This window comes from Tachypleus tridentatus, chromosome 6 (genome assembly GCF_004210375.1).
Source record: "Tachypleus tridentatus isolate NWPU-2018 chromosome 6, ASM421037v1, whole genome shotgun sequence".
Lineage (NCBI taxonomy): Eukaryota > Metazoa > Arthropoda > Merostomata > Xiphosura > Limulidae > Tachypleus > Tachypleus tridentatus.
The window spans coordinates 111,579,677-111,821,960 of NC_134830.1; the positions used below are offsets into that span (position 1 = coordinate 111,579,677).

Here is a 242,284-nt window from a genome sequence, read left to right on the forward strand (position 1 = left end):
TGATTTCTTAGGATGTGTGTACGCGTACTAGAGTAACTTCGTTGTGAAATGTTGTGTTGGTTTCAATCTCAAATCGAAGCTCGATTACAAGACGGGCTCCAAACAGTTGTTGACAGTTTTGACTGAGTAAGACGACTCACACGAAATATCACCAAGACATAAACGTAATAAAATAAAATACTTAGGTTATTTGTTTTACTGTACACTTACAAGTTGATAAAACAAGAGTTGTTAACGATTGTACGTGATCACAAATAATGTGTGTGTAAGCAGTAAATTTTATTAAAAACTGTAACGTAATCCTGAGTCATAACGATAAAAATGTAATCCTGAATTATAATGATAAATATATAGTCCTAAATCATAATGATAAAAATATAGTCCTGAGTCATAATGATAAAAATATAATCGTGAGTCATAATGATGAAACATATAATCCTGAGTTACAATGATAAAAATACAATCCTGAGTCTTGTTTGTTTGTTTTTGGAATTTCGCACAAAGCTACTCAAGGGCTATCTGTGCTAGCCATTCCTAATTTAGCAGTGTAAGACTAGAGGGAAGGCAGCTAGACATCACCACCCACCGCCAAGTCTTGGGCTACTCTTTTTACCAACGAATAGTGGGATTGTCCATGCCGGGCCTAAATCCTGAGTCATAAAGATAAAGACGTAGTCCTGAGCCATAATGTGTTTATTTCAGTTTAGCTTTTGTTTGTTTGATTGAACTTAAGCACAATGCAACATAATGGGTAGTTTGTGCTCTGCCCATCACGGGTATCGAAACCCGGATTCTAGTGTTGTAAGTCTGTAGATGTACCGCTCTGTCACTGGGGAGTTCAATTTAGATAGTAAAAGATTTTATGTCTTGCTTTATTACACACAGTAAACATTTCTCTATGGCAAAGTGACAGGAAGTGAAGGTGTTATGAACCTACACAATGGGTTATCAGTGCCCTGCCCACTACCACTGTCGAAACCCGGTTTTTAGTAGTATATGTCTGTAGATATAATCGCTGTGCCACCTATGGGCGGAAGTGAATGAATAAAGATATTTGTATGATACAGGTAACACTGAGATACGTAGCGTGTTATTTTAGTATGATATAGGCAACACGAAGATATGTAGAGTATTATTTTCTGTATTATACAGGCAACACGGAGACATGTAGTGTATTATTTTTATACGATACAGGCAACACAGAGACATGTAGTGCATTATTTTTGAACGATACAGGCAACATGGAGACATGTAGTGTATTATTTTTGTAAGACAATGTTAAAATGAACATACAATGTTTCAGCTTGGAATGTATCTGTCACATAAAATAGGAACTTTACTCCATTAATAAAAACTTCTTCGGTATGGGAAGGTCAAAGTGCATATTTCGCGACCTTTCACTGTTACAATTAAAATTTAATTAAGAAACATTATTATTATTATAAAGGTATGTTATTAAAATTTGCATCAAAACGCAATTTATAATTAGAATTTCAATGACGTCTAAGTTTCATTTCTTAATTTAAATATATATATATATATATATATATATACTTAAAAATTCTCGGTTCTCAATCTTCTGAGTTAGGTGACGTGTCAAGCTTTATTTCTCCCTTTAGGAAAAATATAACATCAAAAATAGGTTAGTAGGATTTTTAGTCATTTAGAAATTCAAACTACACACAATAACATAAAATATTTGAACCCTTCCCTCACTTTATTGATTTGCTGAGATATTAACAGATAAAGCCCACTAGAAAAGCCCCTCCAATCTTTTGATTACAATTATCTACATCATGTCTACTTGCACAACGAACATATAATAGAAAGAGCATATTATAACCTACAGGAATCGTAAAACCGTTTGTTTATATTTGATGGCTAAATGACGGTAGTTGTACTGAGTAAATAGGCTTCTTTAACTATGAGAGATTTTTCAAACAATTGGACACTAGGGGGATTTTTATTTTATTTTTGAATTTCTCACGAAGTTACACGAGGGCTCTCTGTGCTGGCCGTTCCTAATTTAACAGTTTTAAGACTAGAGGGAAGGCAGCTAATCATCACCAACCACCGCCATTTCGTGAGTTAATCTTTTAAAAACGAATAGTGGTATTGATTGTCACATTATAATTCATCTTTACGGCTGAAAGGGCGAGCATGTTTGGTGTGACGGAGATTCGAACTCGTGACGCTCAGATTACGAGTCGAGTGTCCTAACCACCTGGTCGTGCCGGGCCTGGGGGAATTTTTCTTGCTCGCTCTTTCATTACATAACGTATGCATAGTCTACGTACTTTCGGTCATAACTGGTATATTTTGAACGAAAACAGAAACACTATTTATATTCATAGCTGGTAAAACGTTAATTCTACAATTGCATTTCGTTTTCAAATCATATCAATCATTTGAGGAATTTCTTTACGCACATTGTTTAGATATGCTTTCAAGATACGCAAATTTATATGAAGTGAGATAACTTTAAATTACATTTTACTTATTGATCTTTGATAAAACAATATACGAATCATTTAAACGCATAATTAACATTCATAAATCTCGCACCATACGTCGTACAGGTCTAAAGGTCTATTTTTGGAGTTTGCTTGTATATTAAAATTGGAATTATATAAGTAAGTTTAAACATAGTTTATGAAGTGGGGAAAAAAATAGACACATTCGGATTTATAAAAAAAAGTTTATTTGTTTAGGATTTCACGAGGGCTATCTGCGCTGGCCGTTCCTAATTTAGCATTGTAATACTAGAGGGAATGCAACTAGTCATTGTCACCTACCGCAAACTCTTCGGCTAATCTTTTACCAACGAATAGTAGGATTGACTGTAAAATTATAACGCTCCCAACGGCTGAAAGGGCGAGCATGTTTAGTGTGATGGGGATTCGAACCCGCGAGCCTCAGATTACGAGTCGAGCGCCCTAACCATCTGTCCGTGCCGGGCCTGAAAGAAGAAAAAGATTCTAGTTAATTAAAACAACATATCTTTATTGTTTTTTTCAAACTTTACTGGTGGATGTAAAGTTCATCATCCCAAAGATTTACTAATAATTTCTCTTGTTAGCGACTCTATGAATCGGAACAAAATCAAGTTCCCGTTTATTTCAAGAATTTCATATTTTCTTACTAGTTGATAAATGTGTTCGTTTATTTCTATTTACCGAGCACTTTACGGAAGTAGCACCGTAACTAATATATTTTATAATCCCATTTTTTAAACACTCAAATAACTCGAAACTTAGACATTTATACGATACTGCAGCTTCAAATACATCTTTTTGGTGTATCTCAGGACGGCTGGTATGGGTATTAACACTTTTACTGAAATAAAGCAGAGAACAACGTTTCGACCTTTTTCGGTCTTCTTCAGATTAAAAAAGAGAGTTTGCATCTGACCGTTGCCGGACACGAAACTAAGAAACTTAAAAAATCATCAATAGAAGAAATGACATTTATTTCATCCAACAGTGCCGAAAAGAAAAACTCCCGAATTTTGTGAAGATAAAACTATCAAAGAATTTTAATCAGTGTACAAACATTATCCATAATTTACAGAAACAACTTCTAAAAGCCGTGTTAAACTTGAAATATAAAGAACTAAATGACCTGCAAAAACAAAAAATGAATCTGGACCATCAGCTGGCCTGTTGTATTCAACCAGACATTTATGGACTCATACAACACAACATCAATCAAATCAACAGTAAGAACGACAAGGAAAAGAAGATCCACCACAACAAAAAAAACTAGATAAACTGAGGTGTCAACAACAAGAAACTAGATAAAGTAAGATGTCAACAACAAAAGAGACGCCAACACGACGAACCATCAACTAACCTCGTATTAACCGATCAGACCGACAATTAGGCAATGTAGAAATACATCTACTCAACAAAGGAGTCAACTTCTCAGTAACACCTAGAAATATTCCATCCGTCAAAATGGAAGTCTGTCTCAAAGACCTTGCTAGAGGACTGGTGATCCACTTTACACAAACCGAAAACACCAACAAAACAACAGAAAACAACCACTAGAAAGAAAACAACTTCGACAACATTTCCATCGACAACCAATAACTATCTTTCCAGGTAGAACGGAAAAACATCTACTTTCCCGAAACACCTTAAAACAGTATCTTAAACAACTTTTCAAATAACTTTCATGCAAAACCATCAATATAATTTCACAGAAAAGAAAAAAAACAACAACCTTACACGAAAGATATTAATTCTATAAACATCCTAAAACAAGACAACATCAAAATTCTAAAAGAAGATGAAGGCAATGCTATAGTTATTACGAACACAAATTAATATATTCAAAAGCTAAAAATATTATCAGATATATACAAATTCAAACTAATAAACACAAATCCAACAAAAACACATGAAAAACAATTAAAGAAAATACTACTACAAATGTAAAAACAACACAATCTCAGAAAACCTTATTCTTACCTACGTAGGACCGACTCACGCACACCACAACTATAAGGCACCTCCAAACATCCCATACCCGATTGTCCACTACGACCCATAATGTTGACCTATGAATCATTTAACTACAACCTCGGTAAACATATAGCGTGGGCATTTTCTAAATATGTAACATAATCTGACTCCTTTTTCAAAGACTCTTTCAATTTTAAATGTATTCTAAATCAACTAAATAACAAAGCCAGTTTTGATCTTATCTCCCTCTTCACTGAATCCTGCAAGATAACCTTAAAACTTTATATCCAAGACACCAATCTATTGATACACATCCTCAACAACCAATTAGTAACCCTTATAGAATTCACTACCACCAATGTTCAATGACCAAAACTACCTACAAATAAATAACCTAAGTATGGGGAAACCCGTGTCACCAGCTGTGGCCAACATTTTAATGACACAAATTGAATCACAAGCAGTCAATTTAATCTTACATCCACCACTATACTGGTACAGGTATGTTGACGATACAGTTACTGGACTCACATCTACAGAACACACACTTAGTTTTTTCAACTACGTTAACTCTATATACCTTAACATTAAGGTCACCTGTGAACAGGAAAAAAACTAACCAAATAGCATTTCTTAACCTCAAGATCACAACAACCGGTACACAATTCAGAACAGAAATCCACAGAAAAATTATCCATACTGCACATGAAACAAAACAAAAACCCAATATATTAAAAAACCAAATAAACACAGCCACAAAACTCTGCTCATCCCATAAAATTAACGATGAAATCAACAAAGTAAAACAACACTTCATCAACATCAACAAATTTCCTCAAAAAACCGTAGAAAAAATTATACACACATACACACACACATCTAGATCAACAACAAACAAACGATAATAAAACCCAAGATACAAAACCTTACACTGCTGCATACCATATATTTCCGACATCAGCCTAAAAATAACCAATATTTGGAAAAACTTATGATAAAACACAACATTCCAGTAAACACCAAATTTATTCAAAGACTAAGTGCAAAACTAAAGTCTGTACTATGTAAACACTACACTAACAAACACAACACCAACATTATTTATAAAACACAATGCAACAACTGCCACGACTTCTATATTGGAGAAACAAGCAGAAAAATGGAAACCACATTCAAAGAACAAAACCAAAAAAACACCTTGACACGTTTTTGAACACTGCAAATCAAATAAGTGCAACATAATAATAGAAAACATCCAGCTATCAAGTAGGGAAACAAATATAAACACACGCAAAATCAAAGAACCCCTACTTATACAACATCTAAAACCAAAATGAAAACCAATATAAAGGAGCATCTATGCTAATTAATAACCTAACATCTAACTGCAACGACTTCAACAATTTCGTATCCGTTCACACTCTTGTCCCTAGACATGTACCAGACAAACTTTCTCTTCGTTAACCTGAAGATGACTTAAGAAGGTCGAAACGTTGTTCTCTGCTTTATCAGTAAAAGTGTTAATACCCATACCAGCCGGCCTGAAATACATTTTTACTTCAAGTGGATTTCTCGACATCCAGAACATCTTGAGTTAAAGACCGAAAACACCACTAGCAACGAGGGTACTCAATTTACGAAGAAACTTATTTTGTACTCTTAATCACACTCAAGACTATTTGTAATTAATTGTTATTATTATTATTGTTGAATTTTAGTATTTCTTTTGATGGAAAGTGATAAAGTGTTACCTAACAGAGAAATTTATTTATATTTTTCCCACTAGTTCAATTTATTATTCTAATCTGACGTAAATAAAGGTGATTTTCAGAATATACGTTTCAGGTGAAACATCCTCTTTAGTCAGGTGTTATTTAATATTTCATTGTTAACTTTATATTTTACTGTTTTATGTTCCAGGCGAAGCACCCTTTTTAATCCTGTGCCTCTTAACAAATCATTGTTAGCTTCTTGCGTTACTATTTTATTCGTGTTATAGATTAACTCTTATTTATCATGTGTGAAAAAGCGTGGTTTTTATGAGAAAACGGACAATAAAGTCAACTACGGAAAGAACTAACATTTTACAATTCTTACCCTAGCGTACCATTGTATTACGGATTCTGTGACAAGTTTGTTGTGTTGGTTTTCAGCGTATGTGAATAATTTAAAATTCTACCAAACCATTATTCTCAGCTTTTTAAACGCTGTCATTATTGTATTTTTCAAAAAGTATCATATGTTTTAGGAATTCAAGCCTCCACAACATCTGAAGGCAACAAATCCATTGGCAAACCACCCTGTTTGAAAAATAAAATTGTTTCAGCTGAAAACAGATTATACGTCTCCTAGTTCTATAATTCTCGCTGTTAAATATGAGAAAAAGATGCATCTATGTTATCAATTTCTTTTACAATCTTAAACAATTCAATCAGATCGTCTCTAACTCTTGTCTTTTCTGAGAAAACAAATTTTAACGATTTTAATTTCTCCTCATATGACAACCCCTCCATCCTGGTATTTAGGTAGGGGCTAGAGGGGGCCTATTCCAGGTACTATTTTAGTACCTCTTAAATCTTTCCAACAATTTTTTTACCACTGATGTTAAAAAGAAAATCGCTTTCTTTTATAAAGTAATTTAGTAAATGGATATGGTGTATAAATTAAATGTGAACAACTTTAAACTGTTTGGATTGGTTTGCTTATTCTCGTAAAGTTACAAAAAAAAAGTATATCTGCAGTAGCTGATTCGAATTTTGAACTGAATGAACGAGAAGAAAGGTAGTTAGTAACAGAACACTCCGCCAACTTTTGGACTGTTCTATTCAGATATTGGGATTTGACCGCCAATCTTATAGCGCATTGTTTGTTTTTGAATTTCGCGCAAAGCTACATGAGGGCTATCTGCGATAGTCGCCCCTAATTTAGCAGTGTAAGATTAGAGGGAAGGTAGTTAGTCATCACCACCCACCGCCAACTCTTGAGTTACTTTTTTACCAACGAATAGTGAAATTGTCCATCACAATATAACGCTCTCACGGCTGAAAGAGCTAGCATGTTTATTGTGACGGGGATTCGAGCGCCCCAATCACCCGACCATGCCGGGCAGTTACCAGTAAAACGATTTCTAAACTTAAAACTTTAAGGAACATGTAAAATAAGTGTGAAGGCGAATATTATGAGATATTAAATGACTTCATAATAATTTAAAGGCTTGTCAATGAAACACTATTAGAACCGCTATTGATTTTTAGCGCAAAGCTACAGAATGGGATATTTAGGCCTAGCCTACCTCGTGGAATCGAACCTCGGATTTAACATGGTGTGTAAAGTTACCTGTAATCCACCAAGGAATAAAATTTAAACATAACACCGTTTTTCTTAATACCTCTTGTACTTGTGGGAAGTTTCGTCAGTGATATAAAAGTGAGTAAGTTGAGAAATGAGAATTTGCCTATAATGCAATGGCTGGTATTTTCAACCTGAACAGCGTCTTATATGTAGGTAGGCTAGACGTCCAGGTCAGAGATCCTTATGGATCAAGTATAGTCGTCTCACATATTTCTGAACTATTGACCAGAGAAGAGGAAATTAGTCACCATAAAGACGTTTTTCGACTTCTTGAACCAAATAATTGGTTTGAGAGTCATTTTTATAATGCACCTATCGCTGAAAATGTAGAGATTGTGAAGAGAAATCACAACTCAGTTTTTGTACCTTTGAATCCACTAAGCTATATGACAACTTTTACAACCACCACTGAGAATCAGACGTAAGTAACTTGACCTTATCGATAGTTATTTACTATCAGCAATTTGGTAATGGTTTTGCATACTGTGATGTGTGTGGTGCCGATCAGTGTAATGTGATATGCAACTGAACTGTTAATGAGTAAAATTAGTAACAGAACTTGAATATGACTAAAATAACTGAATCACATGTGTAAAGTTTCCTAAAACATAGAAGGCATTGATTTTGAGAGTATTTTAGGTTATCATATAAGTATATTTAATAGTCTTGTTTATTTTGAATTTTTAAATGGTAGTAACCACAGAGCATTAAGTTGGATAGATATTTCTTTTAGTACTCAAAACTATCAAAGGTGCTTCTTCTTGAACCAATCAGGACATAGAAACAACAAGATAGCCCTTTTTTATGTTTGCTAGGTTAATGCCTTTTTTCACTTGTTTGGGTCACTGGCAAAAGTCAGGTCATAGGATTGTTTCTGTTTAAAATATTTCAGATAAGCTTTTCTTCGGTTTTAGTTATCCCGTATCTTGTGTGAAGATATCTTCTCTTCTAGATCTCTGTAAATAAATATATAAACTTCAACTTCCGTTTTCCTAACGAGTTTTTATTTTCTGATCATCCTTCATTACGTTTTAAACTTAAGCTTCTGTCACAATCCCATAGTGTGACTGAATAACACTGCATATTGAAAGTGTGTTGGCAAATCCAATACAAAGATTATTTATTTTCCAAACTTCTACCCAATTCCAGTTTCTTTTTTTTTCAAGCACAACCAAACACACACTTATTATTTCATGCTTTTACCCCTTAAAATTTTCTCATCTACAGTTCCTAGGAACTTGATTTAACATGAAACTCAGCCAATGATAGGACATCTCACTGTAATATGTTTTTTTTTTAATTTTCGTTCATTCTCTCCAACATTAAGGCTCTTAATAAATAAATTTCCAATCACTTTAAAATCTTTACGAGCTGTAACAGCTTTTTTACTTATACAAAATGTATTATTATAACAATTTATTACAGATGATGTAGTAATGTATCTATGAAGAGCTCTTCTGCTTTTCAAATAATGCCTGTAAACCACACGATTACAGTTGAACAGAATGCTATTAAAGATGTCTGGTAATAATTATAAGTTCGTTCCCCTTTACATAAGACCAGGTTGTACATTAAATCAACGTCGTTTACACTTTCTGATCATACCAGTTTTTTTTAATACTTTGCCAGCTTAACAAAAGGTTATGGGGAAGTATATACAATAGAATTACTCGATGTCATTTGTTAACTTATAGGAAACCAACGAGATACGTAAAGATGATTGTTTTTTGTTACTTATGAGATACAATCGTTATAAGTTAACTGAATCATAAATAAAATGGGGAGAACAGGTTATTATGCTTTATTAGACTAATGATTGCTTTGAGTAGTACACTGTTGGCGAACAAGTTACAAGTGGTCATTGAAAAAAAGAGCAAAACTTTGGTGTTAACATATGGAGTATGTATTATGATTATATTTAGAAATGGTGCATCGAAATACGCCAGAGTTAGCTCAAGGATATAAAACATACCACATTTGGCTCTCAATTAACACACAACTCTATATTTTCAAACCCTATATTTTTTAACTTTACCTTTAGGGATTTTCGTGAATTAAAACAGTGTATAAATAAAAGTACGTCAACCAGTCTTTGGTCGACATATTCCAACGATATGGCGAATCTTGAGTGGTTAAGATACTATTATTAAACATGTCGTCGACAGTAGACAGTGCGAACACAGTGTTGTTGAAATACCGCTACTATACACTCTTCTAATTCTTGAAAATCCCTAAGGGATAACTTAAATCATGCAATGTTAACAATATTGTAGGCCTAATATAATTGTCTTATGACAGGCGTAATTAATTACAATCATGCTTCGCCAACTTAGAAAAGCCCTTTTACACCAGAATAATCGTGTTTTTTTTTATCTTCTCATTACTTGGCTGCTAAGCTTAAAATTGCACATCGAGCAATGTGTGCTTAGCAAAGGCAGATAGAAAAACAAGACTGCACCTCTTGCGTAGGTGACAAGCTTTGTTTAAAAATGGGTGCGTGGGGGTCAAGGGTAAGGAAGAGCTAGAATAACGTTTTGAAACATTGTCCTAAAATTTCTAAGATCGATATAATCTCAAGATATTTTCAAGCAAGGACAGACTCCTCTGTCTATTTATCACCCTCTTAAACGCGCTCACTACTTGTGTGTAGATTCGCTTACAACCGACCTGAGCACCGAATAAAAAGTATTACTTTTTAATATACTGCTTGTATGGTTATTTCAGACCTATTCTAAGCTTATTTTATAACTGAACAAACATTGTTGTAAGAGACTCGGCGAGTATCTGATTAAACTGGTCCACACGTCTCTAGTCGATGTTACTAAATAATAATTTAGATGTATTACGTTACTTGCAACTCCAAATTAAAATCGACATCCATTCCACAGGCCGCCAAAACTTATCAAACATTTGGTCACTGTTTATTCATTTTCACTGTGGTAACTGGAGCACTAGTTCATGCAGTTATTATGCTAAAGTAAATGTCAACTGAGAAACTAAAATATGTCCAACTTCACCAGTTCGCCACCAGATGAAAGGCAAGATAAAACAGATAATCTCTGATCTTAGCATTGTAAATTTGAAGAGTCGCCGCTGCCATGGGGTGACAATAATCAACAGAACACGTGGAAGAGAAATTTCAATAAAGAAACCAAGGTTTGATTTAAGAATAGAAAAGTGAGGTTAACTTCCCCCGAGAGTTCCGAAACTAAAAACATGTCGAGTTTAAACGTTATTGTATAAACCTTACTATCCAAAGCCACAAATGACTTTAATAGTTACATTTTACATGTGGAACTGTACATTAGAATCGGCCATCTTGAAGCATGTTGCGAGGGTTGGAAAAAATCGTACATAGAATATACTTATATTCTATAAGTATAATGGTAAAACTACAAAAGGAATTAGCCGCTAACCCTAGTTTTGAACAATTTACCAGAGGAAAAACCACCCAGTTAGAAGCATCCTACCCCCACGTTAAGGGACTGACTATCACGCTTTTCATGCACTTATAACTTTATGTGTGAGAGTGTTTGCGCGCGCATGTGTGGAATATTTTGTGGTATCATACAAAAATATCGAAAAACAGTTAGTACGTAGTACAACGGAACCAATCCGCGCCTTTATCTAAATCAGTTGGTAAGCAATTGTTCTTATTCTGTTGTGTGAAAACTTTGCGTATTTGTTCAGAAATTTGGTGATAAAAGAATCATTTTCCAACGCAGGGTTCTTAATACATATCACACAAAAACAACGTATATCCGTGAGTTATTGCTTAGTTTAGTTAAATATAATTGATAGATTACAATAAATTAGATAGATTTGTGAAAGTTGAAAAAAACACGAAGTCAACCTTTCTCTTCCGTAGGTGACTATGCTAATAAATAGTACAATGCCGAGAAGAAAACTGCATGCTACACCAACTTAATCATTACGTATAGCACAAAAACATCGGCTCTGAGAAACAACACCTTTTATTTATTAAACGAAAAGCAGTACTTACCCAAGATGTAAAACTATATTAAATCTAATGCAATAACATCTGTATACAAATAGGGCTCAACAGACTATCCATTTCACACCAGCAACGTTTACATCAAGTGACTACAGGTACTATAACGTTTCACCAGTAACAAAGGAAGGGCTCGTGTGAGAAACGACAACAGACTAACTAGTACACAAAAGTAACGTTGGCATAAAGTGACTACGTGCATTATCATTCTCTACAATTAGTTACATTAAACTGTAATAAGTCAATGTTTTATCAAGTTGTAACACCCACTATCAATTATGTCAAACACTTCAGGACAACACTCAAATAGCTTTATGAATATACAAAATACACTATTAGTTATGCCAACTTCAAATAACAATTACAGGTTATTTCAAGACGTAAAACCTAGCATCTGATACGTCAAATATTTGTTCTTGCAGGACAAATGTCACTATTAGTGGGTTCGTTGTTTAAATCCTGAGGTAACAACGTCGTTTAAAGGCATTATGTACACTGTTAGTTGCACCGAAACGTGATGATGATAACGCTGCGTTGCTATGAACTGTTATCAAACTCTGTAGCATAACAAACTTTTTTTCTTATATAAACATGCAAAATTCATTATTAGATATAACAAAATATACACAGATGGCATCTACTCAAAGAAAATCCACTATTATTAACAGGACCACTGTAACAGATTCACGATTCATCACAACACATGTAAACTTTTTGGGCTTCTAACGACAGCTGTGCTTGAACTTCTGTAGAAAACTGAACAACTCTTTATGAAAAAGTTTCGGTTGACTTTGATGAGCAGGAGATGAGGCGTGCGGGAATATACGAAGCTCACAGCTAGGGATCTTCTCCAAGGCCTTAGCTGGTTTAAGGTTATTCTTTTGGTCTTTGTCCCCACTGATTACCAAGGTTGAAGCCTGGAAACAACAAATAGCAGTGAATAAAAGTAGAACTTTCTGGAACGTATTTAAAACTCAACACACATATATTATTTTAATCTTGCATTGTCAACCTAGAAAGTTGAGTTATGGTTTTCACACTATTTTAGTCACTACGCAAAATCTATTGGTAGGAAAGTCGCAGAAGTAGCTGCTTTATACAAATATTTGGCCAACCAAGTTTCATTTACCTCATTTACACCAATTAATTTATTTCTCACAAGCCCACGCAGAATATTAAAATACTTAGTTTTCATACGCTTATATTCGGTATACCCAACATATCGAATTTTTATTCTTTTGTTATACATTGAAATTTTAGTTTATCATCATTTTTCACACGAGTATTTAGCTTGTTTGTTTAAAGTTAAGCACAGGGTTACACAATAAGCTATCTCTACTCTGCTCACCAGAGGTATCAAAACCTATTTTGTAGCATAATAAGTCCAAAGACATACCGTTGTGCTAGTGGGGAGGGAGTAATAGCTTTTAGTTACTGCTTAACTAATTTTCGTCAAGTGATTTTAAGTGTTTTTATTTAGATGTCACCGTAGTAGTATATTTGAGTCGGTATGATGATAATTAAATTTCGCGTGCAGGGTGAACAGAAACAAAAACAATGTTTAAGTCCGTTGACCTACCACATTCCTAAAGTGGGACATTATCTGACTCAGAAGTCACCATACTACTTCGTTTATAGCAACTTTTGGGTTATTTCGTTTACATGTTGTATACCCTTGTTTCCAGCACTTTATTGGTTACCTACACACTACATAATTAGTAACCTCTGCAATCATGGAGATTGTTTTTTTTTACTGTGTGTGTGTGTTTGTCAGCAAGATTCCTCGTAAACAGCTGAAAGGATTCGGACGAAAGTTGCATTTAGTTGGACTATGATCCAGCTTAAACTTAATCTTTTGGAGATCGAGGTCTGTCACAATAAGCTCACGAATAAAAAAAAAATCCCTATCTGCTAATATGGGCACTGATTTTTCACGCTATTTTTGCTGTATAACTTCGTCCAACGCAGTAGGATTTTCAAGAAACTTGGTGGCCACATATAGAATATTATTTCTCATTGCTGTATCAAAAATGGTCCGTATACAATGACAACGACGGACATATTTTCGTATTTTTTATTAGATGAATATGATCAACGTTGTGTGACAGAGGTATACACTATGGTTTATTTGTTGTATGGTTATATTTTATTCGATACTACCAGTCCGTATCGTTCATAATGAAGAGTTGATTGTACTATTTGACTAACCTTAATTATTACATAGTCTTCAGCCTTCATACTTGAAGGAATGATAGGAGATATAATAATAGCAGCCAAAATCTTCTCTGGATACATGCTTAGGTGAGGGAGAACAAAAAGATTGCTCAGAGAGGGCGCCACAACCAACGGCTGGGGCATCTGAAGGCTCCAGATCAGCTCACTCAGGAAATCCGGTCGTTTCTCAGGCAAGACGTTATCCATAGTGCTTTTCCCAAATCCTTGGAGAAAAAACGAAAAATACACAGTATTAATGTAAAAAAACCTTGACAAGATTACCAATTTTAATAACATTACAGAATTAATTTTAAATAGAACGTAAAAGGGAAGTTCTAGAATGAATATCTGTTAAGTCTGTATGAAACTGATAAATCTGAAGAAGCATCGCTAAAGGATATTTCATGTCATTAGCGAACATTTTACTAACCTCAGAATATCAACTCGTATTGTATACAACCTAATCCATATTATTGGAAAAGAAAGAGGCTTAGTTGTTATCAAGCACAAAGCTACGCGATGGGCTATCTGTGCTGTGCTCACCGCTGGTATCGAAATCCAGTTTTAGCGTTAAAAGTCTTCACACTTTCCTCCGAGGTAAAGGGTACAGAAGTACCCAACTGGGCGGAGAGTATAAAAGTGACGTCATACGTTCCACGTTCCACGCTTGTGCGGTTTTATAAAATCTCAGGTCATTAAGATTCGAGGTACTAAATGAAACTTGAACAAGCAATCAAAAATTCAAAAAACAAAGCACCGGGAAATGATGGAATACAAACGATTCTCTAAAAAAAAACTCTCCAAAATTATATGAACACCTATTAACCATATTTAATTTATATCTATACTCTGGATACATCCCAGTTTCTTGGAAGCAAGCTAATATTTTAATATATATATGAAAACGGCTCGTTTGGGTTGAGAAAATATTTTACGTAGAGGAGCGAACAACGTTTCGACCTTCTTCGGTCATCGTCAGGTTCACAAAGAAAGCAAGAGCCGTTTTATATATATATATATTTTTTTTCTACAAGTGAGTGGGTTTTCTCGACATCACTGACTAATATTTTAATGTTCCACAAAGAAGGAAAACTAGCCAATAAACCAAACAGTTATCGACCGATCAGTCTGACCAGCTGTCTAGGCAAAATTCTTGAATAAAACATGTAAGCAACAAAAAAACTAAAATTTGGCGAAGAATAAACTATGCTAGGGAGTGTAACTGGTAAAAACTACGGAACACCACCAAAAAACATCATTAAAATATACAAGTCATACATTAGAGCAGTAATAGACTATGCAGCTCCTGCATGGATCAATGTAAGTGAAAAACAATTACAAACCAAACTCTAAACATTACAGAATACACTAATTACATCAGCATACAGAGTGCCACCTACGTTCTAGATTTATTTAAAAAAATAAATAAATAAATGAAAGAAGAATATAAATGGACATTGCTCTGAAAAGGGCCAGATTTAAAGTTATGCCACTTTGTATTTATTCTAAATGTATTATTAATCAGGCCACTCCAACTAAGTAATGGAAGGAGGAAGAAGTCTAGTGTACCTGACCCTCCTGGGTATACAAATATATCGAACACCTAGAGAAAGAGAGGTGTTAATGAAGTGTAAAAAAGGTTATCACCTTCTTATGCGTATAAAACTGATTTCATGCTTCATAAGGAAATAACACAACTCTTTCATGAAAACAGCAGAACAAAACAACAAAAATCTGTGTACAAACACAGGAGACAGTTTAAATGGCACAGGAGGTGGAAGTTATGACCACGTTGTATCTGATTGCACCTTATACCGATTTGATTTTTTTTTTTTTTGACCCTCGGGGTGAGCGATAATGCAAAATTTACGCGTTTTGTAGTGAAATAAAGAAAAACAAACAAAACTACTTACACCAATGATATAGCATTTTTTTATTTTTTTTTATTTATTAAACTCAATTTTAAGACTGAAATTAAATGTAAAAAGCAGAATTCTAAAGAAATTTATCGAATTCATTACTTTGATGGGGGCTGATATTCTAAAAGTAGTTCCGTCAGAGCAATCATGTGATCGTTTTTACCATTAGACGCTGATTAAAATTAGTTCAATTTTAAAAGTTAATACACATAGTAATTAATTTTGATAATTTATTTACTAATTATTAAAATCTAAGTACAAACTGAAGTCAAATAATTACCTGAGAGCTATCCTACGACTGGCAGATTATGTACTTTACTGCAGTTGACAGCGCCAGGAATTATTACATGCAGGCCGGGGTTTGATCACAATATGCTGCGTGAAAACCATACAAAAAGATTGAAGTGGATTTGGTTTTTTGATTTTTGATCACATTAACCGGCTGATTACATTAAGCTGTGGTAATATTAAGCGGCGGCCGCTGTAGAAACCCAAAAAAAGTTTGGGGCCTAAGACCCCATCGCGCCCAACTGATTATCGCGCTTTATCGATGCGTTTTATATCGATGTTTACCTGTATAAGTATGTTATTAAAATACAAAGCTACCATAATAGCCTATCAGGACACTAAGTCCAAACTGTTTAATATGGAACCAACTTTCGTTCAAGTAAATTAACAGCAACATTTCGTAAATTTATAAAGAAATTACAAAAATAGAACAATTCTTATACTTTACACTGCAATTTTTTATCACACATAATAAATAAGAACACGTATTATAATGTTGGCCCGGCATGGCCAAGCTTGTTAAGGCGTGCGACTCGTAATCTGAGGATCGCGGATTCGCATCCCCGTCGCGCCAAACATGCTCGCCCTTTCTGCCGTGGGGGCGTTATAATATGACGGTCAATCCCACTATTCGTTGGTAAAAGAGTAGCCCAAGAGTTGGCGGTGGGTGGTGATGACTAGCTGCCTTTCCTCTAGCCTTACACTGATAAATTAGGGACGGCTAGCACAGATAGCCCTCGAGTAGCTTTGTGCGAAATTCAAAAACAAACAAACAATTATAATGTTTCTGTATATTCATGGTAACCAGAATATACAAAAAATAAAGTAATATTCTGTGAATACTGTGTTAAGAAAAAATTAAATTTACACGTTTTGCAGTTTAAATATAGTAAAGAGCATTCATATTTCTGTATAATCTCGATTGTCACGTATTTATAATTTATCCCGGACGCGTCTCCGATGCATTACATTAAGTACGCTAGGTATAACGATTTCAAACAGCCGGAAATTTTAATTTAAAAGTTAATTAAAATGTCGATATGTATTAAATTTATAAGATTTGCTAACAAGATTATCAATTTATTTCTTAAAACAAATATATTTTAATATTTAATAACAATTTATAATAACGGTTATTACAAATAATAATTTATATAGAAAAGTTCTACAAATTTACAAACAGCATTAAATCTTCTATCGCGTCTGAAACTAATATTTTATCGATGGTTTATGATGAGCGAATTAATCCTGAGTTTATAAACTAGCTAGCGTTATAAATTATTGACTGGCCTCACACCGTTTACAAAACTGACTTTTCTCCGACGAAGATATTTAATGTCCTCGAAGAAATGCTGAATTGGAAGTTAATTCACTGAAGTTAAACGGTTTGTAATGTTCGAAATATATAGACGTTCTTGGTCAAATATCTGTAATTTTCCGATTAATAAGCGTTAATCACTGTTATAGTTTCTAAGTTCAATTTATAGTGTACTAACTGTAGTAAACCAACAATATAAAAACTGTCTTTCTGCGTGTTGCGAATTGTAAACTAAGGCGAGGTTCTCGAAAGTTCAGTTGGCAACAATACTGATATTTACACACATATAGTACATTACTGATTTTTATACTCGAGAATCTTTTACAAATTTAGAGAATAGGCGGGACTTTCGCAATACACATTAACAAGATATAAATAACAGGCATTTATAAATATATACTAAACTAAAACATATGTAGATATTAAAATAAATAAACATAGGTAAATCCTTTACATGATACAGCCCCAAGTGAAACACTTCAACTGTAGTTGCATGTTTGATGTACTCAGCCTGATACGATTGTATGACAAATTTGAACAACTTCGAGGCTGGTTATGGTCAGCAAACGCTAGATAAAAGTTTAAGTGTTATGTTATTTATGCAGTATTCCAATTTTTCACCATCATGAGCTCGCCTAAATAACTGAATATTCCAAACGCAAGGTAGGGTAGTGCTCTACAGGCCTAGCTAAACAACTAAAACAGCCATTGTTACGGTTTGAACGCCTTTTACAAGATGGCGAAGCATGATATAATTAAGTATGGTTGTCTTAAAACATTATGTTAGACCTATTACATTTTTAATTACACATTTCTAATTTAGACCCTTACGGAATTTCAAAAATTAGAAGAGTATGTAATAATAGTGTTTCAACGAAGCCGTGTTTTCCATATATAATCCCAACAATGTGTTTTGTGCAGTCCATAGCTCTGTCCTATAAAAATAATATCTCAACCACTACTTTGTTCGTTGTATATCAACCGGCCTGAAGAGCTCCGGATTCTTCCAAACGCGTCGTCGGCAACGGACACGATGAATACAATGTGGTTAAAATACTATCATTATAAATCTTTAAGGGACTAGATTATGTATGTAATGCTAAAAATATAATCGGCCTAATATGGTGTCTTATGACTAATATAATTAAACAAAACTACTACCTTCTTTCTCATAAACGACGCATGTTTTCAGGCCTTTTCCCAAGGTTACAAAATGAACATAAACTGAACGTCATTTTTAGTAGTAATCTAAGTTTTTGTGTCTACTATACTCGCAATCAAGCCATGAACCTTTCGCGTGTACAGGGGTGCGTTATCAACTGTTGTTCACTGCTCTGGTTTTCTGTTTAAACAGTATTACATCTTGTGTTTGTGTTACCATAAGCTTATCAATGATTGGCTGTGAAATATAATTCCAAATGTACTGCATTACTCCTTATAATGCATTCAGTTTGCCTCGTTGCTAGTCGACCTTCAAAGTATCCATATAAGGCCAAACAACTTTAATAATATTTATAACGCAACTTTGCGCAAATTAATTCATATCTGCAAGTGTATGTTGACCTTTTATTGATTCCAATTATATTATTTCACCAAATTTCGAGCATACTTGTAATCGGCGCCTTGCTGGAAAATAAATCTTTTCCTCACAGATGTTAATCATGAGGAAATGGAATGATAAAATGTCTTGGTACCTGTCAGCAGTTAGGGTGCCATAAATTTTACTTAGACGTTCAACACCATTGATTAAAATGCAGTCAACTCTTGTATACAACTCCCGGTGAGCTTCACTGTGCTTTATGTAAATTCATCTTGATACAACTCTCTACTTGCCACTGAACGAACTGTTAACAAAAATTATTTTAGATTCACCTATAAAGAACTCTCTCCTCCATCTTTTCTCATCCAATTAATTTGAAGTGTGATGTCCACTTCACCCTTTTGTGTTTGTTATCATTCTTAAACAGTGATTTGTACATAATTACATACTCACCGAGGTCACTTTTTACTACTGTGTTCTTTACTGTTTCGAAGGCGACATTCACACTTGTACCGATATTGGCAAGATCTCTACTGGTTGCCATGCATCTCACGTGAGGAACATTTCCAAATAGTTTAGGTTTTTCTTTCTCGGTAAATTCATTATATTATCAACATGTATAATCTTCAGAGTTTCCATACGGTTATTTCTGCGTTTTGAAATTTCTCCTCAATCATAACTTTGATTTCGAAATGTCTGTCATGTAACATTTATGTAACGGAAGCCATAAGTCCCTTATAACTACTGGAAATAGTATAAATGTTATAGACATTATGCTGATGTGGCACTGTGAGCTAATCACAATGTTAACTAACAAAGTTACTCAACTCTAGTGACGTTTACTTTCATGTAACAGAGAATGAAGCTATTTTATACCAATTTTATTCGCCGTTTTCGTAATAATTTCCAGTACTTTGTACTTAATACAACCATTGAAACTGTCCCACTACGTCACTATAGATTAATGGTAGATCACATTTTTCAAAGCTAAACCCATTGAACACTAGGACTTAAATTACAATCCACCATATGAATATTTAATATGACACCACGAGGTTGTTGTCTGTTCAAGTATTAACACGTGTTTTTCTAATTTAAGTGAACGCCAAAAACTAAAAGTGCTCGTTGGTTTAATAAATACTAAAGTAACAGTAAGACGATCAATACATAAACTAAACATTTCATACAACTGATATTCCTATGTTTTAACCAGTCGATAAATTTTATGAAACATAAAATTAATTGTTATTTTAATGCAGATCTGCATCTCGGGGAAACAAACCCAAAATTTTAGCAAAATAAGCCTGTAAACCCACCAATGACCCACCAGGAGCTAACGAATTAAAAAAATAAATTAAAAATATCTGAGGAATAAATATACAATAATATGTGTAATATTATCGTTAGGTGGAGCTGTTTTAGTGGCGATTTCCTAATTGTCTGTATGATTAAATGTGCAAAAAGGTTTTTAATCAAATTTGGATCATGGTTTGGTTTGTATTGATGAGTTTTGAATTTCGCTCAAAGCCCAAGAGGGCAATCAGCGCTAGCCGTCCCCGATTTAGCAGTAGAAGTCCAGAGGGAGGAAAGCAAGTCACGATCACTCACCTTCAACTCCTGAACAAAAATGCCCAAAAGTGCTAGCAAATTTCATAGGACGGAGATTAGAATCGACGACTCTCAGACTGCGAGTCAAGTGCCCTAACAACCTGGTCAGCTGAATCTTTATTTTTGTGTAAAGCTGTAGAATGAGCTATCTGCGCTGTGTTCATTTACGGATCGAGTCTCAAATTTGAGCGTTACAGGTTTGCCGCTGAGCCACCGCGAGGGAGAAGTATATCTAGTTTAAACTTATAAATTGCTAGTTTTCAGAATTAAAAAGAAAAGATGTGTTATTGTTAAAAAAATAATGATAATTATTGGGTAACCTACCTGTGTAACTGTGTCGTATAGATGACTTGTAAGAACGTTAGGCTTACGGTTTTATTGGAGCAATACTAGCTTCAATATAATATAACGATACTTCTTAAAAATACTTTTCTATGCAAAAGAACTTAAGTTAAAATAATAGCAACGAAATTTTTTACTCAGTGAAACGAGAAACTTTATGTTGACTTTTACGCAAAGCGAATGATATCTTCGCTAGTATGACCTTATTTTTAAGTGATAAACTAAGGGAGGAATCTAGTTAACGCCACCCACCGTCAATTCGAAGGCTATTGTAATGGCTTAATGAGATATGATAGTCACTTTTACAACGCACCCAAATCCTAAAGTGCATAGCACGATTTTATTTTGGCGGTCACTGCGTGTCAACTAAAGAACCTCAAAACCATAACCCCAAACATGAGCCACTGGCCTATGTTAGGCTTAGTGGTTAGAGAGTAACTATTTTGGAATTTAGCGTTCAGAAAGCGTTCTAGAAAGTGTGGAACTGTTCCATAACTGAGTGATAATAGTCCAAAATGCGGCTGTTTTGAAGTAAATAACCATTAACTCATTAATTCTTTAATGAAGTTACTTTCATCAAGTTGATTTGTTGAAAATTCACACAAGAAAATTATTACAATACGATTCTCAAATAAATCACAAAAGTTGAGTTGTTAGAAAAACATCAAAAAAGTTATTTTTATCCATAGAAAAATGTAGCAGAAAACTAATAACATGTCGTGTTTATTAGTTTAAATATTAGTTGTTTTTTGTCTGTCTCGCACAATAATCGCTTGGAACATTCTCAGTTTCATTTATACTGTACTTTAAAATTTGTTTGGAAACGCTAGCACCGTTGCTTATGGAAACAAAGATTGTAGCAAAAGGTTTTTAGGTTACAAACTTCTTCAGTTACTACACAACTGAAAAAGTAGGTGTGCTATAGAAAAATTAATATACCCTCAAAGTAAGTCCGTGAGCATTTGGTCGATTTCATTCAAGCTTCCTCTCTTTCCATATAATTTTCATTAATTTTTCGGTCAGAGAGAGAGAAAACAAAAACAAAAAAAAAAACAAAACCTAAAACTATGTGTACCAATATCTCATGGCACTTCAGTATTTTTCAACCTGGAAAGGCAACCACCATATTTTATAATAAAGGCTTTGTGTTATAACTGCACGGTTTCTGTTTACACATTTTTTTTTAGTCTTACGTACTTTAGTTTGTAAGTGGATTACGCCAGTGAAAAATAATTTTTAATAACCAGTGTTTCAATACAATACGTGAAATGGTTTGGATTTTTCTTGTAAATATTTTAAACAAAAAGTTAACGAGTATCTATCTGTTTTATTTCAGTCACCAACATCAGGGTATCATGTGAAGGAATTTCTTCGTAATGCAAGAAAGACAAAAAGAGATATTTGTTGTTCTCGTATTAGTAAAACAAAATATCCTTAATTTTAAAAGTTACATTATTATTATTGTTTGATTTTAGTGTTAATTAAACAAATTTGATTTTCATATTTCACTATCCTTTTACCTTTTACATTCTGTTTATTTCATGACTGACTTGTTTATAAAATGTTTGTTGAGATCAGTTAAACTTTTATATAGTTGTTTAACAAATTATTGATAGTACAGAAGGAAGCAAGACAAGAGTATATTTAGTTTACAAAATAACTTCGACTCACAACGTACACTTAACTAAAATTTATTTTATAATAAATTTCCTTTCAGTACATGTGCAAAGCTATTATTATTTACTCCAGAAACTCTACTTTCCTTAATAATACACGAATGACCGTCTGGTGGTTAGGGAACCTGACTCGCAATCTGAGGTTTCGTAATTCCCGTCGTCGAACATACTCGCCTTTTTCGGGGGGAGGGGATGCTATAAAGTGTTGTTAATTCCATTATTCTTTGGAAAAAAGAGTAGCCTAAGAGTTGGCGGTGGCTAGTGTTGAGTAGCTGCCTTCCATCTAGTCTATCACTGTTAAATATGGACCCGAAAATCAAAACAAATATCGTGTTGGTATAACACGTATAGGAATACTTTTTTTTTAGTTAGACTCAATACACTATATATACGTTCCTACACAGCGAGTTATTATTTACAACGAAGAAAATTACTCCAATTAATAATTGGTAGGTATATTTATCAAACAATAAATGACAACTTGGAATAATATCGCTCATACTGTTAGCTTTACGTTTACATAAATAACGAGCCTACTACATGTGTAAACATATAGAGACCAGTAGCCTGCTTGAACTGCAGCCATTAATACAGCCGTTTTCTATCAAACCTGACCCTTGGAGCGATACCTGCATACATGATTAGGGTCATGTGAGCGTCATAGACAACCAGGGTCTATGCTTAAACTTTACACGGTCACGTGTCTGCACAAAAATTCTTTCTTTGTTTATAAAAGGCTTATTTTTTTATTTCTCAGAAAAATTAAGTGAACGAATGAGACAATGTACAGTAAACTAAGGTTTTACAAAGTTTAAATGCTTTATTTCGTTTACAAGTGCCATTTTGTATCAGTTTCTTTGGGTACAACTTTGAAACAAAGGCCTATTTTTTTGAAACTACATTAGAACAGTTTTATTTCCGATTCTAATTTCATTCACTGTATAACAACTCGCAAACCCTAACATACACGCACATATAAAACGAGTGTAATGTGATATTCCCATAGAAAACATTTTCACATTTGTTTTTCAAACGCAAGCTTGCCCATCAAAGAAGCTTACCACCGAGACGGTATGCCAACTATCAAACTTCATGTCTTTAACTAACGTTTTACAGAAAATTTAAATGTTCCTTGACTATTTCGTTTTATGAGTTAAAATGGGGAAAACATATCTTCCAGGTGTTGCTAAACCTTTACAAAACATATCTCACTGGATAAACTAAACTCCACAGATCTCTAGTAACACCTTTCGTGTGTAAGTACAGCAACGCCAAAAAGGGAATAGCCAATGATAATGCATAAGAAGGATACTTGCACGTTTTGCCATATTCCTCGACTGGTCTGTTTTAGTTCGAGCACGCAAGCATGTGAATGATTCTGAAAATTTACCGTGAACTTGAAAAATGCTCACCTATCAAAACTAGAAGGGGGGAAAAAGGAACATCTAGCCTTGTTTTACGTATCACAATATTAGGAAATAAATAACTCTTTGAAACCTTAAGTACAAAATAGAGGGTAGAGACACAAAAGGATCTAAAGTGCGGAGTGATAAATATATATTATCTTTTGTCGGTAACGGGACGTGAACAATGGTCGGTAGACCTGTCTATAATCTACGGCTTGCTAGCTGCTTGACCACGTCCGGTACACACATACATACTCACAGTGATATACTGTTACTGTTTTTGGTTTTGTCCTAGCGCGCATATACACATTTGTCTCTTATTTTTTTCAAATCGGGCATTCAAGACTGAAGTCCATACTGTATATTAATACTTTCAACCTCCAAACACAGAATATTTATTTTTAACCGCATAAAAGCCAAGTATGCTATCAAAGTTTCCAAGATTATTTTATGGATTTGGATAAGTTGTTGTTTTGAAGTAAACACAAAGCTACATAATGGGCTATCTGTGCTCTGCCCACCACAGGTATCAAAACCCGGTTTTTAGCGCTGCAAGTCCGCAGATATACCGCTGAGCCACTGGTGGGCGTGGATTTGGAAAGCTTCCTTCAGTTTGTTAATTATTATTTCGCATCATTCCATCACTTATCACTACAAAGTTAGAATTCCGATAGAAATATCACAGTTGTGAACTGTGTTGTAAATAATGTCCAGTCAGATAAGGAAGGGCCACTTTCGACGTGAATATGATCTGATTTTACTTTGTTTCAACATTATTGTTTTCTGCAATTTTGTTTTGAACATATAAAATGCTACAAACCTGGAAGATCAATAGCTACTGCATGATAACCCCAGAGAGATAGAAGCTGAAGAGTTCCCAGATGGCGCCACGAGTCTGCGAAGGTGGATGCCCCGTGCAATAACAGTATGTCTAACTTTGGTTTGTTGCCATCCAGGGGTAACGCTTCTATTCCGTATATTCTGTAATCCTGTAATAATTACGATTAGATATATATTGTTTTAATTTATAAGGTGCTGCAATTATCACATTTACATAACTTATCCTTAAAATTACCGACGGGGCCCATATCCAATCGTTTTTAAATACATTTTCCTAAACTATTTATGTTCACACGCAGACAGATAATTAATATCGAAACTAACATTATTAATTAATGCTGAGCCACAAATGTGTCTTACATGAAAAACATTTTACCAGGTAAAAACAAAATTGCTCAACGTATTGAAATAAGGACACTACAGGTACGAGTTGTAAGAAAACAAGTCGGTTATCGTACATAACGTCAGCACCTTATAACAAGGTATGTCACGGACGCCCGTATATAACCAGTAGTACCAAAGGCATCCGATAAGTAATGTAAAAAACAGAAAATATTCAATATGTAAAAAACACCTACTTAATCGTGACATGTAGCGTAATATTTTAAACAAACAGGATGGCACTAATCAACATATAAATGCGTCATACACATATGGAGGAATGCTGTTACGTAGTTATCTGGCTATACCAAAAGCGCATGTGCAAAAATGCTCTCGGAAAAACGTAGACAGACGAAAAACAATGTTGTGAATAAAAAGAAACAAATCCTGTAGAAACATTTTATGTTTATACAGAAGGAATATACTTACTGATATCAAAGGTAAAAACAGACAATGAACGTTCTAAATAGTTTTATGTTACTTCCGGTATATTGTATGTTAGGATTGAGTCACATAATTACATATTGGGCTAATATAGAAAATTCTTAAAACATTATATTGGGTGTAAAAATTCCAGATTAACCTAGTCTGTTGTAATTATGATTGAAGATATAAATGTGCATATTTATGTGGATATCATGAGGACCATAGGAAGCTGCAAGGTCAAGACCTGAGCAGTTTTTAATGGCCTGTAAGGCTATAATTTGTATATTAAGACCTGCTTCTTTTAATTCAATACATTATCTTGTGTATATGAAGTATTTGTAGTTAAAAGTACTCAAGATTGAATCTCATATCAAAACTTTTCTAGGGAGCGCACCCTTAGACTACCAGAAATATGGGAACGTCCTGACCACTCAAATATCGTTTCCTACAGTAATATTGAAGAGCGGATGAATATTTTTACACCCACACACACCTTTTGCAATTACTGATATTCTAGAAGTACGTGAAAGATAAGCATAAACCACAAGATTACAATGCAGATATGAAATTTACTAAGAGTGTGGGTATTGTACTTGTTTTATACCATACGAATGATAAACCTACTAAAGACTTACCAGTGTTATCTCCATATAAAAACACATTCAAGAAAGTTATTTTTTATAGAAAAGAACTATGATCTCTATAATGTAAAGAATTCTGTAAAAACTTTTAATTTATTTCTAATACATATACATTTAAAGAAAAACAATTGGAGTGCATACTGTTCGTTTATTGTCGAATTTATCGTCAAAAAGTGACAGACACCTACCGTAGACGAATCTTTAGCCCCACAAATTCATGTATTTGCCTTAATATATACTATAAAAGTAAGTTCCTAACACGGTTGCTCCATCAAGTTGTTGGAAGACCTTCTGAGCTTGCGCGAACCCAGAATTCAAAGGTTTGCGTACAGTTGTAGCAAAAATTCACTCTGTCCTTTAGGACCATGGGTGTCCTATGAAACTTATGGTCACGCCCAACTGTTCAATCAGAACACAACAATCCAAGAATTGGCTGTAGGTACTGTTGACTAAATTATATTTTCTATTCTGTCATTTTAGTTGTTAAGGGCGACTAGCACATGTAGCCCTTACTCGAAAAAATTCTAAAAAACAAACAAATTTTATTTAGGGTTACTAACAAGTAAATTGATCAACTTTCGTGTGTTACGTTATTAAAAGTTAAGATTGGATAAAGAATTAACTAGCTAATTATTATATATTTTATTTTTTTAATATATTTTTAACTTCCTAATTGAAGCCCAAGAATATCAACACCAAAAATATCATTATTCTTTCATTGACCATTTATGAAGTGGTCTGTATTAAGAAGGCAAATCGGTATGAATTACTAACTGGATTAAAATTCCACGAGCTTGTTACAAATAGAAATATCCTTAAGTGATAAACTATTTCTTTTTTTTCTCTCTTTTTATGACCTGTCGAAATTTTCAAGCATTCATGTAATTAATTTCTTTGGTTTCATATCAAAAACATTAACAGAAATGAACGGATAAATATTAAATAGTCACTGGTTATTTTGATATCTTTACTGTAATTCTTCGAAAGTTTGTATATTAAAACACCAGTGCTTGGTTATTGTCAAGCACAAAGCTATAAAATGGGCTATTTGTGCTCTTCCCACTACAGGTATCAAAACTAGATTTTGAGCGTCATAAGCAAGCAGACTTCCCGTTAAGCCCTTAAGGGGCATATCAGTGCTGATGTAATATTTGTTAATAATGTATAAAAATTCGCGAGTTGTGTATTTCAGTGAATAGTTCTACAGTATTAGTGAACTAGAAAACTTATTTAAATAATTCATTCGTGTGAAAATAACTAAAAGAAAAATCCATATCCATTGAGTAGGTAGTTAGAAAGTTCATAATTAGGAGAATCCAAGCAAGTGTGTAAAACTCCTCCTCCAAAAAAAAGTCGTTTTATTCCACAGTATATTTAATGTCATTCTGTGAATTGGATAAAAACCTCTTGCTAATTAATTTGTCAAGTGTTAAAGCCGTGCAAGACAGACCCAACAAGCACGATATGTCTTTCCCCGTATCACATTTTACACTGTCCAGAATAATTTCCAAACAACAAAGCAATATTTTCAATTTACTGAAGTGTGCATCTTGTTTCACGAAATGTATCAAAAAATTAACAAATTGTTTATACAAAATATTAAAAAAAAGAGCTCATCACCACGTTATTTATTTTTTGTATGTCATTTTTATGTTTTATTGGCATTATTTATCTTTTTATTTCGTCATATTGTAACAGACTTACTATCATACATTGACTTTAATACGTACGTTTGTTTCAGTATAGTTTTTAAGTATGTGACGTATATTGTTGGATGTGTATTGTCTAAGTCCCGCCTATTCTCTAAATTTGTAGATTCTTAAGTGTAAGAATCGACTATATGTTGTTTATGAAAATGTTAGCGTGTCTTTGAACGTTGTTGAACGTTCGAGAATCTTGCGTAATTGGTATATAAAAGCAAGCCATCACAAAAAGTCGACAGATGGTTATAAGTTGTTTTGTCAACTACAGTCAGTATACTATAAGTCTTGGAAGCTGTGATTATGGTTAGCACTTAATAATAGGAAACAACAGAATTTGACCAGGAACGCTTATAGATTTCAAACATTACAAACAGTTTAACTTCAGAGTTTACTATTTCTTTGAGGATATTAAATATTGATATGTAAACCAATATTTGTAATAACCCTTATTATAAATTGTATTGTTTGTATATTCAAATGTATTTATGTTTAGAAGGAAAACTGTGTGTATCAATCTTGTTGTCAGATATCATAAATTTGATACATATTAACATTTAATTAACTTCTAAATTAAAATTTTCGGCTGTTTGAAATCGTAATACATAATAAGTAATTGGGGGCTCGTCCGAGATAAATTATAATACGTAATAATATTAATGTTGTGATGTTATTAACCTTATAAGAAGAAGTGATCCTCTTGTGACACTGTGTTGCGTTAGATTGCTAGATTGTATGAAAGTGATCTTGTTATTTAACCTTGCAAGAACGTGTAAAAGTGCTCTTGTTGTGACATTGTGTTGTGTAACCTTTGAAGAACGTGTGGATTGTTTGCTTTTAATTTCGCGCATAGCTACACGAGGGGCATCTGTGCTAGTTCTAAGTTAGCTGTGTAAGACTAGAGGGAAGGCGGCTAGTCATCACCACCCACCACCAACTCTTGGGCTACTCTTTTACCAACGGATAGTGGGATTGATCGTAACATTATAACGCCCTCATAATTGAAAGGGCAAACATGTTTGATGTGACGGGGATTCGAACCAGCGACACTCAAATTACGAGTAGAGTGCCTGGCCATGCCAAAAGGTGTGGAAGTGACCCTGTTGTGACATCATGTTCTGATATCAGTTGTGCATATTTCGAACGGTTGTAAGGGTGGTGCACAACCTTTGAGTCACCATGTATTTGAAAAAGTTATCTTGACTTAATTTAAATGGATTATTTTCCGAACACGCTTATATTTTCCGGAGATAATTTTATTTATAATTTTTATCTAATCTAAAACGTGATAAAATGTTGTTTTCCTTGTCATATCTAGGGTATTAGATACGGTATACAGTTTGTTCCGTGAAACATTTTAAATGATACTGACGTGACAAACAGGCAGGCTCTTTCTATATATAAGAAAAAAAAATTAAAACAACTACCATGTCTAATACGCTACAAATACTATTACCAATGCCATATCTATAGGATAAGTACTCTTAACATTGATTTTGAATCTTTATTGTACAAATAAAACGGGAAAACCAGTGCATATACCTACGCAAATGTTGGTACGGTAATTTCTATCATAGGATGTTTAGCCCTGCAGCTTTCAAGTCAAGATTGACTTTTGAGTTACCAAACACACGATCTCCAAAACACCAAGCATTTGTGAATAAAGCAGAAATAATATAGAGCGCTTGAATTTAAAATGTAGGCTCGCTTTCTTTACTCAGTTCACAACGTCACCTCATGACCTTTGTTCCCTGAAAGCACTGGTCGACTATAATTTTCTTCATCATAATCAGCCAGCAAAGGATATTTTAGTGCCAATCTGTTTAACTAGGATGTTTTTTACAATACTAGAATATCCTTGAAATTTCCTAATAAAGATAATATAAACGAAGCAACTAGAAGAAAGTAATGCTAAAGACTTTATAGACCACATGTTACTTCCATGACAACGCTGAAATGAAGTAGTGAAAAAAAATGAAAAACTCCTACATCACTTTAGATAACAGAAAACCAATGGTATACCTGCGTTTCACACGAAAAGAGGGTAGGTTGTTTAGATTTCGAAACAGAAACATTGGACACTTTTTACATTAGTGAAATATATAGTCTTATTCCAATAAAATATTGTAATTAAAGAATATTATGAAATATGCTAATCCCTTTCATAAAAAGCTGCTGATATGTTTCACAAATTTTACTACAAAGAAAAGAGAAAACTGAAAGTGCAGAAATTTAATACTTTATCCTCAACGCAAACATTGACGATCGATCGATTTTTATTAAACTAATGAACATGTTTTTGAATGGACTTTGAGGATTCACTTAGTGCACGTTAATGGCTTCTAGCAATTATGTTAGAAATTTGTCGACGAGAATTTCAAAAGAGTTTATCCTTCGAACATATATAAAATTAAATGATCTATACACTTTCGTATATTAAGTTGTTGTATGTTTTGTGTTTTTTTTTTGCCAGTGAAGCTTTTTTTTCCCCTGAAATTAATCATTCATTTTGTGGAATACACCACAAAACTTCTTCCTAAATCTTCTGCAATTTAGTGTTAAAAAAAACTCGTAAAAAGCATGTTTAGATACTGTTATTTATATGTTCGTACTCTGTAGCACGTTATCTATATGTTCACAAAATTATTGGAGTGGAATCACACGCGTAATAAGTTGGAATTTTCCAAAGTTTCCATTTTCAGTGAGCAGTGGAGTTTTTGGTTTCTTTTATACAATTTCCTGGACATTTTAAAATTACTTTCCTGGAAATTATTTTTTTAAATTCATTTGACAGCTTATAAATTCTACCTTTACGCTCCGCAGACTTGGAGAATTTGAACACTTGTTGAGTAACTTCGCCCACTTACCTGTCCGGACGAGTGTTGCAGTCCAGTAGGTATGTGTATGTTTGTGTTTCTGCGTGCGAATCTAAAAAATTAATAGACCGAGGTACACGGAAATTTTACAAAAGATGGGAAGTCATTGTAGGAAAGTCCTTCCCAAATTTGGTCCGGATCCAACTCAGGATTCTCGATAATTTTGAAGCATTTTTTGTAGTTAGTACATATGGCATTTTCGCGTTATGGGTTAACTATTTTGAAGTGTGATTGTATTTGTACTACATGCTATGGATAGGATACATTAAGATTGAGGCTTCTCATAATACCACAAAAAATGATCCGGATCGTTGTTAGTTTGGGTCTGAGTTTTCGAATATAAAGCTTTACGCTACCTGATATAAATATATCATGTCTCTTTTTAAAAGGAGAGGCGAGAGAGTATGGAATCTCAGTGTTTGCATTTGTTGTTAGTTATCAAGCTTTTTTATCACAATAACCTAACAACCACAACCACATTTTACTCGCTAATTTTACTGGCTAATTATTAATTATAAAACTTTCTGTTGTCATCATAACTTAGTTATACTGTTCATTAATCCGGGTCTGTCTTAACAGTTTGACCCGGCATGGCCAGGTGGTTAGGGCGCTCGATTCGTGATCTGAGGCTCGCGGTTTCGAATCCTCATCACACCAAACATGCTCGTCCTTACAGCCGTTTGGGGCATTATAATGTGACGGTTAATCCCATTATTCGTCTGTAAAAGAGTAGCCCAAGAGTTGGCGGTAGATGGTGATGACTAGCTGCCTTCCCTCTAGTGTTACAATGCTAAATTAGATGATTAGCGCAAATAGCCCTCGTGTAGCTTTGCGCGAAATTCAACAAACAAAAAAATTCAACCATGGCTTTTTCATACAACGTGGAAATTTATATTTTATGCCCACAAATCTCTGCATTGCAGTATTTGAATTTGTTATAATTAATGATTTAGAAAATAGGTAGTTGAAATAGAACATCTATCAGTTATAATGTTTTTATACGAGTGTTTAATTTTAAAATGAGATTTGTTTCCAAGTAGCTGGTTCAGTGAACTTTAGTCTGGAACAATTATGATATTTCAAAAAATCAATTCAAGTTAAAAAACAATAACAAAAAACAGAACATTCGACACGGAAGGTAAGTAATCAGTGTGGGTTGCGCAAGTGCCCTTGCTTCCGTAAAATTTGTGCACGAATACACAGTAAAAGTGGAATCGATCACCGATAACAGACAATTCTCTGAACATACTTAACACAGGAGTAACGACAAATCAGATGAGCTGTTCGTTTAGTTGTGTAGTTTATCGCATATATATCCCAGAATCAGAAACGATTTGACCACCAACTACCGAGCAAATAGTTGTTGCTAGACAAATTTTACAGTTGGTACAACAACGTTTCTGAGATATTTATTTTATTGAGGGTTGTGTAGGGGTCAAGTGCTATCAAGTATAAAATAAATACTTTTTTAACCTTTAAGAAGTATCGATTTTCTCTATTTAATTCTCACTTCGCGGTAGGACAAAAGTAAGTGTATGGATTTACAACACTAATATTATGGGTTCGATTCCCCGCAGAGGACATAGCAAATAGCCCAGTTTTGCTTCGCTCAAAAACAAAAAAATTAAAGTATTAGTTATCTGAAGTCCCAAGCTGGTACAGCTGTAACTCTACGGATTTACAACGTTAAAATCAGAAGTTCGATTTCTCTCGGTGGACTCAGATCTGGGGCTGATGGGGAGCAGAACTCTTTAATAGGGCTCTGTCACCCCTCTCTTCTAATGCTACCCCGGTGGATACCACAGAAGAATAATTTGTCGGAAAAATGCACGTGTCATTCAAACTGGCTAGCAGACGGTGACTTGCATCACTGAACATTGTAACAGTAACCATGATATAACCAGTAATGTACCTCAGGGAACACTAAATGTCTGTTTGTTCTCATAACTCGCAAGTGGTTGTTTGTTTAGAAACTGTATAGACGTAGAAGTTATCAAGAAAATCATTCTGTGTCGACTTATTTCCTGCCGTGATGATACGGTACTAAGCTGGTCATTTTTTTAGCCCTGGTTTTTAACCGTTTTCGATAATGTTTTAATATGTCGGTGTTTGTGAGTGGTTGTTTAGTAGAAAAAATTTAAAAATTAAGAGAGATAATGAAAAACAAGGTACATAAATTCTGATATACCCATTTCATTAACGACGTTTATATTTTTTAAAATATGTTGTTTTTTATTCTCTACCAAGGGTAAAAAATGTGAAGAGAAATCCAATAATAAACCTTTCAAGAATACTGGCTCAAAACAAAATGTTTTAATTTTATCGTTAGTTACATCACGTGATAATATTATACTTTATACAGCATTTCGTCTTTACAATCACGTGGTAGGTAGGTAGGCTTACAACGCTACAAAGCGAGTTTCGGCACCCATGATTGGCACAACACGGATAGCCCATTGTTAATGATCCATGTGTTACTAATGGATCCTAGCTTGAACAGAAGCCCTAAGTTATATATTCCTGACTGTTGGTATGCAGTTTGTTTTATCATAATATCACAATGATGTTTAGGTACGCATAAGTGTAGTGTAACTAAGAGCCTAAAACTTGTGCATAAAGAAAAACAGGTTAAATTAAAACTTGCCATCGTTATTACAGACTGTCGTTACGATGTCTGTCGAAATGACCAGTCTCGTTACCATTTTGTGCATATAAATTACGTAATTATCTATTCCAGTTTAACTAGTAAGAGATTTCAGGAACTTGCAACCTCATCAGTGCTCTAGCGTACATCTGTAGGTGTACAGCAATGAAAATAATCATACAAAAACACAAGTGATACATATATAGAAGATGTACAAAGGTTGTAATGCCAACAAGATGACAAATTTGTTTGATGATATAAAAGATCACCACAGAATATCCTAAAAAAAATATTGTTCATTATACACTGGACCAATATTTTGAACGCGAGTTTTTGCTTTAAATACAGTATTACACATTTAATGCTGCACTATAGTTTCTTAATGTATGATTGTGAAACAGTCTTACAGTCTCAAGAGGGTTGATATAGGAGTTTTCTGCAGAACAAACCAAATTCATTAGCCCCTTCACTGTTGATATACCGTTTCACCGCATTTGCTTTATGCTTTGAATCATTTTTTTTCTGAAAAATGAATATTCGCCCGATTAGTCGTGTTCCCGAGTGAATAGCATAATAGAATCTGCTATACGTGTTAGCAGTCAGTGTGCCATCAGTTATGTGAACGTTACTGCAATCCAAAGTATTTACTGATCGCGCACCATGCTTCAATATAGAAAAAGTTTTGTTGATCCTTGTTGAACCATTCGAAGTTTGGCTCGTCCGACATGCACTTTACTTACAGTTTCAAATTAACTTTCAATTAAATTAGGGACGGATAGCGCAGATAGCCCTCGGGTAGCTTTGCGCGAAATTCAAAACAAACCAAACCATACAAAACGGATAAACAACCTTAAAGTTTTAGTTTAGTATCGTTCAACTTTCTTATGATAAAATATAATGCACAATTGTTCTTTCACGTTTTATAAATCCATATGTTTACAATCTAAATAAGTTGTTACATTAGTTACGTTTCGATCTCGAACTTGCATTTTTGTTATTTAAGTATAATACACAAAATTAGATACATAGTTAACTTCTTGAAGGTGTAATCATTTAAGTGCTTAAAGAAATATCGGTATCTTGCACCTTACAGTTTGATCTGATACAGTAATATCCTTTAATATTTACAAAACTCAAATGTGTTGATTAAATTACTTTTCAAACAAGTTAGTGCACAATCCTTGTTATATTTCTGTTGTTATTTAGTAAAGTCATTCCGTTTGAAAAAATAAAATTTGAATTCTACTTAAAAATTTGACATATCATGCTTATTAAACAGTGAATGTATATATTCAAACATAATGCTACATAGAAGGGGATATTGATAGTGTTTGGCCTTGCTATAATCCCTTCCCACTTCTACCTTAATCCCCGGAACTTACGGTTCATCCTGACACTACCAGTGACCACTTTCCTACCTTATTTAATATTCACCTTAACAAATGAGGTACTCACATCAACCTCCCACTGGTTTACGACTATATAAAAATGGACTGGAGAAACTCTAATTTTATCTGACAACATAATAATCTTTGATATTTACAAAACTCAAATATGTATTGATTAAATTAACTTCATATAAATTAGTGTACAATCCTTGTTATACTTCTGTTGTTAGTGATAGTTAAAAAAGCTACCTTTACCTAGATTCAACGTTGTGGAGATATCTCTCGATAAAATTAATGTCGTAGTTGTTTAACGAGTGTAGTTATTGTGTCTTCGATGACTACGCCTAGCATAATTAAATGGTCAAGGCACTAGATTCGCAATCTCCTTATAGCAGGTTCGAATCTCCTCACACCAAATATGCTAACTCTTTAAGCCGTGGGGGCATTATAACGTACGGTTAACCCCACTACTTGTTGGTAAAGAGAGTAGGTTAAGAGTTGACGGTGAGTAGTGGTGACTAGTTGCCTTCTCTCTATACTGTCACTGCTAAATTACAGACGCCTAGTGTAGATAACCCTTGTGTAGCTTTGGGCGAAATTAATAACAATAACATTCTGTCTTCATCTCGTTGTCTGAAATTGAATAAACGTAAACTTTAAAGATCAAATATGTAGCTTTTCCTTTTTCAGCAGTATCGAAGATGTATACATGTTTTTAGGTGCCATCTACTGCGAGAGACTTACAGTTTAAAATCGCTGAAGATTTTTCAGTATGCTACAAATAAGCAACCACTCACACAAAATATTATGTTTTTCACTCTTGTCATTCATTAAGCACGGCGTTTTATAAACATTTTAATGGGTTCTATATTCGTACAGTCGAGGTGGAGGAACTTGGAGTTAACTGCCATGACCAGTAAAAAAAAATAAACGAGATTAAAATTGATTTTTTTTCAGGTTAATCACTCGTGATAAATATATAGGAGCTTTAAATTACTTATATATTATGTATATTGTAAAGTTTTAGTTGTCCGGTGTTATTTTACAATGAACAAAAATAATAAAACCAAATTTTGTAAAAACGAAGTTATCCATAAGTTTTTAACATGCATTGAAAACAGGACGCGTACAGGTTTATAGCAAAACTTAATGTTTTAATTTGTCTTGACGCAGTAAATTAAAACCGATAACAAATATTTTCCATGCGAATTATTTATTTCTTTAGCTGTATGAGGATGACGTGTCATTCACCATGCATGTATAGCGAGTACTAGCATAAAGTTTCCTTGAAATTCTATTGACCAAGTTCTTCATATTAATGTTAATTTTCGTCTATAGGTTTCTTGGAAATCTGGCTTCATCTAGGTCATATCTAAGAACCCCTGAACGTTTCATGGCGATTAGAGTTCACAAAGTAGAAACTAAATGTGGAGAAATGAATCAAATAAGAAGTTTTAAAACCCTATTAGGGCACATTCGAGAAACCCTGGAAATTTCGTGATGATCAGAAGTCAGGACGTTGGAAAAACTTGGTTACGATAAGACAGACTTGTAGCCATAAACCGTTTTATAGTATAGATTTTTATTTTCACGGCCCCTTATACATAACAGAAGGTAAAGTCACTTGTCTTCAAACAAACACTATTACTTACAACATTGAATAATGTCATAAGTAAAAATTATATTTACAGAAAATTATTTTTATATTTAATGGTAGTACTTGATGTGGGTAAATTTCCATTGTCCACAGGTAAGCATATCCCTCCTCTACAAATGCTTTCCACACACGTTTGATAATCTCAAATCCAAGTATAAACATTTAAATAAATATGTTCAAAATATTTGCCTGTATTGAAAAATCAATAAATTGGTCAAAATAACAGCTGAAATCTAACAATATGAAAAGTAAAAGGTCCATTTATGTTTAATTGTATTGTCATTATTATTAACCCTACAACTGATAACAAAAGCTTTGTTTTCTGACTTGACTTTTCTGACAAAAAAAAAAAAAAGCAGCATGACGCCCCAACGAACTAGTTTATTTTTCTGCGACACAGTCGAGACGTAGAGCCAACTGTAAATATTACTCGTGAAAGCTAAGTATACGTAGTAACTCTTGATTCTGTCATCGTTAACAGCCGGTTGATCAGTCGTGCGTTATTATTTCAACTACATTATCACAAAAGACAACGTAACATGCTTCCATGCACATTAGGTTATTCATACTTGAACCTGTACTGCAGAATACCTTTCTTTCTCTTTAAATACCGAATAAACCAAGTCAGTATATTTTATAATTGATTCAAATTATTTATAAACAAGTTCAAAATAGATATATAATATTTTTAACGCTATTCATTTTAATTATTACATTTAATACTATTAAACCATCACAACACTAGTATTTAATTTCTTTCCCTTAAGTCGTTAAACCTAAAATTCTGTTTTGTTTGCCTAAAACGGGCTATGAATAATCAATAAAACGAAATTTCTTCCTTTATTTGTAAGTATTAACATCATCTGGCCGGGCGTGATTATTGGTTAGCATGATCGGACTGTAACTCCAAGAGTTCGTGGCTCGCTAACTGTTGTTGCAAAAACTCACTTCGCACTTATAGCCCGTAGGTACGCTATAAGAGTGGCAGTCAAAATAATCTTTTTGATATCAAATCCCACTGCTCGTTTAGAAAATAGTAACTAAAGAGTTGGCAATGGGCGCTATTGACTCGCTGCATTTCCGCCAGTTTATTATTTCAAAATGAAGGGCAGCTATGTATAACTGGTATAGACCCGTTGTGTAGCGTTGCATAAAATCGTGAAAGTTAAAATATTTTATGTTCGTTGCTACTTATGAAGATGTGTAGGTGGTGGGATAATGAACACGTTGTCCAGAATAAATGTATGTATATAGGTAATTGAAAATTCCTGTATTTTTTTTATCGATAACTAGACGGTGGTCTTTAAAGCATTTACTTACCAAGCGGAACTACTAACAAAACAAAAATTGACTGGTCCATTCACTCTTCGCTGACTACCAGGAAAATGCTGATCTCGTGCGTTTAGGACTTCTTTTTGGTATGGTCTTAAACTTTTGACCAGCTAGTATTTAGGCTAATTTCATAGTGTTCACATTTTCCCTATTAAATGCTAAAAGCGTTTTTTATTTTTATTTTCCCTTTTCTTATTTTCATCTTTCGAAGCTCTATTCAAATACGTGGTTGAGTCTAACAACGCAAAATGCATATTTTTTCTTTATGTTCATTGGCCTTAAGATTTTGGCTAGCAGTATATATCAGCGTTAGGCCTTTCTCTTTTACGATTGTTACTTTGAGTTTGCTAGCTTTCTATGACCGAACTTCTCTCTCTCGTATCTTTGCTCTTACTCTCTTTCTCTCTCTTCCTTACTGTTCCTGCTCGTCTGGTTGCAGTTATTTATATGCCTATAATTTAGGCCTTCTAGAAATTCTGATAACCTCGGCATCAATGAATGAATTACAAACACAACATAAATAAATTAATAATACACTAAACAGTCTTTTACAGCTGACAAACTCAAAGACGTAGAAGCCACAAAAGACGATCGCGAATCTTATAGCATGAATTCCACTTTTTACTTGTATCATATAGAGTAACTTATATTTATTTGGAGGTGTAGCTAGATGCTTTGTCTTGATAGAGTCGTATTTACTGGCATTCAATCCCTGCAAAGAAGGAGCTTTCTTGACGTGCGACATAATTACATTAGCCCGTTAGTAAGCACAGTTCGCTCTAGTATTTTTCTTAACCAACAATTATATCCCCTGCAATCACTATAGTTTCCTTGGGAAACAACAATTTTGTTATCTTGCCCAGTACTAATTTCTAAATGTCATATAGATAGTAGAACGATATTTAAGGCAAAGCTATTAAGAAAGTCGAAACGTTGTTCTCTCCTTATCAAAAAGTGTTAATACCCATAACAGCCGTTCTGAGATACAGAACTATTCTTTTTAAACCAAATGATAAACATCTTGCAGTTATAAAAAACCGTACTCATATATTAAGATGTAGAATATGTGACCAAACAGAAAATTCAAAATTTACTGAAAAGCACAAGTTTCATATCAGAAACTCAAATCAAAGCCGTTTAAGATGTTCAGAATATTTCTTTCAAATATGTCTTAAGTTCCTATTGTTTATTACAAGAGCCTTCCTTTTTTTTTTTTTACATATACTGATTTTCAGGAATTGTTCAATGAAAACATAGGGAGTACTTGAAACCTTGAAATTATACCATTTGTTCAATCTCATGTTTTAAATTATGTTTTAATATTTACAAGTTTTAACTGTTTATAAATTCTATATATGTATATTACCGATTTTTTAACATTTTTGTACTTAATCTGTAACAAGATTGAAATAAATATAAATATAAATTTAATGTATTATGAATTATTTGTTACTTAGATTGGCTGCAGTCTTAAAACTTCGAAAGATCTACTGAACAAACAAAAACTAGAATAAAGTTGTTTTATTATTTGTAATTAAACACAAAGTTATATAATGGATTATCTGTGCGCTGACCGCCACGGGCATCAAAACCAGGTTTCTAGCGTTGTAAGTCCACAGATGTACCGTTGTGCCAATGGGGAGGGGGGAGGGGAAAGCTAGAATAAAAGTGAAAATAAATTACAATTTAATCTTGGTGGTGGTGCTTTAAATATTTATATATCATATACTTAGGAGGTCCATTCCCCGCAAACACAAAATGCAGCTGTTTGTCACGCACATATAATAAATCACGCATATGCTTTACATATAATTCAGAAGTACTCAATTTCCAGAACGACAAAGAACGTATAACATTCTATATCATACACTACACGATTACTTAAATATTCAAGCTAGATTTTATATCAGATAGCTTCTGGCTGATAATATTTGAACGTAAGCCTAAATATCAACCTAAATAGCGCCTTATGCGCCACAAGGTCCGGTACTAAATGACCAGTTCAGATATCTCAAGGTTCAGACAGAACTATCCCTAATTTTGTACTACTGACCTAAGGGAAGGTAACTAGTGAACAGTACCTACCGCCTACGCATATACTCTTAACCAAATGGTAGGGTTAATTGTAACATTTATAACGAACCCACAGCTGAAACTGCTAATCGTGAATTTGGTTGATCGGTTGATTTAGTGTTTTATGGCACAAAGCAGCAAGGTTATCTGCTCCAAATATCCAGTAAAAAGGTAAAATTAAAGTAAACGTAGTAAAATTCAAAAAAGGAAATTAAGGTTAAACAAAATAGAGTTAAAAAACAACATAAATAGCATAAAATCAATGTTTACATCTAGTCTACAACGCTAAGAGAAAAAGTACAGTAACAGAAGTCGTAAAGGACTTTCTGTAGCATAATGGTAATTATCATAACTTGCCAGGATGACTAACGTGTAGTTCAAACGGATAGTTCACACAGCAGTGTTAGTCACCTGAAGTTGGCCTTTTCAGTCCTGGTGTCGAGTTATTTTATGTTACGGTCATTTACTAATTTCAAATCGAACTAGAGAGACTGAGATTCTTAAAATGGAACGACATGAAAAAAGGTTAAATGTATAAATTAAAAAACTTAAATGGCATTAAAAAGATTAATGACCTTTAAAAAACTAAAAACATTACCAAGGTGGACAGTGTCACCATCACCAATAACACTGTCTAACGTTATGGACAAACCTTGAGACAGAACATGCTTAAAATGGTGCCGTCGTTGTGAATCATAACGACGACAAAGTACAATGTGGCTTATTGTGATTTGAGTGTTACACAAACTACACACTGGTGCATCAGTTCCAGATAAAAGAAAACGATGAGTTAAAAAACTGTGACTAATGCGTAGTCTAGTTAGAACAACTTCCTTTTTCCAAACCTTACGAAAGTAAGAAGTCCAATACAGGGTTTTATTTAGAAAAGTCTGTTTTCGCGTTGCTCACTCCAAGTCGACTGCCACCTGGCACGGAGTCGAGCCTTGAATACAGGACCATAGTCCATGTATGGAATAGGCACAGCGGTGATAGTGCCAGAGCAGATAGATTTAACTGTCGTTTCTGCGAGCTCCTTCCCACGAATACCAACGTGGCCCGGTATCCAGAAAAAAACTGGATAGATGTTAAAGAGAAATGGGTCAGTCAGTTTTGAAAATCGGCGATAACAGGGTGTGAACCAACGTGAAGCGATTCCAAGGCAAGTAGAGAACTAAGCGAGTCAGTATACAGTGCAGTTTGAGTACTGCTTAGATTCTATGTGATCCAGGGCAAGAGAAATGGCGTACAGTTCAGCAGTGAACACAGAAGCTGGAGAAGGGATTCTGTGTGTAACCATCGGACCGCACCAAACCATGGCAGAGCCCACAGAGTCACCTGATTTTGAACCATCCATATAAATAAGAATTGAAAAATTGTTCGAAAGATGTTCAGTAAATAAAAGACGGTATTTCCAATCAGGAGTATCTGCTTTTCTCAGATTACTGGGAGAAAGGTCACATTTGGAGACTGTAATAAGCCATGGTGGGATATGCTGACCAGTGGATACTGCAATGTTATCCAAGGACAGACCCAATTCATCCAACTGTGCCTGGATACGAAGGCCAAACGGAGCAATGGCAGATCGTCTGTTTTGAAAAAGTATGGCTCACCGAGAAAGGAAAAAACAACCCCAGGTGGGATGCTTTGGTAAGGTATGAAGTTTTGAAGCATATAGTAAAGACAGGTGCAAACGACGGAGGTGCAAAAAAGGTTCATGAGACTATGTATAAACTCTGTAGTGGTGAAGTGCAGAAATCCCCAGTGCAGAGCCAAAGTCCTTGATGATGAATAGGGTCCAGCATCTTTAAGGAAAGGTCCTGGTACAGCCATAGACCACTGATCCATAGTTGAGTTTCGATCGAATAAAAACACGATATACCTTTAGCATAGAACGTCGATCTGCTCCCCAAGTGGTGGAAGAGAGAACACAGAGGATGTTCAGTGCTCTTGTACATTTGACCCATAGCTGCTTAATGTGTGGTATAAAGGTCAGCTTACGTTCACAGATAAGCCCCAAGAACTTGGTCTCAGCTTCACTGATACGGAGTTCAGGATCAGGGTGAATACCCCGGTGGTGGCAAAAGTACATGCAAACAGTGTTTGAGAGAGAGAAGTTAACAATGTTTGCTGTGGTCCACTTCAGTAAACAATTGAGGGTAGTCTGCAGCTGTTGCTCAATGAACCTCATGTTCGATGAATGTCATGAGATGTGGAAGTCGTCGACATAGAGCCTGTTTGCAACAGTAAGAGGGAGTTGTTCGGTGATGGCATTAATCTTTATACTGAAAAGTATGACACTCAAAACACAGCCCTGAGGAACTCCAAGTTCCTGTAGAAGAGAACGGAAAAGTGTCGAACCCACACAAACTTGGAATCTCCTGTCCATTAACATTTTTAATAAAAATAGGCAAATGGCTATGGAGGTCTCGAAAAGTACCATACCTCCATGTTATGTCATAAGCCTTCTCAATGTCAAAGAATATTGATATAAGATGTCGTTTGAGAAAGGCTTCTCTGATTGACGTTTCAAGTCGAATCAGGTGGTCCATGGTGGAGCACTGTCGTCGGAACCCACACTGGGTGGGAGAGAGGAGGTTGTTTGATCCAAGGAACCAAACAAGACGAGCATTAACCATCCTCTCTAAGGTCTTACAGAGACTGCTCATCAATGAAATTAGACGGTAGTTTGAAGGGATCTTGAGATCCCTTTCCAGGCTTAGAAAAAAGTAGGACAATAGCCTGGCACCAGGCATCAGGAAATACATTCTCCTGCCAGATTCGGTTAAAAACAAGTAGAAGAATAGTAAGAGAAGCAGGAGCTAGATGGCACAACATGTCATAGTGTACACCATCTGGTCCAACTGATATACTGCTAGACTGATGAAGGGCCAGTTTCATTTCCACCAGTGTAAATGGACAAATATTGTTATAGAGACAATCAGCTCGTAAGGAAAGAGGTGATTGCTTTGCCTGAGTCTTGATGGCTAAGAAGGTGGAGGAAGGAGCAGAAGTGCTAGATACCCGGCAAAAGCTTTCACCTAGAGTATCGGCAATGCTCCGGATATCAGCTACTTCCTGGCCATCAGAAAGTAAGATCGAGAGAGAGACAGAATGGTATTGCCCACTGACCTTTTGAATCTTGCCCCATATGACTTTGGAGCTGGTGGTAGAAGATATGCCAGTTGTGAACTTAATCCAATATTCCTTCTGGCTTTGACGTCTTACCCACTGAGCATGTGCACGGGCCTGCTGGAAAGCGATTCAGTTTGAGAAAATATACGAGGCCCGTTTTTGAGCCTTCCATGCCATGTGGCAGGCAGGATTCCACCTCACGCGAGAATATAGTGGAAAACGTGTCGAGGTTTTAGGAATACATTGAGCAGCTACTTGTATAATACAGTCAGTCACTGCTGCCACAAGTCGGCTATTGATGGCAGGTTCAAATTCTGTGAGAGCAGTGAAAATGGGCCAGTCTGCCTGATCCAGCTTCCAAAAGGGCAGGCGGGTTGGGTGACATCGACCACAGCCAATCTCTCTCAAAATTATAGGAAAGTGATCACTGCCTCGTGGATTATTGTCAACCCTCCATGAAAAATGGCAAAATAATGAAGGGGAGCAAATTGAGAGATCAATAGCAGTAAAGAACTGACTAGGTGCGTGTAAATAAGTAGAAGAACCAATATTGAAAAAAGAAAGATTGTGATCAGAGAGCATATGCTCTACAGAGCGACCCCTCCTATCAATAACAGCACTTCCCCAGAGGGGATGATGTCCATTAAAGTCCCCAGAATTAAAATGAGAGACAGCAACTGTTCAATGAGTGCATCAAGATCTAATTGATCATATGTCACTCAAGGTAACAGGTAGAGAGAACAAACAGTGATGGTACGACCCAAGGAAAGACGAATGGCTACGGCCTCCAAGAGTGTGTTGAGTGACAAAAACAGGGTGGGCATATGCTGATCACATATGCCACCCCTCCATGCACTCGTCCATCACACATCCTGTCATTTCTGTACAAAGAAAACTACCGAAAGGTGACTGTATCGGCAGGTTTCAGAAATGTTTCCTCTAAGAGAAGACATACAGGATGGTAGGAAGCAATCAGTATTTTGATGTCATCCAGATTAGAACGTAAACCTCGACAGTTCCATTGTTTCAAGGTGGCCATTTTTAATTACGTGTAGGTGAACTGGGTGAAGAACCCTTCTGTTTACGACTACGTCTTTCTTTTTTACTGTCCTTATTCGAGGGAAGTCTATCGACCTCCATGGATCCTGCCCTGGGTCGATTGGGGAGGTCTTTGTTGTTAGAAGGGGATTCCAGTGACTGAGGACGTAAACGAAGGATTGTTTTGCATCTTGAGGTAGGAGAAAAAAATGTACTCGAGAAAATGTTTGTACCTGAAACCAAAAGATGTGGATCTTGGGGTTTGTTGGAATGTTTGTAAGAGACAGAGATGGGTCTCGAAGTTGATTCATTAACTTTTTTAACAATGGAGGTCAAAAGGCTTTTCATTTGTTTTGAGAACAATTCTCTTGGAGGCAAAAGAGATGTGTCTGCACTCTCACTGTAGTTGTGGAACAAAGTGCAGCACTTATACGCATCATGGCCCTTGCCACCTAAACGAGAACAGTCAAGGAACCACGACATGACATCTTTGAGTAACCGAACAGCTGGCACTAAAAACATCGGAAAGGGTTTGAAATGTATGGCCATACCCTGCAATTAAGATAACCTGCCTTGATGGTGGCAGGCGGACGTGGTGATGTAAATGTCAGAACGAGGATACTGGTCGGCAATGTAACTCCATCTTTGCGAGTGGAGATGATACGCCTCACTGCAGAAACACCTTAGGTGGTGAATCCAGTGAGAATCCCTGGCTCGGGGATGTTCTTCAAATCCCTCTTAACAATAACTCCTCGTGATGAATTCAAAGTAGCATAAGGTATAACCTCAATAGGTATATCCCCAATTGCCTTTGAATTCAAGGAGTTCACTGTGTTGAGATGTGGATGTTTCTACTAATATGTCAGCAGATCGAAGCTTCTTTACTGACTTTGGAGAGCCAGAAAGTTTCTCCAGTCCCTTCTGAATAAGAAAAGGGGATATTTGCCCTAAAGATTTCTCTAAAAGAGAATGTAGGATAAGAAAATGAGGTACGATAGGAGGTATAGATGTTGAAGATTGCTGATCAGAAACTTCAAAACATGGTCGTCTATCTATGGACTGTTTTTTCACTATTTATTTGAATTTTTCGTAAAAGGATCCATAGGAAAAAAGGAAATTTCGGAGCCCACTGACCCCACCCACCATGGAGCCCTACGAGGGGACGCACTACAATGTTAAGCAAGGACACTGCATCAACGCCAGAGTTTCGTGAGCACTATACCCAAACATCAGCATCAGATACAATGTCAACAACACCTGTTGTAAACATCCAACCCTGGTACTTAGTTCATCCTAGACCGAGTGGACCAGCCGACTGACCGAAGGGGGACCCACCCAAAGGCCGACCGCCTACAGGAATTCAAGACCAAAGTGGTGTGTTAGGGTTTGACCACTCAACCACCAGGATCTTCCCCTTCACGGTCGCCACGCTCGGCAAACACGCGAGTGGATGTTTAGATCCCAGAAGAGGTAAACTGAAAGACCAGAACCTTTCTTGGAAAGTCCCCTCACCACGTACAGGAATCCCCATTGAGGGGAATCGTGAATTTTTATTTTATGTTTTAAATAAATACGAATAATCTGAAGATTTTATAAAATGGATTAAAAATAATCTGTGTCAACAATATATCTAAAGTAGACGTGCATGGAATTTCAACGGGAGAAGTTTATGTAAGGTCAGAAATGAGAGAAGACTGTCTTTTATTTTCCACTTTGCAAGTCTTAATCTTAAAATGTTTTTATCCAGTCCAAATGCTAGGCCTGACGTTAAAAGTTTTCCAGTATCAGGAAACTATAATATCTAGCAAAAATGTATGGCACATGTTGATAACGTAAACTTATCTCTCACTAGTGAGGAATATCACAGAAATTATGAGAATATAAGAAAAACTCTGTAAAGCCAGTGCAGCAAAAATTGTTTGTTCGTTTTCGAATTTCGTACAAAGCTGCACGAGGGCTATCTGCGCTAGCAGTCCCTAGTTTAGCAGAGTAAGACTAGGGGGAAGACAACTACTCATCATCACCCACCGGCAGTCCTTGAGCTACTCTTTTACCAACGAATAGTTGGATTAATCGTAACATTATAATACCCCCATGGGTGAAAGGGCAAACATGTTTGGTGTGACGGGGATTCAAACCCGCTACCCTCGGATTACTATTCGAGCGCCCTAACCACCTGGCCATGTCGGGCCCCATACTTTTATACATCAATTAATTAAACTTAAAAGAGTGATTTCTGTCTAATTTAATTTTACCTTACAAGTCTCATTTAACTGTGCTGTTAAAAGGCGACAGAGGTAAATTTTAACCTTTTCTTTGTACCCTGTTTTGCATTTAATTATACCGGTGCAGTAAAGATTTGTGGAAAACTAATATTAAAGTACCACTTAATTATAGCTGACAATTTTAAAAGTATAATTAACACTCCTACGAAAAGTGGGGCCTAATAGGCCCCAGAGCAACTTGAAAGGTTATTAATATTAGGCTAATAATTTTGTATTTAAATGAAATGAAATCAAATGAAATGGAAATTTGTGTTAAGTGTTAAGTATCTGTTTTTGCCACACAACATGAAACTGCGATTCTTGCCTTGGACCATCCAATACGTAGCCTGACACCGTAACCAACTGTGTGTAAAATGCAGAAACTTAAGTAAACGTACATCGTTTTAACTGAGTAAAAACAAACTTAAATATTTGAGTTCCAAGCCTTATATTTGTACGCAGTTTACAAAAGAAGGCACAGTGACATCCTTCCACTTACTTTTGAATGTCGAAAATTAAAAGAAATGTAAATTAATTCCAATAATCCAGAGTTGAGTGGTATCTGGTATAATAAATAAATGGATAGAAATGAAGTCATTGTTACTGGCAAAAAGCATTAAAAACTTATCTATTCTGCTCATTTTCTTTTGCATTTCATGCAAAGTTATATGTGCTACCTACCTGCTCCTAATGTAGTACTGATAGGTAAGGCAACTAGTTAACATCACCAACTCTCTGCTTTTGGGCTATTCTTTCACCAATCACATTATAACGTCCCAAGGGTTGAAAGATCGAGTATGTCTTGCGATGGGGATTCGAACGTGTGACCCATACATTGTGAATCGAACGTCCTAACCATCAGGCCATGTCATATCCTGTATTTTAACTGACTCATAACTTATATAGATGATAAAACTTTTGATGCAAGAGTTGTGTTGGGCTTAAGTTTTTGGAGTCTCATCAACAGTGCATTAAAGATGCTTTGTGTGTTGTTAATCGCAAAGTTACGCAATGGCGTATCTGTGCAGTGCAAACAGCAACTATCGATAGATTGTATTATTATAACATTTACCTTTCCAACAGATCAGAATACACTGCATTCTAAGTTTAGGCACACGAGATTTTTCATCATCATTACAGAACTTAAAATTAATTCCATTTTTAAAGTTAATTCAAAATTCAAATTAAAGTTATCTGGATCTCTCTCTTGGCCATATTGTGATATCTTCTATATCAACTTATGTTTTAATCTTATCCGTACCTAGTCATTTAATGGTTTATGAACTGTAAACTTGATTTTATTACTCAATTTAAAGTATCAACAGCCATTGTAGCCTAGTTGGTGAGAGCCTTGAAGTAGTAATAGTATTATTTTTTAATTGTGAAGCCTAGTGGTCGGATATATCACATTTCTAAAATCATCTATATCTACGGTGCAAAACTTATATAAACTGCTGAGAGCAATTTTTTAATTAAAAACATAAACGAATTATTTTAACCATAAAAATCAACCTGCAAGTTACAAATGTCACTTTAATATTAACACAATTATTGATCAGTAGGCTACACAAACAGGAATAACACAATGAATTAATAACGTTTGGGGAAGGGTCCAGGACCATGTCTCAATTCTATGACAACTGATTCTCGCTTGAAATCAACCTTTTGATGTTGCATTCCTATTCATAAATACAGAGTTTTGCAAAATTTGGCGTTACTTTGATAAAACATATGATGTATACTTTGTTAACAGTTATAACTATCAGGCTTGAATGCGGTAATCAAATGATGTCGACCACCAAAAGTTCTCTAATTGTTTTAATAAATATTCTATATTTTTTTAACGATGTTTCAATTGTGGGCAATTGCTCTAAATTTTTCTTTACATGAATTGAATCGTTATAGGTTTTGTCTTCAGACAAAATTGTTTTTTCGTATGTCTTTTGTATTTTATAATCATTAAAAAATTAGTCTATTTTATTCCACTATTTTTATTGAAATAGAAGAGACGTCACTTTTATGCAACAAAAGTGCCGAATTTTTTTGCAACAATGTGCAATTTCTCATCTTGAAAAATACAAGCTGTAATCACCAAATTATCTACCTAATTATATTCTCACTTTGAAACAAACAAAGTTTAAAGATGTTTTAAAAATAATAAAATATAAATAAATCGGTAGACTACAAAAAATATTTGGGTGAGACATTCTCCGCATACCTTTAGGGTAGGAAGGCTTATGATTCGAGTCACACTCAAATTCATGCTTAGCGAGGAACCTATTGAACTTAATAATTAAAGTACGCAGAAACAGCATCTTTTATATTAAGCCACTTCTGATCTTAAATTATTGCAAATTTTCGACATTCAAACAGTATAGCTTTTACCAGAAGCTGAGTAGAGATGTTGTATTAATTACTTTGAAGCTTGACTACTGTAAAACTTAACGTCCTTGTTTTTACAAATTAATGAAAACTATAGATTTAAGTTTAAATTTCTGGATAGTTATGAGGACATCAACCATTCATGATTCAGTAATAAAACAATTTAAAAGTTTACTACTATTAATACTGCCTCAGTGTCTTTAGACTGTAAGCTTAAGGGCTAAAACACAGGTTACATAAATTGTCACTGCTGCCAAAACCACATTTTTTATGAATACGAGCTGCACCTGCAACGGAAATTACTTAAATATTTATTAATTGTTCTTATTTCTCACTAAATCCTACAAATAAATGAAATTGTGCTTATTTATTGCAATATATATTGACCCATCTTATTCTTAAGAGTTGGATAGTATATACATATTTTATATAAACGTTATTAATAAAGCAAACTTACACGAAAGGATGAGTCTGTGATAAATACCTGGATTGTCAAGTTGAAGACTTTTAGTGGAACTTTGTCTAATTTGATACTGCTTTCTAGATAATCTTCGAGTTCGTCGTTGTTCAAAGTTCCTTTGGAAAAAAAAGGCAAGCTCACCCATGTCTTCTTCAGTTGTTTGAGGTTAAGGTGATTAGTTTGATGTGGAATCCACATTAAAATCCAAATACAACACAGTAACAAACATATTATTCCAACAAATAAATTCTTCTTTTGGCACAAAAATAGATTATTAATTCGAAACATCATCGTATGGTTATGAAATAGCTCTGTTTCAACAAATTGACGTCATATGCCACAGTTTACTGAGTTAGGTTATTATTATTATTAAGCCTTATTATAGGCTATGGTCGTTTAATAGTTCCTTCGTGTTCGAATAAAAACAACTTTCACGTGATTAATTACAATATTTTACCCCTTTCTATAATCATCGGAAACATTTAGTTTTCGTTGTTGACTGACTAATGCTTTGCTGTTCTCTTAAGTAGGGCCTTGTCTACTTAAGTAGTATTTATCAAAGGTACTGTCCAAAAGTTCAAACACACTAATCAGTACAACAACCAATCGCCCTTGAGTTAACGCGACTTGGAATAACCCTACAAAACAGGTCGCGTAGCAACGCTTTCACTTCAGTGATACAATTGTGACCGAGTTAAGGAAACGAAACACCTGCATCAAGCATCACGAGGAAGAAAAGTGCATGTATCAACTTCGAACGAGCACGTTACACGTTTGTGCAGCACAGTAATACTAAATATGTTGAAACACTTGAACATAAATATCCATTACGTGCAAAAACTCGCACATCCCTGATGATTGAGAAATGACGGCAGTTACCTACAAACCTCTGAATGTGTTTGTTTTTTATCATGGAATTGCTATAATTTGTATAAGATAAAACATGGGAACATGAATAGTGATATTATGCCAATAGAGATAATATGTTTGTTTATCTATAAATGTTTTTTGGCCTATTGCGAGTGGTTAACCTACACCAAACAGCTAGAAAATATATTTCAAACGTTTGCATTTGTGAAATTTTACAAATTCAAAAAAACTCACCTGTCTCTCCCTTCTTCACCATTCGGGGATGGCGTTTGGAACTCACCTTCCCAGTGAGCTTTTCTATTTGATGATAACATTATTTGAAAAAAAAAAACTACCTTCAGACTTCAGATAATTATAATTTTGATTTTAATCGACGTTTGCCGTTTCTTCAGAGTTGGTACATAAAATTATTTGACATTACAACATGTGTAAAGTAATAAAAATTATCTAATAATCATGCTCGTGTAAAGCTCGTCATTTCTAACTGATAACTTGGGTACTTGATCGAAACATCGTTAAGTGTTCTAAAACTAATCTTACTTTCTGTAAAAGGTATAAATTGTAATAAATGTACTTAATCAGTAAGTAAATTAAAAAAAACAACTGTTAATTATTAGTAAATGCATAATTATACATATATAAGTATTCCACAACCCCATCATTTTCGTTGTAGGAATTCGTTTATTATTACAAGACTAACTGAAGCAATCTGTTATACGATATCATTTAGTTTATGTAATGCGCCTGATACATTTCAATGATTCATGGAGTTTACCCTGTCGGAACTGTCTTAGAATATCACATGCATCTACTTGAATGAGATAAACGAAGCTAATGCTTCCGTTTGGTTAAGGAAAGTTTTGGATCAGTTGAGGAAAGTAAACCTGAAGCTGAATCTCAAGGAGTGCGAATTATTCGGTCAATATGGGACTTTCTTCGGGCACATAGTGTCTACAGGATTGGGTAACATCAAGAAATCAGTGATTTTTTTTAGATCAAGCTTTTACTATCATTCTTTTGTAAAAATCATTATTTAACATAGCTCGTCCTTTTCACAAATTTACTGATTAGATTTTTATTAGGTGCTAGTTGAGAACAATGATGAAACATATAATAAACTAAAACATAATAACCATTCCTGTATTATTATAGTCAACTCTTGAAGGTCCACTCAGTTTTTTGTATCATAATAATAACGCAGAAGAGAATACGTGATTGCCTGCTTAAATAAAACAATGGATAATGTAGAAAGTAAATGTTGTACAATTTGGGAAAAGCTACTAAGTGTTGTTTGAACCCCAAGTCACTTCCATCATTATCTATAGAAAAGATCATGTAGCACTGAAATCACTGGTGAATTTTAACAATTCAAAAGGCCAGGTGGTAAGATGGTTTAAGGAACTTCAAGAGTTTAACTTCTAACGTCATAAGAAGGAGCCATGGCAGTGCTGATGCATTATCTTGAAGACCGTGTGTTAAAGAAGCATATAAACAATGAAAGAAGAGAAGCACCAGAGTGTAACGACTACCAACCTAAGTTACAATAATCCCAGATGAATGATCCATGACCGATGATGAAGAACTAATATAGTCCAACAAGTATTTGGAAGATGCTCAGACGAAAGATGCAAGTTTGAAATTACTTATTCAGAGGAACAAAAATAGTGCAGGAAATCTCTCGTAAGAAATAGTTGATCCATACAGCTCACAGATAAAAAATGTGTTTGAAAATTAGGAATTCATTATGCTCAAAACAGGGTTTTTAAATTGAAAATAAAAATACCAGTCAATACAAAATACCACCACTTTTCAAAAGTTCGCTGTCATCTTCACAACCTTCCAACAAGTTAATATTTATTCATTAAGGAGTTATTGGAGAAAGTAAGATAATGCTTATATTTGGTTGGGTGTCGAGGATCTATACAAATTTTACTTGTCACAAACAGTGACTTATTTAGGTAAGGGCTAAAGGGAGCTCAGCCCCAGAGCCCACGGTCTTAATAGATAATTCTATGTAAAATTAAATGGGATGTAGGGCTCACAAAAATTATTAGCGCCTGAGTCCACACAACCTTAAATCCGCCACTGATCACAAACCAGATGTAACTGGCCAATCAGAAGGCTTATAAATCATGGCTGTAATTATTTACGTTATTAAACCATCATAATCTTAGTAAAACAAATGTCATATTTACGTAGTTTTTTCGTGTTCTAAGGCCCTGTTCCTTCATATCAGCAGAGAAAAATGTTTAAAATGTATGCCTGGAGCACCTGTAAAAGTAACACAAAGTACCCAAAACTTGTAAAAGAGAATGTATATTTTATCCTGTTCTTAAAACTGAAGACAAACGTATATATATACACAATGGAATTTTTGTGGGAGACCACACGACCAAACGAGTCCGACATGAAACAGGAAAAAACCCATAGGTCTGCACAGAGGTATACCTACTGTATAAATGTATAAAATGTGCTGAATCATTTTAAAACTTTTAAAACTGCCAAAAGTTAGTTTCACTCGAATATTCTGTGAAGCTTATATATCTGTATGTCACTATTTTCTACGTCAAAAAAAGACTGCATATTTTAGAAAGATATTGTGGGTTACAAATAGCCTTATGACACTTTATAATAATAATAATTAATTTGGTTGAGGTCTTCATCCAAGATGCTTTGCAATCAGTCATTAAAATACAGTACAATGCATTTACAATGTTACACGAAGACATAAAGTAGTAATCCTTATAAACTATATGTCTAAAACTATCCATAAACGACTGTGATCATAATAATTACAATAAAAGTTCACACTCAGTTTAAACTCAGTTCAAAAGGATGTTGATTATACCTACAGAATAATTAAAATACAAATAGTGAGCTGAACTTCCTCTCAGTTTTGTTTACTTCTATATTTTAGAATATTGACGACTACTAAAGTTTTTAGGTTGTTGAGTATGGAACGAGATTTTGCTGGTTTTTAACAGCTTGTTTGTTTTCTTATTATGCACAAACTACACAAAGGGCGATCTCTGCTCTGCTCACCACGAGTATCGAAACCAGGTTTCTAATAGTATAAGTCTGCAGACTGTGTTACTTGGGGGCTTTCTAAAAGAAGGTTGTAACATTGTTGTTTTAATTTTACAAAGTTGAACACTTAAATTTTTACCAGCTGTCATTTTTGTTCTGGTAATTTAACGTAGCAACAATAACTAGATCTTGGAGAGGAGGGTGAAGTTAAATTAAGTTCTGGAATCAGTCAATAAACGAAAAGATCCATGGTAAAAAAAAAAAAACATCATGGAAAGCTACGGCAGTATTGTGCTGTATCACCACTTGAGAAAGTAGCTGCCAATGTGCTTGGTTCTGTTCCGTAGAACAGCAATAAGAATAAATATATTATAGTTATGATGGACTATTTCACCAACTGGACAGAAATATTCTATATTTCTAACCACGAAGCAGAAGTCTCGCAAGGAAATTTATGAGTGATTTTGTTTCAAGATTTAAAATGCCTATGAAACTTCACTCAGGTCAATGGCAGAACTTTGATTCAGCTTTGTTTAGGGGCGGATTGGCCCACTGGGACATCTGGCAATTGTTCAGTGCATGCTCCTTCTTGTCTAGCCAACATGCAGCAAGTGAAAAATTACTGGGTTGCCGTTAGTGATATTACTCAAGTTGGTCCTTCAATGTCAATCTTACCTTGGCCTTCTTTGCAACCAAATCCTTGAAATGACAAATACCAGGATAATAGCCCTCCGTGTATTTACTGATAAAACGGTGGAGAGATACATCTGCACACTTTTAAATCAGTTAGTCATTTATGTGAATGAACATCAGAAAATGTAGGACTAAAATCTTCTGTTGCTACTTATAAATTAGTAAACAGCAACATGTGAACCTACAGGCAACACATAAGTGTCATTTGTCCTTTTGTACTCACATCCTGAAAATAGCCGCACAGTAAAGCCTCAGACAGAATATGCAGAGACTAAGGAACTCCACTAATGACATACATAGCATTACTAGGGAAAGAGTAAAATCAGTTTGCTATAAAACGAAAAGTCGCTAGGATGTTGATGCTGACAAACTTCAGTTTAGTTGAAGTGACTGTACCGTCTCTGCCACAAGAGACAGCAAATTCTGAAGAGAATGGCCACGTGTTCCAGTGAAAAATAATCAATGATATGCTTTACAGAATACAGGAAAATATACAGTTCAAGCATACATGAGATCATATTTGGAAGTATGTTGGCAACAGAACAACAATATGATTAAGTTCAGAGAAGACTTTGCTAATAATAAATTTGACTTGTTGAAGAGCCAAAGTATCTTGTAGAAAGCAAACCTGTTGAAGAGTCCAGGCCTCTTCTTGAAAACATTTCTAGATGATCACTGAAGACAGAGCCATCTACCTAGAGGGAGTCCCCTTCCCTGGTGACAACACAGCAAGTACAAATAAGTGACAAAAAGTCATACCATCTGCATACTACAAGCCTCAGGAAACAAAAGTACCGAAGAGAGTTGGTATATGAACAAATTAGACATAATAAATTAAGATTGTTTATTTTTGCTAATTGGATTTTTTTAATTATAATTTGTCTAACACCTTTAATTGTAATATTGGAATGCATGTTGTGGAATTTTAAGTTGAATGAGATAATTAATGAGCCGCTGTTACGTATTATAATTTCAAATAGCCTAAATTAGAGTTAGGTTGTAATTTTAAACGTTAAATAAATATCATTATGCATCCAATTTATGATACTTGCAAACAACATTGATGCACACAGTTTCTTTCTTTTTTAACTCCAATACATTTTAAAATACAAACAATAACACAATTTGCAATAACGGTGAAAGCAAATAATGATCTACATGCAAATATTTTATAAACTTACAAACAATTTTGAAACTTCTATTTGATCCAAAACTTCCTTGATATGTTATCGAGGGTTTACAATAAGTGAATTAATTTCGAGTTGGTGCATATAACAATTCACTTAACCAAGAACACGCTAGCTCTGTATTCTTCTTTCTGTGCCAGTTACTCGTCGAGTTTTTCCATGGATGAGGTTGTGTAATGTCTTCGTAATAGTATTAATGTTCGATGTGAATCGGCTAAAGGAAAATGGTTTCTCATGTTCGAAATTTATAAACGTTCCTGATCAAAGATCTGAAGTTCCCGATTAATGAGCGTCAATCAGTTATAGCTTCCGAGGTTTATAGTATACCAGCTAAAGCAAATCAATAATATATAGTGTCTCTAGAAGCGTCGCGTTCGTAACATTTATAAGAGTGAAGAACGTTTCTAGAAATTTCAGTCTGCACAACAATACTGACAATACACTAGTGTTTACGTACACACATTTATTATTGATTCTTACAATTGAGAAACTTTCACAACTTTAAGAAACAGGCAGGAATTTCAAAATACGGATTTAACAGTATAAGATATGTAATTTCTGAATATAAATTTAAGTTAAACAAACATTGATATTAAAATAGATATACGATCGTAAATCCGTCACACCTCCCACTTTAAAAAATCAATTTCTTAAAACTAAGATATTGTATACATACATTAACAATAACATAAATATATTATCAGAGATTTATACAACATCAATAATCATAACACAATCAGTACAAATAACCTTAAATCATAAAATTACATAGCGCGTGAAAGTGCATCAGCACAAATGTTATGAGAATCCCTTTGGCATGGATTATGTTCAAATCATATTATCGCAATGATAAACTCTAAGTTAACAGTCTTCTGTTTTTTTTCCCTACATTTGGTTAAAAAATGTCAACGGGTTATGATCAGAATCGATAACAATAGGTTCTTGTGATGCGGATACATAAACATTTAAATGTTCTAAAGCTAACACTAAAGCCAATGTTTCTTTTTCTACAGTAGAATAATTATTTTGGTGACAATTAAACGTTTTACAAAAATAACAAACACGGTGTTCAAAACTTTTGTTATCTGATTGCAATAGAATAGCACCAGCACCACAATCACTGGCATCAGCAGCTAATGCAAAAGGCTTATCAAAGTCAAGTGCCATCAATACAGGGTAAGTGCACAATAAAGATATATATAAGGATATGCTTTGGGAACAACGATTTGATAAACTACAATCCAGTCCTCTGAAGCTGGCACATCTGGTGGTCTCCATTTTCTAATGAGCATTACATTTTTGAAAACGTAACCATTTGGAACTTTTTCCAGTTCATATTTTGGGAGTGCATATTTAAATAGTGATGAGATCTGCTCATCTTTTTTCTTGCTCCACAATCAGTTAACTTCTAGTAAACGGAAATTACCAGGTGAACTAGATTCCTTACGGTCATCACTGTCGCTCACCAATGAATTGTCAGGAAGACAATTATTCACAAGATCCTTGTCGGATCCAAAAAATCGTCTGAAACAAATCTATGATGTAGTCCTCTGAACAAGTGTCTATATTTGTTTTTTGCTTAATTTCTCTGCTTGAGCTCGAATCACCGCACACAAGGAAAACATTTTGGGATTCTCCTCAACTACATCATTCTTAGATGAAACAATGATCGGCTTGCTAACCATTTTGGATTTGCCTAAGTTTTTCTCTCAGCCAAGTTATCTCTCAATAATCACAAATTGCAGAGCAGGTCTTACTTCAGTAACAACTTGTCCTGAAACAAGATCTGATGTTAAATAAATATTATGAAGAGGAACATTAACAAAGCCACTCTCAATACTCTGAGCAATAACAGACTCATCAATAGTAGAACTAGAATATAAAGACAATATACCTTCTAACAACAATGTTTAAGTTGCTCCAATATCACATAGAATACGTATGGGTATGGAATTAGCAGTGTCGTCATTTATCAAAGATACAGAACCAACAGACACAAAAAGATTAAATTCCTCCTAACTACACCAGCCTTTATATCAGTGACCAAATCAACAATATCGGATGATCTGGTGAAACTACGTCCATTTGTGGACACGAAAGCATTGAGTGTTGCCTTCCATTTTTCTTCAATCCCAATAATCAGAAATAACATGAACAGAATTTTTACAAAAAATGGCAGCAGGCCTTAATGAAGTTTTATCCTGTCTGTCAGAAGATGTTAAACTAGAAAGGCTGGGTGTTTAGAAGAATTCTCAACTTAAGCAGATTGAACATATACAGAATTTTATTGAGATGGTAGAAATTTCTTTGTATGAAAAGTGATTTTATGCGTTAAAGTGTAATCATCGGAAAGAGCAGCTGCTTCATGTAGTGTTTCAACTCTCTTTTCATCCAAGTAAGTTTTGAGGTCGTCACATGTAGAGCTTTTAAATTCGTCGATTATATATAATTGTCTTAGTTTGTTGAAACTGTTACTAATATGCATAGAATCATACTATTGATCAAAACGAACCTCTTTTTCGTAAACAAATTCTATGCAAGTTTGATTATCTAATTTGAGATACCTTTAAAACTTTTGGCGAATAAGTCTCTGGTACTAACTCGTATGTTTAAGAATAACTGCTTTAACCTTATCATAATTCGTACAATCTTCCAGAGATAGAGTAGCGTAAGATTCTTGTGATTTATCCCGTTTTCGTCTTTCTCTCAAAACGTTGGAAATATTTATCAACTTCATTTTCATTGAATGGTGGTATTTTAACACATCGATTAAATCCAAAATTGTTATTTTGTCTTGATCGATCATGGTTGAGTCTAATTTCGATTTCTTATTTTGGCTTCAATGCAATCATTTTCAGTCGCGATACGTTATTTTCTCTTTCAGCTTCGATACGAGCTTGCTGAAGCTCGATTTGCTTGAATTTTAGTTTAATCTCTAGCTTATCTTTGTCACTCGATCCCTATTGGTCAGTGGAGACACTAGAGTATTTCTCTAATGCTTTTTCAGATAACAACTCATCATCGACTAGTATTTCATTAACGTGCTTTCTATTTCATTTTTCGTTCATTTATTTTGTTGGCTTCTAATTCTAATACTTTGACAATTTCGAGCAATTTACTTTTGCTACATTTTTCAAATTGTTCGAAGGAAGGTGAATCAAGAAAATCGTGATAATCATACTTGATCAAATTTTGTTGGCACTGGTAAATATAAATTGAATTATGATTTCACTTTTAATTTAGATCAAATTTTGTCTCTGATTCAGATCTCGAACACGAATCCCCAGTTTATTACACTACTTATTACAATTTATCCCAGACGAGCTCCCAGTTTGTTCTATTACAGTTTGTAATTTAAAATTACTTGAATTACTTTGTGTCAGAAGAGTTAATTTTATTCAGAAAGCTACAAGTTACTTTCAAAAAAGCAGCAAGATATATTGTACAAGTGGCACAAATGTATCAAGTGACTCTGTAGGAACGACGTTATTATAATACACTGCCATTTTTAATAAACAAGAAGCACTCATAAAAATAACAACAAAGCAAAAACGACAATTCTGCTAAAGTGGAAAGGAAAAAAATGTTGTTGTGGCCCTTTGCATAGTTTTTTCAGCTGTATAAATGTATATATCGTACTGTTTTTTTAAAATTGGGATGGCTACTAAAGTGACTTTAGTGGCATATAAACATTTCGTATTTCCTACCGATAGATCTGGTCACACCAATGCAAAGTGTAAATATAATGAAGTATTTCTATTTCAGAAAAAATAACTTCTAATCTGTTGACATATCTCCTTACTATTTTTTAACATGAACTATATTTTATGTAAATCACGGATGTATATTTCATGTAAACTACCTACTTTATAAAGCAAAGAGCAGGTTCGAGAAAAAGATACACGGTAGTATATCCATAATTTGAAAGTTGTTCCCAACACGTGTTTGTCGATCATTCAGTACCACACATGTCGCAGTGGTATAGGATAACATGAGGAAGATTATGATGTGGGTGAGGGATTTGAACCCCAACTTATGTATAAATAAACTCCAATATGTGTACATGTTCATGTACGTTTCCACATTTCTTGACCAATCAGCACCAAACGCGAAACAATGACACAAGATACCATTAGGAATGTCATGTCTTCATCTAATTTCGGGAAAAAAATAACAAATCAGCACAACTTGACAGAGTGATGCATGAGGAAGGTAATGATGGGGTTGGATGCCCCCATCTAATGTTATATATTGATAAGAGTTCTTGAAAGCAGTATGTCTTTTTTACTATAAAAACCACATTCTAAATGTAACTGAGATATGTTTTTATTTTATAAAATATATTTTATAGTTGAACAAGACCTCTCATGTTTTGAGCTATATTCATAACTTTCATCTATTATTATTTTTAATATAGACTATGTTCCATATTACATAATCGAAATACGATTTTGTGTTTCTAGCGTAATCATAAAGCAGAACCACATAAGGTTAAATGTGCTTCTGGTACTTTCACTATGGTTTAGCAGCCTACAATAATATCGCACTATACAGAATCAACTAAATACAAGTCCACTCTCCCTTATCAGAAGCACATCGCTAACAAACACTTCAATTTTATTGTTGGTACATTGCAGCACTTCTCACTGGTCGAGTCAAGAGGTTTTCAAGATCTAATGGCAGCCATGGATTCGAGGTATATCCTTTCTAGTCTTAAGCATTTGTCCACAATGTTTACTGAAAACAGGTTTGAAGAAGTCCAACAAAATTAATCTCTCTACTGCAACTCGTACTCAACATCAATATCATTGTGGATATCTGGAATAGCAGACAAATGTGCAGTTTTCTTGGAGTTACTTGGTCATTTTATACTTGACTGGAAAATGCAGAGTCATGTTGGCATGTCGGCGTTTCAAAGGGTGTCACGCATCTGATAACATTGGAGAGTAATATGACGAAGTAATCTCTAACACGAATAGCAAGGTGTCCCATGTGACACCTGAAAACACATCCAACATGATCAAGACTTTCCTGCTTGTCTTGTGACGCAAACACTATCTAGCGTGGGAGATAACTCATCTTCAGGTTGTGACTCGCAAGATGAAATTTTGGATGCAACTAAATCATCACACAATTTATCCAACTTTCTTCCTGAACATGATGACTGCTTGATGGCATGAGAGCAACTTGACCACTACCGAAAGTAATTTCCAAAGCATCAGCCATCGTGTCCTACATTCGAAAATCAAACCAAACAACTGATATACTTGAGGGAGAAGCCAGAGTTCAGTCAGTAATGCCAACACAATGGAACTCAGAAATTACTATGGTTAAGTCTTTCGTGAAGATTTCCTGGAAGAAGTTTGATAACCTAGAGACTGGTTTATCGAAACTTACTTTTTAAGTCTGTGCTTGCACATTTAGTTACGACACTGATATTTTTTGAAGAGACAAGAGATTTCATCCAGGATCAGAACATTGCAACCTCCAGTTATGTTTATGGGGTGATGACTGAGACTGAAGTTATGAATTCCAGATATAATTTCAATCCTAACTCTGCATAGAAGGAACCTGTTCACACCCGGCTGACTCAGTACGGCTGCGGCGTTGGATTCGAGATTTAACCTTGACTGGTGTTTCACTAGACTCATGGTCCAACGATCCAATCGAATGCTCCTGCAGGAAGCAGTCAAGAAAGTTCCCTCAACAAATAATCCTACAAACAAAAGAAGGTTGTAATCCCTCCCCTCGCTAAAAGAGTAAGTTCTTTAATTTCTTTGCTGCCTCTAAGAAATCAGTCATTTCCTCTTCAGAGAATATAGATGTCAACACTTACCCCGAAGGTCCTTGCATTCCTGATGTTTCATGAAAAAACGTATCTTATCTCTAATAGTTAAATCTACCCGCGTGCTCTAGCATCTTCTGCTTATGTTGAGCGTTTCTTTAGCACAGGAGGTAAAACTCTCAGACCTGATCGCTGCCGTCTCCCTGAGAGACTGGTGTTCATTAAGTACTATGGATAGTTATGTCGAAGTCTTTTTAAAAATATTTTTTGTTGTTCTAAAATTTATTGCATTTTAACAAATAAAAAATACTGAAATATTATTTGTTCAAATTTTGTTTGCCTCAGTTTCTAAAAAGTTTGTTTCACAGACTAAAAATAATAGAAATCTTATATTTTGCGGTTTTATCGTTATTGCACATTACCTGAAAAATTGTGTTTTCTTATAGCAAAGCCACATTAGCCGAGTCCACCTGAAAGAATCGAACCCCTGATTGTAGCATTGTAAATTCGTAGACTTACCGCTATACCAGCAACGGACTACCTGACAAACTATTCATAAATACATTTTTATGTATTTGAATATTTAGTATTTTTACTGTATTTGTTTCTGTGTAAATAAAAATTCGAAGTATATGTATTAGATCCTTGATCCACATGTAGATTTACTATACAGATTCGTTCAAATAATCTTTCCTATTTTAACTTTTAATAATTAAATAAATAAGGAAATACAACCATGCAGCTAACATCTCATAAACCAACGCAAACAGCTTTTATTGTTAAATTTGTCAAGAAAAGGCTCAATGTGTCGTTTGGCTAGCAGAGACTAAGTAAAGTGACTGTGACAGTGTAATTATAAACGCCAGTACAAGAAGAAATATACAGAGCATATTAAGGATATCGTGTATCTCACACCCATAACAAACATCGCGGAGCTAAAGACAAAGATAATGGATGTGTAACTGTAGATATATTGCAGTGAATATGGTCTGTAATCAAATATCGATTACACGCGAAGGGCCATTAATGGTAGACACGTGGAAATTTACTGAGATTTCAATAAAACTGTTTGACTTGGGCTTCAAGTTCATTTGTTTGTTTCTTTTATCATAGCAAAGCCACGTGGGGCTATCTGTTGAGTCTACCGAGAAGAATCGAACTTCTGATTTCAGCGTTGTAAATCCGTAGACTTACCTCTGTACCAGCGGGGAATATTGGGGTACAAGATGTTGAAAAAACTGCACAGTTATGTTTCCTTACGTAGTAAATTAATAAATTTTAAAAAAGTATAGTGCAACCTGTTATAACATCCTTTACCTTACAAGTTTATTTCAAAATCCTGTGGTATAACATTTCTGGAAAACACTTTATTTAGTTGTGTGTTTTTTTTACAAACAGACATGAATGATACTTATCTTATTACTTCTTCTAGTTGTAAACAACAAATTGACAAATACAGCATGTATCTTATTATCTCTTCTAGTTGTAGACAAACATTCCATGATTAGTATCCTGTTTATTATTAGCAGAATTATGGCTTACTTCAGATCTGTCAGTAATAAAAACCTCTAAAATCAGCATGACGTTCCAAGTAACTTTTGCTCCAAAAGATAAGGTGAAACAGTAGACACCTGAATAGAAATTTTACCTTTATTAAGTTAACTATTTTTTTATGTTTTCTAGCATTGCCTGTCAAAACTCGGCTTGAAGCCATTTTAAATCTTAAAACATACATTTACATATGCTTTGCCAACTCCAACAATACAAGCTAACAGGGCAAACAGAACCAAGATAATTTAACTTCAATATGTTAACAACAACTCAATATTTTACATAAGAGAAAAAAGGGCAATAGGTTAACTGATAATAGAATTGTACATGTGTGCTCTAAGTCTAATACAACTTATGTTTTAATAATATTAGGTTGGTAAAAGTATTTTTGTTCTAAATATTTAGTTACTGACCAGAAATAGAACAGTTACATTCTTTTTATATTTTGTAAAACATGATGAAATCAACTTATACTATTGTTAGGCACAGCTCAGTTTTCAAACAAAATTCTTTCTTTTCAAACATATAAAAACAAACCTATAACCTATCAGAAAATATCCTAGTCATTGTTATGATTACTAATACAGGGTGTTTGGAAAGTCACTGTGCAGTTTTGTAATCATATTTTATTCGGTCTATTTCAAGCCAGCAACTGATAGTGGTGTTTAGAAACAAAATAAGAAGGATCCAGGCCTGTATTGATGCCATCGGGGTCACTTTCAACATTGTTTATAATTGTCATTCATAGTTACCTCCTGTATTCTATATTGAAACATGTCTGTTAATAAATATATATGTGCACAGTGACATTCCAAACACCCTGTATATCATACTGCCATCTGCTATAAAGTGGGACCTCTCTTAATTCGATGCAGTAATACAACAGTAGTAATTCACTGAACATAAGGAAAACCAAAACCCTGGAAACTTGAAAATAACTCAACATAAACAAACAAACAAAGGTAACTCCCTGTTGAATAGATATAATATATTCCCTAAGACAGAAACAAACAGAACAATTTCCATATCAGAACTAATGATAAATGTATCCTACCACCACTAATAATTCCTGAACTACAGTAAGTGATGAAACTTTTAAGGCACTTCTGACATGAACAGTAAAATCAGCTCTGTGCATTTTATAAGTATACAGTTAAAAGTTACCTTTTTTCCTCACAAAACAGACCCTACAAATGTACAGATAAAGAAAAAACCTTTAATAATTCAGGCATGTTACTGACGATATTGAGTCCTTAGGATAGTTTTTTAAATGGATTCAGGTAGTTAAAACACAGTAACTATTTTTTTTTATGCACTAATACAGTGAAGGTGGTGCACTTCAGAGGAATTTGCTTGTGGGTACAGGGTTTTTGTTGTTTTTTTAGAGGGGGCACCAAATTAACAACCAATTTGTCCAGAATTTAGTTGTTCCCATAAAACTAAAGCTTATTAAATGTTTTTGTTACACTTAACATCAAATATTAGAATATCATATCTGGGGAAATCCTTTAGTTTTCAGTATTAGATTAATTAAACTATGCTGACATCTCATAGTTAATAGGAAATTTAGCAATTTTGTGAGCAACTGATAAGTTGAGGATGTATTTTTTAAACTGTCAATATTTTTTTAGTAGCTAAAATAATTTCATCTCAGATGTATTTGTCCTATAATAATAATAATATCAATCAGGAGATTTGTGGTACACTGTTATATTAATGTAGTGTAACATCGTTACATAAACCAGAGACCTTAATCAGCTGATGATACAAATTCACAAAGAATAAAACATAACTTTCATATATCTGGCAGCCATGCAAAAGGCAACTGAATTAGTTACTGGTTGGAAAGTAAGAATACACAAGGAGGGAGGAGTTAAGATTGATTTTGTGAAAGAAGTAGCACCATATTATATTATATCCCTCAGTGCCAGACACCCTCACTACCCCACTGCTTTTATACTCTCACTAATTTGCTGGAACACATTCTATTAATGACGAAGACAGATAATACAATATAAACAAAAGCAGTCAGTGATAGTGTTACCACTTCTCATGAATATCTTACAATATTTGCTGTTTAGTTATGTAGTTGTTTTCACAGAAATTTAGAAAAATTAATATAAAATTATGTTTTCCTTACCTCACAATTACCTATACTCTTTGAAACCAAAACATTTAACTTTAAACTATGAAAAGAATGAAATGCAATCATAAATGTTAAGTTAGACCATTTTGGTGTTAACAGTAGTGTTAACATAAAGGCACAGTAATGTAATAAGTTTTGTAATTATCAAAAAAAAAAAAAAAAGAGGACACAACCCTATTCTTGAAATTTTCAATTTTTTTCACAAAGTAATAACTCTGTGACAATGATACAGCTGCAGTGTTTTACTTCTAGGGGAAATAATACAACCAATAAACCAGAATGGCTTTAAACAAGAAAGTTTTCAAAATGGTAACATCTTAATTAACCATCTATATAACACAGTCAGATGTAAATACTGTGAGCTATTTGTATTATGCAAACACCATGAAAACTAAATGTGCTTAAATTCTACCAAGGCACAGTGTACCTTATGTTCTGAAGCATTATCACAACACTTATAGGACAAATGGTTCTTAATGTATAGTACTGTAATTTTAATATTTTTGCATAAATAATTAAATTATGAACATGTTAGAACTGCAACTAAATTACTTCTGTTTAACAAAATAGATAGATAGCACTCTAACTTAAACGTTAGAAGTTTAACAATAACACTACAGAAACACAGTACTCTATCTAGAATGTTTTCATTCTAAGACGTTCATGATTGTTACCAGAATGCTAAATATTTACTAATAATAAAATAGAAGTTATACTCTGTGGAGATTCAGTACTCTAGCTAGACTGTTTCAACAATACAGTAATGCCATGGATGTTCAAACCTGCTGCTAGAATGTATAGGAATGTGGCTGCTTTATGAGACACAGCAGTGATACAACAGTTTATGGAATGCATTAGTTTTGAATCAAAAATACAGATATTTTAGCAAAATATTTTGTATCTTTTCTTTACAATAGTTAAAAAATTGTTCAATAATGCTTTACAAACAAAATCACTTATAGTAAATGAAAGGAGTATTGATATAAATTGCCTGATATGAAACAACTTTCCTTTGAGAGTAATAAACACAAAGAATAAAAATTAGTCATTAATTTCAATAACATAAGAGTATCAGAATCATTGTAATATTATGTAAAACAATGTCATGTCTGACAACAGAAACAATGAAGCAAGGCACATGTATAAAACAATGTATAATAATTAATAAACAATGTTCCAGATTTGTCATGGCACAAAAGTTATCTTGTTAACAAGTTCTTAGGACTCAGTTAATTTGGATTTAAATATTTTTGCTTGATTTTCTCAAAAAAAATTACACAATTTTCAAAACACTGGATATCACTTAAATCCTAATACTTTCAAGTGACACTAGACGTCACAAATCTAGTTTCATAACTTCATGATGTAAATATATTCTGGACAATACAACCCATTTAATTCTTTTTGATCAATAAAAAATACTATTTTTGTGTATAAAATGTGACCACAGTTAGAAAGGCATATAATGGATTTCATAAAATATACAGTGTTGGTATTCAATCACATTTACTGAGTTGAAAAGTTCACAGGGAAGAAAGCTGAACCTAATAATCCGAGCCTTTGTTTCTGTTTTCTCTGTTCGGTCATCTACAGAAGAGACAATTGAAATCATCTTTAAACAACAACAAATATTACTTTCAACAATTATCTTTTTATGGAAAGTAAACTTTAACATAACAAGGGGTTTAGTGACACCTGATTGCTTCAACTCCACATTTCTGCCCTTTTGTTTGTCAAGCTTAATTACACAAAATTTATTTATTTCAGTTAGCTATAATTGTTGTTGTTTGTTATGAAACACAAAGCTATACAAAGAGTTATCTGTGCTCTGCCCACCACAGTTACTAAAACACAGTCTACTGCAGTATAAGTCTGCAAACATATTTCTGTGCCACCAGGAGGCTGTTAGCTATAGAATGTGAGGTTAGGGTATACTACAAGATGATGATAGTAGTACTTGCTCCATCATTTCTAATGGGCTGTACACTTGCATAAAATTAACATAATGTTTACAGACAACAAGGGACCTATTGGTCCATCTCTGCTGACCCATTCTCCAAGCCAAACTATTAAGAAAAATTAAAGCCAGCCCTTATCATTCACATATCTATCAAGCCTTTTTTAAACTCACTCAAATTTAGTATCTCAACAACATCTGAAGGCAACCCATTCCACAGTCCAACTACTGTATCTGAAAAACTATTTTCATCCAGATACTTAAAAGCTAAGGTGCCTTTTTAGTTTTATGTATGATTACCAGATAATTTTACAACAGAAACTTTCTAAAACAGGATTCTCAGTTATAAAGATAAGAGTTCATCTGATTTAGTTTTTTCACTTTTGAATTTGTGCCTTTCTTTCTTTCTTCATAAAAAAAGAAGACTTACTTTGTAAAAAATGTATTTGGGTTTTAGAATAGATAATATAACAATCCACAACACTGCCTTGCTACAATGAAACTGATATTTAATGAATATGGAGCTAATGAAACATGTGAAATAACAACGTGAAAACATTTTTCAGGTGTATCAAGTGACTGTGGTGTATGTTAATATCTGCCAGATATAAAAAGGTATATATCATAATAAACTGTTTCAATGTAACTCACTACTGGAGGATCATGAACAAACAAATGTATATGATACTGCCTGGAGAAATTTTCACATCTTGTCTCATGCATGTGTAACCATCCCACTGAGTTTGGGGTTTCAGTATTTCATACATTGTTTTTATTTAACTGTTAACACAATATAACCCAGCTGGGAATTCCTAATTTAAATATGATGCCTAGCTCTTATTTGTTGAAACCATGAAGGCAAAGATAAGTACAAAAACGTCATTCAGATCTATCTTTTCCAGGTAGACCGTCTACTGAAAAGTACAGACTATACTTCATTTTTAATTTACTTCATACTTGTATTTCTTATTACATCTTTTGTTTCCTGTTGTTCTCAAATCAGTAAAATGCTTTTCCTACTAAATGGATGACATGTCAAACTTTTTTGAGTGATACAAAAAATTAAAGTACCATTCAACAGGCACCATGTTCTTCTTTTCTTGTTGAAAAAGGTATGTGAGCCCATAAACAACAAGCAAAAGATTTTTTAGGCCTATATATATTATGTATTTTTCCATGACGGGGTGGCAGGCACCTACATATTATTGTATTACATTAAGAGTAACTCTGCCCACCTAAAACACAGGTATATACACAAAAGTATACACTTGGCATTTTATACTAATTACTAACCTGTTCTTTCAACTCATTCAGTTGTTGTGACAACCCTGACACAAGCTTCTGAGTATTCTGAAGCTGTGTCTGTAAGGTTCGAATTTCATTTTGCTCACCCTCAGCCTCGTTTGCTGCCAAAGACATGGCTCTCATTCGTGGAAACCAATCCAAGTTTCGATCCTGGTGATGAAGAAAATATACTGGTTTTTCTTCAAAATATATTGTGCTATACAATAATGATTGCTGTTAAAATCTACATTATAAAAGCCATATCCTACAAAGTTGGCTTGATCTAAGAAAAGTTCAAATTAACCATCATGATGCATCACCAATTATTTTTTGCTCATCTGTAGCTAAATCCTCTATACAGTTTATTATCTACAACAATTTGTTTGTTAAGTTTTAAATCTTTTAATGTTTTTAACTTTAATGAACAAGTTCATTGGTCTACTATTCCAAAACTAGTAAAACAATGGTGTTGTTCAAGCATTTACTGTTCATTTGTATCAAGAAAGGATTTATCATCTTGTTTTTCATACAATATAGAATTATTTTACAATACTGTAGTAATACTCAAACTACATAATATTTACACAGATTTGAGCTTTATAAATGTTAATGTTTCATGTAACTTTCTAGTCTTACTCTTGCTTACAATTACTTATTTCTTAAATTCCATGTAAAGTTACTTAAGGCATATCTGAAACAGCTGCTACTAATTTAAAATTAATACACTACAAACTTTCAGCTCTTGAGCTACTGTTTATTAATGAAATGTATGACTGGTAGTTTTAAGAGAGAGCATGTTAAGTGATGGCATTCAGACCTGTAACCAACATACTATAAGTCAAACAGCTTAATCCCAGGCCGTAACAGACCTCTTGGTCATGAAGAGGTCAATTAATTTCCCATAAAACCAACTTATGTCTTACACAACTTAATATTATACACCATACAATTAAGTAACTCTTATGTGAATTAAAATTATGTTAAAATAACAATGCTTAACAGGATCTTAGGCATAATTAATACAATTCTACAATCAACAGCAACTTATGAAATAACTAAACAAATGACTTTCGCTTCAGAAGCCTTTTGCTGGGAACCATTTGTCAAGCAATAAGAAATAAACTAAATCAAGAATTACAAATCTGGTAACAATGTTACATAACAGAATTAAACTTAGCATTAATCCTAACATAACAATCTTACTTTGAGTTACAGTATTTAGTTTCTATACAACAGATGTTCTACATAATTTATCTTATTGCCATTTATACAAAGTATTTATTTTCTATACAACATACTTGGGTTCTTCATAATGTATCTTCATCAAGGTTGAGAACAAGAGTAATTACCTTATAAAACCCACATATTCCAAGTTTCATATCTTATTTTTCGAGTTACAAAAGAAGTATTTATATTTTTTACGATGAATTCATATTTTACATAATATGTATCTTACTGTAAGTTATACATATTATTGCTTTTCTGTACAACACTCATGTTTAACATAACACATCTCACTCCAAGTTACAAAGATTAATTTATATATCTATATATACAACGTAGAGGTCAGAAGCACCTCCACAAGTACAGGTGTATGTGTGTGTTTTCTTACAGCAAAGCCATATTGGGCTATCTGCTGTTTCCACTGAGGGGAATCAAACCCTTGATTTTAGCATTGTAAGTCCATAGACTTACTGCTGTACCAGTGAGAGACCTACAAGTACAGAGTTACAAGCTTTTGTAACCACTTAACATTCTCTAATATGAAGATATATCCTTTACTAAGACAGTTGTCATTTAACTTAGCTAGGTTCATGAGCACTGATGCTGTTCAGTAATTGGAATTCTCAGCCAAAACTGGTACGTATCTTGTGATTAAACTGATGAATATGTTTCATGTTAGAATTTTTTATCTCATTTATATAAACAGTTTGTTTGTTTGTTTACTTGTTTTATAGCAAAGACACATTGGAGTATCTACTGGGTCCAATATGGGAATAAAACCCCAGATTTTAGTGTTGCAAGTCCATAGACTTATTGTTGCTCCACCACAAGGGAATGGTATTTTTGTTATATTAGGTGACCATTCTTTAAATGGTGTACTATGTTCTATGAAAAATACACAAAATAAGTAATATCAATCATTTTTAAGCAAAAGTGTAACAAAACACAAATAATAATGAATCTTATATCAGAACCCAAAAAAATGTATCCAATGTGTACAATGAGAAATGTATCAATACTTTTTGCTGTAGTTTCAAAGTATATAAGAATTAGATATAATGTAATACAAATTTTAAGTTATTAGATATTCATATTATGATCAAAAGTGCCATTTATTAATGATATAGACTTCATATCTAAGTCTCATAACAAATATGGGCCCATAAATAAAAAAACCCAATAAAAACCTATATAACAATAAGCCCCCCAAAGTCAGTATTGCTATAAAATCAATCTTTGTTTTCATAGTTAATCTGTTTGCATGCTTCAATTTTATATACATATCCACCACAGCTTTGGTATTGTTTTTTTCATACTCCAAGCATTATTTCCTTCAATGAATCTGAAACTGTACCTTAATCATAGCTGCCACATAGCTCTCGGGTCCTGTGAACTCTGTTGGATCTTTCACCTTAACTAGGACAGTGAAATAAAGATAGTGCCATAAGTTATGCTCACAGCGGATATGTTCTTCAAAGGAAACACTTTTGTTGTCAAATGCTGACCGATTTAATCCTGGGAAAATTAAAATAAAAGTTTTTTAAACAAGATTTCCACTCAATCTTAAATATTCAAACTTATAAGAAGTTAAGAATCAAAAATGACACAGGGAGGCACAAATGGTCACTTTGAGAAATAACTTAGATATATTTTTAAAAAGCTCAACTGATTTACGGTATCATATCACACACACACACACACACACACACACATAGAAGATAATATAACAATTCTGGAAAATACTTTTATACATTTTGAGAAGATAAACAATCATAAAATATTTTTCAAAATGTCTACAGGAGAATGAAATAACTAGTTAATTATTTGTAATTAAGCATAAAGCAACACAATGGGATATCTGTGCTCTGCCAACCATGGGTATTGAAACCTGGATTCCAGCATTGCAAGTTTACAGACATACTGATGTGCCACTAGGTGGTATGGAGTAACTGAACATATCTTTGAAAGAAAAGATAACCTGTGATACAGATATGCTTTGATAATTTAATAATATAGAAGATATTTAACTAACTTGTAGAAAATATTCTCACAGATTAGAGTGAAATAAAATGTCTAAACTGTGACAGTAATGTATTGACGTGTATTTACTGAAATACTGGAAGATAAGAGAAAGCTTTCTAAACTTTACAATGTTTAGATGGCAGTTACACAGAATAATATTACAACACGTTTTTCTGTGACTGTTTTTAACTACAAACACTGATGTCATAAAATCAAGTTATTATTATTCAGAGTGCAATGAGTTACCAACCACAAATAAAACAAGTGTTTTTCAGGATTTCCTCTTTCTGTTGTTTCTCACTTCTGAGATCAGCAAATGTATCAATGATGACTCCAAAGATAAGGTTTAGGACAATAACAATAACAATGAAAAAGAAGAGCATGTCATAAACAACTCTGGCAGCAAACAGGGGCTCCTATAAAGTATAAAAACACACCAAGAAACTTGTTATTGACATAATACTGTTATATTTATACCACAAAAATTTACTAATAAGATTTGGTTTCTATATTTATGGCCAAGCTACCAAAGTTACCTGCCACTGTTCCTAATTTTGAACTGTTAATCATGGGGAGAGCAACCAGCCAGTAGTACCAACTTTGGAGCTACTATTACCACTGAATACTGGGACTGACAGTCATATTATAACTCCCCCACTGCTGAAAAGTGAGAACATTTGGTGCTGAATTTTAATCCCACAACTTGAAGATTACAAAGTCAAGTGCCCCAATCACTACACAATTCCAGGCCTGGTTACTACTTGGAATAAACAAATAATTAATATAATATCACAAGATTCTTGGTCTGCTTCTAAGAGTATTTTATTGCCACGTAAATCTCTAAACAAACATGCATTTTAAATGGGCTGAGCATAAAAATAGAAACAAAGAGACAAATTACATATTTTCTTACAACAATCTGAAAATTTACAAATCTCATATTAAACCTGTGATAAGTAATTAACTTTTTATGAAACTTGTAATATTATGCACATGTTGAAGTAAAGTTTATTTATTTTCAAATACATAAAGTGTATCATTATAAGTAAATAATTGTTTCAGCTTCAATATCATAGCTCCAAAGAATTAATATGAATATATATCCTTAATGACAGTAACAGAATAAATGAAAGAGTTTCTGCTCATGATACAAAAATAATGCTGTTATAACCTTTGTCTTGCCATGTTTTTGTTATTATAGCACTTAGTTGTAAAATATTAATTAAATCACATAAAAGCATACATTCATACACATCTTGTTACAAGGGTATTGTGAACGTCTGCCTTGGATTTTGGTTTGAATTTTGCATAAAGCAACACAAAGGCTATCTGCACTAGCCATCCCTAATTTAGCAGTAAAAGACTAGAGGAAAGGCAGCCATTCATCACCACCCTACATCAACTCTTGGGCTAATCTTTTACAATGAATAGTAAGGTTGGCCATTACATTATGACACCTTCATGACTGAAAGGAAGAATATGTTTTGGTTGGATGGGGATTCAAACTCAAAACCCTCAGATTGTATACAAGCACCTGAGCTACCTGGCCACATAGAACATGTAAATATCTGAAAATAATCATTTGTTTCTGTGACTTTTACAAGAGGAAACTTTTGAGACTTCAGCATACACCTTGAGCTAAAACATTCTCATTGAAAAAATAAAGAAATTAATTACCTATGTCAATATCTCACTTACAGTTTAAGTATGAAAAATAAGAACTATAATATTAAAAAGTTTTACCACTGCACTTGGTGTCCTCAATACATCTCCAATGCCACCACCATTTCTTAGTCCTTGATTTAAGGTGGTCACAATACACATGATTAGGTAGTCACATGCACGTTCCTTCTGGCTTTCCTTCTTGTCGAATGCATCTGGTCTTGCTGTCCCAGATATTACAGGTTCACTCTGTGGTTTTACTGGTTTAGATGACAATTATACAGAATACTATTAGAAAATAATGTTTGCTATGACTTTCTGGTTTTATTCTTTAATAATTTAAAAGAGTAATATTGGAGCACAACATTTATTTGATTATCTTGTTTTTACTAGGTTAAAATTACAATTAATAAAAAATACTACAAAACACAATGTTCGTTTTCACTCTCCAGTTTTTACTGCTTTAAATAACAGTTACACAGATTAATACTAGAACACTATTTATTTGATTACCTGGATTTTTACTAGTTTAAATTATTATTATTATTATAACAGAATACATTTAGAGCACATGTTTTACTGAAATGAAATGTTTTGTTTCATATGTTCAAGCAATAGTGATACATTATAGGATCTGTTTCGAATAGTAATAATAATAGGGCTGGTGCTATCACTCATAATATTAACAAAACATTTTTCCTTCATATGTTTTGTGCTGTATTAAATAAACCAAGCCATTAATGTTTGAGTAGTTTAAACAAAAAGTAAAACACTTAAAAAAAATGGCTCTTACAGAATAGATAAATTTGTAAACAGTTTCTGTTAAACATCATAGCTGAAATGTAAAAGTGGTAAGTTAAATTCCACGTGAAATAATTCTAAACATGTGAACAGCTGCTAAATCAGACACATCTAGAAATAAGAAAGAGGGTCAAATAAGGTTTGCACTGAACAAACTTGCCTGACAACCTCATAAAATGAATGAAATTTCAAGCCAATTCACCTTTCAGTGTTACTTTTATCAACTGGCTTTATCTAACACTCTTACATTCCAACATGGTGACCACAGAATGTCTCCCACCAAACATGTCAAACAACAAACATCAAAACAAATTGCCTTTCTAAATAATCCAATTACAACCTACCTAAGTCCTTATTATTTTTTGTATTATAGGTCCAAAACAAAATATCCCTAAAATCCTTAGAGCAATAACAGCCTTTCTTGTATTTCTCAAGGCAACCAGGTGGAGTTTTTATTTCTGATGTTGTCGTATGAGTTCTCTCAGCATGAGAAATCTTGGAAGTGAGTGAAAAGTCTCTTGCTGAAAACAAGGAATGGTAAGCTTGTTAGAGTATTTCTGTATTCCACTTCAAGTGTTTTGTGCCTTCAACTTTTTTTTCATAAATAACTCTTATTAAATAACTGAAACATACTGTTTTGGTTTGCATAAATTCTGTATTTCAATTTATTTTGAATTCCTGTAAAAGTTTTGTAAACACGCAGAACATCTTTAATTCATCCATGTTTGTCATTATTAGTGTAATTCATGAACTTCAAATTAACTTCTTACAGCTAGGTTATGGTTTAAAAACAGACATATACAAACCTATATATTACTATACTTCACTGTAAAACAAATATAATTCCCAACACCTACCACTGTATCACCAAAAGCCCTTTAACACAAGAATTAATACTTTCATTGAATCGCTAACAGTTTTTAAATGCTAAATCAAGACTTAATCCTTTCATTTAAAAACCAAAAAATTTTTACAGTAAATCAAGACTTAATCCTATCACTAAACAAAAACAATAATTTCTCATACTAAATCAAGACTTAACTCCATTATTAAAAAATCAAGAATTTTTTAATACTAAATCAACACTTAATCCTTTCAAATAAATGTGAAGCTCAATTCTACTGTTAGTTATTATTTGTCACAAGTTATACTAATTTCACGAAATTCTACCCCTTATCAGTAACCTTGGACAAGAATAAGTAGAAAGAATAAAACTATGCTTCATTTAGCAATGAAATGTGTATTACATCTATAGTGTTTTGAGATACCTTTTACTCTCACAGTGATCCTATACTTATATAGGTTTGTTTGTTTTTTTAATTTTGTGCGAAGCTACTCAAGGGCTATCTGTGCTAGCCATCCCTAATTTAGCAGTGTAAGACCAAAAGGAAGGCAGCTAGTCATCACCACCCACTGCCAACTCTTTGGCTACTCTTTTACCAACAAATAGTGGGATTGACCATCACATTATAACACTCCCATGGCTGAAAGGGCGAGCATGTTTGGTGTGACCTGAATTTGAACCCGCAACCCTCAGATTATGAGTCAAACACCTTAACCCACCTGGCCACGCTGGGCCCACTTATATAGGAATTTCAAAAACTTCAAGGAAGTTGCATGTGTTCCTATACATATAATTGAAATTATTAACCTTCTAATGGTGTTTTAATGTTATGAATACATTTGATACAAAAGTATGAAATCTTTTTATTTTCAAAAACTTCTACCTATTTTTGGAGTCTGGTTTGACCCCTGATGTTGTCATTATGGAAGTTCACACCTGAAGTATGTTTGAATAAAACATGGAGGAACAAAAATTTAATAATTATATAAGACTGAAGTAATTTAATATGTTTATTCTTTCTATTTGTTGTTATAAAACAGTCAAGGTAAAGAAAAAAGTGCATGCAAGTCTTGAAATTTTCACATAAAAAATTCTATTACAGAAACTACAAATAACTAATTAACAGGATTATTCACACCCAAACAGTCATACCCTTCCCAACAAAAGAAAACAATACAGAGGTATGAATATAAAATATACCCATTTACAATAATTGGAGGAAATATTAATAAAAAATTTTTTTGAAACAAATGGCATGTCTATCTCTTACAGTGAAGATGTGTGTCTATATATATATATATAGGAATAACTTTTTTTTAACAGGAGCTGATTACACAACTGTGAGACTACATATCCTAATTACATCTACAATTTGTATGCAAACACTTTTTGTTCTTAGTAATGAAAAGATACTCTGGGTAAAAGAGGGTTAAAGTCAAATTACAAATACTGAAGTTTTAATGAGATATTATTAACAGGTGGTGATATATTAAAACCTAATAATTTATAGCATAAGTGAAACAATCTAAAACTCACCAGTTTCATAATCCACAGGATTAACTAACTGTTGTTTATCAACTTCCATAAGAAAGTCATCTCGGAAGAAAAGATAACCAATGATGGAAAATAGGTAGACAAGTATAAGAGCTAAAATTGCTGTCAAGATGATGGATCGACCATTACGAGTTACTGATTTAATAACATTAAGTAGTGTTTCCTCCTGGTAGACAACATCAAGAAGCTGTGAAAGAACAAAAATGTCCTGGTAATACTATTCATTTTAACTTTTTGGTCCTTACAACTAGTTGAGAAGATGGAAAAAGAAGTAATGAACAAAACAGCTGAATATGATATTTACATTTTTGCATATTTCTTATATGATTACTTCAAGTTAAAGGGGAAAAAATTCATCTTATAAACTAGATAGGGTAAACAATTTCTACCATAAAGCTTGAAACACTAGAATGGAGTTTCAAATCTTAATAAAAAAAACAAACAAACTTACTTCTAGTACATTTCCAATTTATTTACAGTCTTTTATTATATTTGTACTAATTAGATTTTAAAGTACAACTAAAGAAGTCATGTTTTGTGATGAGGGTAGCAACAAGCAACATACACATACAAATTCATATAAACCCAAAATTACTGTAAACATTGAATCCATATATTAAAAAAAAAAGCAAAAGAAAATTATCATATGCATTTGTATTAAAATGCCACATAGTTATACGTTTGTGCGTGTGTATTTTTTATAGCAAAGCCACACTGGGTTAACTGTTGTGTCCACTTAGGGGAATCAAACCTCTAACATTAGCACTGTAAATCTATAAATTTAATGACATTCCAATGGGAGATTCACACAATTATATAAATAGAGAAACAATTCCACTTACCAAGACACTATAAAAGAATGGATGCATACACAGACCCAGTACACAGAATACCAAGTAACCAAGATGGTAGAGTAACTCAGAATCTGCTAGAATTTGACGAAAACTTTTGTTGAAAGTCCCATGATTACCCATAATGCTAACCAGATGGACAGAGGTTATGACCAACTGTAAAAACCAAGTAATTTTCACACATAAATTATGACTGATAAATAACAAATAATATTATCACTGCTGACTTCATTTTGCCCACATAAATGTTAATGAAATGATGTATCAATTTTGCTTTGTTTTTATTCTAAACTTTATTTACAAATCCAGATTTTTCATTACCACATAGTGTTTTCTGATTCTAAAATTTACTTTATGTGAATGTGTTTCTAAAGGTTAAATGTTTAATAACTTATAAATTTTCAACATTCATAGTTGTGTATTTATGGAATGTAGAAAAATTAAGTTTTTTTTTACTTGACAAAAGTCATTTTCAGCCATGAAATAGAACATTCAAAGCCTGTTTTTAATTTTATTTCTATTAACTTCAAAATGATAATAAATATTACTATGTATAGCTTCACAGAATCAAACAATGGCACTCACAGAGGGTTAAAGAAATAAATTAATTCTTATACAGCATAATATAGAACACGTTTAGCTATAGAAGCATGTGCTGATATGGATTACGTAATATGAGTGAATAGTTTTGAAGGACAAATACCAAAAAATACCAGACAAATACATACATTTACAGCCCCCAAAAGCCATAAGCTTGGCTGTAATCCTACTGAATAAATTAGTCGGAGAATAGTTGCTACTATAAAAGTTCGAATTCCTGAAGCTCGAGGTACTGTAACAATAGTTGCCAGTGAAATTAACATCATGGCCCAAATAAGACCTGACCACTGAAGAGTAATTTCTGGAAATACACCTTAGAATTATTATAGTATATCAGATCATATTAACTTGCACATTCAACATCATATGAAAATTACCAAGAAAAATAAATGTATATTATCAAAGAAACCCATACAAACACACATATACATCAGTGATAGCAAAGTTGAGATTGCAATTTGTAACCAAATGAAGTTCATACATTATAATAGATTAGATATTTACAAACTCAGTTTCATTTCTATATTCTATTAAGCAGGACTTTTTTTTTTAAACTAAATACAAAGTCTCACAATACAATGTGCTCTATTACCACAGGTAAAACTCGAGTTTTAGAGTTATAAGTTCTCAAGCCACTCAGGAGAAATCATGACCTGATGGGTAACATTTTCAATAAGTATATGTAATTTAAATGTTTAAATAACCTCTGTTGCACTTCACTAACTAACAAGTTTATAAAGTTCTTATTTAACTACATAAAAACTAAGAATACATAAAACAAAATTTCTAAGAAGTTATTCATAAAACAAACAATGCTTCTTAACCCAGTAACACATTATACTACAGTTCTCTTTTGCATTCAACAATGCTAAAGGTCAAGTTATAGCTTACATGAAACTTCATGTAAAATATTGTAACAGTTAATAAATCAAAACTTTAGCACTGATTCACAAAGTGATTTCAGATGATTTTACACAAATGTTTTATCACTCTGTATATACAAATAGTACATTTTTCTTGTGTATTCTGTTTGCAGAATGAAAAGAAAACTTTGCAAGACAAAGAGGCCTTATCATCAATGGAATACATATTGATGATCCTTGTCAGATTTGTGATGTATTTTCTTTAAATCATTTACTTGATACACACTTCTACCTAAAACATTAAGTGATGTTTTCTTAAGTATTATATAAATAACTATTTACTTAGTTGGAAAGACAAAACTTGAAACATCTGACACATTCAAAATTGTTAGAAGTAATGTGGTTTCAGTTGCATAAAAGAGTAAAAAATATACAAGTATCTTTCCAAATAACTACACAAAAGAAGAGACCATTCCCATGGAAATGTGAATTTCATACTTACATGAAAAAAGGACATTCACCTTTTTAACTTTCCAAAGTTTATCAGTTTCAAGCCAAGTTCTGAATATTGAACTGTGACTTGGTTTTTTTTATTTTGTATCTAAATATAAACCTAGCACTGTGAGGGTCATTTGTGTGTAAATGACTTCATGTAGTATTATTTTGTGTTATAAAGATATATTACAAGATGAGCACTTCTACACAGTGCTAGGTAAAGCTGAAACAAATATTCAGAGCACCAAGTGACACATTTAGTGAAGTACATTTACAAATTATGTAATTAAAAGTAACTCTTTCTTAACCTCACTTGAACTATACATTAGATACCTGTCTTCTCAGGAAATGGATAGAAAAAAGCAACAATAAGATTGACTAGAACAGCCAAGTTGAAAGCTACTGTGCTCCAATCTGACATGTGCCTGCTGACCCAATATAACAGAGGCTGACCTAAAATGAGGAAAATTATATTTGTTAAGGAAAATAATATTCTTGGGGTAAAGATTTTATCACTTTGATAAATGGAAACCTAGAAAATTAATAGTAAATCAATACAATTATATTTTTTAGGAGCAAACACTATTTGTACGTTAAGCACTGTTACTCAACATACTAGTACAGTGTGCTTGATATGATGAAAAGTTATTCTATCATAGTAAGTGATATCCAAGATATCAAAAGTGAAGTGTGATCAAGTTTATTATTTAACTGTTACAGTGAGTACCTGTTCTTGGAACCATTACACCATGAAGTTCCATACCCCTACAACAATATAATGTGTTGGAGTAAGCTACGATATTACAGTAAAATTACATCTTAAGAGTTACTACATTAGTTTAGCATATCGGAGTTTAGCAGTTATTATATGAGAATAGCACGTTAGAGTAAGTTATAATACTAAATGTTTTATATAAGGAGTTACTACATTAGTAATAGCATGTTAAAAGTGAGTTATGTTACTAAATTTCCATACAAGGAGTTAATATATTAGTACAGCATGTTGAATTAAGTTATATTACCACAGCAAATTTCATACTAGGAGTTACTAGATGAGTATACGAATTACAATGCCAATGTAATATGTTAAAGTAAAATATATTTCAGTACCTGCCTAGTACTTGTTAAATCTGTACAATACATGAAGTGGAATAACATAAACTGATGTAAAATTCTGTCTAAAGAATAAAAAAAAACTAGAAACATCTCTGGTTTTCTCATAGAACATACTCCCTTTTGTTGGTAGGATTAGCTGGCCTTCTTCCAATTTTGATTAACTTTTATTTTTTCCCCAACAAAGCAACTAAATTCTCACAAACATTTTAATCATTTTTTTTAATTGCTTATACTCATTAATAATGTTTTTTACATGTAGATGTAAAAAAATTAATTAATTTTCTTAAAATATAAATCCTTAATCAACTTACATGAATGATAAAATGTCGGTGCATATTTTTTTTATAGGTGACTAACTTGTTTTGTTGTCAGAAATAAAAAAATAATTAGGAGAAAGACTAAAAATTCTAAATATAAGGTATACATCCATTTAGGTCCTATTTTATTTTTGCTACAGTACATGAAACCAAAAATATAACTTGCCTCTCAGTTTTTTTTGCCATTTCATTTCATTAAACAAATCTTCAGTTCGTTCAAAGAAATCAGACACCTATTATGAAAAGAAGATATACTACTACTACAGTAGAGTTCCATGTAAGAGTTACTACATTAGCACATTATCTTGAACTTATAGGTATCAAACACATATTGAAGATAAAATGCTTCAAAGACAAATATACAAAACTCAAAATTATACTAAAGGAAAATTTGATACACATTTCCTAAATAGTTTAAAACCACTGTAAAAGAAAATTTGTACAGTTTTGTGTATTCTACATTTTATTTAAACTTTTTTTTTAACATATAAACTAAACAAATGTTTTCCATACATTAGGAATATTTTTGTATCTTTGGTGGGCTATATAAGTATACATTCTTTACATTCAAACAAACATATCATGATAATATACAATACCAATTTATATCTATAACTGCTCAAGTAAACATCAAATTTATTTCTGTATCATTGAATAAATTATTATAATAATTTTTGTGTTAATGGCATGATTAAAATTTCATGTTATATTTGATGAAGTTTCAATATATTTGACATAAGTGTGCAAAACACAATGCAAAATTAGCCAATGATTACAATGAATGTCCTTCATATCCTTATGTAAAAAGCAAGTCATACCTAGGTCTGTCTAAACTTTTAAATAAATGTGTGTGTGTGTGAGAAATACATCAACTCCACTTTAAAGGTTTGTAAATAATAACACAAAATTTTCATTGTTCTTAGAATTTCTATTTTACCAGTTTTATATTTTCCTTGTTTACTCTTCAAAATTATTCATTGAATAAAAATAAAACTTTTAGATTGTGTGCATATAAAAACTAACAGATATATACTTTAGTAAGATACATATTAATATGTTGTAGGTCCAATTTTCCCTATTGTATATTTTTAGGTATATTTGACATCTTCTGTCAGGTTACTATATAGTTTGTCCAGTGTCCTTGAATATGTTTATGATATCTTTAGCAAGTATAACAAAAACAAAGTTGAATGTGTTTATCAAGTAACAAAAAACTCACAATGTTTGTGGTCCTTGCCAAGTATACATAGAGAAACATTTGAAAGTCATGAATAAAAATGGTTTGTTTCCATCTTTCAAAATTAAAAGGTCTCACAACAGTAACTAGCAAATTCAATGTGATGAATATATATACACACTTAAGTTAATGAATGTAGGAGAAATATACACTGCAGGATACAGTAAAAGATAAAACCAAGTTACTACAGGTTTCATTACCTTACTTCCTTGTTCATCACGTTCTGTAGTGTTGTAGACTTTCACTTTGGACTCTCTTGTTAAAAATTCACATATCTGTGGTACAGGAAACACAATCTGTTCCATAGTTCGATCATGCCGAACAATCTAAATGCAAAATGGGGAATCACAAACATTAACTATTTATATGCTAACATATTTCAATGAATAGTTTTACAGAACAATGTTTTCCTTTAAGAAAATGTGAAAATCAAATTTCCAATACAATAACAATACAATCTGTGTATACTAAGTTTTCTTATGTTTATAAAAATTACATCCATTGTTCTAGTAATATTCAAAGAAAAAATAAAGAATTATTTTAGCTAAACAAACTTTAAAAATCTAGTTAAAACTAAGTTTCCTCTTGAATTTCCAATTTGTAAGTTAGCTACAACAATTTAGCAATGACAAACACCTTGAAGCCAATTATTGTAGCTATTACAAATTAAACTAGAAAATTATTTTATCAATAGCTTATGAAATTAAAAACGTTTCAAATAATTTAAAACTAATATATTTTTTTACACAAAATAAGTGTTGGAAAATACATTATTTGTAGCTCTCAATGATAATGTGGCTATTATCCATGAATCACAAACATTTTTTTACATGCCTTTCTTTTGTAAGCTCATTTCTTCAAATGTTCTCAACTGCAGTCAGTTAATAAAGCACCTTTTTCCATAATGCTTATAGATTCATTTATTCTCAGGTTAACTGAGTGGCATGACTTGGTGCTTAAGACTCTTCACTCACAGTTTGAGGGATGTGGGTTCAAATCCCTGTCAAACATGCTTGTCCTTCTGGCCTTGGAGGCATTATGCGTGATGGTAAATCCTGCTCTTCATTAGCAAAAGAGTAGCCAGAGATTTGGAGGTGGGTGGTGTTGACTAGCTGCCTTCCCTCTAGTCTATCATTGCTGAGTTAGAGATAGCTAGCACAGGTAGCCCTTATGTAGCTTTGAACAAAATTCAGAATAAACTAAACCAAAGTGATTGTCATTCTGAACTGTTTACAAAAACCTCTATGGATGGTAAAATGTAAAATCTCTATCTACCTCTATTTGAGCTGTGTGACTAGCATAGTACTGTAGTGCCAGATTAGACTTAGATTCCATGCTGGTAAGGCTGGGTTTCAACATTGCTGCTAAATCTTTGTTATGTTGAGCTAGCTGGTGGCACAGGATGTAGATATTGTGTCCAACTTCTTTGGGTGAAACACCATCACTCCCCTGCAGAAACTCTTCAACCTCTTCTTCATCATCTTCATCTCCTTCTTGATGATAAGCATTACATGCTACTTCTACCTGTAACATACAGTTTTTGTTTGGGTTTGTATATTCACGTCCTGATATATAGTATGTAATTTAATAAGTTTGGAATCAAATTGTAGATTATAATTCAAATTTTAATATAATATTAGATTTCAGTGAGTTACAAGGTATGTTGAATACAGCACTGTTTAAAATTAGATGTTTGTGATGAGACATGTTATAATATGCAGTCCTTCTTGCAGGAAAAATTGTAATTTATGTTAATTCGCTCATTTTTTATGGTGGTTATGAGGTTAGTTGAATGACAAACCCCACATAGTTAAGAGTATTGAGAATAAACAAATGCTTGAAATGTACTTAGGAAATTTTAGAGATGATGCAAATAAATATTTGAGATTTTTGAAACAAAGAATAATATTTTAATCATAACATGAAATCACTTTGCACTCAGACCAGTAACAAAAATACTCTATTTTCACAAACAAATCTTTAGTAAAAATATTTCATTAAAACCTGATATTTTGTACTCAAATTACTGGTAATCTTTACTAAAAGTATACTAGATTTTGTGAAGATACACATGTTGTATCAAAGGTTATAGTGAAAATACTTAATATGTGCAAATGTGTAGACAAACTTGTGTATATTATACTGAGCCTGCAGTGAAAGGGTTAAACTTTTATGTATTAGAATAGAATGACCCACTGCAAATATGAAAGTTACTTTTGTTAATTGATTCATAGTTATAGAATTAAACAATGTTACAAGCAATTTTCATAGTTGAATGTGATGGTGTATTCTAATGAATTCCTTATTATATTCTACACAACAAGATGCTACAATTAAAGGCTAGGGATTTAATATCACACCTTGACACTGCTAACCAAGCTTCACTGACAAAAAAAAACAATGGGTATCAATATGAGGCGATAAAGCCACAAAAATAAATTTACTTCATTTTACATTACTGTACATATCAAATTAAACTATTATGTTATAAAATATGAACAGATTATACAAACCAGTTGTTTAGGATTCATGTTGTACAAAATTTTTTCAGCATTCTCACTGTCACCTCGGCTTTCCATGACAGCCAATAACAGTTTGGAAGCATTGTTCTAGAAAATATGTGAATGTCTTAAAACCATTTAAAGAATAATTCAACAAAAGATAACTCAAAGTGCATGTAGCAATGTAGTCTTGCTTAAGATCAATTTGTTTCAAACAAATATAGTTTATTTTCAACAAGTAATATGTTTTTTCTTAATGTGCTTTGCTTGAGTAGAAAAAACAACACTCAATTAAGAACAAGTTTAAGTCAAAAATACTATAGCAAGAAATGATTCCTTTTTTTCAAGAACATTTTGTAACAACACTTCTCATTAAAAAATGAGGTTGGTGTTTACTCTTTTGCTGTGACTTTCAGATATATCCAAACAAACACTTATACCTGCTGACTGCACAATTTGGATTTATACCACAGCTAACCAAAAAAGTTTTCCTCTAATGCAACATTCATGTGTTGTGTTGGCTGGCATCAGGATCTAACTACTTTTAAAAACAAAATACTGTGACAAGCAGCAATATCTCTGTTTACTTTAAACAACTGATGTATTGCACAGTGAAATGGTTAAAAAACTATCATAAATGAGTGTCTGGTTACACACAATGAGAGAATCTTCACAATTAAAAAACTAATGAATAAAATGCATATCAATGTTAATATGGTTACAGTTTTGAATTATTAAAAATAAAAACAAGAAAATATTCACTAACAATAACAAATAACTTTTTATCCATTTTTTTTCTTTAAAAAAAATGGAAGTCTGTCATTGAAAAGTGTGAGAATCTTCTATAGGTTCCTGTTAGTTGTAATGTGCTTATCACAGTAATAAAATTATGTTTAATAACATTAAATATTTCAGAAATTGATAAACTCCTTTATAAAGTAAGAGACTGAGTGAAAGTAATGTGAACAGCATCAGATTATAAATCACATTTCCATAAATTATGCAGTAAAAAGAGAAATACAACATTATGTATAAAAGTTGGTAAAAAATACATATATTATTGTTATTTAAACTCAAATATCTAAGTAATAATTAAGTTACATACACCAAAAACTTGTTTCTTAGCTTTCATATTCCTTCATTGTTATTTTTAAGAATACAAGCACAGAACTACTATACTTGAAACAAAGAATGTGTGAAAGAAATTCTCATTAATGACAAAAATAACTTTAAAATTATTCAGACATACTTTTGATTAAAAACATTTTGCTATTATCATCCAATCTTTGAAGAGAACAATCTTCATTAAGTACAACTAACTCTACTTACCTTTCTATTGCAATCTGTAATGGTTGCTTTAGTACAAAGATATGACAAAATCAGATTGAAGAAACTGAGGTCTATACTATGTAAAAACTACACTGACAAACACCACACCAACATTATTTATAAAATACAATGTGATAACTGCCACGACTTCTATATTGGAGAAACAAGTAGAAAAATGGAAACCAGATTCAAAGAACATAAAAAGTCACCTTCACACGTTTTCAAACACTACAAGTCAAATAAACACAACATAACTATAGAAAACACTCAAATACTAAATAAAGAAACAAACATAAACAAACGCAAAATTAAAGAAGCCTTACTTATACAACAACTTAAACCCAAAATAAACCAATATAAAGGAATGCCTTTATACCTATATTAATAAAATAAAATAAATAAAATTATATATTCAAACATCTAATACCGCCCTCTACATTTCGACACACAGTTACACAACCCCTTTCAAACATGTGGTCAGCTTCCGGTCAGTTACCTCTTTCTTTGTGAACCTGACGATGACTGAAGAAGGTCGAAACGTTGTTCGCTCTTCTATGTAAAAGTGTTTTCTCAGCCCAAACGAGCCGATTTTGCATATAAATTTAAACATCTCCACTGTATTAGGATTTTGCCTAGTTGCAATTATTTTATGAGCAGGTAAAGATGCTTCCTACCTGTTCTTGCCAAAACCTCTCATGCTAAAATAATGGATGTCTATTCTATTTAATAAACAAGTGACTTGGGATTGTATATGGATTCTACCCATGCAAGTATCTTATAATTTTGTTAACAAGAAAGTTTGTTCTTCAAATTACTATAATTTTTCTCATTGTAGCTACTTTACCCACACATTTCTCAAACTGTGAATTCCATTTATCCAAATAAAACTTGTTTTATACCATAAACTCTGTCATACATGCCTGCCAAGTGATAGCCTAAGAATTAAAATAACAATTCTGAACTGTGAATATACTATTTGCCATTACACTAGTAAACAGGTTAAGTTAAAATGCAGTCAAAAAAACAACTTACATTACAAGATGCATTACTTTACCAACCTTTAATTCTAAGACAAGGTCCATCCTTTTCTTTCCAAGAGGATTTATGTCATTTAAGATTAATGCAATAATTATATCTATTCCATTACTCTCATGAACAGCAATACAGTTCTGAAAAAAACACACCAAAAAACAGTACTGGTCAGTATTATAACAAGTACCACTTTATGTATGTACATCTACATAAAAAGACCAAGAAATGTGCAAATCCCTGATACACACCCTGTAATTTTTATTTGTAATTATATAGGCATAGTGCTTACTAGCATTTATGATACAAAACTATAATATTTCTATATTATTGTATAAACATAACTATTATGAACATTTATAATACAAGGCTATAACATTTCTATTTTTTACACTTGGCTACATCAAAGGCATTTGTGCATGGCCATCCCTAATTTTGAACTGGTAGACCAGAAAGGTAATATGTGGACAAATATGTCTTCTATCTGCTTTAGTGATAAATAGATGTCTAGCAGTTCAGGTTATTTAGTTTACATGCTATAATGGCATGGTCCAGAAAATAGTTAAGATTACCTTGATCTAATTGCTTAATTTCTTTATTCTCTCTGGTAGATGATGTTTCTTCCATCTGATAGGATATTGCATCTAGGTTTAAAGTAATGGCACTGTATTACCCTTTGCTGGCTGTCTATAGTGTTTACTAAGTGTAACTGATAATCAATTTTATGAGGAAACACTAAATTGGACAAAGAAAGTGAGTTTAACTATTGAAGTCAGGAGTAATTCGTTTAGTCTGTTTCTAGTGGAAGATTGTCAATGAACACATTTCAAGAATACTGTGTTTTAAATTATACAGAGGTTAATATTGAGGAAGAGAAAGCTATGGAGCTAAACATAGCCTCGTCTAATAGAAGCACCCATCTTTTGATGCACACAAGCACACATACCGTTTTTTCTTTTTGTTTGTATTATAATAAAGATTGTGGCCATTTTTTTAAATTTTGTCAAGTATCACACACACCAAGAGGACTAAGTCATCTACTCAAAATCACTTCTTATTTCCTGAATGAATCTGCAATTATTATACTTATAATACTTATCAAGAAATCATTAGTCTTCTGACAAATACCACAAAAGCAACTAGTCAACAGGCATAGGCTATTCTAATCTAATCAAACAGTGGCATTTGACTGTTGCTGTCACCATGATAGAGAAACCTTGGTCCCAGTGTACAGAGCACATTTTTATAGCAATATGATACAAATATTGAATCATATCTTTGGGCCATACTCAGTTAATATTTGTTAATATTCCTAATAAAAGCTCTACAATTTCTGTGTTTAAACAGGCTTAATGCTTATTAGTACTCCTTCTATAAAGCTACTTTTTTTTTTCTTTTTTTTTACAACTACTAAGCTTACTACTATAATTCTAATGTTTGTTAATCTGTTTCAGCAGTATCATGTTTTTGGTTAAGTGTTCTAAAAACACTTTTTTGTTATTATACAGTTCATGTAAGGTTTTTAGGTTAAAATGACAGTTCAATAAATCCTTATACTAAACATACATCACCAACAAAAAGATTAAACTAATAATGTTATTTTAGTACTTGTATTTTTTTCACTCTTTAGTTACCACTACTTCTTCAACATAAGCTGAGTAATAAACACATGCATTAACAGTTTTTTCAGCTACATGCAAGACTGAAACTAATATAGTATATACTTGTGAGTTGTCAGGAACAACTGAGTAGTTCAAGTTCACTGAGCTGTAAAACCAATTTGTATCCTTCATCTTGACATCAACTTTTATTCTTGTTTATCTAGCTTTTTTCTCAAATCATTTAATATCTAAAACATTTTGATCTGTATTTATATTCTTTATTAACCCTTTCTGGATCAGAGATATGTCACTGACATTCCTTTGTTTTTCCTTCTTACAGTGAAAGTACTAAACCAAGTTAAATAACATTTTATAATCAAAACAGTATCTAAGTTTGGCTTAAAAATTAATAAACTTTGATTTAGTGTTTCTATTATTTTGTAGGTTGAAAAATTTCTAATATTTTATTGTGAAACATGTTTTAAAGCATTAAATATATTCCTTTGATTTTTAGAATTTATTTATTTTTTCACTGTCAATCAGAATGCTCCATTTTATATGAGCAGTCAATTACAACTTCATTGATATTCATTACTATATTTCTTTTCTCAGTTGCTATAACATCATAAAAACAACATGAGAAAACTGATATAAAGTTATCAGTTACCTAGAACCTGACTTTAGTGAATGGCACCACACTTACCTTTGTCATGTTAGATAATGGTATGTTTTCTAACAGTAGTCTTAATTAAAGCCAATTTGTATGTAATAAATAAAGTTTATTTTAAATAAATAATAAGTTTTTTTTTTATAAATTTGCCTTGCTTGAATAGAAAAAATAACATTTAATTAAAAACAAGTTTGAGTCAAAACAATTTTGTCACTGGCTACCAGGCTTGCTAAATCAGTTTCACTGATTTCTTTGTTACAGATGAAAATTTCTATAGCTTTCAAAATGGCACACAATGAAAACATTTTCAGGAATAAAATAACATCTAAAGAAGTTGTAAAAATATTCCTAAATTTGTGGTTTGTTCCTAAGTTTTTTAAACTTCACAATAATAATCCATTTGTGGCAAATATTTAAGTTTAATAATCTATGGGTGATAAGGAATTAAATACATTTTTCTTCACTCCTTTCTTAACTTGTAAGTAATTTCAAAAATTGTGGAGGTTAAAATTCAAAGAATGATACAATTTATGTGGAATTTTTATTATGCTTTGATCACTTGGCATGGTCAAGCAAAAGGAAAGACAGAGAAGAGAGTGCATTTGATTCCTTGTTGTTGTAGTGAAATTGAAGTGAAGCTTCAAGTCTGACATAACAGATATCAATGGGACATGAATGGAGACACCAGACAGCCGACACTTCCCATCCCAGAAACAACAGTTCAGATTAGATTCCTTTGTTCATTGTTATAAAAGCTGCAGCTAGTAAATTTCCCAGAAAACCATAAATTATTGCTCTCACTATTTAATGAACTTTATGCTTATAAAAATAATTCTGCTCTACCCCTTCATATTTAAATGTTGTCTTTAGCTATTTTCAAAACTGTGTTTCATTAGAAACTGTTCAGGATGCATGCTATAACATGGAACAGTGAGAGTACAGGGCTATAGTAATAAAAATTAACAATTAGAAATAAAAAAATGGATAGCTGTATTCTCAAGCAATGATAATGTCTTTGTACATACATCTGTGTGTTTTGGGATCAGTGGGAGAATTCCAAAAAAGACTCTTAGTAACTGCACAGAAATTAATATCTGCACATTTTTCTTTAACACTTACACTACCTATCTTACAATATTCATGGTTTTAAACACTTTAAGAGAGTTATAATTACTTTTCCTTAGATTTATAAACATGATATATAGGTGTGCACTTGACACCTGAAAGATGACCTACAGTTCAGACTGGGTTAAATTAAGAAATAAATTGAAAGAAGGTGTACCTAGTTATCCTGATCCACATAAAACAAAGAATTTCCTCTCAACTAGCTCATCAGCTCTCTTACAGCCACCTGATAGATTATATTTTACTTTGGGTTTAATTATATGAAACACTAATCTTTCCTGATGGGAAAACAACCAGAACTTTAAAATGTCCATACTCCATCACATTGTCATTAAGCCATATTTCATATATAGTCATATAACGAGTCCATCAAGCTAATTTTCACACCTAAAGTCATGTAGCAAAAAGTCCATCAAGCCATCTTTTATGTCTAAAGTCATATAACAAGGAGTCCATCATGTCATCTTTCATGTCTGAAGTGATATAACAAGAAGTCCATCATACTGTCTTCCATATCTAAAATCATATAACAATAAGACCATTATCCATGTTTAATATACAGTCATATAAGAATAAGTCCATCAAGCTATCTTCCATACTTAGTCATGTAGCAAAAAGCTCATCAAGCCATCTTTCGTATCTAAAGTAATATAACAATAAGTCCATCAAACTATCTTTCACATCTAAAGTAATCATATAACAAGTCCATCAAACTATCTTTCACATCTAAAGTAATCATATAACAAGTCCATCATACCATCTTTCATATCTAAAATCATATAACCATAAGACCATCATACCATCTTTCATATCTATAATCATATAACCATAAGACCATCATGCAATCTTTAATATACAGTCATATAGCAATAAGTTCATCAAGCTATCTTCCATACCTAAAGTTATTTAGCAAGAAGTCCATCAAGCCATCTTACATGTCTAAAGTAACACAATAAAAAGTCCATCAAGCTATCTTATATGTCTGAAGTAATATAACAATAAGTTCATTGAACCATCTTTTATATCTAAAATAATATAACAATAAGTTCATCAAGCCATCTTTCATAAATAGTCATACAAAGCTTGACTGGATGCGACTTATGTGTGTGACAGATGAAAGAACTAATTCAGTTGAACAACAAAAATAAGATATAAAAACAAATCTTATGAATCATTTGTAAACAGTAAGTAAAAAGTTGCAAATCCTTTAATCAAAACAGAAGTTTAACTGACTAAAATTCATTTAAAGACAAATAAGGATAATAAACATACCTGATTCTCATGACATGGACCTTGGCAGTATTCAGTTAGAGTTTCAAGGGTTTGGTTCACTAGACTCACATTGTATTCATTAATGTAAAGTCCAAGAAGTCCAAGTCCACCAGTTGTACTCCCACATATACAATCCAGAAACATTAGTGATTCCGACACAAGATTATAATTATTTTTGTTACTTTGGTGCCGTAAGTAGTTCTATGTATTAATAATAACATAAAAAAATTACTCTTCTAGCTTGTAGCTCACAGGTAGTTTTAAAGAATTAAAAATAACACACAAGTTTACATGTGCAATTAATACCTTGAAGGGAAGTACAGTTATGTTAAACATCATAAATTCTTTTTATCAGTAGATATTTAATTTTTAACCATGTGTATAATGAGTACAGAGTATCAATTTCTAACACTATAATACATAAATAGTTGGGAAGTATAGCTTCAATATTAAACTACTCTTCGCTCAATCAATATAATCTAAACTGTATTGCTTTCAAATCAAAATTAAGAGCAAAATTCTAAGACAACAGGTTTAGTTTACAGCATAACAAACTAGAAATAATTTACTAAAAGTTAAACTTTTGATGATACATCACCTGTAGTTCAGCATTATGGTTTTCACACAAAAGTTGTAAAAATCTTAAAATTGGTTCCATTACTGCAACTTCTGGAGGGAGTCTGCTTTCTTCTTTTGCCTTCTCAGCTTTTTCTGCCAATATTTCCTCTAAGGCAGCATATGTATGATGAGCTAATGATAATAATAAAAATAAATTAAATTTAAGAAACCTTTATTATCAAGAATATCTACGTATATAAATAAATGCTGCATGTTTCATAACTTAAATGCATACCTTTCCTTCTGTCTCTCTAATCACTGGTACAGCACCTTATTAACAGTTGATAAATTATATTAGATAGTGGATATATATGCACTGTCCATATAATATTCCAGTTCATCAGTGGAACACTGGTAAAGTTTTTCAGATTTAAACTTCTAAAGTCTGGGGTTTCATTTCCTATTGGTGGACACAGCAGATAGCCTAATGTGACTTTGCTGTAACAAAGCATAAAAACACACACACAAATCCCTCAATGTTTAAACTAATTTTTAACTGATGGGACTTAGTTCCCACTAACCTGGTCCTGAGGACATGAGGTCCTGGTCTGAAGAACTAGTAGCTGAACACCCAAGCTGACGAACTTGTGCATATGCTTTGCTTGTAGCTGCTGCTGCATCTTCAAGTTGTTCTTTTAAATCTTGAGTCAATACAACACTGTTCTGTTTGAAAGCTTAGATGAATAAAAAACTCCATCAAAAATACCACCTCTTGTTTTTTAAGATGAATAGAAAATTTGGAATTTGATAATATTACATGTAATGTGATTTTACTGCATTATCAAAAGAGCACTTTTTAAAACTTGTCACACTACAGGGTGTTAAAGAAAGATATTGATGTATATTTAGTTTTCACAGACTACTTCTACCTCATCATGCGTGACCTTACCATGACACTTACTTTTAAGTGCTTTTGAGGGTTTTCCTCACCACAAGACACATACAAGCACGTACAAATATTATTAATTATGAAAGGACAGAAACAGTGTCATAAATCTAAGATGCATAGTAACAGAGTCTGACAGCTAAGGTTTTTTTGTAGAATTACATTTACAGAAGATCTTGAAAGGTCTTTTCTTCACTTTTAATTGTTTAGTTATATCCCTATAATCTCTCAGTATTGTTAAAATTGAGATTAAATATCTATATATCCAAAAATGTTACAAAAACACACAGGCTTTCATAGGGTGTCCTAATTTTTTCACATGACTGTATGTACACAATGACTCCTTTGTTAACACAGTAAGAAATTGGCAAAAAATTATAAAAACATTAACATTATGTAGAATCAATAGGCTAAAATGAAAAGTATAGAGGTAATAGGTGACAAGGCAGAGCCAGATAAGGTAGTTTTAATTGTACGTTGTATGGAGTTCAAATTGTTATTAGAAGCTGGTCAATTTTAAAAGGTACTTCCTTTAATTAGAAGATGTAAGTTTATTTTGCTAGTGGTAAGATTTTAAATTGATTTGAATTAACATCATGATTAGTACCCTTGTAATTATGCCATCCAAAACTGCAAATTTGATTTTCATAACAATATTAATTTAAATCAATTTAAAATCTTGAACAGATGTACATCAGACCTATAAAATCTTGGCAGAGAAAGTATCTTAATTAATACAAACTTATTTTTTCTTAACAACCTGAAATCCATGCAATTAATATTACTTTAATACAGCCTATCTTGTTAATCTATTAGTTCTGTCCCCTGAATTATTTTCTTTTTTAGCATGTAAATTTTTCATGCATCTTTCAGGTCATTGGTATATAAACTTGATTTATGCCACTTATCCTCCCTGTATCCCTACATAACTTATTTCCAAATATACTCTACATCTCATTGCACTATGTTAATTGTTATTATGTTACTTAAGAGTAGTAATATTTTCATGGCAGTTTTTAAAATTTCATTTTCAGTTGTAATGTATACGCTTCTTTAGTGATAGCTGTGAACCTTCCCTACAGATTCTCTATAACCCCCTTAAGGGTGAAATCCACAGTTTAGCCCCATGATTTTAGATTACTTTTACAAAAAGCATTGAATTTCTGAATCTTATTTTGTATGAATGAAGACCACTGGCTAGAACATTCCATTTTAACAATAAAGCTTTTCAGATTTCAAATTGAATTGTATGTTTTAATAGATACACACTAAGAAGAGTGATTTTTAAATTCACTGTGGATGAAAAAAAATTAAACTATTTGCATCTGTTTTTTGTTTTTAAATTTTGCACAAATCTACATGAGGGCTATTTGCAATAGCCATCCTTAATTTAGCAGTAATAGATTAGAGGAAAGGTAACTAGTCATCACCACCCACAGATGACCACCAATGAATAGTGAAATTGACTGTCACATTGTAATGCACCAATAACTGAAAGGTATTTGCACTTAAACTTTAAAGCTAATCTTCAATATTTATAGGTACAAGTTCAATTTTCTCTGCAGGGTATCCTTTAATGACCATAATTTTAATTATACTTTTCAAACTTTCTTCAAAAGCTTTTACATTTATGTGTACAGAAATCAACTTGTTCATGCATGTTATGATTAACAACATCCACAAACCAAAACCTAATTTGTTCCACCTTAGAGTATTTCATATGTTTGCTGCCAAATGCCCAACCAGTGGATTGCAATGACTTTTAATTATGGACCATGTGGCACATCATTGGGTCACATATTACAAGTGGCTTCAATGAGACAGTTAAATGGATTATATAAAAAAAGAATAGAGTGGTTGGCACTAGGGTAGCTTATTGATTTTATTTCTCACAACGTATGATTATTACCTTTTATTTTACGACCATCTTTGCCCACTTCTTTACTCAGACTGTCTCGTTCACTTTCAGAACAAGAAGCCAAGTCTGCCGTGTTGACTGTCACAGTAGATTTTATTTCTTGCTGAGCCTCCTTCATCTTATCAAAAAATACCTTGAAAAACTTCTCTGAGTTATTACCAGTGGTAAGTTTCTGGTAAATTGATTTCTGTAACCAAAGCAGTTCATACAAGGTGATTACAAAGTAATACCTTTTGATTTTATAGAGAAACTAATTTTTAAAACAATAACTTATACAGTGAATAAAATCAATAATTGTGGAATAAAACAAAGCTTAAATAATAACACATCTTAACACACACAGACTATCTGACTAAACAAATATCAGTATTTGTAAGTATTGAAACACATCATCTAATAACCTTTACCCATCCAACAATTATGATATTTATATCCTATTAAAGTCAAAAGAGGAATGGTTAACTAGTCTCATAATACATAACAATTTTAAAATAGAATACAAAGTTCAAAGATTTTGTTAGTGTACCTTTTTTGGTACTTGTACAGAAGTTCTCCAGTAAAATAAATAGTTTTATATGAAAAAAGCATATTACATGTAGTAAATATTATATTTTATTTTTGTTGTTATTAGATGAGTCTTCTATGAGTTTTATGTTCTTCTGAATTTTTGGTACAAGAATATGGAGCTGTTAAAATTATGATGACCAACACATGTATTCTCATTCTGATTTTTGAGATATGTAAAATTTACCAAACTAATACAACTGAAAATGACAATTATGAACCAGATGAAAATCAGCTGATGAGTAGAAAAAGAAAGGGTTAGAGTACAAGAAAAAGCATATCATCAGGAAAAAAAGATGGATATACAAAAACTGGCGTACTGCTATTTTAAAACTTCTTTACATACACTAAGGTATAATGTACAAAAACTGGTGTACCACTATCTTAACAGTTCTCTATATACACTCTCTGCTTTACCAGAATCACAAGGTTTAAGGCAGAGGTTCCAAAACTATGGTTCACAATAATACTTAAGTGGGTCTGTAGTAATACTTCAATTTTATAAAATTACCATTTACTGAAAGAGTAATGAATAAAATTAAATGCTAAGACTTCATAAAACTAATATAGAAATGTATATAAATCCCAAATTAATAACTGTAATTAATATAAATTTAATTACATTAATTTATTATGCACCTGGCACTATTACCTGTACATCACAAAACACAAGACAATTAATTTCCAGATTGATTGATATTTATAAAACTTAAGTATAGAAATAAGATACATGAGGAGCTGGATCTTTGTTTGAAAGTGTCAAACACTGACTTAAAGAGTCACAAGACTGTTTCACCAAAACAATATCATCCAACACATTAAAATAAGTAATGTTTTTTTAATTTTCAATATTTAAATGTCTTTTCATTGTTCTTTTTTTAAAAGTAGAATCAAGGTATAAAATATGCATATGTTACACCAGTTACATGTGATAAAACTATTTTTAACAAGAGGTGGTTGGTCAACACAGTAAAGAAGTTGAAGGAGGTCTGCCAGATGACAAAATTTGGGAAACCCTAGTTTAAGGTATAATGTTTCAAAAGTTGGTGTCCCAGTATCTTTAGTTCTCTATCATATTCCTTGACTTACCTGAATCACAGGATTTCCACCTTCAAGTAAAGCTATACCAAGTTCCACACTTTCTAAAAAAATTGAATGGTTTGGATTGACCATAATCAGTTCCACTACCAGGTTGGAAGCACCCTCTCTATCTAGGTGGCACTGAACTTCAGCTAGTGTCATTTCAGCACGGCTAAGCAGAACACCACCTGGACCATGTGTGACAACCCCTGGTAATGCACTATTCTTTGCCACCATCAGTTTATTAGGACTAATACGAACTCCACATTTCATGTTAGTTTTGCCAAAGTAACGAATCAACAGTGTCTGTCTAAGTGCTTCTCCCTAAAAGTAAATATTAGAATATTTATTTTAAAATACATGAACTTGCACAAGTAATTACTGAAAGCAATTTTTTTTATTGATATATTTAATAACATCTCTATTTAATTTCTCATACTTATACAAAAACACAACATTGTTACCAATATTGTTAATTACTGTTATACTTAAGAGTATAGATTGTGATGAACCAAATGGTGGCCATAAACCTTGCCTATTTAAGACCACCTCTAAAATCTCTGAATATTAACAATGAATATTTCATAATGTTGGATGAGCAAAATTAAGGCTTCTTGTACTTATAAAGCCACCTAAGTCACTCTATGTGTATTTATAGAATAAATTAAAATTTCACAATTTTAATAAATTTAAGTAAATAAGTTAGTGACTTTTCCAGGCAAGCATGTGTATAGAAAAAAAAACAAATTTTATCACTAATTCTTTCATCTGAGGTCCAAATAATTTCTTTCTTGTATTAAAAAGGATACTTGTATATATATATATATAAAAAAATGGACAATGCACTACTTTGTATATATAATAAGACATAAAAGTAGGTTGTTAGAAATCCTGATGAGCAGTAAAAGTAAATCGAGTATATGCACATCCTACACTTGGTATTGCTGGTGCACAAAATATAGCTAATTAAAATAGTATGATGACACACATTTAATGACAGATATTAAATTTATCTGAATATGCTGAAAAGGTTGCCAAATTTTTTGTTTTACAACTGCAGCAACCCACATTGAGGTTAGTGGGGAACCTGTAAAATGATATATTTGCTTCTGAGCCCTGTCAATTTGTATTGCCAAAAGCACAACATTGGGAAGTCATTTAAACTTTTACCACAGCCTAGAGGACACACACATACTGCCATCTAAAAGGCAGGTACTAGGAGAAAACAATAAGATCATGTGATGTCACAACATCATTTTGAAAATGTCTACCAAAACTATGATTACAACAAAAATATATTACTTTAAAAATTGACAAAGTGGGCCAAGCATCTGAAATAAAAACTGTAACACTTCATTAGCCATGTCTAGAAACCTGCAAAATGTGTCATACATATTACTGTTGTGATATGCTGATTAAAATGGGTGGTTTATTACTAGAAAGTGTGAATCAAGCTTTATAAAGTGTAATCTAGCAGCTTTCACTTTAGATGAAGAATTCATCGAAAAATTAAAGCTTTTTCATGTACTATTACAAAAAGTAGCATATTAATGAGTTATTGTAACTACAAGACAAAATCTATCATCTGCTAATATATCAGTAAAGAGGAATTTAAAAGGAAAACTTTCCATTTGACAGTTTTTATACAAGTTTTGCTCATTGCAGTATTCTTATATTTTAACAAGTTTCAAAATACCAGTAACATTCTTTTCTTGGTTAATCTCATTTTCTACAAAAAATAATGATTACCTTTTCCCCAAAATCAGGATCAAGAGACATCATTTCTTTAAGAGTTTGTAACACTTTTACACAAAGTTTCTCTTCCTTTTCTTCCAACAACCTTTTAGTGTGACCAATTAGCCTTTAAAGTACACAAGTTAAAACATCAGTACAAATGTCATGCTCAAACAAACATTTCTCAAAGCAAAATGTTTATAAATGATGTTAAAAACATAATAATGCAAGTAACACAAACAAATCTTCCTTTAAAAATCCTCTTTTTTCTGTTTTTAGAAACTGCAGCCAGTTATGATACAAGTATAAAAACAGTTGTTTTCTGCAACGAAATCTGACTAAGGACAACATTAATACATGAATTTCTTTATGACCAAAATATTCAGACTTACATAATTATGAAATTAGCACAAGTTTTTCTTTTAATTACCTAACTTGTACTTTACAGACTAGCTTTTCAGAGTAAGCAGCATACAGTAAATTAGTAAATTATTTACTTGGAAATGAAGCCCCCATTTTCACATTTTTTTCGAGCCTCAGTGCCTGGAGGAAAGAGATGTTCAGGCCTATGTAAAACATCCACTAAAACAGAAAGCTCTGACTGGACTAAAGGATTCAGTTGATCCTCTAATAAGGAAACAATATCCTAAAAGAAAAATATTTTCTTAACATGATATTTTAACTCAAATTCTTGCATACCTTAAACTTTCAAATTAATAGTTTTATGAATACTATTAAAGATGTTTACATTTAATATCATGCATAACAAAATAGATAAATCTTAGGACTTGACTGCATTGTCACATTTTCAGACCATCAGTGGCACAGTTGTAAATCAGAAGGCTTGTAATGTTGAGAACTGGGTTGTATTCTCAATACGGCTGGTATGGGTAATAAAGTTCTAATGTTTCTAAACCAACATGTGGATGATCTATGTGTATAACATAGAATAAATTAGTTTTAAAATTCACACAGTTGGTTAGGAATGTTTCTATATACTTATTTTAACTTAAGTTTTTATAAAATTTAAAAATATCCCTTTGCATGGGGCAGTTAGTATTTTTGGAGGAATAATTTTGCAGTTAGTCACTAGTATTCTTTATTTCTCAAAAGTGTAGTTTTTGTCATCAGTAAACCAGAGGAACACAACAGACAGGGACGTCTAACTGTTGATGCCCTTAAACCTGAACTTATTTAATAGTATCATACATATAAATATAGTAAATATAAATGAAATTACATTGAAGTTATTTATTCAGGAATAACTGTGATAAATACGCTCACCTGAAGCCCTTCTATGATACTTCTTTCATTTCGGTATAAGCTCGAGGAAGAGTGTTCACGCCGTGGAGTTCGACTGGCAGACAACCATGCACGAGTGTGCTTGCTTATTACAGAATTTTTGTTGAACATAGAAGAAACTTGGGTGTCTAGATCTACTGGTATGGCTATGCCCCGGTTTCTGGCTATCATGAAAAAATGTTTTGAAATATATAAATAAAATAATACTGAACTTATTCATCTTCACATATCAACAACATGGACATAAATTATTAGCATCTATATATATTATACAGATATTTATTTGGTACATGAATTAAAGAAACTTTTACAAAAACAAACAAACCAACATTTGATAATGGCAGTTTCCAAGTTGCAAGAAAATTAAATTAGAAATTTTGACTCCCATTTGGACTTTATTCAAATAAAATAATAAATATAAGGCTACTTAAAAAAAACCTAACTTTGAAGGTGTTCACAATCATTCCTTTCTTTGGTTTCAACTGTAGCAATTCTGAGCAATTCTCTCAAAGAGAAAAATTAACTGATGATGACAACAGAAAATGTTTTCCTTGAAACTTAACAAAAAGGAACAAAACCAACTTCATCCACACCTAACATATACAACAATGTAGTGAACAGTCATGTTGCCAAATGCTAATTAGATTCAATTAAATTACTCTGATATTCATTGTTATTTCTTATTAAACAACTTCTACTGCATGACAAAAGTTTGCATATATTCTGACAAGTATTTAACTTTTTGATATCACTTAAGAAATGTTCTTTTTCATTTAACTCAATATCTTACCTTCACTGTGTTTGTATGTGTCACATTTTACAGATTAAAAATGGCAAATAAATATAACAAAGAATAATTAAAAAATAACAATTTCACTAGAATTCATCTAACTCAACAATTTTTTCATAGTTCTTATTTTACAAAAATTGACATTATTTTCAGAATTGTAACAAAACTCGAATACAGTTTTATATTATTTGTGCATTAAATATTCTATACTTTTGATAAGATCAGCTCTTAGAACTTTTTTAGAATAAAATTCTCCAATATTCCATGTCTAAAAGCCACCAAGTAAATTTATTCTAATTAAAGAAGGTAGTTTACAGTGAGACTGCATACTTTGTTCATTAGAGTAGACTGCATTTGTAAAAAAGTAACAAAACATAAAGCACAGTGTTGCTACTCACAATAAAAATCCTGAGTATTTGGTGCTTTAAGCAACAGCCCAAGTTGCTTATTCTTAATTCTGAGCTTGTTGATGACTTACACATTTATCAAACATCAATCTTATTAAACAACTCCTCTGTACATAGAGTGGATTTATTTATATATATTTTTTATGACATATTTTTATGTTAATTGATTACAGCTCCGTACACTAAAATCAACTGATACATTGTCATAGCTTTTGGTATTATGTCACAAATGTGAGCTGATATCTTCAGAATTAAATATGTTTAATGTTCTTCACACAAGTATAAAACAACAATTCTGCATCATCAATAACATTCTTGGACAGAGTAGCATAGAATATGCATATAATACAAAAGATGTGAAGTGACATTTTAAGTCCAAACTGATCAAAATTATTTATTTAAATACATCTCTGTTTAGAAATACTCAATACTGTATTGATACCAATAAAAAGCTATATTTCTAAGTTACAGACACAGCATACAATTATTTTACTCAAAAACTATTTGGTAACGTAATGAAAATATTAAAAGAGAAGAGTATAGTGTTACTCCAAAGCAAACTAACATATACAGTGGAATATGGGATTCTTTTTTTTTCAGGTATGAGCTTACCAATGTCGGATAGTGTTTTGACACAGGTTTCAACATTCATTCGTTTATGAAGTTTTAACCAGGAACAATTAGACAGTCGGAATGCTCCTTGAAGCAGTCTCACAAAGACAGGCTGATGGGTCTGTAGTTTATGAGACAAAGTTATTATACCTTGCAGAGCAAGTTGTAAAGCATCTTACAGATAATATTCATTTATGCATTAACAAACTACAGAAACTGTTCTGTGTTCATAAACCCTTAAAAACTAACTCATATTATTCTACAAAAACTACTTTCACTGTCATACTTCAACATCTTAATTCAAATGAAGCATAATATGATAAAACACGCTTTCAAAAACAAGTGGAACTGTAATTATGGCAGAAGTTGTTCCCAAGCACCTTTTCCTTATTGCCATACAATTCATGTACACATTTCTAAGAATATGTCTAATTTTAATAAAACTCCTTTTTATTCATTTACAAGTTTTGATATGAATATGATCTGTATTTTTTGTGAAGGGTAAATTAGAAGCTCATGCAAAAACATAAAATACCAACCTGAACTGTTGTACTCTGATCAGAAAAGGGGGAATTAAAAAATGTGGTAATGATATTCATGACAGATATTAAGACATATTTTTCAAGCTGATAATCAGCATGGCGACGATCATGAGATGGTGCATTACAAACCTAAAAGTACAAAAGGTTATATAAGATATCAACTTTATAATGTCCCTGTTCAACAATATAAGAAATAATATTCAGTATTAATACCTGATGAACTTTCTGCTAGGAACCAGTAAATGCTGTTGTAATTAAATATTAATTGATCCAAGATACATTTAAAATTCATGCATCAGTGTAAATAGATCATTAGTAATAAACAAGCTGTATACATTTACTAATTTACTTGAATTATCCTTCTGAGAAATATGCATTCAATTTGGCTTGATGACTTAGTGACCTAATTAACTGATGTATGTTCACTACTCAATGTGGCATTTTTTTAATTCTGTATTTTTATCTGTGAAAAAAATAAAATAAATTAAAGCTAATAAAATGTAATCATGATAAAATTTGTAAAGACAAAAAAGTAAAATAAATGTATACACATCAATTGTATTTTTAAAAACTCAGAGTAAATGCTTTTATGATGTTATAAAAATTTGAAGAAGCACTTAGAAACATTGAGATGCTAAGATACTAAACACATTCTAATGTCACTGTGCCACAAAAGAGTAGAGTTAAAAGAGAACTGGAACTGAGACCACACAGTAAGAAAACTACACTTCTTGTACTTCTCTATATTTTTTGTAAAAAAACTACAATTGTATTTTCATTGGTATGAGGGGAAAAAACAATTTACCAATTAGCTAAAAGGTTCTTTTGTACATCAAGACTTCTTGTAATAGTTACATTCTTCTGTAGATATAGAATTAGTTGTATCTAATGTTCAGTGATATGTATAATAGTGCAATATCCTAATATTAAAGATGAATCTAATAACTGTTATTTGCTCCAGTGAAAGATGAGTATTTTGAAGGACAGTGGTGGAATAAAAGAAACAAGACATCATGTGAAGTTATACATTTTACAGAAAAACTAGTGGAAAGAACTACTATGTTCATAAAATGATAGTACAATTAAATGAACAAGAAAACGAATGTGATAAACAAAATTGCACTTAAAGAAAACTAAAATAAGTCTATATTTAGAGACAACTTAAAACTTGTGGAACCTACTATAGTACAGAAAACTAATAAAATTAAACACAATCAGCAAATATAAAAAGACACCAATTACAAAGACATGATCACCACGACAAGGCTTAAACTTTCTTAGTATCAGAAATGATTCTCAATGAAAATTCCAAAATTGCCCTCAAAATGTACACTCTCTGTGAAATAACCAATGAATGACAGTTATATCCTAAGAATATAAAAGCATCACTTGTAAAACAGCACTGCCCACACAGGACAATAAAAAAGCAGATATTCTCCTTATACAAAAAGTAACACCTTAGTTTGAATTACCCCAACTTTGATCAGACTTACAATGTTCCAAACTGTAACTTTATTTAAAAAAAAGAAGAGTAAAACCTGTCTAAGGCAGAAACCTGTACAAGCCAGAAATATCAAAATTTTGCAGTATTATCTTAAGTTTTCTCCTATAAAAGGCCCTCTATATGGCAGAACCTGCATAATGCAGACGTAAAACTATCTTTCACTTACCCTCATCTATCAACAAGCAGGATTAGAACCTGAGTAAGGCAGAAAAATGTTTTTGATTAAATATTAATTTCTTTTTCGATTACTATTTCTTTAAATATTAAAACTTTTGAGAATTTATTAATATTTAAACAAATTATTAATTAAACAAGACATTTTGTTACAGTAAGTATTGGTTAAATATATTGTTCTTTGTTCTGCCATCATTATTTTTGCAGTTAAATTAAATTCATGATTTATTGAAATATATTTGTCTTATGTGCAAAATTGTATTCTTTAAATAATTCTCATAAAAAAAGTAAATTCCTATCTTCCCTAATTTTAAAATTTAGGGAAGATTTACTTACTTATGTCATTTTTTTTAAAAAGTTGTTTGTTATGATGATTCTAGTGAAATTCAAACTCTGATTGAGAAGATTAATGCAGATGATTCTGTGAATGCAGAAAGTTTTATGAACATTGACGAGAATGTTTTAACAGAAACTGATTTAAAATCTATAATAGAATCACAAGATGGTAGCAATGTGAGAGATTCAAAAGATAAACAAAATGGAAAAGATTGTGAGGAAATAGAAATTCCTACTTAATTGCAAGTGTTAAGTTATATTAATGCTATCAAATTGTATGCAAAAAATGAAGGGGGAAATGAACTTCATGAAAAGGTTGTAGAATTGACGTTCTCTTTTAACCACATGGAAAAGCCCATTAAATAAACAAAACAATTAAAATTAGACACTTTCTTCAAATAAATTTGATTAAGAATTTGTGAACTTATGTGTATTTTGAATGTCTATTTTTGTTTTTATTCTAATAATTATAGCATAAACAGTATAACTTTATTCACAAATGTCTTACTTCCCTTGAGTCAAGTAAGTATAATGTTCTGCTCAAAAATTACATATAATTAAAGAAATGCATATTCACTGTCTAAGCCAGAAAGTTCACTCGGGCCCAAGCGACTAAGCCTTAGGCAGGTTTTACTGTACAAGATGTAAGCTCAATAGATAAGAAGATATGATACCTGCCTACCACAATTGTTCAAAATTAACATTTATTACAAAATAGAAGTTTTGCTTAAAGACAGATTAAAGTAATTAATTATTGTACATAATTATTTGCCACTAAAAAATATTTATTTAAATTTATTCCACTCACATAAGTTACTTTTACTTATGGAAGCATACCATAGCCATGTCTATGAGAAAATTCTCAAAAAGAGTCCAAATATGATTGCTGGTATAAATTTCTTTCATTTCTACTTCTGTGTCAATGAAACAGTGGCTTAAGAAATTAATATAAGCTCCCTTCACCTGAAAAAAAATAAAAAAAATAAAAATAAAAATCAAAGGATTATCTTCATATTCATGTCTTGACCAACAAGTATCAGAAGCTACCATAAAAGTGTAATTCTGGTAGCTGTTGAATTATTTTTAGTTTTTATCAAAAAATTATTTTACTTAATAATCTTGTAATTTTGTCTATTATTTGGGATGCGGTTTAAATATTTTCAATTATTCAAAACCAAGTTTAAACAGTTAATAGAATTGTGGGTGCTCTATAATTTTTATACAAACACTTTGATAGCATGATGAAATGTAATTAACACAGTATGAAATGTTTATCTGCTAGTTACCTGATTTATTCATAATTATTTTAAATATTTTCTTATTTATTAAAACAATAATTTGTTTATTTGCTTTATAGCAAAGCCACATTGATCTATCTGTTGTGTTTATTGGAGGGAATCAAACACCTAATTTTAGCATTGAAAGTCCATACACTTACCACTGTCTCACCAGGGGCAAACAGAATAATCAAAAGTTAATTGAAATAACTAATACTTTATGACTTTACCAATATTCTGTACATTAAATTCTAAATACAAAGCATTAATAGTAAAGAGCATTTTTTAATACTTTTTCAAGTAAAGTTAAAGTTTATTTCTGAAACTGGAAACATAATGGATGAAACTAGGTAAACATCATGGAACAATTATATGAAGTACTGTCAGTCTTTGAATTAATACAAGTTTAAATCATACAAACAACCTAATACCTCACCACTTTAAAGTAGATAGCTTGATTCAACTAAGTCCAAATGAAAAGAAAGATGATATGCAAAACCAACAAGCAGCCTTCATTTTTCAAAGTGTGAAATATATTGGAGACAATAATTCAAATTTTAAGTTTGGCATGCAACTTGAAACACTGCTCTATCTTGTGTGTTAGTTTGAGGATGCAAGCTAGGTTAAAAAAAATTGACTATATTCAGCTATCCAGTTTAACACTAGCACTAATCAGCCACAAGCTATTTATTTAAGCTCAACCTTTAGAGAAAATGTAACAGTAAGAAAATATTTATAACTTCTGAAACTTCAGCAGATTGTTACATGTGGTTATACAATACTTGATAGATAGACTTAAGTGTATAAATGTGTCAAGGTTTTAAAAATACACTGAGCAACTTCCTGTATAATACAGCTAGTTACTGCTGCCACACAGTCATCTACTGATGGCTCACAGGGCAGGTTCAAGTTCTGCGAGAGAAGTGAAAGAGGCCAGTTTGCTTGATCCAGCTTCCACCGAGGCATGTAGGTTGGGTGGCATCAACCATAGCCAACCTTTTTCAAAATTATAGGAAAATAATCACTGCCTTGTGGATTATTCTTAACCCTCCCTGAAAAATGGGAAAATAGTGAAGGGGAGCAAACTGAGAGATCAATAGCAAAAAAGGACTGACTTGGTGCATGAAAATAAGTATAAGAACCAGTATTGAAAAGAGAAAGATTGTGATCAGAGAGCATATGATCTACAGAGTGACCCCTCCTATCAATAACAGCACTTCCCCAGAGGGGATGATGTTCATTAAAGTCCCCAAGGATTAGAAAGGGAGACGTCAACTGTTCAACGACAGCATCAAGGTCTGATTGATCATAGGTCACTCCAGGTGACAGCTAGACAGAACAAACAGTGAAGGTACGACCTAAGGAAACATTGATGGCTATGGTCTTCAAAGGTGTGTTGAATGACAAAGGCAGGGTGGGCACATGCTGATCAACCAACAGTGCCATCCCTCCATGTACTTGTCCATCACACAGCCTATCATTTCTCTACAAAGAAAACTGCCAAAAGGTGACTGTATAGGCAGGTTTCAAAAATGTTTCCTGTGAGAGAAGACACAGAGGATGGTAAACAGCATTCAGTGTTTGATGTCATCCACATTAGAACATAAACCTCGACAGTTCCATTGTATCAAGCTGGCCATTTTAATTTATGTATAGGCAAACTGGGTGGAGAGCCCTTCTGTTTATGACTACATCTTTTTTATTTGCTGTCTTTATTTGAGGGAGGTCTGTAGACCTCCATGGATACCGCCCTGGGCCAATTGGGCAGGTCTTTGTTGTTGGAAAAGAATTTCAACCACTGAGGATGTGAATGAATGATCTTTTGGCATCTTTGGGTGGAAGAAGAAGATATACCCGAGGAAATGCCCATACCCAGAACCAAAGGAAATGGATCTTGGAGTTTGCTGAAATTAATGTTACGGACAGAGATGCATGTTGACATTTATTCAGCATCTTTTTTTAACCATGGAGGTCCAAAGACTTTCATTTATTAGGAAAATGATTATTTTAGAGGCACAGAGAGATATGTCTGCACTCCCACTGTAGTAGTGGAATGAAGTGCAACAGCATATGTCTGACATGAAGTGGTGGACTGCAACAATTGAACCTCAGGGTAAGTAACATTTTGAATTGTTTTCAAACATTGCACCTCTTTTCTTCCAATAATTTAGGGCAAGAAAAAAAGTATGATGGATGAGAGCCATTGCAATTAATGCAATGAGGATCTGCTTTACACTTATAGGCATTGTTGTTCTTGCCACCACAACGAGCACACATCAAAGAACCGCAACATGACGTCTTCAAGTGACCGAAACACTGACACTGGAAACATCGGAGAGGGTTTGGAATGTATGGCCATCCCTTGCAATAAAGATAACCTACCTTGATGGTGACAGGTGGATGCAATGATGTAAATGTTAGAATAAGGACATTGGTCGGCATCATAATTCCATCTTTGATGAATTCAAAGTGGCATGAGGCGTAACCTCAATATGTACATTACCAATCGCTTTTGAATGCAAGAGAAATTCATTGTGTCGAGATGTGGATGTTTCCACCAATGTGTCACCACAGCAAAGTTTCTTTACTAACTTTGGTGAGCCAGCAAGTCCTTCTAATCCCTTCTGAATGAAGAAGGGAGACATCTGCCTTATAGGTTTGTCTGAAAGAGAATGTAGTATAAGAAAACGAGGCACAGGTGTTATAAATGTTGAAGAATGCTGCTCAGAATCTTCAAGATGTGGTCATTTACCTATGGACTGTTTTTTCACTATTTTATTTAAGTTTTTATTTGGAGGATACATAATAAAAAATATTTTGCTGACCACTGACCCCACCCACCATGGAGCCCTACATGGAATGCACTACAATGCCAAACAAGGATGCTGCAGCAATGCCAGGGTTTTGTGAGCACTATACCCAAACACCAGCATCAGATACAATGTCCACAACTCTTGTTGTGAACATCCAACACTGGTAGTTGGTTGACCTTAGACCAAGTGGACCAGCTGACTGACCCTATGGGGGGGGAGGCACCCCAAAACTGCCTGTCTACAGGAAATAAAGACCAAAGTGGTGTGTTGGAGTTGGACCCCTCAACCACCAGGATCCTCTCCTCCCCTTCGTGGGTCACCACACATGACAAACATGTGAGTGGATGTTTAGATCCCAGAGGAGGTAAACTAAGAGAACAGAACCTTCCTTGGGAGGTTCCCTCACCACATACAGGAATCCACACACCGAGGGAGCAACTATTTGAAATGGTATGGCTGAAAATACCTGATAGAAAAACATTTTATATTTCTTGATTCTTTCTAATTATTCACTTTAATTATGTTAACATACTTTTTTAAGTTGTCTTTTACACTAGAAAATTTGTTTTTTTTAGAGCAAAACCACATTGTGCTGTCTATTATCTCCATCACAGAGAACTAAATCCCATGTTTTAGCACCATAAGGCTCTAAACTTACTCATTTCCCACTAGGGGACTTAAGCTTCTTAAGGGGCTCAGTAGTAAGTCTGTGGGCTAACAGTGCTAAAACACTGACTCATGATACCCATAGTTGGAACAGCACAGATTGCCCACTGTAATTTTGTACTTAACAACAAATAAGCATAAACATGAAACATGTTGGTTAAACAAGGTAATAACACTTTTCAAACAGGAGGGGTGTCACTGATATTCCTTGATTTTGTTTTTTTTTCATTTTTGCAGTGTGAACCACATTATGCTGAACTTTAGTTAAACTTACTTACTAGTATCTAGTTTTGTATCTTAATAGTATGTAGTTCTAGCTTAGATTTCTAATATTTCCCTAAAGTGGTAAAATTTCTAAAAGTTTGTTCCCAGATACTGTTTTCAAAAATATTAAAAATATTTCCTTTCATTTCAGGAGGTTTTTTTTTTGTTTTTCACTGTTAATCAGAAAGTTCTATTGTTTTTTTAAATTAAGAAAATTTCAACTTCATCAATATTTGTTAATGTATTTATTTTGATATTTTTTATTTTCTCCACTTTTGGTCATGAGTTGAAAAAAACCCAAAAGAACAGAAGATTTAAGACCTCATCTTTTAAACAGTATTATCCTTTATGTGTGTCATGCTAGTTATCATGGTTTTTGCTCACAATATTCTTGGTGGAGATCAACTGATACCTATAAAACATAGTTTCTCTTTAATATAAAATAAATTATTTTATTGAGTATACCATTTGAATATATTAAAATTCACAATAACATTCCATATGATGATACAAGTCAAAATATTTTGCCAACATCTGCTGTATATATTAACCTAACTAAACCTACAAGATGTGTTTTCCATAAAAGAAAATTTCTGTGGCTTTTGAACAGACATAATTTAACATGAAAGCATTTTCAAAAATAAAAATAACATCTACAGGAACAAATAATTCCCAGACCAATTTTACATCATATAGTAGTAATAACATGAAAAAACACTCACCTCTCATAACTAATCAAATTTCTAAATAATATCCAGTGATGGCAAGAAGAAAAATCATACACCATATCAGAAAACTCTGCACTCACTCTTGCTAATAATTCTAAACATTTATCAGCAACAAATATTTTACAGCAATGTTGTAAAATTTTTACAAATTTTATTTTATTTTTATAAAGGGAAAAAGTTTGTTAGAAATTTTAGACAACTATTATTTAGCTAAAAATTACAATAACTTTTCCCTTTTAAACAGTAACAGCATGAAATAGAAATTACAAAAGTTGAAGATTAGATATACATATATATATAATCTGATTATAATACCATTTTCCTATGGTATGAATTTTATCACAAAGAAATAGATAACATTGTTTTATTTTACAAGAAAATACTTTTACAAAAGTCTTTCATTAGTTAATTAATTCAAAAACCATTTAAGTATTACACATTTTTCTACACCATTTAATAAAAATACAGCAAAACAAAAACACTTTTAAGACTTGTCATACACAAGAGAACAGCTTATCCTAATTAGAAATCAGATCTGTTTTTCAGCCTGTATGCAGATTATAGTATTGTTTTAGGTATAAAAATCATAAGCCTACCATTAGAACTTCTAATGTAGAATATGAATATAACTTTCCTTTCTTTTTAAGGCATTAGATGGTTAACAGTTCACATACCTAAGTATTTACATGTCCTGAATTAATGTAATCTTATTAAACACAGCAAACCACGATGTCTATCCAAGCATTCACCTGCCTCATGTTTACAGCTACCACTCCTGCACTTTGTTTGAAAAACTGTGCATGCAGGCAAACCTCAATATTCCCTTATGATATAACAGGATAACAGGCATGAATAATGTTGATGCCACATTTTATTTAACAAGCAGGGTGTTTTAGACTAAACTGTTAGGAAGTAGCAAATGGCAGCTATCAAAATTGAAAATGAATTGAGTGAATATAGACCAATTGAAAGAGGGGTGAGGCAGGGATGTGTATTTTCACCAGATCTTTTTAACTTATACAGCAAAATAATCCTACAAAACATCAATGAACATCAGGGAGTCAAAGTAGGCAGATGCAATATCAACAACTTGCGCTACGCTGATGACACAGTCCTCATTGCGGACTCTGAACAAAATCTACAGACTCTCCTCACAACAATAGTACACGAGAGTGAAGAAAAAGGCTTGCAGTTAAATGCAAAGAAAACAGAGTGCATGGTTATCTCAAAACAATCAATTACACCCACATGTAGTATAACCGGCAAGGACATGAGAATAAAACAAGTCGAAAGCTTCAAATATCTTGGATATACTATAACATCAAATGCAAAGAGTGACACAGAAATAAAGAAAAGAATTCCAATGTCCAAGGATACTTTCAATAAAATGAAGTCCATATTTACAAACAGGAACATAACAAATGTCACTAAAATTAACACCTTGAAATCATATGTATGGTCTGTTCTCTTATATGGCTGTGAGAGCTGGACACTGAACAAAGATACAGAGAAGAGATTAGAAGCTGCTGAAATGTGGTTCCTTAGAAGGATGCTAAAAATATCATGGACTGAAAGAAAAACAAATGTGGAAGTGATGGAACTGGCAGGATACAAAAGGTCACTCATGAAAACTATAAGAAAGAGACAAATGGAATTTCTAGGACACATCTGTAGGAATAATGGGATAGAGAAACAGATGCTATGTGGAAAAATAGAAGGGAGGAAAAGCAGAGGGTGTCAAAGAACTAAATATATCAACAGCCTCAATAACTATGTCACCAAGAACTCAATGCGTAACATCAAGTTGATAAGGAGGATTGACAACAGAGAAGTCTGGCATGCCATGGTCGTCGATGTCTGTCGCAGATTTGACACATGAAGAAGAAGAAGTTAGGAAGTAATCACACTATAACTCACATTTTAAAACATGATGTAATGTAAAAAAATAAAAATGTAGATTGGCCATACTAGCAGCTTTTAGTACAAATAAACTGCTCAACAGTTACATTCTGCAATGGCCTGTATAAATTGGTCAGTTGATTTACTGTTTTATGGCACAAAGCAGCTAGGCTATCTGCACCAAACATCTGGTAAAAAGTTAAAATTAAAGTAAATTTAGTAAAATTCATAAAAGAAAATTAAGGTAAAACAAAACAAAGATTAAAAAAAAACATAAATAGCATAAAGCCAAAGTTTACATCTAGCTTACAACATTAAGATAAAAACTACAGTAATACAAGTTGAAAAGGACTTTCTGTAGCATAACTGAAACTGTCATAACTCACCAGGAAGACAAACAGGTAAGTACAAAAACCACCATCAGCCACCTGAAGTTAGCCTTTCCAGTCGTGGTTCCAAGTTATTTGATGTTATGGCCATTTTCAAAAAGTAAATTAATAAAAGTTTTAAAGGACTTGTAGCGAACTTTCAATAATAACTCACCAGGACGACTAACGAGTAGTTCAAACAGCAGTGTTAGTGACCTAAAGTTGTCCTTTCCAGTCCTGGTTTCAAGTATTTTGATGTTACGGCCATTTTCTAATTTCAAATCGAACTAGATGGACTGTGATTCTTAAAAGGGGATCACATTAAAAAACGTCTAATGTATAAATTAAAAAACTTAAATAGCATTAAAAAAATTAATGGCCTTTAAAACACTAAAAACATTGCCAAGGTGGATAGTGTAACCCTCACCAATAACACTGTCTAACATTATTGATAAACCTTTGGACAGAACATGTTTAAAATGGTGCCATCATTGAGAGTCATAACGACAGCAAGAAAGTAAAATGTGGCTTATTGTAACCTGAGTGTTACACAGACTACACACTGGTGCATCGGTTCCAGATAAAAGAAAATGATGAGTTAAAAAACTGTGACCAATGCATAGTCCAGTTAGAACAACTTCCTCTTTCCAATCCTTACGAAAGTAAGAAGTCCAATATAGGGTTTTATTTGGAATAGCTAGTTTTCATGTTGCTTACTTCAAGTCGACTGCCAGCTGGAATGGAGCCGAGCCTTGGATACAGGACCATAGTCCATGTAAGGAACAGGTACATCAGTGATAATGCCAGAACAGATATACCGTATAAGTAGCTCAGAGTTTTGCCTCTGAATGAAACCAAGAATACAACACGATTAACCTTTTTAAAGTCCATGAAATAATTTGAATTGATAGATTAACTTAAACTTTTCCCTGGAGATGGTACCTTTGCCTGTAAACATGTACATAATGGACAATTTAAAATCCTCACTCAGGTAAAGAGTGAACAAGAAAGTTTGAGTGGTTTATTTGTTATCATAATATTATGTTTACAAAACTTTAAACTGAAGAAGTTTATAATAAACAACTCTTCAAAAATACTACTTAAGTATTGATCTTCAAAATGCTAACAAATATTCAAATCAATCTCACACATTAGATAATTACCTTTAGTAAATAAAACAAGAATATTATTATTCACTCATATTTAGTAGCAAACAAGAAAAGAAAGGTAAATATCAGATGATGATTATTAGAAGAACTTGTAAGGTCATCAGTCAAATGACAAACATTATCTCACAAGAAACAATACCACCTAAGATTATACAGTGACAAAACCTACATATAAGTACCAACCTCTGGTAGACAGTCAGGATGTGTCACCACTCTCACAATATCATCCAAGGATAAAAGAGAGTGACACTTGATTTCAGTGAAAGCATTTTTTCCCTCAGTACAAGCTGCAAGTAACTGGACCAGGTTAATATGGTACTGAAGTGGTCCTGCTTCATCCATTCTCTGCCATTCTGATCTCATCATCTCCACCAGGTGGCTAAATGAGGCTTTGTCATTGTAAAACACAAGGGCATCTTCTCCAGCACTCACCAACTTTGAAAGAGAGGAGAATTTCAAAATTATGACAATTTTTAGACTTTACAACATGTGAGTAAAGTCTACCAACCATGTCATAACTCTTTAAAAGCAACAAAACCATATCTATACGTGTTACAATAATACGTGTACCACATACTGTAAAAGCCATTCAACACATTTTAGAATTTGAAAAACATTTAAACTGATATTCCTATTTTCTTAGAAAAAAATAATACTGGCATAATTAATAATTTGCTCATTTTAAAAATAGCCATATTATTTCATTAAGGATAAAACACTTGATACTGACTTGTACCTTTAGAAATTACTAAAACCTATTAGTTGATTTTCAGAATTCTACAGCTTCCCCATCATACTAAAATAAATCTAAAACAGGTGTAAGATTGAAAAGTTAGTGGCCTTTAACCTATGGAAAACCATCTGTATGAACTGGCTTTTGTATTAAATGAAGCAGTTGTTGCTGTCATTAAAAAAAAGGAAAAATAATTCATATACCTTAAATATAAGTTGCTTAAAATTTATACCTTAAATCAAAGGACTGGCAATGCCAGAGCACTATTTAAAACATGCTACATGTAAAATACAATCAGTTTTAATTCATTTTCTATGAAATTATCAAAAGTATCTGGCTTTGCTCCAGTTATTAGGTTGATTTATTCTAAATAACCATGTCAGAGTGTACATTCTGAACCTATTTTAGCATGAAAGTATAAAATTTCATAAGTGAAGCATTTATAGCCTCCAGATAATTAACAAATGTTTTTATGAAAAACATTTTATGTTATTTTTATTATCAAATTGGAATCTCTGTACATGTAAATGCAGATCTTATCCTTAGCCAAAATATTATACAGGAAAAACTTATAACAAAGATAAAAATATTTGTTCTCAATACTAAATTAGTGAGAAAGTATTATAGTTGTAGCATAATATAACAGTTTTAAGAGTTAGCTGAGAAAAGATATTTGTAAACTTAAAAGACGAGTTCTCTTTTTAGCAATATCAATAAATAATAGCAGAGAAAGTACAAATTCAGTAGTTCATTTTGTCAGAGCTTGCAATAATATAAGTGCAAGTTATTGCAACAACAACAACAAAATTAGGTTTGATATTTAAAAAGAAAATATTCCATTAAATAACAGTGTAATTAAGATAACAATAAAGAAGCATTTAGATTCTCACCTCTTGCATCACCATGTCCTGACACTTGCGAATGAACTGGCCTTCAGCTTTGACAATTGTCTGCAGAAATTTCAAATACTGGACATGACGACCGTGAGTTTCAATACAGTGTACAAAGTGTTGCACAACATGTTCATTGATCTCGTTGCACAAACTTATATTGTCTTGAAAAAAACTTCGAATTGTTTGAGCTTCCAGAAGCTAAAACAAAGACAATTTACTGAACAACAAAATATCTGTCACTTATGAGGAGATTATGAAGTATACCAAATAATCATTACATTGGTTTTGATCTTTGATTTAAAAAAATAACAATACATAATTGAAAATTCTGACATTTTTCTCCACAAGTAGAAAGTATAAAAAATAATAAAGAATCATATGTTATACTGCTTTCTATTAAAAGTCGGTGATGATAATATTATACATTTTTAACTTGGATACAAGCTATTATGAGCAAATAACAGAACAAAACAAGCATACAAAGAACTAAACAGGGATGGTGGAAGCTACTAGTAATAAAAATGTTTTCTGTTAAAAACTTTTGCTTAATATTGATTAATGGAAGAAATAATATGTGAGAGCATGAATTTGACATACAGTCAAGTTCATCTAACCAGAATGAGCTCACAGAGATTAACAAAACAAAAACAAAAATAACTTTATTTCAAAACTTTCTTTTGCCATTCATCACCATTTATATGAAAAAAACATAACTGCAGAGATAAATAAATGAACTTATCTACAGACTGGAAAAAAAAAAAAAAAGAGTTAATCTCATCAGGAAAAGTGCAGAAACTATAGGTGTTAGCACCAGAGGTGACATTAAAGGTGCCACTACTGTTGGAAAGTTGAGAGTTAAAGCAAATTACTTCATATTTTTTAAAATTATTCACAAGGATTTTATTTTTTTATATTTAGAGCTGTATCATGCTGGAAGTGTTACTGTTTTTTCTTATCATTCTGGTATTTTTATCAAATCATTTTTCCATTTATAAAAAATGTTGCACTCATTCATAACTATTATAACCAAGTGATAAAATAAAAATACTGCTTCTTGATTTTTAAAACTCTTCTATGAAATCAAAACAGTAGAAAATGCATGATAATCTACAAAATTATATGTTTAATGCTATTTGATTTGTCAATCCCATTGTTAATTCAGAACAAATTTCACATCTTATATAGAACTTAAAAGAAACAATGAATCATAAGTGAAGCAGTCCACTTACGTCCCAGTATGCAAAACTTCATACTTCAAAATGTCCTTTGGTTTTGAACATAAATATTTATAGCAAACCAAAAAAATGTGGCAAAAACCTGTTGGAGGAGACTTACCCCAGGATTTAAAAATAAGTCAATGTGTTTGTGAAGAAGTGATTGATTAGCATGATTTCCTAGACAAAAATGTTGAAGGAACTCATGTGCTAGTGTCATGACTTCATTCATACGAATATCTTCTTTCTACAAATGACAAGAATAAACATGCAATTATCCTAGCTTCACAGTTCACAGGATGTAAAATCTGAAATGTAAAAGTAGCAATACTTGAAAATACTTTTTCAAAAATTGAATTTTTTTTTAAACTACAATTTTCCTTATAAAAGATGATGTTTGGGGTGTCAAAATAAAATTGAGACACACTGTATATGGCTTTGTAGTAGCTTAAAAAAACAACTCATCTCCATTAGCTCAGAGCAATATTCAGAAAGTTTAACAAATCTTAAAATTCTGAAAAACAGATTAAAAACTAAAAGTATGTAAAAGTTTTGTAACTGTTGTTACAAAGGTAAGAAGAACTGGTAAAATTTATCTTTTAATTTTTGCTTTTGAAAGAAATCTATATTCAATGGATAGAAATTAAAAATGTTAAGTGTGTATCCCCAATAGATAGAAAAAATAATTTTTTACTACATTTTGAAAAATACAACATCAATAAAGTATTAAAAATTTCCTTTTAAAATACAAAAACCATAAACTTAACAGCCAATAAAATCTGAAATCAGTACAGGATCTTCAAAATGCACAAAAATTTGTATGGCTTTTTAGCAATAACTGCAGTATTATTTCACCTGGCATTTTTATTTAAGTGCAAAGTTGCACATTATTTGCACTGTGTTATTCATGGGTATGAAACTCTAATTTTTAATGTTATAAGCCCTCAAGCTTATGGACATGCAAGATTGTTTTAACACAGAAACCACTGTTTCAGCCACAAGTATGGTTTCATGCATCATTCTCATTAAAGTTAAAGATAGGGCATTTTGTTTAGAACACCATGTAAAGTTAAGCAGTTTTCTAATTCTAAGGACCTAGTGATATAGCAGTTAATTTTTTTTCAGAATTAGTTCTGTTTAACATAGTGTGAAGGTCATCATTAGCCAAACGTTATAATCTTTTCTCAAACATTTTGCAAAATTGAATGTTTCTTGAAGCCTAAAAATCAATTTTCATATTACCATTTTTATACTCTATACTTAAAAGATTTTTGAATGTTAGTCAGTTACAAATAATGAAAGGTTAACTTTTATCTACTTTTATAACAATGGTTCAAATGGTACAGAAAATAAATGTTCACATATTGGGCCTAAAGTTGATATTCATCTGAATCTTTCACACTGTTCTTTATCTGCCAATAACTTCTATGTATTTAGATATATCAACTCAAGGTATAATATAAAATATAACTTTATTATCAGAATATAGCCTCCAAGCAGATGCAAGTTAAATTTTCATCTAGTTTGTCTATACTCAGTTGAATTTTGTATAAACATAGTAAAAATGGTATAATCTTCACCACAAAATTATCACCTGGTCCAATAACACCAGAGCAGTTACAGAAGTCACTTGGTATAAATTTCAGAACAATAAAACTAAAAAAAATATATGCATAAAAATCGAGAAACCAGAAGATGTTGTACATAAAAACTGAAATCAAAGTTATCTTACTTTATCATAAGGGATTTCCAAGAGTTCCAGAACAACAGCATGAGCACCCATGTTTCTTAGTAGTCGCTGTTCATGCTTGCTTGGCTTCTTATTTCCCCCTGGAGTTTCTTGTACACAGAGATGAATTAGTCGCAACAGAATCTGATGAAGTAAGATAAGACAATAAACAATGGAATACAAAAAATAAAATATTTCCATACTAGACTATCAGTGTAACCAAACTTGTAACCACAGAGTAGCTGGCATTTTCCATACTATAAATTTTAATGTTTTGTTCTGCATTTTTGTGAAATTTAGCTACCTTCAAGTAAACATTACAAAACTTCTCAAAACAAAAAAATTCAAATTTTTTAATTCATTATTTTTATGAAAAATTTATCCATACCTTTATGACGTCAGAAAATTGACTGCTCTGAGTGCAGAGAGATTTTCACATTAAAACTAAAAATACTTCTCAACATCTAAGAATTATGAAATTTTGTGTGTGTATAATCTCCACACCTCCTAAGTAACTATCAAATGCTTTTTTTTTCCAGCAAATATTTATGCTGCATATTTTGTTTTACCTACAATCATGCCCAAAGGTGAACAAAAACCACAGCCTGGCTAATCAATGAAAGAATATCTGCTGTAAAATTCTTATCAATGCTAAAAAAGTAGCCACCAGTTTGGCTGCCAATTTTGATTTCATTCCTTTACGTCACATGGTGCATACTTTTTCGGCCACACTTTTTTTTTCACACACAAGGTGTTTTTGATTAACCCTTTCAGCGCTGAATAAAAAATTTTAATGTTTGGCATGACGCTGAATATATATTTTTGATACTTCAACTAATTACGGTATCAGTACTAAAAGCATGATATCTCGGCAATAACTCAACAAAAGTCCCTAAAATTTTCAGTGATTGTACCCAATACTATACATGTTAAATTCAATACATAAGAATAACAGGAATAAAGGAAGACACCCTGATACACAACGAAGAAGTGTCATGTAAAGCACAATAATTTATTATAAATTGTATACAATTTGTACAGCAGCCCATTGATAGTCTTTGTGGTTATGATATATCTCATGGCATGGTAAAAAGCACACAAGGAGATTGCACTGTTTGTAGAAATAATTAGTCTGCTTTCTTTTCCATCCAGCTGTATATCTATTGCTGCAAACAGTACAATCAGGTTTGTGTTTTTTATCCTCATATTGTCCAATACTATGTCTTTCCACCAAGCACTGACCTTTATCAGTACCTGGTCTTCCTTTTCGTTTGGCTTTGCTGACATATTCCTCCAGCAAATTTTGAATAATATGCTCTCTGAATAGTCTTGGAGATACAGGGTTTTCACAGTTGCTCTTGCAGTCTGCACAATATATTATACATCCATTAACAAGAGCTACTTCTCTAAGCCGATGATAAATGGTAAAATACCACTTGGTACCTTTGTGTGGATACATAAAGGTTCCCAGCTTCTGGTGCATGATGTCTACTCCACCCATGTGTTGGTTGTATGTTTCAGCAATCAGTGGTTTTTTCACATTTCTGTATCCACCAGGCTCTCCTCTGGTCGGTTGGTTGATTTAGTTTTATGGCACAAAGCAGTTAGGCTATCTGTGCCAAACGTCCGGTTAAAAGGTAAAAATAAATTAAATGTAGTAAAATACATAAAAGGAAATGAAGGTAAAACAAAACAGCATTGAAAAACAGAAAAACATAAAACCAATGATGACACCTAGTCTACAATGTTAAGAGAGAAAGCAGAATAAGAGAAGTTGTAAAGGACTTTCTCTATCATAAGGGTAATGATCATAACCCACCAGGAAGACTAACAGGTAAGTACAAGAACCACTGTCAATCACCTGAAGTTGGCCTTTCTAGTCCTGGTTCTGGGTTATGTGTCATTATGGCCAGTACCAAAAAAGTAAAGTAATAAAAGTGTTAAAAGACATGCAGCAAAATTGTAATAACAATTCGCCAGGATGACTAATGGGTAGTTCAAACAGCAGCGTTAGTCACCTGAAGTTGGCCTTTCCAGTCCTGGTGTCGAGTTATTTAATGTTATAGCCATTTTCCAATTTCAAATTAAACTAGAAAGATTGAGACTCTTAAAAGAGAACCACAATTAAAAAGGTGTAATGAATAAATATCAAACACTTAAATGATATTAAAAAGGTAAATTACCATTAAAAAACTGAAAACTTTATCAAGGTGGACAGTGTCACCGTCACCAATAACACTGTCTAATGTTATGGACAAACCTTGGGACAGAACATGTTTAAAATAGTGCTGTCGTTGAGAGTCGTAAGAAAGTAAAATGTGGTTAAAAGTGATTTATGTGTTACACAAACTACACACTGGTGCAACAGTTCCAGATAAAAGAAAACAATGAGTTAAAAAACTGTGATTAATGTGTAGTCTAGTTAGAACAACTTCCTCCTTCCAAACCTTACGGAAGCTAGATGGCCAAAGTCCAATGTAAAGATTTACTGGGAAAAGCTTGTTGTCGCGTTGCTCACTCCAAGTTGACTACCAGCTGACACGAAGCCGAGCCTTGAATACAGGACCATAGTCCATGCATGGAATAGGCCCAGTGGTGATAGTGCTAGAGCAGATAGATTTAGCTACCGTGTCTGCAAGCTTGTTCCCACGAATACCAACGTGGCCTGGTATCCAGAAAAACTGGATAGAAGTAGATGTGATGTTAATGATAAATGGGCCAGTCGATTTTGAATATCAGCGAGAACAAGGTGTGAGCCAACGTGAAGCGATTCCAGGGCCAGTAGAGAAATAAGCGAGTCAGTATAAATAGTGCAGTTGGAGTACTGCTTAGCTTCAATATGATCCAGGGCAAGAGATATGGCGTACAGTTCAGCAGTGAACACAGAAGCTGTAAAGGGGATTCTGCGCACAACCACCGAACCGCAACAAACCATGGCAGAGCCCACAGAGTTACCTGATTTGGAACCATCCATATAAATTGGAATAGAAAGATTGTTCAAAAGATGTTCAGTAAATAAAAGATCATACTTCCAATCGGGAGTATCTGCCTTTCTCAGATGACTTAAAGAGCGATCACATGCGCCTGGATGTGAAGGCCAAAAGAAGCGATGGCAGATCATCTGTTCTAAAAGAGTATGGCCCACTGAGGAAGGAAAACACAACCCCAGGTGGGATGCTTTGGTAAGGAATAAAGTTTCAAAGAATAGAGTAAAGACATTTTCAAACGGCGATGATGCAGAGAAGGTTCATGAGATTCTACGTATAAGGTTTGAACTGGGGAGGTGCATAAAGCCCCAGTCCAGAGTCAAAGTTCTTGATGATGAATGGGATTCAGCATCTTTAAGGAAAGGTCCTGGCAGAGGTGTAGACCACTAATCCATAGTTGAATTTCAAATCGAATAAGAGAACCATATATCTATAGCATAGAACATCGATCTGCTCCCCAAGTAGTGGAAGAGAGATCAAGGAGGATGTTTAGTGCTCTTGTACATTTGACCCATAGCAGCTTGATGTGTGGTATAAAGGTCAGCTTATGGTCAAAGATAAGGCCCAAGAACTTAGTCTCAGGAACCACAGGTAGCACAACTTCACCGTTACAGAGTACAGAATCAAGGTGAATACCCCAATGGTGGCAAAAGTACATGCAAACACTGTTAGAGAGAGAGAAGTTAACACTGTTTGCTGTGGTCCACTTGAGTAAACAACTGAGGGTAGTCTGTAGCTGTTGCTCAATAAACCTCATGTTCGACGAATGTCATGAAATGTGGAAGTCGTCGACATAGAACCTGTTTTCAACAGTAAGAGGGAGTTGTTCAGTGATGGCATTAATCTTTATACTGAAAAGTATGACACTCAAAACACACCCCTGAGGGACTCCAAGATCCTGTAGAAAAGAACGGGAAAGTGTCAAACCCACACGAACTTGGAATCGCCTGTCCCTTAAATGGACAAATGGTAATATAACCCATATAAATGGTCTCAAAATGCCATACCTCCATGTTGTGTCATAAGCCTTCTCAATGTCAAAGAATATTGATACAAGATGTTGTCCTTTGAAAAAGGCTTCTCTGATTGATGTTTCAAGCCAAATTAGGTGGTCCATGGTGGAGTGCTGTCGTTGGAACCCACACTGGGTGGGCAAGAGGAGGTTGTTTGATTCGCGGAACCAAACAAGGCGAGCATTAACTATCCTCTAAGGTCTTACAGAGACAGCTCGTCAAAGCAATTGGACGGTAGTTTGAAGGAATCTTGGGATCTTTCCCAGGCTTAGAGAAAAGTAAGATAATAGCCTGGCACCAGGCATTAGGAAAAACATTCTCCTGCCAGATCCGGTTAAAAACAATTAGAAAAATAACAAGAAAAGCAGGAGAGAGATAGCGCAGCATGTCATATTGTACATCATCAGGTCCAACAGATATACTGCCAGACCAATGAAGGGACATTTTCAGTTCCACCAGTGTAAAGGGACAATTATAGTCAAAGAGACAGTCAGTTCGAAAGAAAAGAGGTGAACGCTCTCCCAAGTCTTGATGGCCAAGAAGGTGGAGGAAGAAGCAGAAGTGCTAGAGTATAGGCGATGCTCCGGACATCAGCTCTTGGCCATCAGAGAGTAAGATTGAGATGGGGACAGAATTATATTGCCCACTGAACCTTTTAAATGTTTTCCCCTGTGACTTTGGAACTGATGGTAGAAGATATGCTAGTTGTGAACTTAATCCAAGATTCTTTCTGGCTTTGACATCTTAACCACCAAGCATGTGCACGGGCCCATTGGAAAGTGATGCAGTTTGAAAGTGTGGGATATCTACAGAAAGTATCCCAGGCCCATTTTTGAGTCTTCCGTGCCATGTGGTAGGCAGGATTTCACCACGAACGAGGATGTTGTGGAAAATATGTCGAGGTTTTAGGAATACACTAAGCAGCTGCTTGTATAATACAGTCAGTTACTGCTGCCACACAGTCGTCTATTGGTGGCTGACTTACAATGGCAGGATCAAGTTCTGCGAGAGCAGTGAAAGTGGACCAATCTGCCTAATCCAGCTTCCACTGGAGCACACATGTAGGGTGGCATTGACCACGGCCAGTATCTCTCAAAAGTATAGGAAAATGATCACTGCCTAGTGGATTATTGTCAACTCTCCATGAAAAATGGGAGAATAATGACGGGGAGCAAACCAAGAGATCAATAGCGGTAAAGGAATGACTAGGTGCATGAAAATAAGTGGAAGAACCAGTATTGAAAAGGGAAAGATTGTGATCAGAGAGCATACACTCTACAGAGTGACCCCTCCTATCAATAACAGCACTTCCCCAGAGGGGATGATGTCCATTAAAGTCACCCAGGATTAGAAAGGGAGACGTCAACTGTTCAATGACAGGATCAAGGTCTGATTGATCATATGTTTCTCCAAGGGACAGGTAGAAAGAACAAACAGTGATGGTATGACCCAAGTAAACACAGATGGCTATGGCCTCCAAGGGTGTATTGAGTGACAAAGACAGGGTGGGCACATGCTGATCAACCAACAGTGCCACCTCTCCATGTACTTGTCCATCACACAGCCTGTCATTTCTGTACAGAGAAAACTGCCGAAAGGTGACTGTATAGGCAGGTTTCAGAAATGTTTCTTGTAAGGAAAGACATACAGGATGGTAGGAAGCATTCAGTGTTTTGATATCATCCAGATTAAAACGTAAACCTCGACAGTTCCATTGTATCAAGGTGGCCATTTTTAATGATGGGTAGACGAAGTGGCTGGAGAACCCTTCTGTTTACGACCACGTCTTTTTTCCTTACTGTCCTTATTCGGAGGAGGTCTATCGACCTCCATGGGTCCTGCCCTGGGTCGATTTGGCAGGTCTTTGTTGTTGGAAGGGGATTCCAGTGATTGAGGATGCGAACGAATGATTGTTTTGCATCTTGGGGCAGGAGAAAAAGATGTATCTGAAAAAATGCCTGTATTTGAAACCAAAGGATGTGGATCTTGGGGTTCATTGGAATGTATGGGAGGAACAGAGATGGATGTAGAAGTTGATTCATCAACCTTTTTAACCATGGAGGTCAAAAGGCTTTTCATTTGTTTTGATAACGAATCTCTTGGAGGCACAGAGAGATCTGTCTGCACTCCCACTGTAGTTGTGGAATGAAGTGCAGCATCATATGTCCGAGATGAAGTGGCGGAGAGCAATTTCCGATCTACAGGATAACTAATGTTATGAGTCATTTTCAAACTCTGCACCTCTTTTTCCTCCAAACATTTTGGGCAAGAACAAAAGTAGGAAGGGTGAAACCATTGCAGTTGACAGAATGTGGGTCCGTGTCACACTCATAGGCATCGTGGTCCTTGCCACCACAACGAGCATATGTCAGGGAAACTTGACATGATGTCTTTGAGTGGCGAACCTCTGACATTGGAAACATCGGAGAGGGTTTGGAATGTATGGCCGAACCTTGCAACTTAGATAACCTGCCTTGATGGTGGCAGGTGCACGTGGTGATGTAAATGTCAAAACAAGGATATCTTTCAGCACCCCATCTTTGCGAGTGGAGATGCGCATTACTGCAGAAACTCCTTGAGTGGAAAAACCAGCGAGAATCTTTAATTCGGGGACGTTCTTCAAATCCCTCTCAAAAATAACTCCTCATGATGAATTCAAGGTAGCATGAGGGGTAACCTCAATAGGTACATCCCCAATTGTCTGTGAATTCAAGAGGAGTTCACTGTGTTGAGATGTGGATGTTTCAACCAATATGTCTCCAGATTGAAGCTTCTTTACTGACTTTGGAGAACCAGCAAGTCCCTCTAGTCCCTTCTGAATAAAAAAAGGGGACATTTGCCCTAAAGGTTTTTCTGAAAAAGAATGTAATATACGAAAATGAGGTACATGTGTTACAGATGTTGAAGATTGCTGTTCAGGGTCTTCAAGACATGGTCATTTATCTGTTGACTGTTTTTTCACTATTTTATTTAAATTTTTTGTAGGAGGATCCATAGAAAAAAAGGAAAATTTCAGTACCCACTGACCCTACCCACCATGGAGCCCTACGAGGGGAAGCACTACAATGTCATGCAAGGACATTGCAGCAATGCCAGGGTTTCGTGAGCACTATACCCAAACATCAGCATCAGACACAATGTCCACAACACCCGTTGATACTTCCAACACTGGTACTTGGTTGACTGTAGCCCAGGTGGACCATCCGATTGACCCTAGAGGGACCACCCAAAGGCTGCCCGCCTACAGGAATTCAAGGCCAAAGTAGTGTGTTAGGGTTGGACCCCTCAACCACCAGGATCCTCTCCTCTCCTTCACAGGTCACCATGCACAGCAAACACGTGGGTGGATGTTTAGATCCCAGAGGAGGTAACCAGAAAAAACAGAACCTTCCCTGGGAGGTCCCTTCACCACGCATAGGAATCCACACCAAGGGGGCTCTCCTCTGGATCGAATTCTTTTACCTGCAGTATCATTCCAAGCACATGCTACCATATTACCACCATGCATAAATATTGGTGGATATTCTTTGCTAAGACGCAATCTTGCAGGGTGGATATCTGATGACATGTGTTTCCGTCCAGCCTTAACTGTGCCACAATCCCCAGTTCCATTCACCTCTACGTTTTTGAATAAAGAAGGTGAAGAATAAAAGTTGTCCGTGAAGACTATATGTCCCTAATTCCAAAACTCCTCCAGTAGATTCAAACGTAAGTCTCTGTGACTGAGTATCCAGCCACAGGCACTATGGTATTTTTCCCACAATATGTAATAAATTTCAAAGCATATCCAGATTTGCTTTCACACAATGCAAATTGTTTGATATCCTATCTTGTGGGTTTTGATGGTAAATACTGTTTGAGATGAACTCTCCCTTTGAATTTGATGATACTTTCCTCAATGGACAGCTCACGTTGTGGGGCATACATACAAGGTATTTTGATTCACAGAGATTCATCAGATCATGAATTTTCCACAGTGGATCATAATTTAGACCTCCACTGTTTAGCCGATCATGCTCATTGTTAGCAAAATGCAAAAATGATGTAAGGATTTTGTAACAATCTCATGGCATTACCTCTGTAAATGGCACATGAGTTAGCCAAAAGGAGCCCCAGTAATCTTCCAGTTCATGTTTCTGGCACAATCCCATTGATATTTGTAGCGCAATATATGCTTTGAGTTCATTGACATCTGTCTCAATCCATTTCATAAAACAGGAGTTCAGTGATGCAGTCAAAATACTGCAAAGCATATCTATTTGTATCATTTCAAATCAGCTCAAATGCTTCATCAAGAAAGAAAAGTTTGAAATACTGAAATGGAGTGAAATTTGCTGTATCAATCAGGACTCCAGTGTGAGAGGTAGAATCTGGCAACCAGTCAGATTCAAAATTATCAGTGTTACAGTAATATTGCCATGGAAACTTTGGATCCTGGTTTTGGTCTTCAGGTTCATTATCACTTTCAGGGGGAGCTTGGGGCTCTGCTATACTAGCTGCTCTACCTCTCCTCTGACTTCTCCTTCTACCTCTAGACCTCCAGGAATATTCACTCCTTGATCGTCCATGAGGACCACCACTGGAATTGCTAGGGGCATCTACAAAATAAAACAAAAAACCCTTGTACACAGAGATATCACACTTTTCTGACGTTCCATGTATGTATGTATGTATCTAAGTAGGTATGTTATATTTATATATTTTCCTATCGACAATATATGAAAATGTAGAGAACTAGCCTTGGTCAGTCACTTTATGCAATAAGTTACTTGTGCTTACCTAAAGTGGGGGCAGGTTCCAGGCCACGAATGTCTTCATTATTACTCTCATCCATTACAAGTAAGCTTTCATTATCATCTGGTTCAAACTCTTTGTCACTCTCTTCATCATTAAAAATAATATTGATTACTTCTTTAGGGGTATAAGCTTTTCCTTTCGGCATTGTAACAACGTCACAAGTATCAACAGAATATGCAAGGAAGGTGTCTTCTAAAACAATGAACAGCATGATCTACACAGGCTAGAAAACAAAGAAATCACGTGACCTCCGGTTTAAATACCTGCTGGAAATCCCAAGTAAACAATGAATACACGTGGTTCTAGCCTCAAGTGGGTCTACAGGCCTGTGTGATTATGATAATTAGCCACAAGGGTATGTTATTTACATCTTGTCGATGAAGATGGCCTGTCGCCCTGAGCCTTCAAGTCGACTGCTGTCGCCAACCACTCCAAAAGGATTAAATAGATAATACACTTATGAATTATTTCATCAAAATTTCAACAGAAACAAGAACTATCAATAACTTTGATGAAATCAAGTTTCATTCTACAATAACAATGGTGAAACTCCTAGATTTACTGATATTAGTTGTAATTTGATGAAATATACCTCAGTAAACTTAAGCCTTTATTTTACACTTTTAGTAGTGAAGCTTTTAGTTAAGTATTGTTGATAGGTTTTATATTACATATATTGTAGTGAAGACAAAGCTTATGGGTTCTAATATGTATGTTCAAATAAGAAATACTATGTTCTTTACCTGTTGAATAGTTCTGTAGTTTCTCTTTTGCACTGGATCAAGAGGAGGGCCAATATCAAGGTCAATGGCTGAGCCTTCAGTAAATGTATGAACTCCCAAGTCCTGAAAAAGGAAACTGTAATTAATTAAAGTAGTTCCACTTACTGATGAGACTAAAATTAAACAAGTTTATATGAAAATAGCATACAGATATATGTGAAATCCAAACACTTACAGATTTAGTCTTATATTTATATACACACACTATACTAAGATGACAAGAATATATTACATCTTCTACATTTATTAAGCATGTTTTTACTCAACTTTTGTAACATGAAAATTTATATACCAACAATTATCATTCATTAAAGGTCTAATACTTACAGTATCAATTTCATATAATTTAAGTCTCCAAAATTCAAAATATAAAGGAGTATTAAATATTTTATTACTTTTTGTTACTTATTTTAGTTAACTTTGTTACTAGTTGTTAAATTCTTTAACTATCTTCAGATAAAACCTTTGTCAGAAAAGATAGCAGCACTGCCTACATAGGAATGGTATTTTAAATATCTCAAAATGTCATCAGAATTTTCCAATACTATACAATGTTTACTTTTATAACAATACCCATGTAATGACTGAGACACAAGTTATAGGAATGTTTGTAAATATCATAGCAAAAACTTTGAATTTTTAATTTTTCTTTTTTCTTTTATTACAATAACTTGAAAACTAAAAGTATTTGTAATTTAAAAAATCAAAATTCTAATGTAAATGATGTTATCATTACCCCTTGAAATTAGTTTTTTACAGAAATTTAGTGTTCCTTTAAAAAGCTTAAGTACAGGGTGAAACAGGAATTAACAACTAAAGCTAGATAAACAATAAATATTGCAGTTGAAACCTTGTTATATTTATAACTTGGTTATATGTACACTCTTCCTATGTCTGTTGAAACACTGCATTAAAAAACAACAACAAGCAAACAAGTAAAGAAAACCTCTAAACAAAAATGAAGTAAATGTAGGGATGACTCATATCAATCTCTCAAAAATAATGCAAACAAGATAGCAGGTATGGTATTTGTATCATCTCTACATAATGGCAAATCCACACACTGAATTAGTTAATTTATCATATTTTTATCTGTTAACATTCCACTACATTTTGTGCCTCTATTATTATGTAGAGATGATGCAAATGCCATGAGTACTCTCTTGGTTCCATTATTTTTGAAGGATTAATATTAGCCATCCCTACACTTATTTCCTTTTTTGAAAAGTTTTTTCCTTTCTTGTAAACCAGGTATGGTATTTGTATCATCTCTATATAATGGCAAATCCACACACTGAATTAGTTAATTTATCATATTTTTATCTGTTAACATTCCACTACATTTTGTGCCTCTATTATTATGTAGAGATGATGCAAATGCCATGAGTACTCTCTTGGTTCCATTATTTTTGAAGGATTAATATTAGCCATCCCTACATATATTTCCTTTTTTGAAAAGTTTTTTCCTTTCTTGTAAACCAGTTTGTAGTTTAAAAGCATACAGATTTACTAGAAAATATCCAGAGTTGGGGTGTTAGAAAGATTCCTTTATAGATTATATGTACAAAGGTAGCTGTAAGATTTTGGTACTATTTGAATTATGGGAAAAAATTTGAAAGAGAGGAATGTGGTTCAAATGTTAAAAATCAACAATTAGGGACTTGTAACAAATTACCCACCAGCACTAGGTCTGAATTGTGGAAAACTGAAGGTAATTAGAATGTGAGAATCCACTTCAACAAACAAACTTTATATGTGAATGATCAACAAATTATACATTGAGAGAGATACAGTGGTTTGTTTAGATTTTTCAAATGCTCTATTTTATTTGTTTAAAGATAGAAAAGATTACATTTGGATGGTTTGTGGGCGACTTGAACAGGTTACAATTAATTTTCTGTCATGCATTTGTTTCTTACAATGTTAATAAATGAATATTTCATGTCCTAACTATTTATTAAATATGATTTTCTTTTCAAACTTACTGAAACAGACATCTTTTTCTTATGCAAAGCCTCTTCCTTTTTATCATCTCCATCACCATCTCCTTCATATTCTGTTTTCTTTTTCTGTTTACCTCCATCATCAGTTTTATCTTTATAAACCCACAGTTCTGATTTCTCTACCAACAGTCTAAGGTTGTCCAAATCTGTCTTAATTTGCTTGTAGTTCTCAACATCACTTGGAGATACAAGTAGCTGGACCTGTTCAAAATCAAATGATTACAACAATTGTACAAATATTGCCTTGATTAAATCAAATGCTAAAATCAACTATAAATTACTAATCTGAAAGAAGTTGGTTTGTTAAGAGTATTATTTTTACACCTCATATTTGAGATTTTATTATTTCCAAAACCAAAAGTACTCTTGATGTTTGTCCTTTTTTTTGTGTGTGTGAAAAGCTAATTGAGAGCTAGGGACAATAACCATCCCTAATTTAAGTGACAGACTAGAGGGAAATGGAATACCCTTGGGCTACTCTTTTACCAAAGTAAAATTGCTGTCAAATAAGAAGTTAAACAAGCGTTATCAGCAAAACCAAAGGTTTATAAATTTTTAAAACTTTTATTGTCCTAGCAGGCCTTTCAAAACAGTCAATAAAAAATAACTCCTAAACATTTTTAAAACAAAAATATATTAAAAAATTACATTATTTTTAAATAAAATTGTATGTTTAAACTAGCTTCAATGTACTATTGAAATCAGTAGAGCAGAGCTCAAAATTTGATGTTTTTTTTAAAATTACAGATACCAAAGTGATAGTTCAAGTACAAATATTTTTATGGTTATCCTCTTCTTGATCAATATGTTTGTCTTTTAGCTCTTAAAAGGTTTTAATATTGAGAAATGTATATGTTTAACAGGAATTTGCAAGAAGACACTTTTTATTAAATATTGTGGCAGACTTTTGAAAATTAAATTTGTTGCTTTATATTATTTGAGTCCAAGAAATTTACACTGATTTTATCAAGACATACCGTAATGTGTTGTGTGGCCAGAACAACCTGCAGGACAGGCAGTTTAGTAATTTTTCCATTTTTTGTAGGTCAGACTGTGATAATCCAAACTATCACATATTTTCTGTGAATGTCTCTACTGGACTCTTACTTCACCTACCAAGTTTCAAGGCAATCCATCGAGAAATACACGAGATACATAATCTCCAATTTTGATTGAATTTCTTACATTTTCTTTTTTCTTTACAATGAAAGTATAGAAATGTTATTCAGTTAAAAAGTCCAAGAATTATTTTGTCAAATGTGATACACATGCCCAAAGCTATTTAACAAAAATTGCTCAAATTTAGCAGATGCCTATGCAAAAAAATCACATGAGCTATAAATTTAATTTTTACTACAGCATTCCCCAAGTGTAAAGATAGAGTGCTTTTAGTCTTTTGTCACTGGGATAAAAAACAGCTGATTTAGAACAGCAAAACTACTGGGCGAAAGCATGTATTACTTCATAAACATTGGTAAAGCTAAGCATATTAGATTAGCAGTTTCTAGCTCATGTTATAAAATTTTAGCTGCAGATCAAGTGCAGTTTGTTTACATTTGTTTTCAGATATATCAAAAATATGTTACTAAAGGTTACCAAACACACACCTGTTTAAAGGCTTGGAGAACTTCTTGTCGTTGACTGAAATGACGAAACAATAACTGCAGTGCTCCCGATACCAAAGGAGGGTAATCATGCATAGTAAGGTGAAGAAGAACTCGCAGAAAGGTTCGACCACCTTGGCCATCTAAGTCAATGTCTGTATAGTCATCTCTATTGGTATTACACAGAAAAATTTACATTACTTACTTTTATTACAACAGAACTAACTTTTGTCAGGAGGTTCTTAACTCTGATATAAAAATTAATATGTTGATATACTTTGTAAAGACACACTACCAAAAAAAATAAAAATAAGGTAGTATAGAATTTTCTCAAAACTATAAAACTTGTTTAAATATTTTTGTACGTTTTAAAATTATTTTAAGAAATACAACTAAGTTTGGAATTTTTAATTTCGGCTTGATGTGGGAAAAAGTTTAACAGATAAACTATTGTCATATTTATTTATAAACTACTTACATCAGACTCAATGTTTTATATACTTATTATTTTAAACTGCAAATCTTGCAGTAGCACTTCATCAAAAAAACAATGGTATCCAGCTTCTTAATCTACCATTTATTTATATGTGATTTATATTATCTTGTATTCTCCACCTTCTATTCATAACACATTTTCTATTTTGTAAAAACGAAACATAATAGTTTTTCTAAGGTGCAATAACATTACAAAAATATTATAAAACTTACGTTCCACCAAAAATTCCTTCTGCATATTGTCCAATTCTTTCCAAGTCGATACCTGAATGATGTAAAAACTACCCCTGTGATATAATGATCTACTTCACTTGAAAAAACTTAAGAACATAAAAATGTATTATCATCTGCAACTTGAACTACATGATAATAGCTCACTACAAATCAACTCTACTTTTACAAATTTTGAATTACAATGATGAATAACAGTAACTCATGTTTAAGTAAATTTACATCATGTGGATGCTTATACTGCAAGTTTAAAATAACTTGAATAGAATGCAGTTTCAGGCATTCATCTGAGGTCTTATATCTTATTTCAAAATCCAAGGCATGTACTTTACAAAGAACTTCAAGTATATACAATTACCAAACAGTGTTTTGCATTCTACTACATTCTTGAATGACCAGTTGTGCTAATGGACATAACAAATGAACTATTTTTCATAAGCAGAATAACTATCTTCATTAGTATTTCACACTTCTATCAAGAATCTTACCTGTGATATACATTTGAAAACTAATGTATTTTATTGTTCATTACTGCTACATTTGGCTCTTTCACGAGTCTTATAACAACAAGTTAAACTTTTATGTGTTACTTTTTTGTGTGACGCATTGACAATGGAATAAAAATTATGTTCTTTGTCTCAACAACGAGTTCTTTGAAACCAATAAAAAATACTATAACAGCATTATGTTTATGCTCTTGGAATATATGTTCAGCAAAGTAAACAAGCTATGTTACTATATTCAGTCAAGCTATCTTTTGAAAGTACTAAAAGGTTAAATGAAAAATAGAACTTTATTTCTGACTATTTTTCATGAGTTTATTTTATTTTGTTCACATTTCATTACTACATAGAAATAAAGATTATTGATACCTTTTTCACCAATGGTAACTGTTGATTCTGTAGCAGATTGATCATGACTTTCATCAAATTCTCTTTTGAATATGGACAGAAGACCTGTTATTCTGTAGTCTAATCTGACATTTAGAATAAACTACAAAATAAAACAAATTACTACAGACTAAAACAGAAAACTAGTATGATGCTATTAAACTGAACAGTAGTTTATAAAATTATGAACAAATGAACTCATAAAATGTTTTCTAATTCTTTAAGGTTTACCAAAGTTTTACACAAATCAGTTTGAAAGCACAAAAAATAATTCTCAATAATTATATGACATTTACCATCTTTCAATCAACTTTAATACATGTTTTCAAAAATAACTATTTTTATCTTATGGGCTCCAAAAATTGTTTTGATAATCATGCAACAGTTCTATTAATTAAAGCTTTATACAGTTGTTCACTTTTATATTCTGAATTAACTTTTTGTTATTATAATAAATGATTTACACAATTTAAAACTTCATTGAAATTTTACGGCTCCAACTTTAAGATTACATTACATATACATGGATTTGAATTAAATATACTAGACAAAGCACTCGAGAAGTTTAACAGAGGTGCAAATACAGTAAAAAATTCCACACAAAGATCTATTTATGTTCCAAATTTAACAAGTTAATTACATAACGTATTTAAAAAGCATCAGAATTTGCATTCTGACTTCAAACAAATAAATAAGATAAAAGACATAATATGGAATACTAAAGACAAAGTATAATTAATAGGTAAAAAAGGTATTTACAAAATGCATATCCATAAATGTAGCAGTATTTATAATGGATAAATTAAAAAAAAGTTAAAATACAAATTGCAAGAATATAAAGGTTACATAAAAAATAACACAAAACAAAAACTTTAGTTACAATCATGCAAGTAAAAACTAGCCAACATACAATATCATGGGGAAAAAAATTAATTTTTGCTCAACCTTGTAGTATTAAATATTAGAGAAACACTAGGAATAAAGAAATATAGATAAGAAAAAGAAGTACTACATAAGAGATGAAGGGCCAGAAAGTCAATATGTGGATATATGGTGAGATACAAAATAAAAAAATAAAACATAGACCAAAAACATATGCAAGCAGTACATGAAGCAATGCAACAAAGGATAAAAGTACAAAGTATGTCTTTGTAAGTAACTCCAGAAGATGATTTAAATCATGTAACAACTGGCATATGTAAAGTGGACACTACAGGGCTTCAACAAAGTTTTAAATAATGCAAATAAGGGAATACTGTTTTAACTCTTTATTACAATTTGAAACATTACACAAGTACTGATAATTCATTTACTTTTTTGTTATATATAGTATACCTATATACATATTTACTAGAAAAATCTCAGGCACTTCAGTTGTTTCAAACAAGTTAGCTTTCACTAATATTATTGATTTAAGTTGGCTAACGTGACCTTATCTTGCTCAAAATTGCAGTTTTAAAATAGTCGTTATGGTTTTATAATGTATGGGAGATATAAATATGTTTATATAACACAATAACTCTATTATTAAATCTTCGTAAACAACTTGGACTAACACTGATTAAGACTTTTTGACCTTAACAGAAATTATCACACCAATATGTTAATCTTATGTTCTTGATTATCATTCTAACTTGTTTTTAAAATAACTCATTCAAATGTATCAAATAGGTACTGTACTGCACAATCTAAAATGACCATTTTCTAATTTATATAATAATTTAGTATGCAAATGTTACATCATATTTCTCCTATTTTATATGTTTTTAATATCTATAAAACATGTTTCAAATTTATAAAGTCTTAATTTAGAATGCGCAAAATTTGATTCATAGGTGTTACTTTCTATAACAGGATTTCATCTCAGAAATTACTTAATGTTTCATGGGATGGTTGCATTGTATCCTACTTTACCTTGTTTATAACAAGCTATTTTATGACTATCTCATGGAACAGAGATGTTTTCATCTACACTTTACCTTGTGTATAACAGACTATTCTGTGACTGTCTCACAAAACACAGATATTTCCAAATTCTGTAAACATATTTGTTAGAGCTCAGTTACAAAGATCATGTGAAATGTAAGAGCAACTGTCTGGGAGATTAGCTTCTGCTTGGAAATAGCCATAATTAAGTTCTGTGTTTTTCTGTAAGTTCTTTGTCACATTTGCTGAGTATACTTTATATTTTATTTTTAGTTTTAATATCAAATTGATTTTAGTTTTAAATTTACATTAATTTTATCAGTTTGAATGTGGAAGACATACAAGACAATTGTGGAGAGTAAATTAAATAGCACTCAGTTTTTATCAAATTTGTTTCTTGTTCTCACTTTAACATTCCATTCAATAAAATCTTCAAACCTATCATTTTTCATGAGCAGTTTACCTTTATACTAATAATAGACTGAATTAAGAACACAACAACTAAAATTTTTACCTGTAAAATTTCAATTATCTTCAGTTTTGTGTCCATTACAAGTGTGTCTTCAGAGCCTGTAATAGATGCTTTCTTTCGCATTGTTGCTGCCATTTCCTCAGTTATCCCTGCTGTGCTTAACACCATGTTGGTCATTACAGCTCCCATTCCTCTAATAGACTTGACTACCCCCTTGCAAGCTATCAATAAGTCTTGAAATTACACAACACAAAAATACACACACAAAACTGTCTTTTGAAAGTATCTTACATAATTTGGAAAAAGGTTTAAATTTCTAATTAAACATCTTTTAAATTGCTCTCCTCTACCCATACTTGAAAGTATATACATAGATATATTACAGTACAGTTACTTGTGAATTATGTGTCATAATTAAAATGCACATACACCAATAAATGAACATAAAGACAACCACAAATAAAAAACGATTATATCTTAAAAACGTAAAATCACCAGTGGCACAAACAGAAATACCACACTAATTCAAGAAAGAATGAACACAGCACATGGTATTTCAAAAACTGCCACTGATAGTTTTGAGTATGCTTGCCATTATTCTCGGCCAGCATATCCCCAAGGCAGGGTACTGCAAGTGTGATTTGTTTAGACAGTGTAGGTTTGTCCTCACATTATCCTGAGCACTGATGTGCATTTTCTTCCAATCAACAATCTTGTATTATTCAAACAAAGAATTATAAAATAAGTATAAGTAATTTTACTTGCAAGCAAAGTGATTTAAGTATGCAATAAAAAATTTGTTTGTTATTAACACCCTGTACCATATCCAAACTTTACAAAACTTATGACTATCAACATGTCTTTGGTAAATTTTGTTCCTCTGATGCAAGTTTCCTTTAAAATATAAACATTTCAAGCTTGAAGATTTCTTTATATTTATTCTTTGTACTACACATAAATTAAAATTATCAAACTAGTTTAAGGGTCTCAATTGCATGAAACAGTAATGAATAAAATTACTAAGAGAATCAAGAAAGAAAAGCAAAATTTGAATTCACATTCAAGATGACCAAAATAAAAGCTTTACAAGAGCAGTATATTTTTTTCTTTCTCTCTAATAAATCTTGACCTTTTCCACCCAGTATAATGTTAAACAAGCATTCACCAACACCTATTGAAGAAACTGTTTAGATTAGTCCAACACTAACATTTTTAGAAGGCTATACCATTGTGACTGACAAATACAAAAATAAAGTAATACAAACAGCACTTCTTGAAGTGAAGCTAACCTTTACAAAGCAGTTTACAAGCAAACTGTACCTTCTTAAATTTAAGGTTTACATATATTATTCTTGAGCTACTGGGCATCCCAAAACTTTGAAAAGTCATTCTACACAAAAGATGTCAACAAATATTTGCTGCAAATACACAAGGTGACCAAATTAACTCCTTAACCAAGTGGTTTCATTTGTCTGACAGCACATGTCTGAGACAAGCAAAAATATGAAAAAAGAAATATTGTGAGTGTGTTTTTCTTCTAATTTCATTCAAGGTTACATGAAGGCTATATGCATTAGCAGTCCCTAATTTAGCAGGGTAAGACAAGAGGTAAGGCAGCTAGTTATTACCACCCACTGCCAAATCTTTTACCAATGAATAGTGGGATTGACCATCACATAATAATGACCCATGGATGAAGGGCTAACATGTTTGGTGCGATGGGGATTTGAATTCATGACTCTCAGATTATGAGTCCAGCTCTCTAACCACTCGGCCACGCTGGGCCTAACCTTGTAAGAACAGGGCTAGAAAACCAACTGTATGGAACTTGCTAGCAAAGGTGGAAACTCCTAAATATAAAAAGAGGAAAGGAGTGCGAATAATGATGGTAGTTAAAATGAAGATTAAGAAAATAAAAAAGGACATCAGTATATTATAATGTTTGTTTCTTAAAAGTAAATATCATTACAGAAATTTCAGTGTGTCATGAAGGCATGTTGTAAAATTCATCTTGGATGCTATATCCTTAAACAAACCTTTCCTTTCAAAAGAAACAAATTAAGAAAGCTGTAATGAATGATATACAAGATAAGAAGTGGGTAGCCCTGCTACTACTAAACTACATTTTATATTCATCAATTTATAATATCTTAATTTTACACAGGAGAATAACTGTTTAAGTACAGTTTCAAAGTATCCCTTTATGTAATGGCTTTTTGTTAACCCACATTTATGAGTCTAGTATATCTTTGTCTCTCAGTATACCTTTAGTAGATTTATTTTCTAGCACTTCAAATTTTAACACCTGACAAGAATTAAGTTCATAACTAATATGAACAAATTTCAAAGCCACATAGAGAGAATTAGCGTAACAATACATTAATTTATCTCTGATGACATAATATATATATAATTATTTTTAATGATCATTTCATAACCTGACCAAGTTAAAAATGTATTCTCAGCATTAAAGTAAGGCTAAGAAAACAATTTTCAATTTGTAAAGGCATTTTGGATAGCAAAACTGGTCCATTTGTTTACCATAAATATCCTGTGTAGGCAACCTGCCATTCAGAACAGAAGAATCAGGGACACAGTCCAAAATACTTAGTAGTGTCTTAGTGAGTCGAAGCAAATCACTGAAACTGTAGAACCCAAAGTAAATCAGTTCACGTGCCAGTTTCACGACCTGAAAGAATTAATAACATTAAAAAAACACAGTAAATCTCTGTTTGCAGAGAGAAAGAAATATGTATCAGTAATCTACCCTCTCATACAAACTTAATTTTAAATTAAGTATCACACAGTCTTATGACTAGATAATTATTATTCCACACTTCATTAAATATGGCAAACTGGTTCGTTTGACTCTAAATTGATACTTATAAATACCAAAACATTAAGAACTAAGAACAGAGATATGGCTACATAATCCACACAGATTTATCTTAAACAGTGGGCTTACTGTGTAATATTCCACTGCAAAATAATATTGATTGAATATTTTACAATATCTCAGCCAAGTCTTGAAAACAATCATTAGAACTAAACAGGAAAAAATATTTCAGTCAGAACACTATAAGATCTGAAGATGAAGAAAGAGACAAAAAAGTGTCAAGACTTAAAACAATGCAAACTTTTCATAACTGTCAATACAACAGAAAAATATTTAAATTTACAACATCAAATTGTTACAGGGGTAACATTCAAAAATTGGACTTGAGTATCAACAGAAAAATAAAGGCATGAAAAGGTTATACAAAATAGAAGAAAGATCTGACTTTTTCAAAAGAAAAAGTGGGTCACATTTTCACACAAAACTCAAATTAAATTAATATCACAAGCAGGACAGGTAATTTTTTACAAATTGTCCATAAACTGAGATGTACAAGCTTTTAGATTAAAAAAAGAAACTTACAAATAGGATTTAGATGTTTCTGTAAGTTGCATAAGAACAGATTAAATCAACCTTTTAATGTGGCTCTTAGGAACAGATGATAATTATTCTCAACCTAAACTGCACTTTAAGAGCAAAGAGGCTTTCCTGATTTAGAACTGCTGATTAGAAATGCAACCAGTCTGTAGCACCCTCCAATTATACTTTTAACAAATAGAAAGACTGTCTGTCACAATTATAATGCCCAGCTGAAAATGCAAAGTATATTCAGTAGCAGATAGCAGTTCAAAGCTTGGGCCTCCTAATTTACAGCATGACAAGGCCATGCTTGGCCACTTAAAAACTAAAGGATAAGAAAGTTTGGTCTATCACATAGCGAAATACAAAACTGGGACACCTAATATGAAAATGTCCTCAAATACAAAAAACTTAAGATCAACCTCTTAAAATAAAAAAAAAGTTACTTATAGCTTCCTACATATATTCTTCTTTAAATAAAATAAAGATTTATACATATATCCTTGCTCAAATGTCTATGTAACAGTTTTTCAAGTTAGCTCTTTTCCTGCTAAAATAGAGTACTGTGCAAAATTGTTAGGACAGTCAAAAATCAGATTTCAGGCTACTTTCAAAGAACTATGGAAGGTAAATCACAAGTGAAATAACAAACTTTTATTAAGCTTCATATTTAGTACAACAGACTCAGTTAAAGTACTTGAGTCCAGCAAACAGTTTAACTAAATTTTTGATTCACAGTTTTAGTCCTTTTAGATTTGCCAGAAACAAGACAATCTAGTGAACAAGGCCTCTTTTTTCCATCTTGTGAACAATCGCATTGGTATTTCTATGCCACTTAGAAAACGAGAAATACCCATCCACACAAGCGTTGATTGGCTGACAAGCACTGATGACGTAACTATGGTTTCCCCCACGTACCAAGTATGGAGAAGCACTGCAGTCAAACTATTGGTAGACGTCGGAGATACAAATATTTTTTATTATTTCAAGCACAAACATGGTTATTGGAAGTAGCCATTTGGACTGTCTTATTTATTATCAAAATTTATTTGTATCTCACTAGAAATTTTCTTTTCACCACTTTCAAGCCCGGGGGGAACAATTTATCACTTTATTGTATAGGTCTATATAATATATAATAATTTGGGAGTTGCATCAAGTCGTAATATTTGACTGTATGAGCGTATAGTCATAATGTATACACCAAAATAGTAATGATTACACTCAAATCATAAGGGTTGGCATCTCTGTAAATGTAATTATCCTACCTCACCATGAAAGCTAACAGGTAAGTTCAAAAACCACCAATAGTCACCTGAATTTGGCCTTTCTAGTCCTGGTTTCAAGTTATTTGACATTACAGTCATTTTCTAATTTCAAATCAAACTACATGGACTGTGATTCTTAAAAGGGGATCACATTAAAAAAGGTCTAATATATAAGTTAAAAAACTTAAATGGCATTTAAAAGATTTATGGCCTTTAAAAAAACTAAAAGCAATTCCAAGGTGGACAGTGTCACCCTCATCAATAACACTGTCTAACATTATTGATAAACCTTTGGACAGAACATGTTTAAAATGGTGCCATCACTGAGAGTCATAACGACAGCAAGAAAGTAAAATGTGGCTTATTGTAACCTGAGTGTTACACAGACTACACACTGGTGCATCGGTTCCAGATAAAAGAAAATGATGAGTTAAAAAACTGTGACCAATGCATAGTCCAGTTAGAACAACTTCCTCTTTCCAATCCTTATGAAAGTAAGAAGTCAAATATAGGGTTTTATTTGGAAAAGCTAGTTTTTCACAAACTAGTCGACTGCTAACTGGCATGGAGCTGAGCCTTGAATACAGGACCATAGTCCATGTATGGAACTGGCGCAGCAATGATAGTGCCAGAGCAGACAGATTTAGCTGCAATGTCGGCAGGCAAGCCTCTTGCTGTGAATACCAACATGGCCTAATATCTAGAAAAATTGGATAGAAGTAGATGTTAAAGAAAAATGGGCCAGTTGGTTTTGAATGTCGGCAAGAACAGGCTGAGAACTAACGTGAAGCAATTCTAGGGTCAGTATAAATAGTGCAATTTGAATACTTCTTAGTTTTTATGTGATCCAGAGCAAGAGAAATGGCATACAATTCAGCAGTGAACACAGCAGCTGTAAAGGGACTTCTGTGTACAACCACTGAACTACAACAAATCATGGCAGAGCCCACAGAGTCACCTGATTTCAAGCCATCTGTATAAACAGGAATGGAAGGATGGTTTGAAAGATGTTCAGCAAATAACAGACAGCATTTCCAATCAAGAGTGTCTGCCTTTGTCAGATGATTTAAATATAGGTAATAAGCCATGATCTAATCAGTAGATACAGCAAGGTTATCCAAAGACAGACCCAATTCATCCAACTGCTCCCAGATATGAAAGCCAAAAGAAGCAATGGCAGTTCATCTGTTCTTAAAAAGCATGGTCCACCAAAGAAGGAAAACAACTCCAGGTGGGATGCTTTTGTAAGGAATGAAGTTTTGAAGCATGCAGTAAAGACAGTTGCAAACAGCAGAGGTGCAAAGGAGGTTCATGAGACTCTGTGTAAAAGCTTTGAACTGGAGAAGTGTGGAAAGCTCAGGTGCAGAGCTGAGGTCGCTAATGATGAATGGGTTTCAGCATCTTTAAGGAAAGATCCTGGCAGAGCCGTAGACCACTGATCCATAGTCGAATATCGATCGAATGAGAGAACGATATATCTTTAGCATAGAACATCGATCTGCTCCCCAAGTGATGGAAGAAAGGTCAAGGAGGATGTTTAGTGCTCTTGTACATTTGACCCATAGCAGCTTGATGTGTGGTATAAAGGTCAGCTTATGGTCAAAGATAAGGCCCAAGAACTTAGTCTCAGAAACCACAGGTAGCACAACTTCACCGATACAGAGTTCAGGATCAAGGTGATTACCCCGATGGTGGCAAAAGTACATGTAAACACTGTTAGAGAGAGAGAAGTTAACACTGTTTGCTGTGGTCCACTTCAGTAAACAACTGAGGGTAGTCTGTAGCTGTTGCTCAATAAACCTCATGTTCGACGAATGTCATGAAATGTGGAAGTCGTCGACATAGAACCTGTTTTCAACAGTAAGAGGGAGTTGTTCAGTGATGGCATTAATCTTTATATTGAAAAGTATGACACTCAAAACACGGCCCTGAGGGACTCCAAGTTCCTGTAGAAAAGAACGGGAAAGTGTCAAACCCACACAAACTTGGAATCGCCTGTCGGTTAAATGGACAAATGGTAATGTAACCCATATAAATGGTCTCAAAATGCCATACCTCCATGTTGTCATTTGAGAAAGGCTTCTCTGATTGATGTTTCAAGTTGAAACAAGTGGTCCATGGTGGAGCTGTCATTGGAACCAATACTGGGTGGGTGAGAGGAGGTTGTTTGATTCGAGGAACCAAACAAGATGAGCATTAACCATCCTCTCTAAGGTCTGACAGAGACAACTCATCAATGCAATTGGACAGTAGTTTGAAGGAATCTTGGAACAGACTGGCACCAGGCATCAGGAAAAAACATTCTCCTGCCAGATCCAGTTAAAAACAATCAGAAGAATAGCAAGAGAAGTAGGAGATAGATGGCACAGCATTTCCTAGTGTACATCATCAGGTCCAACTGATGTACTGCCAGACTGATGAAGGGCCAACTTCACCAGTGTAAATGGACGATTATAGTCACTGAGACAATCGGCTCGAAAGAAAAGACTTGATCACTCTGTCCGAGTATTGATGGCTAAGAAGTTGGAGGATGAAGCAAAAATGCTAGATACCTGGCAAAAGCTTTCACCTAGAGTTCTGGCAATGCTCTGGGTATCAACTACTTCCTGACCATCAGAGAGCAAGACTGAGAGAGAGACAGAATTATATTGCCCACAGACCTTTTGAATCTTGCCCTATATGACTTTGGAACTGGTGGTAGACGATATACTGGTTGTGAACTTAATCCAAGAGCCCTACTGGTTTTGATGTCTCATCCACCGAGCACATGCAAGGGCCTGCTAGAAAGTGATGTGGTGTGAGAGTGTGGGATACTTGTGAAAAGTATCCCAGGTCCATTTTTGAGCCATCTGGTGTCACGTGGCAGGCAGGATTCCACCACAGACAAGGATATTGTGGAATACGTGTTGACGTTTTACAAATACGTTGATCAGCTGCCTGTATGATACAATCAGTTACTGCTGCCACAAAGTCATTTACTGATGGCTTACAGAGGATGGCAGGATCAGGTTCTGTGAGAGCAGTGAAAGAAGGCCAGTTTGCTTGATCCAGCTTCTACTCAGGCATGTGGGTCGGGTGGCATCGACCAAGACCAGTCTCTCTCAAAATGATAAGAAAATGATCACTGCCTCATGGGTTATCGTCAACCCTCCATGAAAAGTGGAAAAATAGTGAAGGGGAGCAAATTGAGCAATAGCAGTAAACAACTGACTAGGTGCATGAAGAAAACTATAAGAACCAGTATGGAAAAGAGAAAGGTTGTGATCAGAGAGCATATGCTCTACTGAGTGACCCTCTCATCAATATCAGCACTTCCATAGATGAGATGATGTCCATTAAAGTTCCCCATGATTAAAAACAAAGACAGCAACTGTCCACTGAGAGCATCAAGGTCTGACTGATCATTGGTCTCTACATGTGGCAGGTAGAGAGTACAAACAGTGATGGTATGACCCAAGGAAACAATGATGGCTATGGTCTCCAAAGGTGTGTCTCAAGTGGCAAAGAAAGGGTGGGCACATGCTGATCAACCAACAGTGCCATCCTCCATGCACTTGTCCATCACACAGCCTGTCATTTCTCTACAAGAAAACTGCCAAAAGGTGACTGTGTCAGCAAGTTTCAGAAATGTTTCTTGAAAGGACAGACATATAGGATGGTAGGAAGCAATCAGTGCTTTAATGCCATCCAGATTAAAATGTAAACCTCAACAGTTCCATTGTATCAAGCTGGCTATTTTTATTAATGTGTAGGCAAATTGGGTGGAGAGTCCTTCTGTTTACAACCATGTCTTTTTCTTTATTCTCTTTATTCGAGGTAGGTCTTTTGACCTTCATGGATCAAGCCCTAGGTTTATTGGGCAGGTCTTTGTTGTTGGAAGGGGATTCCAGTGACTAAGGATGTGAACAAATGATTGTTTTGCATCTTGGGGTGGGAGAAGAAGATGTTTCCAAGGAAATGCCTGTACCCAGAACCAAAGGATGTGGATCTTGGGGTTTGTTGGAAACTATGTAAGGGACAGAGATGGGTGTAGAAGTTGATTTGTCAACTTTTTTAAACACAGATGTCAAAAGGTTTTTCATTTGTTTTGAGAACGATTCTTTTAGAGGCACAGACAGATCTGTCTGCACTCCCACTGTAGTTGTGGAACAAAGTGCAACAGCATATGTCTGAGATGAAGTGGTGGACTGCAACTTTCGAGCCTCAGGGTATGCAATGTTTTGAATTGTTTTCAAATGCTGCACCTCTTTTTCTTCCAACCATATAGTGCAAGAAAGAAAGTAGGATGGATGAGAGCCATTGCAATTGATGCAATGAGGATCCGTTTCATACTCATAGGCATCATGGTCATTGCCACCACAATGAGCACACGTCAAGGAACAACAACATTATGTCTTCGAGTGATCGAACTGCTAACGCTGTAAACATCTGAAAGGGTTTGGAATGTATGGCTGTACCTTGCAATTAAGATAACCTGTCTTGATGGTGGCAGGTGGATGTGATGATGTTAATGTCAGAATGAGGACTGGTCAGCATCATAATTCCATCTTTGTGAGTGGAGATACGCTTCACTGCAGCAACTCCTTGGGTGTAGAAACCAGAAAGAAACTCTGCCTCAGGGGATGTTCTTGAAACCCCTCTCAACAATAACTCCTTCATGATGAATTTATAGTAGCATGAAGCATAACCTCAATTGGTATATCCCAAATCGGCTTTGCATGCAAGAGGAGTTCATTGTGTTGAGATGTGGATGTTTCCACCAATATGTCACCAGAGCTAAGCTTCTCTACTGACTTTGGAAAACCAGCAAGTCCTTCTAGTCCCTTCTGAGTGAAGAAGGGAGATATCTGCCCCAAAGGTTGTCTGAAAATGAGGTACAGGTGTTACAAATGTTGAAGATTGCTCTCAGAATCTTCAAGATGTTGTCATTTACCTACGAACTGTTTTTTCACTATTTTATTTAAGATTTTATTTGGAGGGTACATAAAAAATATTTTGCTGTCCACTGACCCTACCTACCATGGAGCCCTATGAGGGGATGCACTACAATGCCAAACAAGAATGCTGCAGCAACGTCAGGGTTTTGTGAGCACTATACCCAAACACCAGCATCAATGTCCACAACACCTGTTGAGAACATCCAACAATGGTAGTTGGTTGACCCTAGACCAAGTGGACCAGCTGACTGACCCTAGGGGGGGAGGCACCCCAAGATTGCCTGTCTACAGGAAATCAAGACCAAAGTGGTGTGTTAGAGTTGGACCCCTCAACCACCAGGATCCTCTCCTCCCCTTCATGGGTCACCACACACAGCAAACACATGGGCAGATGTTTAGATTCCAGAGGAGGTAAACTGAAAGAAGAACCTTCCCTGGGAGGTCCCCTCACCACGTACAGGAATTCACACCAAGGGAATCAGTATCTGATGGTGTTTTTGCTGGCATATTATTTTGTAAATATATCGTGTCACCTCAGCAGAAAAACTACACCAAAACATCACACTACATTCTCCATGCTTCATGGTAGGTGATACTTATTGAGATGAATGTCTTTCATGTTTCTTCTGCCAGATGTACAACCTACACTTTCAACCAGATATTTCAAACTTGGACTCATCCATCCATAATACCCTTTTCCAATCATCAGCAGTCCAGTTTTGTATTTTTTAACATATTTCAGTCTTTTGACAATATTTGGAAATTAAAATAAAGGTTTTTAATTGCTACATGACAAAATATTCCATTCTCATTGAGTATTCTTGATACTGTAGAACTCAACACTTCTGTAATTTTTACATGATAGTTCATCTCAAGTTTAAGATCAATGGCAGTCTTCATTCTCTCCCAAAGGCCAGATAAACAAAGATATTTAACATCAGTATAATTAAGTTTAGGTGTTCTGCCTCTTTCTCTCCTATTTCAAATTTATCTGTCTTGGTCTCATGATCCAGAGCATATTCAACAGTGCTTGAGGGAACATTTCAAATTCATAGCAACTTGTTGGAGAGTCAAACCATCATCATGTAAATCTTTTATGCAAACTCTATTGACAATTCTCTATGTTTATTTGGACCCTGACATGACAACAAAACTTAATATGCAGTGTTTTTACAAAGATTTATTAGTGGAGTGCTATTAAGTTGATTTCTTATATATACTGGTACTATATGCTGTCTCCTTTCTAGCTTCTTTCTATATAGTTAAGGCACTGCATGGAGTACCAAGATGATTATTTCAGACCCTAAGTTTGATCAGTATGTTCATTCAAGCAAAATCATTATGACATGCCATTGGTACAAGTATATGGAAATTCTAAATAATAATAATACATATTTTCACCTTAGCTAATTCAGTTGCAAACAGGCATTAGTGAAACATTACCATAGTGTTGAAATTTACATTCTGTAATGGCACAGAAGAATTATCCCCACAAAATGAAAAAAATGACAAAATTATATCTCTTGTATGTTAGAGTAAGACTAATAGTAAAGAAAGGAGAAAAGGAAGAAGTTATTCCATCAAAGCATTGTTTTAAAGTAATTGAATCAGCCTGAGAGCACTTTTAAAAAGAGGAACAGAGACAATTTTAAAGAAAGAAGACCAAACAGTCACTAGAAAAGTAGCATATGATTGTGATAACTCATGTCACAATTGTAAGTGAATTATACACAGAATAATAGTGTGATAGAAATTATGAAATGTAGTTTGGCTTGCCAACTGAAATTCTAAACTAATTGAATAGGCCAAATCAGACATTTTGACAAGAAAAAAAGAACCATATAATGTTCATGATATCCATACAACCACTATAGCATAAAGAATTTGTTGTGCAAACATTAAACTAGTTTTGAATACATATATTATTTTGAACGCAAATGGAGAGCATGCTGTTTATTTATTGTTGAATTTATCACCACTAAGTCACACACCTACTGTGGAAGAACCTTAAGCCCCATCACAATACAGTATATATTTATACTATTAAGAGGTACAAGTAAAAGCTTTTAACTGGTAATTAGCAAACATAATACAACCTTTTAACATCTGGCATATATCATGATTCAGCTCAATATTTATTTAAAGTTTAAAGATTTAATTCTCTACCACCATTATTCATGAACAAAACAAAGATTTCTTACCTCACTTGAGTTTTACAAAGCCTACCCTTTTAAAACTAAATTCCTAGTAGCTTCAAGGTACTTTGCAGTTATTGTTGCATTTGGAATATAATAATAATAATGATCACACATAAAACATAATTTGCAACCAAACAATTTAGGAGGTACCAGTAATGTAACAAATGAAGGTCAAATGACTTAAGTAGCCTTTTTCTTCAAAAACAAATTCAGGTGATAACCATGATAAAACCTAACAAATCAGTTAGTTTGAATCAGGGCTTGTTTATGATGATTCTGAGTTGGAATGCATTCAGATCTCCCCTCACGTATGTATAATAATGATGTTCAGTTTAGTCATGTTTTAAGGCACAATAGATTCCTTCAACTTTTTTTCCCCCTCTTTGTTGTGGATTACAAAAATCATGAAAAAAAAGTAACAGAAGTTTTAAAACTGAACATGAAGATGTACAATAAATCCCTAATGATTGAAAGATTCAGATTGACAAGAAATATCATGAAATCAGAAGAACTGGGAAAATGACAAATCCTGTGAATAAGTCTAGTACTTGAAGAATATAATATATATATTATATAACAATCATATTCGTGAGGTTATAAACCTTAATTTATATTATTTCTCTTTCATGAAAATATAAACCACCCTAACTTTCATTTGATTCACCTGTGAGCTCACTTCTAAATGTGGTTTGTCTTCTTCAATTTTACCCATATTACATAAAAAAATCCCACTAGCTGAAAATAACTGTCACTGAAGCAGCTCACACCGCTTGAAACTACTGATTTCAGTTGATCTTGATACAGATTTGTTACATAATGTGAAAGGCTACATGTTTTACTTAAAACATTATACATAAACACTTTTCTAAAAAAAATCATCTTCAAAATTATTAATTGACTGAAATGTGTTTGTGTATAATGTTATAAGTGAAACATATAGCCTTTCACATTATGTAACAAAATCTGTATCAAGATTAACAATTTATAAAGTGAATAAACAAACAATTTCATTCTACTTACAGAAGACACTCAATGTAATCAATTTTACCACAGGCTTCACCTGATGTTTTCCAAATATTTATAATTTATTTCAGTTAATACACCCTGAATTTCAAAAACATTCTTAGAAATTTATAATTTATTTCAGTTAATACACCCTGAATTTCAAAAACATTCTTAGAAATTGATGGAATAAATAATCAAATTACTTCAAATGTCAGTTTGTTTTGTTCCTTGTCAGCAAATGACCACATGTGACCAACAACATTACACAGGTAATCCTCCACAAACGTGATGGTTGGGGTAAATCTCCGCCAAACAGCTTCTCTGTTTAGATCTGGTTGTTTATTTGCATCATAGCTAGAATGAATAGAAAATTAGGCACCATTATTTAATATCTCTTGCTATTTGTGTAAAGGCTTGTCACAATAGTGCAAAACTTCTGACAAATACACCTAAAAACTACAGTATGTATTAACACAGCCATTTAAAATGACCTCCCCATAATAGTACCTCACTGATCAAAGAAGCATTAAATAATATTCAAAAGATAATGTTAAGAAAAATTTGAGTTCATAACACATAAAAGCTACTAAACTACTAACATAAATCCTTTCTATATTATAATTTTAACAGACTAAGTAGTTTCTTGTACTGTGGCATGGAAAACAACCTGTATTGTAAAACCTAAATGTTCAGCTAGTGAAATATGGGACAATCTAACTTTTATGGCATGTTTCAACAGACACGAAAATAAGCACTGGTGTTTTATCAGTGTATGTGTGCACAAACAACTGCATAATGGATAACTAACACATAACTGTTTAAGGTATACAACATGCATTTTCAAACAAGCTTAAACATTTTTCACAACCAGATTGAATTTTTGGTTCAAGTGGAATAAAAATGTACAGATTTTCTACTCAGACTATATACTAATATTAATGTGACAATGCACATAACATACTCTGTGCATAGTAACAAAATATTTGTATGTGTAAAAGACCTGTAAGAGATTTTTTGCAACATTCTTCATACACCAGAAGGTACCATAAAAATACAGTTAAAGGGTATGTGCTTATCAAACATGCTGTTGGCATGAACATGTTTTGTCATCACTATAGAAAAACTATACACTGGGTAGGTGAAACAAAGAAAAAGTGTCATTGGCCACTATTCAGTTCTTCACATTGTATAGTCACACAATAGCAGATATAATAAGTAAAATTAGCATTCCAATAATTGTTCGATCTCAAAATCTAAGTTCAAGGGAGGTCCACTTCAATCTACACCTTGATATGTGTTTGGTACTTTTCATTATAATATAGGTCCAGCTTATCTCTCTTTGGTTGACTTGTGTTCAGGGTTACTGATGAGGAGTGGAATTCTCCAGAACTGATAAAACCCAATAACACACACCAATCAAATTGGAGATTAAATTGTACCTCTCTTGAGCTTAGACTTTGAATTTGAACAATTTTTAGAATACTAAGTTTATTTACAATTGTATATTTTACACCAAGTCCATTGCAAAAGGATTAAATCACATAGTTAACAAAATAGTGTAAAATACACAAATTTGTATATACATATGGACACAGTAAGTATTTATATTATAATATTAAATGCTGTACATATACCATCATAAAATCTGGTTGACTTTTCGTAAAGACTGTGAGTATTGTACATAAAAAATCAGATTTCTTTATGAAGTACTTTTATTGAAATTTGTAAATATATTGAGTGTTTCACTGCGAGTCTGAATAAGAAGTGAGTGTCGTATTATGGTTAAAACGTTTTTTTCAATAAAACTTTCTATTTTGTTTGTTATTTTCTTTGCCCTAACTATATTGGTCACTTTGACCACTCTCCTAACTACCAAAAAAAAATAGGAAATACAAATTATGCTTTTTTCATTCTAGAAGACTACAGATTATAACATGAAAGGGCAAATGTTTGGTCTAAATAGCTTAAATCTCATAACATTATACATTTATATATATTTATTACATTGAACTTCCAGTCATGCCTGACTGACATTGCACAGGTTCCATTAAAACAATGCAGATACATTCATGTTACCATATCCAAGAATATAAAACTGGCCTTTACAAAGTGACCTGTCTTGACTGTGTTTTAGTGTACAATACAACCAAATTTAATTTTAAAATAAATAATATACACATACATTATTAATATTTACAAATAAATTCTTAAAGTTAATTTTCCTAAAATACAGAATAGTAAATAAAGAAGTAAAAGAAACTACTATCTCTCCTGATTATAAACTTTGTACTCATTTGCTGCTTGTAAGTGGTGGCTAAGCCTATCCAATTTCACATGTGAATGATGTGAAACAAATTATTTTTTTGGTTTTTATATACCCATTTGGAGTAACCAAAACTCATAAATTACTACATCAATACTAAAAAATTTCACTATAACTAACTACAGGAACTAACCTGTATTTTGGTTTAAATACATATAAAGTTTTGAGCCATTTAAAGACTCCACTTACAAGCTTGAGATCTTGGATCAAATAATATATCTTATGTCACAATATTTCAAAATGGCTGAGAAAACCACTAAAAGGACATTCTAAGCTTTCAAGTGTTTCCAAATATGGAAAGAGTTGGATGGGACCAGTGTGTGTGGTTTGGAACATGAGTGATACATTAGCATATTGAAAAGACAGGAGGTTCTTATATTATATTCTAGTTTGTCAATATCAGTAATTTGAGTTCCTAATTTGTGCAAAACAATATAATTTCTACTTGGACATTACAAACATATAATATGAACTAATGCTTTATTCAATATACCATGTGAAACACAAAAAATTAATATTTAGGTGTGTTCTTTTAATATTCACTCTTAAATTAAGAAGTTAACTAATATATAACACTAAAATTTGATACCAAACTTATTGAATAAATTCATAAAATAGTAGTTCAATAAAATTTTGAATAAAAGTCAACAAACATGATGACATGAACTTCGACCTGTGGTTTAATAACACCGAATTAGTTTCCTCAGAAAGGTTAAAAACCTATCACACAATATTTCACATGAAACAAAACTTGTAAATTGTAGCTCCTAACCTTGAACGTACTACACATTAACCTAATACTTATGATACTTACTCCTGAATTGACAATTTACGTGGAATGTCTGACCACAATCGTGCATACTTCACTGGAGTAATCTGTTCCTGAGGATCACGATCAACATGCATGTGAAGCATGAGACGAGCAAAGGCTGCACGCAGATCAAATGGCAGGGCTTCATCTGCCATACATCTGAGCAGTGTGTAAAAATTAAAACACCATGCGTATAATTTAAAATAAGTCATCTATGAACCTAATACAATAACTATCTATTCCTTAACACACACATGTATATGTATATACAAGATAATCATTTGAGCTCCCACAATTGTCTATACCTTTATGTCACCATTTTAATTTAGAAACACAAGTTCAACAGCAAATGAAATCACTTAAATCCAAATCAAAAATAAATTCCATATATTGTTTTAGATCTGAATCAATAAAACATTTATTAGTAAAATAATGATAAATATAGACAGTAGATTCCAAGATATAATTATATAGTGTAATATTTAGATTTTTTTTTCCACTGAAATTTATTTTTTAAACACATTGCTACATCCTCAAAGAAATTAAGTTAAAATCGTTTTAATATACTAAAGTATCTTTTTGTGGCTTTCAGATTTGAGATAGAGCTTTTGTTTTAACTATATATTAAAACAAACTGTCTTTAAAGTATGTGTATTACTCCCAACATACAAAAAATGTATATTACACTACGTAACACAAATTTTGTTCCTGGATAGTACGTGTTATTTCTTAATTGTTTGTGTTGTAAAAGTACAGAAAATGGCCATTATTCCCTTCAAGCTTTGCTTTTGTGACCTAGATAATGAAATTTAAAAATTAACCTATTTTCTATGTAAAAATGGGCAAATTTGCACATTTTCATTTACACAAGGTCTGAATAAAACAACATATGAATCAAGATGTACATGTATTTATACTAAAGTTATACTAAAATGTTTAGAAGTGAGTAGTTTTTTGAGATTTGCAACTGTAATGTATGCTCCCATGTCCTCCTTGAATTTATCAAAATGAGCATCAAGGATATGGACTTTCAGAGACATCCTACAGCCCATTTTACCACAGTTCTTCACCAGAGCTTCAACCAATTCCATATAATTTTTGGCCTTGTGACTTGCCCAAAAAGCCCCAAACCACTGTGACAAAGCTACCCCAAGCTTTTTTTTTTCTCTCCTACTGAGCTTCTTGGGAAATTCTGTGCACTTCATGATCTTCTTTATTTATGGTCCAACAAAGACACCAGCTTTGACCTTTGCCTCAGACAGCTTAGGGAATAAGTCTCGAAAGTACTTGAAAGGTTGCAGACTCCTTATCAAGAGCTGTGACAAAGTGTTTCATAAGACCCAATTTTATGTGCAATGGTGGGAACAACACCTTCTGGAGGTCCACTAGCAGCTTACACTTGACATTGTGCCTCCCCACAAAAAACCCGATCCATTGTGGCCAGTGCTTTCTGTTGTAGTGCACTGCAGTGTCCCTGCTGTCCCAAAGGCAAAGATTACAGGGAAACTTGGTAAAGCCTCCTTGGAGACCCATCAAGAATACCACCATTTTGAAGTCTTCGATAACCTCCCAGCCATACTCATCTTACTTCAGGGCTTGACGCTGTTGTATTCCTCTTTGAGGTGCACCGAATGAGTCAGGGGAAGAGACAGATACTTATTCCCATTATGAAGCAGCACAGCTTTGAGGCCTCTGGATGAGCTATCAATGAAGATGCACCACTCATTCGGGTTACAGGTAATTCCAATTGCCTTACACAGACCGGATACATTTTTTTGCTCTTGTCTTGATAAATTGGCCACATACAAAGCAAGATGCATCTGGAGAATGCTTGCAACTTCTTGTTGCCATCTCTGATAAAATCAGATAGGTCTATGTGTTCAATTAGGCAGCTAGAACTAAACTGAAATGGTGAGTGATGAGCTCCTGTATATATATATATATTACTGTGAAAAGTTCTAGAAAATTCTAAAAGGTTCTCAAAATCTCTTGAAAGTTCTACAACATTCTAGAAAGTTCTTAAAAAATTTTCTAAGTTCGAGAAAATTCTCTATCAACTACTCAGCACTGAATCTACCTGGAATGTTCTGGAAAATGGGTAAATTTGAAAATTGCATTACCCAGGTCACAAAAGGAAAGTTTGAGGAGAAAAATAGGTCTTTTCCATTCACTTTAGGCATAAGAAATTGGGAAATAACACTTTCTGCCTAGAAACAAGAAAAAGTAAAAATTTTGTTACATAGTGTTATTTATTTGTTCCTTTGATGATTGTAGTGCAAAAGTACCTGAGGCCTATCTCTGATTTTGAAATAAAAACTAGAGGGAAGGCAGATAGTCAACACATCACACCAAGAATTTTTGTCAATTTTAGTTTGTTTGTTTGTTAAGCATAAAGTTATGTAGTGGATTGTCTATGCTCTGCCCACTTGATGTATCAAAACCTAATTCCTAGTGGCATCTTTATCATCACTCTTATAATGATCCACAGTTCCAAGATGTATATGATTATGCAGCATGATTATATGTATTTTTAAGTAATAACTGGTGCAAATCACAGAAGTTCATATAGAAAATGTACTCCATTAACCACCAGGTCATGCTTGTCTCTATTATTTATTTCCCACAATCTAAACTCTAATGTTTGTAGCATTTATAAAAAGCCATAGCTTCAAATTCACATACTTTATCATTATAATAGTTCTTTAAGGCCCAGAAATGAATAATAAAGGAAATAAGAAAACAACTTACTTTTGAATTAAATCAATATCTAATTGGGCTGACAAGTTGTTTATAGCTAAATACTGTCTATCAAGACACATTCCAGAGAACAGATCCAGCTGATGTCTTAAAAACAAGACAAAACCAATTGTTAACACAAAATCACAAGCACGTTTTTACTTATAAGGTATGAACATGGTACAAGAAAACAAGAAACAAAACACACTGTCCAGAACTTCCTCACATTTGTAATTTTCATCAATTAGCACTTTATTCAAAATTTGTAAAAGAAATCTGTGTGTGTGTGTATACACATGAATTATTACTATGAAATATTTAATCTAAAGATTTATAATATAGATACTGTTTATTTAGTAAATTAATAGTTCTCTAAGAATATTTGTATCAGTCAGTACCCTGTGCAAGTCAAGTTTCAAATGAAATACTACTGTCACTACATTAAGTCTTATGGTTATATAATTCAAGAAGTAATTGCCTAACCTGTAGTAATCCAAAATATTTTTGTCATCTTTGTTTCCATCAGTAACTCCAGCAGCCAACTCTCTGATGCTCCTACTCTCATTCTCATTGTCCCAAAACAATACCACATTCTCTTCTTCCTCAAGAGTAAGTAATGATTCAACATGGCCATCAGAGCGTGGAATATTCACTTCCACTTCCATCTGTGTCCTTACCATTCTACACAGTTTATATGATTCAATATTACCAAGATCATATAACACTTTTTTTATAATAAATTTTGATAAAACTGCAGAAAAACAATTTGATAAAATGGTTGTTTAAAATACTTTCATAATTTGTAGAATTACTTATACCCAACGCTGATTACAATAATGCAAAATGTCAATTTTTTTTTCTGAAATGTATATTAGTTTTATGTCAGAAAGTTTAGATTTTAAGAGAAATAGAGAAAATACAATAATGTTTTTAAAACAGTTTTCAAAGTTTGTGGTACTCTTACCTGGTCTGGATAAGAATATCTGAATTTTTGGGACTTAGCACTGACTTACAGATGAGTTCCTGTGTGACTGGAATAGCTACTTTTTTGGATATACACAGATCTGACAGATAATCCAAAAATCTGCATAATTGAATAATAAAGATGCTTTACTAACCTCACACAGATTATTCAATCATATTAAAATATACTTAATTATCAACAGTGCTTTAATTTGCTCAGAATCTCGCCAAGCCAGAACACATTTAAAAACCCATGTTTTTCAGATGATACAGTATTATGACTCACAACTTGCTTTATTTCTACATTATATTTTGTTGATTAGTTTCAAATTTGTAATAACCTTTCCATTCACTGAGCTGATATAAATAAATAAATAAAAAATTTATTGATATGTAGTTTATCAAAAATATAACTTACATTTTTTTTTATTACCAGATAGACTGATTTACAGAATAATGCAGACAATTAAATAATAAAAAACTAAAATATTATGTTATGCAGCACAAACACACACACCTGAAAATAACCCAAACTACTTTAGCAGGAATGAGAAGAGGTCAAGCTGAAAAACCTGGAAGTTTATGACATGCACAATTAAGTCCATAATCTACCATAATCTGGGGGAAAGGGTCAAGAAGGTTAAAAAATGGGTTATTTTTAAAGTAAACTTAGAGCTTACTATCTTAATATTTAGATCTTCATGCAGAATTAATATTAAAATTACTGCTTCAGTACTATGCATCTCTTACATCCATGCACTAATAACAGTAGAAAAAATAATATTTTTCAAGGACAGTATTCTTTCTCTTTTGGGTTTCTCCAGATAAGAACTATTATTTAATAAAGAACCTTTGATAAGCTCATTTAATTTGTGGTAATTTGCCTTCCTCAACTTTTAGTATCATTTTCAACTTCAAAATAAATGCATCAACAATAAATAATGTGTGTGCTAGTTTTAATATGGTGGCAGTATATCAAGAAGAGCCTAGCCTGTCATTGGTCAAGCAAGCATTTAGACTTGGTGTTTACTTCTAGGACTTGTAACAAAGGTTTTCCATAGCATGTGTGAGAGAACTGTGCATTCAACTGTCAACTCAATCCTGAGATTGAAAATATTTCCTCATTATATTTGTGTCAATTTCAAGTAGCATGTCTTAAAATGCATGAAACAGCTGACTGGTTGGGAATTCTCACCCCTGATTTAAATGTTTGTTTTGCTCATAACAAAAATTATAACACACCACATGACTAAAAACTATACTAAAATATGTTGGCCAGACTGACTGACCACATAACATCACCTGCATGAGGTTGTGGAATTTTTCTAGTATTTTTTAGAAATATATAAGTATGTAGTAAATCTAATCAGATGTCAAAAGCAATATAACAAAAAGTTAGTTACAGGAATAATTACAACTAAATTTCAGATATTTGAGAACATTATAGACAGAAGAAATAACAAGCACAAAATACCTGCTTTCCTTATTCTTTCGCACCAAACTTACAAAAGTTTCAATTTCTGATGCTGTAATGTGTTTTTCCAAAAGTTTTCGGTTACTATGTAATAAGGCTGTAATGGTATCTTCAGCTAACACATCATATCCTATCTGTTTCTGCATAAAGCCAAACCAATTGGCAATATACTCCTGAAAGTAAAGAAGAAAATTATATATTTTTTAGTCTTTCACATAGTGTTCCAACAAACCAACCATTTATCTAATATAAATGTAAAACACAACCACACCCATGTTTATATTACTGTACTAATCCTTATAATATTTCAAAGTACATGTTGTAGATAAATTATGATACCAATTTCTTCTTCAAAGGTGTCTTATAATTTTATACAAGCTCAAAGTTCTTTTCTGGATATGGTTTGAATTGTTATTTCCTTGCAAGAAAAACTAATATTGGATTTAAGGTTATAGTCTTCAGAATGTACAACTATGTAAAGAATCACTTCTTTTAGTACCAAGGTTTTTCTTTATTTTTCAAAGGAATTACTTTTTGGCTAGTAGCAGTAAAATGCATACTTTAAGCATATTAAACATGGCAGTGAAACACGTTATATTCAAGCAAAAACCTTTAATTACACTTTCCTGTTATATACAAGTACTTTTCAAATTTACACTTTCACTACAGGTATCTTTTTCCATGCATGCATGAGGTTTTAGTGAGTTACTTTCAAAACTTAACTGAAGTACTTTATTATCATGGTATATAAATAAACTTTGCACAAAAACATAACTAATAATTTACATTTTAATACTATATAAAATTTAAATTTTTAATTTTATAAGGCAATATTAAAAGGAAAAATCCTCAATTTCCTCTAGTATGAGAATTATAGGATTTGCTTTCTATGTCATTGCTCTTTTCTAATTTATTTATCACAAGAGGTATAGAATTTAACATAAACTACTTATTAAAATGTTGTCTTTGCTCAGGCAAATAATAAATTTTATAGCCTTCAATCACATTTCTTTATGAAGCCATAAAACCAGATCCACTTCCCATGTCTACCTATTATGTCCTTTCTTTCACAAATGCCAAAAATTATTTCTGACACTTAACGCTATATTGTTTATAACCAACAGAAATATAAAGTTTTAAACGTTCTAATGGCATATATATTACATTATTTTCTTTAGAAAAAGTTACCTATTTTGTTTCTAGTTTAAACTTTATTTCCATGGGAAGCATATCAACATGCTTAGCTGAATTTTTAACAGCTCTTGTTGTATAGTTAGTAAGCTATAAAAGTTGTGATAGTTATGGGATATCATCTTATTTGCATGTTACTATTCTGTGTTCTTTGGTGCATTATTTAATTAAATGAATAATTATTCAGTGCAAGAGTACCATTAGTATAGAAAAGTTTAATCAACAGTCAATAGTAAAAAAATATTCTTTATTTATTATAAAACATAAAAATTATAAACTTTTTTAAGTTAGATAAGGTGAAAACAGGTTAAATAAATAACAATAACAAATTTTTTTCACAAGGTACACTCACAAACAACTCATGAGTAGCCTAACTGTGATGTAATTCAATAGGATAACTGACTACACATTCAACAAATGATTTATAATGTAGGTGGCAGAGATATTAATTAAGACGATTTAAAGATTAATAAAATTTAGGTATAAACTGTTACAAGTTTGAAGCTATTTTGGATAAACAAATGCAATTATTTGTTACAATCTGAAATCACTATAGAAAGAAAAAAGGATTATTTAGATTTCTTGGTGGTTACAAGATCAGTCAAATTTAGACCAGCCTTGCATAGAGTCAAGATAAAGAAAACATCTAGTGAAAAAAAAAACTTGAAATTTATTTGGGAGGTTTTGGAGATTATACATATGAAATGCGAGACTTTTCATATGAAGAAAAATATTTTTAATCTTAACAATAAAATTAGATTTCTTGGTGGTTACAAGATCAGTCAAATTTAGACCAGCCTTGCATAGAGTCAAGATAAAGAAAACATCTACTGAAAAAAAACAACTTAAAATATATTTGGGAGGTTTTGGAGATTATACATATGAAATGCGAGACTTTTCATATGAAGAAAAATATTTTTAATCTTAACAATAAAATTATATTTCTTGGTGGTTACAAGATCAGTCAAATTTAGACCAGCCTTGCATAGAGTCAAGATAAAGAAAACATCTACTGAAAAAAAAAACTTGAAATTTATTTGGGAGGTTTTGGAGATTATACATATGAAATGCGAGACTTTTCATATGAAGAAAAATATTTTTAATCTTAACAATAAAATTACGTTTCACTCAGAGTAGTCAACATTAACTCCATACATCCATGGAGAAATTTTTAATGAAAATATTTCATTAAAAAATCCTTTTTTTTTTCTCCAAATGACTCTTAAGTATTACTGAAAGCTTGCAAAATTTAATGAAGATGCATAAAAATTATTAGAAATTATAGTATGGAAACTATAAAGGTCAAGAAGGGGTTGCAAACTTGGCTGGTTTGAACTAGCTCACAGCAAGAGAGTTAACAGAATGAAGCATATAATTATCCAAACACACAAAGAAAATACAAAAATAAAGCATACAAGTTGTACAATGCACTAGTATTTTACGCTTGAGCCCTTTGCTGTACACAGTCCATTATATCTTGTTTCTATCCTGCTATACAATTTATTGATGTGCAATTGTGAAGTGCTGTTAACAAATGACCTACACAATTTCCACAATCCAGCCAAGATTATTAATCACATTTCAAATGGATCTTTCAGTTTTAACCTAAGCCCATACAACATCAAAGGGACATTAAATCTGGAAATTTGAGCAAGCTAACTCAAAGTTGGGAGTGATATATCAGCCTCATTACTGTCAAGGTATCACTTTACCATATTTGCCATATTGCATCACTGTCTTGTAACAAGGTAAATCTCTGCCTAACAAGTTATGTTTATGAAAAATTATGTAATGGATCAAATCTGCTGTTACTTATCAGCAATCAGGATGCCATCAATTGTGTGTAAATCATCAGCACCACTAGCTAAAAAAATAACACCACACATGTACCAATTCCCACCATGTGTCACTGCAGGTGTTGAATAATATTCTTTTGCTTCTGAAAAGTTAATTTTTTATTGATTAATGCCTAACAATGTGAATTTTGATCTATCCATAAATATTTCCAACTTTTCTCACTTCAACTGTTAAGTTTCTTAACTCTTCTCAGTAATAGTTTTTTGAGGAGGTACACATCCATTATAAGAACTTTCTACGAACTAATATGTATCTTACTGTTCTAGAGATAACATTCACACCTATAATTACAGAAATGCCATTAACAAAATCTGTACTCAAATATAATCTGTGTCATAAAAACACCCGAGATACATAAACATCACTTATGCAGAATTTTCATACTTTACCTTAGTGACTTCTGTAACTAACAGTGTCATTGTTTCATATATCATTTCTAGAGCTTTGATAATGGTCCTCCTGATAGCTGAAATCTTGTTGCAATTTTTCACACTTGAGCATCATTAACTGGCCAAAACTTTGATTTCAACATATTTGGAGCCATAAATGGATTCACACTACTACTGGGCATAGTATGATTGCCTATACTTTTAATGGCTTTATACTGGTATCATACTTTCTGATGAAATGAATTACAAATAATCACACTGTACTCTAGTGTAATTCATTTTTGCACGATAAAGGACTGGCATTTCTATAGAACTTGCTTTTCATACCTTTTCCCTCACCATTTCCATAATTATTTTCCAATACCTATACATATATATGAGTTAGATAACAAAATGGTAAATTTTATGGCTCATCTTCACATATAATAAAACTACCAACAATTACTTGTCACATTAATAAGATCTCTTGGCATGATATCAGGCACTTGACTCATAATCTGAGGGTCGAAAGTTTGAATCCCCATCACACCAGACATGCCATGGTGGCATTATAATGTGATGGTCAATCCCACTATTCATTAGTAAAAAAGTATCCCAAGAGTTGGCAGTGGGTGGTGATATCTAGCTGCCTTCCCTCTAGTCTTACACTGCTAAATTATGGATGGCTAGCATAGATAGCCCTCATGTAGCTTTGCACGAAATTCAAAAAGCAAACAAACATGTGATTTCCAGTTATTCTCGAGTTTTCTGAATAATCCATATAATTCTGGTCATTTTAATTTAAAACAGATATGTGACTTTAATAAAATTCCAATTAAACTTACATCAGCATGCATATTCCCAGCATATACATCTATAATGATGTATTTCTCTCTTGTAACTAACTAAAATTCCTCTTAAGTAAAATCAATATTTAAGATGTTTACAATCACTGATGTTCAACATTCTACCTGGTTCTTTCTGTAGTCTTGCTGTGAAAGACGCAAAATTCGGTAGCAGAGTCTACAAATATGTTTAAAAGGGGCATGCCGTGGATCCCCTAGTTCTTCAATACGGAGCATAGGACCATCTCCACAGTCAATAAATGGTGCTTGTAGAAGCTTAAAGAGCTAAAAAGGAAAAATATAATGGTATTAAAATAATTTTAAATTGAAAAAAAATAAAATAAAAAATCAGTCAACCAACAAAATGCAAGTAAAAAAGTTACTTCTGATAAAGTGAGAAAGGGAGAATTATTTCATTCTCAGGTAAAAATTTTGTTTCACATACAGTATATACTGACATATATAAGCAGATAGGAACTTGACTAAATTTAGCATTGAAAATATTTAAGCAAGACAGACTTGTGTTTAATTTAAATTATTACATACTTTATTTATTAGTATGAAGTTTTAACTGAATTTATAATGTGTCTAACTATCTAACATCAATATCCTTTGCATACTCTAAAACTGTCTCCTTAGAACAATATCTCACATGGACTGTAACAAAGATCCATCATTTCTCAACTTTTGACATACAACTATTTTAAACATGTTATCATAGCTACCTAAGCTATAGCAAAATAATCTTCATGTGAAGTAAAAAAAAAAGATTGTGCTTTTCTTTCCTCAGTGATAACTTAGATGTATAAAGTAATAAAAGGACAGCTTTGAAATGCATCAGTTCTGAACTAAATCTAACATTAGAAATATACTGAATACACCTAACATTATAGATGCACTGAAATTTATCTTACACAAAGACTGGCAGCCCTTCAAAGAAGAAGAGCCATTTTTTGTTTTTGTCCATTTTGGGAATTAGGTGGAGTGTTAAAACCATGACTCTCTTCTTAATAAAAAATTGCAAATATTAACATCTGTTACACTTGAAAGATTCTCAGATTTTTTCTTCATGGTAAAAGTAAAGTTTGAGAGCCATACAAACTTCCTCAAAGAGCTGCTTGCAGCTTGCAAGCCACAGGTTCCTGACCCCCGATCTAACACTATAACTGCACTTAATCCATCTAATATCACAAAGGTACAGTTTCTATTGTTGTTATCAATACATTTTAAATAAAACCCTTAATGAAACTTGTATAAAATCCTATAGAAGCATTAACATTCTAAGAATATTTACTGAGGAATTTACTACGATTCATCCTGTATTTGAGGAGTTTGACTAACTTGAAAAACATAAGCTGTCATCAAAATACAAATCAAGATAAAAAAAAAAGCCCTTTCTCATCATGAGATATGCATATATACTGAATGCTTCTGTATTTAAACCATCTTGTAGTTCATTCATTTTATACATATAAAGATTTCTAAAATAGCTAACAATATAAACCAAAAATAATTTGATAACTTAAGTTTTGCTTGCACACATTAATCACACAGATTTTTCCTTCTTTTATTACTGATTAACTAATCATTTACTAATTCACAAACATCTTGCATTCCAAAAGGAATACTTTTTACATAATTAACTGGAGCTTAAAAACAAACTGTATCATAAATGTTTCCTAACACACACATAAAAAGTAACCTTAAACTTCTGGCATTGCATGGTGCCTTCAAAGGCCACAAAACCACTTTTAGCAAGTCATAAACCAAAAAGTATATAGTTACATAACCATTAGCAATATATGAAATTATTTTTGGATGCTGGGAGAACCACATATTACCCATCATCCCTTTGAAGCCTGATTTCGTACATATTCTCTGATAAATATTCTAATGAGCAATAAGAAACAATTAGGAGCACTTAATGTACTGAAATAATGAATAATCAAAATACAAATGAATTATTTGTTCCAACACACACAAATTATAACTTCTAAATAAATTCCACAGAAAGAGTCATGAAGACTTATTGCATAAATATTACAAAATAAAATGACATCACATGGTGATCTATCTTCAATACCTGTTTCAGTATATTTTGTTCTCGGACAAGTTTCTGTCTCTCCCGATTTGGATGTGTGACAACTAAATCTAAAGGGTCCTGCTTCTTAGGCTCATTCTCTTTACCAGCAATGAAATAAATCAATTCTTGAAGTAGCTGGGTGACAAACCTATCATATTAGAAAAATAACGTATTTTGGGTACGATGTCAGTTGAAGCACGTAATTGTCATTTTGACCTTTGTGAACTCTGAGACTGAAAGAGAATTTCTTTCTTTACTCCTTTCTGAATAATTAAATAATTCCACATTCATTTAAAACCTTGACCATTTAAAATATACAAAGCATTACCATTACAGAGTGAACAAGGTCCAGTTTATTTTCAGCTGAGAGCAGGAAATACCATCATCTGAATGTGTCAAATATTACAAAATATTATAACTCTTCTATTGTTTATTAAATATTTCTAATCTTTATATGTAAATTGTTCTCCAAAAACAAAACATCTTAATGAAAGACATTAATTTTAAACTTGATTAGAATGTTTAAAAACAATTATATTAAACCAAAATCAACCTATATTCATAGTTTAGGTTGTTTAATATGAATTTTATCCCACATCTGTTGTTAGAGAGCATCCCTAAAAGTCTCAGTTAATGGAACTGTGTACAACTTTATTTGTGCTTCAAAATTGTTTAAATTATGCTCATAGTTTTACTGCTAATAGATAATGTATTACACATTGCATTCTATATGCATATGGAGATATATAAATAAACCTTAATATTATAATGCCATTACCACAAAAGTTAAACATGATATTTTTAAATTTCAACATTCTGTAACTTCTAATTAAACTACAAAAATTCTAATTTTCATTAGATAATGAGTTAAAACCCTAACTTTTAAGTGAACAAAAGATGTTTAAGTAATTAAATTGATGTTGCATACTTTGATTAAAGCTCCCAAAAGAAATGTTATAAGATGGAAGAATCTATAAATGTTATAACCAAACCTTGTATATATTATTAACTGAAACTAAAAAAAAAAATTAAATAAAATTACTGAATAGCATATAAAACAATAGCCAAATTTCAAACCATTAGAAGAAAAATTTGTATAAAGAATAGTAAGCCAATAAATGACCAATTATACATTTCACAGGAGATGATGTGTGTAAGTAGAACATAACATAAATAACCTACTAAAAAAGTACACTTACTCCAAGTGGAATCTCATCTAATTATTAATATATTAATAAGCACACTGATCCTTGGCAATATAAAATAATATTGATAACCACTTTTAAATTAACTAAAACAATTATTTAAATGAGGTTAGCAATGATTGACTGTAAATTAAAAGAGGCAGTTACAGACTGTGCTTTTTATCCACAAATTTTAACTTTACTCACAACTTGTAGCACCTAGAATAGAGCAAACTCGGTAACTAATTTTCATTCATATTAAATGCAGCTATCTTACTATAATGAATGTGGTGTGTACTCAACTGAAATATACTATAGCGCCATCTACTAAATGACACCACAAACACAAATCCATAAAAAATTCCATACTTTGGGTATTCAAGATTTAGACAACTGGAAAAAATATGGTATGTGCAATAACTATTTCATTACAGCAGAACACAGTTTTAAATAAAATTACTCTCCTTACAACACAACTTTAACTAGCACTGTGTAAGTGTTTGATTATATCTTTACTGATGTAAGTTGTAGATATAGTACTGAAGGATACAACTTTAATATTTAAAAATGTTAAAGTTTATATTAGCACAGTTTATATACTTTTCCTATGCAGCAATTTCCAGAAAATAATCCTTTTTTATAGAAAATGTTCACTCTTCTACTTTTTCCAAAGAGGTACAAATATTAATTTGTAACTACTAGCACAAACAACTGCCAGTCCTATGTACTACATAAATGAAATAATATGATGTTTTAATTATTAGGATACAAATCTAAATGCATCATCCACAAATCAACTTTTACAAAATAAATAATAACCCTTTAAATATTTATTTCAAGAAGCCCTGCCACAGATAATAAAGTACAATGTTTTTTTCTTAATAATCATATTCAAACATTAAAATGTTAGGCTTAAAATTTAACATTTCTTTATTCACTAATGATATCATGGCCTTAAAAAGCCTCCTATACCATCCAGAATTGTGTAATCAAAATGTTCAAGTGAACATGCAGCTGACAATATTCTAATGTAAACAAGAGTTTTTATTAAGACTTGTTGAATTGTCTTCCTCCTAAAAACCAAGCATAGAGTATTAAAAACACAAATAAATACAATAATAAATTAACAAAATATAAGAATACCTTCTTTCATTTTGAGTAATGGATCCTTTTTCTAGCTTACTATATATACTAAGTAAAACTTTGCATGCATCATTAGCAAAATCAAGGTCTCGAACTTCTGTGGCTGAAACAGGGACGATAGCAAATGCTTCTTTATCTTCTTTCACTGGTGCACACCCCACCTGAAGCATTGAGGATAGTTTAACACTTTACTCATCTGTATTTCTTACATATATCCTATGCAATAAATAATTATGTATTTATAAAAAAAGCAAATCTCAGGTTCAGAAATAAATTGAAAATGTACTTTTTAAATCAAAACGAGGTAAAGCAATGAGGAAGCGTACAATAAAAACAAACATACGTAGGGTACTCATACAACAAACAAGTCTTACCAAGACAGACTCTCCTTCAAAAGTATACAATAAGCTTTTTGGTACCTAACATTTAACCATCTCATCCAGGGTGTCCTTTACTGCACACAACACAAAGTTTCAGTGTCTTATATTCTAAATGTTATTGAACTGCTTTTTGTTTATGTTATATGAAGTAGTGTAACATAAAATCATTGCTAATAATCCACGTTTTAATAGTATATAACTTTTAAGTTCTTAATCCTAAAACACAATATTTAGAAAAATCCCAAATTTCCCCTAGTGTGATATGCATAACACATTTTCTCTAGGTGTCTTGTCTTCTTTTTTTTATCCACCATCCCTTCAAAAAGTATGAAATTAGACACAAATTACTCACTATAAAATTGTCATTCCTCAGACAAACCATAATTTTAATAGCCTTCAATTTTGTTTTGTTAGAGAAATGAAACATAAAATCAGACCCCTCCTACTCTGCCCATCACATCCTCTTTTTCAGAATTTGTTAATAGTTCTCTTTTACGTTTAATTATATATTACCTATAACCAATAGAAAGTCAATGTTTTTATCGATAAAATGCATTATATTATGTTGTGTTCTGAACACAAGTGTCAAATTCATTTATAATACAATTTTTGTTCCAATGGGAATCACAATAGCTAGCTTGGATGAATTCGAAATGGCTTTTGTTGCATGCCCTACACATTCCTTCACTTCGTTATACAACCCCCTTCAAACATGTGGTCAGCTATCAGTCAGTTACCTCTTTCTTTCTTTGTGAACCTGACGATGATCAAAGAAGGTCGAAAGGTTGTTCACTCCTCTACATAAAAATTTCTCAACCCAAACTACCGTTTTTACATACATATTTTTCTCTTCAAGTGTGTTTCCTCGTCATCACTGATTAAGTACTTTATTTTTTGTTTTTCCTGTTTATTCTTCATTTATTATTAGAAAAGTAACTAAAATATAAAAAGAGAGATCTTTTTAAGTTAGTTAAGATCAGATTAAGTATAACAACTAATAATAATAATAATATTGTAATAAAAACATTTCAAGAGTCATGCACATGAGCAGTTTGTAGTAGGTTGTGGGTAATATAATTTAATAGCATAACATAAGCTGCATGTGCCTTGGGTGATTTACAACTTATAATGGTGCAGATGGTAGTTAGACACAATTCAAAGGGCAATAAAACAATAAAATTAAATTTAACAAGATGCATACTGTTATGAGCTTAAAACTACTTAAGATGAATGAATGTAATTTCATGTTCCAATTTCAAGTCATTTAGATTTATTTTGATTCTTTGGTAGTTATGAGAATGTTCAAACTGACCAAACCTGTATCAAAAGAGTTAAGCAGCAACATTTCTTTAATTGAATGTGCATACAGTTCAAGGAAAAATAACTATAATTCCAAATATACAACATATCAAATGTGTTATAAAATTTGTGTGCTAAAGATACATCTGTGAAATGTCAGTCAGACTAACTCAAACAAGTCAATGTACTAAATTATGTTCAACAAAGAGTAAAATACTTTTGCTCATCTTACAGTTTGTAGATTACATTTGCATAGCATCTACAACCTCCTAAGTACATATCTAAAGTTTTTGTTTAATATCTCTGTATACTGTATCTGTTATTTACCCTCCTTTACTGTGAACTGTCACTAAATCAGTAATGTATGGTAATACTTAAATTTGATAAAAGAGACATAAATTACATAATACTGTGGTCAGTGGCACTATGAACAAGGTTGCAACATATATAGTTTGATACCAATCCATGCACATAGGATTAAAAACATATAAAATCTAAAACAATGCTGCTACAGAGCTGCAGTATATATCTTGTGGAGGTCAAAAGTAAGAAGGACTGACATAAAGTCGTGGTCCTAATAGCTACACAAATCTAAAAAATTACTGAAACAGAGAAAGGGGTTCTAATATTTACAGATATACAGGGTGTTTGGAAAGTCACTGTGCAGTTTTGTAATCATATTTTATTATATTTCAAATTTTGATCCCAATATGGTTTTAACAACTGAAGAACATGTATGACTCGTCGAACACGTATTCGAGAAGGTAGTAGATACACAGATGTGGTGCAATAGCGATTTGCTGAAAAATTCCCAGATACACCTGTTCCACATCGCAATGCAGTTCGTAACCTTGTTGATAAGTTTTGGAAAACAGGATCAGTGGATGATGCCAAACACTGTGGAAAAACTGTTGGATATTTCTGACAGTGTGATGCAGAGTCCATCAAAATCATTACAAAAGTTAGCTCAGCAGCATGATATTGGTCTTGGAACTGCTCATAAAGCCGTCAGAAAGACATTAAAGCTCTTCCCATACAAAATAATGGCAGTACAAGAACTGGAAGCAACTGATAATGAAAAACGAATACGCTATTGCAGATGGTTTAACCGATTTATCAAAGAGAATACAGCTAATGAGTTGGATGTGATCTTTTTCACCGACAAAGCATGGTTCCATCTTCATGATTTCAAGGTTGGTGTGTGGGTTATGATTTCCAGACGTCAAATTGTTGGCCCTATTTTCTTTATGAACACAATAAACAGTGAGTGCTATTGTTCAGAGATTCTTCACACCTTCATCGGTCAGATGACAAGTGATGAAATCAATTATACATGGTTTCAACAGAAGGTGCTACTGTCCACACATCTCACAGATCCATGCATTTATTAAAGGAATGTTTTGGAGACTGCATTCTTTCCAAAGACTTGTGGCCCCTACGCTCACCAGATCTTAATCCACCAAACTTTTATCTATGGGGAGCAGCAAAATCTGCAGTGTATCGAGATTGTCTGCGCACACTGGATGACTTGAAAGCAGTAATAACAGCATTCATTCAGTTTATTTCAAGCCAGCAACTGATAGCAGTGTTTAGAAACAAAATAAGAAGGATCCAAACCTGTATTGATGCCCACGGGGGTCACTTTCAACATTGTTTATAATTGTCATTCATATTTACCTCCTGTATTCTATATTAAAACATGTCTGTTAATAAATATATAAGTGCACAGTGACTTTGGAACACCCTGTATAAGAAGGGCTGTAAAACAGAAACCATACCTTTGACATCATGGGCTTGTCTTCACTCTTGTCAATTGGAATATTTGTACTATGAACCCAAGTATTCGTACACAAGTGACGAAGTCTCACGTACGAAGATCTGCTCAAAAAAAGATAATTATGAAATTTCTTACTAGTTCTGAGCACAAGATATCTTACAAGGTTACTCATTTAAAACTTAATGCACAAAATCCTTTTCAATGTAAAATTTACAACAGACATGTTACTTAAATCTTTACACCTGACAGATTATTTTATTTTTGGTATCAAACCAAAAACAAAGAGCAACAATTTAAAGTTCCATTACAGTACTACTGGATAATCTGGTTTTATAATTTTAATAAAAACAAAATAACACACATGTATTAAACTCTTGTAAATTTCTCTAATATTACAATCTTTCATACATATTGTTTTAACTTCAATTCTTCCACTGTTTTCTTCAGTACAATTAACTAATAGAAAGATATCACTTCGTTTTATCTGAAGAGAACTGCTGAATGTCTTTAAGAAAATCAAATACACATGCCACTTGTAGTAACATTTTACCAAACAAAAAATTTCATGGTTTTCTTATTATTTTTATTGTAACTTTTTGTTTTGTTTCATGAGCTATCTGCACTCTGTCTGCCATGCCAAATCAAACTTTAGGTTTTAACAATGTAAGCCCATAAACTTACAACTGATCTACTGTGGAAGTTTTTGGCAACCTGCAGACAATGAACTATACAAGGCTCTTTAAGGAGATTTGTACAGCTCTTGGACTATCCTCTGTCTCCTGACTTTTTGTTTTTTGGTCTCAGACAAAAAAGAAAAAAGGCTTTTCTTCTTTGAAGAGTTGCCAACCCTTGCATTGGTGGATTACTTTGTAAATACAATATTCTAAATAATAAACTGGGATAAAAAGTACATAAAACCACTTCTTTACATCAAATTGTTTTAATTATATCCTTCAAGAACAGAAACAAATAGTAAATATAATCTAACAATTATAAAAAAAAGGAAAATTTGGAAACCTGAAACATAGCCAGAAATGCCAAACAAGATTTCTTAAGATGTTTTGACACTATTATCTGTTTGCAAAAATTGTTTTTAAAAACCAAATATACATTGAAATACATAATAATAAAAATGTGATACTTTTTGTTTTAAATTTTGGAAGTTTAGATTAACTATCCCCAAAGACTAAATCTGAGCCTTATTTATCACTGCAGAACCTGGCATACAAATTGCTGAGAAAGTTGTGAGAGGTATAAGAAATGCCTAATATTCTAAATATAATAAAAAGTTATGCAATCTCTCAATGCACATATATTTTACATCCTGTTTAAAGTTAGATTAAAAATTATTAACAAAGGGAATGATTGTTCTAACCTATCAGGAGGTTTTCATAATACATAAAACAAAATTAATCTTCTAAACTCTGTATTTAAAGCTAAAATAAACTTCTTAAATATGTGAAACTTGACAACACATTCTGTAGGATGTCAAATTTTATGCCACAATTTTTTCTTATTTTATTTCTATGTTTATTTTGTGTATTTAGTCTGGATTGACTTTGTAAATTATTTTTAATCACACAGACCTTTAAATAGTTCATTTATCAACACTAAGTGTGAGAATTTTTCTTATGTGTAATGTGATGAACAGCTATTGTTAAATACTCCTTTTTTAACTAGCAAGTCAAATTATTGTTATATTAGTAGTATTGCAGGAAAGGCAGTTCCAATCAATTCAGCTAAAACATGGCTAATCATTACTCTCAATTACGTGTTTGTTTGTGTTTTCTTATAGCAAAGCCACATGGGGCTACCTGCTGAGCTCACCGAGGGGAATCGAACCCCTTATTTTAGCGTTGTAAATCCGTAGACATACCGCTGTACTAGCGTGGGGCACTCTCAATTACATATAAGTCATTACAGTGACTCGTACGTAGTGTATACTGAAACACTACAAGTATTTTAAAAATTTTAATATACAACTAATAATAAACTCAAACTCTGCTCTTGAATACTCACTGGGGAACTAAGCCATTGCCTCTTGTTAGTGTGGTAGCATCCAGTTCAAATATGGAGGCTATATCATTGGAATGAGGCACAGACACCAAACAATACACTGGAGCAGCAGGAGAGCCTCTAAGTTTGGACCGCATAGGATCAGAAGTAGAATCATCATCCACCTCTGCAGCAAGGTACTGTCCACTGGCTAAGTGTTTGAACCTATAGAGACTATTCCAATGGCCAGCTCCACCTCTACATGGGTCATGTTGTACAACCTGAAACAGGATTTTATTTACTAATTCAAGGACACAATAAATTTCTCTGTACAGCTTAATAATAGAAATAGAAGGGCCAAGTTATCAAATATATTAGAATTAGCAAATTATGTTTGATTTTTAACTGTCAACTTCAATAGAGCAAAATAAATATAAAAAGAAAAAATATTTTCTTCTTTAACACAATAATGTTTATTTCTTAATTTTTCTATCTGAACTGTTCCTCAGTGTGTGACACATGAAACTACTTTACATACTAGACATGTTAATCAGTTTCATACTTCAAATTTCATGGCAAGCAGTTGATTTTATTGTACTTCATAGCTTAAGAATTCACTGTTTTGTAGAAATTTGTGTTTATTACTACACTGATTATTGTATTTCTATAATGTTCTGTACCAACAAAATCATTATACAGTTTGTATACATTTCTCTTGGTAACACAGAATTTAATAGTTTCCAGTTCATAGTGTGCTTAAAAGCTCATGATTTCAGTTATTATTTATTTCTCAGATCTGATTCCAAAATGTTCTACACACTAGTTGTAAATCTGATTGGAAAATATGTAAATATACCTTGCAAATTTTAGTATCTAATTAGCACATTAACTCTGAGCATAAAAACATAAGTGTGAATGAATGAAGTGGCTTGAATTTATTTATATTACTTACAGTGGGGGCCAAACACCAAACAACAACAACAAAAACTAGAACTATTTAAAGGAATTCTCCCATCAAATGTGGTTAACGTATGACCTGCAGCGACAACCAATATATTTAATGATCAACCATAGACTGTCATTATAGGACTATGAAACAACCCATATGGGGAATTTCAAATTATATTTTCCAATTAGCCTTTTTTTTTTCACAGTTCTCCATAGATAAATAAACATGTATATGTAACAAGTGTGTGTGTGTGTGTGTGTGTGTGTGTGTGTATTAATTGTTTTTTCTTATCTAGACAGCTCAGAAATGTTTTTACAGCCTTACTTCTACTTCCCAGAGTGCTTTGGAACTTGTGGCAGCTGTGGCTGTAGCTCTGGCTGTTGAGCGCAGAAATACATATCGTTTCTTTTTGTACTCATCCATTGTGAGAAACTTTTCTTGTTCTGCGTGAAAAAGTCGAACCACATCACCCTATGGCAAAAAAATGCTTTATATATCAATTGTTAAAATATAAAAAACTTTTCTACTGACTAACAATGCAGAGTCACGTGACATAAAAGCTCATAACTTTATGCAGTTCACTGAGCACATGCTGTAACGTCACAAAATAAACATAATAAAAACTTATTTATGAGATCAAATGATTAAGAAATTATCCTTTTCATGTTAGAGTTTGTTTTTTTTCTCCTGGAGTTGGTCAATTTCAGAGTTTCTTGTGAATAGACAAAAGCACAGAAATTATCAGAAGAAAAAGAAACAGTTAGAACAATTTTGGTAATATATATAAATGTGTTATTCTTCCTGGAACCTGAAAAGCTTCTTATAGTTTTGTTTATGCAACTGTGTTCCATCTTTCATTATAAAGAAGTATAAACAACAATTTATAACAGTCTAATGAAAATTATTAGTCTTAAACATGCAGTTAACACTTAATCATTGTGGTAATGGTTTTGTTATCTAAAATAAACTAATGTGTCATACTGATACACCATGTATGCATAATGTTAGTATTACACTGCTCTATTAACCTTTCTTCTAGTAGTTTTTTTCTAGTATACATACACACAGAAATATATAATCTCTACACGCATAAACATGTGTGTATGTGTAGAAAGTCATAACCTATCCATACATAAATAAATACCTTCCTATGATACATTAACATTCTTGTAGTAATTACTGCAAACTTCAGCAAACTGTTTATTACAATAACTGTTTCTTCACCCTTATTTTTTTCTTGAAGTTGCTCTTGGTCTATCCACTAGTAATCCTTAAAGTGATAGACTAGAGAGAAGGCAGCCGGTCAACAATCACGTACCATTACATTTAATCTTTACCAATAGATAGAAGGATTGAACATCACATTATAATACCCCAAAGGTTGAAAGGATGAGCACTTCAGTGACAGAATTCAATCCCATAACCCACAGACTATGAGTCAAGTGCCCTAACCACTAAACTATGTCAGGCTTTCCAGATTCTAAGTATGGAGCAATATGAACCAAATCTTGAAATTCTAAATACTACATATCAAACTTCATTCCAACTTTGTAAAGATGTCTTACCCCTTTTAATACATCATCCAGATTATCCTTATAGTCCAGAAAAAGAGAAATCTTCCAAGATGTATTAGAGTTAACAGCATTAACCTACATACACAAAATAAGTTTTTAAATTTTAACACAAGTTATGACTTAGGTGCTCATATGGTGATAAAGACAAAAATGAAACAGCACAGTAAAATACATTTTAAAAATTGTCTACCTAACAAACACTTAGAACTGAACTGGATGAAATATATAACTTCATACATTTAAAAAAAAATAAATGTATCTTATAACTTATTAACAAAAGTTAAATCACAATAAAAAAGAAATGAATAACTCACTGGCTGGAAACTTTTATTGTCCAAAACGTTTCATAACCATTCAACTGATATTAACCAAAATATTACACAATTAAGCATATGCTATCAGTAAACTAATGAAAATATTTTAGCTGTTATGACAGGTGAAAAACTCAATTTTTCATCAGAGTTAATTTGGAATGTGATTGAAACTTTGCAGGCCATAATATTTCTTTCTCCAAAAGGTTTTGAGCAAACTGCATTTTCTATAAACTAAAGACTACTGGACAGAATATCTATTAAATTGTAATGCAAAAACTCTTTAATTTAACAACAGACAAAAAAATTCCCATCAAATTAAAGAAAACAAAAAAACTTTCAACTTTGTGCACTACAATTTTGTGTTGCAGGCTATACAAAATGAGCTGACTGACTAAGTTTGGCCCACAAGACATGTGTTGTACGCCTCTCTACTATGACCATCTGACTCCAAATCTTTGTTTAAAAGACAAACATATCATTTTATTGTGAATCATAAAAACACCTACTTTCTTTATTATGCTTTTTTTTCAACTTAAAATCAAGTTTTTAACCTTTTCTGATTATATGTATGAAAAAAAAAATTAATAAACTAGAGAAATAGTACTTAAAATAACAAACTGTTTTATTTCCCATTCATCACCTCTTTAGAGCCAGGATTATCTTGTAGTTCATGGTTACTAGCATGTAGTGGCTGACCAGCATTAACGGGGGTTAGAACAACTTTGTCTCCAACAACAACCTGGAAAAATTAAAGAACTAATATTAAGAGGTAAAACCCATTACACTTGTAAAAGTGATTTTGGAGTTGACAATCACAGTGTGGTGGTTTTGTGTATTTTTTAACATTAATGCCAATACACCAGCAGTTCCATAAAGTTTTATTTTACTGGCAACCAATACATTTAGTTTTAAAATACATTCACAAAACATAACCAACTTTGGACAGTCTCAATAAACTCTTAATTTAGGCCCCTCAAGGTAATTTAGATGATTAAACTAGAATAATGCAGAGGGTCACAAGGCAGCGATGAAAAAAGGCAATAAATGAAGCAGAGGCCAATACTCACAAAACAGACCTATGAAATAAAAACATAATGTTACTAACTTCACATTATATATCACTTTTCTCATAATGATGCAAACCTTCTTTTCTCGAGTAACCCTATTATTGCCGTGTCTTTCAGCTAATCTTTCAAATTAAATCATGCCAACACTATTTATTTTAACTTGATATCTAATTAATGACAAAATCATTTAAGATTTATCACAAAAGTTGCACGAAGTTACTCTCTCTGATAATAGGTAAAAACAACTTTTTTCCCATCAATGTTTTTTACTGTCAGTAGTATCTGAAAGTGTCAGTGAACATTAGATTTAATATTCTCTTGATTAAAAGTAGCCAAGATTAATAAATTTTTAGTTTTTAGAGTCTGAGAAAATTGAAGATCACAGTCTGGCTACATAGAGATTGGTTTCAAAATGTTACACAACTAACTTATGCCATTACAAGCTAGAAGAATGACAACACAGTTGTCTCGTGGGGACAATCTGAGCAACAAAAGCAAGAACATTACCACACAAACTTAAGATTTTCTTTTAAATGATGCACAATTTGAATTGAAAGCAACACTTAATACAATATGAATATTTGTACAATAAACTCTATCTGAATTACATTATATCAGCTATTCAATTAATGCTAGAGCAAAAACAAAAAGCAATTAGAAGTTACGTTTCATTAGCATTTGTCCATTTTAACTTATTGAACAAAATTCAACCTTTATATTAAATTTACTTATTTTAAATATGGCAGACAGCTCATGGATAAAATACACAGTAGAAGCAAAGGTTTTTTCCTCTCTTAAGAAGGCAGAAATTAATCTCAAGATCAATCAGAATAAGTGTAATGTAGTTAAAGATAAGTAAAGCCTACAGAAAATAAAGAATATCAGATTTTCAGTTAAACATTTTTTTACTGACTGTCAAGATAATTTGTGTGGTATTCTATTAAAATCAATGAAGTTTTTTATAATGCTCAATAAAAATATGGTCTGGTGCACAGTTAACTGAGTTAAATATGTAGAGATATCTTCTTTAATACTGTCCTCAATATCATATTTTCCTTTTCTTATGTATAGTGCTCAAATTATTATGTATTATTTTCTTAGTTCTTAGTTACTGGTTTATCTTATTCTTTGCACATACAGTCTCAAATAATACTCTCTCTGTCTCCCTTCAAATCAAAATATTCAAATGAACTGAGTTTTTACAGTTACTTTTGTTTAAGCAATTTTTAACAAAAATACAAATGTCAATTGGAATATGAACATCATGTAATAAAGGCAGTGACTGCCATGTCAATTGGAACATGAGCATCATAAGTTTAAGGTAGCAAAACATTGAGACACATTTCACAGTCATTTCTATCTAAAGAGAAATCAAAACTGTAAGCTCTTTAGCATACTATAACTCACTCAGCACTTAATAATGAACTCAATGTAACTTTACCTTACAATACACCAAGAAAATACATTGCATATTACAAAGATAACAATGTTACCTATTAAACACAAATGATAATGTATAAATGTTAAATAAACTTGGAATAATACTTTCACAGTTGTACATAAATAACTAAGAATTGCTATCTCCTTTTTATTAGTCTAATGCACACTTCATTCACTCCCACAATACACATTCACACCATGATCCTGTATCTGTTTTTTCCAGGTACAAGACAACAAGGCAGGAAATGACAAGTTCAGCAATGTTATGAGTCACATGTAATGTTTACATATTTAAAATATGATTTCATTTATTAATTTGGTGTAGGTAATAACATCTTATGAGATCAATTGGGAAAAACAGGCCAAATTTGAGGTCAACCTGCTTCACTATCCTTGAAAAGGTATTTGAAGCAAAAACTAAAAAAAAAACTTTGAAAGAAGGGATTCTCACACACTTGAGAGTGTAAATTATTACAGACAAAATGAATGCAAACAGCTGCAGAATAATAACATGTGCAGAGACAGGATGAAGTAATCAACACCATTAATATATTTCACAGTTCTAGCATGTAAGGTTATCTTTAAAAATGTGAGTGAAAAAATTACAGAAAATAACCTTTCAAATAAAATGCACTTATTATATAAAAATAATATGAATCAGTAATATGTATAAAACATGCAAAAAGTGGAAGGTAAATGCAAAGTTTGAAAGTAAATTTTCAAAAAAATAAGACCTAACAAAAGAAGTTCACAATGATAAAAAGAGAATTATAAACCTAACTCCAGTCTGCTTTACACCAAAACACAGGAGTTTGTAAAACATGTTTGTTTTACTACTTTTCAAATTTTTTCCACTTTTTGCTACACACGAATATTCTGAAAAAGAATTCTGCCAGTGCTATTATGAACTACAAATCTAAGAATTTATTGTTTCCATCCCACTTGCAACGTTCCACACTTTTATAGATATTATAAATTGGTTCAATTTTCACTTGCAATGAACTAGCAAAAGTCAATGACTAATGGCAAACGAAAATTAATACTTTTATATTAAACAAAAAATCATTATTTCAGATTAATTGAGAAATTGTGAATCTTCTAGTAAAAAATAGGCAAGCATTATTTCTTATGGATGACAATAAGTCTCATGTTTGGTATTTGTGTTTCACTCTCATTAAACAAACATAAGAATAAATAACTAAAAATATTTTCTACTCTAAAATAAAATGTACAGTATTATTTCACTACCTACATTGTCACCTGTAGTTCTAAGTTTATAAAATGGAACAATGTAAAACCATGATCCTTCGTCTCCTGCAGAGTCAAGATAAACTCTCATTGCATTTTTCTCCAGTAGTGCTGGAAGCCGTTTGTTGACTGTCAGATATTTATTGCTCTTGATGTGAAGAAGCTAAATATCAAATGACATTGGTCTCACACTAAACTAATAACATGTTTTATACTAAGTTTAAAAAAGTTTTGTTTTCAAACATATCACTTTTGGTATGGTAGATACATTGTTCAAAAATGTAATAAAATTCATATTTTCTGAGAAATAATAATATCATAATAATCATGCTATAAATAAACAGAGTGGCACCTACAGTTTTTAAGAAACTGAGATTCTTAACATTATAGGTGCCTTACTGATATTACAAGCAAAACATTTTGTATCTATAAATATTTCTTAATTTATACTTTCTAACATATGTTTTTTAATTTAAAGTGAAAAAAACTAAAAAACAAGGTCTCATGGTTCACTTTACTAATTTCTCAGAATACAAATTATCACTTCTAAAGTTAATCTAAAAGACATCTGCACCACAGCATTATGCCCAGTAATGTAGTTATTAATGCTTTAAGTAGTTATAATTCTGTCTTTTAATTACTCTAAAACTGATTAACCATCTTTCCAAAATTCACATTACTTCATTACCTACCATTTTTAGTATTATAGTTCTAAATGCATCCAACTTTCTTTGTCTGATTTTAAAGAAAGTCTGTTTTGATTAGTGTCGGCTATTAAATTCAGTTTCAACATACCGTGGAGTGCCGTTAAGCCGCGGTATTTAGGGGGTCAACCTGCTTAACCACAGCTTAAGTGGTCCGCGGCTTAAACCTTTGTGACTGAAAAGCTGAAGTCGCCAACAGCTCCGCTGAGGAACCTCATCCGGGTCATTGCGTGATCATTATAATATTAATATATAGACTATTCAGATACAATTGACAAGTGCCGTTTTAACACAAACGACCAATGCATTGCGATGGTTCGCTTTCCCCTTTTTAATAAATAAAATAATCAACACAATTTTGATTAAGATTTATTAATAATATAAAGATTACAATAAAAATAAACCTTTTTATTGTAAAATTTCGTCTTCCCGTGTTACATGCGGGCCGCCATTTTAAATCTCGTGGTAGCAATATTGTGCACTTGCATAAATTATTAAATTTTTAATACCGAATTTATTAACTGGCAGTAAACAAATAAGAAAAAACAAATAAAATACATTTCAAACTATTTTATTTCACATTTTTAAAAACATAACAAATATAAACAAAAAGTTAGTTTCATGCTGAGTAATGAGAGTGTGAGAAACTTTAAAAAGCCAGGTAGTAGATTTAATACATCAAAAATTTTGGAACAAGACTTGCTACAGCAACTTAAGCAATTTTGTGGTTAATTGGTCCTCAGCTTAATGGCGCTCCACTGTACTTGGAACTATTTTCACAAGCTCACAAGTTTTACTCTTATTCATAACTGGGACAAAAGACTTTTGAATATGATTAGGTGTAAGATCACTGACAAAGCTATTGATACCAAATTCAATTTGTGATGCTTTTTACATGTACATCTTTGTTAGCTCCTTTATTTAAGAATTCTGCTTTACCATATAAAGGAAAACTGCCTGTTGAACTATGGCAAAGTTGGCAATTTTGTATACTTTCAAATTTAAGAAATGTATACACTTTTAAAGGTTCAAAAAATTTGGTAGACATCTTTATTAAAATATTTACTGTTTTTCTCATGATAACAGTTTCTGTAACTTTGGATAGTTGAAGTGGTAAATCAGAATAAGAATCTTGTATAGTTTCTTCTGTAGTCAACTTTTCAAGTAAATTTGGTGTTAAACATCTTTCTGAGGTACAAACGCAGGGTTTCAAAATACTATGGTCAAAATGTCTGAATGTTCACTGAAACATGCTTCTTTTATTGAATTTTTCTGGATAATGTAGATAATAATGTAAATTCTTTGTATTGAGTGTTAAAATTATTTTGCCCCATGGATATTTCAGGGTTTTGTTTGTAGCTTTTCACTGCTTAAATAACTTATACACAATCTCAGTGGTATACCCTTAATTACTCTTGACTATTTGACTTTAAAACTTCTTGCTGCTAATATATCTAAGCTTAAGAAATAGAGTATTCATAATGTGATACATTATGGGTGTTATTTAAATTGCTTAACCTACAGTACAATAGAACATTAAGTTAGCATATCTGAATTATTCCACTAACATATTCCATAACATATGTTAACATAATTACTCTAACATATTGTAAAATAACTCTCTTTAATTACTCTTGTACAATGTACTTGACAGTAAGTTAATTAACTGTAATTAGTCTACCATAACACAGTTTAACCAAATGTTTGCTGAATGAGTTTATGCAAGATATTTAAGTATACCTGAATTACACCACCATACTGGATCTTAGATCCAACAAGTTTCTTATTTTCTGATTCATTTTGCTTTTTCTCCAGTTCTGCTGCATGCTAAATAACAGTGTAACAAACAATGTTTTCAACTGTATCAAGAACGTTTCTAACTATTTCAGAGGCTAAATAAAGATACTAAATAGAATACAAGTTATGTGAAGTGCCTTGATGCTATAAATGGCTGTCAAAAGCAATGAGGGAAAAAACTTGAAAGATAAAAAGCAGAAGTGTTTCAAAATAATGCATCATAAATGTGATATCTCTTTACAGAAACAGAAACTTAATTTCATTCTAATCATTTATTATATATATAATCAACAGACTTTTATATTAAAGATATTTTATCTCACTGATAAAAGACTACAATACAATGGATTGAAATAGCATAAAAAATGTGTATTGTAGATCTTGCCACATACAAGTTCAAATTAAATAAATCCTTAGAAAAAGACAGAATTAAATTACTGGTACATTATTTGTCATATACAAGACATGAATACACTTTAAATTACAATATTTGGATAAGACTTAAGAGAATACTTGTAACATCCTGAGCAACCTTCTGAGATGCACCCATGCTATTTTGAGTTGAATGAGGAACTAGTAATATAAATACCATGGAAGATTTAAGAAAATCAGTTTAAAGCAATGATAAAATGGGTCTACCTATGTCTTAAACTAATTAGATACTATTTTGAACTGTGTCAGTGGTCAACAAGAAAAGCTAGCCCTTGACATGAGAGAATAACAGCAATATAGTATTGACTAATTTTGACCTTTTTTTAAAATAAAAAAGTTCAAGGCTTATTTGAATAAAATACTGAATATTCAATAAGTACCATCATATATGCTATCAGCTGCTTGTTTAAGAATATACATTTTTAGCTAATAAGCAACATCAGAGTGTTTTGTTATAGTCATTACAATATGTTCATATCACTGTTTTTCAAGACAAACACATTAACAAATTATTTGGTTAAGTTGATATGCAAAATGTCATACTGCTATTATCTAACTAATTCCTTACATGGAGCTTTTTCAACAGGACTGCATCAGTGGCTGATGTGGTACTCTGTTTAGCTGCTTTCCAAAACTGTTTCTGAGCAGAATAGCGATTCATAGGGCACATCTTAAACAAACAATCTGAAGCAAACAATCAAATGACAATATTGAAGAACAAGAATTCAGAAATGAACAATAAACTTTTGTAAATGTATACAAAAATCAGACCTGTAACAGGCTTAACCCCTCAACCAGGGATATTTCCAGTGGTTAAATTCTCACTCAATAGGTAACTATTTTAACCAAATACTGTCAAATTTGTTATAGTTAATCAGCTTCCGCATATTGTATTTCTCTTGGGGAAGACGAGTTAACTCCTCCTGATGTCATTTAAACATTTCTGAAAGGGGGAGTTTTATCTCGTCTGAGCAATTATTTCTTCTTTTATAGCTATTCTATATTGTTTACTTGATGTTTTGGTTATATGTCTATGTACTGGTGGTGTAATTTAGTAATTTTTTACCTCCAAAGTAATGACAAACAGATGTTTTTAGGCAACAGCTGCATCAATTTTGACTGAAATTTTATCTAGTGATGATTCATTGTTATAATCAGATTCTAAAGTTGATACCAAGTCTGCATTTGACTATTTTCACTTTCTAGACTAACAACATCAGTTTGATGACCTTATTTCAGTGGTAAAGAACTGCTAAATTACACCATTAGTACCATCCCAGCCATATAAACAAAACATCTGGTAAACAACATAGAATAGCTATAAAAGAAGACATAATTGTTGAGACAAGATAAAACAGCCTCCCCATTTCAGAAATGGTCAAATGACATCAGGCCAAGTTAACTTATCTTCCCCAGGAGAAATGCAACAAATGGAAGCCAAATAAACTTGTCTTCCCCAGTTAAATGGTTAAAATGACAAATATATCAAAAGTAAAAATATTAAATTGCAATAAAAAGTACATAATGAAGACAGATACACAGAAATAAATAATAAATTGATGCACATGGAACAAAAGTTTATTAAAAACTGTTTTCCACTTTAAATATTTTAAATTTTGAAAAAAAATAAAATTTTACAAAACTTAGACATGGAACATAGCTGTGTTGATGATTTATGGAATGGCACAAAATTATGCATTCAATATACAAACACAAGGCATCTAAATACATTTTTCACATACATTTCATCAATCATAATTTTCTCCACTATTTTTTAATGTAAACAATTTAATGTGCAAAACAGTTTTAAATAAACTGTTGTCTTACATATAAATATTTATTTATGGATCTGACAATTTCAAATGTTAATATTTCAACAAGGTGATTAATTATTTAATCAAGATAATCAATTATCTTTGGTAATCAAGTAATGAAAATTATGATTAGGTTGATTAATGCCACAAAAATGATCAACTTTTATATTTGATTATTTAAACTACCCAATAATACTGTTTCTTACAAATATAATAAAAGTATATAAAAAAAGTATTTATCAACTATTGTTTGAAATCAAAATTTCCTATTAACTGTTCAGATTCTAGTACTAATAGTTCATGTTTGTTTAAAAATGAAAAATGTCCATTTAGAAAATAAGTAAATTACACTATGTAACAACATTTTTACTTTTTCTTGTTCCTGGGCAGAAACTGTTATTTCCCAATTGCTTATGCCTGAAGCAAATGGATAAGACCCTATTTTTCTCTTCAAACTTTGCTTTTGTGACCTGGGTAATGAAATTTTAAAATTTACCTATTTTCCAGAACATTCCAGGTAGATTCAGTGCTGAGTAGCTGACAGAGAATTTTCTCAACCTTACAAGAAGTTTCAAGTACTTTCTGGAATGTTGTAGAACATACGAGAATTTTCAAGAACCTTTTAGAATTTTCCAGAACTTTCCATAGTAATATATATAAAAGCTCACCACTCACCACTTCAGTTCAGTCTTAGCTGTCTAAGTGAAACTTTGTAGAATGGACAACAACTGCCTGTTGTGGAGACACAAGTGTAGAGGAAAATGTTTTGAAATGCAGAAGACTTTCAAAACATTGTCCTCTACACTTGTGTCTTCACAACAGATAGTTGCCATTCATTCTACAGTTTCATCATGAATATTCTACCTAAACAATCTATCAAAGAATACATAGACCTATCTGATTTTATCAGAGATGGCATCAAGAAGCTGCAAGCATTCTCCAGACACATTCTGCTACACACATAGCCAATTTATCAAGACAATAGTGAAAAAGTACTCTGTGATAGCATCTGATGAAATGTTTTAAGCCTACAAGGCATATTTTGGCATGCCTGTCGGGGATCAGGACAAACCCTGGGCACCTCATTTTACTTGGTTTCTGAAAGTCCATATCCTTGATGTTCATCTTGATAAATTTAAGGAGAACATGGGAGCATACTTAGAGGAGTAAGGTGAGTGCTTCCACCAAGATGTACTGGACTTTGAATGCAGCTACCAAGAAGCGTATAAAAAAAACATGATTGGAGACTATATTTGGGGCTGATACATGAAAGTGATTTACATTACAGTTGCAAATCTCAAAAAACTACTCACTTCTAAACATTTTTGTATAACTTTAGTATAAATACATGTACATCTTGATTCATATGTTGTTTTATTCAGACCTTGTGTAAATGAAAATGTGCAAATTTGCCCATTTTTACATAGAAAACAGGTTAATTTCTAAATTTCATTATCTAGGTCATAAAAGCAAAGTTTGAAGGGAATAATGGTCATTTTCTGTACTTTTACAACACAAGCAATTAAAAAATAACATACTATTCAGGATCAAAATTTGTGCTACATAGTGTTATTTGTCAAATTTCCAGCAGAAATAATCTATAGTTTTTTTTGTCTCTGAAATGTTGTTTGTTAACTGTTAAATTAACTTATTTTTCATACTGTTGATTACTGGTCAAGTCTATATAATGCATCATACTGAGTAAGTTTATGTTTATTCAGTGTAAAGAACTGAGAAAAAAAAACAAGCTCATTAATTAATTTAATATTTAAAATACATACAGGAACTCTACAGTAATTAATGGGATTAAATGCAATAGTTAAAGTACATTTAAAACTTTTTATACTTGGGTCATATGTCATAAGAGATCATATATCCAACAAAGTGATAGACCAAAAAGCAACTTAATACAGAAGTTTAGGAAAATGTGTTTAACAAGCAAATGGAATCCATGTGGACCTCAACTGGTAATTTTAATATTAACTTCATGCTGAAGTTAGTGTATACAAGTTTTCAGTAGTTAGAAGGTTTGTGACAGAATTAAATTACTCAACATACAGAACATTGGGACATATTTAGATTTCATGTACCAACTAAAAACACTTCTATCTTTAAATAGACTATATAAACATGCACTTAGAGTATCTTTAATACATGACTCACCTCGAAATTTTTTGGGAGGATTTTCTAAATCCCCACCATTAGGGTTCACAACACATCTATCATCAACTAGTCTAAGAAAAAGAGAAAAAAAATGCAACCAAACTAATACAATCACATTGTTTCAATTTACCACTTGTTTTTAAACCAATTTATTGAAATTTTGATTGAAAATCTTTACCTTATTACTGGATGAACTTTAAACAAGCATATAAAAAACTGTTCAATCTCTGAACCTTCAGATAATGTGGCTAGTATAAACATTGTCCAGTATTTTGTACTATTGTTTAGTGAGAAACATACGAACCTACAATAATAAAACAGTTTAATGTGATAGGTATTCAAACATTTTTGAAGGCTAAAGTACACACTGAAATGTTGTGACAAAGCAATTCCAGCTGAGTAGATCAAAGATAAATAATAAAATTGAAATCTGTTTGAATAACCTTCTGATTTTTTCCTACAGTATTGATGGAATAAATTTATTACAAATATCTGATGTATGGAGCTTTATCAACTATTTTTCTGTTAGGTATATGATTTTTAATTTAAGGTAGGGCAGATTTACAAAGAAGTCTATGCATGTTAAAATTACCTAAACAAATTGTCACTTTTATTTAATTTTGAGTTTATCCATTTAAATATTCAAAATATGTCAAATAGTTTTGCATATTTCTTTCTTTTATTATTACCAAGTTTTGAAAAATGTGTTTTGATGAAACACTAAAATAAACAAATCATAATGAACTAATACAACACCAAATTTTATGAAAGTAAACTATTTTAAACTGAAGAAAATAATAAAAAGGAGAAGGCCCAATATTTCTCTCTTTAATCTAATTATGATGAGAGCAAACTTTTTATTATTTATCTTTAGTTTTATAGTTGTTAACCAATAGATTGTGTACATATATCTAATCTCCAATTCCTCTTCTTTGTTGGGAAACACATGTATAAGCATGGCAATACTTTACTCTCAAAAATCAATATTTACCACAAAAATTTTAAACTTTTAGAGACACTTACCCTAAAGTGCTTAAAAAGCCTGTAACACTTCCTTCAGCATACATAGATACAGTATCTCCTATGTACAGAAATTTTGCTTGGCCAACTTCTGTCATTTTGGTTTCAAGTTTTCTCTCTCAGGCTGAGGTAAGTGTTCAACTTTGAAGTCATTAAATTAGATAAGTTTCCAAGTCACTTTTAACTGTTGTAAGATGTTTCTTTCTATAATATTCAGATACTAAAAATACAAAAAACAAGAAAATAATGCAAGTCTTCACTGATGAGGAAGTAACCATTGGTGTAGTAGTAATTGTTATTATTAATGTAAAATAGGAAGATAGAAACTTTGCAAGAATAAAACTAACTATATCTCTTTTCCCTCAGTTGCTTATCTACAACATCCATAACTTTAATAAACTCAGAGCTTTAGAAGGACAAACATGTTTACCTTTCTTCTCCCAAAGCTATCCTTAAACTGAACACTCAATGTAGAAGTTCAAAACAAACTCACCATCTAGAATTTGGTTACACATTCTACTCCCCCTTCCATTAAGAACAAAAATGTTTACTCCACTGAAAACTGCTATTTTATAAACTATCCATTAAGCTCATACATATTAAAATAAAACCATTTTTGTACACAATATTTTAAACCCCTGTCGCTATGCAATTATTATACAATATAGCCTACATTACAGTAAAATACACATTAAACTAATTTAAAGCTATACAAATTAAAAATTATAATAACAAATAAAACTGTAAAAATGTCTAGACTTTATTTATAACTTCTGAAAGTAACAACTGGCACAATAGTATGATGAAGACTTAATTATCAGATTAACAATCAGCCCAAAACAAGTTACACTTACTTCAGCTTTCAATTTTATCACCTGATAAAAGTGACAAATAAATGTCGGGTCAAGGGCCGATATTTAGGTCATACTGTAACTTCTAAGTTGTAAGACAACCAGTAGTAATGTTTAGAACTAGCAATAGCATAAGTAAATAGTACTAACAGTGCTATTACACTTCAAACTACAGAACTAGTATTAATATTATTGTTGCTAACATTAGCTTAGTCCAACTTCCACTGTCTAATAGTAGTTCGTACTTGTCGCATTGAATATTTTTACATATATGTATTGGGATTTTATTCGTGCTATTATAAAGTTTAAAAGCACGCATTAATATGATGCTTATGCAACAACAGGATATACTTCCTCATGATGAAACAGGCAATACAAACTTAAATAGCTTACGCTTAAAAACATGTTGAAATATAATCGAGTGTAAATTTGCTCGTCTCAAGTCTCGTACATCGTCCGATTTTACAACCTGTTGACACAATGATACTTACACGCATGTACCAACTGCTCATCTTCCTCTCTTCGTGACTCAAAGCTGGTACTTTTCTTTTTGTCTCTGAGGTACTTATAATAATAATAATAGCTTTTGTTGTCACCTTTACAAATTAAGGATAGTTTTAATAGAGACGTTATATATATGAGCTAGAATTCAAAGTTTCACTTCAATATGGATATGTATAATAAAGCTCAAAACATTTCTCTTTTCCCTAAATTATGACAAAATAAACTAATTATCGTTATTTGACTGAGTTAGTTATTTGAAGAGACCTCAGGCAATGAAGGAAAAGAAAAACAATCCATGTTTTATGTGTGTGTAAATGCACATTATTCTATTTGTTTGTTGTTTTTAGGGCAAAGTCACATTGTGCTATCTGCTGAGTCCACCTCAGGTTATTGTTGACTTAAATTTCTTAGTATAATCTTAATCAGTGCAACTCTTATTGTTTTAAAATCAAATGCCTTGCCTGATAGCTTATAAAAGTTGCATTGATTAAGATTATACTAAGAAATTTAAGTTAACAATAGCCTTCCCCATTATGCCGTTTATAGTTTTCCCAAAATAATTTCTCAGTGTGCTAAGAATAAATATCATTCCCTGATGTTAATTTCACATCCTGTAGAAACAGAAAAGATAAAAATTTTGTTTCCATTTTCCATAAATCGTGTAGTATTTTGTGATATGCGTGCTTATTGTATGTCTTCTGCCTGCTTTAATAACATGAAAATTTTTAACGTTTTATGCTTATTAAAAAAAAGACACATTATCCAGAAAATGCTTAAGATTATTTAGTTCTAGTTCCTTTATTTATTTGTTTTCTATAGTAATTGATGGACGTCTCATCTGTCCGATAGGATTTAACATTAAATAGGGATCATGATGAAATAATTGTTTGTTTTGTTTTGTTTTAATTTCGCGCAAAGCTACTCGAGGACTATCTGCGCTAGCCGTTCCTAATTTAGCAGTGTAAGACTAGAGGTAAGGCAGCGAGTCATCACTATCCACCGCCAACTCTTGGGCTACTCTTTTACCAACGAATAGTGGGATTGACCGTCACATTATAACGCCCCCACGGCTAAAAGGGCGAGCATGCTTGGTGCGACGGGGATGCGAACCCGCGACCCTCAGATTACGAGTCGCACGCCTTAAACCACCTTGCCATGCCGAGCCTATGATGAAATAAAATGGCGGCCGTAAAATTGCCGGTTTAAAATCAGCTTTAGAAAATCTGAATATTAACAATGACTAATACACAGTAGTTGCTCAGCAAAACTAAAGCTTACTTACTTATAAAGTTGTCTGAATTGCTGTATTCGTGTTTAGGTAATGAATTAAAATTTCACTGAATTAAACTTTGTAGAAAGTATTGCAACTGCCTGTTGTGAAGACACAATTGTAGACGATGACGTTTCGAAAGTCTTCCGCCTTTCGTCTTCAAATCAGTCAACCTATCAAAGAATAAAATTTCACACGAATTTTCAATTAAATAAGCAAGTAAATGAAGTTTTAAGACAAGCGGTATGTCTGCAGACTTACAACACTAGAAGCAGGGTTTCTGTACCCGTCGTGGACAGAGCACTGTCAGCTCATTATGTAGCTTTGTGCTTAATTACAAACAGACTTTATAAAATTTAAAAATATTATACTATGTTTGTATAATAAGATTCAGTGTCTTATTATATACTGGTCAACCCGACTTCTAAGTAATACTAAATGAATCGTCTTAATCCTGAGATTCATACAAAGGTAAAGTTTTCACCATATCCCTTGAGGAACTCGAAGATTTCCCGAAATCCCATCCTCCAAAACTGCTGGACTCGCCGATTTTTATATGGTGCCAGACTCATCGTCTCGGCCCTGAGATTTGTACACAGGTAAAACTTTTCACACTACCCCTTAAAGATGCAAGATATTTTGTGAAAACACTTTTACTGGGATTCTCCAAAAACAGACCCCAAGTGTATCATTCATATACATTAAACCATTTAAATAACCTAGCCTACTAATCACTGCTCAGTACCTGGTTAAAGAAATTAAATATGCATTACAGCGGCCCTGTAAATGTGAGGCATGGGTCCATGGGCTCGTTAGTATTGCAATGATACATAGCACTCGGAGTAAAACATTGACAATGTAATGTCCTATGCTGGTTGACTATGACGTTGACTATAATGCTGTGAGAGAATAAAGATCACAAGGTGACTCTGTCAACTGGACAAATTAAGCGAGTTTACCTGTTATTTAATCATTGTGTATTTAACTATTTTGAATAAGGGAAAGAATTTACCTGTTGAATTCACATGTGCCTTCTTTGGCCAGTTTCTACTAGGAGATCTTCAAGTGAAGCGTTTTAACAATAGTATCGTGTTCTAGTTCTAAAGAGATTATTCCTGAAGGAAAGAAACGTGTAGAACTACACACATCTCAATAGAATAGACTTCATTACATCTGCAGAGTGTGGCGATTTCTTTGTTGTAATAAACATTTTGTTCGTTTATTCAAATCTGTGTATACTGGATATTTTACAGTTAAAAAAAGACTCACTCAGGTTATTAACTACAGAACAATCCTTTTATTTCTTGATTGAAACTAATGTTACTTGAAGGCTTGTCTATTTCATATTTGTTGGGAAATCTGTTTTACCTAAAAATACCACACTTTCTGTGTGAGAAATTGAGGATCTCTTAAAGATCAAAGCTTAAAATTGAATATAATCATGGTTAAGATTATTTTCTCTCTCAGATTTTGCAGAGGTGATTGTCCATAAAAGATGTGACATCCATAGTTACAAATGTTCAAATATCATAAAGATAAAGGAAGAGGAATAATATTTCCTGATGACGAGAAACCAATTTGAAGTAAAATTATATGTCAAGACGGCTGGTATGGGGATTAAAACTTTTAATAAAATAATGTAGAGAACCCATACCAGCCATCTTGAAATGCAGGAATAATATTTCTAAATACTCTGGCCTATGCTAGAGGTCCCTTAAGGACCCTGAATTGTAGTAAAATAATATAATCTGCTTTATTATGTGACTGATTGTTTTTTCCACTGACACTCTAGGTACTAAATAGTTTTATGTTTTAACCGGTCTTAAACTTTATGCTTTGCGTTCTTAAACTTTGTTTATCATTTTAAGAATGAAAAGTATGGAAAATACAATTAAACAGTTTAGTAGAATATATAAATATAATATAGTTTTATATCGATTTTTAGAAACTATGAAAATTAATTTCAGTTTAAAGAAGAGGAAACAAGAAGAATAGGGGATTATAATACAAATAGTTGTTGCTATTTTTTAGAATTTTCATACAAATCTATACAAGAACTATATGCATATGACAATCGCTAACTTTAAACTAATAACTTAAAAGGTTTTTTTTCTTATAACAAAGCCACAAAGATAGCCCACTAAGGGCTATCTGCTCAGCCCACCGCGGGGAATCAAACCCCTGATTTTAGCGTTGTAAATCCGGAGACATACCGCTGTACTAGCGGGGGGCTAAGTTAAAAGGAAGATAGCTGGTCAACAGCACTTACTGTCATATCATTGGTTATTTTAGTCTGATTAAATTATGGGATTTAACCATCACTCTTACATCACATGCATAGCCCTAAAGTTTGGAGCATATTTTGATAGCAAGAAGTTGTATGATCGTTGTTAAACATAAAATTACACAATTGGTTACTGTGTTCTACTCACCACCGGTATTAAAACCAGATTTTTAGCATTACGAGCCTGCAAGGTTACTGCTGAACCACTGAAAGTTTGGGTACGACAAAGAGAACTGGACCTCAGATCCAGGCTATATTTCTGTACTGAATGATGTTTTTGAGTAAAAAAACAAACAAACCGGAAATTATTTATTGTTTAACTACATGTACTTGAGTGAAAAATTCGAAATTTGAAAATGTCAAAATTTTATTGGTAATAACCTGTACAAAAACTAAATGCAATCACGGGTGATAATGTTTTAGCTCTTTGTATTTAAATTAGACGTCTTAAACAACTTTTGAAAACCTAAAAACAGAGCTTAGTCAGTTGTGACCATATGTTGCTTTTCTTTCAAAATTTTAAATTACATAAATGTGTACTAAAGTCATTAATAAAGTGAGAAAAACTATAATTTGCTTATATTGACGTTTTCTTCCTACAGTCCCCCGCTAGCACAGTGGAAGGTCTACGTATTTACAATGCTAAAGTCAGGGGGTTTGATTCCCCTCACTAGTGCATCAGAAGTAAAATTGACAAACCTGATATCTGGAGCGCGATTCCTCATTCGTAGTAAAAATAGAGCAAATAATCTATTATATAGTTTTGCGTTAAAACGAACAAAGAAACAAACATTCCAAACTACAACAGTTTTATTTTATAGGTATAACAAAGCAAAACTTTTGGAGCAATACGGTGCTCTATAAAACGTGTACACCACTGTACGATTTATATTTAAATAATAAAATATGAATATAATCAAAGTAAAATACATTTAACTATATTTCTTAAAAGCATTCTTTTAAAATATTTATTTCGATAGCATTTTGTAAAGAAAAATTATTCGTTATTTCCTGCCATATGATGGGTATTCATCTTGTCTCTTGTACAAATATTCTGAAATTTTTCCTCGTTATTTTTATTAAAATACGTATAATGAGAAATCAAGAGGGCCGCTAACATAATTTTATCCCAACCTCCACCGTAGCATACTTTTATGTAAGCATGTGTGATACGACGTCAGGTAATGTATTAATCATTATTTCTAACTTTTTGATATGTATGTTAATCTGACATTATGAATTAAGTGAAACATCAAAATATATTTCATACAGTTTAGAGGAGAGGAATCTTAAATAGCCGAAACAACTCTCAATTTTGGGGTTAACATTTATGAATATTTTATACATAAAGATTGTTCTTAATAAAGTAAATTAACCCTAAATATTACAGGGTGCAGTTTAGACATGAAATCAGAATAGGGATTTGTAGCTTGAGGAAATAGTGTCAAAACTATGTTTTTTGTATGTTTACGTTTTTGGCTGTCACGTTTTCACTTTAAGCAACCTTTCATGTGTCTGTATATTTTAAAGATCCTTATTCCCCCATTTTAAATTACAATGTTAAATTTTGTGTTTCTACAATGGTGTTTTTCTGTTATGTTCATTATGAATATAAACCTGTATAATATTAATACTATTAATTGCAATACTATCCAGTTTGAAACAGTTTGAGGAAGTATGTAGTTGGTCAACTTGGTGTATGATGTTCTCTTAGAAAGCAATGACAAACTTTGGAATGACTTTATGTAGATTGGATGGATATTGCTCCTGATATCATTGTGACAGTGTAACTAATAGTGGTACTGTATGTATGATCATTCTGATGCATGATGATCAGTATACCACATGTAATGTGTATGATTGTAAAATATATATAGCTACTATATTTATACTCTAGCTATATGGTGAGTTTGTAAACACTGGATTGAAAGGACTACTAAGCTATACTGGAATGGTGCTTGAACTGGATTTTATAACTGCATGAGTTTTATACATGCAATGCAGGTTGACTAGTATTTGTATTTAGTTTTATAGGCTTTATAGTTTCAAGTTGTGAAGTTGTATACATAGCCATGTGAAATATCATATATATTAAATGCTAATATAAGACAGTGACATAATATCTTAAAATATGTATACACATGAGCATTTTTAATATTTCTTACAGTTTTTATATTTCCTATTCTTCCACATCTCTGCTTAGCAGTCACAGATTTACAACAGTTAGTTAGATTTCTTCTTATAGTGACAATCTCTTTACTTAACAAGATCAGAAACATGTTAATTGATAATTAAGAATTTCTTGTATTAATATACTTTTCTCCCCATAGTGTTTGATGGGATTTGGGTTGCAACACTTCTGTGATGATCCTAAATTGGTTAGCTGTCACTTCTGTAAATCTTATTCAAAACTAAATATTTTCTGGATAAAGTATATAGTTACAAAATTTCTGCCTCATTTTCTCCTAGAATCATCATCATTTCTGCCACCTCTTGCTTACATTATTTTTGTCCCTGTTTATAGTCAGCTTGAAGGATGGATACTCTATTTACAGTATCTATAAAATTCACAATCATACAGTGTTAACTGTAATTTGACACTTAACACCAATCATTGCCATGATTACTGAGTTTCATGCTATTTTTTTAAATCGTGGCTTAAAGATTTCTGTTATGGGATGTTTGTATAACATTTTATACATTTACATAATATGGCCGAAATTGATCATGCAGTTTAAAAAAACAAACAAACTGTGATCCTGTCAGCAACATTGTATACAAAAAGCAGGAACCCTATACATGAACAAATAGTGATATGTAACATCAGTACATTTGCTATGGTACATGTATCATGCCTGCCATATAAACATTAAATTATATCCCTGGCCTGCATGCAGTTATGTACATATGCTTGTATATTAGATTATGAGGCACAATATAAACCACAGACTACATTAAAAAGATTAGGATTCAACAGTTTTACAAGTGCTGTTATTTAGTAGGTTGTCAAATAAACTACACAATCTACAATGATGCATTTAGTCCAGGTTTTATTACAATACTCACAGCCATTTTTGCTCTAAGCTGGTGGAACAATATTAAATAATGGACAAATTGCAGTTCCTTTCACAAACCACTACCATAATTCATGAAAACAAGCAACATTTTTGAAAAACTCAGATAACAGTATTTTCATTTAATGAATTTAAGATTCATATGTTGCTAATTGATTTCTGAAGCTTCTTTTATCAAGCTATTTAGAATATGTCTCAAAACAAAAGTAAAATGCTAAATAGCAGTAATATTAATAATTTACAATCATCAGGCACTTGTCCACTGTCTTTTGAGCAACATAAATAGAAGAAAGACTTGCATATCTTGTCTTTGAATACTTTAAAACTCTGGGAAAATCTTGTCTCGTGGTCAATTCCAATATTTCCCATAGAATGCAATACTTAGAGTCAGGAATTTTGCTAATAACTTTTAAAAAACCAAAGAGAATGAAACATTTAAATGATCAGTTTCATAGTCTTAATCAGAAACTTTACCACCAACATTCTTTAAGGGCACAGTCAGTTTTTAACTCTTTGCCTACACTTTTTTAAGCTGATTGGTCTACATAAGCCCTCTTGATCTAGACAGAAAGATTGTCAATGTTCTTTTTAATAAGAGATATTTTCTCAGTAGAATTATTTTTATCAGCTTAGAGATATCATCAACAAATTTTGAAACTTGATTATCAAATAAGCTATTGAAATCAATATTACACCTGTGATATTCTTCCAATTTAAAAAAAATCTTAATCACTATTTACTATTTTCTGTTACTTACTCAATATTTTTACAGACTTCAATCCTTTCCCCAGCAAACAACCATCCAACAAAGTAGTTAATCTCTTGTGCTACACTTTATCAAATGCTATCTGGAAGTACACAGTAATCAGTATTAATCAGTTTAAACCTAAAACTAATATTGGATTCCATGACTTCATTGACTTTTTTAAACACTTCTTATATACCAACTTGTTTTTAGATCCATGGCTTCATAGTTACAGTATCTGTAATAATGCATCAGTCACACAAAGTGAAAACATAAATATAGTCAATATTGCAGCTATTTCTATAAATTATTGCTGTGGTCCATTACATACTTTACATAAAAAATATTTTTATCAGTTCATTACAATTTAGTTTTATGACAGGCAAAAATGTAACATATAGTAATAAAGATTCACAATTCCTGGGGGTTTAGGCTCAGTAGGAGCTTGAGTTGTGGCCTTCATTCATTGGTGGCATCGTTTCATCACTGATGTTTGAGTTCTTTAGGTTTTGTCGAAGGAATTTGAAAATCCATTTCTTGCCCCACATTCATTGTTCCAGGTACATGTTTCCTTCCCTTTTCCTTGCCATCCCATAACTTAATTGCACATCCTACTCTTTAGGATGGCTTTTGCTATTTATATTCAGACCCTGGGGCTGCATTTCCACTTATACATGAACAGTTGGCTACTTCTGGCCTATTCTGAATTTGGGTTGGCCAGTTTAAGTTGTCAGCATTTTATCAAAGCTGCTTGGGTAAGCTGGTTGATCATATTGGAGAATTCCTTCCTCCCTCCTCCCCAATACCTTGTACATTTGGGTGTCTTTTTCAACACTAACCTCTGTTAGGCACAACCTTCTCTTCTCTGACTCCATTCTTTGGAATTGTACATTTACCACACTGTCTACTCCATTTTTTACATATGATGTTCTTACACCTTTGGAGGTGTGGTTTTCTATGATACATTTAATCTCCCTTGGCCATGCACATTTGCACTCCCTTCAGTGGACTCTGCATGATTAATGCAACCTCACTTGGAATCCCTTGGATGCTTCCTTCTACCCTTGTAGGTGATCTCCTTTGGAGGTTGGAAAAGACTCGCATGTCAGCTGGAGTCCTAAATTCTTCATCTGAATTAACATCTGTTTATGGAAGTTATGGATTTATTCAGGGTTTATGGATTAATCATTAAGAGGCTTTGGGTCAGTGGTTTATAGACAAACAGTCTTTACATATTAATGTTATAGAGTCCTAGCTGTTTGTTTAGCATAATGTCATTCTATTCCCTTTACCAGACAATGTCCGATAAAGATCCATTCCAACAATTCCATGGTAGTGGCTTCTGTCTATTACTCTGATGGAACCCAGTCAAGATTCCTCTTTTCCTAGATTGGATCTCTTGTATTGGGCCCATGTGCAGTATGTTCATTTCTTTGGATATATTGTTCCAGGTGCTTTCAAATTTGTGGTGGTTTGTGTTTTCCATCCCAACAAGTTTTACAAGACTGAGTGGTCTGTTTATCCTCTCGTTTTTTGGTGACTTAACTGTTTGTGAGATTTTTCTTACATCAGTGCATCACTGGTCACCTTTCTTTTGGTTCCTGGTACCTCATCCTCAGGCTTTGACTTTAGGTGTCTTCAGCCAGGATTGGTCACACCAATTCATATGTTTTTATTTCTATCCAGTTTCTTCATTGGGTAACTTCCCTTATCCATGCCACACCATACATGATCCTTCTGATCACTCAGTACTGGCCAGCTCATCCATGGTTTACTTGTTTCCTCCAACTATACTTTTTCCCTCCTGTACCACTTCCCTTATTACCCAGTCTCTTTTTTCACAACAGTCATTAGTTCCTGTACTTCACATCCTCTGTCTTTACACTTAGCTTTTGCCAGATACTTTTGCTCTTCATATTCAGACCCAAGGGCTGCATTTTCATTTATACATGGGCAACTGGCTATTTCTGTTTTCTAGATCTAACTTCTCCCATTGTGTAGCTTTTCATTTGGCTCAATCTATCCATCCTTTCTCCATGGAAATGTATCAGCAGAAGTGGAAGGTCTTTTGCAATTGGGATTAGGGATTCCAAGCTGCTCGCTCTACTGTTGCTGGTATCTTAGTTGGTGTTGATTTTGTGTATACATCAGACTTTCTGTGTTTAAAAAAGAACTTTGTGGCAGTTTTATTGTAGTGTATGTTTTGTTTTCTCGTTCTTTTGCATTTTACAATAACTGAAGAATTAATTATAATTTATTTAATATCTAAAAAGAAGGATTTTATTCTTGTTTAGAAATACCAAAATTGAAATATGTGTGGAAAAGCATTATTGAGTCTTGCAGTGAGGTTGAAGAAACAGATTTCTGGATTGCCCTCAAGGTGTGGACAGAACAGCCACACACTGTGAATAGAAGATTAATGGCTGTTAAGCCTCTTATGACATATGTGGTAGATGTCCAGCCTCATTGTCATACCCACAAGCAATGTTTTGCTCCTGATAATGCAGACAAAATTATTGACTTGATAGATTGCACAGCACAGACAATGGATATTACATCTGAGATACACATCTTTCGAAAGAAATGGAAACTTGTTCCTTGTGAGCAGTTATTCTGGAACAGTGGTGGTACAATGTTTTTACAAGTTCGGCAACTACTTCCTAAGCAACCAGAAAAATTCCCAGAAGCACAAGAGATAGCAGTAATTGGTAAAGAAATAAACTAAAGAAATCTTATTTTGTAAAATGTTTTTATAGGTACAAGAATGTATGAATCAAACTACTTCCAATCATAGAAAGCAAAGAATTCCTTGACCATAAATTTAATTATAAAAAAAACAGAACATCCATATTCCAAAAAATGAATATCTGTTTACTTTGACACAAAATCTGTTTTACAGAAAAAGAAAGGTTCTTGTAAACAGCATTAAAAGCATTATTTACAAGTACAATGTGATTAAGATTATTAATTTTTGAAATATCAGTATTTGAAAGGTTGTAATCAAATTTTTGTATCTAAAATTGTTTTGTATGGCAAAATTTTTACTTATTTTATTATCTTAGATACAGTTATTGTCTGTATAGGAAATGTACACTAAGAAATATCCACTTGTGCAGTTAAGGTATTTTTATTTTTTTTATGAAAGTGAGGTTCGTGTTACTGTCCACAAAAAAATCAGCAGAAAAAGCATATTAAGTCTAATGTTTAACAGTGATGTTGTCCTAAAAATAAAGTATTTTGACTGTAGGATTTTCAGGAAAGAAATATTTTAGGTAATGTTTCAGGAAGCAAATCTCTATCAGGACAGTTTTTAAGTGAAATACACAAAATGGCTGTTTCTCCTTTCAGTGTTCCCAGTGCATGTCATTCATTTGCATAAAGTCAAATATTTGATACTCTTTTATCCAATCAATAATTAATAAAGAAAATCATGAAGTACCAGGCATGCTCATGTCCAAAGCTTGGACAGTTCCCAAACATCTCAGGCTCCAGTAAATTTATACCACTTTTTGCCAATAATAATTTACAAGGATTGTTTATAGAGCTTTCTTATTTCTTTACTTAGAAATTTTAATTGGATGTCTCCCTTTTTTTTACAGCTTTGGTGTAATAAATTCATCTTTTACTAAACATTTTTAAAATGTTTTTAACATTAGTATTTATTGTGATGTGTAGTTAATTAACATTTGGAAACTTGTATGCAAAAACGGCTCGTTTGGGTTGAGAAAATATTTTACATAGAAGAGTGAACAACATTTCGACCTTCTATGTAAAATATTTTCTCAACCCAAACGAGCCGTTTTTGCATATAAATTTCTCAACAAGTGGGTTTCTCGACATCACTGATTTGGAAACTTGATTTTATAGTTGTGTGCAGTATTTAGATAATTATTTGTTCTCGTACTAGTCAGTAACTTGATTGGTTAGTTCTTCATTTAGTGATAGGCAAGATTTTAATATGATTGTTTTTACATCATTATACTTTTCAGATAAAAGCAATAGGCAAGTTATTTTTCACCCTGTTTTGAAAATTGGTGCAGTTCATAAAGTTGTTCCCAACTTCACCTATAGAATAACCCATACAGAGCAAGAAAGGTTTGTAGATGTGATGACCAGTTTATCAGTATTATTATTCCTGATAATTGTGTGCCGTGTAACTTGATTATATATGAATAGTACATGCTCTGTTAATTTTCTTGTTTGAAAATAGCCCAGGAAAAGAAACCAAAAAATATAACCACAAGTTTTATACAGATTTAAGTTATAGTAACATTAATAGATCATACTACTGTGATAATTATGCATACTAAAGGTAGAGTGTAAAATGTATTTGAATTTAGTACTTAAATATGCCTTTTTAATACCATCATATTAGAGAGATAGTTTGTAGTACTTGTGGTAAGGTTGTAGCAAATGAATGTCATTTGTTGTAATATTTGATAGTCTAAACCTGAAGATGATGTGGGAAGTCAAAACATTGTTCTCTGCTCATCAATAAAAGTGGTAATACCCATACCAGTTGTTCTGAAAATAAACATTTATTTTGCTTTGATTTATTTCACAATCAGTGATCATGAATTATACCTCTGTGTCTGCACATTAAGATTTTTGAGTGTTTTATTAATTATACTCGCAGAATAAGTGTGGATATCCTTCTTGAGGATATCAACAGTGATGTTGAAGGTAACCCTGCTGTATCCTGGCTACAGGTAAACGTTCTTCCAAAACTTGTAAAATGGGCAACCAACAAACAGAACTCATCCTCCAATCCTGTGATTCCTTCTCTAAGTTTAGTTCCTGTAGAAGCATACAACAAGGTGTACCAACAATTGAAAATCAGATATGGCAAAAAACTAATTAAGGTAATGTGTTTGGTGACCTCATTTAAATATCTGGTGGCTAACTGAAATCATTCACTTTGTATAAATGTGTTACTTAACCCATAAAATGTACCTCCTCTATTGTGTACTCTTGTTTGATTTTATTATTTAACAAATACATTTGTATCTTTTTTTAGCATGCCACAAGGCATTGTTTATTTTTTCCAGTCATTATTCATCTATATTAAGAAATTCTTCTTCTTCAACTTGTTTGAGAAAGTTTGTATTTAAAAATATTAAACATTTCTCACTTTGAAATGTATAGCAGAAGACTGTCAATAGTTTTCCAACAAAAATACTTAACTTGTAATGATATTTAAACTAAATGCTAAAAACTATTTACCAGGGCACTTTTGAAGTTAAAAATAACCTTGAAAAGGCTTGTCAGTAAATTTTTGAAAATGGTTTATTTTCTGAAAGATGAACCACCTGTGCTACTTAATTATGTAACAAAAAAGGAACAAACACATATTTTCTGTAAAAAGCAAGTGTAAACTTCTCTGCAATGAAGAATATTAAATCAAATTCTTACTTCAACATAATTTTTAACTATTATAGTTTCAGTAGAATTTTAGTTTAATGTTGCTGTATGCACAGTGATGGTTTCACTTTTTCAGCTTTGGCCTGAGACAACAGATCCATTAAAATTTATCTATGAAGATATTGCTATTGCCTCTTATCTCATGGTGAGTGTGAAATTGAAATTATAGAACTAAACATATCTCTTTCAAAATAAAAATAAGAATATGTATTACAAAATTTGGATTAATAACTCATAATTTTGCCTGCCTTTCTTTAGGTTAGTTTTAAAAGCAAATGACAGTAGAGAGAACATTTGGCAATTCTCTTTCTATTGTTAGAAAACTCTTTGTTTATCTAATAAAATAAAACAATGGAAGTTGAAGCTAGCAGAACAAGTAATTTTGCCATGTCTTAATCCAGTTAATATTTGGGTTAAAGTGAATATTACACTGAGCAGTAATGGGATTTTTTTAACCTACTTATAACTTGGTTAGAAAGCCAGATAAATTATAGTAGTTTTGGAATAATTTTTGTGTTCTAAAATGCATATTTGAAAGATATACATAAATTATCTTTAGACAACTAGTGTAGTGTAAAAAATATTGGATTGCTAAACCATGCATCTGAATGCAAAAAGCCTTTAGGCTAAAGTAAGTGTTAATTTATATGTATATATATATATATATTTATTTATTTATTTAAAAAGTATTTAAAATGTTAAAATTACAGTCTTATTAAGTTAGATAAGCAAATTTAAATGAACAAAAAATTTTTTTTAAATGCTGTCTTGAGGAATATTGCTTGCTATTGTGTGATGTAAGCATGATGGAACTTGATGGCTTGAATACTTTAAGCTTTCATCAGCTGATTTATTGCTTTGTTATACTGTACCAAAAAGCAATAAAACAATAAAATTAAATGAAAGGCAGATGTGAAACTATTAGGAGTCTGAGGTTGTTTAAGAAAATTTTTGTAATTGTATTTTACTAACTATAGTAACTCTAGGAAAACTGTACTTTTTATTTTGTTTCATATTTTTCAACTGTTGTTACAAATAATTACAGTTAGTTTTAGGGTAGATAATGTATAAGATAAAGTATAAGTTTTACCAAAAAAACAACTTGATATTAATTTATAGAATTGTAGAAATTAGGGAAATATCAGTCAAAATGATTGAACCTGTTTGCAGAGAATTAACCTCTTTTTGACAGGTCATGGGTCAAAGGCCATGTCATTGCATTTCTTGACTTTCATTCAACTTTTTATTGAAATACTAATTTATTTTATTTATGTCAATAAGTTCAGAATCACATTGTAGATTATAATTTAAAATTCAATATTATATATGAGTTAATTTCTTAATTTAAAAGTAAATATTAAAAGAACACATCCAAATAGACTTCAGTGAGTCATGTGGCATGTTGAATGTAGCACTGTTTAAAATTAGATGTTTATGATGTCAAAATACTAAGTCTATAGTTTTGTACAAATTAGGAACTCAAATTACTAATATTATCAAGCTAGAATATAAAATAAGAATTTGTATATTTTTATTTTGCTGAGATAGGGCATATATACTGAATGAAATGCAGTGGCCTCATACACTTCTTTTCATTTTTGGAAATGGTCTCTTATATACACTTACTTCAATGAGTGACATGTGAATAACCAATCAGCAGCTCAGAATATCCCCAGAGTGAATTTCTTAGCATTTTTAATCTTTGAAAAGGCTACCACATTCTTTTGATTCAAGATTTCAATATAAAAGGTTGTATCTTTGGTCTGCATGAAGTTTCATATTTTTAAAATCTAAATGTATCTTAGTTACTAAGCTTGATAAATTACAGTGGAATTCTGTAGTACCATTGTATTTATTTATGATTTTTTGGTTATTCAATTGTATATATGAAAAACCTAAACAAATTTTTGATATCCTCCAAGTGTGAAATTTTAAAAGGCTTAGCAACCTATGTCCAGCAGCAACTGAGTACAAAGATCATAGCAAGTAGAGATAATTGTTTACTTCTTGATTTATTGTTCTATATTTTAAGAAAAATAAGTTTAATAGTTTATTTCTAAATAGTAATAATCTATATACATATGTATAATGTATAATAATTGAAATGTGGCTGTGTTTTATAAAATACTAGTCCAATAAAACCCATCCAATATATGTGACATAAATGCATGTGCATTATGTCAATGCAAGCTATGTAATGTTAGTTAGGCATGACTGGAAGGTCAGTGTAACAAAAAAATAGTAAACATGTATGTAAACGTATAGCATTATGATACTTAAACTACTTAGATTAAACATTTGTATTTTTGTGTTATAATATGTAATCATTCTAGCATGAAAAAAGCATAATTTATATTTATTTACTTTTTTTTATGATGTTTATGAAGTTGGTCAAGTAACAGACTCTATATTGTTAAGAGTATAGAAAATAACATAGAATATACAGTCTTACTGAAAATAAACATTTGAAATTTATTAAGGAAGTTCAAGAGATTACACAAATAATATTTTAGATTTTTGGTATGAAGAATAGTTTTTTAATTATAACATGAAATCACTTTCCACTCAGACCAGTAATGAAACAAACTATTTTTATGGGCAAATCTTTAGTAGAAATATTTCATTAAAAAATCTGATTTCTTATACAAAATACTTGTAATCTTTACTAAAAGTCTACCAGATTTTATGAAGATACACATACTGCATCAAACGTTATAGTGCAAATACTTAGCATATGCAACTGCGTAGACAAACTCATGTATACTATACTGAGCCCATAGCAAGAGGGTTAACTGATATATGATAAAATTAAATAGAGGACAAAAGAGAAAACTAATTGTTGTAATGAGCTCATTAAAAGTGTTGGGACCATCTGGTAAGATGAAATAATGGTAAAGGCTTGGGAGTTATGCATTTAATTCAAACAAATGTTTGTCACTATGAATCTAATTAATACTTGTTGCTTTGTTTTCTTTATACAATAAAAATGAAATCAAAATAAACTGTATTCATTTATAAGGAATATCATAACAAAAAGATAATTTTTAGTAGAAGTAAATTACATGTAAACTTTATTATCAAAAAATTGTGTTGTGGAATAACACTTCACCAAAGGATTCTAGTAATTAAAAGTTTCTCAAGCAGTAGAAGCTACAGATCTGTCTTCTGAAAGCAGGAATTTAAATCTTTTTAAAAATTTTCAAAAATGTCTCAAATCTTGTAAGCAAATAAGGGTAAAATGCATTAATTTTAGATCAAACAAAAAACCCCAGATTCTTTCAGTGAATCTACTTAAAACTGAGTCCATGGATTGGCCTTCCTGAAGCAATTTTGAAAATAAACATGTGACAAGTGAATCGTATTGTTATATGAGAAAGTATTCAATGTGAAGTGTGCGTGTTATCTATTTTCATACACTTTCTAGATCAGAATATCATTTTATTTGCATAGGGACATTTATTGAATAAATGTTTCAAAACTTTTCCACCATGACTCAGTAGATTAGAATTAAAAATTAAGTGTTGTAGATTAAATTATCCTATTGGTTTGGTTTTACTTTAAGGTTCTATGGGAACAAGAATACGTAGAGCTTGGTCTGCAGAAGAAACAGTCTTTTGTAGATCTGGGTTGTGGAAATGGACTGTTGGTATATATTCTTACTCAAGAAGGGGTATGGAGGAAATACTGTTTTTATTGATATTTTAAGATCATTTAAAAGTCCACTACATTATCAAAAATATTTTAAAGGCTTTTCATGGTAAATATGTAAAATATGATTTTTTATATTATTAAAAAATTCTTATTACCTTTATATAATAACATTCATCTTTCTGTATACAGAATTGATTTTTCAACTAGAGAGATATTACATTGCATAATTAAGATCATTTTATCAGAATGATGAGAGTAAAAAACTACATTTGATAATAACTTTACAGTATCCAGGTGTAGGAGTTGATTTACGGAATAGGGGTATATGGGATATCTATGGACCAGAGACTCAGCTTAAGGTAAGTTGATTTTAACTTATTTTGATATTAAGTGTAATTAATTTACATAAGAATGATGAAATATGTTATAAACCAGAATAATGAAGTAATGGCATATTTAAAACATATTTTATTTTAAGTGGTTTATATGTCTAACAATTTAATTCTCTTAATTTATTTTTTGCAAACCAAAAATGTGTTTGAATAACAGCATAGTAACATGTTTCAGGTTTTTTCATACTGCCATATTGTAAGTGAATTTATTTTACATCACCATTTATTATTATTTTGCATGCATGCAATACCCTATATCTAAGTAATACGTGCTTAAAAAATGCTTTTTCTGCTACTTTAAGCATGTTTGTGATTGATTAATTATTTTAAAATAACATGACATAAGAAAATGGTTTTTAATCATAACTAAATTTTCACTTAGTTTTCAAATACCAAACTAAATTATCCTTTCAGCAAAGCTTTATGTTATACTCTTTGGTATTCATGTAGACATGTTTACAGACATTTTCTGTAGAAATTGTCAGGGCTTCAAACAGACTTCTGAATGTATTGATGCACTTCTCTAGTACAGAATTCCCTCAGTCCTGGAAATCCTTGAAAAGTTTTAAAATTTTTGAATGAAATTTCCAGGCCTTTTAGTTTTGTAGAAAATTTTGAAAGGTTTTGGAAAAGTTTTGAAATTTAGATAATGAGGTGACCCAAAACTTTTATTGAAATTTAAAGATAAGTAAACAGTTTGAAAGCATCATTTATCAAATTAATGGACTATTAAGCCATTTGCTCTGGTGCACATTATTTTCTGACATGCTGCTAGGGTAAAACACATGATCACCATTTTTAATTTTGTTGCCACCAAAGGTAAGTAACTTTTAAAAAAATATATGTTTTTAAATATTGGAAGTTTGGTAATGAGATAATTAAAATACTAATATTTCTACTAAGAGATTACAGTTTTGCACAATATATTGTACTCTAAAGTGTTCCTAGGCAAGTATGCGTAAGCTAAATCATTATTACGAGTCAGATACTTGTATGACTGAGGTTAGGACCTAATTTGTCTAAAATTAGTACCTAAACCTAATATGCTAACTAGGTTTAGTCCCTAATTCTAAATCTACATTATAACATAGTAAAATATGTTATATCAGTATAATTGTAGGCACCTCATGCATAAGCTAGATCTTAAATCATTATTACGAGTCAGATACTTGTATGACTGAGGTTAGGACCTAATTTGTCTAACATTAGTACCTAAACCTAATATGCTAACTAGGTTTAGTCCCTAATTCTAAATCTACATTATAACATAGTAAAATCTGTTATATCAGTATAATTGTAGGCACCTCATCATATCTGTGCATATAGATATAGGCCTAACATTTAGCTCTAATGGTTTAATCAGCTAATATTAATCCTAGGCATGATTGTTCCTGTGTGTGGTATAAGTACAGATCAAATTATGCATGTAACAGTTCTAACAGATTTAGGTATAGATCTAATGTTAATGTTTTCTAATGATTATATAGAAATTGTATTCAAAATTAAATCAAGAGGTCTATTAGTGCCACTTGTTTTCAATTAAATAATTTAGATTTCCTTATGACTACCTTGTGAAGAAATTTCACTTGGACTTAAAAGTCTTTACTCAACTGCATTTGCAGGATTCATATATAGATCTAATAACAAATTGTATAATTTTTATATTTATCTCTTGCTTCTAGCACATGGGTATCTGTGTTTGCTAGCCATTGACTTATGTCAAACTTGGACTGAAAAGGAAAAAAACACTTTTAAATTCCTCACATTGATCAATTTCCTGAGGAAGCCTGTAAGAGAAAAGGAAAAATCTTTGAAGGTTCTTGTGTTAAAAATTGAAGAAACTATCAAACAATAAACACTTTAATTTTAGCTATATTTATTTTCAAGTAATTCAGCTACATTCGAACACTGCTAGACTAGTAATAAAAATATAACTGCCTCTTCACCATATAAAACATTATTTATCAATTTGTATAATATTTACATTTAAAAACACATAATTAAATGCAGTTTTTTCTTTAACCCTTATAAAATTGCACTTTAATTTCTTATAAGCTTTATTGAGCAGTGGTGAAATTTCATTTCTTCATAGGTGCAAGAACACTGCTAGTATCTAGGCTAGATGAAATTATGTACTTTTTCCAACTTTCTCAAACCTTGGCCTAATTGGACAACATTTGATATTGACAGATGACTGCCAAAAGCATCTCAAAATTCAACTAAGTAATAAAAATTTCAATTTCAAACAATGTTTTACACAAAAACAAAAGGATGAACACTAAAGGTTATTGATAAAATTATCAGAATTATTTGAGTGCCAAGATGAAGAGTGGTAATTCTAAAGTTTAATTGTATGACATTCTTCTGAGCATGCTCTTCACTTTCAGCAGTGGACATGTAAAGGTGACAATGAGTTTTTGCTATTCACTTAATAATAACAATGGAGGTGGTGGCTTCCAATAATTGGTTACAGTGTCTTTGGTAACCAGTAACAAAATGTTCCTTTAACCCTTACAGTGCATCAAGCAGATATGTCCACTTTAACATTTATAGCCATTTTATGTGACAAGTAGATTTACCCCATGACTTCATGACCCCAAGACTAGAAAAGATCTAATTTCATTTTTCTGGTGGATAACTGACACTTTCTAGAAACTGGCCCAATACACTTACACACCAGAAGAGTTAAGGTTGAAAATACCAAATGCAACAAATATTTGATGTGATTCCATACATATTGAAATTTTGTCTTAATGAACAAAATATTTCTTTTTAATACCTTATACAATTTTGTTCTTACCTACCTAATATATGTGCTGCAAAAATAAACCTAGCTACCTATGATCATTTTCCACTTTGCTTGCTTGTTATAAACTTTTTCTAAGTATAAATTCAAATAGGAGTCCTCAAAAGAGTTTTTAATAATCTAAAAATTTCTGTAGGATTTCATTTAACATGTACTGACACTGTATCTGGGTTCAGTGACATGTAAAAAATTGTATTATGTAAGTATGCAAATGTTCGTTAATATTTTATTCTATACTTATATAGAATTTATATTTTATTAGCTATATTGATGACCAAGTTCGTTTTTCGTTTCACTCTAAGTAATTAACTTACTGCAATCAGAAATTATTATGAACAGGAGATGACCATCACACCTTCCGACAAATACCTATTTCCAGAATATGACTGGTTGATAGGAAACCATTCAGATGAGCTCACACCCTGGATCCCAGTGATAGCTGCAAGGTGAGTGTAAGAACATGAAGGATAATACTATTTCAAACATCTAGGTGGCAGTAAATATAAGTGGGTTTAAGAGAAATCTTGATAAGTATATGAATAATAAGGGGCTGGCTTTAAGATATTTTTAAGCTTATTTTAGTAAGTTTAGTTTAGAGGATGGGATGGCTGAGATGGACCAATTGAGCCCATGTTGTCCTAGAACATTATGTTGTTATGTTTATTTTATATTTTGAAAATGTACTATGTTACAGAACATTAAAATGTTGAAACTAGACTTAAGTAAGTTTCCACTAAGTATGTGAATATAAATGGGTTTATATAGATGAACATAATAAGTACATCCACCTGCTTGTACTTAGTTAAGTTGTATTTTAATTTTGAATAGAAAATGCATGCTTTGGTCAAATGAATATGTATGGTCTCTATAGTAAAGCTTCATGTAGTCACTTTTCTACAATTTAACTTATTATAGACTAGACTCTAATTAAAATATTTTTGAATTTAATTAGGTGATATAAATTTATAGTATTTATAATGTGCTAGACATCAAATTCATATCTTGTATTCAGGCTTTAGTTGTAGTCTTATAATGTCTTTAATATTAACTTAGTCCCCTGAAAGATTATTGTTATTGAAGCTGTCTTCTGTGTTCTCTCACAGATCATCTTTCCACATGAGAGCCTTCCTTATTCCCTGTTGTGCATTCACATTTGATGGAAAGTACCAAAAATCACATAGTGGAACTAGTCAGTATCAGTCTTACTTGAATTTTATTAATGAACTTTGCCAAGTTGTGGGATTTCACGTAAAGAAAGATAAGCTCAGGATACCATCAACAAAACGAGTATGAATTTATATGTCAATTTCAGTGTGATATTGAATTTATATCTTGTATTTCACCTTTTCTTATACCTTGTATTTCACCTTTTCTTATATCTTGTATTTCACCTTTTCTTATATTTTTATTTTATTAAATTTCTAAGTTGTCAAATATTGATGCTAGTTAAATTGATATCTTTTAACATTATTTAGTAATGTATTGTTTATTTCTATAAATAATAATATTATATATATGCATACGTATTGACTTAGTATTTTTCCTGTTACAGATCTGAGTGTTAACATAATAAATTTAAAACATTTTAAAGATTTTAGTTAAAAGCCAGTTTATTATATGAACAAAAACAAATCCTCAGTTTGGGTTAATACATGCAAATGAAAATCAGGAACAAGTTTCTCAGGATTAAACAAATTTACAAGAATACTTCTTGAGAAAGGAAGTGATAAAGAAAGTGTCATTATTGTGACTAATGTTAAATTTCCAAACATTGTGTTAGTTAACTGGTTATATTGATCTTTTATGACTCTTTCAGCACGGGGTCGATCCCTGGGACCAACCAAATAATCATTTTGTGCTTATTATAGTTTCATGCTATAATTTTTAAATTAACAAGCATATTTTGACAAAATTTGAAGATTATCAGTAAATGTTACAAGGCTTCCATGCACAAATTAGTATTTTTTTATTAAATCTTAAAGTTTGTTAAGCAATGTTTTTCTTGTGCCTTTTTTTCTTCTTTTTGCATGTTACATATCCAATATGCAGAGTAATTTTAATTTTAAGATTGAAAAATACTTTTATGTGTCAGAAAATTTTCAAATTTTACATGCAAAATCCTTATAATGTCTAAATAGTTATAAAATGTTTCTTAAGAAAAACAAACTATATTGTATCTGTTATTTTCACTTATAAGTTTCTGTACAGGTTTAGTAAAAAACTAGGAAATGTATATACATTTTGCTACTTTCATTCTAGAGTGACAACAGATTATTGCATGAAAACAAATGTTCAGACTAAATAGATTAAATCTCATAACATTATACAATCATATATATTATTTTTATTATATTGATCTTTCAGCCATACCTGGCTAACAATACGTAAGTTAGAACGATGTTATACATGTGCATTCATGTTACCCTATCCAATAATATAAAACTGAGCTTTAGTCTTTACAAAGTGGCCTTATCTTGGCTGTGATTTAGTTGACTGAAATGTAATGCTCATATTTCAGTTATTATACATTGTATATGTGTATGGATTATTACTATTTAGAAATAAGTTACTAAACTTATTTTTCTTAAAATATATAATAGTAAATAAAGAAGTGAAGCAATTATACAACCTTTGAACTCAGTTGCTGCTTAACATAAGTTAAGTTTTTAAAATTGTGCATGAAGTATATGAAACAATTTTTTTTTCAGGTTTTATGCAAACATATGGTTGAATAACAAAAACTCATAGATAACTATATCAATATCATAGAATTCCATTATAATTTATCAAGTTTAGTAGCTAAGCTGAATTCAGGTCTAAAAAAAATATGAAATTTTAGCAGACTAAAGACACAACCTGTTTCCTTGAAATATTGGTTTGAAAGAACAAGGTGGCCTTCTAGAACCTTAAAATTACTGAAAAAAACCCATGAGGAAGATGTTTTAAGCTGTTAGTTGTTTATTCACATGTCATATATTGAAGGAAGTGTATATAATAGACTGTTTCCAAAAACGAAAAGAGGTGAATGGGGGTTATTGTGTTTTATTCAGTACATAAACCATATCTCAACAAAATTAAAAGAAGAATGTTCTTTTTTTATACTGTAGCTTATCAATATTGGTAATATGAGTTCCTAACTTGTATTAAACTATAGACTTTGTATTTTGACATCAGAAATTTTCAAATTAATTCGAAACATTGCATTAAACATACCACATGACTCACAAACATCAATATTTAGATGTGTTCTTTTGATACCTACCTTTTAATTAAGAAATTAATGTATAATATTAAATTTTAATTATAATTTACAATTTGATACCAAACTTAGTGACATAACTTCATAAACTAGTAGTTCAATAAAATTTTGAAAGTGAGTTAACAAATGTCATGAGATAGCCTTTGACCTGTGGCCCATCTGGAAAGCTTTAACATTATTTAGTAGTATATTTGTTAGTTTTATAGCTAATATTATTATACTACTAGCATGTAGTCCATAAAAATAATGGAGCAAGCACTACCACCCTAACACCACCTTTCGTAGTTAAGTGAAATAAATACATTTTGTAAAATCTAGCTTGATCAATAGAAAGATAGGAAAGTGCAGTCAAGGCAGTTTGACATCAGTAACTTGGTTTGTGAGCCAATCAAAATTAAGTTCATTTGTGCAATTAATTTATGGCATATTCACAGAATATTATTGGTAAAAGTCAGCTAGATTAACAACTTCTAATGTATAGAAAAGCCAGTGCATTTTGGTAAAACCATGATCCAAAAAAGACTTTTATATTTTATTGATTAGCAACAAAAGTATAATCTAATGTTGTTAGTCTATATACTGAAAGCGTAAAATGAAATGTATAGACAACAAAACTGAAAAAATAATATTTGTGGATGTCTTAATTTAAAGTCTCCTTTGATTAAATAGGTTTGTTTTGTTTATTAGAAACATTGATATCACAGAAAATAGCATAATTCATAAATATTTTAGCTCTAGTCCAGGTAATCCCACATTGTTTACTGTAGGCTTATTATACCAACACTTGTTACACTTAAAAGGTTTCATGAAGACTCCCCCCCCCCATTCACAGCACCCTTGCACCCTGTTACTAAAATTGTAATGGGCAGACAGTAATAAAATTATTTTATCTGGATAAATGAATTTTGACTTCTATGACTCCTATTTTGAGAAATCAAGTGTGACATGACGCATGATAGCTTTTAAATAGATGATATATATTTTTTTCCTTTTACGTCAACTTTTAGGTTTTTCCCATTGTAGATCTGCCTGATTTGTACCTCACGCAATTATAAAGTGTCAGAAGAAGCAGTTGTTGATAAAAGACGTTCAGAATACATAAAAAAGTATTCTCGACTCCTTCATGTAAGAAACCTGTCTCTTGTTAAAACGATGGGTGAGGAGAAAAACAGTATTATGAGTCATAAGTCATTTTGTGAGCATAATGAGTATACAGTAAATACTGAGGACAGAAATCCAGAGGTCTGCTGCAAATCAACCAGTGCTGTTTGGTTACATGATTTCCAGCCAAGAGAGAAGGCTGAACAAGTAAGAAACTGTACTCATCTAGATAAGCATTTCCTTGATGAAACTGTGAGTGTAATAGCTCAAACACTTTTGAACTGTGGAGAAGACTATCTTTCTTATGTGGGAAGTGATGGAAAAGAGGGAAAATGGAAACTTGGAGGTAGTTGTTGCATAGTTAACATATGCTGTATACTGAATTACTTTTTTACATTGTGTAAAATTCTGTGCTATCGAATGATTTATTTTACTTCATAAAAACATTTCATTGATGCAAATCTTTCAAACTTTATTGGATTTACAGGATGGTTAACAGAAAAAACTTTCTTCTTTAGTTCTGTCTCATGGCATTCTGTTCTTAAATTCTTCAAGCTTAAAGGATTTCATTCAGTCTTTATTGTATATATATATATATATTGTGATAAATTTTTTACTCCTTTCACTGGTTTAGCTGTTTCTTCTCATTTTTGTTAAATGTTTATTTGATGAATGTTAACATTTTTTTTTTTCATATGTCACATTCATTGAATATTAAATTAACTTTTGGATTAAAATATTTTAAATTTAGTATTAATTAATACCTTTCACTGGGGTACTAGCTACATTATTGTTAATTTAATTCACACCTTTCACTGAGGTACTAACTATATTATTGCTAAATTTAATTAATACCTTTCACTGAGGAACTAGCTACGTTATTGTTAAATTTAATTTATACCTTTCACTGAGGAACTAGCTGCATTATTGTTAGATTCAATTGATACCTTACACTGAGGTACTAGCTACATTATTGTTAGTTTCAATTGATACCTTACACTGAGGTACTAGCTACATTAATGTCAGAATTAATTAATTTCCATCAATATTGGACTGCTCTTTATTTTACAGCTTTACTTGCTGTTTATTACTGTTGGCCAGTCACACATTACAGCTTTAAATAAGGCTTATTACTATTGGACTGGTCACATTATTGTAGCTTTAATTAATGTTTGTCCCTGTTGGACTGGTCACACCATTGTAGCTTTATTTAATGCCTGTTACTTTTGGTCTGGCCACATCAGTTTCAACCTGTTACTTATAAATTATCTGTGTTAAAGCTACAACGATTCCCTCAGTTTCAGTATAGAATTGTTTGAGTGTTTTGCATTTGTTAGTTTACACATTTATTTGTCACTCTGATGTTAAAACAACTTTACAGATATTCTTTAGTAATATGCACTTTCACTCTTGTCACATCTGTACTTGTTTTTTAGGTAAAATGGAGCTTTCAGTGTTGGTGAAAACCTTGAGTAATAACACCTTAAAACAGTTGAAGAACCAGTGTGGTGGGTTACAGACGCTTCTTAGAAACAACCAACACATATTTTCAGGTACATAAAGTTATTTCATAGTTTTTAATAAGAGACACACCTAACAACAAATCCACATTGATTTACAGGTTGTAGGGTTATTAGGATAATGTGCAAATTGTTGGGTTAAAAACCCTACTGAACATATACAGATAAAGAAATAACTTTTAAAAAAGGATGGAAATGTAGGGATGGCAAGGATTAGCATATAGCAGTATGTGTGTGTGTTTAATCACAACTGAGTTTATCTTATTTTTATCTTTAACACTCTGCTACATTATGTGCCTGTGTTATTATGTAAGCATGATACAAATGCCATCCCTGTTATCTTTATTGCATTTGTTTTGAAAGATTGATATTAGCTATCCCTACATTTACTTCATTTTTTTGAAAAAAGTGTTCTTTGTTTCTTAATGCAGTGTTTCAATAGACATGGAAAGGTTTTTTATTTATAACCAAATTCTACAGAAAATGATGTTCCAACTGTAATATTTACTGTGTTTCTGTTATTAGCTGGTAATACTTGTTTCACCCTGTACTTAATTTTTTAACAGAACACTAAATTTCTGTGAGAAAACTAACTTCAAGGGGTAATGATAACATCATTTACACTAGAATTGTGTGTGTTTTTTTCATCACTACTCATTAATAATACTTATAAAAGTAAATACTCCATTTGAAACTGCCACGTAAGTGAAATTGGTTGACACCATTGGTTTGAATTTTTCATTTATCCTGTAATAGAAAAAAGAACAAGAAATTTAAACGTGTGTTTAAATGTGTGTTTTTTTCATCACTACTCATTAATAATACTTATAAAAGTAAATACTCCATTTGAAACTGCCACGTAAGTGAAATTGGTTGACACCATTGGTTTGAATTTTTCATTTATCCTGTAATAGAAAAAAGAACAAGAAATTTAAACTTTCTGCTATTGTATTTATAAACATTCCTAGAACTTGTGGTTCAGTCAATACATAGATATTGTGACATATAGTATTGTTTAAAGGAAATGTATTTACTGTGCTAGATGGTTAAAGAAAAGGCTAAGAGCAGTAACTAATTTCATGCATTTCTATTCTTAATATAAGCTTCCTGCATAATGTTTACTGAGAACTTATCTGTTAGTTCTGAGGGTTTTTATAGTAACCAACATAATACATCACGTATCATATACGTAGCTGTAACTGTAAAGTGATGTGGAGTAACCATCAAAGTTAGCATAATGAATAACAGAGTTATTTTCATAATTATAGTTTTGAATGTTTATGTCTTAGTGAAGAAAGGAACAGCAGGCCTGGCTTCTCCATTTGACCAAGGAAAATCTGATTCAAGTCAAAGTAGTAAGAAAAGAAAAGGAAAAATCTCTGTGAAGACTCGGCCATGCTGGTTTTACAGGAATCATCCTAACAGTTGCCCTCTAGATGATGTAAAATGTAAATTTGTGCATGTAGATGAAAACATTAAAACATGTAATTAGAGTGTATAAATGTTGGTAATTTCCAAACATGGTGTGGTCTTATCTACTTACTCTTGAACTTCTTTTATGTGGTGATGCTGTCAAGAAATGTTTTCAGTATCTGAAAATTACAACTGGTACTAGCTATTCTGTTGTAATATTAACAGTGTTTATTAATGAATACACAGGTATTTTTTCACAACATTAAATAGTTACTGCATAAATGATGGTTAATAGTGTAGTTTATTGTCAGTGATACACTGAAAGGTAAATTAGTATCAAATCTGAATAAATACCAATTTTAACAATTATAGAGGTCTCCTCAACCACCTATGACTGTATAATCTTTCTGAACTACAATTGGTACCAGACATCATTCTGAACTACAACTGGTAATAGACATTATCCTGAGCTACAGGTGGAATGAGACATCCTTCTGAACCATAGCTGATTACTGGTAAATTGGTGGTAGTAAGACAGGTATCACATCTGTTGAAATTGATGGAATAGAAAATAATATGAAACAGGTTGAGACATGATAGACACCAGTTGATCAATGTAGTAACAACTCAAATGTTTTTATTTTTGAAGGATTTTTTATTTTTTACATAATATTATTTTATTGTATAGTTCATTTTTCCCTTCCTTGTAAGTGTTAGTATGTTCTCTTGCAAATACCAAAAATTTTAACAATTGACAGAAATTACAATAAAGAGCAGGGATGATAAGTCAAGTAGCTGAAGTTTGGGGCTACTAAAAACTAACTATTGGATTCATATGATTATCAGTGCTTCGGTTATAATGAAAGGTAGGTCCAGAATTTAAAAGATGGGGTCAAATGAATGGATACAAGGCAATGTGAGAGGAGATGGGGCTTTTTCCCTCTGAGAAGCTGAAATCTGAAATCAAGCTTAGAAAATGACTGTGAATCTTTATAAAAGAAAATACACCAGTATTATTATGGTTTAAAGAAAGTTGAGTGAGCTCAACATCTAAAATTACGAATAATATTTTGTTTTACAAACACTAAAGTGTATTTGCAGTTTTACTAACTCAATTAGAACTATCACTTTGTTGGTTCTGCGTTAGCCTTAATATTTTAAATTTAGTGTTCAATTCTGTGGTGGGTACAATATACAAAGCTTCTTGTGTAGTCTTGTATTTAAATATGAACAATCATATATAAAAGTTTTGAATTTTTTTACATGCACTACAGGATATGCATAATTTTTTATGAACTTTGTAAAAATATTAATGTTTTTTGAACTTTAATTATTTCCGTTTATTATAATTTGTATGCATTTTTTTTTTACCTTCCCAGTGTCTTAGTGGTATTTTGGAGGGCTTGTAATGCTAAAAGTCGGTTTTTGATACCCGTGATGGGTATAGCATAAATAACCCATTGTGTAACTTACTACTCAACAAACAAGCGTTCTTTCGTTTTTTGTTTTTTTTATTGTGAAGCGTATTTAATAATTACGTTCTTACTAGAAAACTTTCAGTAAAATTATGCGTTTTACCATAAACTCGTTTCTAGGGTTATTTCCTTTAAATCATATAAAGCTAAAATCAGGGGCTCTATTCCAATCGGTGGACTCAGCAAATAGCCCGGTGTGGCTCTGCAATAAGAAAACAGACACACACACATAACCTTTAAATCAATGTTTGTCTGGAAATGCTATTTAGTTTGGCAGAGAAAATCCTATCATCTATCTTAACGACACAACTCAGTATAAAAAAAAATCCAATGAAAATAATAATTTTATTACTAAGTATAATTTTCTGATAAAAATATAATTTCTATTAATATTACTGTGGCTATTAACTTTTGTCGTGAAATAAATGCTTTTGACAAATCAGAATAGGTCCTATTTTTACTTTTATAATAAATATACGATGTAAAATTTATATTAGTTTTTTATTTTGTCAATTTTACTAAATATGCTTTACTGAAACAAAAATAAAGTTAATCAACTACTATAAATTTCTTTAAAGATAGTTTCACAAACTCCATAAAAGAGGTCGTTTTTTACTATCAAAAGAAATTTAAACATCAAGTAAATGATAGTGAATTGTATTAGACGAACATGGCATTCCACATACCAATATACAGCGAATAATCTCAAAGAAAACACAGGCACCCACAAATCTTATACGTATAGACATCGACGACAGTTACAACATTCTAAAACTAATAAATAATGGAATAACGCTTTGTTATCAAAAATACCAAGTATAACAGCTAAAAACTCCGGCAATTGTAGTAACACAATGTTACAATTGCCAAAGATATGGACATGTTTCTGCAGCATGCTTAGCAACACCGAGGTGCTGTGGCTGGGAACCCCATATCTCCCAGTGCAAAAAAGATAAAGAAACACCCAAATGTAACTGTGGTCAAACCCACACAGCCAACTATAAAGGATGTGATAAATACAAACAAGTAAAACAATGTATATATCAGATAAAAAACACCATCATCTGAACAGAATCAACCAAATACAAACAGACGTATCAACAGAATTTAATAAAACAACTAAAACCACATATGCAGAAATATTAAAAGGAAAAGAACCCCACAAACAGCAAGAACAGAACATCATTACTCGGGAAAAGAACATCTTAACACAAACACAAAAGTCACAAGAAAACAGCACCACCATACAAGAGACGAATACTAACACACTAGATAAAACAAGCCTTTTTACAACCATAATCAAAAACATATTTACAGAATTTGTAACAGAATACACAAAACCAAACCAAACAACCAACTGCTTCGAACTACTGATTAATATCTCCAAACAACACATCACACCACACATACCCTACATAATATCAACACTTACTGGTTACATGCTCACAGCATAATGTTCACAGTAATATATATCAACATCCAAGGTGCAATAGCTTCCAAGAAACATGAGATCGAAGACCTAATACAAGAAACTAACCCCCACATTATAATAGTTGGCGAAACTCTAATATACAATAACAATAGATTTAAAATACTAAATTATACAACAATAAGGAAAGACAGAATAAATAAAAATGATGAAAACAGAGCCATTATGCTGCTCTACAAAATGGAGCTATCAGTAATAGAAATTAAATTGAGCAGTAACAACGAACATGTTACTGTTGATATCCTGCAAAGAAATAAAACAAAAGTAATTGTAGCAGGAATTTACTGCTCACCTAATAAACAACTAGATATAGCATTACTAAACAACATCTTTTCCCACAACCAAAACTCCATAGTTATGGGTGACTTAAATAGTAAAAATGTTAACTTTAGATGCCGGAGCTCAAACAACAATGGTAGAAGTCTATTACAATTTATAGATGATAACAATATAGTCTTATTAAACGATACCACCCCAACACATACAGCGCATGCCATTAATTCCAGTGACATACTAGACCTGTGCATGTGTACATATAATCTGAGCCAAAAAATAATAAAATTTCAAGTGGGAAAAGATGTTGACAGTGATTACCTTCCAATATATTGTGTCTTCGATCTCGCCCCCCATAAAAATATAACACTTAGGAAAGAAAAATGTAATTACAGAAAAGCAAATTGGCAAAATTACAAACAGGAATTAGACAACCTATTACCTAATAAAGTTATTATTATTATTATGCCACTCGATTCCATGAAGGAACATAGGGCCGCAATCGCTTGCGGATTCATTAAAAGGCTGGTTTTTTAAGTGAGTAGATTGTTAGCCTACCGCACAACCCCCAACCAGGAGGAGAAACCTTAGCCGTCCCTAATTTTGCAGTGTAAGACTAGAAAGAAGGCAGCTAGTCATCACCACCCACCGCCTACTCTTGTACCAACGAATAGTGGGATTGACCGTAACATTATAACGCCCCCACGGCTGAAAGGGCGAGCATGTTTAGTGCGAGTGGGATGCGAACCCGCGACTCTCGGATTACGAGTCGCACGCCTAACGCGCTCGGCCATGCCGGGCTAATAAAGTTATAAAAGAAGTTAAAACCCATATTGAAATGGATAACTACTGTTAAACAATAACGGAGTGCCTTCAGAAAGCACCCAAGTTAACAACACCATAAAACAACAAACAACACATGGAAACCCACCACAGAAATAATCACTCTAATCAAAAAACGAAGAGAATTAAGAAGACAGTACATGATAACAAGAGACAGAGAAACCAAAACGCAAACAAACAATATTAGAAATCACATCAGAACACAAATAAAACAACAAAAACAAGATAAATGGGACAACTACTGCTCAAAACTAAGTGATAAAACTGACCCGAAAAAATTCTGGTCACATCTTAAAAGTCTTACCAATGAAAATACAGTCACAAAGAAATATCCTGCACTCGAACATAATAATGCTATAGCACACACAAATAAAGAAATAGCCGAAGCTTTCAAAGATCAACTTCAAAATAATTTTAAAACTCACACTGATCCAGATATGGATACATATTTGTACAATAAAGTCACTAATCACATATTAAATAATAAACATCAATTTGAACCAATTTTTCCAATAAACATAACTGATACAAATACAAGTTCCTACACAGATTATACAAGCACGTTACTAACAAATGAAATATCCCTTCAAGAACTACTCGAAGCAATAAAAAACACAAACAAACAAATCACCAGGTGAAGATGAAATACAAGCTCTCCTTCTAAAAAAGGGCACTCCGAAATTGTTTGACCACCTAAATTCACTTTTTAACCTATCTCTATCCTCAGGATACATCCCAGTTTCTTGGAAGCTTGCAAATATATTAATGTTCCATAAGGAAGGAAAACCAGCAAATAAACCTAATAGCTACCGACCAATCAGCCTGACCAGCTGTGTAGGCAAAATTCTTGAAAGAATAATCAGTAATATACTCTCCACATTCTTGGAGATAACATCAAAATTATCAAAAGAACAAAATGGATTCAGGAAATTTAGACAAACAACAGACCACCTAATCAGATTAACCGAAACCATAATAGATAGCTTCAATAAAAAAGAATGTACTGTCACTTGCTTCCTTGATATCGAAAAAACATTCGACACTGTATGGCACGATGGTCTGAGATTCCGAATGAATGAAATGGAACTACCGCGAGGAATTATTCGCTGGTTATCTAACTTTTTGGAAAATAGAAAGTGTAGAGTGAATGTTGAAGGAACATTTTCTAAATACTTTACTCCTGAAGCTGGTGTCCCTCATGGAGGAGTGGTTAGCCCTATACTCTTCATCATATATGTAAACAATATGCCACTGAAGGATCCGAATCATGGATTCTCTTCCCAGTTCGCAGATGATGTGGCAGTCTGGAAAAGTGCCGCAACACCCACGATAGCAGCCACTAACACACAACCACAACTAAATAGAATAAGTGAATACTGTAAAAAATATAGAATAAAAATAAACACAGCAAAAACACAACTCATAGTCTTTACGAAATTGACAAAACAAAAAACAACAGCCAGAATTATATATGAATGGCACACTACTCCAGACTGCCCCATCGGCAAACTTTTTAGGTCTGACCTATGATTCAAAACTAACTTGGATCAATCATGTGAACGAAATTAAAAATAAAGTCTGGCGACGAACTAACTATGCTAGGAGTCTAACTGGTAAAAACAGTGGAGCATCTACAGATAACATACTAAAAATCTATAAAACATATATTAGACCTGTAATAGATTATGAAGCTCCAGCATGGATAACTGTAAGCAATAAAATAATTAAAACCAAACTACAAACAATCCAAAACACACTCCTCACAACTGCATACAGAGTTCCAAGAACTATATCATCTCAGTTCATTCACAAATACTCGAACATGCCAACCATACCAGATAGACTCCTACATAGTACAATAATGTACTTTAATAAGAATTGGATGAAAAACGAATTACTATGCGAACTAGACAGGTACCTTATACATGATTAAGCTAGTCCTAAATATCTCTCCCCAGTCAATTTATATTTTAAATATAAAAATAAATAAAAGTATATATATATAAATAATAATAATATATTAAACGTTTAAACAATAAAAAATGTTGACATTCTGCTGATAGAATAAAATAATCACTATATATGAGCCACAGTACATGGACATTGCCCTGAAAAAGATCAAAATAATATTCAGTTCTACAATTATAAATACCAATCCGGCAAGAACATAAGTACGGGGAGGAGGAAGGGGTCATAGTGTACCTGACCCTCCAGGGTATGCACTTTTCTTACCCAAACACCGACAGAGATTCGATTGTATTTGTAAAGCACAAGATTCAAAATTACATTTAGGGAGCTATATTGTTTGGATTGATAAACTGTAAGGCTGTCAACCATGACCACTAATTAGTCCTAGTAGTAAGAACAAGTAGCTAATCCTTTGTATTCAATATCATGACGTTTAAACTTATAGGAATGGACCATCTTTAAGCAATGCATCATGGCTTATTCCTGTACATGAGAAATAGATAGGACACATTTGATGGTCAGTGAAAACAATTTTTATTTAACAAAAAAAGTATGTAATTTGCCATTGGGGAAATGATTTTTTTATGAACTAATAACAATGTAAATAAGTAGAACTAAATTAAAAAAGCGATTCAATTCAACAGGTAAACTCGGTTTATTTGTTCAGACGACAGTGTCTCTTCACCCTGTCATATCATTGGTTGCTCTGTTTATACAATGTTATCCTGGTCTAACAAAGGACATTACAGTCCTAACATTTTCAACTCGGTTGCTATATATTAGTGCAATATCCTCTCAGACAAGTAAGATATTTACTAAAAGGAACAAAGCGACTAAAACAAAACAATCTGAACGACTATTTAAACCGCGTATTCTACTGAAACTGCACCTAAATTAAATAAATATAAAATATAAACTTCCTATATCGCTAAACCATATGGTAAAATGATATACTTGCATATTACGCATCAAAGCTTTAGAAAGGGTTGTCTGCGTTTATTCGGCCATGGTTTTGGATTGATAGAGAAAAGGTAGCTAATGGCCAGTAAATATCCATTGCCAAACTTTTCTTAACTGAATAAATCATAAACCTTACATCAAAAATTTCAAAAAGTGGATTGTCTCACCCACAGTCCGAGCATACTAATTATCCACTGAACTACGCCCAACCAATATAAAATTAAGGTTTTACATTAGTTTATAAACAATAATATCCTTTATCAAAATGTTAAGGAAAATGTAGACTAACAACGTAAACTATCGCTGTTTTACCAGTTTCTAAGGTGTTTGAAATCAAATCACATTTAAATAACTTAGTTTAAACAAACTGATAATGTGTTTCATGAAACGTAAAATAATGCCTTTGAAAACGAAAGCAACAGAAGTTTAGTGTTAATCACTGTCTACTACAACTGACTAAGGTTCAAGTAAACACTTAATTTTTCACTGGTTGTAGTTCCAGCGTTTCATGCATGAGTGACTTGTTATTTTGTTAGTGTTTAAAGCAATTCTAAAGTAAAAAACTGCTGCATTGGCATAGGGCTTAATAAAATGAATGTTTTTTCTTCTTCTCATTATAAGGACGAATTCCTGCAGTATTTACCAAAATTGATTTCTTTTAAATATTTAATTTAAGCCACTAAACAAAAACTAACATAATCACAGTCGTGCGCTATATGGTGGTACAGCCTAAACTAACAAGCACGCCTCCTTTCTGTTTCCTGGGTGTGTTTTTTATTTCTAGAAAACGTTATTTTCTCCCACGTCTCCTTTGACTCTAAATATAATGACACTAGAGTTATCATAAAATGAGGTCCGGCATAACCAGGTGGTTAAGACACTCGACTCGTAATCTGAGGGTCGCGGGTTCGATTCCCCGTCACACCAAACATGCTCGCCCTTTCAGCCGTGGGGGCATTATAATGTAATGATCAATCCTATTATTCGTTGGTAAAAGAGTAGCCCAAAAGCTGGCGGTTGGTGGTGATGACTATCTGCCTTCCCTTTAGTCTTACACTGCAAAATTAGGGACGGCTAGCGCAGATAGCCCTCGAGTAGCTTCACGCGAAATTCAGAACAAACAAACAGAGACGTATAAAGCGTCACCTTCTGCTCAATGTTTTCAAACTTTGTTCTACTGTAAAGTAGAGACAATGTTAAACCTTGATGGAAAATCGAAAACTATATAGCCTTACTGTATAACAGTGACTTTCTAACCACGGTACGGTAATAATTGCTTTTCTGATACAAATGAAAAGTATATTTTCAGACTTAGCTATCTACAAGGTTTAATATTTTACAACAGCCAGAATCTGTGAAATTTACTGTTCGAGTCGTTTTAACAAATATATGTATATGAATATGTGTGTACCCATTTTTGTATTATTTAAAATACTAAAAACAATAACAAAAAGACTAGCATATCAGAGTTCAAAAGGCTGACAAAGTATTATGTGGTAGTCGAAGCTATAAATTGTCAGTTAACACTGTAGACCACTGTAATTTATGTAGTTCAAGGTGATTTTTTTGTGTGTTTTCCGCCTCTGGTTTCGTCACGACCTCTGTATTAATACGCAGACCGTGTTTTTAGTTTCTAAGTAAATTACTAGAATCTATTCGAAGAAAGTTCACATGTTATTAATGGTTAATTTATCTTGGCCATTGTTTTTGTAGGACTTGTGTGTGCGGTTAAAACAAAATTATGTCGATATGTACGTGAGTGTAGTTTTAAACAACCGATAGCAGAGGGAGGAAAGTTTAAAATCGTTGTCTAATGCTGTCCGGTTAAAAAAACAGAAAAGAATCTCTTTAATGATTTTAAATGTCGACGTGGCTGAAGAAACTAAATCTTTTCATTAATCAAAATTGTGGAAGCAAATATTATGTGTTATCAGAATACTTCTAACGGTTGCGTACTTAGGTTTCAGTGAATAATAATATTTTTCGAAGTAAAGTTAGCTTTAAGCTTGCTGCAAACGAACAAACTCTGAGATCGAATATAGCCCAGGATTTAGTATGCCCAGATTATGAATTCGAGGGTCATCTCCATTTTGTGTCCTGTTGCACAAAATGAGACTCCGTACTTTAGGGTCTTTGGAGTGCGTAATAAAGTGACAGTCAAATTTCACTATTAGATTACAGTATTCCAAGAACTGACAGTAGTTGCTATGGGCTAGCTGTTTCTACTTTCGCATAAACTCTGTAGTAAACAAAAATACTCTTTATCAGCGGTGAACCTACAATTCATTGAACTCAAAGGGAATGTTTGACACACTCCACGTTGTTAGAAAATTAGCCCGGGTCATCGGAGTGTTTTTGATAAGATATAACATGCTTCCTCAAATTAAAATTTCCTTTTGGAATGAAAAACACAACAACAACTCACGCATGTGAATCCACGTATACATTAGTAGTTTCTGTATCGGACTGCGAATCGAAGGTCCGGGGTTCGAGGCGTGAGGTTCTGTTGAACATTCTCCACACTTTTAGTTGAGAGCACGTTATTAAAAAAGAAAAAAGGGTCAATCCCTTCATTCAGTTTAAAGATTCAGAAAAATCCCCTGGTGGTGGCGGGTGCTACTGGCTGGCCAATAATTCAATACTAAGAGTCTCTGACTTGGCTGTTCAGCCCACGTGCGCGTAATGTAACGTCCCGATTGAAGTCTTCCCATTTCCAACGCTTAAGTTGAATGTACTTACTCGGCCCTTCCTATACTAGCTGTTTTTTGGAGCTTCTGTTACTCAGTTTCTACATTTCGTTAATTATAATCACAACAAAATATTAGCAAATATATTTACTTATAGCTCAAATATATTTAATAATTAAAAACAATAACTGAATATTCTTGTTGCTACGAAACCAATTTTTGTCGTATAAAAATATCACTTGAGATTTCCGTTCTTTCACTGAGTCCATGATATCGAAAACCATTAGATGTCAGATAAGTACGAAATTATTTTCAAAGCGTCTTCAGAAGTAAACAAAAATTGATTTGGACTTGGAAAATGTAAACTTCATTCCTAACATGTATTTTATGTCGTGAGGAATGGGCCCAGCATGGTCAGGTGGTTAAGGTAGTACACTAGACTCGTAATCTAAGGGTCGCGACTTCGAATCCCCGTCATACCAAACATGCTCGCCCTTTCAACTGTGGGGACGTCAAAATGTGACGGTCAAGCTAACTTTTCATTGTTAAAAGAGTAGTCCAAGAGTATTCTTAATTCGATTAAATTAGGGACGGCTAGCACAGATAGCCCTTGTATAGCTTCGCACGAAATTCAAAACAAACAAACGTAAAGAATGGGCAAAATTTCCCGCCATTTTGCAAAGAGCTTGATCTCATTGTATGCGATATTTTTTAATTAAGTAGGTGTTTTAAATTTCTAACCAAAATAATTAAGACTCCTCTTGTGACACCATGGATACTTTATATTAGGGATTGTATCTCAAGACGGTTGGTATGGGTATCGGTTTCAAAAGAGCAGAACAAGAACAAACTTTATCTCAGGTCGTTTTGATGAAGTATTTTATCACGTAGTTGATAATGAAGAAAGTCTTACACAAAAATGGTGATTTTGTTTGTAGGTAGGTTTGTTTTGAACTTGGCGCAAAGCTATGCTATGGCTATTTTCTCTAGCCGTCCCTAATGTAGCAGTGAAAGATTAGAGGGAGAGCAGCTACTCATCAGCACCCTCGCCCAGCTCTTGGACTAGTTTTTTACCAATTAAAAGTGGGATAACGCATCAACAATTGAAAGTACGAGCGGGACGGAGGCTCAAATCTGCAACCCTCAAATCATGAGTCAAGTGCTCTAACCACCTGCTAAGCCAAACCCTTTTGGTAGTAGTCATGTCTGTTGGATCAGTACCTGAATATGCCTCAATATGCATATTATACTGAAAGTATTTTCAAGGAGAATCTCAGCTATAACTGATGTATAGAAAGTATTTGGAATTCACTGCTGACTAGTAGTTATTTTCATTTAAATGTTTGGAAGGAAATTGCTAATTTGTAGTCATTTTTATGAAAACGTGTTCGAGAATGCTACTAAACAATAAACATTTCTATAAAAATGTGAAATGCCACTGGAAAGACCATTTTAACTATAATTATCAGTTTCTGGTACCACAAGGAAAGCCCTTTCCGTAGGACAGCGGTAAGTCTTCGAATTTACAATGCTAAACTTAGGAATTCGATTCCCTTCGACAAACAAGCAAACAGTACAATATGACTTTGCTATAATAATGAAGGTAAACTATTTATTTGAATGGAAAGTGACGTACTCCTGACAGGAGTAGATTGGCATTAACGAAACAATCCCAGCAGTACCACAAGCTTTATACTACTTGCTAAATGATCGAAATTTAAAACTGATTTCAAATAATGTGTCAAGTGCACTTATCTACAGTTCTCGTTTTAGTTTTTGTTAGAGCCGGGCGTGGTTTCTTGTTTAATGTGCCTGAGTGTAAATTTGGAGGGTTATTACAGCCCCTGTGTTTGATTTAATTTATTATCTTCCGTGGAATCTGCTTCGCTTAGCATAATAATACTAGGTTGATTAGAAATAAATTTACTAATATTTCTCTAAATATGTACGCAATTGGTAATAAGTTATGGCGACTGTGGGCAAATAAATATATCATCGTCCGACCACAAAATATATACAAATATCTGGTATGAGAGATACGTATGGTAAACGTTTCGGTGTAACCTGGATGCTCTGCAATATAGATGTCATACGTACATCGATGATATTTTTAATATTAAGGTAATTCAATGATCTTGCAAATAAGGCTTAACCACAAAGAAGAGTTTACTGTGTTAGTTCAGATTTCATTTTTTTTTTTTTTACTGTGAGGGTTCGTTATAGTAAACTTTGTTAATTCCAAAGATCATTTTAGGAATGAGCTAACATCCAAAATCCAAATTAAAAGTGTGTGAGGGGGAAGGAAGCAAGGCTTATTTGACCAAGCTTAGTGGAGGATTGTGTGAGACACAAACACACCCATTACTGCCGTAGTCCAAGGTTAGTCTTAGAGCCCTGGAAGCTCTTGGCTTCTGGATTAATTCACGATGGCGAGTTGCAGACTCTCGTTGTTAAACTGAAGATGACCTAGGAAGGTCGAAACGTTGTTCTCTACTTTATTTTAATTAAAGTTTCAATACTCACACACCAGCCGTCTTGAGAATACGGTTCTGGATCAAAATATGCGTACTTATGATTTAGCATTTTATTGTTCGTTCTTATTTTCATTATACAGTTGATATTTTTGGAAAAAACATTTTGCACAATAATACTTAAAGTTTATTAACATATTATGGTACTTCTTAATGTTGTTGAATAGTTCTAATCTGTTTTCAGAAGGAAACCAATGTTTTTTACTGTTAAAATTTTGTTTGTTTTTTAATTTCGCGCGAAGCTACTCTAGGGCTATCTGCGCTAAGACTAGAGGGAAGGCAACTAGTCATCACCAATCACCGCCCACTAGTGGGCTACTCTTTTACCAACGAGTAGTAGGATTGACCGTCACATTATAATGCTCTTACGACTAAATGGGCGAGTATGTTTGGTGTGATGGGGATTCGAATCCGCGAACCTCAAATTACGAGTCGAGCGCCCTACCCACCTGGCCATGAACTGTTAAGAGAACCGGCTTTTGGATGTTAGCTCATTCCTAGAATGATCTTTGGAATCAACAAAGTTTACCATAACGAACCCTCACAGTAAAGGAAAATGAAATCTGAACTAACACAGTAAACTCTTCTTTGTGGTTAAGCCTTATTTGCAAGATCATTGAATTACCTTAATATTAAAAATATCATCGATGAACGTATGACATCTATTAACAAGTGCATAAGTTCCTGAACAGATATCATCATTAGTACTGTTATTAGTTTTATTCTGCTTATTCGAAGGTCTATGGTTTGAAACCCCAAAATGCAAAGCATATTCAGCTGTGGGCTGTAAAATTAACAGTTAAGCCTTATGCTTGGTTCTGTATGATGGTGTAATCAGCCAATGATTTTGATCGGCTGATTTTTCTTTAGCCAATTGTTCAAAACTAGGGAGGTCACAGTAGGAGTCTCTGATCATATCGTACATTCCGTAAGTTGACGTTTAGCTGGAACGTGTCATATACCTTAGTTTTTTGTTGGCCTTGTGTATAAAACGCATTTATAAGTTATAAAAATATCATTTAAAGTGTGTTTATGACACTAAAGCAAAAAGAACAACGCTATGGTGTTTTCGGCGTCGTTCTGTATGTTGTTTTTTGTCCATGTATTTACCATTTGAGAAACTATTTAGAAGTTTGATAACGTGTATCTAGCTATGTTCTAATCACATTATTTGAATTTTACGTAAATACAAGCAAACCCAGGAGAGCCATATCTTATTTCAGAACTAATTCAATATCTATTTGGTTATTGCTAAGTACAAAACTAAACAATGGGCTGTCTGTGTTCTAAATATGGGTATAGAAATACGTAGCATCGTAAGTCAGCTTAAATGATGTTTAAGTTGTTAAAAGTGAAAAAACAAAGACAATATTGTTAGCATCAACAATTATAAAATATTTTATTGCTAGTTTCAGCAGCACACTTACCACCTCTAGGGCTTGAAGTCTTTGTTTTTGTTTTGTTACTCTTAATAGACAGTAGTACAATGGACATAGAAAGGAATTACGACGTTTCAGATGATAACGTTAACACAAAAAGAGTCATTCGTATTTGAAAGAAAATAACAGTAATCTGACACACTCGTCTCTACCTTTTAACAATGTATGATGTTTGTTTTCTGTTGTAAAATAGTTTAGGTTCAGATGCTGATGTAAACTATACATTTAATGTTTTAATGTGCTGTTTTTCGCTAGAGAAAGCTATGGATCGTAATGATTATTTTAAGATAAAAAAGTTTAAAAGGATACGCCCAGACTACTTAAATAATTATATAAAATTTTATTTCCACTAGCTTCGAGGATAAATTATAGAAATAAGGTTCGGTTTAGTGTGTTTTGAATTTCGCGCAAAGCTACACGAGGGCTATCATCGCTAGGTGACTCTAATTCAGCAAGTTTGACTCTCAAGTTGACTAGAGAGAAAGCAGCTAGTTATCACCACCCACCGTCAACTCTTGAGCTACTCTTGGGATTAACCATTATATTATAAAGCCCTAACGGCTGAAAGGGCGAACATGTTTAGTGTGACGGGGACTCGAAGCCGCGACCCTCAAATTACGAGTCGAATACCATAACCACTTGGCCATGCCGGGCACACAAGGTTCGAAAAAGATGGTTAAGGATGTAGAGGAATAGTTACCAGCCAGTAAAACAAACCCTTGGTGTGTTTTCGCTTCAGCCGTAAAGTTGTACACGTAGGTTTATTAATTCATGTTAGTCTAATGTAGTTAGCGTCACTTGTAAACGTACATATTATCACAGGATTCAAGCTCGTAGAAGGTAAATAAATAAATAAACCAATTTTTTATCGTCACATGAGTTGCCCATTAAATAATTTCAACCCAATAATTTAAAAGAACCCGTCAACGAAAGAATAGCGTTCCAATGCTTATACTGGCATTGCCCTGAGTATTTGCTTTTTTTTTTGTTTGTTGTTAAGCGTAAGCTACACAATGGGCTATTTATGCTGCGCCCAACACAGATAACGAAACTCTATTTTTAGCGTTATACGTTTACACAGGCTTACCAGGGGACTAAGTAGTCAGAACACATTATTTCAAATATTCATGATTTTCGTCATACATTGTAGTTCTCATTCAAGGAACTGCAGGAATCTAATAATTCACACATCTCACTAGAGACGTCATCCGTATATACCACGTAAGAGTGACTTTGGAAATGTATTTCACTGGATGTAAATGGATTGCACGTTTGGTTTTAAAATTCCTTTGAAAAATTTTGTTTGATGTTTGAATGATAAGTAAACTTAAAAAAATTAATTAACTCGAGCAAAAAAAGACGAAGATGCAGGCTTGTGGAAAATAAACTTTTTTTTTACTGAAGTAATTTGTGCCAGGAGTCTTTCAAAGAACAAATTTATCAAAGTTATTACATAGTATAGCATTAAAAATATCTTAAATATAGGGCAATTTAATATCACACACTCCCTCCCCAAACTCTTTATCAAAAATGAAAAATCTACCGCGTGCTGTCATGCAAAAACATTTTATACGAACTATCGAAAAACGTGAAATCTAAATCACTCATTTATCGGGCGAAATAACACGAGTTCGTACCGTTCACGGTACTATACTATTTAATTGTAATTAACCAAAAACATCCAGAAGTTTAGTTACTTCGGCCATCTCACTAATCATATGGAACTTTGAACAATGTAATATTGTATTTGTTTTAATATGGTATGGATATTTACGTACTAGCCCAGATGTTAAAGAGGTCGCCGTAGTGTATCCATGATTTGTTTGTTTTCAGTTTCGCGCAAAGCTACTCGAAGGTTATCTGCGCTAACTGTCCCTAATTTTTTAGTATAAGACTAGAGGGAATGCAGCTAGTCATTACCACCCCCAGCCAACTCTTGGACTACTCTTTTACCAACAAATAGTGGAATTGACCGTCAAATTATAACGCCCCCACGGCTGAAAAGGCGAGCATGTTTGGTGCGACGGGGATGCGAACCCGCGACCCTCAGATTACGAGTTACATGTCTTAACCCAGCTGGCCATGCCGGGTCGTGTATCCATGAAAGTTTCTGTTTGTTTGTTAGCTATTCTAAAAAGAAAGAAAATCAAGAGTGTGTTGCACATAACATTGTAACAGGAAACTGGAAAACAGTACTGAACAACAACAATAAAAAATGTAAGAAACTGTTCGCATAGCGGAGAAACGAAGACCGTACTTAGTAAAAAGAAGCTGTCGGACATCAGTGATCTGCTATAATGTCTGGTGATATAATGTTGGTGAAGACGTGCACTTTGAACAACTGTTCAATGTTCTTCCAAAACATTTTAATTTTCCAGTAGATATAATAAATAATATGATTATTTGAATTACTGACCAAGCTTTACTGATTTAAAAAAATCAAATATAACAAACGTGTTTGTTGTTTGTTCAATTCCGTGCAAAGTTGTCCTGTGCTTACTACGAGCACTGAAAACCAGTTTTTAGCGTTATAAGCTATCAGACGTACCACTGAGCCACAAGAAGGCTTAATGTTTGTTTTGTTATTATGCACAGAGTTACACAAAGGGCTCTGTCCACCTCGGTTCTCGAAACCTGGTTTCTTGCAGTATATGTTCGCAAACATACCACTGTGCCACTGGCGGACTGGAAGTTCAAAGTGAAAGAAATATTTATTTTTTCTAGGTAAACGTTAAAGAAAAATACAGCGTATATTAACATGTAACAATACATCATTCGAAACATTAGGATTAATTTGATGTTACAAACTATTCTTGGATAATTCATAAACTCATAAAATACATTGCTAATGGCTATTATCACCAGCTCTACGAATTTCACTATTTTTTCAAAATTGTCAAGATTAGGTGTTTCTTTATAATCGTAATTATATTTAAAATATTCGAAACTAGCTTAAAATGTGAAAAAAACTATAGGCCATTTCTGTTTGTATGTGATAATTATTGTTATGTTTCATATAGGATTGCAACCAGTTCTTTATCTCACTTCTTCCTTGTTAAAGGGCGGCTAAGGCTCTCTGTTTAATATGATAAGTTAACTTTTTTAAAGTGTACATCCTATCATAAATATTTTCTACGTTATACTAAGATGATCGATCCACTACAAATTTTATCGCAATTTTATTTCACAGTTTCTGCAGCTCTATCTAGTGTCAATGAAAGAGAACTAAATAAAGCAGTTCTCAGAATGTTAGGTCTTCGTCATCTAATTGAGATAATAACTTTTCAGATGTTTCTAAACTGTCATTATTTTATTAAAGAGGATGTTAATGGACCCTTAGCATCCTTGGGGCGTTACTCCTATCACTGAAACAAAACTAGGCACAGGTTCTTATTTCAGCTCCCCTTCCCCAATTTACCGACAAGTGGCTCAGCTCTAAGCTTATAACTCTAAAATCTGGGTTCCAATACCAGTGGTAGGCACATCATACATTGCGTATCTTTGCGCTTAACAACAAACAAGTTTAATTTCAGTAACTTTATTGTACATTATTTAACAAACGTTTGTAAGCATTATATCAAAGCATTTCTTGTTAGTTTGGCAACTTGTATTCCCACGATGCTACAGCGGTAAGTCTAGGGATTTACAACTCTGAAATCAGGAGGTTCGATTCCCATCGGTGCACTAAACAGAGAGCACAATGTGGCTTTGCTATAAGAAAGCACACACATACAATTTGTAAATGACTAGGTCAATCTTTTTTTTGCAGTTACTTATCTGTAAAAATATTATCTTAGAAAGTTTTAAGGGTTTGCTCTTTACATACAGATTTCCATTACAGTGAAATGTCTAAGCGTGTGATAACACCCATGAAATTAAAACGAAATTATCACGGAGTGGGAGGCCAGATATGGCCAGGTGGTTAAAGCACTCGACTCCTAATCTGAGGGTGGAGGGTTCGAATCCCTGTCACACCAAAACATGTTCGCCCTTTCAGCCGTGGGGGCATTAAAAGGTTCGGTCAATCCCACTATTCGGTGATAAAAGAGTGGCGGTGGGTGGTAATGACTAGCTGTAATGCTAAATGGTAATGCTAAATTAGGGACGGCTAGAGCAGATAGCCCTCGAGTAGCTTTACGTGAAATTCAAAACAAACTAAACAAAACTAACGGAGTGGATACCCCTCCGCCACTAGATCAGCGATAGGCTCGTATAGCATTAAAATTTGGGACTCGATCTTCATAGCAGACTCAACAGGAGGCAGCCCAGTTTACAGCTTTGTGTTAAAAAGTAACAAGGTGACAGTACAGTCGATTCACAAATTTAATATTTCCCACTGAAAATGTTACTGTACGATGTCCTTGCGAATTGTACAAGTTAGAGAAGTATAATAAATAAATAAGTACAAGAGAAAAAGAAGGCAGACAAATGAAAACAGATTTACTGTTTATTTTACTCTTGACAGACAGTGGCCATTGTACGCAATCCAATTTAGATAAGTTAATATTAAGTTTGGAAGCCCAAGAGCTGGCGGTGGGTGGCGATGATTAGCTGCCTTCCTTGTAGTCTCACACTACAAAATTTGGAACGGCCAGCGCAGATATCCCTCGTGTAGCTTCACGCGAAATTCAAACAAAACAAATAAAAAACTTAAACTAAAATAAGTTAAAACTGTAAAAAATTTAGCCAATTCATTATTTTTATATCTAATTATTACTTTAATACTGATCCTATCATACAGTCGCACTACCAACAGTTTAGAATAATTTGTTTTTCTGATGATGACGCAATATCATGTAGTGTATGAGATTGTTACCAGTCTTTGGGTATTAAATTTCTTTATACAGTGAATTATTAAGTTTATTTGTTTTCGAGAAAAGCCACAGGACGGTAGGAACCGGTGAGGCCAATCAGGCCAGGGCCTGCCCACATTTTTATGGCATGTGTAGTTACAACTTATGTATTAAAACTTGGTTCTTTCAGTTCGATACATTATATTGTGTGTATGCAGTATTTGTAGTTTAAATGACTGAAGATACATTCTCACAGTGTTAAATTTTCAAACATTTTCTGTGGAGGGCATGCTTCCAAACCTATCTGGAAATGATAATGTGGGAATAACCTGATCGTTCACAAATTGCTTCCTATGACAAGGAACCACACTGGGGTGCTTATTGTGTCTACCATGAGGAAATCGAACTTTAAATTTTAGCATTGTAAGTTAGTATATATACTAATGTCCTATAGGGAGACATATTACTAAGTGAACTTTTTCTGTTGTATTTTGATACTTAGGATTGTCTCATTTTAAAATATTTATTGTGTACGATTAAATGTTGTTTCTTTCTTTTTTAAACATTTGCGTTATTTAAAACTTCCACTGTATCTTTTCAATCTCAATCCAACATTTATTAAACGAATCACCCTCTTAGTAAAGCATATGCATATATGACCACTAACTCACAAATGAAACTTCTTCGCACAAAAATAATTGTTTAACTTGTAACATAACCACCCGTTTATTGGTCATTCACGCTGTATAAGCCATTAACGGAAAATTAGACACTTGATTTGAACGCTGTCGAAAAAGAAATCACCGCCAGCCCACCAAATATTTTTCATCTTACAGTGTCCCATTCTGGCCTCTGGCTTTACCTCTTCCACTGTTATTGGTGGTCATACAAAAAGTAACACATATACACCCTGAAGAGATCTAGGACATATTGATTTTTCATTAGAAAAAGCTTATAGATTACATTTACATGCCATTGAATGAACAGAAGGAAACTAGGGCTCCAGAAACTATGTTGCTGTGACAGAAAAATAAATTGTGAGGAATAAAATTTATAAGGTTATGCTTAAATTACTAAAAAAAAAAAATCGGTTTAGAACTAATAAGTTCTTGATGAACTCCCGTAATAACTGATGTGAGAAGTTAGTAAACTAAAATAGGCGTATGCTAAGACAAAGGATTGGTTTGGTTTGTTTTGAATTTCGCTCAAAGCTACACGAAGGCTATCTGCGCTAGCCATCGCTAATTTAGCAGTGTAAGACTAGAGGGAAGGCAGCTAGTCATCACTACCCACCGCCAATTCTTGGGCTACTTTCTTACCAACGAATAGTGGGATTGACTGTAACTTTATAACGTCACCACGGCTGAAAGGGCGAACATGTTTTGGTGTGATGGGAGATTCGAACCCGCGACCCTCAGATTATGAGTCCAGTGCCTTAACCGCCTGGCCATGTTGGGCCAAGCCAAATGGACTTATAGCTAGTCGACATGAACGTTTTGAATCAACATGTTATGGCCTCGACCGCTTACGATAAAGAGGTGTGTGGCTTCGAACCAGACCACACCGTCTGTGTTGAGACGCGGATGAACATTTTGCGTGTCTGTGTATGCAACAAAAGTGAACAGGCGAACAAAAAAATGTGAATTAAAAATCGGGGCTAAAGAGGCGTTTACGGAATATCAGTCCCATTTTTTAATATCCTGACAAATCGCAGTTGTTACCAGAAATGAACCTTATATTACACTTTTGAATTAAGAATCATAAATGTAACCTTAATCTTCAGTTTTGGTCTGGAAGTAATATATTTTCTTACGAAGGTCGCAGTAATACCAAAGAGTTTGTCAAAGGTATTTCAACTCATGTAAAATACGCTTCCTGAACTGTACAAGTTGTGCGTGTGAAAGTGTTAGCTGTTATCTTATGCTACTGAATCTTGCCTGATTGAATAAAGATGTGTAAAATTATCTTATTAAAGGGAAGGGCTGGCTCATGAGATGCATATAACATCTGCTAGATGTAACAAACACGGACGTATTTAAATGAATTTACAACAGCATGAATGTGATATGCCAGATATATGTTTTTATACTTGTCTTAGTGATATAGCGATTTGATTATTACTATTTTTTAAAGTTTCCGTGCAACACATTTTGCAGAAAGTCGTTAATATTGCGTTGTTCTAGTGACCTTGCTTCTTTGTTCTCTGTAGCAGATAATGTCTATTCTGTCCAAAAGGATATTACATTGACATATGAAGTCCAGTGGAAAGGATTAGAACTGTAATACCCTTGCGATTGACTTGACTTTCACTATGCATAGTCGACCAATGGAGAACAAAGGTCATGAGGTGAAGCTCTTGATTGGACAGAGAAACCGATAATATCGGTTGAATGTAGACACGCTTTCATAGCTCAGTTCAACTTCGTTGTCTTCGTGACCTGTTTGGCAGATCCGTCAAGTGGGACGAAAAGCTGACTGCAGTGTAGGCGATCGCCCACTTTTATACATGGGGGTGACAACTGTTTCTGTGCTGTGTCTAAATAAAAATTGTTTTTAGCTTTCCTCATGTCCAACCTGTTTATTTCTCACGGAACTTCAAAATATGTCATCATTTCTTACCACCCGTTGACGCTGAAATATAAACCGCACTTTTGGGATGGGGGGTTACTGAAATAAACGACAGTCAAACCTTACTATCTGGCCAGACGAGAATCGCACATGTAATGGCGGTGGATTCTGTTGACTAATTAGTTTCCAAGTAGTCAATTATTTAAAATATAAAACATGGCTTTTGTGTGGTTTTGTGCTAAAAGTATAAGAACAGAACAAACAGTTTATTATAATTTATTTAAAGCTTACACTTACGTGAATCATAACACTACTATTTTGCAATATATTTTGACATCAAAAGTTAAATATTGATATAAAGTTTAATATCCATTTTGTTAGGAGGTATTGGCATCGTGTATGCCTACGTACCCAACTTATTTTTAATTTGAAAAACATTTTAGAATACTGAAACCGATCTCCACTACTCTATGCTTGTGTTTTTCTCTTTGTCGTTTTACTTCTTTCTCTCTCTCTTTTTCTTGTTATATTGTTATCCCCTCTCCGCTGGTTCTCGGGCCCGGCATGGCCAAGCTTGTTGAGGCGTTCAACTCGTAATCTGAGGGTCGCGGGTTCGAATCCCGGTCGCACTAAACATGCTCGCCCTTTCAGCCGTGGAGTAGTTATAATGTCACGGTCAATCCCACTATTCGTTGGTAAAAGAGTAGCCCAAGAGTTGGCGGTAGGTGGTGATGACTAGCTGCCTTCCCTCTAGTTTTACACTGCTAAATTAGGGACGGCTAGCGCAGATAGCCCTCGAGTAGCTTTGCGCGAAATTCAAAAAAAGAAACCGCTGCTTCTCAGAGTTTTGTTAACACAAGTAATTCAGAATTATTTTGGTGATACGTTTTTCAGTTATATTGTTGCATTTTATTTCCCATAAGTCTCCTTTTCTTTGTACCCGATTTTGTTAATTCAATGTATTTTTAATCCTTTCTGTATAGACAAAATTTTCAGCATTAACTTGTGACTCGTTCAACAAGTTTCGAAATTTTGTCCTTCACCCGGTTGTTGACTCGTTTTTGGTTGCATGTACAGATAACAGGGTCTTGCAGTTATAGTATTAAAGAATGCGTTCTTGAAATCACATCTAGAGTATCCACTGTTGAACCGCGAAGTTAGTGATAAAACAGAGAGCGCCAATCCCTTTACTAGAATATTGCCAAAACTCGCCATATTAACTAGTTTACTTATCGCTGGTGATACTGTTTTATGTGCTACCCATAATCTATCTTTTGTTAAATCTACTTGCCAGGTGTGCTGTTGTAGTCTTAGGATGTTTGTAAAGTATATTTTTTTTTGGGGGGTGGGATGGGGGAGTGTTCGTTGGTAGGATATTTATTTTAAGAAAATTACTTTAATGAGAAACAAAGATATGTTTCGAAACATTTCTAAGTGTGAGAACGTTGTATTTTAAATGTCTGTGAAAAATTTTAAATCGAACCTAAATACCTTCATTTATTGGTTAGAGCCAAATATTTCACGACCATCCCTACAGGAAAATTAAATGGTTACTTCCAAGTCGCGCGTATGCTGACCCGGTTTTTCCCTTTTGTTGTTGCTTTTAACAACTTAGGGACCATAAAGAGAGCAGTAATGATTCGTAAACCTTATAAGAGAGTGAATGACGTCATAGTATGAACAGGTGTTTTTGTGTGACATTGTATCTGGCATAAATAACAGTTGAGAAAGGAATTACTGAAGTGATTAGCATTGAAATGAAGTTCGGAAAATAGGTTATCTTTAAACACACAACAAGTAAAAACGAAAAAAGACATTACTTAAAACTTCAGGTACTCAAGTCTCCTGTTTATGTAATTGATAAACATCACGATACTGGATCTTTTTCTACTTGTTTATTTACCCCCTCGAATCTTTGTCAAGGTAGGGGTCGTGCATATTATAATAGAATAATAAAAATATGTTTTATAATTAAAATAACAATCATTCTCAAGTGTTATTCTTTTAGTTATGTCTCCTGTAGTGTTTCTATTGTTTCTTTTTCGACTTCTTTCTTTCTTCTAGTACCAAACTTTTTAATCGACTACCGTTCCTTTATTTGTCGACAGATTGATTTGAAACCTGGTAAGATCATAGTTTGAATCAATATACCCAGAAGTTTTTCTTTCTATTTTTTATTCTGGCTTTTCAAAGATTTTATGGGGTTAAAAGTCAAACAACTCAAAAATGTATATTTTGGGCTTCTATGTGTGTGTGCGTGTTTTCTTATAGCAAAGCCACATCGGGCTATCTGCTGAGCCCACCGAGGGGAATCGAACCGCTGATTTTGCGTTGTAAATCCCTAGACACACCGCTGTCATATGTACAGCAATCAAGATGGAAACTGGTGCAAATATATATATTCATGCCCTCTACACATTGGCATAAAAAAGTAACTTCTGCCAATTTTGAGCCCATTTAAGGGAGTCAAAGCTCAAACAAGAAACATAATTTACAGGATTTTGATCATTTACTCCGCCATATTTTAACCAGTTAATATGGGATTGGGAATAAAGATATTTGCACGTTTTCAGTAATTATATGGGGGGTGAAAATACTACAAAAGACATCATTTTAGAATTTTTTGGGCAATTTATTTGCCGTATTTCAACTAATTTACATGAGATTTGGTACAAAAGATACGTTTTTAGAGTTTCATACATATACATGTAAAAGTATGAGTCAAGTTCATTTTGGGTAATTTTAGGGGGTTAAAAGTTTAAATTAATCCATAATTCTGGAGGATTTGCTCAATTACTAACCCTTAATTTGACCAATTATGTCACATTTAGTACAAAGATACTCTTTGCAGGTCCCAAGCAAAGATGTAGACAGTTTTGGAAGTTTTATTCTTACTCAGTTCTTCAGCAAACAAAATACAGTTTAAGGTTTTCATTAATTATTATTGTGTATGTCAAGCAATTTAAATGGAAATTTGATACAAAGATATCTTTTTGTGGATCCCAAGCAGTGATTAGATAGTTTTCGATTTTTCTCAGTGATGTCGAGAAAACCCACTTGTAGAGAAATATATATGCAAAAACGGCTCGTTTGGGTTGAGAAAATATTTTACATAGAAGAGCGAACAACGTTTCGACCTTCTTCGGTCATCGTCAGGTTCACAAAGAAAGAGGTAACTGACCGGAAGCTGACCACATGTTTGTAAGGGGTTGTGTAACTGAGTGTCGGAATGTAGAGGGCGGTGTTAGATATTTGAATATATAATTTTATTTATTTTATTATATTAGTATAGGTATAAAGACGTTCCTTTATATTGGTTTATTTTGGGTTTAAGTTGTTGTATAAGTAAGGCTTCTTTAATTTTGCGTTTGTTTATGTTTGTTTCTTTATTTAGTATTTGAGTGTTTTCTATGGTTATGTTGTGTTTATTTGACTTGCAGTGTTCGAAAACGTGTGAAGGTGACTTTTTATGTTCTTTGAATCTGGTTTCCATTGTTCTACTTGTTTCTCCAATACTGCAAGTCAAATATTCAACACAGCTATTCAACACCTCCCAACGCCTGCTTTTGTGGAACTGAATATTAGGATTTGTTCATCACTCTTTTAACGCACACACAGCCCCAAAATACGAAATGAAATTTGAGGGGGGGGCGAAACAAGAATCGCTAATAGTTATACATTATTAGAGAAATAATAATTTTGAAGACAAATTAGACACAAAAATTTGAACTGAAGTGTGTTAATCCCCAGGAACCTATAGATGTATTTCAAGGCTTAAAACACTAAAAATATGAGTCCAATTCCAGCTGCAGGCATAGCGCAGATAATCGCGTAACTTCATGCTAAAAAAATCATGACACATTGTTCTGAAGTAGATTAACCTAACACCGCAAGAGATATTGGAGAGAGAGTGACAAACTGGTTTATAAAACTTTGGTTATTCACGATATATTTTGTTTCTCAATTTAACAAAGTTCGTACACATTCCACATCTCTCTCTAGGGGAAAAACGAGTGACTGTAAAAAAGTTGTCAAGGTTTTACCCACCGTAAAAATATGCATTACAAAAGACATTTTCAAATTGTAGGATAGGTGATTAGAAATTTTGATTTTTGCTTAGCTTGGTTACTTATGGAGAATAATTCATTTCGTGTATCGGATATAATATCGCACTTTCTCGTAAAAATATTGGAAACCCATTCAAAGTCTTAGCGTATATTAGCACCAACTGCTGATATTGAAAAGATTTGAGCGGGCCGAAAATATATGTTCATTTCAATAATCTTACTTCCCAGCTTGTTTTTTCCTCTTTTCCCAGTTCATCCTTGACTATCCGTGTTCTGACAATGTAAAGATTAATAGACTTTTGGTTTTTATGTACTATTTCAATATCTTCAGTAACAGACGTTACTAAGTTTGATGATGCAGTTTCTGGCTATCCTGTACTGTGGATGGAATTGGTAAAGTAAAGGATACGTTCATGCCTCGCAACAGAATATAGGAAGACAACCGTCACATAAAACAATAAATAGACCATTCGTAGCAATATTTTCTCGAAGACAGTGATTGAAGTGCGTGGTCAAGAATTTTAAATGTATTCATAGTTTCATGATAGAGGGAGTATTCTTTGCCTCCCAGTGTTTGAATTACAGATACTAGCTATAGCTGATGCAAAAGCATGAAATATACTATGCTGACAAATTAAATTTCCGGTTCTACGGTTTTCTCCTCCCTGTTTTATACAAGCGCTCTTAGATTTATGTAAATGTGTGCTGGTATAATATTTATAATATACTAAACATTCATTATCCTAATCGTGACACTTTTAAAGTTATGAGGAAAAACTACTCACGACGCAGGGATACGAACACTTTCTGTCGTAACTGTATATACTGAAATTCACTTGGTTTCAAACGTTAGGACAGTTGATGTTAGAAGAACATCAGTAGTTTGTATGACTGGTGATAATCGACATCAATAAAGTAAATCAACTATACTATCATTACGTATCTACTTACAAGATTATAGTATATTGTTTCATCAGTTGGGTAACCTCGCTGTTGACGAAATTATCGGCCATAAACCCAATAATTTCCTACGAGGTTCGACCAGCTTAAGAAATTTAGGTTGGTCCTAAATACAAATCTAACCTAATAATGTAACTCAGTCTTTGAAATTTCAAATGAAGTGACAGAAATACTTTCAACGTAGAAGTTAGTATAACCATTAATGTAATGAGCAATAAATAAACTAAATAGCTTACATCACTTATGCAACCCAGCAACAGAGTTTCTGTCTTAAATCGTATTTATTGATAATATTTATTTGGAAACGTGCTCTCTCACCATCTGTATTGTCCACAGTAACCTCACACAATAAAAGCACGCCCGTGTCTCTGCTATCAAAGTCCTGACATTAACTAGCGTGTCCATCGAAATTATGCTGGAAAGATACCATATACATTCTTAAAATAAAGGAAACGTATATTCAGCTGCTGAGTTGAAGAAATACTAATAAGCCATTGCATATTGTTGACAAAGTATACTGTTCGGCAATGAAAACAAAACTGGTTACAGACAAAAATAAAACAGAGATAGAGCTTTAATAATCAAAGACCTCTGGCTGTGCCTACTCCGAAACTATCAATTACTCTGGCTTTTGTCACTACTGGTCGAATCAGAGCCGCAGAGTGTAACGGATTATTTTGATGTTTGTGTTTGTTTCAGTTTAATATATATTTTGAAATGAATGTAACATATTGTTAAATGTGTACTGTGCAAATCCCACCTATTCTCTAAATTTGTAGAATATTCTCGAGAGTAAGAACCAACAATATATGTTTTACAAAAACACTAGCGTATCTTCGAATATTGTTGGGCCAACTAAGTTTTCTAGAACTTCGCCTAAAGATTATAAATCAACGCCCCAAGAGACAGTTTTAAAATATTGTTGGTCGGCTGCAGTCATTATATTATAATCCTCGGATGCTATAATTGTGACAAACGCTTATTAATTGGAAAACTACTGATGACCAGGGACGTTTATAGATTTCGAACATTACGAGCTGTTCAACTTCAGAGGTTAGTATTTCAATGAAAACATTGTATATGTTCGGTGTTGAAAAACGTTTGTCTGTGAAGCGGCTAGCTAGCTTCACCGTCAAATGAATTGTACGTGTGTATCAACATAATTGAGCTCTTGCTTGAATTATACTAGAAAAAACATTTTTATTATGCGATGTGCAACCCGTAACTTCGCGAAATTTTTATCCTGTGTGCATGTAGATTTGAAATATGGATTACGATATTCCCATTTCACCTTCGTTTCCCGTCACGGAAAACTTTATTTTTCTGCATTCTCAGAGTACAGATATGACGTCATGAATACATCACACGTAATTCTAATGCACTGACGCTATCTATTGGGTTGAGGAATAATTCGTGAGCGTTTTTTCAAGTTAAAAAAATATATTCATAAATGAAACGCTTTCGCAAAATATTTCATATCATTTGGTAGATAATTTTTTGCTCTAATAGATGGTGTGTTTGATTTTCATATGTCTTTAATTTTTGCTTTCATTTTCAGCTCATTAAATGGAATGTCAAGTGGACAAAATCGAGCATTTTCGACACCATCTGCTTTTCGCATTTAATTTCTTGCAATTTCGTTTAAAACAATGCATACTATATACCTAGGTATTACATGAAATAAAGTATCATAATAAATGTTTTGGGTGTAATGTGTTCATGCATTGAAGTATTGTATAGTCTTGCATGTAATGCTTGAATGAAATTATTTAAAAACGCTCACGAATTATTCCTCAACCTAATATATAAATATAATAGTACTGTCTGTTGTATGCCAATGTAAATACTTCACAGGGTGTGGATGGATTTTCAGCAAAATTGGCGTGCAGGCTCATTAGTCTATGGAGAAATACAAACAAGTTTTCAATTTTGTATTTTATGTTTTCGAGTGTTTTGCGAGGCTTTTACCACTACTTCGTCTCTGTTGATGAATCTTCACCAGATTTGGCATGAAAGTTTGTTTGGTTCATGAAGAGATACATTCAAATTTACGGTTTCACATAATGCGTTTTGCTGTTTTTATGGGTGTTTTGGTTTTGCGCAAAATTTAAAACATAGTGATGTGAAAAAATTATAGCTAAACGAAAACTCGAAACCAAATATTGTGTCGGTGTTGGAAATGGTGAATTCGGTGAAACAGTTTTGCGTCGCCCGTGTTGATAAGCGTCCTCATTAAATGAGTTTTTATGTACCTATCAAATGTTTTTTGAAAGAAAACAAGACTTAACAAAAAATTGTAAATTCCTATGACTCAAACTCGTGTTTCATCCCCCACCCCAAATAGAGTAACAAATTTAATATAAATTTTAGGAGTAAAAAGAGATTTGCTGTAGAATAAAAATATGTAAATTTGTTTGTTTGATACAATTAAGCACAAAGCTACACGATCTGTGCTATGCCCAACACGGGTAGCGAAACCCATGCTCTAGCGTTGTAAGTTCAAAGGCATGCCGCTGTGCCACTGACATATGTAATGTTAACTTTCTTTACCATGGCCTTGTTTTAGATGAAACTGTTAATGGTTTCTTTAAAAAGTTTGAAGTTTTAATGAAATCTTGACTTGCACACAAAAATAATATTTATGAACTTTTCAGTCAAACATATATATTTCTGTTTGGAGTTTTCATTTCAAATTTATACGTATGAAGTTAAATGATAAGTGTCATTAAGTCCTTAGATATAATTTTACACCTGAAATAAAAATACTTTAAGAATTACTTATTGAAATGTGAGAGCCGTTAGACATAATTTCATGTTTTATTACCTAACCTCCCATAACGCACAAGAATATTTTTTTTTTTTAGTATTATCAGCTCATGTGCTTGTGCTTACTTTCTAAAACTTTACCACCTTTCGTGCCAGACTTGTAGATCTCATACTTTCGATACCGTTAAGAACTTTCAGTAGCCAAAACAGTTTTAACGTATTGAACTCAAGGACTCTAATTGTTAAACCTAATCTATTGTGGCCATAAACTTATTCTGTGCCTGCTTGTTTTTTGTTTTGTTTTTCATACCACACTTTCTCGTTGCAAAGTTACGCGTACTTTCTCACCGAGTTGTCCTGTTAACTCGTGTTAAATTAGACTCCGCCTCATTCTCCACGCGCAGTGTGAAATTATAAAATATTAACCTGTACCTCTGCTTTTCTACCCGATCCAAGTGGTCGTTAGATCGGCATGGGTAGAAACAAAATGATATATTTAAAAATGGAAACTTCCGGTCACCTGCTTCAATTCGAGTGTGGCAAAGTCCTGACTGTGCGAAAACGGATCTTACCTCATCCGAAAACACCCAGAATTAAATGTAAGACTTTTGCACAAATTCCTCGTTATTTTAATTTTACCCCCACCCCACGACATTCCGTTTCATAGCTAAAACTATTGATGCATTGTTCATGTTAGAGCTGCTCTCATTGCTGTGGAATGTTCATAATGTTTCTAGGAACTTAATAATTTCGTCGATAATTATTAAAGAACTTCAAAAATATAAATTGCTATGGGGAGAGTGTAACCGTGATAAATAAAGAAGGAAACTGATGTTTGGTTACTGGTGTGTATGTGTGTGTGTGCATGCAATTATTATTTGTTAACATCCGAGAAATTCCGCATGAAGGAAAAAAAAAATCATGAGGAAAAACAAGAAAACAAATTCGACAAAACGACATCTATAATTCTGGCGTTATTCTACTTGTATTAGT

The 242,284-nt window shown here is 32.7% G+C and overlaps 4 protein-coding genes across 18 annotated transcripts; 1 reads left to right on the plus strand and 3 right to left on the minus strand.

Moving 5' to 3' along the window:
- Positions 1-11,773: 11,773 nt before the first annotated feature.
- On the minus strand, positions 11,774-50,242 carry LOC143253307 (putative protein-lysine deacylase ABHD14B). Of its 5 annotated transcripts, none has more exons than XM_076506971.1 (5): positions 49,372-50,242; positions 39,600-39,682; positions 24,961-25,129; positions 14,038-14,267; positions 11,774-12,746 (listed from the first exon to the last, which is right to left on the minus strand). In XM_076506971.1, exons 1-5 carry the CDS (start codon positions 49,517-49,519, stop codon positions 12,552-12,554), a joined length of 825 nt encoding a protein of 274 aa, XP_076363086.1. In that variant the 5' UTR covers positions 49,520-50,242; the 3' UTR covers positions 11,774-12,551. The 5 variants fall into 5 exon arrangements, with proteins under 5 accessions (XP_076363086.1, XP_076363087.1, XP_076363084.1 ...); XM_076506972.1 differs by having other exon boundaries at positions 49,399-50,241; XM_076506969.1 differs by lacking the exon at positions 39,600-39,682 and having other exon boundaries at positions 49,372-50,241.
- A 12,041-nt stretch (positions 50,243-62,283) lies between these two features.
- On the minus strand, positions 62,284-185,634 carry Itpr (Inositol 1,4,5,-trisphosphate receptor). 9 transcript variants are annotated; one of them, XM_076506977.1, is made up of 57 exons: positions 185,524-185,634; positions 184,185-184,401; positions 183,162-183,232; positions 179,753-179,868; positions 178,696-178,782; positions 176,256-176,414; positions 173,137-173,235; positions 172,174-172,257; positions 170,933-171,079; positions 169,684-169,940; positions 167,666-167,765; positions 164,209-164,369; positions 161,882-162,029; positions 159,925-160,083; positions 155,538-155,710; positions 154,065-154,184; positions 153,584-153,781; positions 153,113-153,208; positions 150,368-150,523; positions 147,434-147,584; positions 136,949-137,096; positions 134,450-134,628; positions 131,992-132,112; positions 131,102-131,153; positions 130,397-130,562; positions 128,772-128,990; positions 126,748-126,849; positions 117,211-117,351; positions 115,600-115,725; positions 114,262-114,462; positions 112,822-113,073; positions 104,292-104,417; positions 101,438-101,569; positions 100,899-101,019; positions 99,072-99,253; positions 98,285-98,433; positions 97,803-97,914; positions 96,063-96,377; positions 94,401-94,596; positions 92,127-92,279; positions 91,586-91,737; positions 90,988-91,188; positions 86,349-86,459; positions 83,974-84,069; positions 82,736-82,984; positions 81,661-81,786; positions 80,390-80,456; positions 79,124-79,243; positions 77,561-77,733; positions 76,824-76,988; positions 75,964-76,168; positions 73,928-74,104; positions 72,864-73,042; positions 71,371-71,536; positions 70,453-70,613; positions 67,884-68,045; positions 62,284-66,220 (listed from the first exon to the last, which is right to left on the minus strand). In XM_076506977.1, exons 2-57 carry the CDS (start codon positions 184,277-184,279, stop codon positions 66,140-66,142), a joined length of 8,361 nt encoding a protein of 2,786 aa, XP_076363092.1. In that variant the 5' UTR covers positions 184,280-184,401; positions 185,524-185,634; the 3' UTR covers positions 62,284-66,139. The 9 variants fall into 9 exon arrangements, with proteins under 9 accessions (XP_076363092.1, XP_076363091.1, XP_076363095.1 ...); XM_076506976.1 differs by lacking the exon at positions 185,524-185,634 and adding an exon at positions 185,426-185,514; XM_076506980.1 differs by lacking the exon at positions 185,524-185,634 and adding an exon at positions 185,036-185,384 and having other exon boundaries at positions 70,453-70,514.
- Positions 125,465-126,221, minus strand: LOC143253311 (uncharacterized). The gene is made up of 2 exons (XM_076506984.1): positions 125,987-126,221; positions 125,465-125,805 (listed from the first exon to the last, which is right to left on the minus strand). Exons 1-2 carry the CDS (start codon positions 126,213-126,215, stop codon positions 125,477-125,479), a joined length of 558 nt encoding a protein of 185 aa, XP_076363099.1. The 5' UTR covers positions 126,216-126,221; the 3' UTR covers positions 125,465-125,476.
- A 4,515-nt stretch (positions 185,635-190,149) lies between the features above and the next one.
- LOC143253312 (putative tRNA (uracil-O(2)-)-methyltransferase) lies at positions 190,150-212,754 on the plus strand. Of its 3 annotated transcripts, XM_076506985.1 has the most exons (12): positions 190,150-190,271; positions 195,204-195,617; positions 196,899-197,004; positions 197,546-197,771; positions 198,407-198,475; positions 201,893-202,000; positions 202,269-202,340; positions 205,519-205,625; positions 206,283-206,466; positions 209,462-209,885; positions 210,976-211,092; positions 212,349-212,754. In XM_076506985.1, the coding sequence occupies exons 1-12, from the start codon at positions 190,253-190,255 to the stop codon at positions 212,549-212,551; spliced, it is 2,049 nt and encodes a 682-aa protein (XP_076363100.1). In that variant the 5' UTR covers positions 190,150-190,252; the 3' UTR covers positions 212,552-212,754. The 3 variants fall into 3 exon arrangements, with proteins under 3 accessions (XP_076363100.1, XP_076363101.1, XP_076363102.1); XM_076506986.1 differs by lacking the exon at positions 201,893-202,000; XM_076506987.1 differs by lacking the exon at positions 195,204-195,617 and having other exon boundaries at positions 190,210-190,271.
- The last annotated feature ends 29,530 nt before the right edge of the window (positions 212,755-242,284 follow it).

Coding starts and splice junctions, on each gene's coding strand:
- Itpr (XM_076506977.1), bottom strand. CDS start 184,279: ATGACAGAAGTTGGCCAAGCAAAATTTCTGTACATAGGAGATACTGTA. Junction 173,236..176,255: donor TTAGAACTACAGGTGACAAT/GTAGGTAGTGAA, acceptor TAATTTTTCCAG/GTTGTTGTTGGAGACAAAGT. Junction 66,221..67,883: donor TGAATGAGTTGAAAGAACAG/GTTAGTAATTAG, acceptor TCTCTTCTGTAG/ATGACCGAACAGAGAAAACA.
- LOC143253311 (XM_076506984.1), bottom strand. CDS start 126,215: ATGCTGTTCATTGTTTTAGAAGACACCTTCCTTGCATATTCTGTTGAT. Junction 125,806..125,986: donor GGAACCTGCCCCCACTTTAG/GTAAGCACAAGT, acceptor TTTATTTTGTAG/ATGCCCCTAGCAATTCCAGT.
- LOC143253312 (XM_076506985.1), top strand. Junction 195,618..196,898: donor ACAAGAGATAGCAGTAATTG/GTAAAGAAATAA, acceptor TATACTTTTCAG/ATAAAAGCAATAGGCAAGTT. Junction 202,341..205,518: donor GACCAGAGACTCAGCTTAAG/GTAAGTTGATTT, acceptor TATTATGAACAG/GAGATGACCATCACACCTTC.
- LOC143253307 (XM_076506969.1), bottom strand. CDS start 49,665: ATGATGTTTCGAATTAATAATCTATTTTTGTGCCAAAAGAAGAATTTA. Junction 25,130..49,371: donor TCACAGACTCATCCTTTCGT/GTAAGTTTGCTT, acceptor TAATTATTACAG/GATTACAGAATATACGGAAT. Junction 12,747..14,037: donor AAGACTATGTAATAATTAAG/GTTAGTCAAATA, acceptor TGTTGTTTCCAG/GCTTCAACCTTGGTAATCAG.